General features: G+C 38.8%; 3 long non-coding RNA genes and 1 other non-coding gene across 4 annotated transcripts; 3 read left to right on the forward strand and 1 right to left on the reverse strand.

Annotated features, from left to right (window-relative positions):
- Nucleotides 1–26,829: 26,829 nt before the first annotated feature.
- Nucleotides 26,830–151,278, forward strand: LOC147341218 (uncharacterized). The gene is made up of 2 exons (XR_015159865.1): nucleotides 26,830–27,896; nucleotides 148,539–151,278. It is a non-coding gene; the product is annotated as an uncharacterized LOC147341218 (long non-coding RNA).
- LOC147341219 (U6 spliceosomal RNA) lies at nucleotides 150,578–150,685 on the reverse strand. Its single transcript, XR_015160042.1, has one exon. It is a non-coding gene; the product is annotated as a U6 spliceosomal RNA (small nuclear RNA).
- A 25,222-nt stretch (nucleotides 151,279–176,500) lies between the features above and the next one.
- LOC147341220 (uncharacterized) lies at nucleotides 176,501–182,404 on the forward strand. The gene is made up of 2 exons (XR_015159866.1): nucleotides 176,501–176,612; nucleotides 179,833–182,404. It is a non-coding gene; the product is annotated as an uncharacterized LOC147341220 (long non-coding RNA).
- Nucleotides 182,405–264,611: 82,207 nt separating this feature from the next.
- Nucleotides 264,612–277,425, forward strand: LOC147341221 (uncharacterized). Its single transcript, XR_015159867.1, has 3 exons — nucleotides 264,612–264,718; nucleotides 271,448–271,552; nucleotides 276,864–277,425. It is a non-coding gene; the product is annotated as an uncharacterized LOC147341221 (long non-coding RNA).
- Nucleotides 277,426–288,358: the final 10,933 nt, after the last annotated feature.

A 288,358-nucleotide genomic window follows, 5' to 3' on the forward strand; every position in this document is an offset into this window, starting at 1 on the left:
TATATGCAGAGTACATCATGAGAAACGTTGGACTGGAAGAAGCACAAGCTGGAATCAAGATTGCCGGGAGAAATATCAATAACCTCAGATATGCAGATGACACCACCCTTATGGTGGAAGGTGAAGAGGAACTAAAAAGCCTCTTGATGAAAGTGAAAGAGGAGAGTGAAAAAGTTGGCTTAAAGCTCAACATTCAGAAAACGGAGATCATGGCCTCTGGTCCCATCACTTCATGGGAAATAGATGAGGAAACAGTGGAAACAGTGTCAGCATTTATTTTTCTGGGCTCCAAAATCACTGCAGATGGTGACTGCAGCCATGAAATTAAAAGACGCTTACTCCTTGGAAGGAAAGTTATGACCAACCTAGATAGCATATTGAAAAGCAGAGACATTACTTTTCCAACAAAGGTCCATCTAGTCAAGGCTATGGTTTTTCCAGTGGTCATGTATGGATGTGAGAGTTGGACTGTGAAGAAAGCTGAGCGCAGAAGAATTGATGCTTTTGAAGTGTGGTGTTGGAGAAGACTCTTGAGAGTCCCTTGGACTGCAAGGTGATCCAACCAGTCCATTCTGAAGGAGATCAGCCCTGGGATTTCTTTGGAAGGAATGATGCTGAAGCTGAAACTCCAGTACTTTGGCCACCTCATGCGAAGGGTTGACTCATTGGAAAGGACTCTGATGCTGGGAGGGATTGGGGGCAGGAGGAGAAGGGGACGACAGAGGATGACATGGCTGGATGGCATCATTGACTCAATGGATGTGAGTCTGAGTGAACTCTGGGAGTTGGTGATGGACAGGGAGGACTGGTGTGCTGCGATTCATGGGGTCGCAAAGAGTTGGACATGACTGAGTTACTGAACTGAACTGAACTGAATCTGCTTTAGTTAGTGTACCAAATCAAATGTTAATCTCATCCAGAAACACTATCAAAGACACAACCAAAAAAATGTTTAAATATGTGGGCACCCTATGCTTAGTCAAGATGATACATAAAATTGACCATCACAGTGGGAAATAAAAGAATATTTAGAACCTCTTGCTTCAAATTGCAAGCAAAATCTGTTCTAGATAGCGGTTTCATTCATATAACCTCAAAAGAACTTGCAGGGTTTTTTTACAGGTACATTTTTGTCTTTGAGAAAGTGCCGTGATGTCTGATGAGACATGAGATATCATCTTTGTTAAATTCCCCATCAATTTGTGTGGCAGATACTTCCTAGAATAATTTCTGCCCAGTGCTGATGACTGAGTCATTGTCAGTTTGATTAGGTATATTTCTTTTGACATAAATGTACTTTGGTGACATTTAAAATAGAATGAACACTATTCTGGGCAAGAGAACCAAGCAATAAATTTCTCGTGCTTTGCAACTCTGAGCCTTCTCAAGGTAGTATACCTTCAAATTCAAACATATGGGTGGTATAAGTTTATATTCTCCAACAATTCATTTTTCATACTTATTTCTTTATTTCATTATTTTTTTGGCTTTCAAAAGAAGCAGAGTTATAGTATAGGGCTCTGTAGTCCTCTGAGCCACATCCACAGTTACATATTTCCACTTAGAGTCTTAAGCCAATTTTTTAAAAGCTAAAACTGGTTAAGCTTAAGTTGCCATCTGAGTGCAGTGTCCTTTATGGCATCAGCATGGTAGCTCCAGAAGGCATAGTACAACACTGCAATGATGCTTATAGCAAGATTCCCACAGGTAAGAGAACAGGGTTAGAACACAAATTCCATAATGTGTGCTTCACAGGTTGGGTTAACTTAAAAGTCTCTGTGCCTTGAATTATTTTTATCTATAAAAGGTATTACCAGATGTCCCAACCACACTGAATGGTTTTGTAAAGAAAAACCAGCCTCTTGAAAAGCTGACATTATTATATACGATTACATGATTGAGTAGAGCTCTTCAGGCTTTAGAGAGCCTTTCTCCAGATGCCTTTCTATCTTTGCATGTCACTGTGGTGTGGTGAGTCAGGGCTTGTAATAATATGAGCAATTTGAGAGTCAGAAAAGTCATATGATTAGTTACTGGCACAGCCAGGACCTGGGCCAACATCTGATCAAGACCCTTACACTTTTCACTATATGTTTTTAGAGGAAAATATGTTTGAGTGTATGTGTGAGTATCTGTGCGTGTCTGAGTATGTAAACCTGTATGCATGTAACCATGTGTGTACGTATTATAGATTTGTGTGTGTATGTTCAGGTGCTTGCATGTGTAAGTGTGCATGAGTACATGAGTGTTCACTGTACACGTGTGCATCTTTTTGAAAATGTGCATGTGGTTGTGGAATGTGTGTATATGGTTGCATGCAAGAGTATGTGAATATATGCATATTTGTGTAAGTACACATATGTGTGTGTTTTCTAGGAAAATCCCCGGTGGTCCTGGACAGTTTATTGGATGCTTTCATGTTACTGCATTGATTGCATTTGGCTGAATGTAAGGAAAAACAAAACCAAACTCAAAACCCTCACAAAGGTCATGCCACTTAAGGGCTTTACTTCCTCACATAATAAAGAATATGGAAGTAGTCCAGGCCTGAGGCCTGGTACAACTGCTCCAGAAGCCATGTTGTTCCTGGTTTTTGTGCTCTGCTCTCCCTAGCAAATGGACATGGGAATGGTTCAGGAGGGAATAAGTTCTTGAATGTCAGGAAATATAGGATGCTTGCACAGTTTGCAATCCAAAGTGATGGGTGGAGAGCATATGGGGCTTAGGAGGAACACAGTAAGCACCTGCAAATGAAAGGAGCACTGTAGCTTAGGATGTGGACCTTAGAGTAGGACATAAGCGTGAATCCTGCCTCGCAGTAACTAGCTGGCAAACTTTGGACAAGAGACACAAGCACTTGTAACACTGATTTCCTAATTTTAAAAAGTAGAGATAATCATAGTTGTCTCAGAAGATTGTTCTGGGTATCAAGTGAGGTAATGCATCTGAAGCTCCAAGAAGGACATCTGACAGGGAGTAGGGCATTACCTATCACCATGGATTTTCCTATTTTACAAACTTGCGGTTTTAAATGGTCGCTCTGGCTCATGTAAGAAAGGTAAACATTCATTATTCTGCTCCTTAGGCACTGTATCCTGAAAGCCTTCCATTCTGCTTTTAAAACAGCATAGAGCCACGTTGACCCACATTAACTCCAAGGCCAAGATGTATGCCATAGAAAGGTATTTCAGGACTCCTCAGGGACAATTAGTTTACTAATTTGTTAAAGATCCATCCATCATTTTATAGAGATTTAAATTTCACAAAGGAAACCAACATGCCAATGAGGGCATTCATGTATCACAATGTGTGAAGCAGAGATTAAATGAACAATTTCTTGTTTGCTTTTTGATTCCCATGATGAGAGAAGTCAGGTGCCTTTATTTTCTGATAGCCACCTTTCCAGGCTGGACAGTAACAGTAGTGTGGTGAGCTCACTACTTTAAAAAAGCCCTGCAGAGGCCTCAGGGTTGCAACTGCATGGCCAGAGACAGGGCTGGCAAACCACCACCACAGTCCTTTCTTGAGGCCACAATAACAGGTTCCCAGAAGTCACAGAATATGGAGCTATGCAATAGACACACTGTGCTTTGTTTCACCTGTATTGGCCATTTTACCTTTCCTATATGCTCAGAGTTGTGTTAAACCAACAGCCAGAGACAGTAATTGTGGAGACTCTGGAAACTCTTCCCTAAAGAGAAGTGAAAGTCGCTTAGTTGTGTCTGATTCTTTGTGAACCCATGGACTATAGAGCTCATGGAATTCTCCAGGCCAGAATACTGGAGTGGGTAGCCTATCCCTTCTCCAGTGGATCTTCCCGACCCAGGACTTGACCTGTGGTCTCCTGCTTTGCAGGCAGGCTCTTTACCAACTGAGCTAATGGCCACCATTGATCTTAACTGAAAAAGTAACCTGCATGCTGACAGTGCCTGCTGCTGCTGCTGCTAAGTCACTTCAGTCGTGTCTGACTCTGTGTGACCCCATAGACGGCAGCCCACCAGGCTCCCCCATCCCTGGGATTCTCCAGGCAAGAACACTGGAGTGAGTTGCCATTTCCTTCTCCAATGCATGAAAGTGAAAAGTGAAAGTGAAGTCGCTCAGTTGTGTCCGACCCTTAGAGACCCCATGGACTGCAGCCTACCAGGCTCCTCCATCCATGGGATTTTCCAGGCAAGAGTACTGGAGTGGGGTGCCATTGCCTTCTCCCTGACAGTGCCTAATCCGTATTTAATCTGGATAATTTGGTTGGTTGCTTGCAGTTTGAAAAGCTCCTTTAAATAGATGTTATGTTACTATAAAGAAGACTAGATATTAAGTGAATATTGAAAATAAGTACTGGCAATGCATATATCTCTCCTAGTAGCTTTATCATTTAAAAGGATGATAAATATTTACAGTCCACATTGATAGGAATTTCTCAGAATTAAAATGCATAGAACAGAGAACCACTGGAATAGAAATTGATCAGATTATTTATTAGGTAAAATTCACCTCTGTGACGGCAGGGAATGAATCTGTCTTTTTCAATACTCTATCCTTGTTGCCTGGCCCAGTGCCTGGCACATGGTAGGCAGGGTTCAATAAATATGTATTAGCTGAATGAATAAGCTTGGTGGAGAAAAATGTCAGATCCTACTGTTGTGGTATTTTGATTTCTCTATAAAGAGAAAAATCACATTTATCTTCAATAAACACCTGATTAGGTATAGCCATATAAATCTATTTTTTTTTCCTCTGGATGCTCAGTTCTTGACTCCAGTGTCTTGGCAGAGAAGAACTCTGATTAATTTCTCCTCCTCAGATATTCTGCAAGACAATCTAAGGCATTTTTCAATTCATTCCTCTTCACCTCCTATATTTAATGTCACTAAATCCTCCAGTTCCACTTAAAAAATCTCTACTATGTAAAACCTTGTCTCTCTCCCATCTGCCATTGCCTTAGGTCAGGCAGTCATTTCTCACCTAAATATATGTTTAAAATATACATAAATTAATGAACAATATTTTAACCAGACTTTCGGCCTCCAGTCTCTCTTCCTTCTAAACTACCATCAATGCAGCAGATAATCATGTTGATATTTGACTAAATTATTTTTAACTAGATGCAGAATTCTACCAGGTAAGACTATATAACATGTTACCATTCTGTTCAGTTCACTTCAGTTGCTCAGTTGTGTCCGAGTCTTTGTGACCCCATGAACTGCAGCACGCCAGGCCTCCCTGTCCATCACCAACTCCCGGAGTTCACCCAAACTCATGTCCATTGAGTCAGTGATACCATCTAACCATGTCATCCTCTGTCATCCCCTTCTCCTCCTGCCTTCAATCTTTCCCAGCATCAGGGTCTTTTCAAATGAGTCAGCTCTTTTGACTCATCAGGTGGCCAAAATATTGGAGTTTCAGCTTCAACATCAGTCCTTCCAGTGAACACCCAGGACTGATCTCCTTTAGGATGGACTAGTTGGATCTCCTTGCTGTCCAAGGGACTCTCAAGAGTCTTCTCCAACACCACAGTTCAAAAGCATCAATTCTTTGATGCTCAGCTTTCTTTATAGTCCAACTCTCACATCCATACATGACTACTGGAAAAACCATAGCCTTGACTAGATGGACCTTTCTTGACAAAGTAATGTCTCTGCTTTTTAATATTCTGTTTAGGTTGGTCATAACTTTCCTGCCAAGGAGACGCTTACCATTAGTTAAAAGTTTTAAATAAATTGGCTCCAAGTTACCTTTTCAGTGGCAGTTTCTAGCATTTATTTCCAGGCTTTTTTCCAAATCTTTGAGCCTTTTCATACTCTTTGCCCCGTCAGGGTCCTGACACATGCTGATTTCTTATTATTGGATTCTTCCTTCTTCAGCTAGCTGATGGTTACTTACTACTAAGTGTTCAAAATTACTCAAGCCTTAACCAAGCCCTCTATTCTAGATTAGACTCTCCTGCTATAGAACCCTGTAATGTTCTGAACTACTTTGTAACACTCAAAATGCTTCTACTAACTTATTCAGTATCTGTCTTCTTTGCTAAATTGTAAAGGGACCATATTTGTCTTGTTTATCCCTATGTTCCCTGTAAGAAATATGGTATTGGCAAATAGTGGGTACTCGAAATATATTTGTTGAATGAATGAATGAATGTTAGCTGACATATGAGCACATAATTCACTGCTATGACTTGGTGAGTTGTTGAAGTATAGTTGTGATTTTCAATGTTGTGTTTATTTCCACTGTACAGCAAAGTGATTCAGTTATCCATATATATTTACATTTTTAAAATATTCTTTGCCATTAGGGTTTATCACAGAATATGAAATATAGTCCCATCTGCTATATAGTAGGACCTTGTTGTCTATCCATTCTATATATAATAGTTTGCATCCACAAATCCCTAACTCCACTCCATCCCTCTAACCCCCTTGGCAACCACAAGTTCATTATCTGTGTCTGTGAGTCTGTTTCTGTTTCATAGATAAGCTCATTTGTGTCATATTTTAGATTCTACATATAAGTGATATCATCTCGTATTTGTCTGTGGTTTTCTGACTTACTACACTTAGTATGATAATCTCTAGTTCCATCGATGTTGCTGCAAATGGTATTATTTCATCATTTTTATGGCTGAGTAGTATTTCATTGTGGAGAAGGCAATGGCACCCCACTCCAGTACTCTTGCCTGGAAAATCCCATGGGCAGAGGAGCCCGGTAGGCTGCAGTCCATGGGGTCGTGAAGAGTTGGACACGACTGAGCGACTTCACTTTCACTTTTCACTTTCATGCATTGGAGAGGGAAATGGCAAGCCACTCCAGTGTTCTTGCCTGGAGAATCCCAGGGATGGGGAGCCTGGTGGGCTGCCGTCTGTGGGGTCACACAGAGTCTGACACGACTGAAGCAACTTAGCAGCAGAAGCAGCAGTATTTCATTGTAGAGAAGGCAATGGCACCCCACTCCAGTACTCTTGCCTGAAAAATCATATGGATGGAGGAGCCTGGTAGGCTGCAGTCCATGGGGTTGCTGAGGGTTGGACATGACTGAGTGACTTCACTTTCACTTTTCACTTTCATGCATTGGAGAAGGAAATGGCAACCCACTCCAGTGTTCTTGCCTGGAGAATCCCAGGGACAGGGGAGCCTGGTGGGCTGCCATCTATGGGGTCGCACAGAGTTGGACACGACTGAAGTGACTTAGCAGCAGCAGTATTTCATTGTATATATGTACCATATCTTCTTTATCCATTCATCTGTCAATAGACATTTAGGTTGCTTCCATATCTTGGGTATTGTGAATAGTGCTGCTGTGAACACTGGGGTGCATGTATGTTTTTAAATTTTGAATTATAGTTTTGTCCAGATATATGCTCAGGAGTGGGGTTGCTGGATCATATGGCAACTCTATGTTTAGTTTGTTAACGAACTTCCATACTGTTCTGCATAGTGACTGCACCAATTTACATTCCCACAGTGTAGGAGGGTTCCCTTTTCTCCAGCATTTGATATTTGTAGATTTTTTGATGATGGCCATTCTGACTGGTGTGAGGTGATCCCTCATTGTAGTGTTGATTTGCATTTCCCTAATTATTAGCAATGTTGAACATCTTTTCATGTGCCTGTTGGCCATCTGTATGTCTTCTTTGGAGAAATGTGTGTTTCGTTTTTTTTACCAGTTTTTCTATTGGGTTGTATTTTTGCTGTTTTCAAGTTGTATGAACTGTTCAAATATTTTGGAGATTAAGCCCTTGTGGCATCATTTGCAAATATTTTGTCCTAGTCTGTAGGTTGTCTTTTCATTTTACCTATGGTTTCCTTTGCTGTGCAAAAGCTTGTAAGTTTGATTAGGTACCATTTGTTTATTTTTGCTTTTATTTCTATTGTTTATTTTTGTTTTTATTTCTATTGCCTAGGAAGACTGACCTAAGAACACATTTGTATTATTTGTGTCAGAGAATGTTTTGCTTATGTTCTCTTCTAGGAGTTTCATGGTGTCATGTCATATGTTTAAGTTTTTAAGCCATTTTGAGTTTATATTTGTGTATGGTGTGAGGGTGTGTTCTAACTTCATTGATTTACATGTGGGTGTGGTGACTTTTTAAATACAATATCCACATAAAATCCATATCCAATCTACCTGAAATATTCCCTAATTTTCCACTGAAATATTATGAGTATTTATTCTGCCCTAATCACATGCCAGTAACTGTGCTAGATGATGGAGATATAAAGACAGGTATATAGAGCCTCACATGAAGGAGTACAGGGGTAATTAAGAGACACAGACAGCTGAATGAATTATATAATTATCTGTGATGAGCACACTAATAGAATTTACTATAAAACATAGTAGTAGCACAAAAGAAGGATTATGTAATTATGAATACTAGTGGTGGGGTGGCAGTGAAGAAGGAAGTTCAAGGAAGGTGTCACTAAAATGGTGATGCTTGATTTGATTCTTAAGGGCTCATTAGGTGTTCACTATGTGGATAAGTCGGAGAAGGCAATGGCACCCCACTCCAGTACTCTTGCCTGGAAACTCCCATGGACAGAGGAGCCTGGTAGGCTACAGTCCATGGGGTCGCTAAGAGTCGGGCATGACTGAGCGACTTCCCTTTCACTTTTTGGAGGAATTATTTTTTTTTCTTTAATTAAAAAAAAAATTATACATGTGTTCCCCATCCTGAACCCTCCTCCCTCCTCCCTCCCCATACCATCCCTCTGGGTCGTCCCAGTGCACCAGCCCCAAGCATCCAGCATCATGCATTGAACCTGGACTGGCATCTCGTTTCATACATGACATTTCACATGTTTCAATGCCATTCTCCCAAATCTTCCCACCCTCTCCCTCTCCCACAGAGTCCATAAGCCTCTTCTATACATCAGTGTCTCTTTTGCTGTCTCGTATACAGGGTTATCATTACCATCTTTCTAAATTCCATATATATGTGTTAGTATACTGTATTGGTGTTTGTCCTTCTGGCTTACTTCACTCTGTATAATAGGCTCCAGTTTCATCCACCTCATTAGAACTGATTCAAATGTATTCTTTTTAATGGCTGAGTAATACTCCATTGTGTATATGTACCACAGCTTTCTTATCCATTCATCTGCTGATGGACATCTAGGTTGCTTCCATGTCCTGGCTATTATAAACAGTGCTGCGATGAACATTGGGGTACATGTGTCTCTTTCCCTTCTGGTTTCCTCAGTGTGTATGCCCAGCAGTGGGATTGCTGGATCATAAGGCAGTTCTATTTCCAGTTTTTTAAGGAATCTCCACACTGTTCTCCATAGTGGCTGTACTAGTTTGCATTCCCACCAACAGTGTAAGAGGGTTCCCTTTTCTCCACACCCTCTCCAGCATTTATTATGTGTAGACTTTTGGATCGCAGCCATTCTGACTGGTGTGAAATGGTATCTCATAGTGATTTTGATTTGCATTTCTCTGATAATGAGTGATGTTGAGCATCTTTTCATGTGTTTGTTAGCCATCTGTATGTCTTCTTTGGAGAAATGTCTATTTAGATCTTTGGCCCATTTTTTGATTTGATCATTTATTTTTCTGGAGTTGAGCTGTAGGAGTTGCTTGTATATTTTTGAGATTAGTTGTTTGTCAGTTGCTTCATTTGCTATTATTTTCACTTTCATGCATCGGAGAAGGAAATGGCAACCCACTCTAGTGTTCTTGCCTGGAGAATCCCAGGGACAGAGGAGCCTAGTGGGCTGCCATCTCTGGGGTCGCACAGAGTAGGACACAACTGAAGCGACTTAGTAGCAGCAGCAGCAGCACATGGATAAGTAGAGGAGCATATTGTCCCAAAGAAGAAATAGCTTGTGGGATGGTGTCATAGCTTGGTTTTCCTGGGAATCAAACTCTGAGCTGGAGTTTAGTGTGCAGGCTATTTATTAAGGAGTACCCTTGGGTTCAGTACTTATGAAAGGAAGGAGAAGAAGCAGGACTGATCAGAGACAGAAGTCCACGCGTGATATAGGTCTTGGAGGATACCACAAGGACCTCAGAATCTGAGATGGTTTTACAGCGTTGTGACTTGTCCCCTTTTGGGCCAAAAAGTCCGTGTCTTTTTGCTCTTGCATTGGTCATTAGATGTGAATTGCCCCTGGGAAAGGGTGTGACCTTGGGCAAACAAGGGTGTGACCTAGCTCTCTGCAGCTGAGGCAGTCCTTCAAAGATCTGCCCCTTGAGGGCTGTCCACTGAAGAATTCCCATCAGTTGAGGCAAGAAGTACTTCCTTGCAGAGGGATCTGGGTGTATCATCTATGGTACATCTTATGTACCAAAAGGAAGATCTTATATTCCATCTATGTACCATCTTCAGTTCAGTTCAGTTCAGTCACTCAGTCGTGTCCAGCTTTTGAGACCCCATGGACTGCAGTATGCCAGGCTTCCCTGTCCATCACAAACTCCCGGAGCTTACTCAAACTCATGTCCATCGAGTTGGTGATGCCATCGAACCATCTCATCCTCTGTCGTTCCCTTCTCCTCCTGCCTTCAATCTTTCCCAGCATTGGGGTTTTTTCCAGTGAGTCAGCTCTTCGCATCAGGTGGCCAAAGTATTGGAGTTTCAGCTTCAACATCAGTCCTTCCAATGAATATTCAGGACTGATTTCCTTTAGGATGGACTGGTTGGATCTCCTTGCAGTCCACAGGACTCTCAAAAGTCTTCTCCAACATCACATCTTCCTTAGATGTACTCATATAAGGAAGAGTAAAAGAGCATTGCAAGTTTAGAAGCCAGAAAGTAATTGCCTTTTTTTCTTATTATGGGGGCATAAGGTTATAATGTTAGACTGATGGCAAAAGATGATGTTGGTGAGATGAGTAGAAGCCAGATACTGATGATAAGTTATGCAGTTTCAACAAGCAGAGAGACAAGCAAATGTAAATTCCTGAAACAAGAATAAAATTTTCATATATTAGGGAAAGAAAGAAGGTACATTTAGGCAAAGATGATGACATTAGAGCAGTGGCAGTGGGGATAGAGGAGAGGTAATTGAATCAAGACATGGTAAGCAAGTAGAAATTGAAGAATATTTTGATTAATTGAATGCATATGTTTTGGGAGATTGATAAGGAGAAAGGAGTTCTTGAGAATGATGCATGGTTTTTAACTGGAACATTAGGCAGTGAATGGTTCTATTAACCAAGATAGGCAAAGGGGAAGAACAGATCTGAATAGGGGGTGAAGGAGGTACTGAGCCTAGGGGTAGATAGGTAGATTTGAAGTTATCTGTTATAACTTGAGGTTACTCATGGGAGCTGTTCTGTGGGGAGATGGGTATGAGATCTAGAAACATAGTCGATAGAGCTGAAGTCGTACATTTGGGATCTTTAGCACATACATGATAACTGAAGCTATGGTACCATATGAGAAAGAAGATCTGAGGGTTGAGGATTGAAGGGAAGAACCCCAACTCATAGATAATGGTCAAGGAATAAACTTGTTACAACCCCAGAAGGGTTGAAAGTAGATCATGGGACTTAATGAATGAAAGCAAAACAGTTTGTTCTTACAGCTTAACCAACAAGGTAAACATCAGCATAGTTGTCCAGTTTCCCATGCTTCTGAGTCCCTCAGGGTAATGTGAGAGGCCCAGAGAGATGCTAGGTACATGGTAGGTTCCACTGCACCATAGCTGAGGAAACCACGGCCAAGGACTCATCACATTTTGAACAAGAAGCAAACATTGTAGCAAGCAGTAAACAAGCCAAGCTAGTAACACTTTCTCAGGGAGTGAGCACTTACACAGTAGTCACGCTGTGGTCGCCTTGACCTACATAGCTGCACATGTGACTAGCCACAGAAACAACTTAGTATTGGGAGACTCATAGCCTTGCAGTTTGACTGGTGGTGAGCTGCCTCTCCCTGAAGGGATGGATGTGATTTCGTTTGACCCTCACGGAAACAAGCAGGTAGGCAGAATATGGATCTATGCGCCATATACAAAGGAGAAAATAGCTCCTTAGAAAGGAAACCTGGCTTTTCCTTCTCCAACATATGAAAAAGCCAGGACTGAAACCCAGGTCTTCTGACTTCTGTATAAACTTTTCTTGGTACTTAACATGATAAGCATGACTCACCATTGGGAATTCAAGGCTCTGCCCAAGTTTGGAGCCCTCTGAAGTGTGTCTGATAGAGATGGGAATGGCCTTGTGAGTGTTTTTTATACTTTGGAATTCAATTCACTCCAGTGCAATTTCCCAGCAAGTGATATTCCCAAAGCCAACTCAGAATCCTGTGGGGACAATGCTCAAGGTTAACAAGAGGTGAATCCAAAAGGAATGAGCATTTCTATCTTGTATACACTTGCCCTTCCAATTTCCCAGAGCTTCCTCTACTGTGATTTCTGGTAATTGTATTAGAAAGTAACACTACACAGCTTCTCACTGAAGGCAATTAACAGTTTAATTAAACTTGAATTCATTAACTCATGTAGATTTTTACAAAATCACCTTGCTGAAGCCTGCAGAGTGTGCCCTAATGACCCATGAACAAGCCACACATATAGTCTTAAAATTCAGTGGTGAATTTTATAAACAAACTCTGCAGTAAATGCAGTGGCTGGGCTGAAATATGTCATCTTGTGCTCTTTTAAAAGGTGCTTAATTTTTTTTAATGGAAAGTGCAATTTAGCTGACAGTCATCTCTTTGCTGCTGCATTGGAATAAAGTAGATTTAAAGGCATGGAGTAGAATGTACTGTAAAAAGTGGGTCTTTATGCAGAAAGGAATATAGAAAATGTAAGGAACCCACAGGAAACTGAAGATTTGACTGTGAATATTGATGAAGGTGTTTGATTATTGACTTCTTTCATTGTTGTGACAGAGTGTTGGTAACGGTGGACAGTGTGTTAAGCAGGAAAAGTAGTTCAGGTAGAATGGAAATATCTTGATTGAAAAAGAGGTCATAAGGGGATCTATGATGATCAAATGAATTGATATCTGGTTGGCACTAGACGAATGGATGAAGACCCATGCTAAATCCTGCAAACCAGACTGGTCCACTGATGCAGAATAGGGGAGATCTATAAACTAGGCCATAGTAAAAGTATTGGAAAGCAAGTTGAATGTCAGAGAAGTCAGATATGAGAACTCATGGAGATAAGAGTCAGCATCAGGCTGGTGCCATGGTGGGCAGGTAGAACTGGGTTTGGTCACAAAAAGACAAAAACCCATTAAAAGATCCAGCATTCAAGCTTGCAGGGGTTTGGGGTAGGGGTGGGGGGCAGAATAATTAAGACTTCATGTTTAGCTGGCTAGCTATTGGATATATGCCGAAAGTAGGAATGGGTTGTTGGAGGGGATGAGTAATCCCATATCTGTGGATGGGAAGAATTCAACTAGATCCAATGTTCAATTCTAAGTCTCTTCTAATATGACCTCTCATTACCTCTTCCTTGATAGGTCCCTTTTATTGCACCATTTTTCTTGGTTTTTCCTTTACCTCTCCAGCTTCTCCTTTTCTGTCTCCTTTACTGGCTAATCTTGACTCTTGCTTCACTTGTAGATATTAATGGTTCTCAAAGCTCTGTCATAAGCTTTTTCTTGTTCTCTCCTTATTCTCTGTGCTAGTCTCACACTTTCAATTCAATCTACAGATAGTTGATTCCCATATATATGTTGGAGAAGGCAATGGCAACCCACTCCAGTACTCTTGCCTGGAAAATCCCATGGACGGAGGAGCCTGGTAGGCTACAGTCCATGGGGTCGCTAAGAGTCGGACACGACTGAGCGACTTCACTTTCACTTTTCGCTTTCATGCTTTGGAGAAGGAAATGCCAACCCACTCCAGTGTTTTTGCCTGGAGAATCCCAGTGATGGGGGAGCCTGATGGGCTGCTGTCTATGGGGTTGCCCAGAGTCAGACACGACTGAAGTGACTTAGCAGCAGCATATATATGTATCTATCTATCTATATATATAGCTATATCTTCAATTCAAATATGTCTTGAGATTTAACCCAGTGTTTCTCACAGTTGCTTTGAAAACTTGAATAATATGTTTATTCTTTTAAAAGAAAGATAATTTATACAGATGCCCAAGCACTGAGTTTGATTATTCTTCTTTGTTGAGTTTAATTATTTTTATATTCTTCTTATAAGAATTCTTCAAAGATATAAATCCTATGTGTTTTCCTTATAATTAAATCTAAAATGATATTTCAAATTAAATATAGTAAAAACTATAAAATCACAGCTGAATGTGACAGATAATCTTGTTTTGTTAAAAATAAGTCACTTCCTTCATTGTGGATATGGTGTTGACTGCTAAAGGACAGATTTTTTTTGTCTTTAATTCAGCATGCCTATGCCTACACTATGTGCTCTGGGATGACTCAAGTATGTCACAATACTTCTTTTTTTAAACGATGGTGAAACTTTAAAAATTATATATAATAGACTTCCATGATATCAGTTGGCCTTCACTTGGCTTGAATGTACCATTTATTGTTAATTCCATTCCACTAGTTGATTACAAATGCTTATTTATATTTATAGCTTTTTACAGAAAATTTTAACCATCACAGTGAAAACAGAATAAAAAAAATAATAAAAGATCCTTGAGAATATGTCTATGGACCCCCACCTTGATATTGAGTACCTCACTTTTAAGTTTCATGGGAAAGTTAAAGTCTAAACTAAACTCATCATTTTCTTCTACTTCAATCATGTCTTTACCCTACGTAAGCATATCTCATAAGTATCTCAGCAGTAGGTACCACCTGATTTATCTAGTCATAGAAGTGAGAAAACAGATTCATCCTTGACTCCATCCTTCTCTCTGCCATCTACAGAGAATAAAATACAGGTTTTGCTGAGCATATCTTCTAAACATCTCTAGAATTTACCTGACTACTGTTGCTCTATTTCATGGCATCAAAATATATTCTGCCTGGTTTCCTTGTTTGTAAAAACCTAGATGGTAAATTGGATCTTTAACCAAGTCTTACTCAAAATTGGTAGGCTGGGTGTTTGGGCAATTACTTTTTAGGATTTTTATTGACTAACTCATGGAAAGTACACTGCATGGACTTTGTAAGCCAGTGAACTTCTTGGTTGATTTGCTGCTGTTTTTTAGTTTATGAGCAATTGGCTTCACTCCAATGACTGAGCTACAGAGGAAACTACCATTTATTATCTCAGAGTAATATTTAAGTCACTTATTTCACAGTCAAAAAGCTTTGGGCAAATGAACTTGTTTAAGCAGAAGAGATTACTCTTGTAAAAAAAAAATTATGGTCCTAAAGCATTAGGTCTTAAGGCACCTAAAGGTTTTCCACTTTATTCTGTATGTTTAGATGCAGTCTGCTTTTACTGGGGGAGGTGAGGATGGGTATAGTGAGAATGGAAGAAGGCTTGAGAGAATAGCTTAGGAAACCCATAATTTGCTCTGAGAATCTCTATGCTTTTTTACATGTTGTTTACTCACTCTTTCATAGTACCTGGAATATAGAAGACACTCGAATATTTGTTGAATGAAAGAATTCTCAACTCATCATTGCCCATATATACCCCACTGGCCCTGGAATCTAGTGAAAGACAAAATCAGAAAGGAATAGAATGCTAGGGGTGGCATAGACTTTCAGGAGTGTCTAGTGCAAGAGTTTTTATGCTGTGTTCTATGGACTTAATGATATTCTCTTGCTCTCTCTTCCACCAGAGCAGAAACTCCTCAATTGGTTTTATATACTAGGGTTCCTCACAAGATTTTTGGTGGGGGGGATATTTTTGACATTAAAAAAACTAAAAGTGGAGCTTTTTCTTTTAAGTTCAGTTTAGTCCAAGCCCATCATTTGGCAGATAAGGAAACTGAGGCCTAAATGGAGGAACATATTTTTTCAAAGTACATAAACTGGAGTTTCAGTTCTAACCTTCCACCTCCAGAAAACAGGAGGAAGGTTCCAGGATCTTGGAAATTTGTTGCATACATTTCCTTACACTACCTTTGCTGAAAGTTTCAGAGTGATAATAATATCAAATCCTAGAATGGCTGAATTGGAAGAGATGAAGTAATCTAATTCAAAAGTTTTTATACTTTTCCCCACCCCCAAGAGTAATGAAAATAAAACAAAAATAAAGAAATGGGACCTAATTAAACTTAAAAGCTTTTGCCCAGCAAAGGAAACCATAAATAAGGAGAAAAGACAATCCTCAGGATGGGAAAAAATATTTGCAAATGAAGAAACTGACAAGGGATTAATCTCTAAAATAAACAGATAGCTTATGCAGCTCAATATCAAAAAAACAAGCAACCCAATCAAAAAATAGGTGGAAGACCTAAATAGATATTTCTCCAATGAAGACACACAGATGGCCAACAAACACATGAAAATATGCTCAATATCACTAATTGTTAGAGAAATGCAAATCAAAACTACAATAAAGTATCACCTCACACCAGTCAGAATGGCTATCATCAAAAACAAATCTACAACAATAAATTCTGGAGAGGGTGTGGAGAAAAGGGAAACCTCTTACACAGTTGGTGATGATATAAATTGAAGCACCACTATGGAGAACAGTATGGAGATCCCTTAAAAAACTAAAAATAGAGCTATCATATGACCCAGTAATCCCACTCCTAGGCAAATATCCAGAGAAAACCATAATCCGAAAAGATACATGCACCCCAATGTTCATTGCAGCACTATTTACAATAGCCAGGACATGGAAGCAACCTAAATGCCCATCAACATAGGAATATATAAAAAAGATGTGGTACATATATACATTGGAATATTACTCAACCATAAAAAGTAAAAATTGTGCCATTTGTAGAAACATGGATGGATCTAGAGACTGTCATACAGACTGAAGTAAGTCAGAAAGAGAAGAACAAACATTGCATAATATTACTTGTATGTGAAATCTAGAAAAATGATACAGATGAACTTATTTGCAAAGCAGAAATAGAGATACAGATATAGAGAACAAACATATGGGTACCAAAAGGTTAAGATGGGGTGGGATGAATTGGGAGATTGGTATTGACATATATACACTACTAATATACCACTATATATAAACTAGGCTTCCCTGGTGGCTCAGTGATAAAGAATCTTCCTCCAATGCAGAAGACCTGGGTTTGATCCCTGGTTTGGGAAGATCCCCTAGAGAAGGGAATAGCAACCCACTCCAGTCTTCTTGCCTGGAGAATTCCATGGACAGAGGAGCCTGGAGGGCAATAGTCTATGGTCGCAAAGAGTCTGGCATGACTGAGTGACTAACACTTTCACTTTCATAAAATAGGTAACTAATGAGAACCTGCTGCATAGCACAGGAATGTCTACTTGGTGTTCTGTGGTGACCTAAATGGGAAGGAAATCCAAGAGAGGAGATATATGTATATGTGCAACTGATTGCCTTGTTGTACAGTAGAAACTAAAACAACATTGTAAAGCAACTATACTGGAATAGAAATTGATCAATAAAAAAGTTTTTTTACATTTAGGCAGAAAAAAAGTCTTCACTCACATGAAATATTACATAGAAGCCTATTGTTTTAACATTCTTTTGATATTCAATAAACATTTGTTGAACACTGTTCTAAGGTCTGCAGATATAGTATTAACAAGACATGCTCTTTACTTTCATGAAGGTCACATTCTGTGAGTAGAGAAGAAAGCTATTAAACAACTAAACTAATAAACAAAAAGTGTAATCTGACAGAGGAAATAGAGGTAGACTTTAGTAATAAACCAATCATTGGAGATAAATCAAGAATCCAAGTCAGATACTGTGAAAGTAGTATGTGGTTTCCAAATTATTTTACTGCTTCTGTATTTCATCATGTTAATGAAATACCAGAGATCCAAATTGTATGCTGCTAAATGGTGATAAGAGCTTCCCTGGTGGATCAGACCTTAAAGAATCTGCCTGCAATGCAGGAGACCTGTGTTCAATCCCTAGGTTGGGAAGATCCCCTGGAGGAGGGTATGGCAACCCACTCCAGTATTCTTGCCTGGAGAATCCCAAGGACAGAGGAGCCTAGTGGGCTACAGTCCATAGGGTTGCCAAGAGTTGGAGATTGAAGTGACATAGCATGCAAATGGTGATAAAGAGGAATGTTTGGGTAAAGCACTGGTTTCTTTCTTATGAGGAAAAATAAGCTAGTTTTAAAAAGTGTACATAGCTTTTTCAGTTAGCTTAAATCTGTAATTAAAATTGTGATACGTGATACAAAGGAAACAAAGAAGGTGCCATGATAGAGGATACCTGAGGCTGTGGCTATGGATAAAGGCTGGTGAGGGACAGTGCCCCATGTACACTTGTGTGGACTGGCACTATACACAGGTGCTCAGCTGAAGGGCAAAGTGAGAGCTGACACTGAGTTTAAACTCTGCTTGTCAGCTTAGTGCCCTGTGTCAGGTGGCATTTGCTTTGAGTTAGGGTCACCTTTTGCTTCCTCCAAAGGTACTGCCTGTTCTCCAAGGCCTGGGCCTGCAGGGATGAACCCATCCAAGAGGCAACTTTGCTCTGATTTACAGAAACAGGCTACATAAGGGAGCTACAGCACTGATCAGGAAAGATCTCTCTGAAGAGGTAGCATTTGAGATTTGACTTAGAAAGATAAGAAGAAGTCCACGTGAAGATCTGTACTTGAGGTAGAAGGAACAGCAAGAGTTGTCAGGTTGCTGTTGAGTGGGCATTTGCCTGGTCTATTGAGAAACAGTAAACAGACTAATGTGGCTAGAAGAAGCAATAATGAAATTAGAGAAGTGATGAAGGGCAGCATTCTAAGCCATTGCACTTTGAGTTGGATGGGATATTATTGGAGGTTTATAATCAGAGCTGCTGTGGTTAAAGTGTTTAACCCCAATGGTGTGCTGCTCAGTGTTTAACAAACTACAATCTGGTTGCTTATTTTTTTGATGTAAATACCCCTATCATGGCTGTTTTCACATCACTAAATGTAGAGTTGAGAAGACATGGTAACAATTGGCATGGAGTGGTCTGGGCCAGTTGGAGCACCTCAATTTGCAGACGTGAAAACTGTGGAGATCAGTATGGTCAGATCAGAGAGGACCTAGCTTCCCAAGATAAGGGGTATAGACTTCATCCTGTAGAAAGCCCACGAATGGCCCAGGAAGCCATTGGTGAATCTTAAGCACAGATAGCATGGCTAAATTTGTGCTTTGCAAAGTCTTGGGGTATAAATTAAGGGTAGTACCTGTGTTATACTCATCTTATAAATGAGAAATATGTATAGAGATATTAAATATCTTATAGCAATGGGTTTTGAAGAGAATATTGGCAAAACCCATGAGTCAGTGACAATACTGAAATCTGAAGCCAGCTTTGCCAAATATTCCTTTTGATAAAGCATCAATAAGTGGAAAATAGGGAAAATATTGATTTTCTTTCTTGATCTGAGATGTTTAACAGAACAACAGTAAAAGGACATGTGGGAGAGTGGTGCTGACAACACAAAAGTATGCCTCTTGTCGACAGTCCAATAAAAATGTCACTATTGAAAATGGGTGACTCTCGAAAGCTGAATCATCTCCAAGAATTTTGAAACAGTGGAGAAGTTGGAATTAAAACAGAATTACTAATTGTACCTCTGTGTCCCTCTAGAAGGATAAACAAATGTCTGAGGATTGACACTCATAGTCCCATTAATAAACTATTTAACTTCACTAAAATATGCCTTAATTGCACAAGACAACAGTGTATAATCAACCTGACAGTGGAAATAGAGGCAGACTTTAGTAACAAAGTAATTATTTGAAATACATCGGATGAAAGTCAGACTGTAGTTAATTTATTGAAAATAGTATGTGATCTCCAAATTATTTTACAACTTCTATATTTCATTATGCTAACAATTAAATACCAGAATTCCAAGTTGCGTGTTGCTAAGTGGTATTAAGGAATGAGAAGTGTTTGGATAAAATGTTGGGTTCTTTGTCATGAGAAAAAATATGTGAGTTTAAAATTTATACATGGTTTCTTCAGTTGGCTTAAACCAGTATCAGGAGGCTTCTTAAACAAGGTGAAATTTGTCATTTCTTTTGGAACACAACCAAGAAGAACTAATTAGCAGGAAAAGTTTTCCCCTGCAGGCTGCAAAATTAGTCTTGAGGTCAAAATAAATGATAATGAGAAAGTTGGGTTATTAAGTCTAAGCATAGTTTCCAAAGGATAAATATAAAAGGTCACTGAATAGAATATTATCATAGGAAAGTTTCAGCTTGCAGATTGAGATTTAGTGAATATAGGTTGCTGAATTTTTAACAAATTTGCATCATATATATTTCCTTCATCTCTACTGAATCATTAAATTAGAAAATATAAGCTCCCAAGACATTTTAATATGAGTGTTGAATTCAAAATGTGCTGGTGACTTAATTTTTCAATAGCAAACTGTGGGCTTATTTTCTCAAGAAATCATATTCTGGTTTAAATACTGAAGTACTTCCTGTAATTTTTATTCAGTGAGAAGGAAGCATAATTCTTTCTGCCTTCTGTTTGACTTGCATTCATATATTCCACAAATATTTATTGAGCATCTATTTTGTGCACAGTAGTGTGGCAGGCCGGAGAAGGCGATGGCACCCCACTCCAGTACTCTTGCCTGGAAAATCCCATGGACGGAGGAGCCTGCTAGGCTGCAGTCCATGGGGCTGCTGGAAGTCAGCTACGACTGAGCGACTTCACTTTCACTTTTCACTTTCATGCATTGGAGAGGGAAATGGCAACCCACTCCAGTGTTCTTGCCTGGAGAATCCCGGGGATGGGGGAGCCTGGTGGGCTGCCGTCTATGGGGTCGCACAGAGTCGGACACGACTGAAGTGACTTAGCATAGCATAGCATAGCATAATGTGGCAGGCACTGTGCTAAATGCATCAATGTATCCATTAAGAATGTAGCTTGGTTGGGGAAATAAAATACATTCTTCAATTTGCATATCACAAGATGAAATGTTTCAAGTATCATGTGAGAAGTACAAATACCATACTCTGTGACCCCAAAGGACGAAGATACTACTAACTGGGACAAAAGTGAAGGCTTCTAAATTAAGATTGGAACACATGAAAATGAATGGTGGGAATGCATGCCAGGTAGAAGGAGTAAGTTTAAACAAAGACTTGGCACTGAGGAAATACAGAATGCATATAAGGAGAATGTAATTCAATGAAGCTGAGATGTGTATCAAGAAGAGTAATGGGAAATGAGGTAAAAATAGCTTTGTTAGTTAATTCATTCATCAACAAGTATTTGTTGAGAACCACCTATGTGCCAGGGACTGGTCTGGACAGTGGTGATGTAAGAGTGGATAAAGCAGTCTTTAATCTCATGTAATGTTGCAAAGTTCCTTGGATGCTAAATATAGAATTTTCATAGCCTGCAGGCAAGAGGATTATCAAAAGTAGTATGGCAGCAACATGATCATAACTTTTCATGAAAAAAAGTATTTTACAAAGCTACTAGAAATGTGTTTTCACTAGTAGAAACTGCTAGAAAACCTGTGCTATTCCCAGTTAATGCTTAAAAAAGTAAAACAACTGGAATAATAACCTTTGTATGGAATATTACATTTTAAAGAATATATTTCACATCTATTATCTCACTTGTTCCTTCCATCAACCCCATGACCTCAGATGTCTTCATTATTTCCAGTTTATAGATGAGGCCTAGAGACAAAGTGACTTTCTGATAATCATACAGCTTTAATTAAGTATCCGAGCAGGATATGAACACAAATATTCTGTCATTCCAAATCCCCTACTATTTTTTAGTCTTCAGCCTCAATAGACTCAAAGGCCCCCAAAATAATCTTCCCATGCATATTTTTTCCTTTCTCGTTTTCTATCACGTTACTCTCACACTAGATGCAATGAAACACTAAAAAGATTATTATGGGCATAGATTTCTGAAAATCTTTTCAACTGTCAGTTTGGATTTAAATGAAAAATAGTATTGTGGGAATCATACGAGCGCATCACAAGGCTAGATCCCAGCTGCCTTATTAATGCTGATTGCTGACTTCTAGTGGGGTGATGTGTATGCTGTTTTACAACATTTCTGGATTGGTGTGGGTGAATCTACCAAGATCCCTTGTTGGCCTTCTTTTTCTCCCCCTTGAAGGTCCTCCATAGAGATTTCATAGATCTTTCAAAAAGGTGACTTCTTTCAAGGGTAAAGCAACATTTATCTTTCATGGAGTGCAGGAATGGCATTTCCCTTGAGAAGAGCTATATTGATTATTTATTAGGGTTTTATCCCAGTGGTGCTGAGGTGGAGGGAGACTACAAAGGAGAATCAGGGTTCGGACAGCCATTTGGAAAGTTAAAAGGCAGCAACAACCTGCTCATGAATTTTTCTTGCTGATATAACATTTGCATTAAATGGCACAGGTATCTAGTCAATTGTATAACAGCTCCATCAAAGAGGTCTTTTGGCAGCACAAAGGTAAATCCATCTGTAACAAATATTCTCTGCATGGCTCCATTGGTAACTATGGGGAGCCATTCCATATCACTGGGATGCATGATCTTGTTGAATTCTCATAACTGCTTTATGAAAGAATTGGCATTATCCCCTGTATTGTTCGTGTGTGATTCTTGCTAAACACACCCTCTGCCTTTGCCCAAGCTGCTTACTATTCTGGGAATAACCTACTCCACCTTGTCTGTCTACTGAACTCTCTCTAAATGTTGATGTGTTCCCCACCCTGTGACTCTTTCCCTTGTCATATACTCTAGTCATTCTTTTCATAACCTTGTGCCTGGCTCCGGGCTAGGCATTTGGGATACAATAGAGCATAAAGTAGACAAAAAGTGATTACTGAGATGTTTTATAGTGAGGAGAGACAATATGCCAAAAGAAAATGTAAGACCTGCAGACTGATCAGTTTCAGTGCCCCGAAGAAAAGAATGCAGGGTAATGTAATACACGAGGAGGATGGGGGTGGTGACTATGTGGTCAGGGAAGCTTCCCCCTGCCTCTGTCTCACTATCTTTCACTTGTTTTCTTCACTGTTCTTGACTCCACCTGTCAGTTTTCTTGTCTTCTCTCCTTAAGAGCCTGTAGACTTCTGGGCCATATGGGTGATTCCCATTTGTGAAGTTTCCCATCTTTGAATCCACTGGTGCAGCAGAACACTTGAGAAATACTTGTCGAAGTGACTTGAGGACACTTAGGCCATGAGCAGTCAAGTAACTTGCCTAAAGTTACACCGCTACAGATGTAGACATCACAGTCTAAACCTGGTGCTGCTGACTCCGGATGCAGTATTCTTTCCCCCATATTGCAGCCTTCTTTATGTCCTTTCCCTGACCCCTAAGCCCCTACATGATCTATACCACTACCACAGTCAACCCCCAGCTCTGACTTTGTCTCCTACTCTTCCCTCACTCTGCACAAACCTACCATCTGCCTTGCTGTTCTGTGAGTAGGCCATGCATGCTCCCACCTCTGGTGTGTTTACCTGTCTTCCTTGCCTGCAATGCCCTTTCTCCAGTGTTCTTTTCCTATACAGGACCCTGGCCAACTTCCTTGCCTCCTTCATGTCCTCACCTAAATACCAACTTCCCAGTGAGGGGTCATCCTCTGTTGCCCACTTCTCCTCCTGCCCTTAATCTTTCTCAGAATCAGGATCTTTCCGAGATGGTTGGATGGCATCACTGACTCAATGGACATGAGTTTGAACAAGCTCCGGGAAATGGTGAAGGACTGGGAAGCCTGGCCTCCTGCAGTCCATGGGGTCACAAAGAGTTGGACATCACTGAGCGACTGAAAAACAAAAGGAAGGGTAGGATCTTGTTATGTTTTATTTAACATTGTATCTTAAGGTCCTAGAACATAATAGTCTTCTAGTAACTGTTGAATGAACTTTGAACAAATTTATGTTTAATCAGATATGGCTTATACATTCAAAAGCAATCCCTTCCTGTAGAAATTCAATAAAGAGAGCAAGCAAAGGTCATGCTGTATTACCACTGGTCCTTTGATGCTATAGCACCTATGCTAAGCATAGCATAGTTCTGGGGCTTGAGTGGGTAACAGGAAACGTGGTATATTCTTCAGAGTAAGTGGGTGAAAGTTGCTTAGTCGTGCCCGACTCTTTGCGAGTGTATAGTCACATGGACTGTATAGTCCATGGGATTCTCCAGGCCAGAATACTGGAGTGGGTAGCCTTTCCCTTCTCCAGGAGATCTTCCCAACCCAGGGATCAAACCCAAGTCTCCTGCACTGCAGGCTGATTCTTTACCAACTGAGCCACAAGGGAAGCCCAGGGTAAAATGCCTTATTTATATTTGCTGGATCTCTCTCCACTTGAGCATCAGGATAAAACTTGTATGTCTGGCCAACTTCTACCTACTCTTCTGTTAGCACTTTGCTAGGCACACTGAACAGATGTGTTCATAAACTGTTCAGTGTACAGGTTCACAAACAATTAGCAATTGGGCATTTGCTGGGTTCTCTTCTAATACCTTTCAGAGTCTTTCCTCTAAAAGAATATCAGTACTTGATTCTCCAACTGGTCATGAATTTGTTCTGGACTTCCTTCCATTAGACATGGGGTAATAATGGGAGCGATGGGCTCTCTTTAAAATGACCCTTCTCTGCCTATTAATTTTACTTTTCTACTTATCCATGGAAGTCCTGCATCCTATAGCAAAATAGTGACCAAGATAGGCTCTCTTCAACTTGGCAAGCAAAGGATCTTCCAGAGCCAAATTGTATTTAAATAAATAGATCCTGACTTCTTAGCTCTTTGCTCATAATACTTCATTTGTTTTTCTGGGTGTTTTTAGAGGTCATCCAAATTTTATTTAAGTGCTTCGGCAGCATAAAAATTACTTCAAAATGAAATTTTGAAACATTCAGTTCAGTTCAGTCGCTCAGTGTCCAACTCTTTGTGACCCCCATGAATTGCAGCACGCCAGGCATTTTCAAATATGATGTTTTGGTGGTATGCTTTGTAATCTTCATTTATTTTTCAGAATTTGTCCTAGAACAAAGGGCTTTGAGGACATGGTCACTAAATTCAAATTAGGTAGAATGAAATCTGACTTCTCTGGAAGTTTAGTAGCTGAAGCTCTGCCTGCTCATTTTTACCACACAGTCCAGTTGTATCCGGCCCCTCCTGCCATTTCCACACAGTTAGCTCATGCCAGCCTAGTTCCCTATCTTGCATAATTCTACAGAAGTCTAGTTCCCTTACACAAGACACACAACCTCACAGGAGATCACACAGCCATACTAAATCTCATTCCTTCAGATATATATTGAGGCAATAGGCTCTTTGTCACGTGACTGAGCTACATTCTGATGCACAAACACTCCCCTGTACTGTCATACTCAGGCCCCCCATGTGGCAATCTAGCCCAGTTTTCCCCACAGACACACAAATACACACTCTCCCTAGGGCTTGAAACTTTCCTCTTTCCCTTATAAGAGTCTCATCTATGATAGAAGGTGCAAGCCCTTCTTTAGATTGATAGTGTAGAAAATGATGGACAGAAGAGAAGTGAGTGAAGCACATTAGAGAAATACTAGGAAAAAAAAAGGTGGGGGATAATTGTTCATTTATTAGTTAATATCTACAGCATAGCAATGACCATTAAAATGCACAGAATCTGAGCAGTTAAGTAAGCACTTACTTTGTTTACTAAATATATCTCTTAGATTATGGTATTTTTTTAAAAAGGATATGAATTTCTTTGAGGTAATGATCAAAACTTCCTTCAGTAGCAAGTGTCTTTAAGTCATATACCACATTTAAATATGTGTAAAGAAAACACAGTAAGACTGAATTATTCTGAGAGCTACGCAGAGAAATAATTGTGGAGTTCTGTGGAGAGTTTACCATGATTAATCAATATAGTACTGATAGATACTTGTGTGGAATTACCTAGGGCTGGGGAAAGAACTAGCCAATAGCATCAGAGATTTATAGGCTGCCACATTTCTGACAAATACACTCATTTTTTCTGTTCTTTAAAAGCTATCTCTGGAATTCTGTGAAAAAGATATTTTGGTGAATGTTTTTATATATCTCTGAGAAAACAACAGAAATGGGAGTGGGAGCAGAGGAAATTGTACTGTTTAGAATGTATTACAATTTAGAATCTCATTATTTTTTCCAGGTTTATTGACCTATAATTGACATATAACATTGTGTAGGTTTAAGGTGTACAACTTGATGCTTGATACTTATATATTACAAAGTGATGATCACAGTAAGATTAGTTAACACACCCAGCACTTCACATAGTTACCCTTTGTGTGTGTATATGTGTATGTTTGGTGAGAGCATTTAAGATCTATTCTCATCAGTTCATTTCAGTCACTTAGTCATGTCCGACTCTTTGTGACCCCATGAACCGCAGCACATCAGGCCTCCCTGTCTATCACCAGCTCCCGGAGTCTACCCAAACTCATGTCCATTGAGTCGGTGATGCCATCCAACCATCTCATACTCTGTCGTCCCCTTCTCCTCCTGCCTTCAATCTTTCCCAGCATCAGGGTCTTTTCAAATGAGTCAGCTCTTCGCATCAGGTGGCCAAAGTATTGGAGTTTCAGCTTCAACATCAGTCCTTCCAATGAACACTCAGGACTGATCTCCTTTAGGATGGACTGGTTGGATCTCCTTGCAGTTCAAGGGATTCTCAAGAGTCTTCTCCAACACCACAGTTCAAAAGCATCAGTTCTTCGGCACTCAGCTTTCTTTATAGTCCAACTCTGGGGACTATATATAGTCCACATCCATACATGACTACTGGAAAAACCATAGCTTTGACTAGATGAACCTTTGTTGGCAATGTAATGTCTCTGCTTTTTAATATGCTGTCTAGGTTGGTCATAACTTTCCTTCCAAGGAGTGAGTGTCTTTTAATTTCATGGCTACAGTCACCATCTGCAGTGATTTTGGAGCCCCCAAAAATAAAATCAGCCACTGTTTCCTCTGTTTTCCCATCTATTTGCCACTCTCATACTGACTTTCAGTTATAGAATTCATATTGTTAATTATAGCCAGCATGCTGTACATTAGATCCCCAGTATTTATCCATTTGTAGTGGAAGTCTGTATTCTTTGATCAACGTTTTCCCATTTCCCCCACTCCTAGCCCAGGGCAACCACTAATTTACTGTTTCTGTGGGTTTGGCTTTTTTAGGCTCCACATATAGTTGAGGTCAGACTTTCCTGGTGGCTCAGAGGGTAAAGAATCCACCTGCAATGTGGGAGACCTGGGTTTGATCCCTGGGTTGGGAAGATCCCTTGGAGGAGGGCATGGCAACCCACTCCAGTATTCTGGCCTGAATAAGCCCATGGACAGAGGAGCCTAGAGAGCTATAGTCCATAGTGTTGCAAAGAGTCAGACACGACTGAGTGACTAAGTACACAGAACAGGACAAGAGGTTCCCAGCGGTTTGTGGGTGGGCTTCTTGATGGGATTGGTGATGTACTTAGTAGGATCCACTTCCCTTTAGTGCCTTCTGAGAGAGTCCTATCTGCCTGTCTTGTAGCTTCTTTGCAACCCCAGCCTTGCAGCTCCGGACTCATCCAATGGATAGGGCCAGAGGGAAAAGGGCCTATGGCAGCATCCTGTGCAGCTGGGAAGCCAGGCACTAACTCACAGGCCCCCACATTCCCCTTCATCACAGCTGAAAGCATTTCTGGGCATTGAGCTGTGCTGCCTTGATAGAGGGGTGGTGCGAGTCAGGTCAAGCTGCTCCTCTTACCCTCTTCCCCGCATCCCAACTCGGATAGTTTTTTTGTTTTTTTGTTTTTTCTCCAATGAGGTGCTGGAGCTTTTCCTCTGGGAACCTTGACTTCCACAAAGGCTTCCTCATCTGTGCGCAAGTGCCTGAGACCATGCTCTCCAGCAGCTCCGGGACCACGACCAGAAGGGCCCAAAGGGTCCACAACCAAGACCAGGTCTGTATACCCGTTAGCCTACGAATGGGTTGGCAAGACTCCTCCCAGGGCCCTTGGCCTTCAGTGGTGGATCCCACAGCTCCCACAGAGGCACTTTCATCCAGGGATGGGGACAAATTGTCCAGGTGAAGGCTCAGCTATGTTGCTGGTGGCATTTTTAAATCTCCATTTGGAAGTTGGAAGGTAGCTTCAGGCCTTCCTTTTGGAGAAGGAAGGGGCAGCTACAGATGCCCCGAGTCACTGCTCCAGTGTTTCCCTCAGCTTTAAAGAGCATTCTAACCAGAAAGCAAGTACCCAGCGTGACTTGCTTTACCTGGGGATGTTTCTTACCGCACTGTGAAAATTAGTGTAGTTCCCCTGTGTCCATGCCAAGAATCCAGGCTGGTGGAAGAAAAAATAAGTTGGGCTAGAGAATCTTGATGGAATTCCATGACTGAGTTAAAGTCTTATTCTGCCTTTTACTTCCATGGTCAATGAGAAGTAACTGGATACTCTTTGCTTTTTGTACCATTTCATTTTCATTTTTAATTTTCTAAAATATATACTGTTTATATATATATGTATACAAAAGCTTTCATGCTTGATAAAGAGTTGAGAAAGAACAACAAAGAGATGGATAAATTGGAAAATGTAGACTAAATGAAATGGGAGCACTGAATAAAATAGAAAAAGTGAAACAAATTAGATAAAAGTAATTGCATATGTTCTTCCCAAACTCTACTACTTCTGGGTTGTTAACCTGATTGCTAAACTCAAAGCCTTCTTCTGGTAACTATGGATGGTTTCAAATAAGTAAAAATAATATGCAACAGGCAGGTTTGAAATTATTGGGGGGAAACTTTAGAGATCATGGAGAATGTTGAGAAGAATTGAAGGAGAAAGGGAAATATGCAAGTATATGCATATCCAATGTCTGCTTCTGAGAAAGATGCAAGGCACTATACAGAGAAGTATACGTTTTCTAAGAGGAGAGATCTGATCTTTGGCTAAAACATGTAAACCAAGTGGTAGAAGGAATGGAGTATGTTAAAAAAACTGTGTCTGAGGATAGCTCTCATGAAACACAGATCTAAACTTCTTAAGATCTGTAACAAATTGGAAAACATGCATCATGTAGTTATCCTTATTTTCGTATAAGAAGTATATGAGTGAATTAGGTAAAATGAATGTTTTGCTTTCCACAAACTCCAGGACGATTTTGTCAAGAGGGCTTGGGGGGATTGTTAGTAGTGATGCGGTTGGGTATTCCCCTGTGCAGGGACTTGCATGCTGCCTAGGACAGCCGAGGGCGAAGACATTTTGTAGTTCGATAATGTTGACTTTTTTAGTGCCAGAGGGATGTGACCTAGGTATTGTTAAATATGCCAGCAAAAAAAAAATGCATGTTTCTAAAAAAAAAAATGCACTTCTAAGGGTTTATATTTTTTCTAGTATAGCAACCAATAAGTAATCATTTCATTAATAATTATGCTAAATAGGGCTGAGGTTAGGCTATCTCCTGCTGCTGAATGAATATATAGCCAAATGTATAATGGCCTGATTAAAATATAGATTCGTTTCTTGCTCGTTTAAAAATGTAAAAGAATGTTTCTGGTTGGGGAAGTTGATTCTTCTACAATCGTTCCAGGCTGGCAAAGACTTTGCTGTCATTATACTTGGCCACCTTCGTCTCCATGGTAATTTTCATTCAAATCAGCTGAAACGGGGATGGAGCATGAATACACTTGAGAGATTCTAATGCAGCAGGAATTAATATAGCACCCTTATTTCCTCTCACAGTTTGTTGGCTAGATCTCATTTGTATAACCACAGTTGATACAATGAGATTAGGAAATATAATCTATCATTGTGTGAATTGTTAACAGTTTCTGTGACGTTTGCCATCCTGGTTGAAATATTCCTTTGGATCCTTCTCACACACAGCACACACTGAGACCTCTTTAAGTGAGACAGCCTGAAATCTCACAGTCACTAAATCTTGCTTAATCAGATCCTGACATAGTTACTTATGTTTTGTGTGTGTGTGTGTGCATGTTCAACTGCGTCCAACTCAGTGACCCCATGGACTGTAGCCTGCCAGGCTCCTCTCTGATTTCCCAGGCAAGAATACTGGAGTGGGTTGTTATTCCCTTCTCCAGGGGATCTTCCCAACCCAGGAATCGAACCCAAGTCTCCTGTGTCTCCTGCATTGGCAGGCAGATTTTTTACCACTGTCCCACCTGGGAAGCCTCTATGGCCTACCTATGACTTAAAAAGACAAGCTGAATTATCAGCACCTCTACCTCATGGTACCCAATAGAGAATGGTGGGATAGGGCAGCCCAATAAGAAATCCCGTTCAGACAGGGAAAATTGGGAAACATGCCAGAATCCCTGATCTAGAGCAGTAACGGGATTCTACTGGGCAAATACTGTATCATTTCCCTGCCATGGTAGTGAAGAAACTTCTGTGATAAGCCCTTACTTCTGCTTTCTCGGAGGAATTCCTTCTTTCTGTTACTCTCAGTGGCCCCTGGTTATCCATACATTCTGCAGTGTTCTTTATTGCTCATTCTTCTTCATTGCCACATCTGAAGTGAGTGAGAAAGAAATGAACAGCCCTGACAGCTGACAGCTGGTAGCAGGCCTAGTAACTAAATTTAGGCCGTGGTGTTTACTGCTAAATAGCTAGGCCATGGTGTTCCCTGCTGAAATAAACAATTCCATACAATATCAACAATATTTGAAAAGAGATCACTCTGTGACCTTGATGAAATAAGAGGAAAAAACAAGACCACTCAGTTATCAGGACCAAACACAGACAAAAATCCAGAACACTACATAACCACAAAAAATAATTAAACTCTTCTCATTCTGGGTAATATAACGGCTTTACCAACGGCAAATCTAGCCCCAAATCATTCCTTCTACTTCCTGGATAAAGCATATGATCCTAAATTACAGAATTGTCCTTATTACCTGATAGCACTCAATCCAGAACAGACCCCCATTTATTTAAATTCTCCCTAAAATTATTCAGCACAAGCCCAAACGTTTCCATCTGCTAAATACTGAATTGTCCCTCCACCCCCCAAATTTGCAATCATAACCTCCCACACCTCAGAATGTAACCATAATTGGAGGTCCTGTATTTGAAGAGGTGATTGATACTAGTCGAATTAGATTAGGGCCTACTCTAAAGATCTCATTTCAACTGAGATCTGAGCTAAGTTTTCCCAGGCAAGAATACTGGAGTGGGTTGCCACTCCATGAAATGAGATCTTTAGAGTGGGCCCTAAATCTGGTCTGACCAGTATCTTTAGGAAAGAGGAGATTAAGACTCAGACAGCAGACATGAGAGCACAGCCATGAGTAAGATAGGTAGAGAGGTGCTGGAAGAAACCAAACCTGCTGACACCTTGATCTCAGACTTCAAGCCTCCAGAACTTTGAGAAATATATTTCTGTGAAGCTGTCCTGTCTGCGGTACTTGTTATGGTAGCTGTAACAAACATGACTCCTCCTTCCTGTGGCAGCCAGTGATTGCTCTTGGTGTGTAGGCTTCCCTGTTGCAAGTTAGAAAACCTAACTTTGACTATAGGAATTTCCCTCGTGGTCTTTGGAACTGGACTTTATTGTGGATGTGGAGGGGACATTCTCTCTTTGGGAAAGGTACAGGTTATGCAATATGCTTCTTTCTGGTACCAATTTGGGGGTCAGTTATTTTTTCACACTATATGCACACTTTTGGAAATTTATATATATATATATATATATATATATATGATAGTATCTTAACATATACTTTATCCTACAGAATAAAGGGAAAAAGTGAGTTGGCTCATGGGTAGATACTTATAGACAGTAACATTTAAGGAATCCCTCTGATTCTGAATCAGTGTCACAGGCAAGATAGTTTTTTTTTTTTTTTCCTCTGCCAGTAAAATAAACAAAAAACAAACAAAATTTTGTGTAATATCCTCGGATGCTGCAGTTCAGAGGGATTCTCTTCCATGACTCAGCTGAGGCCAGCAGAGTTGGTATTAACAATTGAGTGTAGCAGATGGAAGGCAGACGGTGGAGGGCAGCGGGAAAGAAGCTGGCTGTTCATGTCTGCCTATGAGTGGTAGGATAGCCCTGGTGAGGGATTTTACAGAGCAGCCAAGACCAGCATTTTCATAGGACAGTGGCAGACCGAGTTGATACTGGGGCTGTTTGTGTGCCCAACCTAAAAGATGGGAACCCAAGTCAAAGCTGGAATTCACACTCAGGCACGTCATGGCTTATCAAGTAGTAGCCAGGCCCCAAGGGAGTGTACAGGAGCCAGTTTACTTTGGTAACCATTCATGGCTCATCTTGTGGCCAAGAGAAGATTTGAAGGCCTTGGCCTGGTTTCTGAGTCTTGTCCTTCTGCTTCCTAAGGTGACAAGACCTTGACTTAACCCTGAGTTAGTGCCAGATGCTTTAGACCAAACCCATAAGAAGCTTGGTGTCTGTGGAAGAGGTTAGTCCCATTCCATTGTTAAAGTGCCGAAAAGGATGGATGCTGCCATTCCATTTTCCTTGTGTTTTCTGGATGTTCAGAAATCACCCATGAGGACATACATGAATTTCATTAGATACTATAAGTTCCAAGGATCTACTGTACATGGTAACTATAATTATACTATATCATATACTTGAAATTTGCTGAGAGGTAGATCTTAAACCTTATTATGACAAAAAGTTAACCATATGAGGTGATGTATGTGTTAATGAATTTGACTGTGGTGATTCTCTCACAATGTATACATGCTACTAAGTCCAAGCTTCTTCTGCTCCCCTAGAGAACCGTCTTACTGAGGCCTGGCTGCTTGTTTCTTTTTTTTTTTTTTAATTTAATTTTAAATTGATAGATACTTACTTTACAATACTGTGATTGTTTCTGCCAGTTTCTTTTGTATTAATGGAACAAAGGGGGAGCCAAAGAGGTAAAGTAAAAAGGCCCTGCATGCTAAGTCTATTCAGTCATGTCCCACTCTTTGTGACCCCATGGACTGTAACCTGCCAGGTTCTTTTGGCCATGGGATTCTCCAGGCAAGAATAATATGTAATATATGGCTGATTCATGTTGAGGTTTGACAGAGAACAAAATCTGTAAAGCAATTATCCCTCACTTAAAAAATAAATAAATATTAAAAAAAAATTGTAAAAAGAATACTAGAGTGAGTTGCTGTTTCCTTCTCCAGGAAATCTTCCCAACCTAGGGATTGAACCCTAGTTTCCTGTTTGGCAGATGGATTCTTTACCACTGACCACCTGGGAATTATGGTTATAAAATGCATTTCTGTGATAATTGATGGTTTTGAACATCTTTTCATGTGATTGTTGGCAATTTATTTATGTTTGTGAAACAACAGTGAAAATATGTTCCTAATTTTTATGGAGGTGTTTATCTTCCCTTTTTTGAGTTATAAGAATGCTCTGTGTATTCTGGATATACTATAAATATTTCTTCCTAATCTGTTGTCTTCTTGAAGAAATGTCTAGTCTTTCTCATTCTATTGTTTTCCTCTATTTCTTTGCATTGATCCCTGAGGAAGGTTTTCTTACCTCTCCTTGCTATTCTTTGGACCCCTGCATTCAAATGGGTATATATTTCCTTTTCTCCTTTGCCTTTCGCTTCTCTACTTTTCTCAGCTATTTGTAAGGCCTCCTCAGACAACCATTTTGCCTTTTTGCATTTCTTTTTCTTGTGGATGGTATTGATCACTGCCTCCTGTACAATGTCAGGAACCTCTGTCCATAGATCTTCAGGCACTCTATCTATCCGATCTAATCACTTGAATCTATTTGTCACTTCCACAGTATAATCATAAGGGATTTGATTTAGGTTATACCTGAATGGTTTAGTGGTTCAAAATAAAGGACAGAAATGGTATGGACCTAACAGAAGCAGAAGATATTAAGAAGAGGTGGCAAAAATACACAGAAGAACTACACAAAAAACATCTTCATGACTCAGATAATCATGATGGTGTGATCACTCACCTAGAGCCAGGCATCCTGGAAAGTGAAGTCAAGTAGGCCTTAGGAAGCATCACTACAAACAAAGCTAGTGGAGGTGATGGAATTCCAGTTGAGCTACTTCAAATCCAAAAAGATGATGCTGTGAAAGTGCTGCACTCAATATGCCAGCAAATTTGGAAAACTCAGCAGTGGCCACAGGACTGGAAAAGGTCCGTTTTCATTCCAATCCCAAAGAAAGGCAATGCCAAAGAATGCTCAAACTACCACACAAGTGTACTCATCTCACACTCTAGCAAAATATTGCTTAAAATTCTCCAAGCCAGGCTTCAGCAGTATGTGAACAGTGAACTAACTTCCAGGTGTTCAACCTGGATTTAGAAAAGGCAGAGGAACCAGATATCAAATTGCCATCATCTGCTGGATCATCGAAAAAGCAGTAGAGTTCCAGAGAAACATCTACTTCTGCTTTATTGACTATACCAAAGCCTTTGACTGTGTGCATCACAACAAACTGGAAAATTCTGCAAGAGATGGAAATACCAGACCGCCTGACCTGCCTCTTGAGAAATCTGTATGCAGGTCAGGAAGCAACAGTTAGAGCTGGACATGGAACAACAGACTGGTTCCAAATAGGAAAAGGAGTACATCAAGGCTGTATATTACTACCCTGCTTATTTAACTTATATGCAGAGTACATCATGTGAAATGTATCGATGTACTTCATTTGGGCTGGATGAAGCACAAGCTGGAATCAAGTTTGCCTGGAGGAAATATCAATTACTGTAGATGACACCACACTTAAAGCAGAAAGCAAAGAAGTAAAGAACCTCTTGATGAAACTGAAAGAGGAGCGTGAAAAAGTTGGCTTAAAACTCAACATTCAGAAAACTAAGATCATGGCATCTGGTCCCATCACTTCATGGCAAATAGATGGGGAAACAGTTACAGACTTTATTTTTGGGGGGCTCTAAAGTCACTGCAGATGGTGACTGCAGCCATGAAATTAAAAGATACTTGCTCCTTGGAAGAAAAGTTATGACCAACCTAGACAGCATATTAAAAAGCAGAGACATTACTTTGTCAGCAAAGGTCCGTCTAGTCAAGGCTATGGTTTTTCCAGTAGTCATGTATGGATGTGAGAGTTGGAATATAAAGAAATCTGAGTGCTGAAGAATTGATGCTTTTGAACTGTGGTGTTGGAGAAGACTCGAGAATCCCTTGGACTGCTAGGAGATCCAACCAGTCCATCCTGAAGGGTATCAGTCCTGAATATTTATTGGAAGGACTGGTGCTGAAGCTGAAACTTCAATACTTTGGCCACCTGATGCAAAGAACCGACTCACTGGAAAAGCGCCTGATGCTGGGAAAGATTGAAGGCGGGAGGAGAAGGGGACGACAGAGGATGAGATGGTTGGATGGCATCACCGACTGAATGGACGTTGAGTCTGAGTAAACTCTAGGAGTTGGTGATGGACAGGGAGGCCTGGCATGCTGCAGTCCATGGGGTTGTAAAGAGTCGGACACGACTGAGCGACTGAACTGAATCTGTTGTATAACCACCCAGGAATTGAACCCATGTCTGCTGCATTGTTGGCAGATTCTTAACTGGCTGAGCCATCACAGAAGCCTCATAAGCTGTTGTTGCAAATATCTCTTGGTTTCAGGCGGGGGAAGTGATATGTTAATTTATAGCCTGTAGCCATTCACAAGTGGGCTGGGTCAGGATGTTTCCTGTGAGTTAAACAAAGTTATTTTAGTTTAACCTTTACGCAAGGGGGCTTCCCTGGTGTTTCAGACTGTAAAGAAGGTGCCTGCAATACAGGAGGCCTTGGTTTGATCCCTCATTCAGGAAGATGCCCTGGAGAAGGAAATGGCTCCAGTATTCTTGCCTGGAGAATTCCTTGGACAGAAGAGTCTAGAGGGCCACAGTCAATAGGGTCAGAAGGAGTGACTAACACTCAGTCATGGGGGGCAGGGTTCCTGGAGATGGGTCATTATGCTATAGATGGCTTTCCTTTAGCTATTAACTCAAATAGCAAAAACAATAGAAAACAAAGGGTAAACTAAAAGAAACATCTGCTTTACAGAAGTTTGTTGTTTTCTGCCAAATATCAACTTGAGTCAGCCATAGGTATACATATGTCCCCTCCCTCTTGAACCTCCCTCCCATCTCCCTCCCCATCCCACCCCTCTAGGTTGTTACAGAACCCCTGTTTGATTTCCCTGAGTCATACTCCAAGTTCCCATTGGCTATTTACTTTACGTTATCCTTCAATTAAAAAAAAAAAATTTAAAAAGCAATAAAATACATTAAAAAATAAGGAAAAAAAGAAACAGATCTAATATGAAGTCGAATTTGTTTTTCCTTATCACATACATATGGGCTTCACAGGTGGCACTAGTGGTGAAGAATCCACCTGCCAAAGCAGGAGAATAAGAGATGCTGGTTTACCCTGGGTCGGGAAGATCCCCTGGAGGACTGCATAGGAACCCACTCCAGTATACTTGGCTAAAGAATTGCATGGACAGAGGAGCTTGGGTCACAAAGAGTTGGACATGACTCAAGCAACTTAGCATGCATTATATACATATATCAAATCATAATGTTGTATACTTTAAATACATTCAGTTTTGTTAAATATATCTCAATAAAGCTGGAAAAATTTGTAATTATTTTGTTTATAAACTGGCAGTAATGGCCCTCACTATTCTGTACCTAAGTGCTTCTTTTTTAGTTGATGATGATTCAGTTCAGTTAAGTCACTCAGTCGTGTCCGACTCTTTGCGACCCCATGAATCTCAGCACACCAGGCCTCCCTGTCCATCACCAGCTCCTGGAGTTCACTCATACTCATGTCCGTCGAGTCAGTGATGCCATCCAGCCATCTCATTCTCTGTCATCCCCTTCTCCTCCTGCCCCCAATCCCTCCAAGCATCAGAGTCTTTTCCAATGAGTCAACTCTTTGCATGATGTCGCCAAAGTACTGGAGTTTCAGCTTTAGTTAGTATCATTCCTTCCAAAGAACACTCAGGGCTGATCTCCTTCAGAATGGACTGGTTGGATCTCCTTGCAGTCCAAGGGACTCTCAAGAGTCTTCTGCAACACCACAGTTCAAAAGCATCAATTCTTCGGTGCTCAGCTTTCTTCACAGTCCAACTCTCACATCCATACATGACCACTGGAAAAACCATGGACTTGATTAGATGGACCTTTGTTGGCAAAGTAATGTCTCTGCTTTTGAATATGCTATCTAGGTTGCTCATAACTTTCCTTCCAAGGAGTAAGCGCCTTTTAATTTCATGGCTGCAGTCACCATCTGCAGTGATTTTGGAGCCAAAAAAATAAAGTCAGCTACTGTTTCCCCATCTATTTCCCATGAAGTGATGGGACCAGATGCCATGATCTTCATTTTCTGAATGTTGAGTTTTAAGCCAACTTTTTCACTCTCCTCTTTCACTTTCATCAAGAGGCTTTTGAGTTCCTCTTCACTTTCTGCCATAAGGGTGATGTCATCTCCATATCTGAGGTTATTGATATTTCTCCTGGCAATCTTGATTCCAGCTTGTGCTTCCTCCAACCCAGCGTTTCTCATGATGTTCTCTGCATAGAAGTTAAATAAGCAGGGTGACAATATACAGCCTTGATGTACTCCTTTTGGTACTTGGAACCAGTCTGTTGTTCCATGTCCAGTTCTAACTGTCACTTCCTGACCTGCATATAGGTTTCTCAAGAGGCAGGTCAGGTGGTCTTGTATTCCCATCTCTTTCAGAATTTTCCACAGTTTATTGTGATCCACACAGTCAAAGGCTTTGGCATAGTCAATAAAGCAGAAATAGATCTTTTTCTGGAACTGTCTTGCTTTTTCGATGATCCAGCGGATGTTGGCAATTTGATCTCTGGTTCCTCTGCCTTTTCTAAAACCAGCTTGAACGTCTGGAATTTCACGGTTCACGTACTATTGAAGCCTGGCTTGGAGAAGTTTGAGCATTACTTTGCTAGCGTGTGAGATGAGTGTAATTGTGTGGTAGTTTGAGCATTCTTTGGCATTGCCTTTCTTTGGGATTGGAATGAAAACTGACCTTTTCCAGTCCTGTGGGCACTGCTGAGTTTTCCAAATTTGCTGGCATACTGAGTGCAGCCCTTTCACAGCATCATCTTTCAGGATTTGAAATAGCTCCACTGGAATTCCATCACCTCCACTAGCTTTGTTCATAGTGATGCTTTCTAAGGCCCACTTGACTTCACATTCCAGGATGTCTGGCTCTAGGTGAGTGATCACACCATTGTGATTATCTGGGTTGTGAAGATCTTTTTCATACAGTTCTTTTGTGTATTCTTGCCACCTCTTCCTAATATCTTCTGCTGCTTTTAGGTCCATACCATTTCTGTCCTTTATCGAGCCCATCTTTGCATGAAATGTTCCCTTGGTATCTCTAATTTTCTTGAAGAGATCTCTAGTCTTTCCTATTCTGTTGTTTTCCTCTATTTCTTTGCATTGATTGATGAGGAAGGCTTTCTTTTCTCTCCTTGCTATTCTTTGGAACTCTGCATTCAGATGCTTATATCTTTCCTTTTCTCCTTTGCTTTTTCCATAAAATATTAGGTTCATTTTTATATTTATCTTTGTATTTTCACATTAAAATAAAAATGAAAACATTCTTCATAAAAGCTTTTGTATTAATTTAGGTTTATGATTCATGCAGTGGTAGCTTCTTTTTTAGTTGATGATGATAATCACTGTTATTTTTATGGATTTACTATGTGCCATGCACTCTATAAATTTTATGTGTATGATATTATTTAATCATTAAGAGTCAGACTAGCATATTTTGGGGAGTATAAAATTTAGTAAAAGTGCTTAGATCAACATCCTAGATTCATCACTTACAAACTGTGCAGACTCCAGGCCTAGTTTTCAAGCACTGTAGATAGCACTGGGATTAACAAGAGGCATAGAATCTGATCATTGACCTTTTGGAGCTCACAGACTAGTCGAGGTATTCAGTCTAGCACAGGGGTAGGTAAACTATGGTCGCATTCACTAAATCCAGCCAGGTGCCTTTTGTTATAAATAAAGTTTTATTAGAACACAATCATGCCCATTTGTATACATATTGCCTATGATTGTTTCGATGCTACAGTGGCAGAGCTGAGGAGTTGTTACAGACAGTCGTGTGGCTTACAAAGCCTACAGTATTTACTATCTGACCCTTTACAGAAAAAAATTTTTTTTTTTTGTCAAACCTTGCTCTGGTGCAGTGGTTTCAGGTCATCGTTCTAATGCATACCAATTAGTCCACTCTTTGCATGAGGTGGCCAAAGTATTGGAGTTTCAGCTTTAGGATCAGTCCTTCCAATGAACACCCAGGACTGATCTCCTTTAGAATGGACTGGTTGGATCTCCTTGCAGTCCAAGGGACTCTCAAGAGTCCCTTTACAGAAAAAAAAAATTTTTTTTTTTTGTCAAACCTTGCTCCGGTGCAGTGGTTTCAGGTCATCATTCTAATGCATACCAGTGAACAACACAGGTTTAGTGTCAGACAGACGTGAATTCAAAAAAGAGCTTGGCAACTTTATGCAACCATGTGACCTTGAACAAGTTCCTCTCAGTCCTTCAATTACCTCATCTGAAAATGAAGATGATAATAATACCTACCTTATTGGACAGTGTGAAGATGTGAGGGTGAAATGAGGTAGGCCATGTGAAGAATTTAGCACAGTGTCTGGCACGTAGTAAGAGCTCATTTATCTGGTATTATTACTGTTGTTGATGTTGTGAGCTCCTTACTGGAAGCTCACTACCTTTGCTAGATTGGTAAGTTGTGGGTGGGGAGGGATATCAGATAAAGTGATATTGGAATTTTGAATGTGAGACAGATTAATAGAAGCCGCTGACAGGCTAAAAAGTTTCCATTGAAACATATGAGTAACAGGGAGGCATTGAAAGCTGATAAACAGTGGGAGAGACGAGCATGGTAAAAAAAATGCTGCTTGGGGAAGATTTTATGTATCTTCTTCTTTCTTTTTTCCCCACAGCATTTTCCTTATTCACACAGTATGATTTACTATTTATTATGCATATTTTTCATCGTCTAGCTCTTCAGTTCAGTCACTCAGTTGTGTCTGACTTTTTGCAACCCCATGGACTGCAGCACGCCGGGCCTCCTTGTCCATCACCAACTCCCTGAGCTTGCTCAAACTCATGTCTATCTCCTATGGCTAGATTTTTGGTTCCATGGGACCAGGGATCATTGTTTTGATTACTAATATATCCCAGGCACCTAGGCCAGTGCCTGATATGTACAAGGCTCTCAGTAACTGTTGAATGTATTTGGCCAGCAATGTGTACAAGGAGCATGATGCAGGAATATCACTTAGGAGATCAGTGTGCTCACCAGTAAGTGTGAGAGCATGGGTAGTAACTTAGGGTAGTGGCAATGATCATGGAAAGATAAGGATAACAGTGTTTTGTTTCAAGATATTTTCGGGACTTAGTAACTAATGACCAAGAAGAGTCAAGGAAAAGTTTGTCAAAGTAACATGTTTTTCTCTCTGAAAAAATTATACATATATAAAGTATTACACCTGGTTGGGTCCTCAGATCAGTTAACAGGTATAGTTTGGCAACAGGGAAATGCATATGTGAGGGGAAATACAATGGTGGCAAATACCTCCTACTGTTTGTTTGTTTTTTTTTTTTTTTAAATAAAATGAACCACCCAGTATCTTGTCCTGAAAGCATGTAGGGATGAACTAGTTCTAGCCTCTTACCTGTATCTGAATTGTTATGATTTCTATTACAACCTAGCCAGTTTTACTGCTTCAGTATAATTTTGTGTGTCTTGTAGTCCTGATGCCTTGTTTAGTTTTGGTATAACTCTTATTCCTGTTTCTCTAAAGACTTCATAAATATACATTAAATTGCTAGTGCATAAAGATGCTGCTGCTAAGTCACTTCAGTTGTGTCTGACTCTGTGTGACCTTGTAGATGGCAGCCCACCAGGTTCCCCCGTCCCTGGGATTTTCCAGGGAAGAGTACTGGAGTGGGGTGCCATTGCCTTCTCTGGCATAAAGATGCTACGGATATTTAATTGCTTAAAATTTTCTGACGAAAATGCTCTTTTTGAAGAACTCTCTCCTTTAGGACCTAGGGTGAGTGGAAGTGTTGTCTAGAATGGTATATTTCTGTATCAGTCATTGTCTTGTGCCTTCCTTCCATGGTTCCAATTTTCGATGGTAGATCAACAAGTCTGGCTGCTGCTTGTTATGGATATGAATCAGATTCCCCTTTTAGCATTTTGTGACCCCCTTTATCATCTTATTCCCCTGAGGAGAGCAGTCCCATTCAATTCAGCATACCACAGGTTCCTGAATGAATGCACCCTTGTCATTTTGAAAATGCCATTGTCATTTTGAAGCATCTCTCAAGTTTCTTTATTTTGCTACAGGACAAGGGACAAAAGTGATTATGGTATAAAATGTAATTTATTGTTTCTAAAACTTAAGTTGCAAACCAAGGCAGAAGCCATGAGAGGACAAGAAAAAGAAGCAGAATGGTCAGCTGTTCTACAGTAAAAGGAAATATCTGCAAGACACTGTATTGCAAAAAATGGAAGATACTTGTTATTGAGAATTTTCAGGCAGATTTTCAGCTAGTACCATGCACTTACTAAACATGCACTTAGGTTGACTTAGTTGAGGAAGAAGCACATTGAAGATTTCCTCCATCTGGTGCCTTTCAGGCTCTTGCAGCCTGGCATTGCTAGAGGAGAGATACGGAAGGATGGCTAACGCTCTGGAATCAGACAGTCCTGGATCAGATCCTAGCTCTGCCACTTGTAATGTGACTCTGAAAAAGTCCTGCATCTTTCTAAGGCTCAGATTTTATATCTGTGAATTGAAGACCATACCAACTTCTCAAAGTTCCTGTGAAGATTAGAATAGATAATCCAGGTAGATGACTTTGCACCTTGTAAATCTATACTGTACTTATTATTACACGGAGTTTTTGCTTCTGCCCAAACCAGAAAGCTAATGTTTTTTTCCCTTCTCATATCATCAGGTTTCAAGGACACCACTCTCTCTGACCACATAGTTTCCTATGCTTGGTGGAATTTTCACCATCTTTTCATTTAAGACCTATTTTTAGATCCAGTGACACCCCAGTAAAAATTATGCCCACATATGATGCCCACAATTAATTTTTGCTGGTACTATTTATTTAGGACCTAGCTGATAGTATCTGTGTCATAAGCAACTATCTTACATTACTTTCCTAGAACTGTAAATTGTAAGGCCCTTGAGGGCAGAAACTACATCATATTTAAATCTGGAGCCCAGATTCCTAGCATGGTACATGTCTTTCCAGATGCTCTATAATGTTTTTATTTATTTATCTGCACTGGCTCTTAGTTGCAACATGTAGAAACTTCGATCTTCATTGTGGCATGTGTGTGCACTCATGCTAAGTGGCTTCAATCATGTCTGACTCTTTGCGACCCTATGGACCATAGCTCACCAGGCTCCTCTGTCCATGGAATTCTCCAGGGAAGAATGTTGGAGTGGGTTGCCACGTCCTTCTCCAGGGGATCTTTCTGACCCAGGGATCGAACCCTCGTTTCTTATATCTCCTGCACTGACAGGAAGGTTCTTTACCATTAGCACCATGTGGGAAGCCCCTGTGGTGGCATGCGGGATCTTTAATTGTGGCATGTAAGATCTTTTTGTTGTGGCATGCAAACTCTTAGTTGCAGTGTGTAGTATCTAGTTCCCCAAGCAGGGGTCAAACTTGGATCCCCTGCATTGAGAGTGTGGAGTCTTAGTTCCTGGACCACCAGGGAAGTGCCTCTATAGTGTTTTTGAAAAGTGAAAGTGAAGTTGCTCAGTCGTGTCTGACTCTTTGCGACCCCCATGGACTGTAGCCTACAAGGTTCCTCCATCCATGGAATTTTCCAGGCAAGAGTACTGGAGTGGGTTGCCATTTCCTTCTCCAGGGGATCTTCCCCACCCAGGGATCGAACCCGAGTCTCCTGCATTGCACAGATGTTTTTACCATCTGAGCCACGAGGGAAGCATTAGGTGGTAGCAATTGTGATGTTGGTGAAAGCTAACCGTAGCATCACAAGTTGAGCATTAGCCTGTATATTCACAGTATTTGGGGGTATTAGTATGTTTTCAGCAGACCTGGGTTAAATCCAGGATTTTCTACTTCCTATCTTTATGACTTTGGATAAGGCATTTCACCTCTATACCTCACCATAAGGATTAAATGAGTTAAAATGTTTAAAGTACTTAGAATACCCAAAACATAGGAATGACAAAGCAGTTTTTTAAAAAATTATTTTATACAGACATACACATTCCTTTCGATATTCTTTTCCATTATGGTTTATCACAGGGTGTTAACTATGTTGTAGTTCCTTGTGCTATACAGTAGGACCTTATTGTTTATCTATATCTAATGGTTTACATCTGCCAACCCAAACGCCTAATCCAAAATCTCCATCTTTCCTCTCCCTCAGCAACCACAAGTATGATCCCTATGATGGTGAGTCTGTTTCTATTTCACAGAATATTTCTTCTGTGTCATGTTTTAGATTCCACATATCAGTTCAGTTCAGTTGCTCAGTTGTGTCCAACTCTTTGCGACCCCATGGACAGCAGCATGCCAGGCTTCCCTGTCCATTACCAACTCCTGGAGCTTATTCAAACACATGTCCATCAAGTTGGTGATCGATGAACCATCTCATACTCTGTCACCCCCTTCTCCTCCTGCCTTCAATCTTTCCCAGCATCAGGGTCTTTTCAAATGAGTCAGTTCTTCGCATCAGGTGGCCAAAATATTGGAGTTTCAGCTTCAGCATCAGTCCTTCCAATGAACACCCAGGACTGATTTCCTTTAAGATGGACTGGTTGGATCTCCTTGCAGTCCAAGGGACTCTCAAGAGTCTTCTCCAACACCACAGTTCAAGAGCATCAGTTCTTCAACACTCAGCTTTCTTTATAGTCCAAATATCACATCCATCCATGACTACTGGAAAAACCATAGCCTTGACTACACAGACCTTTGTTGGCAAAGTAATGTCTTTGCTTTTTAATATGCTATCTAGGTTGGTCATAGGTTTTCTTTCAAGAAGCAAGCATCTTTCAATTTCATGGCTGCAGTCACCATCTGCAGTCATTTTGGAGCCCAAGAAAATAAAGTCTGTAACTGTTTCTATTGTTTCCCCATCTATTTGCCATGAAGTGATGGGACCGGATGCCATGATCTTAGTTTTCTGAATGTTGAGCTTTCACTTTCATTAAAAGGCTGTTCAGTTCTTCTTCACTTTCTGCCATAAGGGTGGTGTCATCTGCATATGTGAGGTTATTGGTATTTCTCCTGGTGGTCTTGATTCCAGCTTGTGCTTCATCCAGTCCAGCATTTCTCATGATATACTCTGCATATAAGTTAAATAAGCAGGGTGACAGTATACAGCCTTGACGTACTCCTTTCCTGATTTGGAAGCAGTTTGTTGTTCCAGTTCTAACTGTTGCTTCTTGACCTTCATACAGATTTCCCAGGAGGCAGGTCAGGTGGTCTGGTATTCTCATCTCTTGAAGAATTTTCCACAGTTTGTGGTGATCCACACAGTCAAAGGTTTTGGCATAGTCAATGAAACAGAAGTAGGTATTTTTCTGGAACTCTCTTGCTTTTTTGATGATCCAACAGATGTTGGCAATTTGATCTCTGGTTCCTTTGCCTTTTCTAAATTCAGCTTGAACATCTGGAAGTTCATGGTTCACATACTGTTGAACCATGGCTTGGAGAAGCCTGGCTTGGAGAATTTTGAGCATTACTTTGCTAGTGTGTGTGATGAGTGTAATTGTTCAGTAGTTCAAACATTCTTTGGCATTGCCTTTCTTTGGGATTGGAATTAAAACTGACCTTTTCCAGTCCTGTGGCCACTGCTGAGATTTCCAAATTTGCTGGCATATTGAGTGCAACCCATTCACAGCATCATCTTTCAGAATTTGAAATAGCTCAACTGGAATTCCATCACCTCCACTAGCTTTGTTTGTAGTGATGCTTCCTAAGGCCTACTTGACTTCGCATTCCAGGATGTCTGGCTCTAGGTGAGTGATGACACTATCATGGTTATCTGGGTCATGAAAATCTTTTAAAGTAATTATTCTGTGTATTCTTGCCACCTCTTCTCTATATCTTCTGCTTCTTTTAGGTCCATACCATTTCTGTCCTTTATTGAGCCCATCTTTGCATGAAATGTTCCCTTGGTATCTCTAATTTTCTTGAGATCTCTAGTCTTTCCTATTCTATTTTTTCCTTGTATTTCTTTGCACTGATCACTGAAGAAGGCTTTCTTATCTCTCCTGCTATTCTTTGGAACTCTGCCTTCAAATGGGTATAGCTTTCCTTTTTTCCTTTGCCTTTCATGTCCTTTCTTTTCTCAGCTATTTGAAAGACCTCCTCAGACACTGTTTTGCTTTTTTGCATTTCTTTTTCTTGGGGATGGTCTTGATCAGTGCCTCCTGTACAATGTCACGAACCTTAGTCCATAGTTCTTCAGGCACTCTATCAGTTCTAATCCTTTGAATTTATTTGTCACTTTCACTGTATAATTGTAAGGGATATGATTTAGGTCATACCTGAATGGTCTAGTGGTTTTCCCTACTTCAATTTAAGTCTGAATTTGGCAATAAGGAGTTCATGATCTGAGCCACAGTCAGCTTCCAGTCTTGTTTTTGCTTGGTGTATAGAGCTTCCCATCTTTGGCTGCAAAGAATATAACCAATCTGATTTTGGTATGACCATCTGGTGATGTCCATGTGTAGAGTCTTCTGTTGTGTTGCAGATGTAAGCGATCTCATGCTATAGTTGTCTTTCTTTTTCTGACTATGTCACTTAGTATGATAATGTCTAAGTTCATCCATGTTGCTGTAAATGGCATTATTTCATTCTTTTTTATGGCTAAGTAATATTCCATCATGTATATTAATATATACCACATCTTCTCTACCCATTCATTTGTAGATGGATGTTTAGATTACTTCCATGTCTTGGCTATTGTAAATAGTGCTGTTATGAACATTGAGGTGCATGTATCTTTTAGTGTTTTTTGGGTATATAGCCAGGAGTATAATTGCTAGGTCATATGGTGGGTCTATTTTTTAGTTTTCTGAGGAAACTGTATGCTTTTCCATAGTGTCTGGACCAAATTTCCATTCCTACTAACAGTGTACAAGGGTTTCTTTTTATCCAGATTGTTGTCAACTTTTGTTATTTGTAGATTTTTTTTGACAGGTGTAAGAAGATATCTGATTGTGGTTTTGATTTGCCTTTCTTAATAATTAGCAATGTTGAATATCTTTTCATGTGCCTGTTAGCAATATACATATATGCACACACACTTAGCGTGCTCTTCATTCCTTCTAGTGCATTTCTTATTTTAGTTATTGATTTCTTCCTTTCTAGTTCTTATTAAAATTCTCACTCTGTTCATCCATTCTTCTTCTTAGCTGAATGAATATCTTTATGATCATTACCTTGGACATTGGTACATTGTCCATGGTAATGGACATTGGGTACATTGTTTATCCATTTCATTTAGTTCTCTTTCTTAGGTTGGGTATTGCTCCTTTGTTTGGAACATATTCTTTTGTCTCCTCATTTTGCCTGATTCTCTTCATTTATTTCTGTGTATAAAGTAGGTTGGTTACATTTCCTGATCTTGGAGAAGTGAGCTGGTGTAGGAGACATCCTATGGGTCCCAGCAGCTTGTTACCTTGTGGTCATCAGAGTTAGATGTATCAGACGTGTGTCCTGTGTGGGATATGCGCACTTTTGTTGTGCTTAGGCAGACAGTTGTGGGTACAGTTGTAGACAGTGCTGGCCCCTGATCCAGCTGGCTATGAAGGGTACCTTGTGCATTTTCTGCAGGCACACTGGTGGACATGGTCAGTCCTCTGCATAGCTGGTTATGTGGCATGGTACTACTACGTGACTGCTATGGCCCCTATACGCAGGGTAGGCTTCCTGTTGGGCTAACTGTGTGACCTAGAAGTCTGTGACTATACTATAGTCCACTGTTTGGGGGGTGGCAAGCCCTCTGTGCTAAAAATAAGCTAGAGAAAAGAAAAGTGAAGTCACTCAGTCGTGTCCAACTCTTTGTGACCCCATGGACTGTAGCCTACCAGGCTTCTCCGTCCATGGGATTTTCCAGGCAAGAGTACTGGAATGGGTTGCCATTTCTTTCTCCAAGCTAGAGAAAGGATGCCAATATGGTGCTTGCCAGTGCTGGTGTCATTGTTTTAGAACAAGATTCTACAAATGGCTACCACCAGTGTCTAAATCCCCAGGGGAGTCCCAGCTGTCTTTTCCCTCTTGGGGATACTCTTCATGATCAGCAAGTGTTTGTGACTCAGGAACCATTCAAACTCCTGAGCTGAGGCTTGGACCATGGGAGATCTTGTGTGTGCCCTTTTAGGGTGGAGTCTCTGTTTCCTATAGCCTTCCATCTCTCCTGAATGTAAGCCCAGCTGGTTTCTAAAGACAGACATTCTGGGGGCTCATCTTCCCAGTGCAGGACCCCCAGGAGGGGGCTCAGACATCTGGCTTTTGGGGGAGGACCTATACAGTTGTGTGATCCCTCTTGCTTTTGTGTCACCAAACTAGGGGTATGAGTCCTCACTAGACTGCTTCTCTGCCCCTCCTATCCATCTTGTTGTGGCTTCCTCTTTATTTAGCTGTAGAAAATACTTTCTTCTAGTGTTAATGACATTCTCATATGTACATCTCTCTGTAAGTGATTGTGATTTTGGTGTGCCTATAGGAGAAAGTATACAAAGGATCTTTGTATCCTTACCATCTTGAGCCACCTTTATTTTGTAGAAGTTTTTTTTAACTTGATACACTTCCAGTAATTGATTTCTGCTTATGTTGCTTATGCTTTTGGTTTCATATCCAGAAAATCATTGCCAAGACCAATGAGCTTATCCCCTGTGTTTTCTTTTAGGAGTTTTATGGTTTTAAGTCTTACATATAACTCCTTAATCCACTTTGAGTTAATTTTGTGAGTGGTGAAATAGAGGTCCACTTTCTCTCTCTCTTTTTTTTTTTTCGCATGTGAGTATCTAGTTTTCTTAGTAATATTTACTGAAGAGACTATCCTGTCCTCACTGAGTATTCCTGGCTTCCTTGCTTAGTATCAGTTGTCTACATATGCATGGGTTTATTTCTTTGTTCTTGATTCTATTCAGTTTATCTCTGTATTTGTTTTTGCCAGTACCATTGAATTGTTTTTTTTTCACAATAACAGAATTATCTGAAAAAGAAATAAAATCATCCCATTTACCATAGTATCAAAAACAATAAAATACTTAGGAATAAATTCACCAAGGAAGTGAAAGATCTATACTCCAAAAACTATAAGACATTGATGAAAGAAATTGAAGATACAAATAAATGGAAAGATGTTGGCATGTTCATGAACTGGAAGGGTTACTACTATTAAAAATACTCATACTACCCAAAAGCTTCTACAGATTCAATGCAGTCCCTATCCAAATTTTAATGGAACAACAAAAGACCTTATAACCAAAGCAATTTTGAGAAAGAACAAAACTAGAGGCATCAACTTGTTGATTTCAAAGTATATTACAAAGTAATAAATAAAACAATATCAGCAGTATTTCTTTGTGTATATACACCACAATTTCTTTATCCATTCACCAGATGGTTGGCACTTGGACTGTTCATAAATTTTGGATGTAATGAACAGTGGTGTTATGAGCATACTTGTACAAGTCATTATGTGAAAATATATTTTTATTTCTCTTGGATGGATACCTAGGAGTAGATTCCTGTTTCATCTAAGAGTGTATGTTAAACTTTTAAATAAACTGCCAAACCATTTCCCAAATGTCTGAAACCATTCTACAGTCCCACCAGCAATGTGTGAGTGACTCTGTTTCTGCATATCCATACCAAATTTTGATTGTCTTTTCATTTTATTTATACTATTGGGTATGTAGTTGTATCACAGTGTCATTGATGTGTATTTCCTTATTGACTAATCATTTTGAGCATCTATACAAGTGCTTATTTGCCATTTTTATATTTTCTTTTCAAAACTACCCATTCAAGTGTTTTGTTTAGCATTGGGCTGTGTTGACTTATTAGTGAGTTGTAAGACTCCTCTATATATACTGGATAGAAGTCTCTTATCAGATATGTGTTTTGCAAATATTTTGCTATGGGCTTTCATTTTAAAAATGGTTTTCATTTTACAAACACTGTTTTGAAGAGCTGAAGTTTTCTTTTTGATAAGGTCCCATTTATCAATTTTTCTTTTGTTTATGCTTTTTGAGTCTTATTTAATTATGTCACGCAGAATCACATTCTTCTTTTATGTTTCTTCGGAAATGTAAAGTTTCAGTTAACTTTATTATCTTTTGTGGAAATTGATAAGAGGAGCTGGTTGTGATTTATATTGATTTTCTATTTGTCTGTCAAGAGTTTGACTACTGTGTTTCTAGTTGTGATTCTCTTTGTGAATACTAGGCAGAGGGTCCACTGAACTTCTTGGATCTTTTAAATTGATGGATTTTTAAAAAGTAAAATGTAAGAGTTTTCGCCATTCTTTCTTCAGATGTATTTATGCATCCCCCCCCATTTTTCATTCTGAGACTTTTGTTACACATAGGTGGCATGCTTTACATTGTCTCATAGAACTCTGATGCTCTGTTCACTTGTTCTTTGGCTTTTAAAGATCTTTTAAAAATGGAGTAATTTTCTTTATCTACCTTTAAGTTGGGGCTTCCCTGGTGACTCAATGGTAAGGAATCCGCCTGCCAATGCAGGAGACACTGGTTCAGTCTCTAATCCAGGAAAGATCCCTTGGAGAAGGAAATGGAAACCCACTCCAGTATTCTTACCTGGAGAATCCCACTGACAGAGGAGCCTGGTAGGCTATAGTCCATGGGGTCGCAAAGAGTTGGACACGCCTGAGCAACTAACCTCTTCACCTTCAAGTTTACTGTCTTTATTCTGCAAACTCAAATCTTCAGTTGAATCCATGTAGTGATTCTTTCATGTAAGTTATTGTACTTTTAAAATCTTGAATTTCCATTTTGTTCTTTTTTAAAAAATTTTAATTCCTCTGTTGTGGTTTCTGATTTTTAAACTCACTGTTACCACATTATCCTTTAGATAATTAAACATGTTTTCTTCAATCCTTTAAGCATATTTATAACAGCTGTTTTGAGGCTACTGCTAAACTCAACATCTAGGTGTGGTCAACTGTTAACTGTTTCTCTCCTAAACTCTGGGTCACACTTCTTGTGTGCTTGTTGAGTAATTTTTGGTTGAAATATATTATTTTATATAATATAGCATCTCTGGTTTCTTTTTTTTTCTAGTTTTTAAAAATCATGTTTGTGTTTTTGTTTTTGTGTAACTTGCTTGGATTACTGTGAGGTCGGTCTCCTGCCCCTGTGTAGCCCCTAATATCTCAAGTATGTTTTCATTTTTCCTGTTTAAAAATTCTTATGTATATATTTTTAGTCTGACTTCTTAGGGGTTGTGCCTATACATAAATAGGGTAGTCATCAACCTTCAACTGGGGAAGAGTTAGTCCTCAGATACTTTGAGCCCATTAGACCTCCATCTATTTGCATACAGAGCTGTGTCATTTCAGAAATGCAATTCAAAGTTGCATTCAATTCCCAAGTTTCCCTTGGCTTTCATTTTTTTTTTTTTAATGGTTTCTTCTGGATCTCCCCTGTTCATCTAGGGTTGTGTGAAAGCCAATCTCAGCGTCTCATGGCTCTTGAATTTCTAGGATCACCCCCTTAATTTTTTTTTTTTCTTACCTATTCACCCTGAATCATTTTAGCATGGCTGGGCTTATAAGGCCCTGGGCATTTCCTTTGTGCTCTGACGTGACTCTGTCACTTTAAGCCAACCAAGCCTTCAATTATCTGCATTACTCCCTCACCCCCCACAAAGCAATTTGAGTTCACCACCACTGTTTGCAAAGGTGCTATTTGTGTTGTCAGTCTCAAATCACTGAACTACACTCAGATAGCTGAGTGGAGAGCGTATGGATGGGAGGAACTCAAAACAGGCAGTCTGTAGATTCACAGTAGATCATTGCCATTTTCACCCTATGTTGTTTGGGTTTTCCAGAACATATGTTTCTCAATGTGTTTGGCTGTGCTCAGTTTCCTATGTCTCAAAATAGTATGAAAAAATTAAAAAAATATTTATACTTGTTTTCTGCAAAAAGGGATCATTCTACTTTCTTGCCTTGGTATTAACATAAGTCCCACTCCTGTGGTTGACTGTGACTATGAATTTAGTTTGTTTTTAAAATATTATAGTTTTATATATCTATTTTTTTCAATGAGCTCTGGAAGTATTTGTGTTTCAAAACTTTATTTCATCTTGGTTGTCAAAATTATTAACATGGAGTTTTTTATAGTTTTCATTTTTTTTTTTCATGCGACCATACTTATTTTTAATGGATTCATTGAGGTATGCTATGCTATGCTAAGTCACTTCAGTCGTGTCCGACTCTGTGCGACCCCATAAATGGCAGCTCACCAGGCTCCCCGTCCCTGAGATTCTCCAGGCAAGAACACTGGAGTGGGTTGCCATTTCCTTCTCCAGTGCATGAAAGTGAAAAGTGAAAGTGAAGTCGCTCAGTCGTGTCACTGAGGTATAATTGACCCAAAAAATGGTACACATTTAAATACACAAACTGATAAGTTTTGACATTTATTTACTCATGAAACTGTCAGTACAGTACATCCATCCCCCTTACAGGTTTTCATGTGTCATTTGATAAATTGCTCTCTGCTGTTGTCTCCAGGCCCCACCATCCCCAGACAATGGCTGATCTGTATTCTGTGAAATTTTTAGTTTAGATTGGTCTGAAATTTTTAGAACTGTACATACATTGGATCATATAGCTCTACCCTTTTCTGTATGGCTCCTTTCAGATAGAGTAATTTCAGATTCACTGGTGTTAATTCCCATGAGGCAAGGGTGGAATGATTTGAGAAGATAGCACTGACAAATGTATATTACCACATGTAAAGTAGATGACCAGTTCAAGTTCGATGCATAAAGCAGGACACTTAAAACTGGTGCTCAGGAACAACCCGGGGGGATGGGGTGAGGAGGGAGGTGGGAGGGGGCTTCAGGATGGGGGACACATGTGCACCCATGGCTGATTAATGTCGATGTACGGCAAAAACCACCACAATATTGTAAAGTAATTAGCCTCCAATTAAAATAAATTAATATATTTTTTAAAACAGTGAAAGTATTAGTCATTCGGTCATATCTAACTCTTTGCAACCCCATAGACATAGAGAGCCTGCCAGGCTCCTCTGTCCATGGGATTCTCCAAGCAAGAATGCTGGAGTGGGTTGCCATTTTCTTCTCCAGGGAATCTTCCCCACCCAGGGATCGAGCCCTGTCTTCTGCACTTCAGGCACATTCTTTACCATCTGAGCCACCAGGGAAGCCTGTATTAATTCCCATATCAGATAGTAAATTCCTCTTAAATTCTGAGCAGTATTTTATTATATGGATATAGTGCAGTGTGGTTACCAATTACTTGATGGACATTTGGCTTGGTTTCATTTTTTTTTAATTTATTTGTTTTAATTGGAGGCTAATTACTTTACAATATTGTATTTTTTTGATCCTTACAAACAGCTGCCATGAACATTTTTGTACAGGTTCTTGAATGGATGTTGCTGTTTGGTAAATACCCAGTAGTGGGTTGCCTAGATCATATGGTAGATGGATGTTTAAGCTTTTAAGAAACTGTTACACTCTTTTCCAAAGTGTTTGTACCTTTTAGTATACCTATCAGCTGAGTATTAGAATTTCAGTTCCTCCATATCCTTGCTAAAATCGGCAGTCTTTTTTTTTTTTTCCTTTTTGGCCATGTCACAAGGCATGTGAGATCTTAGTTCTCTGACAAGGAATGGAACCCATGTCCCGTGCAATGCAAGTGTAGAGTCTTAACCACTGGACTGCCAGGGAAGTCCCATGGTCAGTCTTTTAAATTTTAGCTCTTATAAATGTGTGTATCATTATTTCACTATGTTTTTAACTTGCATTCCTTAGACTAATGATGTTGAACATCTTTTATTTCTTATCCTTTTATGCCTTTTTTTCCAACACGCCTTTTCAAATCTTTTGTCCTTTTTTTTTTTTTTTTTTAAGTGGCTTGCCTTCTTATTGCAAAGTTTTGGGAGTTCTTTATGTATTTTGAAAACAAGTTCTTTATTAAATGTGTGTTTTACAGATATTTTTCTTTCAACTTGTTTATCTGAAGTCTTTCAAGAGTATCATTCAAAGAACACAAGTTTTAGTATTGAAGACATTCAGTTGGTGATTTTTTTTCTTTTGAGTTGTGCTTCTGATGTATTTAAGAAATATTTGCCTAACCCTGGGTTTCATCTTTTCTTCTAGAAGTTTTGTAGTTTTATAATTTTGACTATAGGTATGTGATCTATTTTGAGTTAATCTTTATATATGATGTGAAATATGGATTTAAATGCTTTCTTTGGTGCTTATGGATATTCACTTGTTTCAGCACCATTTTCTAAAAATAAAGTTTCTTCTACTGAACTGTTTTTGCACCTCTGTTAAAAGTCAGTTGGCCGTAAATGTATTATCCATTTCTGAATTCTGTCTTCTGATATATTGATATTAGTATATCTTTACACCATTAACACAATGTGTTCATTACTGTAGCTTTAAAATAAGCCTTGAAATCAAGTTCTCCAACTTTGTCCTTTTTCAAAGTTATTTTGAAGTAATTAAAGGTATTTTGCATTTTCATGTAGCTATTAGAATTAATTTATTAATTTCTACTGAAAAAAAGCCTGGTATCATTTTGACTGAGATTACGTTAACCTTATAGATAAATTTGAGACTAACTGACAGCTCAATAATACCGAGTCTTCTGATTCATATCTCTCCATTTACTTAGATCTGTAGTTTCTCTGAGCAAATTTTATAGGTTTCAGTGTTTAGGTCTTCTTGTACAGTTTTCATTAGATTTATCTTTAAATTTCATATTTTTGATTATATAATAGTCATTTTAAATTAGTTTTTCAACTGTTGAATATTTCAATTGATTATTTAATTAAAATTTTTTTTTCTTGTGTCATTGTGCTATCTAGTACACCAGTTCAGTGATGAACGCTAATGGTGAGAACAGAAATCCTTGGCACATCCTGGATATTAGGAGCAAGCTGTTCAGTGTGTCACCTCAAAGTAATATATTAGTTGTGGTTTTTTCACAGATGCCCTTTATCAGGTTAGGTAGTCTCTTTCTCGGAGAAGGCAATGGCACCCCACTCCAGTACTTTTGCCTAGAAAATCCCATGGATGGAAGAGCATGGTAGGCTACAGTCCATGGGGTTGCTACAGCTGGACACGACTGAGCAACTTCACTTTCACTTTTCACTTTCATGCATTGGAGAAGGAAATGGCAACCCACTCCAATGTTCTTGCCTGGAGAATCCCAGGGATGGGGAAGCCTGGTGGGCTGCCGTCTATGGGGTCGCACAGAGTTGGACACGACTGAAGTGACTTAGCAGCAGTCTCTTTCTATTTCTAATTTAATGAGAGATTTTTAACTGGAAAGGATGTTGGATTTTTTTCAAATGTGTGTTGTATATCAAGATGATCTTGTGGGTTTTCTTCTTGGGTTTGTTAATATGTGAATTACATTAACTTTCAAATGCTAAAGCAACTTTGCATTTCTAAGATAAACTCCTCTTGTTTATGACATTTAATCCTTTCCTATTTTGGATTTGTTAAAACTTTGCTTTGTTTTTTTTTTTTTGTACATAGGTCCATGAAGTGTATTCATTTGTATTTTTAAGTTATCTTTGTCTGGTTTTGGTACCAAGGTACTGCAGGCCTTAGGTAAAGAGTTTGGAACTACTCAATTTTCTGAGTTCATGTAGAACTTTATGTAAAACTGCTATGGTTTATTCCTTAAATGTTAATATTCATCAGTATAGTTATCTGGGTCATTGTGAGAAGGATTTTTACTACTACAGTTGATCCTTGAACAACATAGGATTGAATTGTGCAGGTCCATTTATATGGGGATTGTTTTATGTGTGTGCTACAGTACTACATTTCTATGGTTGGTTGAATCCATGAATGTGGAACCACAGATACAGGGAAGTAACTGTTAAGTTCCATGTGGATTTTCAGCTGCACAGAGGGTTGGTGCCCCAGCTCCCTCATTGTTCAAGGGTCAACTATGATTCAATATATTCAGTAGATATAGATATCTGTTTCTTAAGTGATTTTTATTCACCTGTAGTTTTCAAGGAATTTGATAATTTCAACTAGTTTGTGAAATTTCTTATCATAAAGTTATTTATAACACTCCATGCTTATATTTTTAATATTTGTGGAATCTATACTTATGTCACCTTTCTCACTCCTGATGTAAGGTGATTAATTGTATCTTCCTTGTTTTTTCCTGGTCAGTCTCACTAGAGAATTTATTGATTTTATTGCCTTTTCTCGAAGATTTAGCCTTTGGTTTCTTCTTTTTTCTATTGTATTTTCTATTTTCTCTCATATTTATTTCCATAATAATGACTATTTCCTTTTTTCCTGCTTACTTTGGGTTTAATTTACTCTTTGTTTTCATTCTAGTTTCCCTTCCCCACCCGTTTTATTAAGATAAACTGACATACAACATTAAGGTGTCTTAGTATTTCTTAATGTGAATATTCAGGTCATTGGTTTGCAACCTTTCTTTATTTTTAATATAAGCATTTAGAATTAAGAATTTCCCCAAATGTTGCTTTACCAAAATCCCAAACATTTTGATGGACAGTATTTTAATTTTCATCCACTTTAAAGTAATTCATTTTTCCTGTGACTTCTTTGTTCCAGAGATTATTTAGGTTTTAATTATCTCTAAAAATTTAATTTTCTAGAAATCTTTGTTATTGACTTTTAATTTTATTCCTTTGTGGTCAGAGACTATGACGTGTGTGTCTTGAATCCATTTAAGTCTGTTGAGGTTTGTTTTATGGCCCAGTATATGATTTATATTTATGAGTGTATCCTATGTACTTGAAGAGTATGACTTTTGCCATTGTTGGGCTGGCTGTTCTATAGATGTCAGTTAAGCCACTTACATGACTTTGCCATTCAGATTTTCCATACTCTCATTTCTCTTTCTGTTTACTTTCTGTCCAATGTGATCTTTTTCAAACTTCCTGGTGTGGAAGATTAAATCATTAATTTTAAAACTTTCTTCTTTGTTAATGAAGGACTTACTGCTTTACATTTTTATATAAATACTGCTTTACCTGCCTGCTACAAATTTTACTTTATTTTGTTTTCATCTTCCTTTAGTTCAAAATAATTTCTGATTTACTGTGTGATTTCTTATTTGGGTTATGAGTTATTTAGTGGTACATTGTTTAATTTATTAATATATACTTATTTTCTTGATTTCTTTCTGTTATTAAGTTCTAATTTAGTTTTATTTTAGTCACAGAACAGCATATGATTTCTTTCCTATTTTATAAATAGTGTCATATAAATGCCAAATAAGTTAGGTTGGTAACTTGTTCAATTTTTTTTTTCTCTAGTAAAGACCACAGTAATGGTATATTACTGGTGTAATGGTAATGAAATAAAATTATTTGTATATCTTGACAAATAAGTCAGATTAAATTCTATAGATCCAGTTATGTTTATTACCCATTATGGTTGTGCTTGTAAGGAAATCATATCATATTTTTCTCTGCTTTTATTTATCTTCTTAATCTATTTTGAATGGGGAGGGAGAGAAGAAAGACGGGAAGGGTTGGAAAAAGAGAAAGAACAAGAGAGCATGAGGAGGGAGGGAGGGAGAAAGGAAGAAATGGGGAGAAAAATAATTTTGCTCTGTTTTCATGTACCACCCACTTTCTGACTCCTAAATATCCTCCAGCTCAGACTTGTGTACCTACCCTGACATCTCTACATTTATTTTATTTTTTTAAAATTTTAATTGGAGGCTAATTACTTTACAATATTGTGGTGTTTTTTTGCCATACATTCACATGAATCAGCTATGGGTGTACATGTGTTCCCCATCCTGACCCTCCCTCCCTCTTCCCTCCCCATCCCATCGCTCAGGGTCATGCCAGTGCACCAGCTGTGAACACCCTGCCTCATGCATTGAACCTGGACTGGTGATCTATTTCACATATGATAATATACATGTTTCTTTTATGTAGTCATTGATTTGCTAGTTCCCGATTACTGTTCTTGGTAGTAGAACTCATGAACACCAGTGCACAGCTGCCTTTTCTCTCAGCAATAATTCTCACTACTTAAGGATGTCACTCTTGCTGTTATATCTTATCTGGTACATCAGTGTTACCAGTTCTGCTGGATCATTTTAATTATGGCTACTTAAGGGCCTTTGAATTTACTCTTCCTTGTTATACCCTGCCCCTATTCTTTGCATACAGTGTAGTGGTAGAGCACATAGGCTTGGGAATGAAAATACTTACATTTGAATCTTGTCTGTACTTCCTCATCTTGTCAAGTTACTTAACTTTCTTGGTACTTCAGTTTCTTCATCTGTAAAATGAAAATAATGATAATACTTTCTTTGTAGGGATGCTATGACATTATATAAGTTAACATTTGTGAAGTGCTTAGAAATATGCCTGACACTAGTAAGAAAAAATGTTAGCTTATAAGTAGCTCAAATTTCATCTCCATAACCCTGATGCTCTGCTTAAACATCCATCCAGTCATTCTAAATCACATTATTCTGCATATTTAAATCCAACTGTGTATTATAATCTATAATCATTTTGTTATTGTCTATTTCCATACCATCGTACCTCTTCCACAAACACAGACGAAAATTATCAACATGAAGACAGCTACTTAGTCTACTTTAATCGATTGTGTATTCCCAGTGTCTAGAAGCATCTGGCACATCAGTTCAGTTCAGTCGCTCAGTCGTGTCCGACTCTTTGCAACCCCATGAATCGTAGCACGCCAGGCCTCCCTGTCCATCACCAACTCCCGGAGTTTACTCAAACTCACGTCCATCGAGTTGGTGATGCCATCCAGCCATCTCACCCTCTGTCATCCCCTTCTCCTCCTGCCCCCAATCCCTGCCAGCATCAGAGTCTTTTCCAATGAGTCAACTCTTCGCATGAGGTGGCCAAAATATTGGAGTTTCAGCTTTAGCATCAGTCCTTCCAATGAACACCCAGGACTGATCTCCTTTAGAATGGACTGGTTGGATCTCCTTGCAGTCCAAGCACATAGTAGGTGTTAAGTAAAATTTGCTCAGCCAATAAAACATATTAAATGAATCCATGGTATTTTTTAAAAATCAGCCCTCTAGTGGTAGCATAAGTGATGCATAGCCCTTTTACAATAAATTTATTAATTTCAATAGATTGTTTATATTTACCCACTTTCCAAAGTAATTTTGTTTTACAGGAAAGTACTCAGGTACAAGGGAAAAGGTGGGAGAACCAAAAAAAAACCTGATTTAATATAATTGAGGGCTGCATGTGGTTCTTAATGCAGAAAAGAGGTGAGGATGTAAAAGAACAATGACATTTTGTTAGCATTGTACTGGGTGTCATAATAGGTATCTTGTATAAATTATACCATGCAATTTCCACAACAACCCTCTTAAGCAGACTCTTATCTCTACTTTGCAACTGAGGATAGTGACACTTAGGCAAAAAGAAGGGTATTTCATAGCCATTACTGATGAAAAGTAACCATGCCAAGCTGCAGATGGTAAACTTTGTCTGGTTTCTCTTAGAGAAATTTGTCACATGAATGCTTATATGTAAAGAACAGTGAACAGTACAATGGGTAGTTTCTTCCATTGTAGTCTTACAGAACATTCTGAGATGTTATTCAAGTGATCGTTTCTTATATATTGGCCTTTGATAGCAACATAATAACAAGGACAAATTGTTATTTGACAACAATAAAAATGAGGGAAAAGCAGTTATAAATAACAAGATGAAAGTGTTTCTAAAGGGAAGTAAAATATGGTGGTCGAGATACAGAACTTTTTGATTGTATAATTTCATGTAAGAATAGTTTGCTGAATCTCAACTAATATTACATTAGATTGGTAGCCTCAAATGTCAATTATCTCATTTTTTTTCATTTTTACAAAAGTAACACAACTTTTACCTTTATGTAGAACATTTGCAAATAGAGACATTTTTAAGAAAAACATGTTCCCCATATTCCTGCTTCCTATAAATTGTAGTTCTTTAACATTTTATGTTTCTTTCCAGATATTTTTCTTTTCCAAATTGCATTTCTCTGTATGTGGATGCTTGTGTTTATACACACTAAAAAATGGCATTCAGGATTCCTATTTATAGCCAAGTGGGAGACTAGATACTCTGAACTATCCTCCTGTGGCAAAACAACTAAAAATAGTAGATAAAGTATTTTTAAAAGCATATTTTAAGTTGCGTCACTAAACTCACAAGAAAATTAAGCAAAATCCTTAAAAGAGAGAAATGAAATGAAATTGGGAATCCAGGAAGATAAATGAGCACTGAAACTATGTTTTTTTTTTTTTTTTCCCCAAAGGATATCTATCAAACCTTATGACTTTGAGCTTCTTAATAATGGCTACTCTCATGGGCAGGTAACCATGCATCTAGTGTGCCGACGGTACACGTGTGCATGCTCAGTCATATACGACTCTTTGCAACCCCATGGACTATAGCCTGCCTGGCTACTCTGTCCATGAAATTTTCCAGGCAAGAATACTGGAGAGGGTTGACATGCCCTTCTCCAGGGGATCTTCTGAACCCAGGAATCGAGCTCATCTTCCATATCTCCTGTGCTGGTAGGCTGATTCTTTTATCACTGGGCCACCTGGGAAGCTCCATGCTGAAGGTAGTCTTGGTTTATTCATATTGTTAGTACATAATTATTAATAGCATCCTTTTTCACTTATAAAAGTATCCTGGTCTGGGTAATAATTTATATTGTTGCCCTAGGCATGGGCTGCAGAGGAGAAAGATGCCTTCACAGACATGAAATCTTAACACTATCTCAGTGTAAGTCAGGATATAAGTAGAGAAAGCACAAATAAGTCCCTAAAATATGGTTACAAACATTGGCGAGATACAGGCACCTCTAAACATACATAATTCAGATGCCATTTGGGATAAGACTGAAAAATCGTATACCACTTGCTAACCTCTGTGTGTCTCATATGACAGAGTTGATGTTCACAGTATTGAAACCAGTGATTTTAAAATGTTATTTGAAAAAGCTGAGTTAGATTTGCTATTAGTTTAAGAATATAAGGGTGTGTAACAAAGCTTCCTGAAAACATAATTTGATAGTAAAAAGGTTAATGCTTAAGTCCTTCTTAAGCATTAAGCAACAGTACGTGAACGGTGAACGTCAAGATGTTCAAGCTGGATTTAGAAAAGACAGAGGAACCAGAGATCAAATTGCCAACATCCGCTGGATTATCAAAAAAGCAACAGAGTTCCAGAAAAACATCTACTTCTGCTTTATTGACTATGCCAAAGCCTTTGACTGTGTGGATCACAACAAACTGTGGAAAATTCTTCGAGATGGGAATACCAGACCACCTGACATGCATCTTGAGAAATCTGTATGCAGGTCAAGAAGCAACAATGAGAACTGGGCATGGAACAACAGACTGGTTCAAAATTGGGAAAGGAGTACATCAATGCTGTATATTGTCACCCTGCTTATTTAACTTATATGTAGAGTACATAATACAAAATGCTGGGCTGGACGAAGCACAAGCTGGAATCAAGATTGCTGGGAGAAATATCAATCTCAGATACGCAGATGACACCACCCTTATGGCAGAAAGTGAAGAAGAACTAAGGAGCCTTTTGATGAAAGTGAAAAAGGAGAGTGGAAAAGTTGGCTTAAAACTCAACATTCAGAAAACTAAGATCATGGCATCTGGTCCCATCACTTCATGGCAAATAGATGGGGAAACAATGGAAACAGTGAGAGACTTTATTTTGAGGGGCTCCAAAATCACTGCAGATGGTGACTGCAGCCATGAAATTAAAAGACGCTTGCTCCTTGGAAGAAAAGCTATGACCACCTAGACAGCATATTAAAAAGCAGAGACATTACCAACAAAGGTCCATCTAGTCAAAGCTATGGTTTTTCCAGTAGTCATGTAGGGATGTGAGAGTTGGACCGTGAAGAAATCTAAGCACCAAAGAATTGATGCTTTTGAACTGTGGTGTTGGAGAAGACTCTTGAGAATCCTTTGGACTGCAAGGAGATCAAACCAGTCAATCCTAAAGGAAATCAGTCCTGAATATTCATTGGAGGGACTGATGTTGAAGCTGAAACTCCAATACACTGGCCACCTGATGGGAAGAACCGACTCCTTGGAAAAAACCCTGATGCTGGGAAAGATTGAAGGCAGGAGGAGAAGGGGATGACAGAGGATGAGATGGTTGGATGGCATCATCAACACAATGGATGTGAGTTTGAGTAGGCTCTGGGAGTTGGTGATAGACAGGTAAGTGTGACGTGCTGCAGTCCATGGGGTCACAAAGTATCGGACACGACTGAGCGACTGAAGTGAACTAAGTCCATCTGGAAAATAAAAATGAATTTGATATCTAAACCTTCACTGATGCAAGCTAGATACAAAAAAGTGTAATATATGGCAGGAGCTCCATCCATTGTGATGTTCAGAACCACCACACGAGGTTCACCTCTCTGTCCACTTTTGTTTCTTGCATTTTCCCTGGGAATAGTATTGGAAAGGCTTAATAGGTCGATGGAAAAACAGTTATCTGGCAGTAACCAATGGAAAGTAGATTAGACTTCCTGTTCATGCTATTATTTTTCTTCTTTCTCCTGCATTCTGCTGTGTAAAAGTCTATGAAAGTCACAGAACATTAGGGTTAAAAGGAACTTTCTTTTGTATACTTTTCTTGAGGGTATAGAAACTGATCAGATACAATCCTTAGTGGCTCAGATGGTAAAGAATCTGCCTGCAGTGTAGGAGACCCGGATTTGATCCCCGGGTCAGGAAGATCACCTGGAGAAGGAAATGGCAACCCACTCCACTATGATTGCCTAGAGAATCCCATGGACAGAAGAGCCTAGCAGGCTACAGTCCATAGGATCTCATAGAGTCTGACACGACTGAAGAGACTTAGCACACAGTCTTTGATATAGCTTTGTAGATTTTTTTTTTTTAACTTCAGAGGAGGAAAGGGAAATTGGGAAGATTTCTAGCCAACTATCGAGTCACAGTTTCTACAGAAGCAATAATTTTATTTCCATAACTAGTTAAAATTAACAACTGTAACTCTAAAAAAACGAATTTCCATGATTAAAAATATAACACCTATGTCTAGATCACAGTAATATACTAGTTGTAAGTAGATATAATTTAAAAACTGATTATTAAAACCTATAACATCTATTTTTAAGGAAAATGTCAATTATTTTAGAAAATAAATAAAGTATAATGAATTGATGCTTTTGAACTGTGGTGTTGGAGAAGACTCTTGAGAGTCCCTTGGACTGCAAGGAGATCCAACCAGTCTATTCTGAAGGAGATCAGCCCTGGGATTTCTTTGGAAGGAATGATGCTGAAGCTGAAACTCCAGTACTTTGGCCACCTCATGCGAAGATTTGACTCATTGGAAAAGACTCTGATGCTGGGAGGGATTGGGGGCAAGAGGAGAAGCGGACGACAGAGGATGAGATGGCTGGATGGCATCACTGACTCAATGGACGTGAATCTGAGTGAACTCCGGGAGTTGGTGATGGACAGGGAGGCCTGGCATGCTGTGATTCATGGGGTCGCAAAGAGTCGGACATGACTGAGCGACTGATCTGATCTGATCTGATTAGATATTATAGGTTGCATGTAGATTTACTTTCACAATTTCAACCTACGAATAAAAATACTTTATACTGATTTTAAAATTTTATATAATTTTTTTCAATTTTACTGTTTCACTAATTGTCCTTCAGAATTACTCTTGGTAATGGCTCAATTAAATTTAAATTTCAATTATTTAAATTTAATGAATAAGTTTAAATTATTCCCTTTTTCATAGCATTTAGTTTCTCTAATTTTTGATTCTCATGATTAATATTGAAGTAAACATTCTATGCATAAATCTTTGAGTGTATCTGATGATGTTTTTAAGCTATAGTAGAGGTGAAATGGAGAATTTGGGATTGCGTTTCATAGGATTCAGATAGGATGCAAAATACTCAAATCCTGCCCTGCCAGTCGTCTTCTCCATGCAGTATCCAAGAGTGCCATGTATGGAGGGAGCAATGACAAGTAGGTACCATTTCAGAGATTTTTCTGGTAAGAGTGAGTTTGAGCTTCTGGCTCAAATTCAAAGCTTATGAAGACCTTCTCTCTCCTAAGTCCAAATCCAAACATCTCCAACAGCCAACTACTCAACCTGAGTTGATGGACACATCAATTTATAACCATTTATAGCCACACCTATCTACCTATTCCCATTTCAAGCCACTAGCAGCCATGGATTTCATCTCCATTTCTAAACTTTTGTCAATTTTAGAATGTTATATAAACTGAATCATATAAGTTGTAGCTTTTTAAGATGGGTCTTTTTCAGTCTGCATAATCCCTCTAAGATCCATGTAAGTTTTTGCACATATAAATAGTTCGTTTCATTTTATTGCTGAGTGGTATTCCATGGTGGGGCTTCTCAGGTGGGACTAGTGGTAAAGAACCCACCTGCCAGTGCAGCAGATATAAGACACGCAGGTTTGATCCATGGGTCAGGAAGATCCCCTGGAGGAGGGCATGGCAACCCACTCCAATTATTCTTGCCTGGAGAACCTCATGGACAGAGGAGCCTGGTAGGCTACAGTCCATAGTGTCACAAAGAATCAAACATGACTGAAGCGACTTAGCATACATTCCATGGTACGGATATAACACAGTTTGTTTAACTAGTCATCTATTGAGGAATGTTTTGGTTCCAGGTTTTGACTGTTACAAATACAGCTGCTATAACATTCTTGTACACAATTTTATGTGGACATGAATTTTGATTTCTCTGGGGTATAGGCCCAAAAGCACAATTGCTAAGTTGTAAGGTTAACTCACATTTAGTTTTGTGAGAAAGAGTTTCCAGAGTGACTGTAACATTTTACATTCCCAGCACCAGTGTATGAATAATCCAGTATCTCTGCATCTTCATCAGTAGTTGGTGTTCTCATTGTTTTTTCTTGTAACCATTCAAATAGGTCTGTTTTAGGGTTATTTATTTTTATTACATGAATTTCATTCTATTTTGTGCCTGTTATTCTGTTAGAGGATGGATTTTTTTAAATTTATTAAGAGCAATTTCTTTATGAAGTACATTAACACATCACCTGTTTTTGGAAAGTTTTTATAAATTAGTTATTCTCCTTAAAAATTTTTTGGCATACTAAAATATTAAACTTTTAGGTAATCCAATTTTTCCTTTGCCTTGCAAATTATTTTATTACTTTTATGTTTAGGAAGTTGTCTACTGAAAGATTAGTCACCTGTATATTCACTTTTAAGTTTTATTGTTTTACATTTAAATTTTTGACTTATCTAGAATTTATATATTTCATATATAGGTTAAAGAGCTCTCATGCATCATTTGCTGTGTAAATAATTATTTAAAAACTAGTTGAATAGTTGTTTTCTCATTGGTATATGCTATTTTCTTTATCACTTGCTCCATTTTTATTTAGACTTGATTTTGTTTTGCTTATGTCTATGAAATTCTATCAATCTGCCCATCAATTCTTGTGCCAGGACCATTTAGCTGGGATTTTGGCAATAACTTGCTAGCAGTCAAATTAAGACTGGGTTCCTGGAGCTTAGATATTCTATATAAATCACTGGAAGTGGGGCCATATGCTTTTGTAACCAAATGCCAAATGTCAGAATTTTCTTGTTATGAAAATGTAGGGACCTGACTTACTCATATTATGTAGGAAACTCTGATTGTGCTTCCTAAGAGGTTCTGCTCTGGAATTGTGTACTTTCAATCAGGTATCCAGGATACTTGGCAGTAATTCCCACCTCTTCCTTCAACTAGATCCAAATAGCCCAGGGTCATTCAGGCCTCTTGGAACAGCCTTGGATGTCCAGTAATTCCCCTTGATAGATCTTAACTTTAATATTAACTCTCATTTATACTTTCACAGTATTTTAACATTTGTAGAGGAGTCTTTTAAGGAAATGAATGGAGTATACTCAGGTCAGTGCATTATAAGCAATGGAATCTGTCTCAGGTTCCCAGAATTGCACTCTGTAAAGGAGTGAAGATCTATCACCAACCGATAGTTTAAGAAATAATTCACCAGAGGGTGGAAAAGGACTTCAGTTCCTTCTGAAGGTATAATAAGGTTTCAGAGTCTATTCTATGGATTTACAAGTGTTTATGCAGAACCTTTGTCATTTTATTTATTTTCTCTCTTTTCAAGAAGACACTCTGGTTGTATCACTCTGAAAGTAAATCTTAGACTAAGTACCAGTTTCAGTTTCATTTCACAAGTACCACAGTATAAACAGGGATATTTTTGGAAGTGAATAACATACAACCGAACTCAAAATTGGTTATATAATGAGAGGAATTTGTAGAGTCATATAACTGGAAAATTCAGAGAAACTATGAGCTTTGGATAGTGTAATTCAATGACCAAACAGGATCAGTGACCAAACCAGCCCCTAGTTTATTTTAGTTTTCCATGGTGTTAATATCATGCTAAGGCCAGTTACTGGAGAAGGCAATGGCACCCCACTCCAGTACTCTTGCCTGGAAAATCCCATGGACGGAGGAGCGTGGTAGGCTGCAGTCCATGGGGTTGCTGGGAGTCGGACATGACTGAGCGACTTCACTTTCACCTTTCACTTTCATGCATTGGAGAAGGAAATGACAACCCACTCCAGTGTTCTTGCCTGGAGAATCCCAGGGACAGGGGAGCCTGGTGGGCTGCTGTCTCTGGGGTCGCACAGAGTTGGACACGACTAAAGTGACTTAGCAGCAGCAGCAGTAAGGCCAGTTACTCCTGATGTCACAGGAGGTTGTGAGCAATCCCCTAGGAATATGTTTCCTTATACAGGAGAGAATGAATGTGTCTTACCATTCCCAGTGATATTGTGTTCAGGTACTTGGAAAATACTAATGTATTTAAGCCATTCAGAATTCACCTCCGGAAGTTGGGACTAAGGTTAATCCTGTACAAAATCACCTGGTAGAGCAAGTTCAGGATCCTGTTACCATGAAGGAGAGGAGATGGATGCTGGGCAGCAAACCAAAGTTGTCTGTTACACCCATTATTCAGCACTTTAGAGACAGTTTGTAAAAGAGCCTCTGAAGGATGATTTGTATTAATACAGCTGGCTGTTCTAGTTGAACCCTGTAGAGACTCTGAATACTCCTGGATCTCAATTAACAACAAATGCATATTTATTGACTCTGTACTACATGCCAAGCAGTTTCCTGCCATTGCACATATCCTGGGAAGAATAAAAGGGATTGTTTCTCATCAGAATACTGGGTTTACAGGGGTAAAATTTGCAAAATTTGTGCAAAATCCACTCTGTATAGATGAATCCTTTATTGGATAACTTGGTATGTGGTCAGCACAAAGGCAGCTGGGCTGCTCCAACTGCTCCTTCTCCTCAAGCCATAGTTGTTTATTGAGTGGTGCTGCTAACAAAAATTAAATACAGAGGGAAAATATTAAAAGCTGCAAAGGAAAAGCAACAAATAACATACAGAGGAATCCCCATAAGGTTATCAGCCTATTTTTCAGCAGAAACTCTGCGGGACAGAAAAAAGTGGCAAGATATATTTAAAGTGATGAAAGGGAAAAACCTACAACCAGGATTACTCTATCCAGCAAGGTTCTCATTCAAATTTGATGGAGAAGCTAACAGCTTTGCTGCTGCTGCTGCTAAGTCGCTTCAGTTGTGTCCGACTCTGTGCGACCCCATAGACGGCAGCCCACCAGGCTCCCCCGTCCCTGGGATTCTCCAGGCAAGAACACTGGAGCGGGTTGCCATTTCCTTCTCCAATGCCTGAAAGTGAAAGTGAAGTTGCTCAGTCGTGTCTGACTCCCAGCGACCCCATGGACTGCAGCCTACCAGGCTTCTCCATCCATGGGATTTTCCAGGCAAGAGTACTAGAGTGGAGTGCCATCGCCTTCTCTGGCTAAAAGCTTTACAGACAAGCAAAAACTAAGATAATTCAGCACCACCAAACCAGGTTTACAACAAATGCTAAAGGAACTTCTTTATGTGGGAAACACAAGAGAAGAAAAAAGCCTAAAAAACAAACATAAAACAATTAAGAAAATGGTAATAGGAAGGAAATGGCAACCCACTCCAGTACTGCAGTCTGCAGACTGCAGGCTGCAGTCTATGGGGTCGCACAGAGTTGGACACGACTGATGCGACTTAGCAGCAGCAGCAACAATAGGAACATATACATATCAATAATTATCTTAAATGTAAATGGATTAAATGCTTCAACCAAAAGATACAGAATGGCTGGCTGGATACAGAAATAATACCCATATATATAAGACCATGTGTGTGTGTGTGTGTGTGTGTATACACACACACACACACACACACATACACATATATATACATATAGCCCTACAAGAGCCCACTTCAAACCTAGGAACACATACAGACTGAAAGTGAAGGGATGGAAAAAGATATTCCCTGAAGTAGAAATACTCATATCAGAAAAAAATAGACTTTAAGGAGTATTAGACAAGACAAGGGAGGATACTACACAGTGAAAAGTCAAAGTTGCTCAGTTGTGTCCGACTCTTTGCAACACTATGAACTGTAGCCTGTCAGGCTTCTCCATGGAATTCTTTAGGCAAGAATACTGGAGTGGGTAGCCATTCCCTTCTCCAGGGGATCCTCCCAACTCAGGGATCAAACCCAGGTCTACCACATTGCAGGCAAATACTTTACCATCTAAGCCACCAGGGAAGCCCACTACACAGTGATCAAGGGATCAATCCAAGAAGAAAATATAACAGTTGTAAATATTTATGCACCCAACATAGGAGCAACTCAATACATAAAGAAAATGCTAACAGCCGTAAAAGGGGAAATCAACAGTAACACAATAATAGCAGGGGACTTTAACACTTCAATTATACCAATGGACAGGTCATCCAGACATAAAACTAAGGAAGCATAAGCTTTAAATGATACATTAGACCAGGTGTAACTAATTGATTTCTGCAGGTCATTCCATCCAAAAGCAGAATACACTCTTTTCTCAAGTGCATATACAACATTCTCCAAGATGGATCACATCTTGGGTCACAAATGCTAATCACATTTTGAACATCAGGAGATTTTACTTTCCAGATGCACTGTTTATCTGACTAAACATGTTGTTAATTCCCATCAAGCCCTAGCAGCTTCACATCTTTGAGAACCTTTGTCTTTTTTAAGCAGATTGGACATTTTAAGAGCTATAGGAAAAAAAAAAAAGGTTTAAGTACAAAGACTTAAACAGATGATTTTCTCCAGTGATTTTTGTTTTCTTTCATATACTTAACAGGCTTATTGAATATTATTAAAAGAAAAACAAGAAGAAAAGATAAGAATATGGTCCATCCAAATCTTGGGAAAAATTAAATGAAAAATCAAATCCAGGTTTGTTTTTTTTTTTGTAATTTTAGTACAAGAGCATAGTGTTGATGTCCATCAATATGTGTGTCAGTCTTTATTATATGTGGCTATCCATAATGTAGTTGGGGGTTCCTAGGTAGCTCAGTGGTAAAGAATCTGCCTACCACTGAAGGAGGCTACCAGTGAAGGAGGCTTAGGAGACAAGCATTCAATTGTCCACAGGGTCGCAAAGAGTCATACATGACTAAGCACACACCACAATAATGTAGTTGGACGTGCAAAAGTAATCTGTGAGACATTTGAAGTGACTGAATTAGTTTGACTTTTCAAAATAAGCCCTGTGAGGCTTATTTCTTCCAGGTAACTTGTAGTCTTGAAGTAGCTTTGGCTCAAAATGTAAATTCACCCGCAGTGGTGTTGCAAACTCTCTAAATGGTAGATCATGTTTGTCCACACTTCAGTAAGCATTTTCTATCATTTTTTTTTCAGATAGAAGATTTATTCAGTATCATCAACTTGGAAACATAAAAAATCTAAGGAAATTTATGACCTATAAATTTCTTTATTAAGTAAATAATCAACAAAAATGCACACATATGGTCACTAAATGACATGTGCAAGAAAGTTCATAGCAATTCTATTTATAATAACCCCAAAGTGGAAACAATCCAAATGTCCATCAAGAGTAGACTGGATAAACACATAGTCAGACTATACCAGACAACATTGAGAAGGAATAATCTACAGATTTTCAGAGCAATGTGGAGAAATTTCAAAGCATAATTTTGAGCAAAAGGAATCATCAAGGAGAAAGCATATAGTGTCTGATAACATTTATACAGAAAACACAGCAGAAACTTACCTATGCTGTTAAAAATTCAGGAGGGTAGTGATCTTTGGAAGAGTTGTAACCAACAGGGCATGAAGGGAGCTACCAGAGGCTAGTATGTTATATTCCTTCATCTATGTGATGGTTGTGGGTGCATTTGGTTAATGAAGAGTCATTGACTACTTAATATTTGTATAACTTATGTGTGTACATGTATTTCAATAAAAAATAATGAGAAATGGAAAAAGCCTCAAAGGAAAGTAATTTAAATTAATAACTTTAAAAATGATCATCCTTTGGAGTGGTGCCTTGTACCTGACTGAGGTTATAATGAATCCACCATGAAGTGATCCTTGTAACAAAGTTTTCTTTGATATATGCATTTCATTAGGTTTATCTCTTTTTAGGGTGAATTTGGTATGACTGTCTACTGGTGTCCAGGCTTGCCTTTGGAGCCTTACAAGGAATTCACTGGTGATCTTTTGGTTGATAATTGGAAATCTTCTCTGTTATTTTAAAGATATCACTAACAATTGAAGGGCTTTTTGGTTAGAAGTTTTCCATCTCAGGCATAACTGCATGGGGCTTAATTCTCGAGGACTTCCTGTAGAGAACTTCATTATTAGGAGGGCCTTTATACAGGGTGCCTTCTAGGGCCTGCAGCGTCTCTCCCAAAAGGTCTCCTTCCCTGTCAATCCTTGGATTCTGCTCTTGCAGTCAGAATATGTTACCCCAGCTCACAGTAGGATGGGGGCACAAACATGAACATAGTAGACATTACAAAGAATATATTTCTCTTTTCTCAACCAATCTGTAGGAACTTCAGACTCCTCAAATTCATCCTACAGTGTTTTATCCTCGTGGGGAAGAAGGTCTCATGTACATTTATTTATCACTTCCTTCAACTTCTACATGGCATTTGTCACTTTCCTCTGATGCTAAAGGTGCCTCTGTTGGGTTTCTATTTCTTGCCTCTCCATATCTCATATTATTACTGGCGAGTCTTATTAGCTGCTTAGTTCACTGTGTGTCATGCTCTAAATGGCTGCACCCCACCTGTGTTATTTCTGTTACCTAAGCTAATAATAGCAAGAGGAACATGTGTGTCACTTATTGAGCTCATGCTAATGAGTGGCCGTCTAAACTAAGCTCTTTAAATGGATTATCTCATTTGAATTTTATGACTACCTTCTGAGGAAGACACTCCTCATATCCCTGTTTTGTAGATGAGAAAATGGATACACAAAGGCATTATATAACGTCCCAATTCACGCAGCTTGTATGGAGTAGAACCAGGATATGAACCCAGGTCTGTCTCTCACAAAGCCCAAGCTCAACCCCTAATCTAAGGAATTTCTGTAAAAAAAAAAAAAAAAAAAAGGAGGAATTTGAATTGCCACTGTTTTTGACAGCTAAGAGACATAGTGTGCATTGTATTCAGAAGCGTTCCTTCAGTGACTGGACCATCACCTTTTGGCTAGATATTGCCTCTGTTCTTCCCTTGTAGTATGGCCTTTTCTAAGAGTGCCTCAGTCCTCTATGAAAAGCAGCTCTTTGCCCAGGCATGTTTGATCCTAAGCTTATTTTTATATATATTTACAGTATGTAGTTTTGTCACAAGTTCTTTATTTTAAACTATTTCGTTTTACTAGCTGATATTGTTAGTATATCATTTTAGCTAATGATGAATTTTACTTGTTTGTTCTCCAACTTTCTAGGTTTTGATTTATTTGCATGTAATAGTGTTTGTTTTATAGCATATTTAAACTTTTTTCTCTTCAAGTGTGGCCTCTAATCTCTTGGTAGGCACTATGTTATTGCTCAGTCGTGTCCGACTCTTTGTGACCCCGTGGACTGCAGCACGCCAAGCTTCCTTGTCCATCACCATCTCCCAGAGCTTGCTCAAACTCAGGTCCATTGAGTCAGTGATGCCATCCAATGATCATCATTTGTCATCCCCTTCTCCTCCTGCCTTCAATCTTTCCCAGCATCAGGGTCTTTTCCAATGAGTCAGTTCTTTGCATCAGGTGGCCAAAGTATTGGAGCTTCACCTTCAGCATCAGTCTTTCCAATGAATATTCAGGGTTGATTTCCTTTAGGATTGACTGGTTTGATCTCCTTGCAGTCCAAGGGACTCTCAAGGGTCTTCTCCAACACCACAGTTCAAAAGCATCAATTCTTTGGCACTCAGCCTTCTTTATGGTCCAACTCTCACATTCGCACATGACTACTGGAAAAACTATAGCTTTGACTATACAGCCTTTTGTTGGCAAAGTTATATCTCAGCTTTTTAATATGCTGTCTAGGTTTGTCATAGCTTTTCTTCCAAGGAGCAAGCATCTTTTAATTTCATGCCTGCAGTCACCATCTGCAGTGATTTTGGAGCCTAAGAAAATAAAGTCTGTCCCTGTTTCAATTGTTTCCCCATCTATTTGCCATGAAGTGATAGGACTGGATGCCATGATCTTCATTTTTTAAATGTTGAATTTTAAGCCAGCTTTCTCACTGTCATCTTTCACTTTCATCAAGAGGCTCTTTAGTTCTTCACTTTCTGCCATAACTGTGGTGTTATCTGCATAGCTGAGGTTATTGATATTTCTCCTGGCAATCTTGATTCCAGATTGATCCATCCAGCCTGGCATTTCACATGATGTACTCTGCATATAAATTAAGTAAGCAGGGTAACAATATACAGCCTTGATGCACTCTTTTCCCAGTGTTGAACCAGTACATTGTTCCATGTCTGATTTAACTGTGGCTTCTTGATCTGCCTACAGATTTCTCAGGAGGTAGGTAAGGTGGTTTGGTATTCCCATCTCCTTAAGAATTTTCCACAGTTTGTTGTGATCTACACACTCGAAGGCCTTAGCATAGTTAATGAAGCAGAATTAGATGTTTTTCTGGAATTCTCTTGCTTTTGCTTTGATCTAGCGGATGTTGCCGATTTGATCTCTGGTTCCTCTGCCTTTTCTGAATCCAGCTTTTACACCTGGAATTTCTCGGTTCACATACTGTTGAAGCCTAGCTTGAAGGATTTTGAGCATAACCTTGTTAGCCTGGGAAATGAGCATAATTGTATGGTAGTTTGAACATTCTTTGTCACTGCCCTTCTTTGGGATTGGAATGAAAACGTTTCTACTGCTGAGTTTTCCAAATTTGCTGGCATTTTGAGTGCTGCACTTTAACAGCATCACCTTTGAGGATTTGAAATAGCTCAGGTGGAATTCCATCACCTCCACTAGCTTTGTTCATAGGGATGCTTCCTAAGGCCCTTCATAGTGGTAGGTCCTATAAAGTCTCTTCAAAACCATTATTTCCACTTAGCATTTCATGTTTGAGCATTGGTTTTAAATACTTTTATTTCTTTTAGTTTTTATCTTGTTATCTTTGTTGTTTTCTGTTATAAAAGCATATTTTAATCTCACTAATAACACAGCCTCTCTATCTTTCGTACTTAAGGGGGTGGGAGCTGGCCATGGAGATCTGTGTGGGATGGGAGTACAGTGGAGGTTTGTGTGTGTGCTTGTGCTCAGTCCAGTCTGTTCCCAGATATTAGAGATCCAGCTCCATAAGCTCACTTTGTCATGGTTCTCCTTTTACAAAGGGACTTTTTAAATTTCAGAGTAGTTGTGATAGTCCAATAGTAATGGTAGTTGTAGTAATAGTAACAGTAGCATCAACTATAATTTACAAAGCATCAGTACGCTAGGCATGGATCTAGGTGCTTTACTTCCACATCTTATTTCATTTCCCTATAAACCTATAAGTAGGCATTTTATTCATAAGAAGTTTAACTCCAAGAGATTAAGTCATTTGTAGAGCCTAGATTTGAATCTGATAGTGGTGGTTTAGTCACTAAGTCATGTCCGACTCTTGCAACCCCAGGGACTGTAGCCCACCAGGCTCCCCTGCCCATGGGATTTTTCAGGCAAGAATACTGGAGTGGGTTGCTATTTCCTTCTCTAGGGATCTTCCCGACCCATGTCACCTGCATTGCAGGTGGATTCTTTACCACTGAGCTACCAAAGAAGCCCATCTAGATCTGTCTAAATTCTAAAACCTTCGCTTCTGTTATGGTCTCCTGCACACAGATGCCTTGGGGAAAACAGAATGCCTAAAACCAGAGGAGATGGAGGACTTCCCAGGGTGCTCCCCGACCTGAATTTATTTAGTTCTTCCTGCAAAGGGAACCCTCCCCATCCCAACTAGACAGCTGGCTATGTTGTCGTGCAGGACCAAAGACCTTTCCAGACGAGCTGACACAAGGATCTGGTCTTCATGGGGACAAAGCAGCCTCTGGATGAAAGTCTGTCACCTTGGCTTGCTTCCCTACTTCCAGTCTGGCTCATATCAGCTGCTTCTGGGTATTCAAAAGCCCCTGTAGGCAGGCTTTCATCCCGGCTGTTTTATCAAGGCAGTGTATCAGTTTTGCCTCTCTGCTAATGAGCACTAGAAGTAGCTGTCCTCAGCAAATTCTGTTTCTTTCTGCAGACAGACCTGCTGAAGCCCTGAATGTTATCCTCTGTTTTCTCTCCTGGTTATTTAAACACTTTAAAATAGCTATAGGAAGAACACAGTGGCAAATATCCAACATCACCTCCTATTCACCACTCAGGATCAAGTTTACTTGTGCAACCAGAGTAACCAGTACCAGCTGCTGTGCAACTCATTCTTAAAGTTCCTTTTACATGAAGCCATTTAAGATTACTTAACCAAGCTATCAACCCTCATCTGCCTAGCCAAGACTTTATTTAAAAAATATAAACTTTGTTTATTTTTCTCTTTCAAAGTTTAAAAACCTATTCAGATATAACACAATGACCGCTTTTCTTTGCAGCTATTGGAAATTTCTCTAAAAGATTTGCAAGTGCGTTTTGTACTTGTTTGTAAAAGTTAGATTTGCTATCCTAAGTAGATGACTGAAAAAAGTACTAATATTGACAAGAGAGCATAAACATACAAGGTGGTGGTTTAAAAATGTTGACTTACTAGGGGAGGTAGAAAGGATCATTGGGAAAACCACAGTGCTGGAGATCAGAAAATCTGCTGTCCTAATGACCAAGCATGAGATATTGGACATGTCACCTTACCTAAATATCAGTCTTCCCCTTACTTAAATGAAGGTGGGGGGAATGAGACTAGATGGTCCTTTCGTTTCTAAGAGTCTTTATATATCATCTGGCAGAGGGAGACACCAGCCCCAACTCCCAAATGACAGGAGTACAGAAGAGTGGATTGGAACGGAGAGACAGTTGCTTAATGTGATAGTTATAAATTTATTTTCTCTCTTATCTGAATCCACACTTCTTTGCCTTCCTTTGTGTTACTGGAATTGGACTCAGTTCAGTTCAGTTGCTCAGTCGTGTCCAACTCTTTGCTACCCCATGGACAGCAGCACGCCAGTCTTCCCTGTCCTTCACCAACTCCCGGAGCCTGCTCAAACTCGTGTCCATTGAGTCGGTGATGCCCTCCAACCATCTCATCCTCTGTCATCCCATTCTCCTCCTGCCTTCAGTCTTTCCTGGCATCAGGGTCTTTTCAAATGTGTCAGTTCTTCTCATCAGGTGGCCAAAGTATTGGAGTTTCAGTTTTGGCATCAGTCCTTCCAATGAATATTCAGGACTGATTTCCTTTAGAACGGATTGGTTTGATCTTGCAGTTCAAGGGACTCTCAAGAGTCTTCTCCAACACCACAGTTCAAAAGCATCAATCCTTCGGCGCTCAGCTTTCTTTATAGTCCAACTCGCACATGGAATTGGACTATGCAGATGTTTTTCCTGTGCCAGCTGACTTGTTGCTAGGTTATACCAATAGAGGGCGCTAGAGGAACACCGCTGGACTAGAGAAGGAGGAAGCCTTTCTGCGTGCAGTTTTACCTTTGGGATTAATGTCAGCATGCTGATAGTGTTAACTTTAGTAGACTTCACTGTTGAGCAGTGGCCCAGTTCTTCTGGTATGGTTCTTTGCCACCACAGTGGCACTCGTCACAGTTCAGCTATGGCCCGTGCTTTCCAGCTGGTTTCTACTCCATCCAGTGATGGATTGCCCAGAGACTGAGATGTAGCTTTTGGCCTCTGGCAAGTGTTCCTGCACTGGCATACTGTGTATTTCTGGAGAAGTCATATCCCTCCTGTCAGATGTCTGAATCTAGCCTTGGGGAAGGCTTCTTTTAAATTTCTCAGTTCTTTCTTGCTCCGTCTTCCTCAACCCTAGAGTCTCTTATACCTCTTCTAGAAGTTAACCATGTTTAACTACTTAACAATTCTTCATAATTCTCTTAATGGAAGTATTGGTATGGTTTCTATGTGTCATCTGAATGGACCCTGACTGATAACATTTAATAACTGGCACAGCAAGCAGTACACACACACACACACACGGGTGGCTTAGGACAGAGGTCAAAATAAACTGAACAATAAGACCTTTGGAGGAGGGAATAGAAAAAAAAAAGGTGTCAGAGAAGAACATGAAAAATGTTACTTTCATACGTAGAATCTGCCCTATTTACAGCTGGGCTGGCTTTATTGGTAAAGGGGATGTGACTGAGTATGGAAGAGAGCTTAGGAAAATAAAACTAATAAAAACATGTTTATTGAGTTCCAAAACACTGACTTCAAAACAATTAAATTAATAAAGTAGTTTCACTCTTTTTTTAACTCAATGAAAGTCTTTAAAAATTAAATTGTTTTTAACTCATGAGTTGTTAACTCAATAAATGTAGTTTTCAATTTAATTGCTTTTGAAGTTACTGTTTTTGAATGTAATAAAAGTTAAAATTTTTTCCCTTTTATTATCTTACTTGTTTTAAAGGCTCTCAATCAAGCTTTTCTCTCTACTTAACCCCAAAGAACAATTTGCAAAGTATCAGTGCCCTGCAGGGAACCAGGGATGCTGCCTGTAAGGAGTAACCCCACAAAGCTGTGAAATAACAGTGAGGAGACTAAATGCCATCTATAGGCAGATATTTCAAGCTTCCAGGTACTCTCTTGGTCATTCTCATGTATAGTACTTTTCCCACTGTCATTCTTGAATGATGACATTGTATCAGATTTTGCTGGAAAAGTAAAACCGTCAGAGGCATAGCTCATTTTCCTACTATCAGGCCTATAAAAATACTTACCATCTGTAGCTATGTCCCTTTTTTCCTTCTGCTACAACAGAAAAAGATGACTTTCTCATATCAAAGGCTGACTTCGCTACTTGCTCTCTGAATCCCATCCTCATTTGCTTTCTCAAGGCCTTATTGAGTCAATTATCAACCCATGTTTCTTTGCTTTATTATTTTCATTATTATAAAAATTATGTTTTTATGATAAAAATAATACATAAAGACACATTTCTTGTCTCTGTTTTAATCTCAGATGCAGTATTGAACCTCGTCTTTTTGCCCCTACCCCCACTAAAATTGTTGAGTCAAAATCACAAACACATTCCTTGTCACAAACCCACAGGACACATCTCAGTCCCATTTTACTCAATCTTTGAAATAATTTGTCAGGTTGACCAGTCTTTACTTGAAACATGATTCATTCTTGACTTCTTTAACACAATACTCTCCTGATTATCTCACTGAATATGTAACCTCAGTCCCTTTGCTGGCAGTTTCTTGTCTAAATATTGGGGTTCTTCAGGGTTCAGTTCTAGAATCTTTTTTTTCCTTTACATTCTTTCCTGAAATGATTTCATCAATTACAATAGATATATATAAAACTATTATGGCTGAATTGTGACCCCCAAGAGTCTTAAGTTAAAGTCTTAATCATCAGTATGTGACTGTAGTTGGAGGTAGGTCTTTTAAGAGGTGTTGAACAAAACATATAAAATTTACGTATTATTAATATATCACCAGGATGAATTTTCTATATCCTCTTTTTCTCCATTTCCATTGTCAATATTCTTAGTGGAAAGGTATTTTACTTGTAACATTATATTAGCTCTGTACTTTCTCTTCCTCTTTCCATTCTTGCCTGCCTTCCAGTCATTCTCCATGCCATAGCCAGAGTGTTATACATGGAATATTTGTCTCCGCTCAAAGTTCCTATGTTGAAGCCTAACTCCTAAGGTGATGGTATTAAGAGGTGGGGTCTTTGGGAGGTGATGATGTCATGAGGGATGTCCTCATGAGTGTGATCAGTTCAGTTCAGTCGCTCAGTCGTGTCCAACTCTTTGCGACCCCAGGAACCGCAGCACACGAGGCCTCCCTGTCCATCACCAACTCCCGGAGTCCACCCAAACCCATGTCCATTAAGTCAGTGATGTCATGCAGCCATCTCATCCTCTGCTGTCCCCTTCTCCTCCTGCTCTCCATCTTTCCCATCATCAGGGTCTTTTCAAATGAGTAAGCACTTCACATCAGGTGGTCAAAGTATTGGAGCTTCAGCTTCAACATCAGTCCTTCCAATGAACACCAGAACTGATCTCTTTAGGATGGACTGGTTGGATCTCCTTACAATCCAAGGGACTCTCAAGAGTCTTTTCCAACACCACAGTTCAAAACCATCAATTATTCAGTGCTCAGCTGTCTTTATAGTCCAGCTCTCACATCCATACGTGACCAATGAAAAAACCATAGCCTTGACTAGATGGACCTTTGTAGGCAAAGTAATATCTTGGATTTTTAATATGCTGCCTAGGTTGGTCATAACTTTCCTTCCAAGGAGTAAGCACCTTTTAATTTCATGGCTGCAATCACCATCTGCAGTGATTTTGGAGCCCAGAAAAATAAAGTCAGCCACTGTTTCTACTGTTTCCCCATCTATTTCCCATGAAGTGATGGGACCGGATGCCATGATCTTAGTTTTCTGAATGTTGAGCTTTAAGCCAACTTTTTCACTCTCCTCTTTCACTTTCATCAAGAGGCTCTTTAGTTCTTCACTTTCTGCCATAACCGTGGTGTCATCTGCATATCTGAGGTGTTGAACAAATATTTCTCCCGGAAATCTTGATTCCAGCTTGTGCTTCCTCCAACCCAGCGTTTCTCATGATGTTCTCTGCATAGAAGTTAAATAAGCAGGGTGACAATATACAGCCTTGATGTACTCCTTTTGGTACTTGGAACCAGTCTGTTGTTCCATGTCCAGTTCTAACTGTTGCTTCCTGACCTGCATATAGGTTTCTCAAGAGGCAGGTCAGGTGGTCTGGTATGCCCATCTCTTTCAGAATTTTCCTCAGTTTATTGTGATCCACACAGTGAAAGGCTTTGGCATAGTCAATAAAGCAGAAATAGATGTCTTTCTGGAACTCTCTTGCTTTTTCAGTGATCCAGCTATGTTGGCAATTTGGTCTCTGGTTCCTCTGCCTTTTCTAAAACCAGCTTGAACATCTCAAAGTTCACGGTCCAGGTATTGCTGAAGCCTTGCTTGGAGAATTTTAAGCATTACTTTACTAGCCTGTGAGGTGAGTGCGATTGTGCAGTGGTTTGAGCATTCTTTGGCAGTGCCTTTCTTTGGGATTGGAATGAAAACTGACCTTTTCCAGTCCTGTGGCCACTGCTGAGTTTTCCAAATTTGCTGGCATATTGAGTGCAGCACTTTCACAGCATCATCTTTCAGGATTTGAAATAGCTCAACTGGGATTACATCACCTCCACTAGCTTTGTTCGTAGTGATGTTTCCTAAGGCCCACTTGACTTCACATTCCAGGATGTCTGGCTCTAGCTGAGTGTGAGTGATCACACCATCATGATTATCTGGGTTGTGAAGATCTTTTAATACAGTCTTCTGTGTATTCTTCCACCTCTTCTTAATATCTTCTGCTTCTGTTAGGTTCCTACCATTTCTGTCCTTTATTGAGCCCATCTTTGCATGAAATGTTCCTTTGGTATCTCCACTTTTCTTTAAGAGATCTCTAGTCTTTCCCATTCTATTCTTTTCATCTGTTTCTTTGCATTGATCACTGAGGAAGGCTTTCTTCTCTCTCCTTGCTATTCTTTGAAATTCTGCATTCAAATGGGTATATCTTTCCTTTTCTCCTTTGCTTTTCACTTCCCTTCTTTTCACAGCTATTTGTAAGGCCTCCTCAGACAGCCATTTTGCTCTTTTGCATTTCTTTTTCTTAAGGATGGTCTTGATCCCTGTCTCCTGTACAGTGTCATGAACCTCTGTCCATACTTCATCAGGCACTCTGTCTATCAGATCTAGTCCCTTAAATCTATTTCTCACTTCCATTGTATAGTCATAAGGGATTTGATTTAGGTCATACCTGGTTTTTCCAGTGGTCATGTATGGATGTGAGAGTTGGACTGTGAAGAAAGCTGAGCACTGGAAAATTGATGCTTTTGAACTGTGGTATTGGAGAAGACTCTTGAGAGTCCCATGGACTGCAGGGAGATCCAACCAGTCCATTCTAAAGAGATCAGTCCTGGGTGTTCTTTGAAAGGAATGATGCTGAAGCTGAAACTCCAGTACTTTGGCCACCTCATGCGAAGAGTTGACTCATTGGAAAAGACTCTGATGCTGGGATGGGTTGAGGCCAGGAGGAGAAGGGGACGACAGAGGATGAGATGGGTGGATGGCATCACTGACTTGATGGATGTGAGTCTGAGTGAACTCCGGGAGTTGGTGATGGACAGGGAGGCCTGGCGTGCTGCAATTCATGGGGTCGCAAAGAGTCAGACATGACTGAGTGACTGAACTGAACTGAATGGTCTAGTGGTTTTCTCCTCTTTCTTCAATTTCAGTCTGAATTTGGCAATAAGGAGTTCATGGTCTGAGCCACAGTCAGCTCCCGGTCTTGTTTTTGCGGACTGTATACAGCTTCTCCGTGTTTGGCTGCAAAGAATATAATCAATATGATTTCAGTGTCAACCATCTGGTGATGTCCATGTGTAGAGTCTTCTCTTGTGTTGTTGGAAGAGGGTGTTTGCTATGACCAGTGCGTTCTCTTGGCAGAACTCTATTAGCCTTTGCCCTGCTTCATTCTGTACTCCAAGGCCAAGTTTGCCTGTTACTCAAGGTGTTTCTTGACTTCCTACTTTTGCATTCCAGTCCCCTGTAATGAAAAGCACATCTTTTTTGGGTGTTAGTTCTAGAAGTTTTTGTAGGTCTTCATAGAACTGTTCAACTTCACCTTCTTCAGTGTTACTGGTTGAGGCATAGACTTGGATTACTGTGATATTGAATGGTTTGCCTTGGAAACGAACAGAGATCATTCTGTTGTTTTTGAGATTGCATCCAAGTACTGCATTTCAGACTCTTTTGTTGACTATGATGGCTACTCCATTTCTTCTAAGGGATTTGTTCCCACAGTAGTAGATATAATGGTCATCTGAGTTAAATTCACCTATTCCAGTCCATCTTAGTTCGCTGATTCCTAGAATGTTGGTGTTCATTCTTGTCATCTCTTGTTTGACCACTTCCAATTTGCCTTGATTCATGGACCTAACATTCCAGGTTCCTATGCAATATTGCTCTTTACAGCATCGAACCTTGCTTCTATCATCAGTCCCATCCACAACTGGGTGATGTTTTTGCTTTGGCTCCATCCCTTCATTCTTTCTGGAGTTATTTCTCCACTGATCTCCAGTAGCATATTGGGCGCCTACTGATCTGGGGAGTTCATCTTTCAGTGTTCTGTGTTTTTGTCTTTTTATACTGTTCATGGGGTTCTCAAGGCAAGAATACTGAAGTGGTTTGCCATTCCCTTTTCCAGTGGACCACGTTCTGTCAGACCTCTCCACCATGACCCATCTGTCTTGGATGTCCCCACACAGCATGGCTTAGTTTCCTTGAGTTAGACAAGCTGTAGTCCATGTGATCAGATGGGCTAGTTGTCTGTGATTGTAGTTTCAGTCTATCTGCCCTTGGATGTCCTCTCTCAGTGCCTACCGTCTCACTTGTGTTTCTCTTACCTTGGATGTGAGGTATCTCTTCACGGCTGCTCCAGCAAAGTGCAGCTGCTGCTCCTTACCTCAGACGTGGGCTAGCTTCTCTCTGCCACCGCCCCTGACCTCGGATGTGGGGTAGCTCCTCTTGGCCACGCTTGTGCACCACCATGATGTGTATGAGTGTGATTAGTGCTCTTATAATGAGGCCTCTCCTGCCATGTGAGGTTGTAGTGAAAAGATAGTCTGGAATACTGAAGAGCTTTCTCACCAGACACCAAATCAGCCAGTGCCCTGGTCTTGGATGTCCCAGCCCCCAGAACTGTGAGCGATAAATGTTTGCTGTTTATAATCCACTACTTTGTGGTACTTTTGTATATTATAGCAGCCTGAACAGACTAAAATAAAGTCATCTTTAGAAATATAAATATGATCTTGGTACTAAACTTCATAAAGTTCTCTAATGGTTTCTATCTAACTTGGAATAAAATTCCAACTTTTAATCTGGCTCCTTGCCTCTCTCTCTCTTTTTTCTTTTAAAACCAGTCTCCCTCTTACCTACAGAGCTCTAGCTAACTTGGTCTATCTTCAGTTTCTTGAATATGCTAAACTCTTTTCTGCTTCAAGACTTATCATATTTCATCTCCTTGAAATGCTCTTTCTGCCATTTCTTGCATGGCTTGTTACTTTTATTAATGATAATCTCTTCAGAGAGGCTATTCATGATTGTAATATCTAAATAGACTTTGCTCTGTTGTCATTCTTATAAATACCCTTATTTACTTCCTTTGTAGCATGTGTTCAGTCTTACAATTATTTTAATTGTCAACACACTTGATTATTGTCTGATATCTCAACTAGAATGTAATTATGAGGTCAGGATTCATGCCTCTATTATGTTCTTCTTTGTCTCCAGAATCAAGAAATATTAACAATATTTGATGAAGGAATGAATGCCTTTCTTTTTTGCCTCTTTAGCTTGACTGTTTTCTAATTTGTGAATCTTGATCCTTGATGTTTCCTCAACTGTGCTTAACTCCCTTTACTGTACTTTCTTTTCTGCTCCATATATACTTCTCAGAGTCCAATTTACAGCTATTTGAGTTCAACCTGTTAACTTCAATCTAGGCCATAGGCAGCCTACTTGTTAGATGGTTGTCCTCTGTTATGTTTGATCCTCAACTGGTAAAATAAGCCTTACCCCCATAAAAGGAGGTGGAAATAGTGATTAACCCAAGACTAGAATTTTATTATTCTTGAACTTTGAGAGAAAAGAGTTATGCTGGTCTGGGATACTCTCATTTTGAAACATCTTGATTCTTGATTCTGAGAATGCTAGGAGTCAACCAAGGGACAACATTGAGAGAGGGGAGTTTGTGCTAGTGACCCAGTAATGTCCTCCAAATTTGCGTAAGACTGCGCAGGAACATTCAGGACATTTTAACATTCTCTCATACAAAGCATGTGAGAAATAGTTAATATTAACAATGAAACAAAACGGGATTCAAAAATTCTTGATTCAGTTTTATTTTCCTATGAAGGACAACTACAGTATCTAATTAGTTTACAATTTTGTTACATGATCTACTTTGACGTTAGCAAAGGGGTTGAAGGGGCCAAAAGAATAATTACTCCACCCCTTTTCCTATTTGCTACTTCAGAAATATTTACTGTTTCATTAATAATAATCAAAGAAATGCCAATGGAAATAGCTAAGATTCAGTAATTAATTCATTTCAAAAATGTTTATTAAATACCAATTACACATCAGATAATAGGGGTATAACAGTGAGAAATACCCTATTCCTGTTCACAAGGATTTTAGATTCTACTGGGAGAGATAGGTAGGTATCACCACATGCCTACAAAAGGTAAAACTCATGCAACTCTACAGCGAGGCCTAATAAATCAAATATGCAAATTTTTCTGGTAGTTTAGAAGTTGTCACAATCTTGTCAAGATTCAATGTTTGGTAATAAGCAGTTCAAAGGACATGAATAGATAGATATTCTCAGACCCAGAAATCCCATTTTTGAAAATGTAGCTCAAGAAAGTAACTCAAAAGGGGGAAAACAAGATTCTTATGTACAAAAATATTTATAGCTGCTCAATGTACAACAAATTGGAAATAAAATTGCTATGTTGGGGGAATTGTTAAAAGAGTAATAATGTCTTAGCTGTAATTTTCATAGTAAACATATCTGGAGACTAGGATTAAAGCAAAATTAGTTTATCTGGGAGGTGAAAGTGATATCAGAAGGAAACTAGGGAAGTGAGACAGGGAAGCAAAGAAGGTCAGTAAAGCTTTCATTATCAAGGCATCCACAACTGAGAGTGAGACAGCTCCATGGGAAAAATATGAAAATGAGATCATATACTTCAGAATCATACTGCTTGTGGCATGCTGATTCCCAAGAATCCTAGGTTGGGCCCTGTTCCAAGATGGTGGTAATTCTTCATCACTTCCCACTGGCCCTGAGCATGGCCAGAATGGCTTTTAGTGGTTGGGGATGGGGTGGAGGAAATCCCTCAGATGCAGATACAGGCACTTATCCATAGTCTGGAGCACACTGAAAGATCAGCAAGTATAACAGTGCAGTGACATAATGTATTGCCATTAAATGAGAAAAATGAGTAAGCCATGTGCATATTTAGAAACAGAAAAAGTTGTCAAACAGCACAATACTATCATTCAGTGTCTATAACCATGCAAAAACTAGTTATGTCATTAGAATACATAGACTCTTATGAAACAGTACTGTTAAACTGAGACCATTTATATATATATATATATATATATATATATATATATATGTATGTATTGTAAAGATATCTATAGACTTTATTTTTTTGGGCTCCAAAATCACTGCAGATGGTGACTGCAGCCATGAAATGAAAAGATGCTTGCTCCTTGGAAGAAAAGTTATGACCAACCTAGACAGCATATTAAAAAGTAGAGACATTTCTCCAAAGAAGACATACAGATGACTAACAAACATATGAAAAGATGCTCAACATCACTCATTATCAGAGAAATGCAAATCAAAACCACAATGAGGTACCATTTCACACCAGTCAGAATGGCTGCTATCCAAAAGTCTACAAGCAATAAATACTGGAGAGGGTGTGGAGAAAAGGGAACCCTCTTACACTGTTGGTGGGAATGCAAACTAGTACAGCCACTATGGAGAATAGTGTGGAGATTCCTTAAAAAACTGGAAATAGAACTGTCATATGATCCAGAAATGCCACTACTGGGCATACACATCAAGGAAACCAGAATTGAAAGAGACACGTGTACTCCAATGTTCATTGCAGCACTGTTTATAATAGCCAGGACATGGAAGAACCCTAAATGTCCATCAGCAGACAAATGGATAAGAAAGCTGTGGTACATATACACAATGGAGTATAACTCAGCCATTAAAAAGAATACATTTGAATCAGTTCTAGTGAGGTGGATGAAACTGGAGCCTATTATACAGAGTGAAGTAAGCCAGGAAGAAAAACACCAATACTAACACATATATATGGAATTTAGAAAGATTATAACGATAACCCTGTATGCGAGACAGCAAAAGAGACACAGATATATAGAACAGTCTTACAGACTCTGTGGGAGAAGGCAAGGGTGGGATGATATGGGAGAATGGCATTGAAACATGTATATTATCATATGTGAAACGAATCACCAGTCCAGGTTCAATGCATGAGACAGGGTTCTCGGGGCTGCTGCACTGGGATGACTCAGAGATATGGTACGGGGAGGGAGGTGGGAGGGGGGTTCAGGATGGGGAACACATGTACACCCATGGTGGACTCATGTCAATGTATGGCAAAACCAATACAATATTGTAAAGTAAAATAAATAAAACTGAAAAAAATAAAAAATAGAGACATTACTTTGCCAACAAAGGTCTGTCTAGTCAAAGCTATGGTTTTTCCAGTAGTCATGTGTGGATGTGAGAGTTGGACTATAAAGAAATCTGAGCGCCGAAGAATTGATGCTTTTGAACTGTGGTATTGGAGAAGACTCTTGAGAGTCGCTTGGACTGCAAGGAGATCCAACCAGTCCATCCTAAAGGAAATCAGTCCTGAATATTCATTGGAAGGACTGATGCTGAAGCTGAAACTCCAATATTGTTGCCACTTGATGTGATGAACTGACTCATGTGAAAAGACCCTGATGCTGGGAAAGATTGAAGGCAGGAGGAGAAGGGGACGACAGAGGATGAGATGGTTGGATGGCATCACAGACTCAACAGAGTAAACTCTGGGAGTTGGTGATGGACAGGGAGGCCTGGCATGCTGCAGTCCATGGGGTCACACAGAGTCGGACATGAGTGAGTGACTGAACTGAACTGAAAGATAGCTAGTGAATAAAAATGATCTAATGTTAACAGAATGACTCTTAGATTAGAATCAATAAATTGGTGCCATTTAAATGCTAGCCATAGTGATGGCAAGGTACAGATACAATAGATCTAACACAAGTGGAATCAGTGGAACTTTCTGACACCTTGGATTTGGTAAGGGAAGGAGAAAAAGTCATCAGAGATTATCTGAATATTTGTGACTAATCAAATGGAAGGATGGTGGCAACTTGAATAGTGCTGGAAAAGTCAGGAGGAAGATCTTGTATTAGGGTAGAAGACTGGAGAAGGTGAAAGTCTGTGATGTTCTTTGGAGTATTTCTAAATATTGCGTTAAGTTTGGGGAGGCTAGAGATATTCACTGTGGATACCATTTTTGAAATGTAGAGAAAATTGGAAAAAATTTCCAAATAAAACGCACAACCCCCCCCAAAAGTCCTGAAATGATACATGAGGAGGGAAAATGGTCCCTTTCAAAGGGAGTGGTTTTCTCCTTAATCATTCTAAACTTTTTTCCTTGACTTTCTTCTGTCCAATGGAGATTAGGAAGACAATCTTTGCTAATTAATTTTAACAATACAAGTTTTAATGAAAGGAGATAAAACACTCGAGGAGGCAATATAATTAGTGGATACTGTTAGCTTATAAATTTTATACTTATCGGAACATGAACATTTATTGCCTGGCTCCTTGGCTGGCATTAATCTCATCTTGTATCTCTGGACTTTTGCCATGTCTTAGTTTCAACAGAGCCAGAATATCTGCTCCTTGATTGTCTCTGATAAAAGGATGAAAGCAGAGATAATTATAGGAACCACTTTGTCACTACTTCCACAGTTTGACTTCAGATGCTCTAGACATTGACATAAGTACGCCGCAGTGTTTTATTGACCTCAATTAACAAGAAAGCAGCATTTCTTTTATTTGTGCCATTAATATGGGCAAGGATAAGAAAAGTGTAATAAATTTCTAATTTAAATTTGGAACCAATAAAGGGAGAAAGTTTGACTTGTACATGTTTGCAGTTCTGTGAGTCATGGCCAATTTTTTAAACATAAGCCATCTGCCAGCATAATACTTTTAATGATACATTTACTTGAAATTCTTTTCACGTGCTCCCCTGAGTCCCTATACCCAAATAGATCAGAAAGAGTATTTGGCTCAGGCATTGGGGCTTCTATGATCTACTGTCTCCACTGATTTGAGTTAACAATAACTTTCATCACTCAGTGTGTCTTCTCAGGGGCTAATATTCCATTTATCTTATCTCTTTTTTAAAAGGATCTTTGATATTATCTAACATTAGTTCCCAAACTTTGTTGGCCACTGTGTTTGTATTTTGCTGGAAAGTTGTATTTTTTACAGGAGGTAATAAGTGACCATCTGATGTTTTGAATCTTATCAACAGTAATATTTTGGTGGCAGTCTAAATAGAATGAAAACTTGATTTTCACAGAAGGGTTCACAGAGCTTCAGCTTTTTAGGCTATTTCTCAGAGTCATCTAGTGATTTCCCTTTGCTGTCATTTTTGTTTATTTTTCTGTCTGGATTTATTTTTCCCTAATTACTTCTGGATCAGAATATCTACAATATGCTTCATTTCTTTGTTTTGTTCTTACCAGTTCTTTATTTATAAACTTCACGTTGTCTCCAGTATTTGGAGAATAATATACCTCTTGTATTTTTCTTTTAAAATTTTCAGTGTTTTCAATACTTAGCATGAGACTTGTTTAATACCTCTCTTCAGACTCCTTTTGAAGTCCCAGAAGACTGTTTCAATATAGGTTCATTTAGTTATTCAGCAAATATTCAGTAAGGGCCTACTCTTTACTAGATTCAGTAGTATTAACAGTCACACATGACTGAAGTGACTTGGCAGCAGCAGCAGAAATAGAAATAGATGACCAAGGCACACATTCAATCCCCTGGGAGCAGCAAAATATAGTGGTTAAGGGCAGAGATTTCTGAGTCAAGCTTGGGTTTCAGTTCCAACTATGATGGTTAATGTTATGTGTCAACGTGGCTCCGTTCCACGGTGCCCAGTCCTTTGGTCAAACACCAGTCTATATGTTACTGTGAAGGTTTTTTAAAAAGATGTAGTTAATGTTTAAATCAGTTGACTTTGAGTAAAACAAATTATCTTGCATAAAGTAGGTGAGTCCCATCCAGTAGTTGAAAGGCTCAAGAGTAAATTGTAGTGTTCCCCAAAGAACAAGTTGTTCTGCCCTAGGAATAAAGAAGTTCTGCCTGAATTTTCAGACTGCTGCTCTGTGGAATTCAGATCCAAGACTGTGTCATCAACTCTGACCCAAATTTCCAGTCTGCTGGCTCACTCTATAGGTTTTGGACTTGCTAACTCCCACAATCATGTCAGCCAATTCCTTAAATCTCTCTCTCTCTCGATACATAGATATACATAAATATGTTATATCGCTATCCATATAAATATTTTACAATTGTATCCATATTCTATTGGTTCTGTTTCTCTGGAGAATTCTATTGTAACAGCTCTTTTATTTACTGATTAGACTGATGACTTTGCCTGTCTGAGCCCCAGTTTCTTTTTTGTTAAGTGGGTTTTAATGAGGATTAAATTGAAAGTGAAGTCGCTCAGTCATGTCTGACTCTTAGTGACCCCATGGACTGCAGCCTACCAGGTTCCTCCATCCATGGGATTTTCCAGGCAAGAGTACTGGAGTGGGGTGCCATTGCCTTCTCTGAAATGAGTCAATATATGTGAAAGCATATATTATCATAGTGAAAGTAGTGTTAGTCGCTCAGTTGTCTCTGACTCTTTGAGACCCCATGGACTATATAGCCTGACAGGCTCCTCTGTCCATGGAATTCTTCAGGCAAGAATCTTGGAGTGGGTTGCCATTTCCTCCTCTTGGGAAATCTTCCTGTTCCAGGGATTGAAGTCCGTTCTTCTATATTACAGGCAGATTCTTTACTATGTGAGCCACCAGGGAAGCCCATATGTTACCATACCTGGAACATGCAGTAAATGCTGAACAAAAGGTAACTGTAGCTTCATAAGTTGCTTAATGTGTGAAGGGTCAGATGTGATCCACAGTGCTAAGAGATGCAAAGGAGTGCTAGGAGTTAACAAGAGGATAATTATCTAAGACTGGGACGATCCTGATTAGGAAAGGCTTTCTGAAGGAATTAATACTTGAGGTGAGTCTTAAAGATTGAATAGAAACACTCATTCATGTAACTGAATTATTTTGGAGAACACAGGGTGCATTTATTTTAGGCTCAACTCAATGACAGGCAGAGAAGGCAATGGCAACCCACTCTAGTACTCTTGCCTGGAAAATCCCATGGGCAGAGGAGCCTGGTAGGCTGCAGTCCATGCGATCACGAAGAGTTGGACATGACTGAGTGTCATCACTTTCACTTTTCACTTTCCTACATTGGAGAAGAACATGGCAACCCACTCCAGTATTCTTGCCTGGAGAATTCCATGGAGAGAGGAGCCTGGTGGGCTGCCGTCTATGGGGTCTCACAGAGTCAGACATGACTGAAGTGACTTAGCAGCAGCAGCAGCAGTAGCAGCAATGACAGGCATCAAGACAATAAAGGTAAATGATATACAGACATTAGGTTCAGAATGACAAAAATGAAGAAGTTCTGCTGTGCTTAGTCACTCAGTTGTGTCCGACTCTTTGCGACCCTGTGGACTGTAGCCCGCAAGGCTCCTCTGTCCATGGGGATCCTTCAGGCAAGAATACTGGAGTGGGTTGTCATTCCCTCCTCCAGGGGATTTTCCCAACCCAGGGATCGAATCCAGGTCTCTCACATTGCAGGCAGATTCCTTACCCTGTGAGCCACCAGGGAAGCCCAAGCTTAGAATAAACAGAGATCCAATCACTCTGGCAGAACCAAGACTTGTGGAGAGAAATCCAGGTACTGTAACTGACTCTTGAGATGGCATATGGCTTTTTAGCTGCCACGCATTAGAAATATTGCTCTCCTTGTAGTTGTGCCTGAGTCATAGAATCTGGGTCTAAATGATTTAATTCCAATTACAGAGCAAGGAAAGAGGTAAGAGTGGAAGGGAGGTGTGCATTGCATAAGCTTATCTTATGCAATAAGATAATAATCACAATAATAATCACAAAGCAACTTAATTTTTCATTTTTACCTTCTACTGAATCTTTAATAGGTGAATTCTTTTTCCACCTGGAGGAAAACTCAGTGCCACTATCTTTCTGATCATTCTTAGATAAATTTAAAAAAAGCTATTACTTTTATATATCAAGTTCACTTCAGTCACTCAGTCGTGTCCAACTCTTTGTGGCTCCATGGGCTGCAGCACTCCAGGTTTCCCTGTCCATCACCAACTCCCAGAGCATGCTCAAACTCATGTGCATTGACTCGGTGATGTCATCCAACCCTCTCATCCTCTGTCATCCTCTTCTCCTGCCTTCAATCTTTCCCAGAATCAGAGTCTTTTCCAATGAGTCAATTCTTTGCATCAGGTGGCCAAAGTATTGGAGCTTCAGCTTCGTCATCAGTCCTTCCAATGAATAGTCAGGACTGATTTCCTTTAGGATTGACTGGTTTCATCTCTTTGAAGTCCAAGAGACTCTAAAAAGTCTTCCTCAGCACCACAGTTCAAAAGCATCAATTATTCAGTGCTCAGCTTTCTTTATAGTCAAACTCTCACATCCATACTGGAAAAACCATAGCGTTGGCTAGACGAACTTTTGTCGGCAAAGTAACGTCTCAGTTTTTTAATGTGCTCTCTAGGTTGGCCACAGCTTTTCTTCCAAGGAGCAAGCATATTTTAATTTCATGGCTGCATTCACCATTTGCAGTGGTTTTGGAGCCCCCCAAAATAAAATTTCTCACTGTTTCCATTGTTTCCCCATCTATTTGCCATGAAGTGATGGGAATAGATGCCATGATCTTAGTTTTCTGAATGTTGAGTTTTAAGCCAACTTTTCTGCTCTCCTTTTTCACTTTCATCAGGAGGCTCTTTAGTTCCTCTTCACTTTCTGCCATAAGGGTGGTGTCATCTGCGTATCTGAGGTTCTTGATATTTCTCCCAGCAATCTTGATTCCAGCTTGTGCTCCATCCAGCCAGGCATTTCGCATGATGTACACGGCATATAAGTTAAATAAGCCTTGATGTACTCCTTTCCCAATTTGGAACCAGTCTGTTGTTCCATGTCCAGTTCTAACTGTTGCTTCTTGACCAGCATACAGATTTCTCAGGAGGCAGGTAAGGTGGTCTGGTATTCCAATCTCTAAGAATTTCCCACAGTTTGTTGTGATCTACAGTCAAATGATGTGTCGCTCACTTGTTTATATATCAAACACTGTATCAATTCAGAAATTAGAATAAACCAACATTTCAAAGTTTAAATCTAGGGCTTTTTCAGCTCCCTTTGCTAGGGTTTTGTAGTAGAAAGTCTACAGTCATAGAAAGAGGGTGTAGTAAGCTTCATTTCTTTCTTTTTCACCTCCTTCCTTGAGGTTGGGGGTACATTGGGGAGAGCAATGAGGGGAAAAGACAAGTTCTTACTTGATGGACTTGATATGTTATCTAAACATAGGGTATGTGGGACCTTGGTTTATATCAGAGGTGACGTTACAAATAGCTCAGGGTAAACTATATTTTACTTAATACATGGAGAAAAAACATTTGGTCTTTCATGTGAAAAAGAATTAGGTTCCTTCATTAAACCAAAATTTCAGACAGATTAAAGAATTAACATGAAAGAAATAAGGAAAATATGTGAGAATATCTTAATGTCAATTTGTATATTATCTATTAATTTCTTATAACACGTTGCCCCAAATTCAGATACTTAAAGCAGTAATATTGTTATCTCCATCTGTTGTTAGGTCAGGAATTATGGGCATGCCTTAGCTCAGTTCTCTGTTTCAGTATCTCTCATGGGCTGTTGGCTGGGACTACAGTAATCTGAAGTTACCTCTAGAAAGTTCCACTTCCTAGCCATTCACATGATTTTTGGCAGGACTGAGTTCCTCACATGTTGTTGGACTGAAGCTTCTGTTATTCTTCAGCTGTTACTTGAAGGCTGCTTTCAGTCCTTTGCCACATGGGCCTCTCGTGTACAATATCTTGTTTCATCAAAGCAAGCAAATCAATAAAGCAGGAGATAGAATGCCAGAGAGAGAGGGAGAGAGGGAGAATATATACTCCTGAGCAAATGAGCAAGTGAGAGAATGCTATCAAATAGAAGCCAATTTTTTTTTTATCAAATATTTATGGAAGTGATGGGCCTCCCTGGTGGCTCAGACAGTAAACAATCCACCTGCAATGCAGGAGACCTGGGTTCGATCCATGGGTCACGAAAACCACCTGGAGGAGGAAATGTCAACCCACTACAGTAAATTCTGGGGATAGAGGAACCTGACGGGCTACAGTCCATGGGGTCGCAAAGAGTTGGACATGACTGAGTGACTAACGCTTTCACTTTCACTATGGAAGTGACATCCAAAGCTTGAAATAACAAAGGAAAAGACTGATATATTTGACTACATCAGAATTATAAATGAAATGAATACATGCCATAAAATGGAGAAGATATTTCCCACAAATTATAAGAAAAAGGAAAATAATCAAAATAGAAACAAATGGGCAATACACATGAATGAAAATTTACAGAACATAGACTAGCCAACAAACATAGTATGGCATTGTGATCAACTTCACCAGTAATTGGAAAAATACAAATTAAAACAGCAATGAGATTCCAGTTACACCATGAAATCAGCAAAAAAAAAAAAAAATTAATCGACATATGATACTACATGATGGTGTAGGGAACCAGGCAACTTGATACACTGCTGGTGTAAAATTAAACTGTTAAAACCACTTTCCAGAACAATTTGTAATATGTAATAGAATTGAAGGTGATAATCTGTAGCCCACAAATTTCACTTTTATATATTTGTTATTGAAAAACTCTAAACTGAAGTAAAATTTTAAGTAATCAAAAGTATCAATAGCATCCTTAATAAGGAAACAAGTAAGTTCTGATAGATGCCTAGTGCACAGAAGTTAAAAGAATGAACTAGATATTATATGCGATAAATCTGGATTTTGAATGAAATAAGTTACAGAACACCATTCACACAGATTAAAAATAAACATGAGCATATACATATAGTGGTTGTTGATGCAAACATATTGCAAAAGTGTGAAAAACAAATGAGTACACAACAAATCAAGATAGTGATTGCATCTGAGGAGGAAGTTGGTGTTTAATCAGTAGTTCAGTTCAGTCGCTCAGTCGTGTCCGACTCTTTGCGACCCCATGAATTGCAGCACGCCAGGCCTCCCTGTCCATCACCAACTCCTGAAGTTCACTCAGACTCATGTCCATTGAGTCAGTATGATACAAAATGTTTCAGTGTTTGTTTCAAATGTTAATTCCTTAAAAGATCTATGGCAAATATTCTAACATATTGGTCAAAGTCAGAGAGTCAGATACAACTGAGCAACTGAACAACAACAACTTGGTCAAATAGGTTACTTTATGTTACATTAACAGATATTGAAGAAATTTCATTGGTTTAATCCATGGAAGACTCCCCCATTACCCGCCCCCCACCTCCGCCCCAAATCTGACACCAGTCTTCTGCAGGTTGGCAGCTCTCCGAGGCTGGTGCTCTTCAGAGGCTCAGGGACTCCAGCTGCTTCCACATTGGAAGTACTCCATATCAAACTTGGGATGTGAAACATCACTACCGAGGGATAGGAGTAGGTACAAGCAGCATACCAGCTCTTAATGACCTTCTTTAAAATCAGTACCTGACACTTCCATCGGAGAAGGCAATGGCACCCCACTCCAGTACCCTTGCCTGTAAAATCCCATGGACGGAGGAGCCTGGAAGGCTGCAGTCCAATGGGTTGCTGAGGGTTGGACACAACTGAGCAACTTCACTTTTACTTTTCACTTTCATGCATTGGAGAAGGAAATGGCAACCCACTCCAGTGTTCTTGCCTGGAGAATCCCAGGGACGGGGGAGCCTGGTGGGCTTCCATTTATGGGGTCACACAGAGTTGGACACAACTGAAGTGACTTAGCAGTAGCAATAGTCTCTTTGTCATGACTGTTCATTTGGGGTGATAGGAACATAGATTTGTTCTGCATTTTTATTTATTTCAGCTTTGTTAAGATATAGTTGACAAATAAAATTGTAAGATAATTTAAAGTGTCAGTTCAATTCAGTCGCTCAGTCATGTCCGACTCTTTGCAACCCCATGAATCGCAGCACGCCAGGCCTCCCTGTCCATCACCAACTCCCGGAGTTCACTCAAACTCACATCCATCTAGTCAGTGATGCCATCCACCCATCTCATCCTCTGTCGTCCCCTTCTCCTCCTGCCCCCAATCCCTCCCAGCATCAGAGTCTTTTCCAATGAGTCAACGCTTCACATGAGGTGGCCAAAGTACTGGAGTTTCAGCTGTAGCATTATTCCTTCCAAAGAACACCCAAGGCTGATCTCCTTTAGAATGGACTGGTTGGATCTCCTTGCAGTCCAAGGGACTCTCAAGAGTCTTCTCCAACACCACAGTTCAAAAGCATCAATTCGTTGGTGCTCAGCTTTCTTCACAGTCTGACTCTCACATCCATACATGACCACTGGAAAAACCATAGCCTTGACTAGATGGACTTTTGTTGGCAAAGTAATGTCTCTGCTTTTCAATATGCTATCTAGGTTGCTCATAACTTTCCTTCCAAGGAGTAAGCGTCTTTTAATTTCATGGTTGCAGTCACCATCTGCAGTGATTTTGGAGCCCAAAAAAATTAAGTCTGACACTGTTTCCACTCTTTCCCTATCTATTTGCCATGAAGTGATGGGAACAGATGCCATGATCTTAGTTTTCTGAATGTTCAGCTTTAAGCCAACTTTTTCACTCTCCTCTTTCACTTTCATCAAGAGGCTTTTTAGTTCCTCTTCACTTTCTGCCATAAGGGTGGTGTCATCTGTATATCTGAGGTTATTGATATTTCTCCTGGCAATCTTGGTTCTAGCATGTGCTTCTTCCAGCCCAGCATTTCTCATGATGTACTCTGCATATAAGTTAAATAAGCAGGGTGACAATATACAGCATTGATGTACTTCTTTTCCTATTTGGAACCAGTCTGTTGTTCCATGTCCAGTTGTAACTGTTGCTTCCTGACCTGCATATAGGTTTCTCAAGAGGCAGGTTAGGTTGTCTGGTATTCCCATCTCTTTCAGAATTTTCCACAGTTTATTGTGATCCACATAGTCAAAGGCTTTGGCATAGTCGATAAAGCAGAAAAGATGTTTTTCTGGAACTCTGTTGCTTTTTCCATGACCCAGCAGATGTTGGCAATTTGATCTCTGGTTCCTCTGCCTTTTCTAAAATCAGCTTGAACATCTGCAAGGAAGTTCACGGTTCACGTATTGCTGAAGCCTGGCTTGGAGAATTTTGAGCATTACTTTACTAGTGTGTGAGATGAGTGCAATTGTGTGGTAGTTTGAGCATTCTTTGGCATTGCCTTTCTTTGGGATTGGAATGAAAACTGACCTTTTCCAGTCTTGTGGCCACTGCTGAGTTTTCCAAATTTGCTGGCATATTGAGTGCAGCACTTTCACAGCATCATCTTTCAGGATTTGAAATAGCTCACCTGGAATCCCATCACCTCCACTAGCTTTGTTCGTAGTGATGCTTTCTAAGGCCCACTTGACTTCACATTCCAGGATGTCTGGCTCTAGGTGAGTGATCACACCATTGTGATTATCTTGGTCATGAAGATCTTTTTTTGTACAGTTCTTCTATTTGTTCTTGCCATCTCTTCTTAATATCTTCTGCTTCTGTTAGGTCCATACCATTGCTGTCCTTTTTCAAGCCCATCTTTGCATGAAATGTTCCCTTGGTAGCTCTAATTTTCTTAAAGAGATCTCTAGTCTTTCCCATTCTGCTGTTTTCCTCTATTTCTTTGCATTGATCGCTGAGGAAGGCTTTCTTATCTCTCCTTACTAGTCTTTGGAACTCTGCATTCAGATGCTTATATCTTTCCTTTTCTCCTTTGCTTTTCACTTCTCTTCTTTTCACGGCTATTTGTAAGTACATTGTGATAATTTGATGTACATAAACACCATGAGAGGATTCCTTCCATTTAGTTAAACAACACATCCATCACTGCACGTATTTCTTTTTTTGATGTCAACATTTAAGTTCTACTCATTTTACAAATTTAAATTATATATATGGTGTTATCAGTCATATTCACCATGCTATTCAGTAAATCCTCAGACCGTATTTAGCTTATAGCTTGCATTTTAAAACATTTTCTTTGCTTTGTTTTTCAGTGTTTTAAAAAATCCTGACCTAGACAAAAAATGGGAGCATATGAATACTCTGTACCATTGTTCAACAATAGATTCCCACATGTTAACATTACTTGTATATAAGTGGATTTTGAGTCAAATAAGTTTGAGGAATGCTGGGCAAAATAGGGCAAGCTTCTTTTCTATAGGACTTCCCAGAGCTTTTAATGAATTCTGCTGAGCATTATCTATGTGATTTTATTTTTTGTTTAGTTTGCCTTTTTTGTTCCTTGAAAAAGTTTTAGTATGTGTGTTTTATAGAAGTCTAGTTTTAAAATATTGCTTACATTGAAATGCAATTCACATTGAATGCTGACAGAAGCCCAGGAATCAGAAGATACGGGCTTGAGACCTGGCTCAGTTCTATCAGTGAAACACTGAGTGTAGGAAGAATTTTAGAGCTGGAAAGCATCTTATTATATCTGACTTATTTTTGATATAACTGTAAGGGAAGAATGGAAAAGTCTACATAAACATTATGTATAAAGGGTCAGTTTCTTCCTATAGTTTGTTAACAACAGCAATAAGAACCTGATATAAGCTTTGTGAGGTAGATCACCTTCTTTAACAGTTTTCTTTAATGTGTATCATTAAGTTTCAATACAAGATAATAATTAATTTGAAGCTAAAGTATAAGACTCTTAAGTGTGTATTGGAGTATGCATACAAAGAAACAAGTTTGATGAAAGTATGCCATAGCAGAAACAGAATTGATTAGAAAAAGAAAACACAAACAAAATTGGGTATTATCCTGCTGCTATCACAGAAATCTGATGTAAACATACACAAATCACTTCCTGTCACTTGGCTGAAGGTTATCTATTTGTAAAACGATTTCAGACTCATCTGAATCTAATGTATTCATAGTCTATACCTGAACAGGATTTAGTTAAGTCATTAAAAAATCTTGTATGTGAATATTAATCACTATCTAGCACTGACCTTGACATATTTTTAGTTTCTCTCTCTGAGAGGATATAAATGAAACTGAAGAAGAGATTTGGGAAGTGCATAGAGGAAAAGCATTTGGGATAAGGGAAGAAAGCGACTTCTCATATTCCATTTCTCTAGTTTGCAAAGGCAAAATAAAATTTCCAGCTCAGTAATTCTGTTTAGTATTGATAGACTATGAAATTAATCCCAGCAGAACTATATTCCACAAACCGAGCTACCCAAACTTTATGTACAATAATAAATTGATGATGGGATCTCAAAAGAATACTATAGAATCGATAATTTCAGTGACGTAGCTTTATTCTTAAATCCCAGAGCTAGTCATGAAGTTAAAATATTTATATGAATATATTTTGAGTCGCATAAGTACAGTGCTCTTTTTTAGACCATCCAATCCATACGTAAGGGATGTTGGGTAACATTAAAAGAACTCATATCATCTTTTATCATCTTGATTTCATCCTGAAGTGTTAAATCATTTGGCATTCATTCTTGGCTTTTAAAGGACTTGAAATATTGTGACCAGCAGAATCTACTGCAATCTATATTTTAATTTTGGATACATGCTATTATATATGAAAAAAATCAATTAGGTGAGTATTTGCTTAAGACAAAGTGTAACTACAGAGTATATACATATAATATATGCACTTTAGTAGGACTTCTTTCTAAAATTGCTAATAAATCTATCAACATGTAAATGGTGAGCTCATGTAAAGTATGTCCCAGACATCTCTGCACCCTCAGCAAAGGGTGGAGGTTCAGTGAAAGAGTTCCATGTTGTTCTGAGTGTTTTTCAAAAGCACAACATTATGCTGCCCATCCTGTAAACTGCGTAGTCAGTAAATTCAAAGGTACCTATTTTAAAAAGCACACCACAATATAGTTGGAGATAAAAGAGCTCTTAAGCATTGCTTTATTGAGCACTTAATATCTGCTAGTGAAACTCTTATGATGATAAGCAAATGTGAAACTATGAGGTGGACAGTAGAGCATTGAAAAGACTGGAGCTTACCCGCAGAAGGGTGGATTCATAGCAAGTACACACCATTGTGTCACATAAAATTATTCCACTTCATAATATTTGTGTAAATTGATCATTGCACATTGATCATTGACGTTATTATTTGATCATTAAACATAATTTGAATAGCTGTTATATTCAACATAATGTTAATGCCAAGTGTATTTATGCCATTTCAATATTTTGGGGAAAAAAACTACTAATCTGTGTATTATATAGAACCTTCTTTATTTAGAAGGTTCAATTATCCAGAATAATAGATATTCTAAGTATTCAAATAGTTTCATATAGACACAGTCATAAGATTCTGTGATGTATATTTCATTTATTTTTATTCATTTATTCAGTATTTATTTATAGTTTTCCCATAAAAGTCATTGAATTTAGCAATATGTTAGCTGCAAGCAACAGCTATTTAACAGGTACTATGCGCCCCATTCCAGGAGGGCATGGCAACCCACTCCAGCATTCTTGCCCATGGCCAAAGGAGCCTGGTGGGCCACAGTCTATGGGGTCGCAAAGAGCTGGACATGACTGAAGCGACTTAGCTCACACACATGCACACATGTGTTAAATCTGCTCCTGGTCTAATGCAGAGAATTTACAGACATTAGTATATACACAGTGCCAGTCAACTGATTGAACTTACTGATAGAACAGAATGTGATGGCCGAATGGAACCTTAGAATCTCTGAATCTGAGATGAATCTGAATCTCTTACATATTCCAGTTTTACAGATGAGGAACCTGAGGCCCACAGAAAAGTAACTGAGCCAAGATCATGTAGTAAGATAGGATCTTAGCTAGGTCTCTGATTTCTTGACTTCCAGGCCACTGTGATTTTTTTTTCCTTTTCATATACCCGGCTGTTTCCATAGTTATATGTTTCCTCGTAGTCTTCTTAATTAGCCTTTCTTTAACATTGTGTCCACACAATCCAAGAAAAAGCTAAAATGCAGGGATACGATTTTGACCTTGAACATTTGAATTCTCTTTGGCTAATACAGTGGATGGGTAGAAGGACGTGTTGGGAAACGGTTCTTTGTGACTGTTTCATGACTCTGAATGGTTGCTGTCCTCTGATCCTTTGCAGTCCAGTTAAGAATGTTTGTATAAGGAGAAATTGTAGGATAGAAAAGCTTAGCGACCACTCCCTCCAAGGAGACAGTGGAGGGTAATAAAGATAAAGACTTCTTCCTTTTCCCAGATATGTGCTTGCCCAGGATTAATATGAGGTTGCATTCTCTCCAGAAAGAGAGGCTCAGCAGCGGCCCTCCATAAGACCAGAGTCTCCTTAGTTGGTGCTTCCTCTCCTTTGATGCGACTTGCTGTACATGCCAGTGCCATCTGACCCTCACTTTGTTACCCCAGGAGGATGTGGGCTCAGGAAGCTGGTGCTAAGGCGCTACTCTGACTGCGTCTGGTGTAATAAATGGCCTTTGTCTCTGATCCAGAGGTCTTGTTTCAAGTATATAGGCTAATTTGTTAGTTTGCAAGTAAGATAAAAGTTTCAATCTTCCAAGTTTCTAACTTGACAGGCAAGAGGATGGTAAACTGTCTGAGTACTCAAATTAGTTCATGTTGTAATGAAATACACTATAATTACCCATGAGAACACAAGTGTTTCTGGGTTGTAGAACTGTCAGATACTTCCCCATTAATCACTAACAAATATTTTGAATTGCAGTATGTAGTTGTCTGTATTCAATTGCATAGTTTAGACACCAAAGTGTTCCTTGGGGACAAACGAAACAAAGTGGTGCTCTTTGAATTTATGTCTCTGGCATTCTAACTTAAGCGTGGAGTCATTTAATTTTTACCAGTGGCAAAATTACTTTCTGTACAAATGGACCTTAGAGATCAGTAGTCCAACCTGCTCATATTTAAACTTTCAAATTTGTAATTGATGGAAGTCTAAATTTTCCAACTTTTGTTGGGACCAGATGGTTGGAATGAAACACATTTAGAGCACATCTACTGTACAAATTAAAATCTATGAAAGTATTTCTAGAATCGCTATTGTAGTTTGAGTTAATGTCAACCACACAATTAACCAGGATGAGCACTATTTATTCTCAAAACTACCCTGTGGTGTAAGCAGCATTCTCACCATTTTGCAAAGGAGAAAATCCAGAATCAGAGTGGTTAGCAAGGACAGAAAATGTTAGTCAATAGAAAAGCTAGATTCAAGCACAGGTCTTCTAGGTCCACATTCTCTTAATTTGAACACTTGCCTTTCTTATTAACCTATGAATAAAAAATGAAAACTTTATAGGCATTATGGTATAATGGAAGTAACTCATTATTGCAGTCTGAAGGCCTACTTTTGAGTACTGATTTTTCCATGTAATATTTTTTTCTTAATTTGTGGAAGTCATTTGAAGAATGTGGAGGGTAAAGAGTTTATGGCACTAGAAGTAAATCACAGTCTCGGAACTAGTGTCTGGGTCCTGACTCCTAGTTCAATGTACTTACTATACCATGTTACTTACATTTACAACAGTTCAGATATGATGTGTGGTATTTTGTGTCTTCAAATTCCATCTACTTGCATTTCTAGCACAGAAAGTAGAAGGGAAATTCCAATCTAAGAGAAGAATTCTCCCAATACAGCTGGTAAAAGAACATAAAATTTTAGTCAAAGAAGGCCTGATATTTATTATTTGCAGAGGATAGCGATATTTTATTTTTGCAAATGATATCTGCATCCTTGAACTTATCATTTGATTTGGGGACAATTGGCTAGATTGTATTACACATACATATTTGAGTAATTTTTCAAATTCATTCCTAATTATTTTTCATACCTTTTTGTAGATCACTTAATTTACAGATAATTTCTTTTCTGTGATATTTTCCAACAACTTAATTTAAAGATAATTGTTTCCCATTTAGAACAAATGTACTTTGATCTCAGGAGAATAGGGTATTGGCTTCATAAAACTTGTTCCCATTTGAATTTGAAATGCAAACACACTGAAGTTATAAATATTCAGATATGAGTTGGATACATGCCTTATTTAAAACTCAAAATATAATAGATATAATCACACATAAGGATGTTCAATTCCTTTCCATGGAGATTTTCATTGCAGACAATAACAATGGATTTTATGTGTATATATATACAATTTTATATGTTTACACACACACACACACATGCACACAAAAGGTATAGTCCTGGGTAGGTACAAGCAGGTTTTAAGACCAAGGAAAATTTAGGTAAAAATATGAGTAAGATCCATTTGCTGCCTCAGAAATCACAGATAGCCAGGGAGAGAGGCCTGTAAATAATTCAAATACAAAATTAAAAGTGAAGATCCTTGAATTGTAGGCCAATGAGCAATTAGGATCAACCCAAGGTTTGTGGCTCAGATGGTAAAGCGTCTGTCTACAATGCGGGAGAACCGGGTTTGATCCCTGGGTTGGGAAGATCCCCTGGAGAAGGAAATGGCAATCCACTCCAGCACTCTTACCTGGAAACTCCCATGGACAGAGGAGCCTGGTAGGCTACAGTCCATGGGGTCGCAAAGAGTTGGACACGACCGAGTGACTTCACTTTCACTTTCAAGGTTTGTAAGCAGCAAAATAACATGATCAGGTTTATATTAAAAAAAAAAAAAATTCTTTGGTGGCTGATTGTGAGGTAGAGAAAATGGCATTCAGGACATTGAGTTAGCATGACAGCGCCAAAGTCCAGGTAAGAGAGAACCTATAGGTGTGCCGATGTATCTGAATGTGGTGTCCGGGACAAGGACAGGTTTTTTATAAATTTCTTTCTTTATTGAAGTATAGTTGATTTATAATGTATTAATTTCTAATGTACAGCAAAGTCACTCAGTTTTATACAAATATATACATTCTTTTTTATATTCTTTTATACTATAGGTTATTACAAGATAGTGAATATAGTTTCCTGTGCTGTACAGTAGGTGCTTGTTGTTTATCCATTCTCTATATGTTTTGCTTCTGCTAATCCCAAACTCTCAATCCTTCCTTCCCCCTTGGCAACCACAACTCTGTTCTCTATGTCTGTGAGTCTGATTCTATTTTGTAGATGGGTTCATTTGTGTCATATTTTAGATTCCACATATTAGTGATATAATGTGGTGTTTGTCTTTCTCAAGGAAAGGGATTCTTTTTCCTGCTGGACAGATTACATCTGGAGCTTACATCATATATCTGGGTATGACAATTTAAGAGATACAGACACTGGAAGTGTGCCTAAAGCATGGGTAACAATGAGCACATGCTTTTAGGGGCTGGACAAGTAACACAGATGAGGATGATTCATTCTAGAGCCCTGTTCAAGAAAAATAGTTTTGTGATAACTTTCTATTCTGAATCTCTCTGACTCTTTTGTAAATTTTTAGCTTAGCATGAAGAACCAGTTTAAAAAAACTGTCAAAACTATAAGGATAAATGGAGACTCCATTAATAGAGATTATTACCTAGCAGTATTGAGTCATTTGAAATAGTCTTAAAATAGGGATTAGGAGCTTGAGCCCTGGTCTGCCAATTACTCAGTTGTGTGACCTTGGGTAAGTCACTAAGATTCTCTGGGTCTCAGGTTCATTATTAATAGAATGGGCAGTTTTTACAAGTCTAGCATTCTTATATTTTAATGTACCTTTGCATTATCTGGGGACTTTGTTAAAAATGCAGATTCACTGACCTTGTTGCCAGAGATTCTAATACAGTGAACATGTTACAAACAAGTAAATCTGTTACAAAAGGATTTGTGGATTTCTCTGCATTTGGATGGTTGGATTTTAAAAATTAGCTCTGATTCTTCAATCAGTAATTAACTGTTTTTATTTGCAACAGAACTACACCTTGTCTTTCAGGCACAGTTTTGAATGATCTATTTCTAGCTTTCCAGTTTTGCTCTTCTGTTCATTTTTTCTTTTACTTCATCCTGGGAACAATGGAATGGGAAGATTTTAAGAGTAAAAATCAGGGGAGAATGGTATTTTCTTACTGACTGTGACCATATTGCTTTTCCCTTCCTCACTTCCTAACACAGAGAATTTTAGAAAATTAAACAATGGAGAGAACTTCTCTACCCTAGTTATGCAACTGATTTGGTCTGCTCTCAGTTCAGTTCAGTTCAGTCACTTAGTTGTGTCCTTCTCTTTGCAACCCCATGAATCGCAGCACACAAGGCCTCCCTGTCCATCACCAACTCCCGGAGTTCACTCAAACTCACGTCCATCGAGTCGGTGATGCTATCCAGCCATCTCATCCTCTGTCCTCCCCTTTTCCTCCTGCCCCCGACCCCTCCCAGCATCAGAGTCTTTTCTAATGAGTCAGTTCTTCGCATGAGGTGGCCAAAGTACTGGAGCTTCAGCTTTAGCATCATTCCCTCCAAAGAACATCCAGGGCTGATCTCCTTCAGAATGGAGTGGTTGGATCGCCTTGCAGTCCAAGGGACTCTCAGGAGTCCTCTCCAACACCACAGTTCAAAAGCATCAATTCTTCATCGCTCAGCTTTCTTTACAGTCCAACTCTCATATCCATACATGACCACTGGAAAAACCATAGCCTTGACTAGATGGACCTTTGTTGGCAAAGTAATGTCTCTGCTTTTCAATATGCTATCTAGGTTGGTCAAAACTTTTCTTCCAAGGAGAAAGCATCTTTTAATTTCATGGCTGCAGTCACCATCTGCAGTGATCCCAATTGCAGACATATTTTATCACTCATAAAAGTGTCTGCCTACAGTGCAGGAGACCCAGGTTCAATCCCTGGTTTGGGAAGATCCCCTGGAGAAAGAAATGGCAACTCACTCCAGTATCCTTGCCTGGAGAATCCCATGGACAGAGGAGCCTGTCAGGCTGCAGTCCATGGGGTCACAAAGAGTCAGATATGGCTGAGCAACTTCACTTTCACTTTCTTTCATGGAAATACAGGCTAGTCCTCAGCTCACTCAGCAATACAAGGGCAAAGGAATGACATCAGAGTGACAGAGAAGTTTAGGATCCTCCCAGAAACTACCTATAGATCTGCCTTTGTGTAGTGGCAAGACAGTATCTGTGTTTTCAACTATGAAATATTGGTCAGTGAGAATTTGATTCAAGTTAAGAGATTGCTTTGGTGTCGGTAATTATGTCAATTTCATTACAATCATATTTACATTAGTATTGGCACTTTCATTTCCTACTTATCTTTATGACATGATAAAGGCACACACAGGCAAAACATTGAGAAAATGGCATCAAGAGGTATTGCTGTATAGTATATAAAACATCCCTAGCTTCTGAAGTATCATTTTATTCAGCTAAAGCATTCTCTATATTTCTTTGTCGTATCAGGCACTGTTCAATAGAAACATAATCTGAACCACACTTGCAAACCATATACGTAGATTTAAGTTTTCTGGTACTGGTACTACCTTAAATAGGTACTACATTAAACAAGTAAAAAGAAATATGAATTTTGAAAATGTATTTTATTTGCCACAGTTTATTTGAAACGTTTCAAGTGTTGAAACTACATGTGGCTAGTGGCTGAGGCATTGGGTGGCACAGTTCTAATCAGTTACCTGTGATTTTTCAATCCTTTGTCACCAGCTCACTGTATTCCTGTCCATCCCTAGTTTGATCATGGTCCTAGCAGACTTCACTATCCATGTCTCTTGGTCTCTCTCTTCATCCTTAATAATGTGTTGTTCTTCCCCTCCGTCTCAGTCCCCTATCATTTCTGCGGACCCACCATGGTCCTGTTATCACTGATAACTTCTAATGTGGGTGTTGTTTTGATATATGTGTAGTGTGAAATGATGATCACAGTCAAGCTAATTTACATATCCATCAGCACACAATATTTACTTTTTATCCTTTTTTTTTTTTAAGTGAAAACACTTAATATCTACCCTCTTAGCAAATTTCAAGTCAAGCATACAGTATTGTTAACTGTAGTCACTGTGCTGTACCTTAGGTCTCCAGAACTCATTCATCCTGTGTAACTGAAACTTTGTACCTTTTAGGATCTCCTCATTCCCCCATTTTCTCAATCATCTTTTAAACTGTATTAAATTTTGTTCAGTTTTTTAAACGCACTAGGCTCTCTCTGGCCTCACAGCCTTCACCATACAATTTCTCTATCTAGAACATTCCTTTCCCTCTTCGCACAGGTTGTGGTTAAACATCACTATGAGAAGCTTCCTTTCCTCATCCGCAGTCTCTGAGTGATTAAGTGAATAATAGTCTCTCAGTTGTGTCTGACTCTTTGTGACCCCATGAACTGGAGCCCACCAGGCTCCTCTGTCCATGGAATTCTCCAGGCAAGAATACTGGAGTGGGTTGCCATTTCCTTCTCCACCCCACCCCCCAACCTTTCTCTAGACTGGGCCAGTCTCTCCTGTCTTCTGTCACAAGCACTTTATACAGCTCCTGTTATAGCACTTATCACAAGGTATTTATTGTAGCTGCTTTTTGAGCTGATGTATTCTCTGCTAGACCATTGGCACTATGAAGACAAGGATTGTGTCAATAATATTATCCATGCAACTTTCCTTCATAGCAGTTTACACTATTACTATAAATTTATCTGACATTTTTCTTTTAGGAAATGGTTGTTATAGATTGTAAGTTTCCTACAGGCAGGAACCATGTTGTTTTGTTGACTGTTGCATTCCTGATGCATAGAATGGCACCAGGTATATTATAGATGCCACATAGAGGGCTTTTAAAGGGATGGATGGATAGACTGTATAAAACCAAACTGCATTGGTTGGTTTGCAGATGTACTACTGTGTGATAGATTGAAATACTTGTTTGCTAGCTACTATAGGGAAGTGGGAATAAGGATCTGAATGTATACTGGTTGAAAGTTCAGTTTATGTAGAATTGTAACATATAAAGACTGACGTCTAACTGTAGTACTGCAGTATTCACTTTTTGAGTGTTTGTCACGCACCCAGTAACATATTGGGCACCTACTGACCTGGGGAGTTTGTCTTTCAATATCCTATCATTTTGCCTTTTCATACTGTTCATGGGGTTCTCAAGGCAAGAATACTGAAGTGGTTTGCCATTCCCTTCTCCAGTGGACTGCATTCTGTCAAATCTCTCCACTGTGAACCGCCCGTCTTGGGTTGCCCCACGGACATGGCTTAGTTTCATTGAGTTAGACAAGGCTGTGGTCCTAGTGTGATTAGATTGACTAGTTTTCTGTGAGTGTGGTTTCAGTGTGTTTGCCCTCTGATGCCCTCTTGCAACACCTACCATCTTACTTGAGTTTCTCTTACCTTGGGCGTGGGGTAGCTCTTCACGGCTGCTCCAGCCAAGCGCAGCCATTGCTCCTTACCTTGGACGAGGGGTATCTCCTCCGATGCTGTAAAGAGCAATATTGCATAGGACCCTGGAATGTCAGGTCCATGAATCAAGGTAAATTGGAAGTGGTCAAACAAGAGATGGCAAGAGTGAATGTCGACATTCTAGGAATTAGCAAACTGAAATGGACTGGAATGGATGAATTTAACTCAGATGACCATTATATCTACTACTGAGGGCAGGAATCCCTCAGAAGAAATGGAGTGGCCATCATGGTCAACAAAAGAGTCCGAAATGCAGTACTTGGATGCAATCTCAAAAACGATAAAATGATCTCTGTTCGTTTCCAAGGCAAACAATTCAATATCACAGTAATCCAAGTCTACGCCCCAACCAGTAACGCTGAAGAAGCTGAAGTTGAACGGTTCTATGAAGACCTACAAGACCTTTTAGAACTAACACCCAAAAAAGATGTCCTTTTCATTATAGGGGACTGGAATGCAGAGGTAGGAAGTCAAGAAACACCTGGAGTAACAGGCAAATTTGGTCTTGGAATAAGGAATGAAACAGGGCAAAGACTGATAGAGTTTTGCCAAGAAAATGCACTGGTCATAACAAACACCCTCTTCCAACAACAAAAGAGAAGACTCTATACATGGACATCACCAGATGTTTAACACTGAAATCAGATTGATTATATTCTTTGCAGCCAAAGATGGAGAAGCTCTATACAGTCAGCAAAAACAAGACCAGGAGCTGACTGTGGCTCAGGCCATGAACTCCTTATTGCCAAATTCAGACTTAAATTGAAGAAAGTAGGGAAAACTACTAGACCATTCAGGTATGACCTAAATCAAATCCCTTATGATTTTACAGTGGAAGTGAGAAATAGATTTAAGGGACTAGATCTGATAGAGTGCCTGATGAACTATGGAATGAGGTTTGTGACATTGTCCAGGAGACAGGGATCAAGACCATTCCCATAGAAAAGAAATGCAAAAAAGCAAAATGGCTGTTTGGGGAGCCCTTACAAATAGCTGTGAAAAGAAGAGAAGTGAAAAGGAAAGATATAAACATCTGAATGCAGAGTTCCAAAGAATAGCAAGAAGAGATAAGAAAGCCTTCTTCAGCAATCAATGCAAAGAAATAGACGAAAACAACAGAATGGGAAAGACTAGGGATCTCTTCAAGAAAATCAGAGATACCAAAGGAACATTTCATGCAAAGGTGAGCTTGATAAAGGACAGAAATTGTATGGACCTAACAGAAGCAGAACATATTAAGAAGAGATGGCAAGAATACACGAAGAACTGTAGAAAAAAGATCTTTACGACCCAGATAATCACGGTGGTGTGATCACTGACCTAGAGCCAGACATCCTGGAATGTGAAGTCAGGTGGGCCTTAGAAAGCATCACTATGAACAAAGATAGTGGAGGTGATGGGATTCCAGTTGAGCTATTCCAAATCCTGAAAGATGATGCTGTGAAAGTGCTGCACTCAATATGCCAGCAAATTTGGAAAACTCAGCAGTGGCCACAGGACTGGAAAAGGTCAGTTTTCATTCTAATCCCAAAGAAAGGCAATGCCAAAGAATGCTCAAACTACTGTACAATTGCACTCATCTCACACGCTAGTAAAGTAATGCTCAAAATTCTCCAAGCCAGGCTTCAGCAATATGTGAACTGTGAACTTCCCGATGTTCAAGCTGGTTTTAGAAAAGGCAGAGGAACGAGAGATCAAATTGCCAACATCCACTGGATCATCGAAAAAGCAAGAGAGTTCCAGAAAAACATCTATTTCTGCTTTATTGACTTTACCAAAGCCTTTGACTGTGTGGATCACAATAAACTCTGGAAAATTCTGAAAGAGATGGGAATATCAGAACACCTGATCTGCCTCTTGAGAAATTTGTATGCAGGTCAGGAAGCAACAGTTAGAAGTGGACATGGAATAACAGACTGGTTCCAAATACGAAAAGGAGTTCATCAAGGCTGTATATTGTCACCCTGTTTATTTAAGTTATATGCAGAGTACATCATGAGAAACGCTGGACTGGAAGAAACACAAGCTGGAATCAAGATTGCCGGGAGAAATATCAATAACCTTAGATATGCAGATGACACCACCCTTATGGCAGAAAGTGAAGAAGAACTAAAAAGCCTCTTGATGAAAGTGAAAGTGGAGAGTGAAAAAGTTGGCTTAAAGCTCAACATTCAGATAACGAAGATCATGGCATCTGGTCCCACCACTTCATGGGAAATAGATGGGGAAACAGTGGAAACAGTGTCAGACTTTATTTTTCTGGGCTCCAAAATCACTGCAGATGGTGACTGCAGCCATAAAATTAAAAGACACTTACTCCTTGGAAGGAAAGTTATGACCAACCTAGACAGTATATTAAAAGTGGAGACATTACTTTGTCAACAAAGGTCTGTCTAGCCAAGGCTATGGTTTTTCCAGTGGTCATGTATGGATGTGAGAGTTGGACTATAAAGAAGGCTGAGCGCCGAAGAATTGATGCTTTTGAACTGTCGTGTTGGAGAAGACTCTTGAGAGTCCCTTAGACTGCAAGGAGATCCAACCAGTCCATCCTAAAGGAGATCAGTCCTGGGTGTTCATTGGAAGAACTGTTGTTGAAGCTGAAACTCCAGTACTTTGGCCACCTAATGTGAAGAGCTGACTCATTTGAAAAGACCTTGATGCTGCAAAAGATTAAGGGCAAGAGGAGAAGTGGATGACAGAGGATGAGATGGTTGGATGGCATCACCAACTTGATGGACATGGGTTTGAGTGGACCCCGGGAGTTGGTGATGGACAGGGAGGCCTCGTGTGCTGCAGTTCATGGCGTCACAAAGAGTTGGACATGACTGAGCAACTGAACTCATACTGTATTATGCGCTTCATTCTATTGTTACAAACAAAATTTATAACATGTAAGGAGCTGGTTCAAGTCATATATATAATCACTAATGGTTTATTTTAAATAAAATTAAAAGAAAAATGACAGATTTTGAACTTGTATGAAAATGGTTCAGAAGTAATCTATGAACTAAAAGAATTGTTTAAAAGGAATCTTCAATCATACAGGAAAGATATGTTTAATTTAAAAAATCAGTAAAATGTATTCTCAAATTTTGGAGAGATGAATAAAATATAAGAGAACATATTTATTTATCCCTCATCAGTCATGGTGAACTTTTCTCTCCCCCAAGCTGCCATTTTATCTTATATACTTGTTGTAATAGAACTTATCATAGTCAGCTCTATATCAATTCTCTCTCTATATAGAATTATTTAGGTTCATGTCTGGCATGTCCTTGAATATAGAATGTCATAAAAGCATTATCTCTTATATATTACTACCAGATACTGCAGCTGCACGTTCACATAAGAGCATAGGAGAGAAGGCAGTTAAAAATAAATAGGAAAGGAAAAAAATATATATGCTTTAAAACTGGTTGGTATACTGCTAAATTATAGCATTAGCAAAGTAAAGACATAAATATCATCATGAGCATGTACCAGTGGTATAAAGTGAGGCCAAATTCTGTGACTCATCTCCTCAGCTCTGTGTTTATAGGCTTTACATTGAGCTTTCCCTAAAACCTGACATCCTCCACCAAGGAGGTATAACTCAATTACGAGTTCTTGTTAGCATGTAAGATTGAGATTATCAAAAATTTTAGAATGAATTCTACTTCAGTCAGATTGATGGACTTGATATTCTTAAGAATTCTTCCAATAAAATAAAAATAGATTATGGATAAATTAAAACAAACTATCTGTTAAAACACCACCATGTTTCATGAAAGCAATGAAAGCCTCTAAGGGTTCAGAAAGGAGACTAATGAAACAAAAAATCAGTGAACCAAAACATCTAAAGGTGAGTGATAAGCAAATATGAAACTTAGAGTTGCTCTGTGAGCAAAAGTCAATTGTAGTCTTGGATCTGCGACTGCCCCATCTTCTCCTTGCCCCTGCAATATGCCAGAGAGGAAAGATTTCTGCATTCATTCTACATCACTGAAGAAGTCTAAGTGTCATAGTGGCAGAGGTGCCTAAGTATTCCTTGTCTTCTGATAAAAGGACATACCAGTTCTCTTTGGAGGAAAGCAACTCCCATTTAGATCTTCAGTGTTCTGACCAGTTAAATTCAGTCAAAATAAAGCAGCACCAAAAACATGAATTAATTGATCATGAGTGAGAATTAAAAAAAAAAACACAATTAAAAATCCCTAAAAGTTTTAGACTTTGTATATATAAGGACTCCCGATATATAATGTAAAGTCATGATTTAAGCAATGTTTAAAGACATAAAAACTGAATGCAGTAAAATTGACAATCAGTGAGAGAGTATACAAGATGACCAGCAGATTTGAAAAAGAACAAAAGAGAATTCTTAGTAATAAAATATATTTGCAAAATGTTTGGAGATTGGCTTCTAACAGCTCTAGTTGTTTATGGTGATGCTGTGTGAGGCTGAGGAAGTGGTTATTAGATGCATTGTTTCCAGGAATTTCTGGATAATGGATAAAGCAGGAGTACCCAGCTAGAGTGTGGTCCACCCCACCTTTCTGAGGAAGGTGAATGGATATTCTTAACTTACCTAACTTCTTTACAACTCACTATTTGATCTTTTATGACCCACTTAACCTCTGTCTCCCTGTTTCATTTTTAAAGATTGAGGGTAAATCAAGAGCACATATATAACAATAAATAAAATGCATTAAAATAAAGTGCAGTACATTTTTATATGCAGATTAATCTTTTAAAAAATTGGCAACATCTACTATAGAATGGTGTAATTTTGTGATCAGTGAATAAAATACATTCACGATCATAATTTTGCAATTTATATTTATAAATTTGGCTTTGTAATTTAACCTTGTGAAATTACTTATGGAATTCTTATGAATTTGAAAAATACTGTCTGGACTTTTTTTTTTTTTTTTAACATAACAGCCATAGCACAACCAAAGATTTACTTAACTGCTGAAGTATGAAAGAAAATGCTTCCTTTGAGTCTCCTCTAAACTCCAACATTTGCAGTTGTCTTTCCCCTAGAAAAGTAAATACTGATGGCTGGCAGTAAAACTTCCTTATTAAATTACAGTGATTAGTTTATGTTTTGTCAGATTTAACAATACCCAGTGAGAGAACATGAACCTAATTTACAGAAAGACTGAGAGATTTATGGACCATAGAGGCAAATTAGAATTAATATGATTCACACTTATAAATTAAAATTTGATCTACTTCTCCATAGCTTATTGTCTTCTGAAACCCTATATACATAATCAAAGTAAGAATTGGGACCAGTGGATTTTAATCATGTGCTAAGTTAGCTAAGGATATTTAGTAGAAGATAATTAAGGCTGTAAGAGCCTGACTTTCTGCCATTCTCATCCTCACATTTAGTAAAGCTCTAAATTTTGCGTATCTTCTTCCTATGGTATCTTTTATGTTTATCTCTTCCTTCCCATCTCCAACTTTGTATAGATCCTTATCCCCTCACATCATGTGTTTTGCAGTTGTCTTTTGAATCACCTCCTTGCTTCTGAGATCCAAAGTACTGTTTCTGACCCTGTTCCTTACTTATTCCTGTTGAAATCAATGGTTGCCTTTCACAATATACAATCCTTCATCTGCTTCTGGTGTCTTCTATACTCCCTATCCTTCCAAGTTCGGTATTAGAATATTTCTGCTGCCCTCTCAGGTATTTAGATATCTCTCTTTGTCTGTAGGTAGACACTTTTCCCAAAAGCCATGCAATTTTCTTCCTCTCAAAATAGTAATATGGTACCACCCACCTTAAGGGTTTATTTTTCATTCACGATATTTTACATGACTTACAGTGCTGTTTCTCCAGATTCTGGACTCATGTTACATGAGAAGAACTTTTGTTGTTTTTCAGTCACTAAGTCATGTCTGAGACTCTTTGTGACTCCATAGACTGCAGCACGCCAGGCTCCTCCTCCACCATGTCCTGGAGTTTGCTCAAATTCATGTCCATTGAGACCTCGTGGACTGTAGCCCACCAGGCTCCTCTGTTCATGGGATTTCCCAGGCAAGAATACTGAAGTGGGTCACCATTTCCTTCTTCAGAGGATTTTCCCAACCCAGGTATTGAACCTGTGTCTCTTGCATTGGCAGGTGGATTCTTTACTGCTGAGCCACCAGGAAAGCCATGAGAAAAACTTTATACCTGTTTTATAATTCTTTTGGTGCATAATTTTCTCTTCTTGTTTTTTGGGTGGCTTTCATACATAATATTACAAACCACATGATATTGGCTTTTATAACTCTTTCTCCTCTCTAGATAGTTTTCTTCCTTTTTTCCTAGATCCATTTTATTTCTACAAACACTTCTTGTTCTCTACTGTATTTGAGGATAAGTATTTATTCTCCTAGTTTGTTTTGTTTCTGCTCTAGTGTCCTGTTTCCTTTGTTGAAATCATAGTATCCATTTGGGTAAACATGCACAGAGCATATAGTATGTCCATTATTATAGAGTGTTCAGTATCCTTGCAGCATGTATATATAGATTTCTTTTTCTGTACTTACTATTTCCTGAAAGCACCATATAAGGATATATTAATCTTTTCATGTGAACTAAATTGCCAGCCTCTTCGTCAGCCTTATAAGTTCATACAATGTAAGCCGTTTTTCTAATATGCATTACATTTCTTTACTTTTTTTAAATTCTATTTTATTTGACTTTACAATATTGTATTGGTTTTGCCATATATCAAAATGAATCTGCCACAGGTAACATGTGTTCCCCATCCTGAACCATCTTCCTTCCTCCCTCCCCATACCATCCCTCTGGATTTTCAATGGGAAAGTATTAATGTGAGAATATGCTACATTAAAAGACTACTCAGTTAATTACAGCTATGTCTTCCAGTGCTATACTGGCCTTACATATAATAGGCATTCAAATATTTTCTGAATGAAAGTGATATTTATATGTTTTTATGTTCTCAAAAAAAGAAAAAAAAGTGTTATCATGGGTTATACTCAGTGTTGTCCTAATGTTTTAGAGTCTTTCTTTGGAGATACTAAGCTCTCCATCTTTGAGATATTCACACTTACATTTGGTTGATCACATGGTAAAGACTTTAGAACATCCAAGAGTGATTACTCTAGAGCAGAGGTTAATAAGCTATGTTGCACAGATCAAATCTGACCTGCTACTTGCTATCAGGTAAATAAAATTGTAAATAAAATTCTGTCAGAATACAGTCATGTTCAGTTGTTTCAGAATTATCTATGTCTGCTTCCATGTTATATTGGTGCAAGTTAAATAGTATGAACAGAAAAAACCTAAAATATCTGCCATTTAGCCCTTTACAGAAAAAAGTTTGCTGACCCTTTTTCTAGACTAATATTGAGATGCTGTTGATACTGGTGTTTAATGTAAAATAATGTCCTAAGAAAGTAAGTCCCTTAATATATAAACTTCTTTGGCCATAAAAATGTATATGTCCCACAGTGCTTTGTCCTTTATAGTCTAAGCAATAGTTCTTAACTGAGGGTATGCTAACATCTTGAAATTTTATTCACATTTTTTGTTTGTATATGTATATATGCATTCCTATGGAGAGGGCCCACAATTATCATTATCAAATTACCCATGCTATCTGTGTGTGATAAAAAATGTCACTACTGCATATATTTCTTTTTATGATTATTATAAGATCTCATGTTAAAATTTTGACAATGCCTATGATGACTTTCCCCCCATGTTTGTCACCTCTAACTTCTACATTGTTTAACCTGAATGCTTTGTTTCTACCAGACTATCAAACTGCTATAAGAAAATACAGACAGAGCATGGCATTGTCAGATTCTAAATGTTGCATTCCTGTTGTCAACTTTTCTTCTTGAAGAAGAGTAAGTGTGAATACTGAAGAGAGCTCAGGGAGAAGTTCTTTTTGCAGAAACCATTTTATTGAGGTATGATTGATATGTAAAAAGCTGTGCATATTTAATGTATATGACTTGATACATTGGGGCTTCCATTGTGGCTCAGCTGGTAAAGAATCTGCCCGCAATGTGGGAGACCTGGGTTCGATCCCTGGGTTGGGTAGATCCCCTGGAGAAGGGAAAGGCTACCCACTCCAGTATTCTGGCCCGGCGAATTCTGTGGACTATATAGTCCATGGGGTTGCAAAGAGTCATACGTGACTGAGTGACTTTGACTTTGGCTTTTGATGTACTTCTAAAAACATCACCACCACCAAGACTCTAGACATATCCATCACCTCCCAAAGATACCTCCTGTCCCTGATGATAATGATGTGTGTTAAGGACACTTAAGATCTACCTTCTCAACCAATTTTAAGTAAACAACTCAGTTTTGTTAGCTATAGGTACTGTGCTGCTTAGTAGTTCTCTAAAACTTCCTTCTAGTTTCCTAAAAACCTGTCCTGAAAGCAAAGCAATTACTGGAAAGGGATTTTATAAGGAAAAATGAATGTGTGTCAGCAAATTCTGTTTCCTTTTCCTTATGGACTTGCAACTATACTACATTTCCCATCCTCACCATAATCAGTTGGAAACATTTGATTGAATTCTGAAAGATGGAGTGTAGACTGAAGTGATGGACCTCACATTCAGGGCTGGCTCCAGAACACTTCTGTGTGATCTTCTGTGCACTATTCCATTTTTAGACTGGGTAAATGGGATTTTTTTAGGCCTTAAGGGACAGTGCAGTCACTCTTTGGAAGAAGCTTTGATTCTTTATTGACTGTGTGGATCATACCACCATAGTTACTTTTGGAACTGTTTATTACCACCATGAATCTAGACTGACTACTTCAGGGACAGACTAATACACCAATCAGACTGTGAAGAATTGTGTCAATGTTTTTTTTTTAAAAAGAAAAGATCTATAGTACTATTGAGGGGCCAGGAAGGCATTCAGTTGTTAAAAGGGCTGAATCACCCCCTTCTTTTTAACTACTTGATTATGATTTTGACAGATTTTAAAACAGCCTTTACTAATACAATCATTAGCATATTTTTTTCTAAGCCAGAGACCATCTTTTCTTTAGTATATATTGAACTCGTTGTGTTTCCTCTGGCTAATATCCAGGTCATAAAAAAATATGAAATTTTATTTGTAAACAACTGAGGGTAGATATGGAGTTTCCCAGGTGGCATAGTGGTTAAGAATCTACCTGCCAATGTAGGAGATGCAAGAGATGTGGGTTCAATCCCTGGGTCAGGAAGATCCCCTAGAGGAGGAAATGGCAACCCACTCCAGCATGCTTGCCTTGAAAATTCCATGGACAGAGGAGCCTGACAGGCCACAGTCCACGGGGTCACAGAGAGTCAGATATGACTGAGTACACAGGGAGGGTAGATCGACATCAAGGTAAACTCACATATGAATATTTCTAGGCCAATGAAAATAGCAAAATAAAAGGAAAGTTAAATTAGAAACACTTGAATGAAAAACAAAAACCTAAAACTCAGCTTATGATCCCATAGGCAGACCTGAGTTCATTTTCTCTAAGGAAGAACTCCTGCTGACCATCCATAAATCTATGAGAATAGAGTTTTTAATAACACTTTCCCTCTTAAATAACCGTGGCAATTCCTTCACTAGGCTGAAGAGGAAGTATCTAGGGTCAAATTAGAGATCTCTTATAAAATGGCAAACTTTTCACATTTCTTTAGAGGAAACAGTAAACCCAAAGGTTGGGGTCAGTTTCAGCGTACCTTCCTTTTCTGAAGAAAATGTCTTTATGTGTATGTCCACGTGTACACATAAGAGGACATGCATGGGCATTCATGTGTCATCTCAATCCTACCAAATCCTACAGGAAGAAAAAAGCTATTCAGAAGAGTATGTAGCTAAGAATTGCAGGAGTTTGGCTTGCTAACCTGAAAAGATGGAACATCATATAAACTGTAAACACAGCAAGCATCTTTTTAGCCTGTGAAATCATAACTTACTTTAACTGCAGTGGAGCTTTCCCTTGTTCCTCTCTTTAAGTATTCTTTTCTGGGCAGTGCAGGCTGCTGCTGATTTTCTGCTCAGCTCAGTTCAATCACTCAGTCATGTCCGACTCTTTGTGACCCCATGAACTACAGCACGCCATGCCTGCCTGTCCATCACCAACTCCTGGAGTCCACCCAAACCAATGTCCATTAAGTCGGTGATGCCATCCAACCATCTCATCCTCTGTCATCCCCCTCTCCTCCTGCCCTCAATCTTTCCCAGCATCAGGGTCTTTTCAAATGAGTCAGCTCTTCGCATCAGGTGGCCAAAGTATTGGAGTTTCAGCTTTAGCATCATTCCTTCCAATGAACACCCAGGACTGATCTCCTTTAGGATGGACTGGTTGGATCTCCTTGCAGTCCAAAGAACTCTTGAGAGTCTTCTCCAACACCACAGTTCAAAAGCATCAATTCTTCAGTGCTCAGCTTTCTTCATAGTCCACTGTCACATCCATACATAACCATTGGAAAAACCATAGCCTTGACTAGACCTTTGTTGACAAACTAATGTCTCTGCTTTTTAATGTGCTGTCTAGGTTGGTCATAACTGTCCTTCCAAGGAGTAAGAGTCTTTTAATTTCATGGCTGCAATCACCATCGGCAGTGATTTTGGAGCCCAGAAAAATAAAGTCAGCCACTGTTTCCACTGTTTCCCCATCTATTTGCCATGAAGTGATGGGAACAGATGCCATGATCTTAGTTTTCTGAATGTTGAGTTTAAGCCAACTTTTTCCCTCTCTTCTTTTACTTTCATCAAGAGAATCTTTAGTTATTCTTCACTTTCTGCCATAAGGGTGGTGTCATCTGCATATCTGAGGTTATTGATATTTCTCCCAGCAATCTTGATTCCAGCTTGTGCTTCCTTCAGCCCAGCGTTTCTCATGATGTACTCTGCATATAATTTAAATAAGCAGGGTGAGAATATACAGCCTTGATGTACTCCTTTACCTATTCCAAACCAGTCTGTTGTTCCATGTCCAGTTCTAATTGTCACTTCCTGACTTGCATACAGGTTTCTCAAGAGGCAGGTCAAGTGGTCTTGTATTCCCATCTCTTTCAGAATTTTTCAGTTTATTGTGATCCACACAGTCAAAGGCTTTGGCATAGTCAATAAAGCAGAAAAGATGTTTTTCTGAAACTCTTGCTTTTTCTATGATCCAGTGGATATTGACAGTTTGATCTCTGGTTCCTCTGCCTTTTTCTGAAACCAGCTTGAACATCAGGAAGTTCACGGTTCACGTATTCTCCTGGCTTGGAGAATTTTGAGCGTTACTTTACTAGCATGTGAGATGAGTGCAATTGTGCAGTAGTTTGAGCATTCTTTGGCATTTCCTTTCTTTGGGATTGGAATAAAAATAGAACTTCTCCAGTCCTGTGGCCACTGCTGAGTTTTCCAAATTTGCTGGCATATTGAGTGCAGCACTTTCACAGCATCATCTTTCAGGATTTGGAATAACTCAACTGGAATTCCATCACCTCCACTAGCTTTGTTCATAGTGATGCTTCCTAAGCCCCACTTGACTTCACATTCCAGGATGTCTGGCTCTAGCTGAGTGTGAGTGATCACACCATTGTGTTTATCTGGGTCTTGAAGCTCTTTTTTATACAGTTCTTCTGTGTATTCTTGCCATCTCTTCTTAATATCTTCTGCTTCTGTTAGGACCATACCATTTCTGACCTTTATTGTGCCCATGTTTGCATGAAATGTTCCCTTGGTATCTCTAATTTTCTTGAAGAGATCTCTAGTCTTTCCTATTCTATTGTTTTCCTCTATTTCTTTGCACTGATCACTGAGTAAGGCTTTCTTTTCTCTCCTTGTTATTCTTTGGAACTCTGCATTCAAATGTGTATATCTTTCCTTTTCTCCTTTGCTTTCCATTTCTCTTCTTTTCATAGCTATTTGTAAGGCCTCCTCAGACAGCCATTTTGCTTTTTTGCATTTCTTTTTCTTGAGGATGGTCTTGATTTCTGTCTCCTGTACAATGTCACGAACCTTAGTCCATAGTTCATCAGGCACTCTGTCTATGAGATCTAGTCCCTTAAATCTATTTCTCTCTTTCACTGTATAATCATAAGGGATTTGATTTAGGTCATACCTGAATGGTCTAGTAGTTTTCCCCACTTTCTTCAATTTCAGTCTGAATTTGGCAATGAGTTCATGATCTGAGCCACAGTCAGCTCCTGGTCTTGTTTTTGCTGACTGTATAGAGCTTCTCCATCTTTGGCTGCAAAGAATATAATCAATCTGATTTTGGTGTTGATGATCTGGTTATGTCCATGTCTAAAGTGTTCTCTTGTGTTGTTGAAAGTTGGTGTTTGCTATGACCAGTGCATATTCTTGGCAGAACTCTATTAGCCTTTGCCCTCCTTCATTCCGTATTACAAGGCCAAGTTTGCCTGTTACTCCAGGTGTTTCTTGACTTCCTACTTTTGCATTCCAGTCCCCTATAATGAAAAGGACATCTTTTTTGGGTGTTAGGTCTAGAAGGCCTTGTAGGTCTTCATAGAACCATTCAACTTCAGCTTCTTCAGTGTTATTGGTTGGGGCATAGATTTGGATTACTGTGATATTGAATGATTTGCCTTGGAAACGAACTAGATCATTGTGTCGTTTTTGAGATTGCATCCAAGTATTGCATTTTGGACTCTCTTGTTGACCTTGATGGCTACTGCATTTCTTCTAAGGGATTCCTGCCCACAGTAGTAGATATAATGGTCATCTGAGTTAAATTTACCCATTCCAGTCCATTTCTGTTCACTGATTCCTGGAATGTCGATGTTCACTCTTGCCATCTCCTGTTTGACCACTTCCAATGTGCCTTGATTCATGGAACTAACATTCCAGGTTCCTATGCAATATTGCTCTTTACAGCATCGGACCTTGCCTCTATCACTAGTCCCATCCACAACTGTGTGTTTTGTTGCTTTGGCTCCATCCCTTCATTCTTTCTGGAGTTATTTCTCCACTGAACTCAAGTAGCATATTGGGCACCTACCGACCTAGGGAGTTCATCTTTCAGTGTCCTATCTTTTTGCCTTTTCATACTGTTCATGGGATTCTCAAGGCAATGAGTTTCTGGTCATGTGAGTATTAAATGCTGAGGCGCTGCCTTGGAGTTGGCATTGTGATCAATCACAGCCTTACCTTGTAGAGCTTCTTCCCCACCTTGGTGACAGGACCTATATCTTTCAACACATATTGTTTTGAAAATCTTAGGGTCTGGCCTCTAAAATACCATAAATATGCTAATAGCCATTCTTTACCTTTTCTTCTTTTTTTCACTTCTCCTTTCCCAAAGAAAACACACAAAGTTCACAAAGCAACAGCAGTCTTAATCCCCAGTTTTGTGGGGGTAGGGCGGGGTGCCAGGGACGGAACTCTGCCTGATTAAGTGGTCATGTGATAAACAGCAGTTTCTTTGTGTCTCTCAAAGGAACTTTTCATTAGACTGTGTACCCTTCCTAACTTTCTAGCCTTACCTCTGCCACTAAGCTGATGGTGACCTGTTACACTAAATAATTGTGAATTACTGCCACAAAAATATTTTCATGTGTGGCATATGTTTGTCCTAAAGTGGATCCACCCTGCCATCACTCCTCCAAATTCTCCTCCTCTCTTGTTGCCTAGCAACCAGCCTTCCTTCAAGTCAATGTTGAAATGTCCCTATCCACTGTGAAGTCTCTTTCCAGCCACCAAACACAGATGGTTATCCTCCTGTTGGTGTTCCCAGACTATGTAGTACATACCCTTTACTATTACGGTTATCTCACTTTATACTCGTTTGTTAATATGTTAGTCTCCTCCATAGGACCTTGAGGTCCTCAAGGGCAGAGAACACATCCTGTTCATTTATACAGCACCTAGTCCAAGCCTGGTATGTGCAGAGTAGTCGTCAACAAATATGTACTGAAAAAATTTAAAAGTATCTCATTTCTGCAATTAATCAGCATTGTATAATAGTTTAGAGTAGGGACTTGCAGATGGACTGTCCAAGATTCAAGTCCTAGCCTTTTTTGCATATCAGTCTTGTGACCTTGGGCAAGTTATTTACCTTCTCTGTTTAGTTATCTGTAAAACAGGGATGCAAATAGTACCTGCCTAATGGAATTGTTGAGTAGAACCAATGAAGAAATGGATATAAGATGCAATAACGTGTCTGAAACACTATATCTTTAACAGATGTCTGTTTTCTTACTTTCAAAGCTCCTTCCTCCGTGTCTCTCTTAACAAACCAAAACTGCTGCTGCTGCTGCTGCTGCTAAGTCACTTCAGTCGTATCTGACTCTGTGCGACCCCATAGAAGGCAGCCCACCAAGCTTCCCCGTCCCTGGGATTCTCCAGGCAAGAACACTGGAGTGGGTTGCCATTTCCTTCTCCAGTGCATGAAAGTGAAAAGTGAAAGGGAAGTTGCTCAGTCATGTCTGACTCTTCGCAACCCCATGGACTGCAGCCTACCAGGCTCCTCCGTCCATGGGATTTTCTAGGCAAAAGTACTGGAGTGGGGTGCCATTGCCTTCTCCAACCAAAACTGCTTAGGGACTAGGAAGAGACTTTTTCCCCACCAGGCACAAGTCCCAGTCTGAAATAGGGAACAAATTTATATTGAATGAATATTCACCAGTACTTATGTCCTTTGTGATAGATGAAACTATGCAGTATTCTATTTATGTTCAACTACAAATTAAACCAAAGTTCATCAAATTTTCCCTTTTTCTGCAATTACAGAGGAAAGGGAGATGTGGGTTCAATTTAAAGACCCCACATAAAACCTTTAACCCCAACTTCCTGGTCAATTTCAAGATAAATTGTTGCATGTTATGCATGGGCCTATTCCATTTTTAAGAACATGTAAAATATCATGTAAGAAACGAGTTGCCAGTCCAGGTTCGATGCACGATACTGGATGCTTGGGGCTAGTGCACTGGGACGACCCAGAGGGATGGTATGGGGAGGGAGGAGGGAGGAGGGTTCAGGATGGGGAACGCATGTATACCTGTGGTGGATTCATTTCGATATTTGGCAAAACTAATACAATTATGTAAAGTTTAAAAATAAAATAAAATTAAAAAAAAATAAAAGCACACACACACACACAAAAAGAATTCTTTTGCAGTGTTTTTCTTTAGATATGCATATACCCAGGAACAAGTGCAGGTTAACAGCTTGTATTTAAAGGCCAGTATGAATCAGAGAAGGCAATGGCAACCCACTACAGTACTCTTGCCTGGAAATTCCCATGGACGGAGGAGCCTGGTAGGCTGCAGTCCATGGGATCGTGAAGAGTCAGACACGACTGAGCGACTTCACTTTCACTTTTCACTTTCATGCATTGGAGAAGGAAATGGCAACCCACTCCAGCGTTCTTGCCTGGAGAATCCCAAGGACGGAGGAGCCTGGTAGGCTGCCGTCTGCGGGGTCACACACAGTCGGACACGACTGAAGCGACTTAGCAGCATGAATCAAAAAACCTAGTAGAATCTTGTTAACTTTCAAAAAATTATTTGAAGAATATCTTGTCATACTAATAAAACTATAATAACCCTTTATATTCTTCATATTACTCAGCAAATTGTATCTTTTCATACAAACTCTTTGTCCTTGAAAATAGGTTATTACCGCAAAGCAAACTCTAGGTTTCCAAGGCAGATAACTTTCCTGAGATATGTTTTAGATCATCACAGGCTGTCTTTGTTCTGTTCTTGTCTACACTTTTCAAAGAGTTAGAAATATCTACAATGTATTTGACACAGTTACAGCTGCCTTTAAAAAATGTTTCCTATCTGGTTGATGTAAAACAATATGACCAATGAGTTGGGTGGGGGGTGTGGATAGAAAGCAGACTGTACGCTTTAGAATCTCCAGAATATTGCTGTAATATAGTGATTATAGTAATACACACACATACATACACATACATATTATAGCCTGCCTGTCATAAGGTAAACGTTATTTTTAGTCAATAGGAATTCAACTCAAATAACCAAGGTTGCAAACAACCTTAGTGAACTTGAGTAGGGATCTACAAAGAAAGTTTATATTTTTATTTATGAATTTATTAACATTTTCTTTCAAAATATTTTATAATATTTTAGGAGAAAGTTTTCAGCTTCCAGTCTTACTAAATACTCTATTAAGAAACATGTGCCTACATTCACCTTTTTGAAGCAAGTCAAATCAAGCAAGTCATCTGAAGTCATTTTATTTCTGTAGGAAATCATGTGCTTTGACAGTTGTGCAGGAGGGAGGAAATGTGGTAAATTACGAATTTTAATAGCTATAGAATAGCAGGAACCTTGGGCTTTCCCAGGTGGCATAGTGGTTAAGAATCTGTCTGGCAGTGTAGAAGATTCAAGAGATATGGGTTTGATCCCTGGGTTGGGTAGATCCCCCAGAGGAGGAAATGGCAACCCACTCCAGTATTCTTGCCTGGGAAAGCCCATGGACAAGGGAGTCTGGTGGGCTACAGTCCATGCATGGGGTCACAAAGAGTCAGACATAACTGAGCACACAGGGACCTTGCCTGTATTTTTTTCAGTGATACATATTTAGAGCCTAGGGTAGGGCATGACACATATTAGGTGCTTATTAAGTATTTGTTGGATGAATGGATGAATATTTATCTAATTGTAAGACCTGTAGAGGACCATGGCATAAATTTTGGAAAATATAGAAATTACCCATAATGTCATCCATAATTCAGCCACTCAGGAGTGGTAATATATTTTTTTTTTATATTTGCCTTTGTTATATTCTTTTGGCTTCGAGAAAAATGAAGTCTTCTAATCCAACACAAAGTAGTCTCTTAATAGGAGTCTCTCATGGTGTCTCAAGGAGCTTGTGGTCTTTCATGTCTGCCTCTTTCTCTACCATTCCCTTGCTTCTTTCTGTAGACTTGTTTTTTTCCCCTGTGTTTCCTTATCAGTGTGTAATTGTGAGATGCCTTCCCTGCCCCCACCTCCCTATGCTATGCTATGCTATGCTAAGTCACTTCAGTCATGTCCGACTCTGTGTGACCCCATAGACGGCAGCCCACCAGGCTCCCCTGTCCCAGGGATTCTCCAAGCAAGAACACTGGAGTGGGTTGCCATTTCCTTCAACAATGCATGAAAGTGGAAAGTGAAAGTGAAGTCCCTCAGTCATCTCCGACTCTTAGCGACCCCATGGACTGCAGCCTACCAGGCTCCACTGTCCGTGGGATTTTCCAGGCAAAAGTACTGGAATTGGGTGCCATTGCCCACCTCCCTAGGACAACCTATTTCAGATAGATCAATTTAAGTGACTGCCATCATTTGATTCTGTTCTTTGTCTCTTAAGACCCAGGAGAAAAACTTTGCTACTTGGCCAGTTAGTAGATGACCTCCCTCTAGGGCACCTAAGCACTTACCTCTGTCCCATTCTGATCAACTGGAAGATTGTGGGTATTTTGCAGGATTTTGAGGTACCTAAATTTACCTGTTCAGCATGGGCTGTAGGGTTGTATTTAAGGACCTACCTAATAGACATTCAGTGAATTTAAGTTCTGTGAGATCAGTAACTGCACCTTTCACCATTTCTGATGCATAAAATTAGTTGTTCAGTCATGTCCAACTCTTTGCGATCCCATGAACCTCTGGGCCTACCAGGCCCATGAACCTCTGGGCCTACCAGGCCCCTCTGTCCATGGAATTCTCCAGGCAAGAGTACTAGAGTGGATTGCCTATTCCTTCTCCAGGGGATCTTCCTAACCCAGGATTGAACCCACATCTCCTGCCTTGAAGGCAGATTCTTTACCATCTGAGCCACCAGGGAAGCTTGTTTGATAGGTAGTTAATAAGCGAATGATGAATAGACAAATCAAATAAAGGGCATAAAGGTGGGAATCCTGGAAGCCATTTTTAATTGAGATATAATTGATACACAACATTGTGAAAGTTTAAGGTAGACAGTGTTGGTTTGATACACTTATCTATTGTAATAGGATTATGATAAAGGAAATAGGAAAGAGGTCATGGTGTGTACATGGAGAAGGAATCAGTTCAATTCTGTCACTCAGTCGTGTCCAACTCTTTGCGACCTCATGTATTACAGCACTCTAGGCTTCCCTGTCCATCACCAACTCCCAGAGCTTGCTCAAATTCATGTCCATTGAATTGGTGATGCCATCCAACCATCTCATCCTCTGTCATCCCCTTCTCCTCCTGCCTTCAATCTTTCCCAGCATCAGGGTCTTTTCTAGTGGATCAGTTCTTTGCATCAGGTGGCTGAAGTAATGGTGCTTCAGCATCAACCTTCCAATGAAAATTGAGGACTGATTTCCTTTAGGAGTGACTGCAGCCATGAAATTAAAAGATGCTTACTCCTTGGAAGGAAAGGTATGACCAACCTAGACAGAATATTAAAAAGCAGAGACATTACTTTACCAACAAAGGTCTGTCTAGTCAAAGCTATTGTTTTTTCCAGTAGTCATGTATGGATGTGAGAGTTGGACTATAAAGAAAGCTGAGCACATAAGAATTGATGCTTTTGAACTGCGGTGTTGGAGAAGACTCTTGAGAGTCCTTTGGACTGCAAGGAGATCCAACCAGTCCATCCTAAAGGAGATCAATCCTCGGTGTTCATTGAAAGGACTGATGTTGAAGCTGAAACTCTAATACTTTGGCCACCTGATGTGAAGAGCTGACTCATTTGAAAAGACCCTGATGCTGGGAAAGATTGAGGGCAGGAGGAGAAGGGGACAACAGAGGATGAGATGGTTGGATGGCATCACCGACTCAGTGGACATTGGTTTGGGTGAACTCCGGGAGTTGGTGATGGACAGGGAGGCCTGCTGAGCTGTGGTCCAGGGGGTCACAAAGAGTCGGACATGACTGAGCAACTGAACTGAACTGGACTGAAAGGAGATCAAATCAGTCAATCCTAAAGGAAATCAGTCCTTCCAATGAACATTCAGGACTGAAGAGAATGAAGTTTTGACCAAAGGATAAAGTGGGCTGAGAAGTAGAAAGAGGCCACATTGTTTATGACTTTGAATTTCAGTCTAAACAGTTTCTATTTTATTACATAGGCAAAACTTTTGCACAAATAAGTGACGTAGTCACTTTTGAATTTCAGGACAAGTCCATCCATCAAGGTGCACTATGGTAGATGTGTTTAGGAGACATGGATATGGGTGTTTTAGAAGGAACTGGGAAGGAGAGCTTGCAAGTAGCAAGTTCTTAGCTGCTCAGAATTTTCAACACACCTATTTATATTAGCTTCCGGTCAAGTTTATCCTATTGCCTGTGGAGTCCTTTTTTATTGTTGTTGTTTAAAGCTACTCCTGACATTTTCTCTTTTGATCTCTGTAAGTGCATAGATATTTACTGAGGTGAGAATGAACTGATTCCCTAGTGTTTGCTAATTATAATCATGTGTCAGCCAGGGCCAGAACACAGGGCTTCTATGGGGATTTGCTGCAGCATTAGCAAGCTATTGGTATTCAGAATACTCCGTTTGCTAGAACATTTAAAATTAAGTTTAAAATATTTGTCTGTTGCTGCATTTAAATGTTTTAATTGTCTTAAATGCTTAAGAGTCTGAATACCAAAGTGCCTGGAGAACATTTGCATGGAATGGTAAATAAAACATATCCCCCCTACTGTGATTTATGGCAATCAGGTAAAGTTGCTTTGTTTGTTTGTACATTACCAGAAAAATGGGATGTGATCCCACAATGGTGCTACCAAATAGTGTCCAAGGACTATCATTTTTCTAAATCCAGCATGGAAAGGCAGACCTCCATATTTTCATTAAATTATTCTGTGAATCAGAAGCCACTCTTTTCAATTCTACAATCAATTAACACCTGCCATTGTAAGGATTTGTGCTAGGAGAGATAAGCTAATGGAGTAGGAAATGGCAGCCCACTCCAGTATTCTTGCCTGGAAAATCCCATGGACAGACAAGCCTGGCCAATTACAGTCATGGGATTGCAAAGAGTTGGACATGACTGAGCATGCATGCACAGATAAGCTAAAGAGCAAGGCTGCTCAGTCTCCACAGTACCGACATTTCCTGTTGAGATAATATTTTTTAATTTGGGGATTGTCCTGTACACTACAGGCTACTTAACAGCATCCATGTTCTCTTCCAAGTGGATGCCCTTAGTGACCCTCACATACTCAGTTGTTAATAACCAACAATATCTCTACACATTGTTAAGTGTCCCTTGAGCCACAAATCACCCCTTGGTTGAGAACCACTGGTATAGAGTCTAGTATAAAGCACAGTTGTTATCCCCAAGTAGCTTACAATCAAGCCATTTTATGACCCAGATTTTCGAATCAAGAAACCTCAGGTTTGAATCTTCACCTTGCCAGTTACTTGTCATGTAACCTTAGCTAAGTTACTAAACTTCTCCAAGAAGAAGAAGATGCACTGTATTTACCTTTAAGGGCATTTAAGGAAATACTACTTAATTTGCAGAGTCATTGTGTAGATTATAGAAAAGTAAAGAATGTTATGAATAGCATCTGCTAAAATGGCTGCTAAAGTGTTCAAGACCAACTGTGCTTATTGCTGGGTTTTACTGCTTTCTACCTGGCCTCAATGAGATCCTTTTTCCAATTTAAGGCTGATGCCTCGTGTATGCATTGGTCCCTACCCCTTCCTGCTTTCTCAGTAATCTGATTTCATGATTTGTCTCTTCAACATTGCTTTTTCCCTTACAGATGGACTCTGGTCAGAGAGAGAAAATTATAACTATTAAATGAGATTATACCTGTGAATCATGTAATCAAAGAGGAATCTGCCAATAAACTGGAAAACCTAGGTCAGGCCAAAATGCTACGATGAATCACATTTATTTTGAGGATTGGTAAAGGTTAACATTGCATGTTGGCAACTTAAGAAGCTTTCATATTTCTCCCACTGTGACATATTCCATTCTTGTTTTCTCTTTATTACTAAGAGAATATAATTCAATTAATTAAATAAAGAATAACCAAGTTATATTAGGGGCTAGGTCATGCTGTGGTAACAAACAACCTAAATATCTCAGTGACTTAAAGTTTATCTCTTGCTCCTGCTCTTGGCTTTATCAGATGTTCAATTCCACACTGTCCTCACTCAGGAATCCAGATAGATGGGCTCTTTACTCTTTAGAACACCATGTCTCATCCTACCAGCAGGAAGGGAACATGGTGATTTGTTCATGATCTCTTTAAACAGGGGTTGGCATCTATAGTCTGCAGGCCAAATTTGATCCACCATTTGATTTATTAGAATACAGCTACCCTTGTTTATCTATATATTGTCTAGGACTGCTTTTGCACTATAAGGGCAGAATTGAATAGCATACACCTATAACGACAGATTGTGTGTGGCCCAGAAAGCCCAAGTACAGACTGTCTGGTTCTGTGCAGAATAAAAGTTTGCCACACCTGTCTTAAAGGGTTCTTCCCAGAAGTAAACATACCATAATTAATCACATTCTACTTATCCTAAGAAGTCATGTGGCCATCCCTACCAACATTTCATGCAAAAGAAGAGCCTAGTCTTGATCATTTACCTTCCAGTACCCCAAGGGTGTAGTTGTCTCTATCTTGCTCTCTTCAGACTCAGGGATACGTCTAAGAGATTTACCTGCAAGATGAATCATATTAATAATAAAATCTGTTGTATCTTTTCAATGGATGCCACTGATAGAATAAATCAGAAGTTGCTCTTACAATTAGGCAGGTAGAAAACAAGTTTCATATTTGGGAGTGGTATACTTAAATTACAAAAACTATCAGTTCTTCCTCTAATTTTAATTGTAGTACTTAGTTATGTGTGACAGATACTCTTGGTTGCCAACATGATGACCATTTCCCCTTCCTTCTTTGCTTGTAGAAGTATGGGTTTGTTAGGGCAGCACCTTCCCTTCTTCCCTGTGTTATTCCTGGCTTCCTGCCTCAAAGCTGCAGCAGTTATTTTGTGACCATGAAGCAACAAATCAGGGGACAAAAGGTTCACATACTAAAGGGTAAAGAGTAGAAATATGGAAGGAAAATGGGTTCCTAATGGTATAATTGAACTGCCAGACTGACTCTGGAATCACCAACTTTCAGACATTCTGGTGAGAAAATGTTTCCATTGTTTAAGCCCCATTAAATTGGGTATTTCCTAACTTTTAGCCGCCCAAATCCAAAGTCATAAATTGTGCCCTTGGACATACAAGTATTTAACTATTTTTAGTCTCCAGTCTTGACGCCTTTATTGGTAAAATAGAGATAATTATATGTCTTTCTGAGGATGAATTTCTATAATGTATGTGTATAAGAATGGCTCCACCACGGCACCCTGGCTACCTTGCATGTCTCCACAGTTTGACCTGAATCTTGGCAGAACACCTCACAATCCTCTTACATGGCAAGATGGAAGTCTTGTGAAGATTGTCACAATCTGTTTCTCATCCTCTTCCCTGTTTTGCAAGAGGCTCCAGATCGTATGAAAGGTTTCCATAAGGCAGTTTATCATCTCTCTCTCTCTGGTTATAATGAATACAGGGCTTTCCACTTCACTTTACCCTTTAAGGTACAGCTCCAAGCTCTTGTGTCATTAATTCTACAAAGCACTTTGTAGAATTAATGTTGGTTTACATTAATTAATTCATTAATTCATTAATTAATGCTGTTGCTCATTTACAACAGCAAACCAACATGTGAGTCATCTGTCATCAGATCCCTCTGATACAGTGTCATCTTGAGGGTCCAAGGACATGTGAAAGGTGATACCATGCTGATTTTGCTTTTGCTCTCTTTGAAAGTAATAAAGTGAATCCATTTCTGCCGTTTATCTCCTTACTGGTCAAATCTATGGAACTGTGGCAAGCCAACCTAGTAGCTGTTGCATTTATGGATGCTTGCTTGGCTGAGAGCAAGGACTCGGTAAATGTTAGTGAAACATTATAGTAATGATGTTGTGGTTGTTTAGTCACTAAAGTCATGTCCGACTCTGCGACCCCATGGGCTGTAGCCTAGAAGGCTTCTCTGTCCATGGAATTTATCAGGTAAGAATATTGGAGTGGGTTGCCATTTCCTTCTCCAAGGCATCTTCCAGACCCAGGGATTGAACCCATGTCTTCTGCTTGGGAGGCAGATTCTTTACCACTGATCTACCTGGGAAGCAGCAGTATAGTAATACTAATAGCATTATTATAATTATAATAATAATTAATATTATAATCATGTTTCTGAACCTGAGGTTTTTTTTTTTTTTACATAAAATGGGGATTACATGAGAAAGAATTAACATTAAGCTCTTAAAGTGTCATTTGCATATAAAATAGTATTAATAACTATTTCCTCAGGTCACTGAAGACATTGTTTTTATTCATAGTTTTGATTTATGATATAAGGATATTATAAATATTAATCTCTATAGTATTTATTGTAGAAAATTATTCGATTGTCCAGAGAGCCCCAAATCATGTGTCTTCCGACTAGAGGCAGATTGAGAGGTTTTATCACAACTATTGGCCTTGTCTTCTGACATCAGCAATATACACATGTCCTAGTTTGTTGAGATTCAGTTCATTCACTCAGTCCTGTCCTACTCTGCGACTCCATGGACTGCACCATGCCAGGCTTCCCTGCCCATCACCAACTCCCAGATCTTATTCAAACTAATGTCCATAGAGTCAGTGATGCCATCCAACCATCTCATCCTCTGTCATCCCCTTCTCCTCCTGCCTTCAATCTTTCCCAGCATCAAGGTTTTTTCCAATGAGTCAGTTCTTCACATCAGGTGGCCAAAGTATTGGAGCTTAAGCTTCAGCATCAGTCCTTCCAATGAATATTCATGACTGATTTCCTTTAGGATTGACTAGTGTGATCTCCTTGCAGTCCGAGGGACTCTCAAGAATCTTCTCCAACACCACAGGGTTCAAAAGTATCAATTCTTCGGCACCCAGATTTCCTTGTGGTCAAACTCTCAAAACTTATCCAGTCCTGTGGCCACTGCCGTGTTTTCCAAATTTGCTGGCATACTGAGTGCAGCACTTTCACAACATCATCTTTTAGGATTTGAAATAGCTCAACTGGAATTCCATCACTTCCACTAGCTTTGTTCATAGTGATGCTTTCTAAGGCCTACTTGACTTCACATTCCAGGATGTCTGGCTCTAGGTGAGTGATCACACCATCGTGGTTATCTAGGTAATTAAGAATCTGCCTGCAATGCAGGATACCCAGGTTCAATTCCTGGGTTGGGAAGATCCTCTGGATAAGGAAATGGCAACCCATTCCAGTATTCTTGCCTGGAGAATCCCATGGACGGAGGAGCCTGGAAGGCTGTAGTTCATGGGATCACAAGAGTTGGATACAACTTAGCAACTAAAGGGAGGGAGGGAGGGAGGAAGGGAGGGAGGGAGGGAGGGAGAGAGAGAGAGAGAGAGAATCTTTTTTGTATAGTTCTTCTGTGTATTCTTGCCACCTCTTCTTAATATCTTCTGCTTCTATTAGGTCCATACTGTTTTTGTCCTTTTTTGTGCCCATCTTTGCATGAAATTCCCTTGATATCTCTAATTTTCTCGAACAGATCTCTAGTCTTTCCCATTCTATTATTTTCCTATATTTCTTTGCATTGATCATTGAGGAAGGCTTTCTTATCTTTCCTTGCTATTCTTTGGAACTCTGCATTCAAATAAGTATGTCTTTCCTTTAGCTTCTCTTCTTTTCTCAGCTATTTGTAAGCCTCCTCAGACAACCATTTTGCCTTTTTACATTTCTTTTTCTTAGGGATGGTCTTGATCACTGCCTCCTGTACAATGTCAGGGACCTCCATCCATAGTTCATCAGGCACTCTATCTATCAGATCTAACCCCTTGAATCTGTTTTTCGCTTCCACTGTATAATCGTATGGGATTTGATTTAGGTCATATCTGAGTGGTCTAGTGGTTTTCCCTACTTTCTTCAATCTAAATCTGAATTTGGCAATAAGGAGTTCCTGATCTGAGCCACAGTCAGCTCCTGGTCTTGTTTTTGCCGACTGTATAGAGATTCTCCATCTTTGGCTGCAAAGAATATAATCAATCTGATTTTGGTATTGACCATCTGGTGATGTCCATATGTCTCTTTCAAAAGTGACTATTTATCAGTGTAACGAAGAAGGTGAAGGATGAAACCAAGTGAATATCCATGGGAAGAACATTTCAGGCACAGGAAATGGTGGATGAAAATATTGAGCTGAGAGTGTGTTTGACATGTCCAAGAACAGTTGGCAAGATCAGTGGAGCTGGAAAGGAGTGAAGAAGAAGGAAATGGTATGAGACAAGGTCAACGAGGTAGCAAAGGGCCAGAGCAAGTAGGGCCTTTATGTCCTTGGGATAGTGTTACCTTTGACTCTGAATAAAATGAGAAGGCATTGGAGGGTATTAAGCAGGATATTGAAGTAATCTGACCTTTTAGAAGGATTATCCTTGATACTTTGTGGAGAAAAGGGTACTGTGGAGAAAATGCCTACTATAGGGTAGGTAAGGCAGACTCAGTGGAGTTTTGTTTGTTTGTTTGCTTTTTAATATAGAAGATGTCATAGCATGTTTTTTATGCTTTGAGAATGTATGACATTCTTTGTAATTTTTCAACTGTCTTAATCCATCTTTCATCTTTTTATTTAGCTAACCAGAGCATGAAGACTTGAGTTTTTACATTCACAGATGTGTATTTTTCTTTCCTGTGTTTTATTCCTTCTTAATTTCTTCCAGCAATTTAAACATACTAATTTGGTTGGTTGTTTTCTGATTCTTGATCTTGTAGGCTTGATTATACATGTGTTTTATAAATGTGAGTTGTGAGTTTCTGTTTAGCTTGGAGTTGTAGAAATCTCAAGAGCATTGGCTTGAGGATGTTTCCATTCTTGGAGAATTTGCATTTGCTTCTACTAATTACCCTAGGGTCAAGACAAAACTAATCTTCACTCCTTTAAGTTAATTGTTAGCTTGGAGTTTCACAAAACTTGCTAGAATTTCCCATTCAAAGACCACAAACTTTCTTTTTCTTGTTTTGCCTATAGTAGGCCTTTTATTAAGAGAGTCTGGACTTGGAAGGATCTTGGGTCTCATTTCTCACCTCGTGTGTATATAAATCCTGGTTTTCTGTTCTTTCATATTTCTCTATCCAAATGTCTTGCTAACTGAAAAGTACATATATAACTATAGTGCAATTTTAGATTAGTACTTTGTTTTTCAGATTCTTTGCGTGTCTGCCATGTTAAATTAATAACAGGTAGCACTTTCTGAGTGTGGATTATGTAACTGACACAGATCTCAGCTTTTTAACATGCTTTATCTCATTTGTACACCTAACAAAATTATGGTGAGGCAGTATTATTTTCTCCATTTTAGAAGCTGGGAATTTGGGAGATGAGACAAAAATAACTTGACTGAGTTTAACAGCCTATAACTGAAATTTTGTTAATTTTTTTCTTTTATTAGGTTGTAATGAAATCTATTGGTTGCTTATTGCTTTTAATAGTTTTATTAGTGATAACTGGCCTATAATAAACTGCTCATACTTACAGTGTATAATAAGTTTTGACACACACATTCACCCACATGTAACAATAACCATAATCCAGAAAACGAACGTATGTTTCACCACAGTAAGTGTTACTGTGTCACTTTAATAATGATTCCCTGCCATCTTCTCTAACTCCTGCCTTTCTTCAGGCAACCCATCATGTGCTATCTGGCCTTAGAGATTTGTTTTTATTTCCAAGAATTTGTCGGCTCAGTTCAGTCACTCCGTCATGTCCGACTCTTTGCGACCCCATGAATCGCAGCATGCCAGGCCTCCCTGTCCATCACCAACTCCCTGAGTTCACTCAGACTCACGTCCATCGAGTCAGTGATGCCATCCAGCCATCTCATCCTCTGTCGTCCCCTTCTCCTCCTGCCCCCAATCCCTCCCAGCATCAGAGTCTTTTCCAATGACTCAACTCTTCGCATGAGGTGGCCAAAGTACTGGAGTTTCAGCTTTAGCATCATTCCCTCCAAAGAAATCCCAGGGCTGATCTCCTTCAGAATGGACTGGCTGGATCTCCTTGCAGTCCAAGGGACTCTCAAGCGTCTTCTCCAACACCACAGTTTAAAAGCATCAATTCTTCAGCGTTCAGCGTTCTTCACAGTCCAACTCTCACATCCATACATGACCACTGGAAAAACCATAGCCTTGACTAGATGGACCTTTGTTGACAAAGTAATGTCTCTGCTTTTCAATATGCTATCTAGGTTGGTCATAACTTTTCTTCCAAGGAGTAAGCGTCTTTTAATTTCATGGCTGCAGTCACCATCTGCAGTGATTTTAGAGCCCCCAAAAATAAAGTCTGACACTGTTTCCACCGTTTCCCCATCTATTTCCCATGAAGTGATGGGACCGGATGCCATGATCTTCGTTTTCTGAATGTTGAGCTTTAAGCCAACTTTTTCACCCTCCTCTTTCACTTTCATCAAGAGGCTTTTTAGTTCCTCTTCACTTTCTGCCATAAGGGTGGTGTCATCTGCATATCTGAGGTTATTGATATTTCTCCCGGCAATCTTGATTCCAGCTTGTGCTTCTTCCAGTCCAGCGTTTCTCATGATGTACTCTGAATATAAATAAGCAGGGTGACAATATACAACCTTAACATACTCCTTTTCCTATTTAGAATCAGTCTGTTGTTCCATGTCCAGTTCAAACTGTTGCTTCCTGACCTGCATAAAAATTTGTCAAGAGGCAGGTCAGGTGGTCTGGTATTCCCATCTCTTTCAGAATTTTCAAGAGTTTTTTGTGATCCACACAGTCAAAGGCTTTGGCATAGTCAATAAAGCAGAAATACATGTTTTTCTGGAACTGTCTTGCTTTTTCGATGATCCAGTGGATGTTAGTGATTTGATCTCTGGTTCCTCTGCCTTTTCTAAAACCAGCTTTAACATATGGAAGTTCACAATTCACGTATTGCTGAAGCCTGGCTTGGAGAATTTTGAGCATTACTTTACTACCGTGTGAGATGAGTGCAATTGTGCAGTAGTTTGAGCATTCTTTGGCATTTGCCTTTTCTTGGGATTGGAATGAAAACTGACCTTTTCCAGTCCTGTGGCCACTGCTGAGTTTTCCAAATTTGCTGACATATTGAGTGCAGCACTTTCACAGCATCATCTTTCAGGATTTGAAATAGCTCACCTGGAATTCCATCACCTCCACTATCTTTGTTCATAGTGATGCTTTCTAAGGCCCACTTGACTTCACATTCCAGGATATCTGGCTCTAGGTGAGTTATCACACCATCATGATTATCTAGGTCATGAAGATCTTTTTTGTACAGTTCTTCTGTGCATTCTTGCCACCTCTTCTTAATATCTTCTGCTTCAGTTAGGTCCATACCATTTCTGTCCTTTCTCGAGCCCATCTTTGCATGAAACGTTCCCTTGGTATCTCTAATGACCCAGCAATCCCACTGCTGGGCATGCACTCCAAGGAAACCAGAATTGAAAGAGACACATATACCCCAATGTTCATTGCAGCACTGTTTTTAATAGCCAGGACATGGAAGCAACCTAGATGTCCATCAGTAGATGAATGGATAAGAAAGCTGTGGTACATATACATAATAGAATATTACTCAGCCATTAAAAAGAATACATTTGAATCAGTTCTAATGAGGTGGATGAAACTGGAGCCTACTGTACAGAGTGAAGTAAGCCAGAAAGATAAACACCAATACAGTATACTAACACATATATATGAAATTTAGAAAGATGGTGACAATAACCCTGTATGCGAGACATTAAAAGAGACACAGATGTATTGAACAGTCTTTTGGACTCTGTGGGAGAGGGCGGGATGATATGGGAGAATGGCATTGAAACATGTAAATTATGTGAAACAAATCGCCAGTCCAGGTTCGATGCATGAGACAGCGTGCTTGGGGCTTGTGCACTGGGATGACCCAGAGGGATGGGATGGGGAGGGAGGTGGGAGGGGTGTTCAGGATGGGGAACACATGTACACCCATGGTAGATTCAAGTCAATGTATGGCAAAACCAATATAATATTGTAAAGTAAAATAAATGAATAAATAAAAATGAAAAAGATATTTAAATCTTCATAAAATAGTTTTGAATTAAACATAATTCAAAAATGTTTAATTCATTATACAACTTGTTTTTTAAATTTCATTATGCAATCTATTACTGATGTCATCCCATATTGCAAAATATTTGTGATTCTCTCATTAAAAAGTAATAAAAAGTAGAACTTCAAAGCTATCACCAAATACTAATAGTTAACAAATGTTCTAAATATATTACTTACTTTAAAGGTCACAAGAACCCAGTGAGATGAATATTATCATCTCATATTTACATAGAAGGAACTAAATTTCAGAGATGACATATATTTAAAAAAGACTGAAATCAGTGTGATTTGCCCAAGGCCCCTGGGTCAGAATTGGGATAAGATTTAAAAAATTTTTTTTTTGGTTCAGGGAATTCCCTGGTCGTCCAATGGTTAGGACTCAGTGCTATCATTGCCATAAGAGTGGGTTTAATCCTTTGTCAGGAAAATAAGATTCTGCAGGCGGCTTTGCGTGACCAAAAAATTAAATAAACAAATAAAGATTTTTAGTTCAGTGCCTTTTTCATACAAAAAAAAAAAAGATCTTGACTGAGCTACTATGAGCCAAAAGAATAAATTCCAAAGAAGTGTTAAATAATGAATTAGAGTTTATAAAATAAAAAACTGAGTGTGATTTTGTCTATCTAGACTTGCTCTCTCATTTACGTAGTATTTATTAGATGCTCTCCACCATCAGTGTTTATTAGAAGCTCTCCAGTTAGAGAAAAATCTTGTATTTTCACTTTTAAATACAACCTTAAGTGTTGCTTGCCATTCTTTAGTTTTCCGTTCCCTCCTATTTAGAAAGCTGTGAGACAACAGCGAGTCATATTACATTAGAATTTCCAAGGAGGAGGTGTCTAGGCAACAGAATGGAAAATAAATGAAGGACTATATCTAACTGTCTTTTTGCTGCTCTCAACCTATAATTTACTTTAACATGGCTATTTATCATGAAGATACCTATGCAATGGATTTAACAGGCAAGGATAACCAATAATGGCTTAGTGAATGCATGTTCTTTTGTGTATTTAGAGCTGTGTATTCAGCTAGAAAGTGTGCTGCTCTCTACACATTGATTTTTTATGTGCATTCATGTATACATGTGTATACAAGTATGTGTGCTCTTCTATAGCAATGATATTAAAATATCATTGGTGTTTTTCCAGCTATTATAAATACTTTCCACCCTCGTGTTTTTTCAGCTATTATAAATATTCTCATTCAATCCTTTAAATGTGATTAATTACAAAATAGGAAACCGAGGCCAACATTACTAATCTGTGTACATCTGTTATGTTCCAGATAGAGTATCAGTCCCTGAGCCGAACAAATTATTTATTGTACAATCCACCCAGTGGACCCATGAAGTAGATTATTATTATCTCTATTTTACTCACAAGGAAAACATGACTCATAGAGGTTAAGGAATTTTCCTGATATCTCCTGACTAGTTATTTGACAAGTTTGGATTAAATACAGATGTGCATGCCCCCAAAGTTTGTATTAATGCATACTCACATGACTCTTCATAGATCATGAAATAGTGAACAGTGGTGCTGGAACTCTAACCACATGTGCTGATGACTTGACAAGATACAATATTAGATCTCTTATTAAATGACAATATCACTTTGAGAAAAAATGAATTTAAAATTGCTGGTTTAAAAGCATTTTTTTAGGTTTAAATTATTTTGAATGTAACCGTTAAAGTGTTACAACTGGATTTCAAGGGAAAGCTTTAGTTAAAATCACCACGTGCACCCCTCAATCTACTTTGGCTCACTAAGTGTTAAACAAATGTTGACTTTGGGTTTGGAATTATTTAATTGGAGGTTAAATAAGGTTCTTCTTTTAGGAATGTCTATTGAGCTCTTCCATTGTGGCTGCATGTATTAGATGTTCTATGCTCAAAAGTGATCATTTAATGTTATAGTCCATGATATAATTTTAAATGTAAACCGTTAATTTGAATGAACAATAATGTAAATTACTTAAATTGATGAAATTATGTTACACAACCATTCTCCATGATTGACATAAATTAACCATTTATCACTGAAGTAAACACCATACTACTGCTATAGGTGTTGAATTGTGCTGATGAGATTTTATTTTCCTCTAATCATTAGTTTTATCTGCATATGTACCCATTGCACTTTTCAAACAGATACTACTGTAATTATGTAGAAATCAACTGCTGCTTTAAAGTAAGTGCTTATTTTGAGGAAAGCTTAATGTTATGATCTTTCCTTTAATTGAAGCATTAAAGTAATATTTGGTGAATACACACAATGGAAAATTTAGCAGCTATTATAAAGAATTTCAATGACATGAAAAAATGAAGAAAGATGAAATTCAGAATACAAAACTGTGTTTTCAGGTTGATCTCAGCCTAGGTGTTGTTCAGTCACTGAGTCGTGTCTAACTCTTTGCAACCCCATGGACTAAAGTGTGCCAGGCTTCCCAGTCTGTCACCAACTCCCGGAGCTTGCTCAAACTCATGTCCATTTAGTTGGTGATGCCATACAACTATTTCCTCCTCTGTTGTCCCCTTCTCCTTCTGCCTTCAATCTTTCCCAGCATCAGGGTCTTTTCCAATTAGTCAGTTTTTCTTGTCAGGTGGCCAAAGTATTGAGCCTCAGCTTCAGCATCAGTCCTCTCACTGAATATTCAGGACTAATTTCCTTTTGGATTGACTGGTTTGATCTCCTTGCAGTCCAAGGGACTCTTAAGTGTGTTCTCCAACACCACAGTTTAAAAGCATCAATTCTTTGGTGCTCATGATTATACAAATAATTTAAACTCATTCCATACATTTTATGCTTGTATATTTTCTGCAGGAACACGAATCATCCATATGTTGACTTCTCTTTCTTGTCTTTACCCACTTCTGTAATCTTTCCTCTTTTCGTATTCTTTTCTGTGTAATATTCCTCTGTAGCCCACCAGGCTCCTCTGTCCATGGGATTTCCTAGGCAAGAATACTGGAGTAGGTTGCCATTTCCTTCTCCAGGGCACCTTTCTGATCCAGGGATCAAACTTGGGTCTCTTGCACTGGCAGGCATATTCTTTACTGCTGAGCCACCTGGGAAGCCCAAAATGTCTAAAAGGTACTGAATAAATATGGGTTAAAAGAATGAATTTTAAATTCAGCTCAGTGGTAAAGTTCATTGGCATATGTTTGACTCCAACTGTTTCTCTTTTCCTGCTTCCAGTAGAAAAGAGGCCCTCCAATTTGGGCTTTCCAGGTGGTGCTAGTGATAAAGAACCCCCCTACCAATGCAGAAGACATAAAAGATGTGGGTTCCATCTCGGGGTTGGAAAAATCCCCTAGAGGGGAGGACATGGCAACCCACTCCAGTATTCTTGCCTGGAGAATCCCATGGACAAAGTAGCCTGGCTGGCTACAGTCCATAGTTTTGCATAGGGTCAGACACGACTGAAGTGACTTAGCACACTTCAGATTTGGCAAATAATAAAGTAATGATAAATAAAATAATAAATTAAAGTTTTCTCATTTCTTCTCAGCTATACCAAAAATATTGGGGAACAGTTTCATAAAATCTGAGATAGAATCTGTCACAAGAATTGTGTCCTTCCCCTTAAACTTACTCCCTTGTCCTGTTGATTTCATCATGGATTATTTCAAATATTTAAAGGTGTGATCATCCTGATACTGTTTAAACTGTTCCAAATTATAGAAGGAGAATGAGAGCTGCCAATATTCTTTCGGAAGTTGGAAAAATGCTAAGACTCAAAAAATAGACAAGATCCTAGAAGATTTAAATATATAAATCCTAAATGTAAAATATTAATGAGAGAATCCACTTGTGCATTAAAAGATTAATTTACTACAACTCAACAAGATTTAGTCAGAATGTAGGGATTACTTGATACTAGAAAAGTATTAATATGTTTGTGTAATTCACCATATTAATAGGCCAATTCAGATTTTTTTCATTGTTGATAACCATGCATAGATGGACACTTCCTTAACATGTTTAGTTGTGAAATATTGACAAAGGTCTCATCAAAAAGAGGAATGAGGCAATAATGCCAAGTATCACCTTTTCCTGAAAGTTCTATAAGTACTAGTCAGTGCAAATAGTTAATACATGGGAGAATAAAATAACAGGTAAACCTATTAGGAAGGAGAGCAAGAAATAAGTATCATATACAGATGATAGGAATATATACTATTAATAATCCAAAATATAAATCAACTGAAACATTGCTGACAAAAGGAACAAACTGGTTGATCACAAAGTTAATATATGAAAATCAATAACTTTCCTAAATACAAATGGCCACTATTAGAAAATACAATGGAAGGACAGGTTCTCTTTTCCATAGCAGCAGAGTGATAAAATAAAAAGGAATAATATCAATACAAATTAACCTGTAGAGAAATCACAGCTCACAATGGATTTTCAAATAAAAATTCAGCAAAAATAAAACCACTTGGAAATTTTGAAGCTCTTTTTATGTGATTCTTAGAACAAAGCAGAAACCCAAACCTTAATCTTTGACTTTATAGGAAATCATAGGAATTAATCACACTGCAGTTTAAACCAGAGAGAATGTGAAAAATTCTATAGAGAAAAATCAATAACTTTAAAAGTTCTTATTTTAATACAAGAAGACTTGAAAATAAATTAAGCATGCAATTCAAGAAGCTAGGAAAAAATAAATTTAAGGATAGCAAGAAGTAATATTTGAAAAATATATCAGAGCAATTGATTAAATTGAATTATCAATAGAATAAAATTGTGGGATCGTTAAATAAAAGGAGATCCTTTTATTTGAAAAGAGATTTGAAAATAACAGGAAAAGGCAAATTAATGAGTTTAAAAATACAATAAAAAAGAAAGAGAAGAGATATATAAGATCTGATATTTTTAAAGGTCAGTATTGTAACCACAAATAAAATATGATAATAACTATGTACTATTTTAGGGTAATATATTTGAAAGCTCTGATTAAAAAGGTTGTTTTCTCAACAAATATATATTACCAAAAATGGTGCAGGAGACTTTCAACCAAGGTCATCCTATAAGCCTGTGCTTTTGTTTTCTCCTCTGCTTCAAGTCCATATTCCTATAGAAATATTTTTTTATGGAATCATATATTTAAAAATTTATCACTTTTTTAAATGACATAATGTAAATTGGATATATAAAAGTTCAATGGAATGTCACCACTATTCATATAGATTAATTTAAGAATTAATAAAAAGCAGGGAGTTTCTCTTAATGACATTAGAAGTCTAAGTAAATGGAGACAAACTGTTGAGGTGTAAAATTTTAACATGAAAGTAAAAGTCAATAACAACATTCTCTGTAATATACACTGTTAAAAAAACGACCAAGCTTGCAAATTTTATTTTTCTAATATCTCTACAGAGATAGTCTCCAGTTTGGAATTGTGTAAAGTATCTTTTGTCTTGAGTTTTCCATTTTGTAGTAGAGATTTGGAACATTTAGTTATCCTATTTTATCATTTAAAGGATACATATTTTTATTTTTATTTCCTATTTCCCCATTACATTAGCCCTGCTGTGAATGTGCATACACTCTTTGGAGTTTATGCTTTGTTGAGATGGATTAATCATATTAACTTAGGCTCCCAGAGAGCAGTTTTACTTTTGTTAATAAATATTATGTGTTCTAGATCTCAGACCCAAGGAATTTCTCTTCAAATGTGTTTTCTTGAGCTCTGTTCCTTTTATGTCATAAAAGAAACCCATCTCTTTATTTCCAAGTTTTCTTTTCACTTCTGTCTCAAATTGTGACTTGTACACACACAGAGTAAATCTTAAAAGTTATTATTGAATCTAAAGGATCAAGAAGGTCTGTTTATTTTCTGTTATATTTCTTATTAGGGTACAAATTTTAGAAACTTGCAACTAATCACAAAATAATAAAAACAGAACAATCTCAGTTTTCTGGAAACTTAAACAGTCTTTAATGTTTTTTCAACACCTCCCTCTCCACACACACATAAAGGCTATTTTAATGGACTTAATGGATAAAATAATTGAATATTTGTTCTCACCATCATCCATGCAATATCAACATACCTATTCAAATATATATGTACTCTAACTTCAAATAACATCCCATTTAGTAGCAAAAATTCATAAGCATATAATACAAAGACTGGTAGACAAATAATTTTTCCATAAATATGTGCACATTTAATCCCTGGAACCTATAAATCTGTTAATTTACATGACAAAAGGGACTTCGTATATGTGGAATCATACATATGTATGTTTTAATGAATGGATATAATTAAAGTTATGGACTTTAAGACAGACTACCTAGATTATCCATGTGGGTCCAGTCTTATTCACATGAGCCCTTATAAGGAGAGAATTTTCCTTTAGTGGAGACAAGAGATGAAAAAAGTCAGAGAGATTCTAAATATCAGGACCTGATCCACTTTGAAAGTAGTGGGAAAAGGCCACAAGCCAAGGTTTGTGATTGGTCTCCAGAAGCTAAGAACGAATCCTAGTCAACAGCTAGCTTTGAAACCACGACCTCAGTTCCTCAAACACAATATAAGAAATCGGATTTTCCCAACAGCTTCAGTGCACATGAAAGCCAAATCTATCCCCTAGGCCCACAGGAGGAGACACAGATGTGCTGACACCTCCATTTTAGCTTAGTGAGGCCCAAGCCAAACTTGCATCATGCAGAAAAGAAAAAGTGAAAGTTGTTTACTCGTGTCTGACTCTTGGTGACCCCATGGACTATACAGTCCATGGAATTCTCCAGGCCAGAATACTGGAGTGGGTAGCCTTTCCCTTCTCCAAGAGATCTTGCCAACCCAGGAATTGAACCCTGGTCTCTTGCATTGCTGGCAGAGTCTTTACCAGCTGAGCTGCTAGAGAAACCCTGTGACATAATCACTGGGTATTGGTTTAAACTAATTTGTTACAGCAGCAATAGAGAACTCATCTCTGCAACATCCTTTCACAATTCTATGAAAAACAACAGCAAACAGCACAGTTAGCATATTTTTGCACTGAATAAGAAGTGCTTTGCTCTTCTCCTGGAGTTCTGCGATGTGCGTATGCTGGTCATTGTACCCTTAGAAAGGCAGGAAGTGGGGACAGGCTATCAGCTACAAGCCCGAAGTGGAAGAGGCATTTCAGTGTTTACTAGCCTCTCATTTACCCCATGTACTCAGATTAAGAGTATATTTACTGGTGTTCTTGCCCCAGAGCCAGATATTTAGAATATTTAATGTCAGCTCTTATAATTATGATGTTTTCACTTTGAGTCATTGGATTAAGTTTCAGCTTGCTACCATTTAGAATTAGCAACACTTTTGTTTCTTATCCTTTCTGGTTCTCACAATAACTTTGGGAGGAGAGGTCAGATGGATGGTCATCTTCATTTAAAGATGAAAAAAGTAAGGGGCAGATAGATTACATGTTTTGTAGAGGGTCACAGAAACTGTAAGTGTGAGAGCAAGGATTTAAACTGCCTCCTAAGATGATTCAGTGGTCTGTTCTCCCTTAGGAAAGAGTTTACAAAGCGCTAGAGAAGGCTGCCTGGATTTCACAGTAATCTGGATTGAACCAGGTTGCTTTCCCCGCTCCTTTTCTTTTTCATACTTTATCCATTAATCTTTTATCAATCATTTTAATTAAAGTTTTAACCCCTTCCCAAATGCACAGCTTCACATTTTCTGAAGGGAAAAACAGAAAGAAGTGTTCCTTTCTGAATTTTTTGATTAGTACTGAAAGCACATTTGACTGTCACTAAAAAGGTTCTCTAAAGAAAAGTGCTCCTCTTTGAATACCACTGTAAATATTCTTGGTGTCTTAATGTTTGTGTTATTTATTATTAGATATGTGTGCTTTCTAGGAGGAAATATTAGAGAGTATATCTATATCAGGGTCCTAATTTTTATCAGGGCATCGAGGAGAGTTTCTTGAGGAAATGACCATTAAGGTGAGATATGAAGAATGAATGGGAGTTAGTCATGTGAGGAACAGAAGAAAAGAAAGAAAGGCAGTGGCTTTGAGCATAGTGACTGAAGTGCAAGCTGAGGCCCAGAGGCAGGGAGACACTAGAGCTTGTAGAGTCTTATTGTCCATGTTAAGGACATTAGATTCTATCCTGAGAACAGGCATTTGTTGAAGGGTTTTAAGCCAGGGGAATGATACAGTTCAGTCTGTTTTTAAAAAGTTCCTCTCACTATTATGTAAATAGTGCTTTAGAAGAAAACTTGAGAAATCAAGGATGCCATTTAGGTTTTTGGATTAGTGCATATGTGCTTAAGTTGCTTTGGTTGTGTCTGACTCTGCAACCCTATGGACTGTATCCCAGGCTTCCCTGGTGGCTCAGCTGGTAAAGAATACGCCTGCAATGCAGGAGACCTGGCTTCAATCCAGTATTCTGGCCTGGAGAATTCCATGAACTGTATAGTCCTGCCAGGTTCCTCTGTCCATGGGATTCTCCAGGCCAGAATACTGGAGTGGGTTGCCATACCCTCTTCCAGGGGATTTTCCTGAACAAGAGATCAAACCTGCATCTCTTACGTCTTCTGCATTGTCAGGCAGGTTCTTTACCACTAGTGCCACCTGGACCACTAGAGAAATCAAAGATGGCACTAGATTTTGGCTTGAGCAATTGGGTGGATAGAGGTATAATGTATTGAAATGAGGAGGACTGGAAGAGGAGCAGGATGGCAGAGAAAATGGAATTATGAACATGAAGTTTTGAGTTATCTGTAAGACTTCTCTGTAGAAATGCCAAGTAATCAGTTGTATATGCAAAGTTGAATTCCAAGCTAGAATTAAAAATGTAGGATCGTATGTGTATATATATATATATTGTATTAGACAATTTGGGCATGAATGATATAGACTAGATAGAGAATATGAGATGAAAAGGCCTATGGGAGAAAGTAATTCCACACACAGAAAGGTCAGTTGTCAATTTTATTAGCAATTCTGAAATCACCAAAGCCATGAACTATATTTTAAAAACTTAATTGTAAGTAAAACTTGAACTGATCTTAACATATTTAGTGAAAAAATCTAGCTAGCACTTATGTGAGTCTTTCAATGGCCTCTTTGTCTAACATGTAATCATTTAAATTTGGATGTGGTTTTCAACCTGAATATTGCTATGTCTGATTAGAGGCTACTGCTCCAAACCCACTAGGTTATTAGGTAATATGTCATATGTAATATATGCTCTGTGTTACTTCCTGATATCTAATATTTGATTTCTGTACATCTTGTCCTAAGTGAATTAGATAACTTACCTGTACTGTAGCATGTGCTAATGTATAGAAAGCCCGAAGAACGTGGCATGTGTCTGGGGCAAAATGTGAAATGGTCATAAAAGAAGCTGAAAATATAGGAATAGGAAAGGCCATGCAGATCTTTGTACATCATATTAAGAAATGTGATACTTAGATTAAATCTAGTGATACTTTTTGTATACTTTTTATAGATAAATTTTTATTCCTATTGTGTAATCAGTGAACCTGAAACTCAGACAGGGTTACTAACTTGCCCAGTGCTACACGGCTAATAAATGGTTGGTTTCTCATTTAGGGCAAATAATTCTAGAGATCTCAATCTTAACTATAACACTGTAGTGCATAATAATCAGTGTGGATTGGCAAATATTTTACCTGTTATGAAGAGTATATTTGTGTGTGTATATGCATGTTTATTTGCTACTTTTTTTTTACACATTTAGTGAGGCATAATTTGCAAACAAATAATTGTATATGTTCTGCCATGAAATAGTCATAATAGTCTAGGTAATGAAGAGTTTGATCACCCACACTCTATACCCATCTCAGGGTAATCACAAGATCAGTTTTTATTACTGTAGATTAGTTTATACTTTTTAGAGCATTTTATAGATGGAATAATAATATATATAAAGGAATAAACCATATATATGTGTGTGTATACATATATAATTTCTTTTTATTGCTGAGTGGTATTCCATTCTCTGCATATATTGTAGTTTATCTCTTCACTTGTTGATGGACATTGCTTCCCCCCCCACCCCAGTTTTTAGTCATAAAGTAAAGCTGGTGTGAATACTTATGCACAGTCTTTGTATGGCTATATGTTTTCAGGTTTGTTTATTTGTTTTTTTTTAATTAAACACTTCGAGGTGAAATGGCAAGTTTGCACGGTAGATGTATGTTTAATTTCATAAACAAGCAAACAAACTAAAAATGTTTTGCAAAGAGATTTGATCACTAGTATTTTCCACTGCTCCACCCTCGCTGACAATGTCAGTCTTTTTGGTTTTACCATTGTAAAGTTGTGTAGTGGTATATTGTTGTGGTTTACTTTGTATTTCTATGATAATTAATGATGTTTAATGTCTTTTCATGTGTTTATTGGCCATTTGTCTGTCTTTCATGAAGCACTTATTTAAATATTTTGCTGTTTTTATTGGAATGTTTGTTTTCTTATTACTGAGTTGTAGAAATCCTATTTTAAATGTTTGCTTCAGGGTTTAGGCTCAGATTTAATGGGTGGTTCAAGTATAATTTTAATTTTCTGAACATTTTCTACATTGTGTTGGACTTGTACTAAGCACAGATACTTTAGGGTTAATGCTGAGCCTTGTGTGGCTCCATGTACACTTAAGGTTTCTGTTTTTCTGGATCTATCTCCTTTATTTTTTCCTTGCTCTCTATCTTGCTGAGTTTCCTTTACTTGGTTCATCTGGAAAGTTGGTATGATTTCTATTGGAGTTTTGGTTGCCAGCCCAGTCCTTGAATAAGGTCTGTCTTTAGAGCAAAGTTGAAGGAGAAGGGAGGAGGAGGAGAGGGGAGGGAAGAAAGAGAGGAGAGAGAGATCTCTACAGAGATCACCTCTCCAAGTTTTAACCTGTCTTCATAATCCACCTAGTTGATCTTTGTGCTCTGTATATGATAGTCTTTTTAAAGACAGAACTGAGAGATGACATTGGCCTGGACTAGAGTTGTGGTAGTAAAGTTGGAGAGTAATTCAGAGATGTAAAAAATATTTAGGAAATAAAATCAAATGTTGAATGCATTTTTAAATATAATATTTTTGCATTTTATTGGAATAAATGAAACACTGGAGGAATTCTAATTGGGGAAAGGGCAGATCAAGTGTTACATTTTAAATACTATAAATGTGAGATACTGATGGTAGAATAATATTTTGAAATATTAACCATCGGTTCCCTTCACATACACTTTCTTTACCTATTACTTGTCTGAACTGAGATAGCTGGGCTTACTGCCCCCATCATGAAATCATTATTGCATCCTAAGAAACACTAAGAAAAAGAAATGGACAAAGTTCATCCTGAGACTTCCAAATAAACTTCTGAAGATATAACTTTGAAAGGAAGCACTTTTGGATTGCCATAGCCTGAGACTTCCAACTTATAAGAATTGAGGTTCTAGATTTAAAAGTTGGTATAGAAGAATGTCTTTCAGATTACAGTACCACTGCTGAATCACAACTAATTGTTCCTGCCTTAGAAGACTGGACAAGGATCCTCCCAAATGGGGATAAGGGCAATTTTTATGGTAAAGAAAGAGAGATGTAATGTCTGGGAGGGAACTCCAAGACATATCCCAGTCCACTGGGTTTAGTTCTAATATAAGTACTAATAGAAATCCCCCTAAAGTTTGGGGGAATCTTAAAAGTGAGGGGGCTTGAGTGTTAATTCACATCCTGTTATCTCGGAATGGTATAAGTCTTATGGATTTCCAGACAAGCCTGAAATAAGACACTGACAGCTGGTTGAAATAGACAGTGCTCTCTTGGTTATGATAAAATGATACAATAGAGTTTATATGACTGGATACAAGAGGAGATGTATCTCAGTATTTGTAGAGGCCCAGTAAATGGCCAGCCCACTCTTCCGTATGTCATGATAATAGGTAAGCGTTCTGGAACTGAGATGTCATGCTAGGGAGAAGAAAAGGAGGAATGGATAAAATGACAACTTATTGTTTTTAAACCTAAAATGACTGAGAAATCCTTTAAATACTTGAATTTACCTGAAACTGCTATATAGGGTTTTCTGCTATTGAGTTAATAGTTTCTTAAGATAAAATAATTTTTTTAAATTTTATTTTTAAACTTTACATAATTGTATTAGTTTTGCCAAATATCAAAATGAATCCGCCACAGGTATACATGTGTTCCCCATCCTAAACCCTCCTCCCTCCTCCCTCCCCATACCATCCCTCTGGGTCGTCCCAGTGCACTAGCCCCAAGCATCCAGTATCGTGCATCGAACCTGGACTGGCAACTCGTTTCTTACATGATATTTTACATGTTTCAATGTCATTCTCCCAAATCTTCCCACCCTCTCCCTCTTCGACAGAGTCCATAAGACTGTTCTATACATCAGTGTCTCTTTTGCTGTCTCGTACACCGGGTTATTGTTACCTTTAAATAGATAAGAATAGCCATGTCTGATTTCATCAGTAAGTGTTATAATAACTGATAAATGTCAGTTAAGTCAGTTCAGTCACACAATTGTGTCCGACTCTTTGCGACCCCATGGACTCCAGCATGCCATGTCCATCATTAACTCCTGGAGCTTACTCAAACTCATGTCCATTGAGTTGGTGATGCCATCCAACCATCTCATCCTCTGTCATCCCCTTCTCCTCCTGCTTTTATCTTTCTCAGCATTAGGGTTTTTTTCCACTGAGTCAGTTCTTCACATCAGGTGGGTGGTGTATTTAAATGTTTATAGTACAATTGCTCGGAGAAGGCAATGGCACCCCACTCCAGTACTCTTACCTGGAAAATCCCATGGGTGGAGTAGCCTGGTAGGCTGCAGTCCATAGGGTCACTAAGAGTTGGACACGACTGAGTGACTTCACTTTCACTTTTCACTCTCATGCATTGGATAAGGAAATGGCAACCCACTCCACTGTTCTTGCCTGGAGAATCCCAGGGACAGGGGAGCCTGGTGGGCTGCTGTCTATGGGGCCGCACAGAGTCAGACAAGACTGAAGCGACTTAGCAGCAGCAGCAGCAGTACAATTGCTACTGTGGATGGTGACTTCAGCCACAAAATTAAAAGATGCTTGCTCCTTGGGAAAAAAGTTATGACAGACCTAGACTGCATATTAAAAAGCAGAGACATCATTTTGCCAACAAAGTTCCATATAGTCAAAGCTATGTTTGTTTGTTTTTTTCCAGTAGTCATGTATGGATGTGAGAACTGGACCATAAAGAAGGCTGAGCACTGAAGAATTGATGCTTTTGAATTCTTAAGAGTCCCTTGGACTGCAAGGAGATCCAACCAGTCAATTCTAAAGGAAATCAACCCTGAATATTTATTGGAAGGACTGATGCTGAAGCTCCAATATTTTGGCCACCTGATGTGAAGAGCCGACTCATTGGAAAAGGCCATTAGGCTGCAAAAGATTGAGGGCAAGAGAAGGGTACAACAGAGGATGGGATGGTAGGATGGCATCAGTGGACATGTGTGAGCAATCTCTGGGAGATGGTGAAGGACGGGGAAGCAGACATGCTACAGTCCATGGGGTCACACACAACTTAGTGACTGAACAACAATTGCTGCATCAATATGTGTGTGTGTATGAAATTTAGTCTCCTGGATACCATACTGGGGCTGGAATGATATGATAACCATCCTTACATTATAAAGAGCAAGTGGCCATGGAATTTTTGCTAATAAGGATAACAAAGGCTCATTTCAAAGTTAACCTGAGAAAGAGGAATGAACCAAGGAGCATCTCATACCTAGCTTAATTTAAGCCTTTTTCATGATTTATTCATTACTTTATGTCTTTACTTTGAAAAATAGTATCAGTCATTTCACAAGAAAACCCCACAGATTTCTTTTAAATCTCTAAGATTTTAATATAATACATTTAAAAATCAAGAAATTATGTGAAGGGGAGGCAGGATCAAGCTGTGTTTTTTTTTTTTTTTTTTTAGTATTTTGTAGTTAATATGTCATCAGTGGGAAGGTTAGTTTCTACACAGATTAAATAGTCATATAAAAACTAGAGTCTGTTTAGCAAAGTCTTTAATATGTATTAATGTCTGAGAAGCACTTCAGGTATATTAAAAATTCTTAATCTTAGTTTCACATAAAAATCATCTGAGGAGATTTTTAGAAATTCTAATCCTCAGGATGCATCCCAGACCAATTAAATCAAACTTTTAAATTAAGGGATCCAATTATTGGTATATTTTAAATATTCCCATTTGGTTCCATTATATAGTCAAATTTGAGGGGCACTCCCTTTACAGTATCTTAACATATCTGTTGCCTCAGAAGATTTATGTGAAGGGGACCAAAATATCACCCCAAAATATGCCTCATTGGCATAAGGATTATTTTAGGCTGATTATTTTTAAGAAACAGCAGACATAGGAAAAACTCTGAAAACTTAGTAGAAGCTATTCTTTTGTAAGAGATATTTGCATTTATAAGGAAAATCTCCATTTGTAAGGGTGTCTCCCTTGCTGTACTAGGAAGAGAAAGTAGACTTTACATTTCTAGAATCTCTTGTTAATGCAGAGGTCAAGGACTTAAATCTGCATAACAGCCTTTACTCTTGTTTACTGTGCTCTTCTGATCACCTCCTAAAACTGGGCCCCCTTCCCACAGCCCCCAACATCTTGTTTTGTCTCTAGCTGGAAATGGTATTTAAGATGATGACTTGGACTGTTTCAGAAATTATCAGTTTTCTTGGGTCTTTCCCATGTGTACAGGAGTGAAAAATGTTATTAAAATTCTGTTTTTCTCCTGTTAATCTGACTCTTTATTATAGGGAGGTCTCAGCCAAGAACCTAGAAAGGTAGAGTGAAAATTATCTTTCCATTTCCATATATGACAGAGTTCTATCTGTAAATTAAGAAGCAGTTATCGGAGAGTTAATTTGTCTAGATGACTGGAAAGTAATTATTTAAAAAAATTATTTTATTGAAGTATAATAGATTTATGTTAATTTCTGCTGTACAGCCAAGTGATTCAGTTATACATATGTGTATACACACACACACACACATATTCTTTTTCATAACTTTTCCATTATGTTTTATCACAGAATATTGAATATAGTTCCATGGACCTCATTGTTTATCCATTGTATATATTATAGTTTGCATCTGCTAATCCCAAACTCCCAATCCATCCCTCCCCTATCCCTGCTCTCCTCCTTGGCAACCAGGAGTCTGTTCTCTATGTCCATGAATCTGTTTCTAAAAATAAAGAATGCTTCATGAATTAGCCTGTCATCCTTGTGCAGGGGCCATGCTAATTTTCTTTGTATTGTTCCAGTTTTTAGTACATGTGTTGCCAAAGCAAGCAATTGCTGAAAAATGATTCTCAATCTAGAACATTATTTCACAAATACTGTGTGGTCCAGTGACCACCTGCATAAGAATTTTCCATGCCTATAAAATCCAAATACTGGGGTCTTATCTCAAACCAAAGCAACCAAAATCTTTTGGAGTAGAGTTCAGAAAAGGAAATTTTTAAAAGTTGTACTAGGTAAATCATACATACACTAAAATCTGAGTGGTCAAAGTTGTGCTTTACTGTGGAAATAAATGAGCTTGGATTGTATTTTTATATTCCATGAGATCTACCCTACATTTTTACACTGCTGGATGAGATCTTTAACAATTACCTTATAAATTTGCTTTGTAGCAAGTTATGAATTGTGAGCCTGCTCAAACTGTTGGACTTGTCTGCGAGCTAATAATGTGGTGATTTATTTAATGATTTGCTCATCTGTTTGGATGCTGATGTCTTTTTATCTGTAAGATTGTGCCAGCTGGTTCTGACTAGGAATTATTACATGAAATGCTTTGTTTGTGTTGGAATGTCATTATATTAATGATATTTAGTTATGTTTATTAGCACTTCATATTTTATATGTGAACATGTTCTGCAGAATTACTAGTATTTCAAAGGCTTCAAGTATAATTTGAGTACTTATTAATTTAAAATTTGACACTTCTAATTGAGTTAATATGTTTGCTTTTATTTTGACTCCTAGTATTGAGGCAAATAGTGACTTTTTTCTTGAACTATTCATTCTGTTCCCCTGAAGCACGTAGTATACCAGGTATTTCTGAAGAAAAGATGGGTTTGTCAGGCGAGTGTATTCTCCTAGGTTCTGTCTTGTCCCAACAAAAATTTGAAGCGACAGATGTTAGAGCCCTCCTCACGTCATAGCTCTTGGACAGACCCTGTTATAACTCTCGGGTCTTGGACAGACTGTTATAGCTTTTAGACAGATCAGTGTTACAGCTCCATGTTACAGCTCTATTTTATTTAGAAAATAGCAGGAAAATCCATCCTTGAGGCGTGAGGGCAGGCTGACCCAAAGACACGAAGAGAAGAGAGTGGGGGAATGTGCCAGCATGCAGGAGAGAGAGAGAGAACCCTGGGCCTTTGGCTCCTCTTTGTATATATTTTTTCCTCCCCCTGGGCCTGCGCTATGTAAATTGGGTTAGCCAGGAGTGCTGTTTGTTCTACCTGAGGTCCTCATTCTGATCCTCCGACCTTCCTTTGTTCTACTTTTGTAGGCTTTTCCCTTTCTTATCTTTTAGCCACTGCTATTCTGGACTCCTGTTTCCTATTCTATCCAACAAGTTTATTTAAGGTCAGCAGAGAATTGTAACTCAAAGTCTGTAACCATGGTGAGCCATGTGCAAGTTCCTGCATGACAAGGAAAGGAGAAGAGGAAGTTGGGAGGGATAGAGTAAACACAGAATCCATGGCTTTTCGTTGGCTGAGTCCTTGCCTGCAAAGAAGGATCTTTGTGTTGGGCTCTGCTGTCAACACAGGATCAGAGAGCTCCCCTTTCCCATCTACCAGCTCTATTTAATTGATATTTCTATTTATTAATATTTTATAATTCATTATATGAACTTTTACTGAGCAAATATTAGAGGTACAAAGAAAAGAATAGATGTAGATTTATCTCTCAAGGAAATTATTGATCATCTCCCCAACCAGCTATTAAGCTCAAGGAGAATAGAAACTATGTAATGTTCATCAGCACTTGGCATATTGCCTGAAACATTGAGAGTGATCTAGATATAATTGTTGAATAAAAGGATGAACAGTAATGAAAATAATATAGGTATAAATGATAGTGATCACTTCTTAAATAATATGGTCTGTGCTTTAAGAGAGACACATATACTACCCAAAGAAGATTCAAGAAGGGTAAAAATTATTTCAGAGTAGAAGGGCCGTGAAAGATTTTGTTCAGAGATAATATATGAATTGGACCTCGAAGGTAAAAGAACCTCTTCTCACCTACTCTTTTATTTCTCCTTAAGGAAGGTGATGTGACTTATCTTACTCATGAGCTTTGGGGATAAGGAACAGAGTATATATGTTAGGGGAAGCACACTTACTGAAACCACCCACCCTGGCCAGGCACCATAGCATGAGTGGTTTTATGACCAGAGGTCCTAGTAAGGAACATGGAACTAATGAGCCTCTACCAACCGGAAGAGTTTGGGAAAGGTCAAAAGGAGATACCACATGTCTCACCACCAGGAAGGACTCTTGAGTCAGAATGATTGGCTAAAGACAACTAAAGAAACTAATTCCATCACCATAAACTGCTCCCCCTCCTCCCCCTTCTTCTTTAAACCTAGCTTCCTTTCCTCCCTTTGAAATCTTTGAAGACCTGAGATATTTTTAATTACTCTGTTAGTACTTGGATCTGATGTTCTGTGTTTCTATAGGAGGTTTTCTGAGAGGCTGTATTGTATTTAAGGGAGTGTCTGATAAGGACTGCCAGGTCTATGTGTGTGTTTTAACTCTATGTTCTGTGTTGTGATTTTTGATGACCATTTTGCTTTGGCCACCATTTGGTTTAGACCTGCCACCATTTTGTTAGAACTTGATTTTCTTTCCCTGTGCCTTGAGACTAGGACTCTAGCTCTGCTCTCAGGAACATTTACTCTAGACCATCTCTAACTCCTGAGACTGAGGAAAAATGGGGAAAAGCCTTTAAATATTTTATTTATTCCAACTGTTTTTTATAAACTAGTAAACTTTATATTGTAATGTCTAACTCATGACTAAGCTTAGAAAATGAAGCTAGATCTTGCGTTGTGTCTGTATGTCTTTGTCTCTGGGTAATATTTTTGAGATTAATTTGTAAATAAGCTCTATTTAATTGACTTAAAGAAAAGCGAGACAGCAAAAGAGACACAGAATTGTAGAACAGTCTTTTGGACTCTGTGGTGGGGGGGAACGATTTGGGAGAATGGCATTAAAACATGTATAATATCATATAAGAAACGAATCACCAGTCCAGGTTCGATGCAGGATACAGGAAGCTTGGGGATGGTGCACTGGGATGACCCAGAGGGATGGTATGGGGAGGGAGGAGGGAGGGGGGTTCAGGATGGGGAACACATGTACACCTGTGGCGGATGCATGTTGATGTATGGCAAAACCAATACAATATTGTAAAGTAAAATAAAAGAAAAGAAAAAAAGAAAAGTAGTTACAAATCAAATAATTCTAAATTAAGCAATAAATTCCAGGTTCATGTGAACTGAGAAATATTCAGTTAAATACCTGATATTAATGTTTGTTGACCTGTCTAGACAGGTCAGACCTAATGTAGACATGTCTTAGAGTAGTTAACATTAAGTAGAATATTTTCATTGTACCTAGGTTTAATATAAGTTAAATATCATCATATCTGTTACAAGTTTGTCAACAGGAAAATTACCTTGAGTGAAGAAACTTCTAAAAAAAATGTAAATGAGATATGAGATTCTAGATAAACTCTATTACGAATAATTATGCTTTAAGAATATCTGTCTAAAATAATCTCTCCAGATTGGGTTAACTTGAATTTCTAAGTGTTGTGCTAAACTAAGTGTTGGAAGTCTATTGAATAGTTAGGTCATTTCCAAATAAGATTTTGAAACATTTACTACTAAATACTAATTTCCTTTTACAGAAAAACTAAAGAGATTTGGGACTATAAATGAATAATGTTTGGTGCCATCCTAAAATGTTCTAAGAAAGCAAGGGTTTTAGAAATTATCACTGGTATTTATGCTCACCAATCTATAAAATGCTAATATAAAAGTTCTTGGTTGCTAAAGGAAAGTAGGAAGTGTGTTTTTAGTAAAAAAAAAAAAAAAAAAGTATGAAAAAATACTAAAAAGAGTTATACAAGATCAGGATTTTCTAAAATTGGATTACAATTAGTTAGATAAATGGATTTTGTTAGGAATGACACAGGCATAGAAAAACTGGTTAGAGCCAACTAGGTCCAAGACGGTGGAGTCTTTCACTAGACTTTGAGCCTCAGTATAGATGCCCATTGTGACATATAAAGCTAAATGATACACCCATTGATATTGACTAAATCTGATCAAATGTTCTAAACCCTTTTAATTGATTTTTTTTTGACAAAACTTCCTAAATCGAATTCTTTTGAAGTTCCTTTGATCTCTAGCTCACTTTGGGGTGCTTCAGTGGGCCCCTGAAACATCCCAAAGAGAGATATTAAACTAATTGTGTTTATTTGGTTGGTTAAATTACATGACAAATATTATCAAATGAGTAATAGACCCTCTCATGTTATAATGTATGGTAAATATTACTAATATAGATATCCTAGAAATTCTTAATTCTGATATGTCCTGATATTCTAATGGAAAGCCTGATGACTTCACACAAGTTAACAAAGGACTTAATGAACCAGCGAATATGCTTATAACTTTTATGGTTTCTATCTGAAAAATTATGGATTTGAATCTTATGTTTTCCAGGAGTAGGGAAAACCTTCCTCTCAAACTAATTATGACAATAATTTGGTAAAATTATACATTATAAACAAAACAACTATATTTTCTATCTGACTCCTCCAGAAATTGGAAATTCTTAGGTTTCCAGTGAGTTTATCAAATGACTTAGGAAGGTTATCTCACTAACAGGTACAAAAATCTCAAGGAATTTTTGAGACTTTAAAAAGGGAAGAATTCACCTAGATTTGTTAGATGAAATCTGTGATAAGCCTTTGGTGTGAGTTTCCCAGTTGAGTTCAGTTCAGTCGCTCAGTCATGTCCGACTCTTTGCAACCCCATGCACCTACAGCACGCCAGGCCTCCCTGTCCATCACCAACTACCAGAGTTTATTCAAACTCATGTCCATGAATCAGTGATGCTATCCAACCATCTCATCCTTTGTCATCCCCTTCTCCTCCCACCTTCAATCTTTCCCAGAATCTGGGTCTTTTCAAATGAGTCAGTTCTCCGCATCAGGTGGCCAAAGTATTGGAGTTTCAGCTTCAGCATCAGTCCTTCCAATGAATGTTCAGTACTGATTTCCTTTAGGATGAATTGGTTAGATCTCCTTGCATTCCAAGGGACTCTCAAGAGTCTTCTCCAACACCACAGTTCAAAAGCATCAATTTTTTGGTGCTCAGCTTTCTTTATAGTCCAGCTCTCACATCCATATATGACTACTGGAAAAACCATAGCTTTGACTAGATGGACCTTTGTTGGCAAAGTAACATCTCTGATTTTTAATATGATTTCTAGGTTGTAATTTTTCTTCCAAGGAGCAAGCATCTTTTAATTTCATGGATGCAGTCACCATCTGCAGTGATTTTGGAGCCCAAGAAAATGAAGTCTGTCACTGTTTCCCCATATATTTGCCATGAAGTGATGGGACCAGATGCCATGATCTTAGTTTTCTGAATGTTGAGTTTTAAGTCAACTTTTTCACTCTCCTCTTTCACTTTCATCAAGAGGCTCTTTAGTTCTTCTTTGTTTCTGCCATAAGGGTGGTGTCATCTGCATATCTGAGGTTATTGATATTTCTCCCTGCAATCCTGATTCCACCTTGTGCTTCATCCAGCCCAGCATTTCTCATAATGTTCTCTACATGTAAGTTAAATAAGCAGGGTGACAATATACAGCCTTGACGTACTCCTTTCCCTATTTAGACCTAGTCTGTTGTTCCATGCCCAGTTCTAACTGTTGCTTCTTGACCTGCATACAGATTTCTCAAGAGGCAGGTCAAGTGGTCTGGTATTCTCATGTCTTGAAGAATTTTCCAGAGTTTATTGTGATCCACACAGTCAAAGGCTTTGGCATAGTCAATAAAGCAGAAATAGATGTTTTTCTGGAACTCTTGCTTTTTCAATGATCCAACAGATGTTGGCAATTTGATCTCTGGTTCCTCTGCCTTTTCTAAATGCAGGTTGAACATCTGGAAGTTCATGGTTCACGTACTGTTGAAGCCTGGCTTGGAGAATTTTGAGCATTACTTTTACTAGCATGTGAGATGAGTAAATTGTGTGGTAGTTTGAGCATTCTTTGGCATTGCCTTTCTTTGGGATTGGAATGAAAACTGGCCTTTTCCAGTCCTGTGGCCACTGCTGAGTTTTCCAAATTTGCTGGCATACTGAGTGCAGCACTTTCACAACATCATCTTTTAGGATTTGAAGTAGCTCAACTGGAATTCCATCACGTCCTCTAGCTTTGTTCATAGTGATGGTTCCTAAGGCCCACTTGACTTCACATTCCAGAGCTTTCCAGCCCTGTTTTATTTTAAAATTTCAGTCTGAGTATCTATAAATATTTCAGCAAAATAAAGAGTCTGTGATCAACTATGGTTATATAAATCGTCAGGCCAAAATCTATAAGAGCAGACCTGCCAACAAACTAGCCTTAATTTTGATATATTTGATAAAAAAATAGGGTAATTTTAGATATAAAAAGATGCTTCAATAAATGTTAAATCCCAGTTTGCTAATGGAGGTCGGAATATAGTAAGACTCATTTCTTGGATAGTTCTTTGCTGTTCTGCGATATTAATGTACAATTTAGTTGAATTCTTAAAGAACACCTTAAGTTTATTTCTGAAGCTTATCTCAGTAACCTGTCTTTGGATTAAGATCAGATGCCTCATGACCTGTAACCAGGACTGGAAAGAGACATAATTTAAGGGACTGTCTCCAACCTAGATGGAAGGACTTTTTTTTTAAATTAGATACTCTTAACTAGCTCATGCAAAATGAAACAGAAGGGAAATTGACTGTTAGATTAATTCCCACTTCCAAAGGCCCCTACACTGGACTGGTCTATAGAGAAGAGAGCTGGCATGATCTCACCTTAAAATGATGCTCAAACAGAGGAGAAACTACACTACACCAGGATGAGAAGACGATGATATCACAGGTAGACAGTTTACCCAAGATGCTGGACCTGATTCTTATGATCATTTATAATGTTTTCTTGACTTCTTAGACCTTTACATATAAATCAAATTCTTTTCTATCATAGGCCTGATTCTATGCTAGTTTTAGAAATCAATCCAATTTTTAGCTTTGTGGCCAATTATCTGTGTCTATTTCTGGGTTACCTTGGTAAATTTCTCTACTACAAGGCTCTAACTGGTTGGCCCTGAGAAAATTTACTTTAAAAAAAATCATAGTCATATTCAGGTCACTATTGATATTACTAGATGGGGTCCCCTCACTGGGCCAATTAATAATGCGTGCTCTGACTCCGGCCATAAATTTGATCTTTCTTCTATTACTCAAGCTCAATCAGAGCAATAAGCAACGTTTCAACAAAGGAGGAAAAAAATCTCCCACAATTATGGGATGGATTTATATAGATAACACCAGGCTATGGTAATTTAGGTTTAAAGTCTCCTCTATGTTGGAAACAATTAAATCATACTAAGAATAATCAGTCTAGTAACACTAGAAAACTGGGTATGTGCCTTATAGACAGTGCCAATATATAATTTCTCTGGAAGATAAAGATTTGTACTGAGTAGACTAAGTCAGATGACCTGGGATATACTGGGCTACATCTAATGGAACCTCTTAAGTCTTACCTGTGACTTTACTAATACTGCTGGATATGTTATTTGTATTTCACCAGTTTTACAAAATTGCTGTTTTTTACACTGCCAAATGTGTGACTGAGGCCTCTGATAAAATAATATATAGTTCCATACGAGATCAATGATGGTAACAGTGTAACTCTAGATATGGGAAGAAGCAACAAGAGGGAATGTTTTCCTGGACCAAGAGGCTAGTAAGACAGATGGTCCAGAGAATTTTGGATACTGTTTCATAGCCTAGTCCAGTAACAGCACATGGAGAGGCCTGTCAACAAAATTTTTGCCAAACTTGACAATGGACATTCTCACAACCATGGGATAAAATGGTCATGAAATGCCTCCTCTCAAAATCATGGTCAAGTTTTTGAGCAAAAAGGGGCTCTGCCAACTAAAAACTGACAGTTGCCACCTACATCTACAAAGATTAAATCATGGCCACTGCAACTGCTGACCTTCAACTCCCTTGAAAGGAGTTCAGGGTGAAAATCAAGAATGAGGCACTCTGTGCTCTGGGAAAAAACTGGCAGAACAGGCCTGCAGATAGTTAGATCTTTTCAGGAGAAGATTTTATGAGTCCCAATTCTTGCATCTTCTCATACCTAGAAGAAACAATGATGTCATTATTGGTGACATTCTGCTTTGGCTATTAAGGAAACTCTTACTATTAAAAGTCAAAATAGAGTAGCTGTGGTTCAGACATCCTGGGAAATAGATGATACTATGGGTGTAATTTCAGACTAGACCTTGTATTGCTAAACACTTGAGTTTTCTGAGTCATGTCAGGCTTAGATGCCACCATTCTCAAAACAATGTCTGCTGGAAGCTAGTAACTGCAACCTTACTTTTTATAAAACTCGGCAACTGCCTACCTGGCTGCTGCTGCTGCTGCTAAGTCGCTTCAGTCGTGTCTGACTCTGTGAGACCCCATAGTCAGAAGCCCACCAGGCTCCCCTGTCCTAGGGATTCTTCAGGCAAGAACACTGGAGTGGGTTGCCATTTCCTTCTCCAATGCATGCAAGTGAAAAGTGAAAGTGAAGTCGCTCAGTCGTGTCCGACTCTTAGCGACCCCATGGACTGCAGCCCACCAGGCTCCTCTGTCCATGGGATTTTCCAGGCAAGAGTACTGGAGTGGGGTGCCTTCTCCGTACCTGGCTACAGGTCTCCCCAAAGTGCCAGGTCCAGACTGGGTTTCAAGCCTATTCTTCTAAAAAGAAATGAGATTTATTTTGTCTATTAAAATTCCAGTTATCACTCCTCCAACTACTTCTAATTGGGTCTGTTACACCAAAATGGCAGACCAAGGGACTGAGATTTTAATCATATAAGACTCAGATCTAGGACTTGCAACTCAGAAATACTTCCAACTCAGTGTCTATTCTCCAAGCTGAGGCAGTCCTATGCCCCATTTTGACAGGAAGTTATCACAGTCATAGTGACATAGTCCCCTAAATTAAAACGGAACAGGACTCTGTGGGGCTCTGGAGTAGAGATCTGTTCTGTGTTCTCCATTTCTTGTCTGTAGGATATAGGCTTCATTCAGCCTCCTTGACCTTCCCTAAGTTCCAAAGGGTGGATTCAACCAATTGCTAATCAGGGAAGGGAGGGTATACAGAAACAGAGGAGAAACAATCAAATGGTGGTACAGCCTTGAGACAGGGTCCTGGTTCCTACTAAAAAAAAAAAAAATACATAATAATGTCTTTGAGTTCTTCTACAGAACTGGAGCCCCCATCCAGGTGGAGGATGGTAACTTCAGACTGAACACAAGATTCCTGGAACACAGCTCTGTTGCCTCACCACCAACCGAAAAAAAGAAAAAAAAAAAAGTCACAAACCCTACAACCCTTACCCAAATGTTGCCTCCTGTTTCTAGGGACCAGAGATGACCATCCTATTAGGTCTCCTGTTTGGCCCCTGTCTATTTCATCTCTGAGAGGAGCCAACAGGTTCAAGCTAAATTGCTGTTATTACAAGGGTGAGTGCTGGTTTCAGGCAAAAATTACCTTGACTTAGATCAAGTAGAGAGAGACTTCTGCTCTGCTAGGCAGGCCTACACCTAAGCACAGCAGGAAGAAGTTACAGAAGAAAGAGACCTCCACCCCAATTCCCAAGAAGTATCTTGAGTATGAAGTCTCTTAGGGGGAAGTTGTTAGGGGAAGTACACTGATTGAAACTGCCCACCCTGGCCAGGCACCATAGTAACTATTTGCATGAGTTGCTTTAGGATAGGAGGTCCTGGTAAGGAACACAGAACTAATAAGCCTCCACCAACTGGAAGAGTTGGGGAAATGTCAAAAAAGGGATACAACAGAATCCTTCTCTCTGGCATCCATCTTGGCTGAACAAGGTATGTACCACCAGGAGGGACTCTGAGCCAGAATGATTGGGTAAAGACAACCTGGAAACTAATCCCATCACCATAAAACCCAAGACTGCAAGCGGCTGGCAGAGCTGTTCTCCTGGATTCCCTTACCCTACTGCTCTCCACCCAGGAGCCCTTTCCCAGTAAAACCTCTTGCTTTGTCAGCACATGTGTCTCCTTGGACAATTCATTTCTGAGTGTTAGACAAGAGCCCAGTTTCAGGCACTGGAAGGGGTCTGCCTTCCTGCAACATATATATAGATGTTGACTAAAAAAATGCATAACCTAAAAGCTGAGAATTATGTTTTATTTTTTTGCTCAAAACAGAGAACTTAAGCCTGGGACACAGCCTCTCAGATAGCTCTGTGAGAGTGCTTTGAAGAGGTTAGGGAGGAGACGGGATATATAGAAGTTTTTGTTAACAAAGACCAGGAAGTTGGAACATCAAAAGATTAATGTTAAAGAAGACTGAACCTCTCAAGTGAATGATTTTAGTGCTTTTCTAGCTATAGGAAGATGCAAAAGTCTGGGGCTCATTGAAATCATTTCTTTGATATGCACCTCCACTATCTGGGGCCAGTTTCCTGTGTTTCTTCATCCTGAGGGTCCTCTGGAACATTGTTGGGCTGCAGTGACTGACTGCCTGATGGCGGCACATCCTGTTTCTATTGGGAGTTTGAGTTCTCTCTCAAGGTTCACTGTGTGAGGCGGCTATAATGTGATGGCTTGATGGCTGTAACATCCTTTGTTTACCGACAGGGCAGGCAACATGTTTTTCATTAACATAGATTTCTTTTCTCCTCTCCCCTTACTGTTATTGGCAGTGTAGGGAAGAAAAAATAATTTTCTCTCTCCCTTTATAGGTTCTTGGCTGAGACTCCACTGTAAAAAAAACAATAACAGGAAACAGAAGCAAAACAAACAGAAGTTTAATAACAAGTATAATTCCAGTACACATGAGAGAGACCCAGGAAAACTGAGTAATGCCCCACATGACCCAAGCTGCCAGCTTAAGCATGAACTTCAGCTAGAAACAAAAGTTGTTGGCGTGGGAGCCAGCTATGATAGGCTATCAAATAACGCACAGGAAAGGAAATCAGTCCTGGGTGTTCATTGGAAGGACTGATGTTGAAGCTGAAGCTCTAATATTTTGGCCACCTGATGCGAAGAGTTGACTCATTTGAAAAAACCCTGATATTGGGAAAGATTGAAGGCAGGAGAAGGGGATTACAGAGGGTGAGATGGTTAGATGGCATCACCAACTCAATAGACATGAGTTTGGGTAAACTCTGGGAATTAGTGATGGACAGGGAGGCCTGGTGTGCTGCAGTTGATGGAGTCGCAAAGAGTCCGACACATTGAGCAACTGAACTGAACTGAAACAAGGGTAAATTTGTTATGCAGATTGAAGTCTCTGTCTTCCCTTTGATAAGTTTCTAGAGATGTAATCAACCCCTCTTTCTAGTACAGAGAGGGAGACAGGCTTACAAATGGATATTTCCCTTATTAAAGCAAAATGTCCATTACAAAAGGGTACTTGAATTCAGTTTTCAAAACTTTTCTTGTGGCTGCTGTTTCTTAAAAATAATCAGTTGAGGATAATGCTAATGCCAAAGAGATATATTTTGGGGTGACATATTCTGCTCCCTTTCAGTAGTAAGGCTGGATCTAGAGAGGGGAAACTGTATCATGTTTTTCCATGCCAAAAATTTTACATGATGCTTTTTGTAAGAATAAGCCTACAATTATCCATTGCTGCCTAGGACTGACTGGGTAAGTCTGCCTAATTCTAGAGTAGAGTATTAGGAAGCCCATTGTTGTTAAATATCTAAGCCTGATTCTTCCATATTAGTGTAACTGATTAGAGTTAATTTTGACTCCATACTGGATCTGCTTCTGTGACTTTAATGGTTATCTTGCTGCTTTTGTTATTATAGGTATAAATAATGGCCTGCCTAAAGGAGCCCTGCCTGACCCTTGGGCTAAGGTGCCTTTGTTTAGCTCACAGGGAGATAGCCTAACCCTGCCCACCTGTGAAGGACAGTGACATTCTTGAGTTCTTTGTGGGAGAAATTGACACTGCTTGTCTGCTGCTTGCTGGCTTGGCTCAGAAATTCACATCTGGTTGGGGCTGGAATCACAGATAGCTGTGGCATCCTTGTTTATTGGTATGGCATGAGATACTCCATTTCACACCACCTGTGAAATGGCTGTAAGAAAGCAAAACTAGCACATATCCCTGCCTGCGGCTTGCCATTCTAGGTGATGTTTGCAATAATTCAATGGTTTTTCCACTTTGTTTCCTTACCTCCTCCCATCTCTGATCCATAAAAGAAACTGGCATCTAGGCCATGACAAGATGGTTATTTTGAGATGTTAGTCTGCATTCTTCTGGGTCAGCTGGCTTTCAAAATGAAGTTGTATTCCTCACCTCAAAACTTTATCTCGCAGATTTATTGGCTTATCTTGCAGCAAGCACAGCAAGCTTGGACTTGGTAACATTAGTAGTATTACTTCTTTGTTATTCATCTATTTACTCCTTGGCCTCTTTCAATTATTGGTTGAGGAGTTATTGGCGTGTGGAAAGTAGGAATGCCATACACTGGCTCCCTAAAGCATAAACTATTACTATGTCTACTCTATGCCTGAAACTATGCAGTGATTAATGTGTACTTTTGCTCAGTCTTAATAACAATTCTATAGAGGCTACTAATAATTTTTTTTTTTTTTTACATTTGAAGAAATTGATTTCATAGGAATTAGATCACTCATCCAAGGTCATACATCCATTTAAGTGATGAGCCTGGGGCTAAAACCAAAATATGTCTGGCTCTGATATATTATACAGCAAGAGTAAGGGTGAATGGCACCGCTGACCATAGGCAAAGATTCAGAAAAATGTGAAAAAAATGATTTTAGGTTAAATAATTCAATTTTGTTATGCATCAGTTCAATTTCTCAGTCATGTCTGACTCTTTGTGACCCCATGGACTGCAGCACACCAGGCTTCCCTGTCCATCACCAACTCCTGGAGCTTACTCAAACTCATCTCCATAGAGTTGGTGATGCCATCCAACCATCTCATCCCCTGTCATCCCCTTCACCTCCCGCCTTCAGTCTTTGCCAGTATCAGGGTCTTTTCCAATGAGTCAATTCTCCACATCAGGTGGCCAAATTATTGGAGTTTCAGCTTCAGCATCAGCCCTTCCAATGAATATTCAGGACTGATTTCCTTTAGGATTGACTGGTTGGATCTCCTTGCAGTCCAAAGGACTCTCAAGAGTCTTCTCCAGCACCACAGTTCAAAAGCATCAATTCTTGGCTCTCAGCTTTCTTTATAGTCCACTGTCATATCCATGCATGACTACTGGAAAAATCATAGCTTTGACTAGGCAGACCCATGTCGGCAAAGTAGTATCTTTGGTTTTTAATATGCTGTCTAGTTTTGTCATAGCTTTTCTTCCAAGGAGCGGTTCGGTTCAGTCACTTGGTCATGTCTGACTCTTTGTGACCCCATGGACTGCAGCACGCCAGGCCTCCCTGTCTATCACCAACTCCTGGAGTTTACTCAAACTCATGTCCATTGAGTCAGTGATGTCATCCAACCATCTCATCCGCTGTTGTCCCGTTCTCCTCCTGCCTTCAATCTTCCCCAGCATTAGGGTCTTTTCAAATGAGTCCAAGGACCAAGGGTCTTTTAATTTCCTGGCTGCAGTCACCATCTTTGGCGACGTTGGAGCCCAAGAAAATAAAAGGAAATAGCAATAACCTTAGGTATGCAGATGACACCACCCTTATGGCAGAAAGCAAAGAGGAACTAAAGAGCCTCCTGATGAAAGTGAAAGAGGAGAGTGAAAAAGCTTGCTTAAAACTCGACATTCAGAAAATGTAGAGCATGGCATGTGGTCCCATCACTTCATGGCAAATAGATGGGGAAACAATGGAAACAATGAGAGACTTGTTTGTGCATATGATCTGAATAGGTAGGCTATGGGCACATGGTTGAATTCTCTGTGTAATATACATATAATTGAACATAAAAGACTAAAAAGTTTTTTAAGAAATAAAACAAAAATGACTAGCACCATACATAGAAAGTTTTGAGTTAGAGTTAATGTTATTTGGTGGGGGATATAGGGTGGATGGATTATTGATATCATGACAGAGAGGGTAATAATTGTGTAAATTATTTCAGAATAGGGACTCTTCCATTTACCTTTCAAATGGGAAGATGTTATTTTCCATGATAAAGGAAATGAAAGTCTATGAAACTTCTCCCACTGTACCACCAGAACGTGATTTATAGTAAGGCATATCTAGACAGCTAGAGGTAGTTCCATGAAATATTTACAGAACTGAAGGAAAATTAATTTGTTCATTGGGATGGTAGTCAGGAATTTCTTAAAACTTTGAAATAAATTTTCCTTGAGTTAAATTAGGTAAGTTTCATGTAATAGCAAGATGAAAAATGTCCTTTTAGATTTAATCAATGATAGTGGCATATTGAAAGATACTGATTTAAAAATATAAAGTACAGAGGAATAAAGTCAGGACTAGCATGGAAAGAAGTTTATGCCCATTTTCAGTGAAGATTTTGCCCATAGTTGCCACTCCAGTACTCTTGCCTGGAAAATCCCATGGATGGAGGAGCCTGGTAGGCTGCAGTCCATGGGGTCAGGAAGAGTCAGACACGGCTGAGCGACTTCCCTTTCACTTTTCACTTTCATGCATTGGAGAAGGAAATGGCAACCCACTCCAGTGTTCTTGCCTGGAGAATCCCTAGGACGGGGGAGCCTGGTGGGCTTCCGACTACGGGGTCGCACAGAGTTGGACAGGACTGAAGCGACTTAGCAGCACCATAGTTAGGAGTGGAGAGCTTGGTCTTGAATAGTATAAATTATACCTTGCCTTGATCCTGATCACACTTAATCTCTTGATCAGGAGTGGATTCAGTTCTTTTCAGCTAATCTTTGTTGTTGTCTTTATAATCTCTGAAAAGGAAAACAAACAAACAACAATCAGATCAGATCAGATCAGTCACTCAGTCATGTCGGACTCTTTGCGACCCCATGAATCGCAGCACGCCAGGCCTCCCTGTCCATCACCAACTCCCGGAGTTCACTGAGACTCACATCCATCGAGTCAGTGATGCCATCCAGCCATCTCATCCTCTGTCATCCCCTTCTCCTCTTGCCCCTAATCCCTCCCAGCGTCAGAGACTTTTCCAATGAGTCAACTCTTTGCATGAGGTGGCCAAAGTACTGGAGTTTCAGCTTTAGCATCATTCCTTCCAAAGAAATCTCAGGGCTGATCTCCTTCAGGGTGGACTGGTTGGATCTCCTTGCAGTCCAAGGGACTCTCAAGAGTCTTCTCCAACACCACAGTTCAAAAGCATCAATTCTTCAGTGCTCAGCCTTCTCCACAGTCCAACTCCCACATCCATACATGACCACAGGAAAAACCACAGCCTTGACTAGATGGACCTTTTTTATTTTATTTTATTTTTAAACTTTACATAATTGTATTAGTTTTGCCAAATATCAAAATGAATCCATCTGGCAAAGTAATGTCTCTGCTTCTGAATGTGCTATCTAGGTTGGTCATAACTTTCCTTCCAAGGAGTAAGCGTCTTTTAATTTTATGGCTGCAGTCACCATCTGCAGTGATTTTGGAGCCCAGAAAAATAAAGTCTGATGCTGTTTCCACTGTTTCCCCATCTATTTCCCATGAAGTGATGGGACCAGATGCCATGATCTTCGTTTTCTGAATGTTGAGCTTTAAGCCAACTTTCTCACTGTCCTCTTTCACTTTCATCAAGAGGTTTTTTAGTTCCTCTTCACTTTCTGCCATAAGGGTGGTGTCATCTGCATATCTGAGGTTATTGATATTTCTCCTGGCAATCTTGATTCCAGCTTGTGTTTCTTCCAGTCCAGCGTTTCTCATGATGTACTCTGCATATAAGTTAAATAAACAGGGAGACAATATATAGCCTTGACGTACTCCTTTTCCTATTTGGGACCAGTCTGTTGTTCCATGTCCAGTTCTAACTGTTGCTTCCTAACCTGCATCAAATTTCTCAAGAGGCAGATCAGATGGTCTGGTATTCCCATCTCTTTCAGAATTTTCCACAGTTTATTGTGATCCACGCAGTCAAAGGCTTTGGAATAGTCAATAAAGCAGAAATACATGTTTTTCTGGAACTGTCTTGCTTTTTCCATGATCCAGCAGATGTTGGCAATTTGATCTCTGGTTCCTCTGCCTTTTCTAAAACCAGCTTCAACATCAGGAAGTTAATGGTTCACATAGTGCTGAAGCCTGGCTTGGAGAATTTTGAGCATTACTTTACTAGCATGTGAGATGAGTGCAATTGTGTGGTAGTTTGAGCATTCTTTGGCATTGCCTTTCTTTGGGATTGGAATGAAAACTGACCTTTTCCAGTCCTGTGGCCACTGCTGAGTTTTCCAAATTTGAGGGCATATTGAGTACAGCACTTTCACAGCATCATCTTTCAGGATTTGGAATAGCTCAACTGGAATTCCATCACCTCCACTAGCTTTGTTAGTAGTGATGCGCTCTAAGGCCCACTTGACTTCACATTCCAGGATGTCTGGCTCTAGGTCAGTGATCACACCATTGTGATTATTTGGGTCGTGAAGATCTTTTTTGTACAGTTCTTCTGTGTATTCTTGCCATCTCTTCTTAATATCTTCTGCTTCTGTTAGGTCCATTCCATTTCTGTCCTTTATCGAGCACATCTTTGCACGAAATATTCCTTTGGTATCTCTGATTTTCTTGAAGAGATCTCTAGTCTTTCCCATTCTGTTGTTTTCCTCTATTTCTTTGCATTGATCGCTGAAGAAGGCTTTCTTATCTCTTCTTGCTATTCTTTGGAGCTCTGCATTCAGATGTTTATATCTTTCCTTTTCTCCTTAGCTTTTCATTTCTCTTCTTTCCCAGCTATTTGTAAGGCCTCCCCAGACAGCCATTTTGCTTTTTTGCATTTACTTGTCTATGAGATCATTTGAACTGGGCATGTATAGCAAGCAATTAGAAATAGTATTTTGGTAGACTCATAGATAGATCAAGAAAGCTGAACCACTCCAGACTGGTAACATAATAAGAATTCTTTTTAGCAGCTTAGTGCAAAATGTCTTGTAAGGTCTTTGGCTTTACAAAATATAATCATTATCATAACTATAACTCATGTAATAAAACTAAAGCATTTTTAAAGTTTTATCACATTCATATATCATTATATAAAGATGGCTTATTCTTATAGGTTTTAATCTAGTGTATAACATGAACAATGATAACAATTTATACAGAACAGTTTCCATCTGAATATGGTAATTTTTGACTTTAATAAAACTTCAGGTTATAAAAATACCAAAAGTAGGTCAGGAAGAGACATAGGTGCTTTATTTAGAGAAATGTAAACACATTTAATTGTTTGTTTTTCCTGCTATTTCAGTTACTGATATAATAAATACAAAATGCATCCAATTACACTACAATGGGATTAAATCTGGAAAGTTTCTATGTTGCAGGATTTAACATATCAACCCTATAAGCTTTCAATTTTCAAAAGCATAATCCATATTACCTGAAATGAATGTTAGCAATAGTATTTGGCAAAACATATTATGAGGAAATTGAATTTTTATGAGTATATATAAAAAAAGCAAGAGAGTTCCAGAAAAATATCTATTTCTGCTTTATTGACTATACCAAAGCCTTTGACTGTGTGGATCACAATAAACTGTGGAAAATTCTGAAAGAGATGGGAATACCAGACCACCTGATCTGCCTCTTGAGAAATTTGATGCAGGTCAGGAAGCAACAGTTAGAACTGGACATGGAACAACAAACAGACTGGTTCCAAATAGGAAAAGGAGTATGTCAAGGCTGTATATTGTCTCCCTGCTTATTTAACTTCTATGTAGAGTACATCATGAGAAACGCTGGACTGGAAGAAACACAAGCTGGGATCAAGATTGCTGGCAGAAAGTGAAGAGGAACTAAAAAGCCTTTTGATGAAAGTGTAAGAGGAGAGTGGGAAAAGTTGGCTTAAAGCTCAACATTCAGAAAACGAAGATCATGGCATCTGGTCCCATCACTTCATGGGAAATAGATGGGGAAACAGTGGCTGACTTTATTTTTCTGGGCTCCAAAATCACTGCAGATGGTGATTGCAGCCATGAAATTAAAAGACACTTACTCCTTAGAAGGAAAGTTATGACCGACCTAGATAGCATATTAAAAAGCAGAGACATTACTTTGCCAACAAAGGTCCATCTAGTCAAGGCTATGGTTTTTCCAGTGGTCATGTATGGATGTGAGAGTTGGACTGTGACAAAAGCTGAGTGCCAAAGAATTGATGCTTTTGCACTGTGGTGTTGGAGAAGACTCTTGAGAGTCCCTTGGACTGCAAGGAGATCCAAACAGTCCATTCTGAAGGAGATCAGTCCTGGGTGTTCTTTGGAAGGACTGATGCTGAGGCTGAAATTCCAATACTCTGACCACCTCATGCGAAGAGTTGACTCATTGGAAAAGACCCTGATGCTGGGAGGGATTGGGGGCAGGAGAAGAAGGGGATGACAGAGGATGAGATGGCTAGATGGCATCACCAACTTGATGCACATGAGTTTGGGTGAACTCAGGGAGGCCTGGCATGCTGCGATTCTTGGGGTTCACAAAGAGTCGGACACGATTGAGCGACTGAACTGAACTGATGATATTTATAAAATTCTATATTTTATATGAAATACTGAAAAAATCTTAATGATTTCACTTGTAAGGAAAGAAATAAAAATGTTACTGAGAGTTTGAAACTCCACCATATTTGAAAAGTTTCTGTTGACTTTAGCAATATGAAGACCATCAGTTAACTTAGCCAGAGCCATTGTAGTAGAGTGGGCAGAAATTGGAGTGAATGGTTTGAGGAATAAATGGAAAATGAAGAAGAAGAGGAGGCAGTAATTGTAAACAGATTTTGAAAAGTTGTCAGTGAATGAGGAGAGAGATAAGGTATTTTATCTAAAGAAATTAAATCAATGAGGGGAGGGTTTTTTTTTTATTTTTTATTATTAACACTTTAGAGACTGGAATATGTTTTCATGTATTTGGGAAAATAAAATTCTATCCCAATGTGTTTATCTGCTCATCACTTGATAAATATTTGCCTTTTTCTTCCAGTTTCTGGTGACTATTGTTAACTGTTGTAAATATTTACATACATGAATTTGTATGGGAATAGAGCAAATGAAAGTGTAAAAGTTGCTCTTCTTATCTGTTTCCACTCTTTTTTTTTTTTAAATGTTCTTCATGTCATTACCAGAGAAGGCAATGGCACCCCACTCCAGTACTCTTGCCTGGAAAATCCCATGGACGGAGGAGCCTGGTGGGCCGCAGTCCATGGGATCACTAAGAGTCGGGCACAACTGAGCGACTTCACCTTCACTTTTCACTTTCATGCATTGGAGAAGGAAATGGCAACCCACTCCAGTATTCTTGCCTGGAGAATCCCAGGGACAGGGGAGCCTAGTGGGCTGCCGCCTCTGGGGTCCCACAGAGTTGGACACGACTGAAGTGACTTAGCAGCAGCAGCAGCAGCAGCATGTCATTACAAGCCATTGGTTAATTTCTAGAGTTACTTAAAATTGGCTTTCAACCTCTTTACTTTTTTTTGTATGACTGTACTATATTTTTAAACTTTTTACTTTATTTTGCATTATAGTCGATTAACAATGTTGTGATAGTTTCACATGTAAAGCAAAGTGATTCATACTTATATGTATGCATGTGGCTATCAATTTCTTTTTTGTCAATATTCTTCTGTTATGGATGAGTGGCTTTACAGAGTTTCAGCCATTTTTGTTTAATAAGTGCAACTTGGATGTCTACAAGCCTTCCATTCATTTCTAGAGTTTGAAAACTCTTGATTCTGCACTTTTTGCCAGTTTTTTCATTCATTTTATGGAGAATGGAATCTTTTAAGGTTCTTATTCTACTATATTTGCTAGTAACCTAGCCTTTACTTATTTTTTTTTTTCTGCCCCTTATCTATCTCCTTCTACAATTACATTAATTTTAGACCGTTACATATTCCCCTATACATCTCTCAGGCACTGTTCATATTTTTAAATTATTCTTTCTGTCTCTGGTTTAGGCTTAATAGTTTCTTTTGTCATGTCTTTAGGTTCAGTTGCTTCTTTTCTGTCTTGAAAGTGAAGTCGCTCAGTCGTGTCCGACTCCTTGCGACCCCATGGACTGTGTAGCCCACCAGGCTCCTCCGTCCATGGGATTCTCCAGGCAAGAATACTGGAGTGGGTTGCCATTTCCTTCTCCAGGGGAATCTTCCAGACCCAGGGATCAAACCCAGGTCTCCCGCATTGCAGGCAGACGCTTTAACCTCTGAGCCACCAGGGAAGCTGTCTTACCTATCATTAAATCCAGACAATAAATTTTTCCTTTCAATATTGTATTCTGAGACTCTTGGAATTAAATTTTCTTTCTTTATTTTAATATCAATATATTAATATCAGTTACTATTAATGTTTACACTTTAACTTCTTGTGCATTGTTATAATAACCGTTTTAGTCTTCCTGTTGTTTTTATCATCTCTTTCATATCTGAGTTTGTTTCTAATGACTTACTTTTCTCCTTGTAATGAGTATGTTTTTCTGCTTCTTAATATGTCTAGGAACTTTTTGTTGTGTGTTAGACATTGCCATTTTACATTGTTGAGTGTCTCGATTTTCACATCTTTGTAAAAGAGTGTTAATATTTACTTTTTGGCAGCTTTTTGAGTTACTTGCAGACTTTCTTGGCTCTTCAGAAGCTGGTGTTTGGGCTTTCTTATATCATAAGACCCTGGAAGTGGTCTCTACTTAGTGCTATGAGTATTCAACACAGTCTCTTCATTCTGCCTGGTTGGAACTCAGAAGTCTCCCTGTCCTACATAAACTCTAGGAATTATTAAGCTTACCAATACCCAGGATATGTTATTTGATCTCTTGGAGTTTCATGCTATACATGCACAGATTAATATTCAGTCATAAACGTAACAGCATCACTTTGCAGAAATCTGCAGTTCTTTCTGCATATGTCTTGCCTCTGTAGTTGTCTGCTCTGTTATTGCTAGATGTTCGATCCTCCCCAAACTCTGATCTTTGCTTCCTTAAATCAGCAAGACCACTACTTTAAACTTTATTTCTCTATCTCATGTTCTGTGGTCCAGAAATGCCTCCAGGTGTACAGCTGTGGTGGCCTTTGTGCTCAGTTCACCTGTTTTCCTTATTTTGGAGGTCGCAGTCTTAAACTGATCGTTGTCCACGATCTGAAAACAATTGTGTCATATACTTTGTCCAGTTTTCTAGCTTCACATCAGAAGTCTAGCATCAGTTAATCTGTCATTGCAAGTAGAGAATAGAACCCTCTTTGTAATTGACACATTTCTTCTGGAAAGCTCACATGTATCTTTCTTCAGCCTTGAAGTTCAGTAATTTCTTCCTGATAGGTTCTCATACTGAATGTTCTGTACCATTCACGCCCCCACCCCGAGATACAGTGTATCATTTTTCCCTGCATATTCAGGCCTTTGTTCTCCTTGATGTGTCTTGCTTCCTTCATCTTGCTTCATTCCTCAGGAGTGTGAGGTGGAAATCTTTTGTCTGGTTTTCAGGTATTGCTTTTAATATTATAAAATCCATTTTGTCTTTTGCTGTTATTTAGCATAATTTATTCATGCTTTATCTTTAGGCCTAACTGTATTTTCTATAAAGTTTATGTATAATTATGTTGTTTCTAATATGATCTTATACCTATACTGTTTAGATCTTTTCCATTTATTTTCTAGGTTCTACTAGTTTTTCATCTTCATCGTCATGTAATCTAAGTTTTGAACTTTAATTCTTATTGATGTTCTTTTTGTCTTATATAATTCATGCTATTAAATTTTTTTTTTCTTGAGAAAGTGAAGAAATAATTGTCTGAACCTGGATTCTGAGTCCTTGGATAATTTTTCTTATGATGTGTTGTTCACTGACATTTTGCTCATGTTTAATTCCTTCTTTTAATTAAACAAATAAGTTTTAAAGTTTCTTTGCATAGTTTAATATTTATTGCTTTGTTCAATATTATTATTTGTATTTTATGAAGTCAACCATATTTTAGTGGTGATGGCAGAGATAGTGATGTAGGAATACCAATATCTTTGATAAGGGTTTATTTCCTAGGCCAACTTCTTACCATGGATATCTGTCTTTTTCCCTAGTGTCATGGCTTCTCTCAGTTACTGGTATTCAAGTGAATGCTCCTTCATAGAAAATCCCTTATGCCTTATGGCCTTATGCCTAAGGGCCTTATGCCTAAAGACCCTTATGGCTCTCTGTTGTAGGCTTCAGTTCAGTTCAGTTCAGTCACTCAGTCGTGTCCGACTCTTTGCGACCCCATGAATTGCAGCACGTTGTAGGCTGAAATGATTATTGCTTTCCTTCTGTATTTATTCCATTTCCCCTCTGGCAGTCTCAGCTGGTTATAAGGTTAGATCATAGATAAGCATGTTATATCAATATGGTTTCTTCTTCAAGTCCACATTTCATACCATTCTGCATATTTGCAGAAGTATTCTCTGTTTCTTCAGTTGTTTGTCCATCTTTCTCAGTCCAGTTACTCAAAAGCATTATTGAATATAATGCTAATGCTGCTGCTGCTGCTGCTGCTGCTGCTAAGTGGCTTCAGTCATGTCCGACTCTGTGCAACTGCAGAGACAGCAGCCCATTAGGCTCCTCTGTCCCTGGGATTCTCCAGGCAAGAATATTGGAGTGGGTTGCCATTTCCTTTTCCAATGCATGAAAGTGAAAAGTGAAAGTGAAGTCGCTCAGTCGTGCCCGACTCTTAGCGACCCCATGGACTGCAGCCTACCAGGCTCCTCCATCCATGGGATTTTTCAGGCAAGAGTACTGGAGTGGGGTGCCATTGTCTTCTCTGGAATATAATGTTAAGTAGCATTAATTACTTTGGACAAACTCTGACTCCTTTTCAAGGTGTAAAAAGATATGTACTTTATATCTGAATCTTCTCTTGTTTGCCTTATATTTCATAGTGTTTTGTAGACATATTTCAAATTTGTATGTTTTGGTTGTGGTCATTTCCTTACGGCTTTGAAGATAGATCCATCCCATGCCCAACACACACACTCACACTCTACTTTGTTCTTATGCTATTGAAGGGTTTTAAGACACAGTAGAACAGTGGGTTTCCCAGGTAGCTTAGTGGTAAAGAATTTGCCTGCCAATGCATGAGACACAGGAGATATGGATTTGATCCCTGGGACTGGAAGCTCCCCTTGTGGATGGCATGGCAACTCACTTCAGTATTCTTGCCTGGGAAATCCCATGGATAGAGCAGACTGGAGGGCTACAGTCCATGGGGTTGCAAAGAGTTGGGCGTAAATTAGCGACTGAGCACACATGTACACAAGTAGAACAGTAAGGCAACATTGCTCTTCACATTTTAAATGGAGAAATTGTATTAATTTTAATAGGATTTCTAGTAGAATAAACAGCTTATTATTTAAGGAGGATTCATTATAGTCTATTTTATAGAAAAAATTACAGTATATTTTTGTACTAGTCTACCACTAAAACAATAACCCGAAATCTATGTAGCAGATTCTTAAGAGCTTAGTTTCAAAACCAATAATTAAAGACTTTTGCTGGCAAAATTTCCCTCTCTTCCGTCTCTTGTTTAGCTGAAGGTAATTAATTAGATGTCCCATAATCCCTTACTCTCATGTGATCCTTGGACCAGAAGCATAGATTTCCCTGGAGATAGTGTACAAAATAGATAATGTCAGACCTTCTGAATCAGGATTTGCATTTTACTATAGTCAACCAGTTTCCTTGATGTGAGTACTCTCACCGTGGCTAATTTCGAGCTAAAAATGTGGTGTCACTGAATGTGGAATTGCAGAGAGGTGAATAATCTATTCCTTCATGCCTTTATAAGCTGCCTGTAGCACACCACTGCTGAGAATGTATTTATTGCTGTTGCTATTGTGTAAACACAAGCTGTCTTACCGAGTTTCATGATAGTTGGGGTCTTTTTGGATGTGCTTCTTTTGCTATTCTGTATCTTGGTTAAATGAAATAAGATGGAGTATTAAGACAGAACTGAACCTTGGAAAACTATCTCTCCTTATCCATTTGACCTATACTAATTATATCTTAACATTTTATTTTATAATTGAAAGTTGTCATATATCTAGATTTTTGCTTTAAGTAAATAATATATAATATTTTGTCTTCCAAATAGAGAATGTTTTTCTTTTTTTCTAATGCATTTTAAACTTTACTACTTGGTATAATCATTTGGATACTCTTAGAGGACAGTGTGAGTATTTTGCCCTCCAAAATGGCTGACTTGGACAAGGTCATAAAGCAAATGGAAACAAAACAAATGAGAAACCGTAACTCCAGTTTTCCTGCATTCTAGTCATGAGAGTAGTTTGTGTCAAAGACATTTTAATGTAGAGAATGATAAATGGAATTTCTCAGAAACTATAGTTGACCCTCTTATGGATCTAAAATTCCTGGGCATTTTGAAACCGATTCATTGGCAAGTAACATTATGCATTATTGAACCTAACTGAGAAAGGTTAGATAACCAAACTTACCACTGTTGTCTCTGCTTTCCTTATTAAGTCTAAGATTGATCCAAGAAAATCAGTTTGGTATTTTTCTCTTATAGACATCAGCAACTTTGTTCATTATACATATGATGAAAGAGAAAAGTTAAACAAATTATTCAAGTAAATATAGTTATTTAGTAAATTGTAGAGCCATGTTATGGAGAAGGCAATGGCACCCCACTCCAGCACTCTTGCCTGGAAAATCCCATGGACGGAGGAGCCTGGTGGGCCGCAGTCCATGGGGTCGCTAAGAGTCGGACACGACTGAGCGACTTCACTTTCACTTTTTACTTTCATGCACTGGAGAAGGAAATGGCAACCCACTCCAGTGTTCTTGCCTGGACAATCCCAGGGATGGGGGAGCCTGGTGGGCTGCCGTCTATGGGGTCGCACAGAGTCAGACATGACTGAAGTGACTTAGCAGCAACAGCAGCAGAGCCATGTTAAAATCTGGTTCCACTGGAATACTAAACCCATGTTTTTCTTTATTACATTGTACTTTATATGTTTAATGTCCTTTGTTTCTTATATTATAATGACTATGAATTTTTTAACTACTCATACTTTTGAGGAAGTTGATCAAATAGCAACAGTGTGCAGTTACAGTTCAAAAATGTATCAATAAAGACTGTTCCAGTCTTGTTATTTGTAAAATATTCTCAGCTACCCACAATTACAAAAACATTTTACTTATAGAATAGATAAATTTATAGAAACAGAAAGTAGATTAGAGGTTTCCAGGGGCTGGGTGGAGGGGGAAATGGGGAGTTGCTGTTTAATAATTATGAAGTTTCTATCTAGGGGTGATGAAAAAATTTTGAAAATAAATAGTAGTGATGGTTTCATAACGTTGTGGATGTACTTAATGCCACTAAATTATACACTTCAAGTAGTTTCAATGGTAAATTTTATGTTACGTATACTTTACTACATTTTAAAAAAAACATTAAAACAGACATAAAGTTTCAAAAACACAAAAATTGACATAGTCATCATGGTACCTGTATTTATGGAGAAGAATCATCTTTGGAAATGCTCCAAATTACTTTTTCATAACCTAGAGATTCTAAGAGAATGTTCTGATTTTTAACAAACACAGCTAATGCTAGTAATAGTTTCTATATTTGAATGGACTTTTATAATTAAAGAGAAATTATATTAAATTATAGTGAGAATATTAATTTGTGTATGTTTTATTGACTCTCTTGGTAAGCTCAGTGACAAGAGAGATCACTGCTGCTGAAAAACCATTGACAGGAGAATGTTGGATCCCACCAGAAAAAGATAACGCTGCATCCAAGGGCAAAGAAGCCCCAACAAGAAGGTAGGAGGGGCGAAATCGCGTTTAGAATCTAACCCTATACCCTTCAGAGATGTTTGGAGGGCTCAAACAAAACCTTGTGTGCAGCAGGACCCAGAGACTAGCCCCACCGTAGAGCCACCAAGCAGAAGACCCACAAACTGGCGAGCAATCATATCAAATAAGTTCTCACACTGTTGCAAAAGTTCTAGGATCATATATGTTTTATTAGCTATTGCATTTATAACAGTTGGCCTAGGACCAAGGACAGAGTTGACGCTAAAAAACATGTGTTTTCTGCCTATCTGCTTAGGATTCCTTTTAGAAGATGTGGACATGAATAATAAAAGTGAATAACTTTATAACAAAAATCTACATAGATAATGCTTATGTATTTTTTCTGATGTAGGTGAATGGTATTCTGTAGATATAGGCCAATAATAGTTCATATTTCCATTTAAAGTGAACTGTATAGTGCATAGTCAAAACAGTGGTTCTCTAATGAGAAGATTTACTATGTACACCTCCTTAAAATGGCACTTTAGAGGGATTGAGATAAAGATCTCAACATCCTTCTGCATCTTCTGAAAGCTGAGAACTCCCTGAAGTTATTAGAGCAGTAAATGGATACTCCTCTACTAGTCATGAATATTCTGGAGCGATGCCTATCCACTAGTGAATATTTTTGAATTCTATTTGCTTTGCATGTTCAAAAACAATATATTTTGCTTAAAATACTGATTTTTGATTATGTATATCTTATAAAATTTTCCTCCTGACCTTGAGATTTTCTTGGTTAAAACAGTCATCCAGAGCTCTAAGAACTAAAGCATATTTTATTTTGAGTTTTTACCATAAGTGGCAATTTAATACACTCACTCTGGATTCTTCTGCCTCCATGGCATAGTGATTTGGTTTTAGGAAACAATGACACAGCTGCAGTGGATTGAGCTCAGAGCTTGTTAAGTCTTTGTCTTATGAATTGGGTCAGAAAAAATGTTTGGTCTGAGTATACTGAAAATTTAAAAGATGTATAAATGCATTTAGAGATTCATTTCTCTTTAACAATTCCCTGGAGTCTTTAAGAAAGACATATCATCTTAGAATCCTTGAAAGTTTAAAATAATATGAATAGGATCAGAATAATTCTTTCTCAAGTGCAGGCTGGCAATGGAAGAATATAAGGTGCATTCAGTTCAGTTCAGTCGATCAGTAGTGTCCAACTCTTTGTGACCCCATGAAGTGCAACATGCCAGGCTTCCCTGTCCATCACCAACTCCCGGAGCTTACTCAAACTCATTTCCATTGAGTTGGTGATGCCAACCAGCCATCTCATCCTCTGTCATCCCCTTCTCCTCCCACCTTCAATCTTTCCCAGTATCAGGGTCTTTCCCAATGAATCAGTTCTTTGCATTAGGTGGCCAAAGTATTGGAGTTTCAGCTTCAGCATCAGTCCTTCCAATGAATGTTCAAGACTGATTTCCTTTAGGATTGACGGGTTGGATCTCCTTGCAATCCAAGGGATTCTCAAGGGCCTTCTCCAACACCACAGTTCAAAAGCATTAGTTCTTCGTCACTCAGCTTTCTTTGTGGTCCAACTCTCACATCCATACATGACTACTGGAAAAACCATAGGTTTGACTGGACGGACCTTTGTTAGCAAAGTAATGTCTCTGCTTTTTAATATGCTGTCTAGGTGCATTAAGATGATAAAATATAGCCAGCATATATAGCCAGGGCTTCCCTGGTGGCTCAGCTGGTAAAGAATCTACCTGCAATGCAGGAAACTTGGATTTGATCCCTGGGTTGGTAAATCCCCTGCAGGAGGGCATGGCTACCCATTCCAGTATTCTGGCCTGGGGAATTCCATGGACTATTCCATGGGGTCACAAAGAGTCGGACACGACTGAGCGACTTTCACACAAAATGATAAAATATAGCCAGCATAGTATTTAGAGCTTAAAGAGCTCACAAAGATGATCTTGTCAAATTGATCAGCATGTGTAGAGGGGCAGATTCTTGCCTAAAGTTGCACAGTGAGTCAACAGCAGAACCAGTCTTTGAACCTAGTAAAATTGGTTCCCATATGGTGTGCATGTATACTCAGTTGCTCAGTCATGCCCAACACTTTGCCACCCCATGGACTGTAGCCTGCAAGGCTCCTCTGTCCATGGGATTCTCCAGGCAGGAATAGTGGAGTGGGTTCCCCAGGTGATCTTCCCAACCCAGGGAGCAAACCCAGGTCTCCTGCATTGCAGGCAGATTCTTTACCAACTGAGTTAGGAGGGAAGCCCCTTAAGTAAGATTGATACTGTTACTTCCTGAATCTGCTCCCAAATACACTGCACACTAAATAGGATGAAAATTCAAAGTAAATTGCTTCTGAAAACTACAGTGCTTCATTGGGTGATTAATTACCACCTGGAAACTTTAACTATGTCCTAAATCAGAAGCCTTGTGCTTCACAAGTTTATAAAATCATTAGCCATTGAATTTAAAATAGGAGTGATAAGTAAAAGTCTTATTTTTATTAGCAACTTGAAGATGTATGTAAAAGATAGCATCTAAGAAGTTTTATAACCATTAGAAATGTTTTATCAGTATTTTCACTTTTCTTTTTACTTTAAAAACATTTGCATGCTCAACAGTCTGGACTAGTCTCAGATTGCCAGATAAAATATAGGGCACTTAGTTAAATTAGAAACAGGGGATATGTATTCTTTTGGTATAAGTACCCAAATATTGTATGGAACATGTTTATATTAAAAATAATTTGTTTTTCATTTGAAATTCAAATCTGATTGGAGGTGCTTTTCTTTTCTTATTTTTTTGTGGTAAATCTGGCAACTCTAGACTGGTCAGAAAGGTAAAGTATTGCCTACATGTCCTTTTGTTTTGACAACTGGGGTGAAACCATAGGGAACATGCATAAGCACCTCCATTTTATCTTAGCAGTTATATAAAAAAGAAAATTCAGAAATAATAAGTGCATTTCACATACTCATATCTTATTAAACTATATATATAGATCACATATTATACATTTTTTTATCAGTCATGTTGTCAGGATGCATGTTTAACTACATATTGAAGTCACTGTGTCTTCAGTGTGTTAAGATCTTCAAACATGATCATGCATTAAACAAGTACTTTTCAAGCAATCACGATGAGTCAGAATTCACTGTGTTCAGTCAAATGTGAGTTTAAACAGAATAACAAATAATTGTTTTCTGTCTGCTTCCAGTGAATTATATGCCAAGAAAAGGGCAGGAAAAGGCACTGATGCTAAAGCAGTGATTGGCAACCCTGTCTTCACATTGGAATCACCAGGAGAACTTTAAATTACATGTGTGGGTCCCACCCTCAGATATTCTTATTTAATTGATTGGAGATTTATCCTGAGCACTGGGAATTTTTGAAAGCTCCTCCAAATGCTTCTAAATATGTACCCACGCTTTCCTAAATTAGTGGTTCTCAAACTTGTTTGCACCTTTAATGACCTAGGGAATCTTTAGGTAAATACTTGAATGATCAGACCACACCATAGACCAATTAAATAAAAAAGGGAGGAAGGTTAAGAATCAGGCTTCAGTATTTTAAATCTCCTCACATTTATTCCAGTATAGAGCCAAATTATAAAAACCACTGCTTTACAGGATTTGTGTGCATGTTACACATCTCTCTTGGAGAAGGAAATGGCAACCCCCTCCAGTATTCTTGCCTAAAGAATTCTACTGGACAAAGGAGCCTGGCAGGCTACAGGGCTATAGTCCATGTGGTTGTAAAGAGTTAGACATGACTGAGCAACTATCACTCAGTCACTACACATCTCTCTAAGAACAGGACTTTGAGTATTTGCCTTATTAAAATTTAAGAGAAATTAAAGACAGAGCTATAAGAGGTAATGGTGATATTCGTTCTTTCAAAGAGCTGTCTGCTATGTGAGCATCATAAGAGGAAAAAAAATAGGAAAGACAATGACAAAACATCAAGCATATAGTTGAGACTTGCCTATGGAACTCTCTGCCATAGCTGGAAATCCATTTGGCTTCTGGGTTGCATTTTGGTGTATGAATTTTCCTGCACCAGGATGACTAAAATTTCCAAACTGAATGATCAACACACAAGTTTTGGAACACACACATAAAAACCTGCTGCTTCACTGAGTACTGAAAACCCTGCAGTTAGCTGTTTTCTGTCATGCATACGTGGCTGAACCAGCTCTGTGAGCTAGTCAGGTGTGCTTCATGAACCACAGAAAATTGTGGAAGCCCACAAGTAGGACTTCTGAATCTTTATGGTTGCATCAGTTTAAATGGATGGATTTGTTTTACCTTGAGCCATTATATCAAGTACCATCAATTTTGTAATTCAAATAGCTCTCATTTATATATATTAATGCATATTAATTTCTTAATTCATTTCTACCTATATGACCAGATAATAACTACCATAAAGGATTGGCGTGGGAATGTGGGTGCAATGGAAAGAGCCCTAGATCAGGATTCAAACAAAGTCATTTAGTTCTTGCTCTATCCAGTATTAAATATATCACTTCATTTTCTGAGCCTCAGCTTCTTTATTGTTCCAATGAGTGCAATACTTGGCTTCAGCCTCATAGAGTTGCTGTGTGAATCAAATTAGTTTGGTATGTCGTTTTTTGTGAGATAGCTGACAAGAAAAATCTAACAGCAGCAGGAAGAGCCAATGGAGAATTTGTGGACTTAGACGTGCCAGTTGAGATGGTACAAGTTCTGTGGGAACTGACCTAGGATAAGGTGCATTTTTTCAGGCAAGTGAAAGAAGTCATTCACTGGCAGAAGTTAGGGGCCAGAGGTTGCAGAAGGGACTAGAAGTTGAGAAGAATAGAAACATTGAATCATCTTTTCCTGATCTCTAGGAATGTAAGCTTTTTGAGTGAGGTTACCTGGAAGTATATAGGATATTGTTGGTTCACAGCCTCGTGAGTTCCCTGGGTGAAGTTCAGAACTGGACCCCATATAGACAGGGCAGAGACTGAAGAGAGAGGCAGACCACTCCATGTTTGTACCTGGCAGTGTTAATAAGCTAGAGAATTTATGTGGTGCCTGAAAGACAAGTACATCTGTGCATCTGCCCACCAGAATCTTAAAAGATTATATAGAGGTCTTCATGGGGTTCACTCATGTATACAGTGCAGGTGGCCTCAATACTCTACTCTCTGAAGGCTGTGTCCTTGAAGTAACTCCTAGTGTGGGAACAGTGGGTAGAATGTACATTCCAAGGACAGGGAAAGGGATAAACAGCCCACAATTGCCTTTATCCAGCTCTAGGATCCTCTCAATGACCTCTAACAGATACACAGTTAATTTAAATTTGATTTAAAAAATAAAAGTTGTAGCATATTTAAGTCCAAACATTGTTAGGGAAATATACTAAGTCTACTAAAAATCGCTTCTTTATCTGACATTCAATTTTGTGTATCCTGTATTTTTATTTGCTAAATCTAGCAACCCTAATCTTGAGGGTCTTGAGATTGTCAGCTTTGCTTCTTCTCTCAGTCATTGTGGAGGAGATTGTTTCAGATATTGGTTTCTTGCTACCTGCCTCACGGTAGTGTTGACGGATAGTGTCAATATGATTGGATTTATAGATCTTGCATGGTCTGTACAAGGAGTTTCATAGTTAGGCATTTTCATCCCCACTTTACATATTAGGAAACTGAAAATCAGAATGATTAGAATGTTTGTCCAAGTTTTTATGTCTAATTAGTGGAATATTAGGTAATTAGTCACCATCACATTCCACATGCAGTGTTATTTCAACATGGCCCCAGCTGTCTCTTGCACTGATTAGGTCTTAGCACTTTAGGTTTCTTTTTAAAAATTGATGGTTTTATTAAGGTTTAGTTGATTTATATAAGTTGCAGATATACAACATAGTGATTCAAAAATTTTAAGGGTTATACTGAATCTATAGTTACTATAAAATATTGGTTATATTATCTGTGTGATACAATATATCCTTATAGCTTATTTATTTTATACATAGTATTTTGTACCTCTTAATCCCCTACCCCTATCTTGCTCCTTATTCTTTCCCTCTCTCTACTGGTAACCAGGAGTTTGTTCTCTATATCTGTGGGTCTGTTTCTATTTTGTTATATTCACTTGTTTGTTTTAGTTTTAGATTCCACATGTAAGTGATGCTGTTATAGTATTTGTCTTTCTCTTTTCTCACTCAGCATAATAATCTTGAAGACTATGTTGTTGCAAATGGCAACATTTCACTATTTTTTATGACTATGTAGTAGTCTGTTGTATATATGTATCACATCTTTTCTATGCATCCATCTGTTGAAGGAAACACTTAAGTTGCTTCCATATCTTGGCTACTGTAAGAATTACAAATAATGCTGTTAAGAACATTGGGATGCATATATCTTTTTGAATTAATGTTTTCATTTTGGATATGTACTAAGGAGTGGAATTTCTGGATCATATTATTGTCCTATTTTTAGTTTATTAATGAATTTCCATACTGTTTGGCTGCTTTGCATTATCATTAAGAGTATACAAGGCTTCCCTTTTCTGCACATCCTTGCCAACATATGTTATAATATTTATGGTCATTTTGATGATAGCCATCCTGACATCTGTGAGGTGATATCTCATTGTGGTTTTGATTTGTATTTCTCTGATGATTAACAATGTTAAGCATCTTTCTGTATGACTGTTAGCCATCTTTTCCAAAGAAGGCTGTATGTCTTCTTTGGAAAAATGTCTATTAAGACCTGCCCATTTTTTAATTGGGTTGCTTGTTTTTTTTTTTTTTTTAATGAGTTGTGTGAGCTGTTTTTTTTTAATATTAAGCTTTTCATCAGTCATATTATTTGCAAATATTTTCCCCCATTCAGTAGCTTGTCTTTTAATTTTTGTCAGTGTTTTACTTTGCTGTGCAAAAGCTTTTACATTTAATTAGGTCCCATTTATTTATTTTTGCTTTTGTTACCTTTGCCTTAGGGAGAAAGATCTGACAAAGTATTGTTATGCTTTATGACAAGTGTCCCCACCCCTGTTTTCTTCTAGGATTTTATGATTGCATTTAGGTGTTTAATCCATTTTGAATTTGTATATGGTGTGAGGAAATGTTATAATCTCATTCTTTTACATGTAGCTGTTCTGTTTTCCCAGAACCATTTACTGAAGAGACTGTCTTTTCTCCATTGCATGTTCTTGCCCCCTTTGTCATAAATTAATTAACCATAAGTGTGAGAGTTTTTTTCTGGGCTCTCTATTCTGTTCCATTGATTTGTGTATCTGTTTTTGTTCCTATACCACACTGTTTTGATTACTATGTGTGTGCTTAGTCATTCAGTCTTGTCTGACTCTTTGTGATCCAATGGACTGCAGCCCACCAGTCTCCTCTGTCCATGGGGATTCTCCAGGCAAGAATACTGGAGTGGGTTGCCATGCCCCACTTCAGGCGATCTTCCAATCCCAGGATTGAACCCAGGTCTCCTGCATTGCAGATGGATTCTTTACCAACTGAGAGACCAGGGAAGCCCTTTGATTACTGTGGCTTTGTATTTGAGTCTAAAATCAGGGAGCATGATTCCTCCAGTTTTTTTTTTTTTTTTTTTCATTTTCGAGATTGTTTAGGCTACTTGGAATCTTTTGTGTTTCAATACAAATTGTATTTTTTTTTTCTAATACAGAATTAGAAAAATACAGAAAAATGCTATTGGTAATTTGATAGGGATTGCATTGAATCTTCAGATTTCCTTGGGTAGTAGAGTATTACAACTTGCTTAGCAAGTCGGGTAATGGACACTGCCAAAATAATGGAAAGAAAATTATAAAATTGAGTGAACAGATTTAATTGTTAAATGCAACTGTATGTGTTTATCTTTTTTGAATGGAGAAACTTACAATTAGTAAACTCTTTTTATGTGCTCTGCATTTTTCATATATGTCTCATTTATTTTTTATAAACATTGTACCTTGAAAGTATTATAATGATCATTTAATAGGTGACAAAACTGTGCTCTGAAATACTAAGTATCTTACTCAAAGTCACATTGCTGGTTAGTCACCTATGTTTGGTTTATAATCTAGCTATAGCTTATCCCCTGTATGAGTGACCCTGGCCTCCCCACAGTATAATAACCATTTTCTATTGCCACATATCCTGAATTATTTCTCATCATTCTACAACGCATTTTTTAAAATGAACTTGGAAGTTGTCTTGAAACCAGAGGGTGAATATAGAAAAAAAATCCAAAGGATTGTACTGAAGCATTTTATTTTCTCACTCATGCCCAGAGAGACAGACTTTCTAGGAATTCCCTATCATAAAACAAATAAATATATTAATATTTCTATTTTATAGTTTACTAACATAAATGAATCAATGAGTCATGTAAGGAAACTTTGTAAGTATCAGAGATGGTATTAGAGATCAGTAGTCAAAGGATGGACTATTTAACGTGTGGCGTTTGAACAATTAGTTTCAAGGTAATTGAAAAAAACCTAAAATCCAATCCTTACTTCACACCATACACAATAATAAATTCCAAATGAATTAAAGACCTAATTGTGAATCAAAAACTTTAAACATGTTTAAACTGTGTCATAAAACATTTGCATGATCTTGTGGGAAACAAGATTTCTTTTAAAAGATTTATTTAAAATGAAAATGATATCAAGATTTAAAACATTCATGGGACAAAAAAAAGGTATCATGAAAAATTTAAAAGACAAAGGACATATTAGGAGAGGATATTTCCAACATAAACAATAGAGAAAGGATCAGAACGCAGTATAGCAAAATAATACCTGTCACATTCTAGGTCATAAATACATAGATGTTTGCTATAGTAGTCAAGCTTGACTGACAAAGGTGTGTCTAGTCAAAGCTATGGTTTTTCCAGAAGTCATGTATGGATGTGAGAGTTGGAACATAATTCTTTGGTGCCAAAGATTTAATGGTAGAGAATTTTCATGCTGGAGAAGACTCTTGAGAGTCCCTTGGACAGAAAGGAGATCATACCAGTCAATCCTAAAGGAAATCAACCCTGAGTATTCATTGGAGGGTCTGATGCTGAAGCTCCAACCCTTTGGCCACCTGATACGAAGAGCTGACTCATTGGAAAAGACCTTGATGCTGGGAAAGATTGAAATGGCAAAAGGAGAAGGGGGCGGCATAGCATGAGATGGTTAGATAGCATCACTGACTTAATGGACATGAATTTCAGCAAACTCTGGGAGATAATGGAGGATAGAGGAGCCTGGCATGCTGTGGTCCACGGGGTCACAAAGAGTAAGACAAGACTTAGTGACTGAACAGCAAGGAACATAGTAGTCTTTGTAGTTTTTGCATTGTTACCTTTTTCTTTCTTTCTTTCTTTTTTTTTTTTTTTTTGCCAAATTGAAAAAAACATCTTGAATCTCAGAGGTGTTTGTGAATTGTGTAAGACAAGCAAGGTAAGGAAATATATGACTCTGCAAAGGTAAATTCACATGCAATTGAAAAGGCTAATTACATTGACAGAAGAGCAAAGTATTCTAAATGGGCCTAAGGAGATTTTCGAGTCTTTTTCTTTGTGAAACATTATTGATTAATCCTTTGCAGTGTTCAGAAGGGGTTCATTAGAAGCAATTGTTTTCACTAACTCTTACTTCCATCTCTGAATTTCAAAATATGCTGGAGTACTATTCTCTTTGCATCTGTAGGTTGATAACTAACTTATAGCAGACACTAAGACATGATTTCTTTGTCTTCACAGTATTACCAGATGATAACCCCTGCTCAAAGGAAGATGTGGTTAATTAGTGTTTTTTCCACCTTATTTTTAGAATTGATGGTTATGGTAATTCGTGGCACGCTGGTTTTCTGGGTATCTGGTGGAGTGAGATTTCAGAAGATCTAGGGTAATACTGATTGAGTTCTTAAAGAGGGCTTTTTATGAGAGCCCTCTGGAAATTTAAGGGCTTCCCTGATGGCTCAGATGGTAAAAAAAACCACCTGCAACGCAGGAGACACTGGTTTTATCCCTGGGTTGGGAAGATCCCTTAGAGAAGAGAATGGCAACCCACTCCAGTATTCTCACCTGGAGAATTCCATGGACAGAGGAGACTGGCAGGCTACAGTCCATGGGGTCGCAAATGGTCGGACATGACTGAGCGACTAACACTTTCATTTTCCCTAGATTTCAATGAACTATGTGAAACATAATGCTTAATATTTACTAAGGATTTTTGCAGTGTTGGAATTCTCAACTTGTTAATATACAATTCAAGACTTCTCAGAGAGGAAACCTAAATGATTGAATGCTGAGTGTTAGTGAAAAGCAACAGACACTCTAGGTTGGGTGTAAGGTGACTTGAGTGTTAACAGTAGGCCTGCCTCTAACTATCTCTGAGAATTGAAATCAGGTACTTCCCCAATGTGGGGAATCAGTCAGTTTCTCTATCTGTATATCGACAAGGATGGACTAATAAGAGATCACAAGTTGGCACTAAGAGCACAGTTTAGCTCGTAGGTACGATTTATTTGATGTAGACAGGAGCAGCTTCTGTCACAGCTGATTGCTTCCTTATCCTGCAAATACTTTTCTTCCCTTTAACTTCTAAGGTACCACACTCCGATTTCCTAGGTTTCACTAGCACTTCCTTCTTAGTCTCCTTTGTTGGGAGTCACCTAAGACTAGTCCTTGGATCTCTTATCTGTTTGCTGCTGCTGCTAAGTCACTTCAGTCGTGTCCGACTCTGTGTGACCCCATAGACGTCAGCCCACCAGCCTCCCCCATCCCTGGGATTCTCCAGGCAAGAACACTGGAGTGGGTTGCCATTTCCTTCTCCAGTGCAGGAAAGTGAAAAGTGAAAGTGAAGTAGCTCAGTCGTGTCTCTTAGCGACCCCATGGACTGCAGCCCACCAGGCTCCTCCATCCATGGGATTTTCCAGGCAAGAGTACTGGAGTGGGATGCCATTGCCTTCTCCCTCTTATCTGTTTACATAGCATAAATTCTACTCACCCCCTTGTGAGTGTTGTCCAATGTCATGGTTTTAAAACCATATATTTATTGAGAATGCCCAAATATATATCTTCAGCCTTGACGGCCTCCCTGAATTCCAGATCCAATTGCCTACTTTATATGTTTGCTTTTATGTCTAATATATTGCTTAAAATCAACACGACTAAATCTGAACTCTCATTTCCCATTCCTCCTGTACTTTAATCTACTCTTCAATCTGCCTCCTCCATACTCATTAAAGAAAACTCCGTTCTTCTACTGCTCATGCCAAATAAATACCTTGGCATCATCATTGATCCTCTCTTTGTCTAATACCCCTTGCCTAATGCAAATCTTGTTGGCCCTAACTTAAAAATATGTTCATAATGTATTAAGCAGTAAGAAGCCTTACACTGAAGAGCCATTGAGGGAGCAGAATCCCAACTGCAAAAACCAGGGACATCAGGGTCAAAGGAAAGAGACAGTTGATATAAACAGTGGGGAAAGAGAACCAAGAGATTAGTGAAAAAATATGGTCATTTAGTTTGAACACTTTGCAGAAATCAAAGAAAGGGAACTTTATAACCATGAAGCAGGAAAATGTAGTATTCTAACCCACCCCAGCCCCCTAAAAGTTTAGGAAAATGAATCTCACATAAAAACAATCAAAAGTTATCAGGAAAGGCTACTATACCAGTGAATAATTTTAAAAATAGACTTATTCTATTTTTAAAGCAGAATAATATACTACAGGCAAGGAAAGCATTTGTAGAAAGACAGACCCACAAAGCAAAATGTGTTATCTAATATTTCAAAACAGGTTAAAAGGGATTGACAAAATAACATAAAATATGAAAGAACAATATAAATTTGAATTAAACTCAGGATGATGTGATTTTGCCAAGAAATAATTATAAATAAAAGTCATTTCAGAAATAAAGATTAAATTAGAAGGATTACAAGCACAAGTAAGTATAGAATGATGCTTTTAAGAGAAATAAAATGTGAGAAGTATAAATTTAAAAAATAAATTAAGAAAAAGATGAAAAGAATTCAAGAGAAGGTTTAGCTGGTTTGTTTTGAGAGTCAATAGGACCCAGACTGTTCTATTTTTTTAGACCTTACAACAGGCTCTTTACATCCACCCACAAAATGGATTGTGCGAAAAAATCCCTTCCAGTTTCAGCTGCTGTTCTCAAATAGACCCTGCATATTTTCCAAGAAATTTTAGGATTTGCCTGTTCTTACATAATCTTAGCTATTCTTAGCAAGGGAGCCCCTCACTTTCTTCTGTTTCTTCTTAGCTTGATGTAAAATTATTGCCTCATATTTCTTTTCTTGAGTTTTTAAAATTAGTTTTGCCATTGTCTTGTGGTTTAAAGTACTGCCGTTGACAATATTCATATAATAGGATTCCCCAAGGAAAAATTAAAGCAATTTAAAAATAAATTCTAAAAAATATAATGCAATAAAACTTTTATGAAATAAAAATATCTTAATACTGTATTAGGAAGGGTACAAAACAGACCTGGGAAAAGTAAACTGGAACAACAAACAAAGAAGTATATGCAGTAAAACTGTGGAATTTTAAAGGAGAAAAATAGAAATAACCTCTTGGGCATCTAGGCAAAAATATTTAGTCCCTTAAGAGAAAAGGAAAATCAGATTCTCATTCAGACTTTTTCAAGCCAAACTTACCTTGAAAAAAGTTGAGGGCCAAGGAAAAAAGTGTCAGAAATCAAGAGCAAACAAAAGTCAGGAGATTATCAGAGCGTGCAGAGAAAAATATGAAGCTGCTCATCAGAATTGTCTGCCCTGGAATTGATGAAGATAAACACTTAGACATGGGTTCACATTGTGCATTTTTTGAGAGTTGCCTTTGTGGTGAAAATAATTATTCTGAATTTCTGGGATGTACATTCCTGTATGACCAGTAGACTCTAACCACTGTATCAACTCATGGCCTCAGAGAAGGCCCAGGGCAGAAAACAAAGATTTTTGTCTGCTTGATAAAGTGTCAAGATGAAGTGAGTCAAAGTCCTCAAGAAATTTCCACAGCAACTGTTCCTTGGATCTGAGTTGACACCCAAAGGACAGAAGAGGAATCTGAGATACCATGTCAAGCATCACATGGGTCTCTATGAGAAGAGATCTCCTATGTGTTGCTAGGGCCTGTTCCTAGAAAACATAACAGGATCCTAGTACTGAATTTTCCACCTTAAAGATTCATGTCTCAAGGAGCCATTCTCATCTTTAGCCTGGCTAAGACTCCCCAACACTGAAAGAAACCTGGATTATAGAGTGTTATAGATAGAAAGATTCCCCTTCTTTCCATTCTATCCTACATCTTTTTTTTTTCCATATCTAATCCATTCCTTTCAGCTCCATCTCTTTTTATTGAGGCCCTTATTATGCTCTGTTTTCTTTCCTTGGGAAGAAGTTTTATAGTGTGAAGTTTGAGTCTATATCTACTGAATTAAGATGTCTGTGGGTTCCTCTTCTGACTTTACCATATACTTAGCAGCTTGGCAAATTACCTAAGCTCTCTGTCATCCAGTTTATTTTTCTGTAAAATAAGGATAATGATAGTTATTATGAAGCATAAATGAGAGAAGATATGCAAAGTACTCAATATATGTTAGCTTTTCTTATCAGCAGAAGTAGTAGTGGTAAAGTTAACTTTATGGGTGTGTTTCTATGTGTAAATCCAGTTAACATCTTTCAGATCTTAATTGACCTTTCAGTAAATTATGGTAAACTTTCACATAACTCTTGGTATCTATGACTCACACACATTTTTAATTTTCTTTTTGCTTTTCTGGGTGCTTTTCCCCCCTTCTTCCTATTCTCCTTTATAGGGTCATTTTTCACTCCCTGGTGTTTAAATGTTAGCATTCCTTGGAGCTCTGTTCTAGGCCCTCTTCTTAGTCCACCCTCTTCCTAGGTGAGATGACTAGGAATCTCATTCTTGAAAAAATGCCTTCAGTTCAATTCAGTTGCTCAGTCGTGTCTGACTCTTTGCGACCCCATGGAATGCATCATGCCAGGGCTCCCTGTCCATCACCAGCTCCCAGAGTTTACTCAAACTCATGCCCATTGAGCCAGTGATGCCATCCAACCATCTCCTCCTCTGTTGACCACTTCTCCTCCCACTTTCAATCTTTCCCAGGTTCAAGGTCTTTTCCAGTGAGTCAATTCTTTGCATCAGCTGGCCAAACTATTGGAGTTTCAGCTTCAGCATCAGTCCTTCCAATGAGTATTCAGTACTGATTTCCTTTAGGAATGACTGGTTGGATCTCCTTGCTCTCCAAGGGACTCTCAAGAGTCTTCTCCAACACCACAGTTCAAAAGCATCAATGCTTTGGTGCTCAGCTTTCTTTATAGTTCAAATTTCACATCCATACATGACTATTGGAAAAACCATAGCCTTGACTAGACAGACCTTTGTAGGTAAAGTAATATCTCTGATTTTTAATATGCTGTCTAGGTTGGTCACAACTTTTCTTCCTAGGAGCAAGCATCTTTTCATTTCATGGCTGCAGTCACCATCTGCAGTGATGTTGGAGCCCAAGAAAATAAAGTCTGTCACTGTTTCCATTGTTTCCCCATCTATTTGCCATGGAGTGATGGGACCAGATGCCATGATCTTAGTTTTCTGAATGTTGAATTTTAAGTCAACTTTTTCACTCTCCTCTTTCACTTTCATCAAGAGGCTCTTTAGTTCTTCACTTTCTGCCATAAAGGTGGTGTCATCTCAGTATCTGAAGTTATTGATATTTCTCCCAGCAATCTTGATTCCAGCTTGTGCTTCTTCCAGCCCAGCATTTCTCATGATGTACTCTGCATATAAGTTAAATAAGCAGGGTGACAATATACAGCCTTGACGTACTCCTTTTCCTATTTGGAACCAGTCTGTTGTTCCATGTCCAGTTCTAACTGTTGCTTCCTGACCTGCATACAGATTTCTCAAGAGGCAGGTCAGGTGGTCTGGTATTCCCATCTCTTGAAGAATTTTCCACAGTTTGTTGTGATCCACACAGCCAAAGGCTTTGGTATAGTCAATAAAACAGAAGTTGATGTTTTTCTGGAACTCTCTTGCTTTTTCGATGATCTAGCCTTCAAATAAATAGTTCTAGACCAGAACCCTTTTCTGTTCAAGATCAATATTTAGATGCTATCGACCTGAAACACTTAGCCTGCCAGTTATTTCTCCAGCAGAAATTAGTTTATTCAGGATCAGCAGATAATTGCAATTGAATATCTGCAGCAATATCAAGCCACAAAAAATGTTATTGACAAAAAATTAAATGAATAAAAATTATAAGCCACACACAAATCCCCACAGGGCAAGGGAAGGAGGAGAATACTTTAAAAAATGGGGAAAAAGACAGGGACAGGAGAGGAAGTTTGGAGAGCTGTAGTAAGCAAAGAGTCTGTGACTTGTCATGGGGCTGAGTCCTTGACGGGAAAGAAGAATCTTTTTGTTGCTGTTGTTGGGCTCTGCTATCATTGCAGGATGTGAGAGCTCCCCTTTCTGGTCTCCCAACTCTACTTAATTAAAGTTTCCATTTATTAATATTTTACAGTGCTTCCCTTGTGGCTCAGCTGGTAAAGAATCCACCTGCAATGTGGGAGACCTGGATTCGATCCCTGGGCTAGGAAGATCCCCTGGAGAAGGGAAAGACTACCCACTCCAGTATTCTGGCCTGGAAAATTCCATGGACAGTCCACGGGTTTGCAAAGAGTAGGACACGACTAAGCAACTTTCAAACACTACAATGCTTATTACTCATTCTCACTTGGATATCTCCCAGACATCTCAACCTAAACATGTCCAAAATTTAACCCATCTTTCCACCAAACACATCAATTTCTACAAATGTAACCATGATCCATCTAGTTGTTGTTCAGTCACTCAGTTGTATCCAACTCTTTGCTACCCCATGGACTGCAGCATGCCAGGCTTCCCTGTCCTTCATCATCTCCCAGAGTTTGCTCAAACTCATGTCCATTGAGTCGGTGATGCCACCCAACCATCTCATCCTCTGTTGTCCCCTTCTCCTCCTGCCTTCAATTGTTCCCAGCATCAGGGTGTTTTCCAATGAGTCGGCTCTTCACCTCTGGTGGCCAAACTATTGGAACTTCAGCATCAGTCCTTCCAATGAATAGTCAAGGTTGATTTCCTTTAGGATGGACTGGTTTGACCTCCTTGCAGCCCAAGGGACTCAACAGTCTTCTCTAGCACTACAGTTGGAAGGCATCAATTCTTCGGTGCTCATCCTTTTTTATTGTCCAGCTCTCACGTTTATACATGACTACTGGAAAATCTAGTTATACAAGTCAAAAACCTAAACTGAATAGCAAGCCTAAACTAAACTAAATAACAAGCCAAAAACCTAAACTAAAAACATCAGTCAAAAGCCTAAAGATAATCCTTGATCCATACTTCTCCCCTCATCCCCACATATTATCCATCATGCTACTGCTGCTAAGTCACTTCAGTCGTGTCCGACTCTGTGTGACCCCATAGACGGCAGCCCACCAGGCTCCCCCGTCCCTGGGATTCTTCAGGTAAGAACACTGGGGTGGGTTGCCATTTCCTTCTCCAACGCCTGAAAGTGAAAAGTGAAAGTGAAGTCACTCAGTTGTGTCCGACCCTCAGCGACCCCGTGGACTGCAGCCTTCCAGGCTCCTCCATCCATGGGATTTTCCAGGCAGGAGTACTGGAGTGGGGTGCCATTGCCTTCTCCGATTATCCATCATAATGCCTTATCTATCCTACCTTTATAAAAGCTAGAATCTTACCAGTCTGTAGAATTTGCTACCAACCTGATTCAAGTCACCATCCTTTCTGATGTTTTTATTAGCCTTCTACCTGGTATTTGCTTCCCATGCTTACCCCTTCTTTGCAATCTAGTCTCATAGCACACATGTAATTTATTTCATTGTATTTTGTAACAAATTCACAAGTTCTCTGCATCACTTGGACCATTCTTGTGTCTTTAGGGTCTTCTCTTGTCTTCAGGTTCTTCCTTTGTCTCTAAACTCATTTACTTCATTAATGTTTCATGCTTATTTCTGACTTCTTCACCTTTATAGATGATTTCTGTTCTGCTTGGAATGTTTTGTTCACTCTTATTCCACCCATGTTTGCTCAACTACTCACCCTTTAGTTCTCGATTAAATATCACTTTTAACAAAAAGCCTTCTTTGACCTCTCAGACCAGATTAACTCCCTCTATTTTGTGCTCCCATAAAACCTCAAATTTCATTCTCAATATTATCTTCACAATTGAAATAAATTATTGATATAATTATTTAATGAGCCTACAGCTTGAGAAGTAGTAAAGAAATTATAGTTATCATCATCATCATCATATTTTGAGTAATTTTGTTTGAAGGGAAGAGTTGTTAGCTATTCATAATTTTTGATTTTGGAATAGAGAAAAATATGGAAAATGGGGCTCATAGGCATGTGGAGACAGGGAAAACTTTCTAACCACAGCCTTGTTCCTGGCATATAGATTGTCACTAATTAGTTCTCTCTCTAAGGGTACATATTAAAGCATGTAATAGGTAAATTAGAAGCAGCCAGGTCATTATCTTCAAAGGGAAAAGATTAGTTTTCTGCTCTGCAAAGGCTTATGGTATAATAGTTAAAAAGAGTAGTGATCAGAATAATTGGCATCACTCCTTTGAGAGTGCCTATATGTGAATATGGATCCCTGCACAAGCCCAAGAATGAGTATCTTCAAACTTTGCTTCGACTTTGATTAAACTGTCTTAAGGGCCAGTCATATAAAATAGATCAGATGATTTCACTGTCATATACAGTAAACCTAGAGTGTGTTTTGCCTCTTTGTAGATTTGTTCCACAGCCTACAAAACTGTCGGGATTGTAGAGCAAAACCTGATCAGACAAACCCTGCTCATTTCCAGCATAGTGCAAAGAAACTCTCCAGCTGTGAACAAGGAAGTTGAGACCAAGGCTGCAAATGCAAACACTGTAACAATGAAGGGCTTGCCAAAACTCTGCTGTACTTCTCTTTCATTTTGCTGCTGTTCATTAACAAGTTATTTCTAGTTCATGAAGAATTTTATTTTTGAAAACATCAGTAGATTAAAAGGAATTAAATTCTAAGTAATATAAATCAAAAATCATTTTATAAAAATCAAGTTTAAAAGAAATACAAAAATGCTTACTGTAGGTTACTGAGGTCAACCATTGCTTAGAGTTTGCTTCAGTTCAGTTCAGTCACTCAGTCATGTCCGACTCTTTGCAACCCCATGAATTGCAGCACACAAGGCCTCCTTGTCCATCACCAATTCCCAGAGATCACTCAAACTCATGTCCATCGAGTCGGTGATGCTATCCAGCCATCTCATCCTCTGTCGTCCCCTTCTCCTCCTGCCCCCAATCCCTCCCAGCATCAGGGTTTTTCCAATGAGTCAACTCTTCCCATGAGGTGGCCAAAGTATTGGAGTTTCAGCTGTAGCATCAGTCCTCCAATGAACATCCAGGACTGATCTCCTTTATGGTGGACTGGTTGGATCTCCTTGCAGTCCAAGGGACTCTCAAGAGTCTTCTCCAACACCATAGTTCAAAAGCATCAGTTCTTTGGTGCTTAGCTTTCTTCACAGTCCAACTCTCACATCCATACATGACCACTGGAAAAACCATAGCCTTGACTAGACGGACCTTTGTTGGCAAAGTAATGTCTCTGCTTTTGAATATGCTATCTAGGTTGGTCATAACTTTCCTTCCAAGGAGTAAGCCTCTTTTAATTTCATGGCTGCAGTCACCATCTGCAGTGATTTTGGAGCCCCAAAAAATAAAGTCTGACACTGTTTCCACTGTTTCCCCATCTATTTGCCATGAAGTGATGGGACCAGATGCCATGATCTTCATTTTCTGAATGTTGAGCTTTAAGCCAACTTCTTCACTCTCCTCTTTCACTTTCATCAAGAGGCTTTTTAGTTCTTCTTCACTTTCTGCCATAAGGGTGGTGTCATCTGCATATCTGAGGTTATTGATATTTCTCCCGGCAATCTTGATTTCAGCTTGTGCTTCTTCCAGGCCAGCGTTTCTCATGATGTACTCTGCATATAAGTAGAGTTCAGTATACTATGTCTTTCCCTCTTCTGTCTGATATGATTTATCTGTCTCTGCAATGCCACAGAACTTACTGTGTCCATGATGTAATGAATCCTCAACACAGGATATCTTGTGAAATTTTGTGTCACTCATGTGCATATGTCTATAGTCAGAACACTACTGAAGTGCTCTTTTAAAATGAACTTTTTATTGAGATAATTATAGATCCATGTTGGTTGTAAGAAATACAACAGAGAGATTCCTGTATACTTTGCTGGGTTTACATGAGTGGTAATAGTTTGCAAAACTAGTATGATAAAACAACCAGGAAATCTATATTGATAGAGACCCTATTTAGACTTTCTGTTTTGGGTGTACTTTGTGTGTATGCGTGTGTGTGAAGTTCTTTACAATTTTATCATTATCTGGTAGGTTCACATATATCTGCTACTATAATAAAAACACTGAATAATTCCAGCATCACAAGGATTCCTTATTTTGCCCTTTCATAACCTTAATACCACCCTCTTTCATGCCACGCCAAAACCTAATCCCTAACCCCTAGTTCACAATCTCATCCACTAACCTGTCTGCTGTCATCTAGTGTGTCACCTTTGGGAATTGGTTTTTATTCACTCAGCATTAATTTCCCTGAACATTCATCCAGGTTTCCATGTGTTATCAGTAGCTTAGTCCTTTCTACTGTTGAGTGGTACTCCATGGCATGGATGTATTACTGTTTGTTTGACCAATCATTTGTTGAAGGATATCTAGGATGATTCCAGGTTTTGTGGAATCATGTTTTCCTGTGAACATGTTTTCATTTCTCTGGTATCAATGCCTAGAAATGCAATTAATGTTTACTTTAAAAAAAAAAAAAACTGCCAAACTGCTTTCCAGAGTGGCTATACCATTTTACATTCCCATAGGCAATGTATGATATGGTTTCTCCATAACCTTGCTAGCATTTGATTTCACTATTTTTTTTCAAGCCATTGTGGCATGTCTTGATATTGTATTAGTATTTTAATTTGCAATTCATTTACAGCTAATAATTTTTATTATCTTTTCATGTACTTATTTGATGGCTATGGATCCTTTTTGGTAAAATGTCTGTTTATGTATTTTTCAAAAATTTTTTCTTTAATTCTGAGTACTTTATGTATTCTGTATATGAGTTGAATATATAGTTTGCTAATATATTCTCCTACTTTATAGCTTATATTTTAATCTTCTTCAAATGAACTTTCAGAGAAAAAATTAATTTTTTAAGAAACTTGATGAAAAGCATTTTATGAGGTAAAATTTTGGTTTTTTTCCCTTTTATTGATTGATCTTGATGTTGAGCCTATGAACTCTTTGCTGTGCCCTAAATCGCAAAGATTTCTCCTATACTATTTTACCCCAGAATTTTACAGTTTTGTCCAAGCCAGGCTTCAGCAATACATGACCCTTGAACTTCCAGATGTTCAAATTGGTTTTAAAAAAGGCAGAGGAACCAGAGATCAAATTGCCAACATCTGCTGGATCATCAAAAAAGGAAGAGAGTTAAGAGAGTTCCAGAAAAACATCTATTTCTGCTTTATTGACTATGCCAAAGCCTTTGACTGTGTTCAGTTCAGTTCAGTCGCGTCCGACTCTTTGCGACCCCATGAATCACAGCACGCCAGGCCTCCCTGTCCATCACCAACTCCCGGAGTTCACTCAGACTCACGTCCATCGAATCAGTGATGCCATCCAGCCATCTCATCCTCTGTCATCCCTTTCTCCTCCTGCCCCCAATCCCTCCCAGCATCAGAGTCTTTTCCAATGAGTCAACTCTTCGCATGAGGTGGCCAAAGTACTGGAGTTTCAGCTTTAGCATCATTCCTTCCAAAGAAATGCCAGGGCTGATCTCCTTCAGAATGGACTGGTTGGATCTCCTTCTGTGTGGATCACAATAAACTGTGGAAAATTCTGAAAGAGATGGGAATACCAGACCACCTGACCTGCCTCTTGAGAAACCTGTATGCAGGTCAGGAAGCAACAGTTAGAACTAGACATGGAACAACAGACTGGTTCCAAATAGGAAAAGGAGTTTGTCAAGGCTGTATATTGTCACCCTGCTTATTTAACTTATATGCAGAGTACATCATGAGAAACTCTGGGCTGGAAGAAGCCCAAGCTGAAATCAAGATTGCTGGGAGAAATATCAATAACCTCAGATATGCAGATGACACCACCCTTATGGCAGAAAGTGAAGAGGAACTCAAAAGCCTCTTGATGAAAGTGAAAGAGGAGAGTGAAAAAGTTGGCTTAAAGCTCAACATTCAGAAAACAAAGATCATGGCATCTGGTCCCATCACTTCATGGGAAATAGATGGGGAAACAGTGTCAGACTTTATTTTTCTGGGCTCCAAAATCACTGCAGATGGTGATTTCAGCCATGAAATTAAAAGACACTTACTCCTTGGAAGGAATAATGTTTACTTTAAAATGTTTTACTTTAATGTTTACTTTAAAAAAAAAATGCCAAACTGCTTTCCAGAGTGGCTATACCATTTTATATTCCCATAGGCAATGTATGATATGGTTAAGGCAAAGTTATGACCAACCCAGATAGCATGTTCAAAAGCAGAGACATTACTTTGCCAACAAAGTTCCATCTAGTCAAGGCTATGTTTTTTCCAGTGGTCATGTATGGATGTGAGAGTTGGACTGTGAAAAAAGCTGAGCACCAAAGAATTGATGCTTTTGAACTGTGGTGTTGGAGAAGACTCTTGAGAGTCCCTTGGACTGCAAGGAGATCCAACCAGTCCATTCTAAAGGAGATCTGAGTGTTCTTTGGAAGGACTGATGCTAAAGCTGAAACTCCAATACTTTGGCCACCTCATGCGAAGAGTTGACTCATTGGAAAAGACCCTGATGCTGGGAGGGATTGGGGGCAGGAGGAGAAGGGGATGATAGAGGATGAGATGGCTGGATGGCATCACTGACTCGATGGACATGAGTTTGAGTGAACTCAGGGAGTTGGTGATGGACAGGGAGGCCTGGTGTGCTGCAGTTCATGGGTCACAAAGCGTTGGACACGACTGAGCGACTCAACTGACTGACTGAACTGACTATACATTTTACCCTTGTGAGTTAACTGCATGAGGCATAGGTCATTTGGGGTGTGATGGTTAATGCATGTCCAGTTGCTCTAGCACCATTTGTTGAAATGAACTGCATTGCTTTTGCAACTTTGCCTAAAATTAGTTGGGCAAGTTTTTGTGGGTTTATTTCTGGATTCTCTGTCCTATTCCATTGAGACATGTGTCTGTCCCTCTATAAATGTACTGTTTTGATTATTGTAGCTATGTGGTAAGCTTTAAAATATGAGGGACTGATTCTTTCTAGTTTATTCTTTTTTATCAATATTTTTTAGATGTTAGACGGCCTTTACATTTCTGCATAAGTTTTCAAATAATATTCTGTGTATATATAAAGAATCTTTATTTGGTTTTGATAAGGATTACATTAAGCCTATAAATAACTGAGGAAATGTATCTTTACTATATTTTCTTTCAATCCATAATCATGATCTGCCTCTCCATTTATTCAGGTTTTCTTTTATTTATTTCATTAACATTTGTGATTTTTAGCATATGGATTTTGTACATGTTTTATTAAGTATTTTTATAAGTATCATTTAAAAAATTTCAATTTCCATATGCCCATTGTTGGTATATAACAATATGATTAATTTTTATGTCTTTATCTTGTATCCTGCACCTCTGCTAAACTCATTTTTTACTTCTTGAAGTTTTTGGGTTTTTTTAGATTACTTGGGATTTTCTCTGTTGACAGTTGTCATTTGCAAACAGAGATTATTTAATTTTTCCCTTTCTAATTTGTTTGCCTCTTATTTATTTTTCTTGCATAATTTCACTGGCCAAAACTTACTGTTATGTTGAGTAAAAGTGGTGAGAGCTGACATGTTTGCTGCATTCCCAATTTTAAGGGAAAATTATCCAGTGTCTTACCATCGCTGCTGCTGCTGCTACTAAGTTGCTTCAGTCGTGTCCGACTCTGTACGACTCCATAGACGGCAGCCCACCAGGCTCCCCTGTCCCTGGGATTCTCAAGGCAAGAACACTGGAGTGGGTTGCCATTTCCTTCTCCAATGCATAAGAGTGCAAAGTGAAAGTTAAGTCACTCAGTTGTGTCCGACTCTCAGCGACCCCATGGACTGTAGCCCACCAGGCTCCTCCATCCATGGGATTTTCCAGGCAAGAGTACTGGAGTGGGGTGCCATTGCCTTCTCCGGTCTTACCATTAAGTTACTAGAAATATTTTGTAGATGGTCTTTATCAAGTTGAGGTAATTCCCCTCTAATCCTACCTTGATGATTCTTTTTAATGAATGTGTGCTCTAGGTTTTTTTCCATTATTTTTCTATATCTATTTATATGATTATGTAATTTTTCTTCTTTTTATTATTAATATGGTAGATTATAATAGTTAATTTTAAATGCTGAACCAAACTTGCAAATCTAGAATGAGTGCATTTTGTCACAGTTATGATATATAATTATTTTCATATATACATATTTTTATACAAATATTTTTATATTTTATGCTAGACTTTATATGTTAATATTTTGTTGAGTGTTGTTGAATGTAAGATCATGATATCATGAGCTCTACTGGTATGTAGTTTTCCTTTGTTTCTTTTTTTTTTTGTTACTATTTTTATCTGGTTTTGGTATTGGGTAATACGGTGTTCATAAAATGAGTTGGAATGAAAATTCTTTTTTAATTATGGAAAATGACATAATCTGATTTTTGAAATAATAGTTCTGAAAATGGGATGGAGGTTGGACAAAAATAGAATATGGTATTATGGAATCTAATTGAAATGTACTAAGTAAAAACAAGGAATGATGGCTGTACATAACTAACACTTATAGAAATTAGGAAGAGAAAACTAAATATATGAGGTGTATAACTTTGGAACATGGATATTTCAAAAGAGGATGGAGAAAAGTAAAACCAATGAAGCCCACTAAGATGGAAGCACTGGTATTATTTATCTATTATCTGACAGTATTACCACAAACAATCCCTTAAATAACACAGTTTTTCTCTCACTGTTTTTTGTGAGTCAGGAATCTGGGCATCACTTAGCTAGGTCCTCTGCTTCAGGATTTCACAAGACTGAAATCACAGTTTCAGCTGGGGCTGTGGTCTTATCTGAGGCTCAACTGAAAAAGGATTTACCTCCAAGCTCTTGTTATTGGTGAGATTCAGTTTTCTATAAATACTGTTGGACTAAGGATCTCATTTTTCTTGATAGCTGTTAGCTGGAGGTCAAATTCAACTCCTTCAGTCATGGGATTCCTGAACATAGGCACTTGTTCCATCAAAGTTAGCAAGTGAGAGAATCTTCTAACTACACAGATGCCACCTTTCTGTTTAGCGTAATCCCAGAAGTGGACTAGCATCACTTTCACTATATTCCTTTGGTCAGAATCAAGTCGTAGGGCTCAGCTATACTCAAAAAGAAGACATCATAAAAAGGCCTGACTACCAAAGGCAGTGACAACTAGGGGTCATCCCTTACTTTCACATTCACAGTCAGTTAAGAGGAAAATCAGGGGAGTTTTATCTGATAGATGAGAGTGGCCCCAAAATTGAGACAGTGGGGTAGAAAAATAAAGTAGTGATAAACAGTAATGATAAACAGTAGTGATAAAAGTAGTGATAAACAGTAACAGATAAACAGCTGGAAATGTCACACTAACAACCTCTTTGTATGCCACTGGGGAATCAAAGTCAATAAAATATTTTCTGGGACAGCATGGTACATGGAAGATTACATGTATAAATGCCTAGGGCAAGGCTTTGTACCCAGTAGATTTTCTTTAAATACTTGATTCAGAAGTGTATGAAAATGAATCAGTGAGTAAACAAATCACTGAAATTACAGAAGTCTGGAGTTCATGCAAGAAGCATAACTGGTATTCATCAGTAAAAGCACTTGAGAATCACATTGATGGCATGCATACAATGCTCAGTCACTCAGTCATGTCCAACCCTTTGCGACTCTATGAGTTGTAGCCCACCAGGCTCCTCTGTCCTTGACATTTCCCAGGCAAAAACGCTGGAGTGGGTTGCTGTTTTCTCCTCCAGGGAATCTTCCTGACCCAGGGATCAAACTCTTGTCTCCTGCATTGACAGCCAGATTCTTTTCCACTGGGTCACCTGGGAAGCCCGAAGTTGATGGCATATTGCATTAAAAGGGATGAAAATATTATTCAAAATAACGATTGTTATCTTCATGGAAAATTATTTCTTCTGACAACCAACTAATCAATGGATAAAATCTATTAAAGGAGAACATCAAGTACATACCCAGTTGGAAATATCTGAACGTAAAAATTATAAATGCATGGGGCTATTAAGAATCTCTCATCCATTAGAGGTAATGCATTGTAATTTCCTATGTAATTCCAAAGAATTAGATGAACATTTCCTATTTCCAAGTACAGATATATTCTCAGCTATAATCCAGTTTCTTTGAATGTACTGAGAGTGGGTTGGTATTAATCTGAAGCCCTTTGTTAAGTAAATTTATTACTCTGTTTAGACTTTCTGTCAAAAACAACCAAACAAAAAACCCCCTAAGTTTCTAACTTTGTCTCTTCAACTGAAGGAAGAAATCAACTATAATTAAGATTCTTGTGCCTTCTCTTACTGACTTACATGTTACCACATAATGACACATAATCCATTATCATTGGTTGAGTTGCCTTTCATTTTATCAAATCAACAAATATTTAATGATAACTCTATCATGTGTAATTCACCATAACAGCTTTGAGTAAATTTTCCTCAATTTTCTAATACTCTCCTCTCTTCTGAAGGGTGTTTAAGTTTGATTTGGGGAAACTTAGCAGGATAAATAAGCCTTTATATAAAGCTTTGAACTGATGTGCATGTATCTACAACAGTGTTCCCATGGTATGTCTCAAAAAGAATTTACAAACTCTTTTTAAAAATAAGAGGCAATAAAGTTTGCTGCTGCTGCTGCTGCTGCTGCTGCTGCTGCTAAGGCGCTTCAGTCATGTCGACTCTGTGCAACCCCATAGACAGCAGCCCACCAGGCTCGCCTGTCCCTGGGATTCTCCAGGCAAGAACACTGGAGTGGGTTGCCATTTCCTTCTCCAATGCATGAAAGTGAAAAGTGAAAGTGAAGATGCTCAGTCATGTCTGACTCTCTGCAACCCCATGAACCGCAGCACTCCAGGCCTCCCTGTCCATCACCAACTCCCGGAGTTCACCCAAACCCATGTCCATTGAGTCGGTAATGCCATCCAACCATCTCATCCTCTGTCATCCCCTTCTCCACCTGCCCTCAATCCTTCCCAGCATCAGGGTCTTTTAAAATGAGTCAACTCTTCGCATGAGGTGGCCTAAGTATTGGAGTTTCAGCTTCAAAATCAGTCCTTCGAATGAGCACCCAGGACTGATCTCCTTTAGGATGGACTGGTTGGATCTCCTTGTAGTCCAAGGGACTCTCAAGAGTCTTCTCCAACACCACAGTTCAAAAGCATCAATTCTTTGGCGCTCATAGAGATAATTTATATTGCTACTAAATATCTACATAACATATATAACCAAATAAGAAAGCTGCAGATGAAAATAACCTAAATTCAAATAATACTATTTGGAGCAGTTTTGGCCTCCCTGGTAGCTCAGCTGGTAAAGAATCTCCCTGCAATGTGGGAGAACTGGGTTTGATCATTGGGTTGGGAAGATGCCCTGGAGAAGGGAACGGCTACCAACTCCAGTATTCTGGCCTGGAGAATTCCATTGACTATATATGTCCGTGGGGTTGCAAAGAGTCAGACATGACTGAGTGACTTTCACTTTCACTGTTACAGAGAACAATGCCTCCATTTACATTGTCGGTATTTTTTTCCTGCATATATGCACTGACTCTGACTATCTGTCTATTTTTGTCAATGAATTATAATAGAAATGAATTTCAGATAATAAAATCATAAACATCTGGGCTTTGCAGCACATAATCTGCTGAGTTTTGAATATGAAATGATTTTGATTTCCTTTCTAATAATAAAAAGAAGGAGGATATCATGAGGTAATTTATGGTATTGTGCTACTAAGAAAGAAAGAGTCTCATTTGTACCATTGTTTACAATCTCCTTTATGGCCATCTACTGTTCTATGTTGAAGGAAGGGATATGGTGAACTTGAAATCTGAGTTATGTCAGTTTCTAGGACAGTGCTTGGTGTATGATAGGCACTAAGTAATATTTGATGAATGAATGAATAAATTGCAATGAGTAGAATTTCATGATCAAATGTGAGAACCCACTTCAGGCAGGTACTGAGTATTAGCATTATCTTAAAATAATTTTACTAGGCACAGACTTGAAAAATCTGGAAATTGACAAAGCTGCTAACAAAATTGGCCCTTTCTCACAAGCAGGTAGAGAGAAGCAAAAGAAAGAAAAAAACTGTGTACAATCTTTTGTATACAATCCAGAAAAACTGTATACAATCCTAGTGCCAAGGCAGGTGGGTGAGAAGGTCCAGACTATGATGGTATAATCTAGATCTAGTTTAGATGGAGGGTGGTGGAGTAGGAGAGACAGGATTACAGTCTGGCAGGGGAGACATATAATCAAGCAATCCAAATACATAACATTTTCAAGAACCCCCCAGTGCTGCTAGTGGTAAAGAATTCACCTGCAATGCAAGAGATACAAGAGTTGCAGATATGATCCATGGATTGGCAAGATCCCCTGGAGGAGGGCATGGCAACTCACTCCAGTATTCTTGCCTGGAGAATCCCATGGACAGAAGAGCCTGACAGGCTACAGTCCATAGGGGTGCAAAGATTCGGACATGAATGAGCGCACACCCAGTTGTAGGTATAGCTTTGTATTATCACCTATATTTTGCATGTTAGCATTCAAGAAATATTTGCTAAAAAAATAAATCAGAGGAGTTTGAGAGAAGTGGATGATCTTGTGAAGGTCAAGGATAACAATAAGAGGAATATTAGATTTCAAGGATGACCAAAAATCTTTGTCTATACAACTGAGTATAGAAGTGAATTCACAGAAAGTATATTGAAGAACTAAAGGGCATAAGAAGTGGATATCTTGCAAACAAAAGAGACTGTTTCATGGAGAGGATCAAAATCAGCATATTGTCTGAGGTACCAGTGAGGTGAGGAGAGAATTAGGAGGTCTGAATTGCAAAGGAGTATCTAGTCCCAAGTTTGGTTAGTGGATGATATGGAAATTGTTTGTTCACAGAGATTTATTAGGAATTCTTCTTATCTATTTACAGTGCAAGTGCTTAATGCTGAAAGGGTATCATATAATACATGTTATCAATTACAGTTCTAAATATAGCATTGTAATAAGAGGACTCTGATTTGCATCACTGCAGATGGTGACTGCAGCCATGAAATTAAAAGACTCTTACTCCTTGGAAGGAAAGTTATGACCGACCTAGATAACGTATTCAAAAGCAGAGACGTTACTTTGCCAACAAAGGTCCATCTAGTCAAGGCTATGGTTTTTCCTGTGGTCATGTATGGATGTGAGAGTTGGACTGTGAAGAAGGCTGAGTGCCGAAGAATTGATGCTTTTGAACTGTGGTGTTGGAGAAGACTCTTGAGAGTCCCTTGGACTGCAAGGAGATCCAACCAGTCCATTCTGAAGGAGATCAGCCCTGGGGTTTCTTTGGAGGGAATGATGCTGAAGCTGAAACTCCAGTACTTTGGCCACCTCATGCGAAGAGCTGACTCATTGGAAAAGACTCTGATGCTTGGAGGGATTGGGGGCAGGAGGAGAAGGGGATGACAGAGGATGAGATGGCTGGATGGCATCACTGACTCGATGGACATGAGTCTGAATGAACTCCGGGAGTTGGTGATGGACAGGGAGGCCTGGCGTGCTGCGCTTCATGGGGTTGCAAAGAGTCAGACACGACTGAGCGACTGAACTGAACTGAACTGAAAAGTTCAGGAAAATGTATATGTGACTTCCTAATGCAAATTATGCAGGAAAATTCATGAAAATGTGCACGAGTAGATTTACAACATAAGCATGTTTCTATTGTTTCTTTATTCAATCTCAACAGTTGTTTTCTGTTTATAAAGAAAATCTTTTGAGATTTCTGACTTTAACTAGTAGTATTCCAAATAATCACATTTGGGAAAATAGGCAGTATGGTACAAATGGTACAGTATGGTACAAATCAGTGGGATTTTGACCTGACAGACCAGGTGTTAAATTTTTTCACTACCTGATATGTATTGATGAATAAGTTACTTAATGAACTTCAGTTTCCTCACTTGAAAATCACATCAATAATAGCATGTAATATGATATTGAATATTTGACTGTTGATTCGTAGGTAGACACTCAGGAATATGGTGATGCATTTCGCAATAAATCCTTGCCTAATCAGAGTCTCCGGTTATTTAGGAGACAGGTGTTACAAAGATCATCATCTTTCTAGATGATCCTGATACAGGAGGAAAGAAAATCAATGGGATGTACTGGGCCTTGGGTGTTGGAACATGTGACTTTGAGAAATGATCAGATTAGCTGCACCAGTAGAGTTTCAAGGTAGTCAGTGGTAGGTTGTTGGGGAGATGATCTTGAATTGAGATGCCAGCTGTAAGACTGGCACATGGGACAGAGAAGAAGGGTTCAGGATAGTATGAAGAATACTGATAGTCTTACGGAGGCTAGCTATTGAAGAATTTTCTCTTCCTTTATTTCTTTTGACTTTGCATCTCTGCTTTTTTTTAAGCTATCTGTGTGTCCTTAGTGACTATAATTTATACTGTTTATACTATGTATTAAGCACTGCTATAGGTACTTTACAAGTTATATAGTACTTATGCCTATCACAGAAAAGGGAAAAGCCTATCACAGAAAAGGGAAAGATAATATCTCTCCCTTGGGCACTGGCAGCAGCAGTCCTGGGAAGCAGGACTTCCTTAGACTGTTGGCCTAAGCCCTTTTGGAGGTTGCCTTTTAACCCTACCATAGACCCTGTAGACTCCAGGACAAACAACTAAAAGGGAGGGAGCACAGCCCCACCAATCAGCATAAAATTGGATTAAAGATATATTGAGCATGGCCTTGCCTACCAGAGCAAGACCCAGTTTTCCCCACAGCCAGTCCCTCCTATCAGGAAGCTTGCACAAGTCTCTTCTCCAGAGGGCAGAGAGAGGAAGCAAGAACACAGTGCCACAGCCTCCATAATTAAAAACACAAGCTAACCAAAATGATCATGTGGATCACAGCCTTGTGTAATTCAGTGAGGCTATAGAGCCATGTCATTCAGGGCTACTTAAGATGGATGGATCATGGTGGAGAGTTCTAACAAAAGGTGGGCCACCAGAGAAGGGAATGGCAAACCACTGCAGTATTTTTGCCTTGAGAACCTCATGAACAGTATGAAAAGACAGAATAATATGACACTTAAAGATGAACTCTCTAAGTTCAAAGGTGTCCAATATGCAACTGGGGAAGAGTGGAGAAATAGCTCTGGAAAGAATGAAGAGGGTGGGCCAAAGCAGAAATGATGCTCAGTTGTGGACATGTCTGGTAGTGAAAGCAAAGTTTGATGCTGTAAAGAAAAATATTGCATAGGAACCTGGAATGTTAGGTCCATGAATCAAGGTAAATTGGTCAAGCAGGGAGACGGCAAGAATAAATATCAACATTTTAGGAATCAGTGAACTAAAATGGATAGGAATGGGCAAATTTAATTCAGATGACCATTATATCTATGGGCAAGAATATATATATATGTATATATATATATAATATATTATAATATATATTATATATTATATATATAATAATATATATTATATATATATTATAATAATATATTATATATAATATATAATATATATATATATATAAGAATATATATATACTATGGGCAAGAATCCCTTAGAAAAAATGGAGTAGCCCTCATAGTCAACAAGAGAATCCAAAAAGTGGTACTTGGGTGTAATATCAGAAACAATGGAATGATCTGGTTCATTTTCAAGGCAAACCATTCAACATCACAGTAATCTAAGTCTATGCCCCAACCAAACATGCTGAAGAAGCTGAAGTTGAACTGTTCTACGAAGACCTTCAAGACTTTCTAGAATTAAAACCCATAAAAGATGTCCTTTTCATTATAGGGGACTGGAATGCAAAAGTAGGAAGTCAGGGATACCTGGAGTAAGAGGCAGGTTTGGCCTTGGAGTACAAATTGAAGCAGGGCAACAGAATTTTGCCAAGAGAATGCACTGGTCATAGCAAACACCCTCTTCCAACAATACAAGAGATAGCCTTACACATGGACATCACTAGATGGTAAATACCAAAATCAGATTGATTATATTCTTTGCAGCCAGAGATGGAGAAGTAAAATCAAGTCAGGAAAAAAAGGCTGGGTGCTGACTGGCTCAGATCATGTGCTCCTTATGGAAAATTCAGGCTTAAATAGAATAAAGTATGGAAAACTACTAGACCATTCAGGTATGACCTAAATCAAATCCCTTATGATTATACAGTGGAAGTGACAAATAGATTTAAGGGATTAGATCTGATAGACAGAGTGCCTGAAGAACTATGAACAGAAGTTCACAACATTGTACATGAGGTGGTGACCAAAACCATCCAAAGAAAACAAAATTCCAGAAAGCAAAATGGTTGTCTGAGGAGGCCTTACAAATAGCTGAGAAAAGAAGAAAAGCAAAGGCAAAGGAGATAGGGAGAGATATACCCAACTGAATGCAGAGTTACAGAGAAGAGCAAGTGGAGATAAGAAAGCCTTCTTAAGTGAAAAATGTAAAGAAATGGAAAAAATAGAATGGGAAAGACTAGAGGTCTCTTCAATAAAATTGGAGATACCAAGGGAGCATTTCATGCAAAGGTGGGCACAATGAATGACAGAAATGTCAAGGACCTAAAAGAAGCAGAAGAGAATAAGAAGAGGAGGCAAGAATATACTGAAGAACTATACAAAAAAGGCATAATGTCCCAGATAACCGCAATGGTGTGATTCCCTCACCTAGAGCCAGATATCCTAGAGTGTGAAATCAAGTGGTCCTTAGGAAGCATTACAATGAACAAAGCTAGTGGAGTTGATAGAATTCCAGTTGAGGTATTTCAAATCCTCAAAGATGATGCTGTGAAAATGCTGCACTCAGTATGCTGGCAAATTTGGAAAACTCAGCAGTAGACACAGGACAGGAAAAGGGCAGTTTTCATTCTAATCCTAAAGAAAGGCAATGCCAAAGAATGCTCAAACTACTGTAAAGTTGTGCTTATTTCACGTGCTAGCCATGTAATGCTCAAAATCCTTCACGACTGAGTGACTTTCACTTTGGGAGATAGTGAAGGACAGGGAAACCTGGCATGCTGCAGTCCATGTGATCACAAAGAATCGAACATGACTTAGTGACTAAACAACAACAGCTGTTCTTGTTGCAATTAAAATGCAATTAATTCCATCACTTTTACCCTAGTTTTTTATTTATTATTGATGTATGTAGTCATAGTTTAAAAGACTATTATCCTTTCCTTTTTGAAAATAGGTTCAGGAAAACTGTCACTATTTGCAGATGACATGACATTCTACATAGAAAATTATAAAGGTGCTACCAGAAAGCTACTAGAGCTCTTCAATGAATTCTATTAATTTGCATGATGCAAAAATAATATACAGAAATTTGTTGCATTTCTATACACCAACCATTTAATGTCAGAAAAAGAAATTAAAGAAACCATCCCATTTATCATCGCTTTAAAAAGAATAAAATGACCATTCTACCCAAGGAAATCTACATATTCAATCTAATCCCTATCAAAATACCAGTGACATTTTTCACTGAACTGGAATAAGAAATTTTAAAAGTTTGAATGAAACACAAAAGACCCCAAGTAGCTATAAAAATATTGTTACTGGCACAAAAACAGACAAATAGATCAAGTTTCTCATTTTTAATCAGAAATGTCTAGCTTTATGAATTTATTCAACAGTTAATTGCAAAGAAAACTTTATTTCTTTAATGGATTTTTTAATTTTTAAAAAATTTATTTATTTTAATTGGAGGCTAATTACTTTACAATATTGTAGTGGTTTTTACCATACATTGACATGAATCAGCCTTGGGTGTACATGTGTTCCCCATCCTGAACCCCCCTCCATCCCCATCCCATCCCATCCCTCAGGGTCATCCCAGTGTGCTGGCCCTGAGCACCCTGTCTCATGCATCAAACCTGGACTGGTGATCTATTTCACATATGATAATATACATGTTCCAATGCTATTCTCTGAAATTATCCCCCCTTCGCCTTCTCCCACAGAGTCCAAAAGTCTGTTCTTTACATCTGTGTCTCTTTTGGTGTCTCGCATATAGGGTCATCGTTATCATCTTTCTAAATTCCATATATATGTGTTAATATACTGTATTGGTGTTTTTCTTTCTGACTTACTTCACTCTGTATAATAGGCTCCAGTTTCATTAATGAATATTTATTGACTGTTACTCTCTGGCAGGCATTTTGGTGGTAGGCTCTAGGAATATAGCAGTGAACTAAATCAAGTCTCTGCCCTCATGAGGTTTGTATTCTACAATATTAAATATTTCCATTCAAGGAATCCTTTTCACTCAAATGTTAGTGGCAAAGAATTTGATGAAGTTCTTTGATTTAATGATTATTTTAAATGTAATTATTTTGAAAAGCCTGTTTATTTTGTTTGCTCTTTGTAGTCATCATTTATCAGGAAGATATTCCCTTCTATTCATAGTTTGCTAAGGAATTAATCATGAATAGGGGCTGATTTTTTCAAATACTTTTCTCCATTAATTGAAATAATTATCCAGTTTTTCTTATTTTTTTATGAAGTAAATTATATCAATATTTGAATGTTACACCAGCTGTGCATTCATGGAACACACTCCACTGAGCTATAATGTATTATGCTTTTATATTGCTAGGTTGGTTTGCCAAAAAAATTGTTTCTAAAGATAGTTGTGTTGATGTTTATGAGAAATATTGTTTGTAGTTTGTTTTTCCTTCTGAGGCACATGTCTGGTTTTAGAACCAAGATATGATGGCCTGAAAAATGTAGAATTGCCAGTGGACACATGTGGATTCTGTTTAATTAGAAGATGTATATTAAGAGATTTGTAGCAAAGAGTATTAGTAGGAGATTATAATTATGTATTAATGAATATGAGTACATATAATTATATAATAAATGGCAAATATATAAATGATGTTTTATGTATATATCAACATAAAATCAAACAATGAAGCAATTGAAAGTGAAATCAAACAGGAATACATACCCACACATGTGAAAAGAAGGAAGAAATGAAGAAGGAAAGGAAGGAAGGAATATTTAATAAATTTAAAATAAACCTTGTGGCTTATTCTGAGTTGCCTGAACGATAAACTATCTGTGACTCCAGGTTTATCCTTCTCTGAGCCATACTGGTTGCATTGAAGTTCAGTGCTTAATGAGGAAAATAAGCTGTATCACCCTAAGAAACCCAAGTTGTTTAAAGTCTGGAGAGCTGGAATTCCCATATAGCTCCTATATAAAGCTGGCACCTGAAAACAGGCTGCCTTGTGCCTAGGGGGTTGTTTGTAACCCATTTGACAAGGTCATGTTGTTTCTCTGCCTCGAAGAGGGGATAGCAACTTCACTCATGCTGTGTGTCCAACAGGATCAGACCCTGACCTATGTTTTTGTGTTGTAATGGAATAATGGTGGGTTTGTAATTTATCATTTCTTATTGATTCAGTTCTTGAAATGTTTACTTCTCCCTAATAATTCCTTAACTCTTGCTGTTTGATATTTTGGAATATGTCCTGAGCTTTCTTCAGTGACAGGTGGTAACTACAAGTGGATCAAACATGTTCTTCTCTGTATTACCTTCACCTACTACCAAAAGACCACTTGCTCTTCCCTTCTGTTAAGTTTGTGCACTCAGCAGCCTATATCTTCCCTTCCTCTTTTCTCTTCATTATTACTGCAAGAAACTTATACCCCTTACCCTAAAAAAGCTCTCACTAAGGTCAACAATGATGGAAGGATATTTTAATTCTGTTACCAAACAAATCCCAGGTCTTAGGAGCCAGAGTCCTGGTGGTATTAGTCTTGTATGGATCTAAGAGTTTATGGCCAATGTTGTATGAATGACTATGGAAGAGATTAACATAAGTAGTTTTGTAACTCATGAAATACAATTTAACTAATATGGTGACCATTTTCAAATTAAATTATCAAAATCCTTTGTCTACATTGTGTATTATCTGTGGGTAATATAATTGGATATTTCCAAAAATGCTAGGCCAGGTTTTGTCCTTCTTTATAAATTTCATCCTTACCAGTTTCCAACACAATTTCTAGCTCACTATACAATAATTAAAATTCCATGGCCAAGAGGCACATGAAAAAATGCTCAATATCACTAATTATTAGAGAAATGCAAATCAAAACTATGATGAGGTATCACCTCACACCAGAGTGGCCATCATCAAAAAGTCTATAATAAATGCTGGAGAGGGTGTGGAGAAAAGGGAACCTTCCTACACTGTTAGTGGGAATGTAAACTGGTAGAGCCACTATAGAGAATAGTATGGAGATTCCTCAAAAAACTAGGAATAAAACTACCATATGACCCAACAGTCCCACTACTGGCATATATCTGTAGAATAATCTAATTCAGAAAGAAACATGCACCCCTATGTTTATAGCAGCTGTTTACAGTAGCCAAGACATGGAAGGAACCTAAATATCTAATCACAGAGGAATGGATAAAGAAGATGTGGTACATGTATACAATGGAATATTACTCAGCCATAAAATGAATGAAATAATGCCATTTGCAGCAACATGAATGTACCTAGAGATTATGGTATCCAGTAATACAGAGAAAGACAAATATCATATGATATCACTTATATATGGAATCTAAAAAAAATGAAACAAACTTATTTACAAACCATAAATAGACTCACAGACATAGAAAACAAACTTATGGTTACCAAAGGGGCTAGAAGGGAGGGGGAGAGAGAGAAATTAGGAGTTTGGGATTAACATATACACACTACTATATATAAAATAGGTGAACAATAAGGACCTACCACAATAAGTATACCACAGGGAATTCAGTATCTTATGATAACCTATGATGGAAAAAAATCTGAAATATATATACATATATATGTGTGTGTATACATATAAATGAATCACTTTGCTGTACACTTGAAACCAGCACATTGTAAATTAACCATACCTCAATATAAAAAAACAAAAATCCAGCTTAGTGATCCAGATTCTATGGAACCTCCTAACTTCAGATTTGCTGTAGTAATACATGGTCAGGGAAAGTGATGTGTGATTTAATGTAATAAAATTTGTTACGTGCATCTTCATTCCCCATGAGATATCAAATGACACATTTCAGTGATTTAAGAAGCTATGACATCACAGACGTTTCTTTTTCTCACTTATGTGAAGTGACTGTTTTTCATATTTTACTGTGTAAGCAACGAAGCTTGTTCATGTGATTCTTTATTCTCATGTTCACAATATAGCACTGTAAACACTAGTTAATAGCATAGGTATAAACATACTGCCAATTACATTGTAAAAGATTATTGTCATAATCCATTCACTACTACCTCAACTTGTTCTTTGGCCAAATACAAATATAAAGCTGCTTATTTTTGTGTTCCATTTATATTTTTTACAACATGGTTTAAATCATTATATCCTAAGTTTCAGGGCCTATGTGATATATTTGCAATTTTGCCATATTCATATTTTACCGCTACTAGTATTTACTTCTTATCTTTTTATATCAAATTCTTTTTGTGCTTGGTTTCTTCCTGAGAAATAATATCCCTGAAGACAAAGGTTTTATGTATTGATTAGTTTTTTCTAATGTCCATTCAAATACAGCATATTTATTAGCCTACACTGCTTGTCAATATGCCAATCAAAATCATCTCACACATACCCAATGATCAGTTAATTACCACTTTGAAAAAAACAGGTTATGAAACCATTGTCAAATCTAAATATATTCCTTTCGTGCACACATACCTCAGGCCATATGCCAATACATGTATGGACACACTCATATACACACAAAGACATACAACTACATATACATATTAATGAAACAGACCTTTCCTTGATAATTTTGTTTTCCTTTTTGTATTTGGATTTTATGTAGAAATTCAAAATTAACATAACAAGCTTCAATTTAAAAACAGTGAAACCATGATGGTATTAATGTAAATGACTTGATTTACAGTAAGCTTTTCTAAAAAACAGCATTTAGCAAATGAGAATTAGCATTCCTGTTGCAATTGCAATCACTACTTTGCAATTTGCTAAAGAATTAGTACTTTTTACTAGCAGGTGTTAATTTGTAAATAAAATGAAAATTCATGAGATCCTTGAATTACCTAGAGTCAGGGTCTTTCTAGTACAGAAATCTTCCCATGGAATGAGTTTTCATAAAAATTATTGACAGATTTGGAGAATAAATTCCTGTTTTTGTCATTTCTGAACTGGAGTTTGTAATTTTTTACTTTTCTATGGAGTGATTATGATGATATCTGTGTGAGAAACATTAACCTTCAGAGACAAACCAAGGCTTGATTTCTAAATATGAAAAAATGCTCAGTGGTGGTGCTGGTCTAGTATTATACTTCTGAAATTACCACTGACAAACTGTAGACTTAAAAAGATAAATTTTTGTGTATCATCATGTAATTTCACACTAAATGAAAATAGTGTTAATTGGAGGGTAAACGAAAAGAAGTTCAAAGCTGTTAGATTCAGAATAAGAACCAGATAGGGTTGTAGAGGCTAGGGAATGAGAATTTTATGAATCAATTGGTCGTAGGTTGGTCAGGGCTTGAGAATTCCCCTTAGCTTTTACTGTGGTTGTAGTGTTCTGTGGCCACTGAGTGGCTCACTAGATGGCTGTTGAATGAAAGAATTATAGGAAAAGGTATTTAGCTGGCCCATGATAGAGTGAAATGTGCACAATTAGATGATACAACAGTTCTCCAAAGTCATAATCACACAAAAAGCATAAAGACAAAGTAACATTCACTTTATTAGGCTTAAGTAATTGAGACATCTGTTTAGAACATTAAACATTAAAATAGTAAAATGCAGGTGATGATTGACATTCTTATGTGAAATTGGGTTTTCTGGTCAAAATATGACAGCATTCATATTCATTTCTATTGTCTTCCCCTTTCATTTACTTTATGTATGCCTTTCAAAGCCTTTTCAACTAAAGAGATTACAGTGAATTCAATGATAAACAATTTTTTTTTTAACGTGGTGGGTTGAGCCCTGTAACTTCCAAGAGACCTAGCTGTGGAACTCTTAAGAGATTGTGCTTATAGGAAAAGTGTATAACCTTAGAGAATATTATTGTACACTAATCATCCTCTTCAAACATTTGTGATACAACTTTGCAATTAAACAGTACTTTTCTTTTTTCCCCAAAAAAGCTTGACTGTAAGAACATGTATGTGCTCAGTCGTGTTCAACTATTTGCAACCCATGGATTATAGCCTGCTAGGCTCCTCTGTCCATGGGATTTTCCAGGCAAGAATACTGGAGTTAGTTGCCATTTCTTCCTCCAGGGGATCTTCCCAAACCAGGGATTGAACCCGAGTTTCCTGCTTGGCAGGCAGATTCTTTACCACTGAGCCACCTGGGAATTCTGCATTTCTATGATAATTGATGGTTTTGACCATCTTTTCATGTGATTGTTGGCAATTTATGTTTGTGAAACAACAGTGAAACTTATTTCCTAATTTTTATTGAGGTGTTTATCTTCTCTTTTTTGAGTTGTAAGAATGATCTGTGTATTCTGGATATACTATAAATGTTTCTTCCTAATCTGTGGTCTAACCCCTTTTTTCTAATGATATTTTTAAATTAGCACAGAATTTAACTTGGTGAATGTTTTTAATCAATATTTTAGCTCAAATTTAGTGCTTTTATGTACTCTGTAAGAAACAGTTGCTTACTCCAAGGTCACAATGATGTTTGCTTTGTTTTCATTTTGAGGCTTTGTTATTTTACCTTAATAGTTAGGTGTTTCTATGATTGATCATCCTGGAAGATGAGATTTATATTATACCTGAGAATATCCAGATTTATATTAATATTTATTGAAAAAGACTTTACTTTTACCTTTAGGTTGCCTTGCTAACTTTGTCAAAACCAGTTGGCCATACAGTTAAACATATAGAGAAATAAACTCTTCTATGATGTTCCATTGATGAATCACTATTTTCTTCTCAAATACTTTAGCTTGATTGTAAATCTTGGAACTGAGTAGTATGATACCAACAAATATGTTCTATTTTTTTCAATATTGTTTTGATTATATTTATTCATGTGAATTGGATTGATTTTCATAGAAATTTTAAGACTCAACTGCTGAATTATTACAAAAAAAAATACAGCTGGCAAATTTGACTTACATTTTTTAAGTCAGAAATTCTTATTTCTTTGAATTTATAGACAAAATTGGGGAAAATTGGTATCTAAACAGTAGTGAGTCTTCCAATCTTAGTCCAAAATAATACACTTAATTGTTTTCTTTCAAGATTAGACTCAAGATATTGAGTTTCAGAAAATATATCAGAGATGCAGTGCCCATCCCCCATTGTATTACCTCAGGGGATCCATGGCATATATCTGACATCACTGATGTGATCAGCCTGTATCACTTGGTTATATTAGTGTTTGTCACATATCTCTACTTAAAATTAATATCTTTTCCCTTTCCATGCTTTATTATTTGAAAGTAAATAACAAGTCAAGTAAAGTAAGTAGAGCCTATACTCCAGGATTGTGGGAGTGAGGCAAAAAAGATTAAGTGCCACTTCTGGGAGGAGTACTATATATAGGTGTTTTTTGAAATTATTCTATAAAAATTTTGTATCTTCTCTATTAAATTATTTATATCAATATGGACTCATATATGTTTACTTTGTCTTTGGGGTGATAATCCAGTGGTAAAGTATACATTCTATTGCTACTGTTATTCCAGATTTGGCCATTGGGAGCTCTTTCAGGTTGGCTCCTGTGTCCTCTCAATTGTCCCTGTCCTTTTGTTTTCTTGAGCTCTTCATAACTTTCTGTACTATAAGATGCTCTAGTCTTGTCTCCTAATTTCCCTGCCCCATCCCTAAATTTGGTCATTTATCCAAGGATCCCTGGTTCCTTTTCTTGGAGAATTTCAAGTCCAATGAGGGAGGTGATCATTGACCTTCCTCTTCACATCAAAGGGGCAGAGTGAAGTGGAGGGAGACAGCACTAATTGGCACTCTGCTTTCCTTCTCTCCTTAGAGCAGCAGGGCCCAGTGAGGACTGAGAGTGTCAGGGTTTTGACTGAAATGGCATGGGGAGGGCTGTTTGAACAGGGCTGCAGTTGCCACCTTCAGTGTGTCTGTGTGCTGTACCCCATTCCAAGGCTTGCCATTCATCTGGCTAAACTTGTGATTGGCATGTCTTGGAATGAAGTAACGTACAACAGTGATGGTGATCCTGGAGGAGGAGGTATGGCGGCCTGAGTCTTTCCTTGAACCATAGCACCATGTTTTCAGTGCTGGGCTGCATCAGGGGACCATTGTGCATGCCTTCTAAGGAATAAGATACAGGGAATTAGGGCACCCTAGGAAAACCTTCATATGTATGTTCTTGAGGGTTTAAAAGTTTGATAAAAAAGGGAGCTGGGTATATGGACCACAACATGGGAGAAGTTATAATGCTCCTCTGTCTTACCATTGATATTTCTCTCTGCAGAACCAGATTTTCCCTTTCTTGGATTCACCTTCAATCGTAATTGAAGTCACCAAAGAAGTAGGGGTAACCATTAAGTTAGATGAAGCTCTGTCAGTCTGATATAGTATTCAACATTTATTTATTGATTTATTATGTGTATGCTTGTTCACTTATTTTTTAGTTATATGAAAAATGGATGGGCAATGGGTAACTATACTTTAAACTCTTTTTTTAATTAATTTATTTTAATTTGAGACTAATTACTTTACAATATTGTAGTGGTTTTTGCCCTACATTGACATGAATCAGCCATGGTAGAACTCTTGATAATGATAAAATGCTTCTATTTTTCCCTTTTGTTCACCTTTGGATTTCTATTCTTGACCCTGCGCACAGAGGGAGACAAAGAAGATAGTAGTTGGGTAGTTGGAGACCATCTGCAAAACTGGAGCAGTGCATGGGAAGCAACTTACACATTCTTTTACAACTTTTACATTCTTCTATGGAAGCATAGTCTTGAGCTCTGTAAAGGTAAGCCTTCTTCAACCAAATTAGTGGTTATGGAAAGCTAAGGGTTTTGGTATCCCTGCATCTCAGGTGGCCACAGGTTTCACTCTCACCTCAATTCTGGGCAAAAATTTAGGTTGTGATCAAAGGATGGAAATTTCTTTATCTGTCTCCTAACATTATTCAGTTCAGTTCAGTTCAGTTGCTCAGTCGTGTCTGACTCTTTGTGACCCCATGAATCGCAGCACGCCAGGCCTCCCTGTCCATCACCTCCCCCCGGAGTTCACTCAAACTCATGTCCATCGAGTCAGTGATGCCATGCAGCCATCTTATCCTCTATGGTCCCCTTCTCCTCCTGCCCCCAATCCCTCCCAGCATCAGAGTCTTTTCTAATGAGTCAACTCTTCGCATGAGGTGGCCAAAGTATTGGAGTTTCAGCTTCAGCATCAGTCCTTGCAGTGAATATTCAGGACTGATTTCCTTTAGAATGGACTGGTTTGATCTTGTAGTCCAAGGGACTCTCAAGAGTTCTCCAACATCACAGTTTAAAAGCATCAATTCTTCGGTGCTCAGCTTTCTTCACAGTCCAACTCTCACATCCATACATGACCACTGGAAAAACCATAGCCTTGACCAGATGGACCTTTGTTGGCAAAGTAATGTCTCTGCTTTTGAATATGCTATCTAGGTTGGTCATAACTTTCCTTCCAAGGAGTAAGCATCTTTTAATTTCATGGCTGCAGTCACCATATGCAGTGATTTTGGAGCCCAGAAAAATAAAGTCTGACACTGTTTCCCCATCTATTTCCCATGAAGTGATGGGACCAGATGCCATGATCTTTGTTTTCTGAATGTTGAGCTTTAAGCCAACTTTTTCACTCTCCTCTTTCACTTTCATCAAGAGGCTTTTGAGTTCCTCTTCACTTTCTGCCATAAGGGTGGTGTCATCTGCATATCTGAGGTTATTGATATTTCTCCCAGCAATCTTGATTTCAGCTTGGGCTTCTTCCAGCCCAGAGTTTCTCATGATGTACTCTGCATATAAGTTAAATAAACAGGGTGACAATATACAGCCTTGACATACTCCTTTTCCTATTTGGAACCATTCTGTTGTTCCATGTCCAGTTCTAACTGTTGCTTCCTGACCTGCACATAGGTTTCTCAAGACGCAGGTCAGGTGGTCTGGTATTCCCATCTCTTTCAGAATTTTCCACAGTTTATTGTGATTATTACTCATGTACAAAGGCTTCCCAGGTGGCTCAGCAGTAAAGAACCTGCCTGTCAGTGGAGGAGACACAAGGGATGCTGTTTTTCTCCCTGGGGCAGGAAGATCCCCTGGAGAAGGCAACTGCAACCCACTCTGGTATTCTCTATGATGAAGTTGGTTAGCGTGTTTGGCCATTAACCAAAAGATTGGTGGTTTGAGCCCACCCAAGGATGTGTCTTTCCTACTATAGAATGTAAAGGATTCATAGCTCTACCTAGGGCTTCCCTGATAGCTCAGTTGGTAAAGAGTCCGCCTGCACTGCAGGAGGCCCTGGTTCTATTCCTGCGTCAGAAAGATCCCCTGCAGAAGGGATAGGCTACCCACTCCAGTATCACGACTGAGCGACTTTCACTTTCACCAGTATTCTTGCCATGGACAGAGGAGCTTAGCAGGCTACAGTCCATGGGATCGCAGACACTTACATGACTGAGCACACATGCCTACACAACCTGTGTCTACTACTTATGATATTTTCTTTCTTACATCACATGAGCTAAGGCTTTCTCTGCACAATTTTACTACTCCAGATGTGTGTAGGCAGTGACTATGACACCATTGAAGGTTGTTCTCAGATTTAATTGTGGGTTTATTATGGAAAGGTGTGAGAGTTTATGTGTGAGTGTGTTTGTGTATAATTGTCCTGAAATGTGTAAGGATTCTTATTTGACACTGAAATGGCCATGGATGGTTTTCAGGAGTAATGTATGTGGAGAAAGCTGATACAAATGGTACAACTACTTCAAAGATGGCTACAGAACAGCTTATAAATAAAAGTAATATGTTCCATGGAATATGAAAATATTACAGCTGGGTGTGGCCTTTGGATTTTGTCATGGATCAAGGTGCCTTATAAATGGTCTCAGTTTGATTGAAAGTAAATCCTAAAGGAAATAACCTGTTTCAAAGGACCCATTGCACAAAGAAACCCATTTCAAATATTCAAAGGAATATTTTAGAGACTTAGGTCTGTAAATAACTTCATGATTCAATATTTGAATAACAATAGCATGTAAGGGCAGCAGAGGGAGCATATAAGAAGAGTGAGCATAGAGGGAAGGGGCCAGTGGTTCAGTTGTGTCTGACTCTTTGCAACCCCATGGACTGCAGCATGCCAGGCTTCCCTGTCCATCACTGATTCCTAGAGCTTGCTCAAACTCATGTTCATTGAGTCGGTGATGCCATTCAAACATCTCATCCTCTGTCATCCCTTCTCCTCCTGCCTTCAGTTTTTCCCAGCATCAGGGTCTTTTCCAATGAGTCAGTACTTCTCATCAGGTGGCCAAAGTATTGGAGTTTCAGCTTCAGCATAAGTCCTTCCAAAGAACACCCAGGACTGATCTCCTTTAGAATGGACTGGTTGGATCTCCTTGCAGTCCAAGAGACTCTCAAGAATCTTCTCCAACACCACAGTTCATAAGCATCGATTCTTCACCGCTCAGTTTTCTTTATGGTCTGACTCTCACATCCATACATGACCACTGGAATAACCGTAGCTTTGATTCCATAAACCTTTGTTGGCAAAGTAATGGTAGGAAATAGATTTCTCGAGAGTAAGGGAACCAATGTGAATGTGTGTTAAGAATGGTTCTGTGTACAGCAAAAGGATTCAGACACATAAACATACACGTGTGGGTGTGTGTATATATATATGTATGTGTATATATATATATTCTTTTCTGTTATTGCTTCTTACATGGTATTGAATACAGTTCCCTGTGCCATACTGTAGGTCCTTGTATATATCTTTTATATTTGGTAGTTTGTAACTGTGTGGATCACAATAAACTGTGGAAAAATCTGAAAGAGATGGGAATACCAGGCCACCTGACCTGCCTCTTGAGAAACCTGTATGCAGACCAGGAAGCAACAGTTAGAACTGGACATGAAACAACAGAATGGTTCCAAATAGGAAAAGGAGTTCATCAAGGCTGTATATTGTCACTCTGCTTATTTAACTTATATGCAGAGTACATCATGAGAAACGCTGGGCTGGAAGAAGCACAAGCTGGAGTCAAGATTGCTGGGAGAAATATCAATAACCTCAGATAGGCAGACGACACCACCCTTATGGCAGAAAGTGAAGAGGAACTCAAAAGCCTCTTGATGAAAGTGAAAGTGGAGAGTTAAAAAGTTGGCTTAAAGCTCAACATTCAGAAAATGAAGATCATGGCATCTGGTCCCACCACTTCATGGGAAATAGATGGGGAAACAGTGGAAACAGTGTCAGACTTTATTTTTCTGGGCTCCAAAATCACTACAGATGGTGACTGCAGCCATGAAATTAAAAGGCACTTACTCCTTGGAAGGAAAGTTATGACCAACCTAGATAGCATATTCAAAAGCAGAGACATTACTTTGCCAATAAAGGTTCGTCTAGTCAAGGCTATGGTTTTTCCTGTGGTCATGTATGGATGTGAGAGTTGGACTGTGAAGAAGGCTGAGCACTGAAGAATCGATGCTTTTGAACTGTGGTGTTGGAGAAGACCCTTGAGAGTCCCTTGGACTGCAAGGAGATCCAACCAGTCCATTCTGAAGGAGATCAGCCCTGGGATTTCTTTGGAGGGAATGATACTAAAGCTGAAACTCTAGTACTTTGGCCACCTCATGCGAAGAGTTGACTCATTAGAAAAGACTCTGATGCTGGGAGGGATTGGGGGCAGGAGGAGAAGGGGACGACAGAGGATGAGATGGCTGGATGGCATCGCTGACTCGATGGACGTGAGTCTGAATGAACTCCGGGGGTTGGTGATGGACAGGGAGGCCTGGCGTGCTGCGATTCATGGGGTTGCAAAGAGTCAGACACGACTGAGCGACTGATCTGGTCTGATCTGTTAATCCCCAAATCATCTAATTTATCTCTCCCCTAGTTTGGTTCTTGTGTACACCAAGGTCAAAGATGAAAGTTAGGTTCAGCAGTTGGGTTGGGAGGTAGAGTAGGTGCTCCTTCTCTCACAAAGAGAAGAGGACCAGTCAGCCTAGGGAGTTGGCAACCTGGGAATATATTATTTTTGTCTTCTGGTCTCCACTAGAACCGAAATACTCAAGTACAGTTGGGTCAGTACTCAACTGCCCACTTTAGGAACTCTCTGAATTCTTACTCTGCTGCTCAAGATAAACACAAAGGGATGCAGCTGTTTTTGTCTTTTTTTTCTTTGTTCACTAGGCAAGAACATTCTCTGTGTTCCATTATATTTATATGAAGAAACTCGACTGGAGGGCATGGCTGAGGTAGTAATAAGTACCAGCCAAAAGACTGTCAGAGCTGAAAGAGGTTACAAGGATTGTGCCCATAACAAACCCCTTATCACAGACCAGATACTTGGGTTATAGATGATTCAGGTATATTTACTGAAGATGTGAAAGTTCTAACATTTTTGTGAAATGGGAACTACTGAACCTGTCCAGGTTCGATGCATGGTACTGGATGCTTGGGGCTGGTGCACTGGGACGACCCAGAGGGATGGTATGGGGAGGGAGGAGGGAGGAGGGTTCAGGATGGGGAACACATGTATACCTGTGGTGGATTCATTTTGATATATGGCAAAACCAATACAATATTGTAAAGTTAAAAAAAAAAGTAAAAAAAAAAAAAAGACCTGGGAAACTCCAGTTTATATGTCCCCTGTCCATAGCAAGTGACAGGTGGAAGTGTGTTTCCAAATCCTCTTTCCTCTCTCTCTGAAGGATTGGCAAAGATGACTTATTCTCTTAGACTGTGGCTGGTCTGTGGTCTCCTTTCACCTTAACATGCTCTCTTTCATCTTCTATCAGGTTCAGTTGGTCATCAAAAATCAGAGTCCTTGGTGCCTGTGTCACAGAATGGAAAATTGGAAAAATACATTATCAACAGCCAAAATTTTTGATCAAGGGCTGAGATAATCTAAAGCTGAGAGGAAGAAAATATATCTCTAGGATTTCACCTCATGTCTCTCTTAGCATTGAAGAGCAAAATATTAAATGGTTAGTTTCTTTTAAAGAGACACAAGAGATGGAATTTCTGCCGTCTCAGTATTTGCATCCCTGACTGATGTCCCCTTTCCTTCCTAAGAGTTTTACTGTGCTTTCACTGATGTGGATTTGAAATGAAGGAATTTGGGGGGACTATGGAGTATGGGGGTGTTTTAAATATTTTGTTCTTGTTTTGTTTGGGTTTACTTTGGGGCAAACATATTTTCAATACTTAGTTCCTAATAACTTGAAAGACAACATGTTAGAGTAAAGATATTTCTTAAATGAGGAAGGAAAGCCAGGAAGGGGCTCATTCTCTTTGGGGCATGAGAAACTTCCAAGGGTACACAGAGGAAGTGAGGGGAAACTTATTCATGTAGAGATGGAACTTGTCAGGCAGTATGTTTTTATGGAAAATGATGGCTATCATGCTGTGGCAGTCACTATTGGGTAGATATTAGGAGAGCTATATTGATGTAAGGTGGATTGGGCAGAGGTGCCACCTTGAGCCATGCTATGTGCACTGCCCTATTTAGGAAGACGCCATTGACATATACTCTATTATCAAGTGTGCCTTTCTGTAGAGAGTAGTGCTCAACAAGTACACCTTAGTTGGTGGCTTAAGTCCCTGAGAAAAATTTGTCTCAAGTCATTCATGAGTCTATAACCCTTTATTATAAAGAGATATGGCCACAAAGAAGGAGGCATTCACAGGGATATAAGCCTACCTAAATTCTGCTATGAAAAATTCCCTGATTTAGACAGTATCAAGACTCTATTAATATGATGCTCTCCATACTCGGCAGTGTAATGCCACTCCATCTTCACAGAAGGAACAGGGTTCCCTGGTGGGCTGTCTATGAAAATTTCACCATGGTTTTAGGTCCTATATACCACAGGACATCTGAAAGCCCAAGATTGGATATGGATGTGGCAGCTGAGGCTGGATGGAAGGAATATTCCCTGATTTTTCAGATCAAAAATTGCTAAGCACATACAGTGTGCCAGTCCTCATGAGAGGTACTGCAAATATTGTAGGAGAACAGGAGAGGCAAAACTTCAAGAAGCACTTAGTACAAATATACAATAGCTAGTAAAAAAAAAAAAAAAAAGAATGTGAACTGTGCACAACAGCCCAAAGTACTCTGGCTGACAGTAAAGTGTATTGAGGATTGGACAGTACTCCAGAAAGAAGTCGTGGTCGTTTCAAAGACAGTGATCAGGGAAGGTTTCTCTGAGAAGACACTGAGTAAAGTCCTGTGTTATGAAGGGAGAGAATCAATCCCTAATTTCTCAATGCTCCAAGACTTCCTTTCTGCCTTAGTGATGGAGCTAATCCCAGTTTTTCCTGTTGATCTTTTCTTACTGTCCAGTTTCACCTCCAACACACATAGTTCTACCCTGGCCCAAGGGATTTTGTGGTGCAAATTCATGGAAATATTGAGATACTTTGGTTAAAGAAGTGGAAAGGAAAGGGGATCAAACAAAGAACCTGTCAAGTTGAATCATATATCTCCATGATGGGAGAATAGGAGTTAATGGAAATAAGAAAAAAAAATTAACTGCTGCCATGATGCTTTATGTAGAGGGTATATCTCTTCTCTAGGAGGTTTCCAAAAATCACCAGCAAGAAATTGAGTGTATTTTTTAAAAGGGAAGAAAAGACATTGAAGACATTTGAAAATGATGCTTTTGCTGGTACTGATTATCCTTGAACGTGAGAAACCCAGATCAGGGACTGAGCCATCAGTTTCTTGTCTCAAAGGAGTTGCAGCTGCTTGTTAAACTAATAGTACATGTGTGCAAGTATTTTCTGCGAGACTTAATCTTACTTTTTACCCTCTGCCAACTTAAAACCAGTGCATGGCTACTATGGCTGTTGCTTGTGCTTCTGCATTCCTGCTAGATTAAATTGAGAATGACCTAGTGCAAGACAGCATGGTGGTAAGAGAGAAGGCTGGGTTGGACAACAGACTGCAGTCAAGCTCTGTGATGACAGAGCTCAACACATCTGCAGTGTCAATAGGAAATTGACCCTCTGTATTACATAATACAGGGGGCCCTCTGTATTATGATTTCCTTTCTCTCTTATAGGAAATAGAAGGGAAAATGGTGTTTCCTCATTTTGGGTAATCTGCACAGACAGAACAGAGATACAAAGTGGCCAGTGGTCCTTAAGACATACAGCTGGGAAGAGGAGCATTGGGATGAATAATGTTGAGAGGAGTTAAAGTCTTCTTGAAAATACTGGTACAGTTGGCCTCCATATTCATGGATTGCACATGCACAGATCCAATGAAGCACAATCAAAAATATTTGAAAAAAATTAACAAAATTCCAGAAGGCAAAACTTGAATTTGCTGAGGACCAGTAGCTATTTATATAGCATTTATATTGTATTTACTACTATGTACGTAGCACTTACATTGTATGAGGTATTATACATAATATAAAGATAATTTAAAGTATACAAGATCATACTAAGAGAAGTTAGAAAGAGAAAGACAAATACCATATGCTATCACTTATATGTGGAATTTAAAATATGATACAAATTAACATATCTATGGAACAGAAACAGACTCGGAGTACAAACTTGTAGTTGCCAAGAGGGAGGGGGTTGAAGGAAGGATGGATTGGGAGTTTGGGGTTAGCAGATGCAAACTATTATATATAGAATAGATAACATCAGGTGACTCAGTGGTAAAGAATCCACCTGCCAAGGCAGGAGCCATAGGAAATACAGGTTCGATCCCTGGGTCAGGAAGATCCCCTGCAGGAGGAAATGGCAACCCACTCCAGTATTCTTGCCTGGAAAATTCCATGGTCAGTAGGAGCCTGGCAAGCTACAGTCCATAGGGTTGCAAAGAGTCAGGCACGATGCAGCATGCCCCCACCACCATGCAGATAACAAGGTCCTACTGTATAGCAAAGGGAACTATATTCAATATCCTATAGTAAACCATAATGGAAAAGAATATGAAAAAGAACATATATAGTTATAACTGAATCACTTTGCTATACACCACAAACTAACACAGCATTGTGAATCAAGTATACTTCAATTAAAAAAAAAAAAAACAAAAAATGTAAAGTATATGAGAGTATGCATAGGTTATATGCAAAAACTCTGCCATTTTACATAAGGGACTTGAGCACCCTCAGATGCTGGTGTCCGTTGGGGATACTGGATACCAAGGGATGAGTGTACTTTTTGGAAAAATGTGGGACTTGTGGCTACTATAGTAATATAGACCAGGTATTTTCCCTATTAAGGAAGATTTCAAGACTTTCAGACATCAAGACAATTTCCTTTATCTGTCTTGATTATTGTTTCAATAAAAATTTATAAACTAGATATAATTTCCCATACTTGTCCACCTACCTATTTGAAAGATCTTCAGCCACTAGTTATCAAGATCTAAAAAAAAGAGAACAAAACTCAAATTTTAGACTGGCACCATCTCACCTGTACTGCCAGCGTTTTCAGGTTTGTGTGTGTATATACAACTTAACATTTCAATGTATGCACAATACTATAGCTTCTTTTTAGTGAACACTTATGCAAGTTTAGATGAATGTGAAATTTGTATAACAGTGACAAAATTCAAGATATAGAATAGTTACCACCACGTAAAAAAAAAAAAAAATCTTACCAGCTCATAGAGTAAGAATGTCCCATAATTCCCAGAGTCTAGAATCCATTCGCCATATTTGTTTCCCCGCATTTTGGTGTCCTAGGCTTAGTCTTTGCAGAGAAACACAGGCACCTAGTAGCATGTGTCTAAGATTTAAAGAAATGGAAAAACATGCTCAAGGAAAAGGCTCAGAAAACCCAGATCCTGAGAGGGATATAAGGGCATCCTTAGGTCCCAAGTTCCTATCTGTTTTGTACATCATTCTCAGTAAGTAAAAATTTTACTCCAGAGTCTGAAAAAAAAAAAGGGGGATTTCTATTCTTTCCATCCCAACAATAAACAATCTACCCCCCAACTTTGTTTTTAGGATTTTGTGTGTTTAACTGCTTATTTTGTAATTCTAGAGTTGAGGTAAGAAGCTCAGGTACAGGGCCTCAGATATTTGAGAGATAAACTTGGGGTTGATGTGATAGTGTGTATTTTCTGCCTAAGTGGATGTGAGGAATGTAAATTGCTTGTTAGTAACTCATTATATTAATAAGTAATAAAAGAGGCTAAGATAATTCATGCAAGGATATTTCTTCCATGAGCAAGAAAACCTAGTAGAAAGGTTTAAAGGTTTTCAGTTCTTAAAATTGTCACATAAAACCTGCAACATGGGAGATCATCGCACTCAGGAGGGTTGGATGAAAAAGACAGCGAGGTGGGTGCTCTACAGGTCCCTTGGTCAAAAATCTGTGGCCACTCACTGCCTGAAAACAATGAACGTTTGTTTCAGAAGAGCATGAGTGGATCTTTAGGAAAGGTTTAGACGTTTAGAATGACATCTAGACGTTCTTTGTGTGACCATTCTAAAAATAGCTAGTAATACTGATCATAGCACTTTATGGCTTAATTTTGTGTTTTTGTTTCATTTTTTGTCTTTTATTTTTTCACAAGTGTTTTTTGAGACAAATTTTGGATATTTTATATATGGGGTTTGGATATAAATTTTTTAAAATACATTTACTTATTTTCATTTTGAGTCTTTGGTTATTTGGTTGTTGTTGATTTGCCTGATCTACAAATAACTGGGATAATAAACAACCCCATGTCCCAAGGCCCTCCCTGATTTTCAGAGAATACCATAGGCATAATTTTGTTCTGAGGACACTGATCCTGAAAAATAAACATTTAAAAATCAACATAAAATAAGGCTCTCCTTTTATGGTGAATAAGTCTATGAGTTTTGAAAAATACATATAGATATATAGTACTGTATCCACCAATGTGGTCATGATTTTCTGCCTGGATGATCTATCCATTGATGTAAGTGGGGCTTTAAAGTCCCTATTATTATTGTATTATTGCCATTCCTAGTTGGATTTCGCCCTTTCCTATGAATTCTTTTCCACATACAGAATACTCTTTAACATTTCTTTCAGGTTAGGTTTAGTATTGATGAACTCTTTTAGCTTTTGTTCATCCTAGAAATTCTTTATATCTCCTTTTATTCTAAATAAGAATCCTGCTGGGTCATGTATCCCAGGCTGCAGGTTTTTTCCTTTCAGCACTTTGAATGTGTTGTGCCACTCCCTCTGGTCTTCAATGTTTCTGCAGAAAAATAAGCTGAGTGCCTTATGAGCATCAGTTATATATAACTATTAATTTTTCTCTTGTTGCTTTTAGAATTCTCTCTAACTTTTGCCATTTAATCATGTTATGTCTTGGTGTGGATTTGTTTGGGTCCATTTGTTTGGTACCCTCCTTGCTTCCTGTACTTGAATATCTGTTTCCTTCTTCGGAGTCGGGAAGTTTTTAGCTGTAATTTCATCCTATATATATATATATATATATTTATATATATATATATTTATATATATATTTATTTTTTTTTTTAATTTTACTTTATTTTTAAACTTTACAATATATTTTTGATCCCCTCTCTCTCTTTTCTCCTTCTGGGACTGCAAATGTTGTTATGCTTAATGTTATTGGAGCATGGCCTATAGTGTTGTGACTGCTGTCAGAGTTTAGGGTTGCTTCTAATACACTGCTTGAGTCAGCACTAAAAATGGTTGCTGTCACCCCACTCAGGCTTACCCTGGGATCTCTGAGTCTTCTTCCTGGTCATGGTCTTGTTCTACCCAGATCCAGTGCTCAGCTGTGACATGGAGTGAGCGGGGCCGGTGCATGCACTCACCTAGCCCTGGAGTGTGTGGTGAGCTGGTTGTGGGAAACCCAGCATCTGCTAGAGCAGTCATCTCTCTGCCCCCAGCTCTGCTTTAGAGAAGCCAGCATGCACGCAGTCCTCATGGGTGGAATCCAGGCTTTCTACAGTCCTCTTGTTAGTCCCAGCAATCTTCCAACTAGCCAAGGGGGCCGATCTCCCCAAAATATGACCCCAGGATTGTGGCACCCAATTTGTGCCAAACAGAGACATTACTTTCTCAAAAAAGGTCCATCTAGTCAAGGCTATGGTTTTTCCAGTGGTCACGTATGGATGTGAGAATTGGACTATAAAGAAAACTGAGCACTGAAGAATTGATGCTTTTGAACTGTGGTGTTGGAGAAGACTCTTGAGAGTCCCTTGGACTGCAAGGAAATCCAACCAGTCCATCCTAAAGGAGATCAGTCCTGGATGTTTATTGGTAGGACTGATGTTGAAGCTGAAACTCCAATATTTTGGCCACCTGATGTGAAGAGCTGACTCATTTGAAAAGACCCTGATGCTTGGAAAGATTGAGGGCTGGAGGAGAAGGGGATGACAGAGGATGAGATGGTTGGATGGCATCACCAACTGGATGGACATGGGTTTGGGTGGACTTTGGGAATTGGTGATGGACAGGGAGGCCTGGCGTGCTGCGGTTCATGGGGTCCAAAGAGTCAGACATGACTGAGCGACTGAACTGAACTGAACCACTCATTCCCCAGGGCAGGTGTTTGCCTATGTATTCTCCCTTTCCCCCCTGAGTCCCTTCTCAGGGGCTTGGGTGCCAAACTGATCACTCTTCTTTCTTACCTGATTATTTGTGGGTCTTTCTTTGGACATGACTGAGCAACTGAACTGACAGCCTTTATTGTATGGTATTTTTCTTCCAGCTTCTAGTTAGTTTTCAGTGAGAATTATTCCACATGTAGACATATTTTTGATATGATCATGGGAGAGAGAATAAACTCCATGTCTTCTTATTCTTCCATAAGAGCCTTTAGTCTTAGACATATGAATTTGGGGATAGAGATTTTTTTTTGCATTTTGAATACATTATCCCTTCGTCTTCTGATCTGCATGGTTTCTGATGAAAAGTCAGCTGTTAATTTCATTGAGGTTCCCTGGTATGCAATGAGTTGCTTTTCATTTGCAGCTTTGAAAACTCCCTAAATTAAGAAAAAATAAATTCAAAGCTCCCTTTTCCTCAATCTCTTTCTCCCCAACTTCTTTATTTTATCCCAACACCAAGAGATTGAATGTAATGTCTGCCAATTTGGGTTTCTTTATGTTTATGCTGCTTTGGATTTGTCACACATTTTTGATATGAATAAATTAATATTTTCATAATTTTGGGTAAGTTTTAGCCATATTTCTTTGAAGATTTTTTTCTGATTTATTCCCTTTCTCCCTCTCATTTTGGTGTTCCTAATATGCATATTTTTTGGTTCCTTTAGATATTCCATCTTTCTCTGAGACTCTACACATTTTTCTGCTTTTCGTTTACTCTTTGTACTTTAAAAGTATTATCACTCTCAACCTGATTTCAAGTTTCTGATCTTTTCTGCTGCCAATTCAAGTCTCTTGTTGAGCCCCTCTGTTGATTTTTTTTTTTTTTCATGTCTGATCCTGTGCCTTGAAACTCCAGGATATGTTTTACTTTAAAATTATTTTTTGCCATTTTTGATGTGCATGTTTGATGAGATGTACATCTTGGTATACATGTCATCATAACTTCCTCTGCTTCTCAAATTATGGTTTATTTCTTTGAAAATATAATGTTTACTTTAAATTTTTTGTTAGTATGATATTTGGAATCTGTCACAGGAATTTTCTTTTGCCTGCTTTTCTCCTGTGTGTGGAATATTTTTTTTTCCTTTCTTTTCATAATTTCAGTTAAAGGATGATTGATTGTAGCAACTCTGGATGATAATCGCCCCCTCCCTGGGATTGTTTTGTTGTTGTTGTTTTCTGCTTCTATATTTATTGACTTGGCAATACCGTATCAGTGAAGTTTTGCCTACAACATGAAACAGTTTGTATTTATCCTATTAGGGCCCAAGTTTTGTTATCCACAATAATTCTGAGAAGACAGTGGTTTTAGCAGAACTTTCTTTGACTCTTCCTAATCTCTTTGTCAAACTGTCTGCCTTCATGTGTATCACACCCAGTCCTTAGACTTCCTAATTGCAGACAGATTATTGTGTAGTTTTCAAAATGTTATAGGCAAAAATTGGTCCAGAGTTTAAATAGTTTAGACCCTTTGGCACAGGTAGTTCTGAGGCAAGTCTTTGAGGTTTGTTTAGATACTGTGAGGGCTAATATTAGCTATCTGTACCCTTGTTTCTCTCCGGTAAACAAGCTGGACTATTTTCAACTTATTACTCTCAGATTACTACAAGCTCATTTTATTTACTGACCACTAAAATCTATATTGTTTTTGAGAATGGGGCTAGGTTTGACATTCCCTTCACTCTGTTACAAATAGTCTTGTCCCTTAGGGAGAGTGTTAATATTCTGTTATTCAGGGCAGCCTCTCACACTGGGCAAAAATAATAGAATCACTAATCTGCAGTTGGCACTAAAGGCAGATCTACTTCTCTCAGAGTGACATTTCTGCTTTACAAGTAGGGTGCTTATCGTGTCAGGAGATTTTGTTTTTCTCTGGTTGCCTCATGTGACGTGGAACCTAAATCCAATGATCAATCCAGGGCAAAGTGTACTAGAGATCCAGTATTTTTAAGTGCTGCACCTGTAGTGGATATTATAGTAGGCTCTATCATAGGAGGCTGAGTGGTGGAAGTGTCCCTGAACTCCCACCACATGTACCTCATATTTAGCCTCTGAAACATTAAGCTGGTTTTGTGGAATGGATGAGAAATGCTGGAGGGTTGCAACTTCCACAAGTACACTGTAGCTCTTGAGTGGGAACTAGATGTAGAGAGAACCCATTTTGTAGGCCACAGTCACTTTAAGTACTAAAACCCCAGCCTCTGGCATCCATTTACCTTATCTGTGTACTTATATTGTGTCTTAGAAATAAGACAGAGAAATCCAAGCATCATATAATTTATGTCAGAATTGAAATAATGCAATAACATATTCTAAACAATCTTGTTTCAGATAATCACCCAGAAAATGGAAGAGCTGAAATAATATAAAATAAGGGCATTTTCATGTGTCAGTTATATTTTACATCTTGTAGATCACTCCAATTTAGTGAAATGGGCTTTCTGTCCCCCAGGGTCTGAGGATGAAAAGGGATTTCTACTTTCTCCATCCCACCACCTACTATTTATTCTCTCTTTATTTACATCTAGGATCAGGTATACTTTTCCTGATTATTATTTTTCACTGGATTTGAGGTAGAAAACTCAGGTAGAGGGACTCATATCCAGTGAGTCAAATATGGGTTGGTGACTTGAAGTATATTTGTTGCTTAATTAATGGACCTGGGGAATGCAAACTTCTTTGTAATGGGAACAAGACAGTGGGAAAAGAAATAGGATAAGACATGCAAGGGTATTTCTTGTATAAGAAACAGAACCTATAATAGTAGGAATTAATATTTAGCAGTTCTGAAAAACTATGAAAGCTCTAGCATGTGGGTAGATTCCACCCAGGAGGAAAATATGGGAAGAACAGAGGAGTTGGTGCTATAGAGATCCTAAATGACAAATTCCACTGATCACTCACAGCCTGAAAACACTAAGGGTTTGCTTCAAAGGTGCATTAGTGGGTGTTTAGGCATGGCTGTCATCTCTAGACATGCTGTGTGTGGTACCCTACTGAAGAGACTGGCAATCGTGTATAATTAAAAATGATTGGCATCTCTGCTGGTGAAGTAACACGTGACATGTGTGACATACGTGATAACACTGTGGGTGCACTGAGAGTGGTTAGTTACTTGTGGGGGATGATTTCCCTAGATGGCAAGAATACCACTTTCACACACCTTCCATACCTGTACTGGACTACTTCAGAGCACTCTTTTAGGTGCCTTCTCAGAGACAGCGACAAAGAATGTAAGGTGCCTTAAAAGTATCCCATTGAGTTCTGAGACTCCCATCCATTTTTCTGAAGTTACTTGATTGAAATAGTAACAAGGCTTTCTGTGCTATTCTGTTGTTCCATTATGCCTGGAAAGCATTGTTCCTTTTGCAGAACCTATTCTCTACTCCAACCAACAGATATATTGAGCTATTCTCATCTATTAGCTTCCTTCCCCTTTTAAGGCTTTTCCTTAATCTTCTGGAGCTCAAAATGTTTTCTATCTTAGGTATGCATGCATGCATGCTCAGTTGCTCAGCCATGTCCAATTCTTTGAGACCCCAGGGATTGTAGCCCACCAGGCTCCTCTGTTAATGGGATTTCCCAGGCAAGAATACGGGAGTGGGTTGCCATTCCCTTTTCCAGGGGATTTTCCTGACTCAGGGATTGAACCCATGTCTCCTGCATTGACAGGCAGGTTCTTTACCACTAACGCCACCTGGGACGCCCAGCCTTAGAGATAACTTTCTTCCTTTCTTTCTCTCTCCCTCCACCCCTCCCTCCTCCCTCTCTACCTCTCTCTTTTTCTTTCTACATGTGTCTAAAACATGATCATTCTTTTGAGAGAATGTTTGAATCCTATGTAAGTCACCAATTTATTATGGTTTGTACATCATACTGGGAAAATTGTACTCTTTGATAGTATTTTTCTGCTGTTGTCACTTAAAAAAAATTCACATATCCTTAGTTTTTCTCTTTCCTTTGCTTTCCCTTCCTAATACAATGAGGAAAGAGTAAAAAGAGAAGGGAGGAAAGAGAGAGAGGGGATAAAAATAATTAGATCAGTACTTCATTTCGTTTTCTTATTGTGCAGGGTACTTGTCACAGGTGAAGGATATCTAGGTTTTTTTCTACTGTTTAGAAATTTTGAATAAGTCTACTCTCTATTTGCATACAAATGTGCATTTGAATGCAAGATTCATTTATTATCAGTTTATGATTCTGCAGGTAAGAAGCATAGAAGTTGCCACTTCATGCTTACAGCAAGGAATCTGAAGAGACCAAAAAATAAACTCTTCTTAATTTTGCAAGAAAGACACAGAGCAAACAACTACCACCAAAATTGGAGAGACAAAGAAGCAAATACAGAGGGTGTCAGCTTACAGAGTCAGAGACTCAAGAGTGGACTTCTTTGCCAGGGTAGGAAAACAACTGTAATTGATTAGTTGCTACAAGCTCAGTGCAGACAACTCTTGAAAATTAAAAACCCCCAGGGGACTCAGTCATAGGGGACCCCACAATTTTGTAAGATTTACCTCCAGAAGATTGATAAGATTCCCACAAGAATTGTCAGATAAATATTTCCTTGGTCTCCTGACACAGGGAAGGGGAAAGGATCCATTTTGAAATACACCAGAGCACTCTGCTCTTTTTTTTTTTTTTTAATTTTTATTTTATGTTGGAATATAGTTGATTTACAATATTGTGTTAGTTTCAAGTATACAGCAAAGTTAATCGGATATATTGCTTTTCAGATTCTTTTCCAGGTATTCAAGATATTAAATATTGTTCCCTCTGCTATACAGTAGGTCCTTATTGTTTATCTAATTTATATATGGTAGTGTATCTACTGTAAATCTATAAAAATTTGGGATCTGTTAATCCCAAACTCATAATTTATCCCTCCCCACACTTCCCTCACTGGTAACCATAAGTTTGTTTTCTATGTCTGTGAGTCTATTTCTGCTTTGTAAGTAAGCTGATTTGTATCATATTTTAGATTCCACATATAGGTGATATCATATGGTATTTGTCTATCTCAGTCTGATTTACTTCACTTAATATGCTAATCTCTAGGTCAATCCTCATTACTTCAATGACATTATTTCATTCTTTTTTATGGCTGAGTAGTATTCCACTGTATATGTGTACCACATCTTCTTTACCCATTCATCTGTTGATGGACATTTAGGTTGCTTCCATGTCCTAGCTGTTGTAAATAGTGCTGCAATGAACACTGAGGGTGCATGTATCTTTTTGAATTAGTTTTCTCAGATAGAATAGATGCCCAGTAGTGGACTTGCTCAGAGAAGGTGATGGCACCCCACTCCAGTACTCTTGCCTGGAAAAGCACATGGATGGAGGAGCCTGGTAGGCTGCAGTCCATGGGGTGGCTAAGAGTTGGACACTACTGAGCGACTTCACTTTCACTTTTCACTTTCATGCATTGGAGAAGGAAATGGCAACCCACTCCAGTGTTCTTGCCTGGAGAATCCCAGGGATGGGGGAGCCTGGTGGGATGCCATCTATGGGGTCACACAGAGTTGGACACAACTGAAGTGACTTAGCAGCAGCAGCAGCAGCAGTGGAATTGCTGGATCATATGGTCTCTAGTGGTAAAGAATGTGCCTGCCAATATATGAGACTTAAGAGACAGTGGGTTTGATCCCTGGGTCAGGAATATCCCCTGGAAGAGGGCATGGAAACCCACTGCAGTATTCTTGCCTGGAGAATCCCATGAACAGAGTAGCCTGGCAAGCTATAGTCCATAGAGTTGCACAGACGTGGACATGGTTAAAGCAACCTAGCCCACACTCATGGTACACTATTTTTAGTTTTTAAAGAAACCTCCACACTGTTCTTCATATTGTCTGCACCAATTTATATTCTCATTGACAATATATACTTTAGTGTCGTCATAACATTCTTTACTTTTCAAACATGTCTCTGATTGGAAAATTTTGTAATGATTGCTTTAAAGACTTTGTATGTTAGTATAACTTCTGGGCACTCTCTTGGACAGTTTCTGTCATGTGTTTTTGTCCTGTGTAAGGGTTATGTTATCTTTTCTTTGCATGTTTCATAATTTCCTCTAGATCAGCACATTTGGTACTCTGGATATTTATACCCTACTGCCAGGGATTGTTGGAGAAGGCAATGGCACCCCACTCCAGTACTCTTGCCTGGAAAATCCCATGAACGGAGGAGCCTGGTGGGCTGCAGTCCATGGGGCCGCTAAGAGTTGGACACAACTGAGCAACTTAGCAGCAGCAGCCAGGGATTGTATTGTTGTTCTTGTCTGCTTTTTTATTTGTTATTTTTGAATGGGCTGGGGTATGTTAGTGAAGTGTCTTTTGTGTGCCATAAGCTTTCTTATGTTGTTCCTCAGAGGGCATAGCCTTGTGCAGGTATATAGTCACTCTGATATAACAGTGATTTTTGTGAGTTTTCTTTGTTTCTTTGCCTGATCTCTCTGTCAAGCTGTCTGTCTCGGTGTGTATCATACCCAGGTACCTGCTTTCCTAATTGAAGGCTTGCTTTTTATGGTTTTCAGAAATGCCATGGGGAAGAAAATCCCTCAGAGTTAAATAGTTTGGATCACTTTGAGCAAGTAGGTTTTGAATTAAGTCTTTCATATTTGTTCTGATATTTGGAGGGTTCTTAATTACTTTCTCTTTACCTGGTGCTCTCTGGTTAGACAAGCTGTCATTTGGTGTAGCTTGTGGCTCTCATACAGCTACCAGCATCATCTTACATCTTATTTACTTATCTCTCAACCTGTATTGTTTTCTTGAGTGCTGTTAGGCTTGACTTTTTCCGTACTCTGTTACAAATGAATTCATATTTTTAATGAGAACTTTAATAGCCTATGTTTTTTGACCAGACTCTCATACTTGGCAAAAATCTCTAATTCACTGCTCTGGAACTTGGGGAGGGGCAGTGAGGAGGAGGAGGAAGAAGAAAGAAAGAAAGGATTATTCTGTCTCAGATGAAAACCTGCGAAACATGCAGCACGTGGGGGTATACTCATGCAGGGGGAGGTAGAGGAGACAGGGCATGGAGTAGGTGTTTTTCATATACATTTTGTATAAATCCTGGTGGCCAAACATGGAAGCCTCCAGTGACTATGAAAGTAACACAGCTGTAGAATCACTTGGGCAGAGTCACCACATTTAACCATACTTTGTGCAGTAGCCCACCCCAAAGAGTGTCATTCAGGTATACTAAAATATGATTGGCGCTCTTTTGAGTGTGGTAAATCACAACATGTACAGTCACATGTGGTGGCCCTGTGCAGAGGTGGTATGGTTGTTTCTTCATAGCTGTACTCACTTTGAGTGCTTCTGGAAAGACTAGACCTGGGATCTGAGGGCTCTTGGGAAAACTTCCCATCCAGGTTCTTCAAAGATTCACATACCTTTGTCCCAAAAGAACCCGAGACCTCGGAACAAGTTATGGGGTGGGTCCACTGTTCTCTCTCTCTTTCCCCCATTTCCCTCTTGTGCACTAATGCCACTTTTCTTCTAAGGAACATAGAACCTCCTTCTTTTTTTTAATATCCTCTACAGATCACTATATCAGCAACGGTTCAGATGGTGATCATAACTTTTTATTCAATTAGTCCCTCTGCACATTTTAAGTATTTTTTTGTGTCTTATGTGAAATATATCATTTGTTGAAGTAATTAGAGATATTACTTCTCAGACCTTTAGAAATAAAGACATATTGCACAGACTTTTCTCTCTGTTCTTAAAGAGCCCTATCTTAATTCAGCTCCTTCAATGACAGACCAGAAGAGAGAGACAGAGAAAGGTAAAAGATAGCAAGCATCACAGTCCTGGAGACCATTTCAGCACTGCAGCAATTCTTGGGAAGCACTTTATATATTGTATATGCCTATGTTGAAAAATTAGTATATCCTGATTTCCTCAGCTTTTGACTCCCAACAGAGCACTGAGTTGGCAAGTGGTGTTTGTCAATACTGCTGTGTATTTCCAAACATCCACTTGTCTCACTTCACCCCATATCATATGTATTAACCTTTTACAAATATGTTCAGTAGTGTAGCTAACACCCAAATATTTCTGTCAGTCCCTAGATTCCTTCATGTCCATTTACAGTCAATATCTTTTCCTCCCTCTTAGACCCTGGAAACAACAAATTGGCATTTTACCATTGTAGATTTTTTTCCCCATAATTTTAGGAAAGTGAATTCATCTAAAAATAGTCTTTATGTAGGCTACTTTCACTTAGCATAATGCATTTGATATTCATGGAGTTGTGTGTGCTCCTTTTTAACTGCTAAGAAATATTCCATGATATGGACATAGCACAGTGTTTTTATCCATTCAGCTAATGAAGGATATTTGGGTTGTTTCCAATTTGGGACAATTAAGAGTATAACTACTATAAACATTTAAGTACAATTTTTTGTGTGAACATAAACTTTCATTTCTTTAAATATCTAGGGATGGAACTACTGAGCCATTTGTGAATATTCAACTTATAAAAAGCTGCCAAACATTCAGAGGGGCTTCCCTGGTGGCTCAGTAGTATAGAATCTGCCTGCAATGCAGGAGACGTGGGTTGGATCCCTGGGTGAGGAAGATCCCCTGGAGAAAGAAATGGCAACCCACTCCAGTATTCTTGCCTGGAGAATTCTATGGGCAGAGGACCTGGTGGGCTACAGTCCATGGGATCGCAAAAGAGTCCGATATAACTAAGCAGCTGAGCATGCACAAACATTCAAAGTGGATGAACTAATACAGCTTATCACTTCTGCCAGAAATATGTGATATCTCCTGTTAATTCACATCCTACTTTTAAACTATTTATAAGGATCATTTCTGGGCTCTATTCTATTCCATTGATCAATTTATTTCCTCATCAACACCATAGTCTCTTGATTACTGTAAGTGTTGAAATCAGACAGTGTTAGTCTTACAACTTTGTACTTATTTTGAAAATTGCTTCATCAATTGTGGCTCTTTTGTATTTCCTTTTAAATTTTAGAATCAAATTGTTTATATTTATACAAGTTCCTGATGAGGTTTTTGATTAGGATGAAATTAAATTTATGGATGCATGTGGAAAGATTTGGTATCTTACCATACTGACTCCTCCAATCATGAGCACAATATATGTCTCCATTTTTTTTTTTTTTTTGGCTTCCATGATAGTTTAGTTGGTAAAGAATCTGCTTGTGATGCAGGAGAACCACGTTTGATTCCTGGGTTGGAAAGACCCCTGTAGAAGGGACAGGCTACCCACTCTAGTATTGTTGGGCTTCCCCTGTGGCACAGCTGATAAAGAACCTGCAATGTGGGAGACCTGGGTTCGAGATCTGGGTTGGGAAAATCTCCTGGAGAAGGGAAAGTCTACCCACTCCAGTATTCTGGCCTGGAGAATTGATGGACTGTATAGTTCATGGGATCGCAAAGAGTCAGACGTGACTGGGTGATGTTCACTTCAATTCACATATGTAATATCAATTCTATTGGCTTAAATGGTGCCATATAAAAATGTTTAAATTGTAATTGTTCATTCCCAGTATACAGAAATATTATTTATAGTTTGCTACCCATGGTTGGATAGCATCACTGATTCAATGGACATGAACTTGGGTGAACACCAGGAGGTAGTGAGGAGCAGGGAGGCCTGACTTGCTGCAGTCCATGCAAAGAGTCAGACATGACTGAGTGACTGAACAACAACAACCCATGTCTCAGGGATGAATCATTATCCTTTACTGCCTGATTTCCGATGTCTTATAATATGTTGTTTCCTATATTTTGATAATTCCTTTTTTAATTAACTTTTTCTTTTTTAAATTTTATTTTTTAATTAATTTATTTTATTATTTTTTAAATTTAAATTTATTTATTTTAATTGGAGGCTAATCAGCCATGGGTGTACATGTGTTCCCCATCCTGAAACCCCCCTCCCACCTCTTTCCCTATCCCATCCCTCAGTGTCATCCCAGTGCACCAGCCCTGAGCACCCTGTCTCATGCATAGAACCTGGACTGGCAATCTATTTTACATATGATAATATACATGTTTCAATGCTATTCTCTCAAAGCATCCCACCCTCGCCTTCTTTTTTTTTTAATTGTTTCAAGTGGAAGAATTAATTAGTTTACTGTAACACCATGTTGGCAAAACATACACTAATAAGTGGTGGCCCTAAAACTCCAGCTGCTTTTGCAACATTCAAAGAGCTCCTCTCCAGGGCTTCCCACGTGGTGCTGGTGGTAAAGAACCCAACTGCCAATCACATCTGAGTCTTTGCACCCGGATGGACTGTAGCCCTCCAGGCTCCTCTGTCCATGGGATTCTCCAGGCAGGAATACTGGAGTGGGTTGCCATGCCCTCCTCCAGGGGATCTTTCGGCCTCAGGGATGGAACTCATGTCTCTAGCTTCTCCTGCACTGGTCGCTGGAGCTCCTCTCGGCTGCTCCTGCGCTGTTGCAGCCTGGCACTCTCGACCATTCGCATTCACATTGCTTTGTAATCATCACCACTATCCACATCCAGAACTTTTTCATTGTCCCAAACTGAAACTGTTCCTATTAAACAATAACTCTCAATTAACCTCTCACCGCTACCCTTGGTAACCTCTAGTCTACTTTCTGATTCTGAATTTGCCTATTCTAGATACCTCGTGTAACTGGAATAATATAGTATGTCTTTGTGATTGACTTATTTCACTTGGCATGTCTTGAAGGTTTATCCATGCTATAGCATGAAGAATTTGCTTCCTTTTTAAAGTTTAATGATATTCCACTTTATTGCATACCACATTTTGTACATCCATTCATTCACCAAAGGTCCTTTGGGTTGTTTCTACCTTTTTACTATTGTGAATAATAATTCCATTATAAATATTGATGTACAAATATATGTTCTAATCTCTGTTTTCATTTGTTTTGAGTACATACCCAGAAGTGGAATTGCTGGAGCATATGGTAATTTTATTTTTATTTTCTTGGAAAGTGGCCATACTGTTTTCTGTGGTGGCTATACCATTTTACACTGCCCCCCACACCCCCACCCAGCAATGCACAAGGGTTCCTATTTCTCCATGTCCTCACAAATACCTGTTATTTCCTGGTTTGTTTTGGTTTTCCATAATAGCTATCCTAATGGTTGTGAAATGGCATTTCATTGTGGTTTTGATTTTGTTTCCCTAATGATGAGTGATGTTGAGAATTGTTTCATGTCCTTATTTTCTGGGAGTTTTAAATACACACACACACACACACATAGTTTGTTTTGGAGAAGGAAATGGCAACCCACTCCAGTGTTCTTGCCTGGAGAATCCCAGGGATGGGGGAGCCTGGTGGGCTGCCATCTATGGGGTCGCACAGAGTCGGACATGACTGAAGCAACTTAGCAGCAGCAGCAGCAGCAGCAGTTTGTTTATTTCAGTTTTGAGTTGTTGCTTAGATGGGGATTTGATATTTAGACTTGAGTCGTTTTAGTCTATTGACAGCCATGGAGGTTCCTGAGTGCTGCTGCAAGACTTGGGAACATCCGGCTAAAATGCCCCTCATCTCATTCTCCCTCTCTCTCTCTCTCTCCATGACAAATGATTTAGGTAATTGTGTATTTTACTAAATATACCTATCTGCATCTCTACAGACTCATGTTTAACTCATCTCCCTAGCTCTTAAAACTGTTTTGAGTGTATGGTTTCTTTCCTCTACTTGCTTCCACTTTCCCTCAGCTTCAGTTTTAAAAGAGAAAGACAGACTCCTGGAGGCCTGTGTCTCCGAATGAAAAGACAGGAGGATATTCTCTCAAGAATGGGGAAAAGTTGAAAAAATCCAGAGCTATGAAGGAAGACTCGGATACTCCCAGGACTGGTGGAGAAAATGGAATTTCTGCCCTGTGAATCATGGCACCATCTAAACAATCTTGCCTGTTCTCTTGAGTTTCCTCCATGTTAGCCTTGCTTCTTCCAGGGTTTTGCAGTTAAGTTACAGAACTTCCAAGAAGACTCAGAAGGTTGGGGCACAGCAGGATGTGGATGTGGTGGCTGTGTTGGGTAAAGTTTTAGCTTTGGTGGAAAGCAAACCATTTTTTAATATGCCATTTCTCCCAACTTTGAAATCAGTAGGAAGATGTTGATGTTATCTCTTACCTGAGGAAAAGAAAAAAAAAGGAGGCTTGTTATCTCTCAGACCTCAAAACCAACATGTTAAACATGTAGCAAGTAAGGCGGTACTCGCTCAGGAAGGGTAAGAGAAGGAAAGTGGGGTGGTCATGCACATGCTGGAAATTCAACACTGAATGAAAATTGCATTTATGTATTTGGGCAGGGCCACCAACTTCAGCTGAGTGTAGTGCCTTACTCCAGAGGGTGTCATTCAGGTAAACTAAAGCATGTCTGTCACCTTCTTGAGTGGAGTAATGCACATCATATATGAAGTATGTGGTGGCCCTGGGGGTGCAGGTACATAACTGTGTACACAGAACTGCCCTTCCTTGGGTCCAAGCACCATCCTCCCCTTTTTGGGATACCTCGATTGACTCTGCTAAGCAGGTCTTGAAGGTTCCTGGGAAAAGTCATCCATGAAGGCTTTCCAGGGATTTATCTCCCCTTGTCCAAGGAGGTGTGCCCACACAGGCTTAAGATTTGTACTGAAGATGTGGCTTTCCCTCTGCATTCAGAGCTTCTACTGTTTGCAGAACCTAGTACTTTGTATGGGAGAAGGCAATGGCACCCCACTCCAGTACTCTTGCCTGGAAAATCCCATGGATGGAGGAGCCTGGTGGGCTGGGGTCCATGGGGTCGCTAAGAGTCGGACACAACTGAGCGACTTCACTTTCACTTTTCACTTTCACGTATTGGAGAAGGAAATGGCAACCCACTCCAATGTTCTTGCCTGGAGAATCCCAGGGATGGGGGAGCCTGGTGGGCTGCCATCTATGGGGTCACACAGAGTCGGACAGGACTGAAGCGACTTAGCAGTACTTTGTATGCCCCTCCAAACCTCTAACCTATTCTTTCCTAGCAGTATTCTTTTCTTAAAAATAAATAAATATTTGTTTATTTATTTGGCTGTGCTGGGTCTTAGTTAAAGCACACCGGATCTTTAGTTGTGGCATGCTAACTCTTAGTTGTGGCATGTGGGACTTACTAGGTTGGTGCAAGCATAATTGTAATTTTGGACCGTGAATTTTAAATCATTATAACTAGGCTCAAACACATCTTTATTAATCAAAATAAGAACCATTACAGTGAACAGATTTTTGCCAAAAGAAATGTTTGTTTATTGCTGCAGCATAAAAATCTGTGATTTAGGATTGAAAGAACTCTTAGAAAGCATTTTCTTCCTCCTCCTGGTTGTGGAAGCATTTTCTCTGCAAAAAGTTGTCGAGGTGCTTGAAGAAGTGATAGTCAGTTGGTGAGAGGTCAGGTAAATATGGCAGATGAGGCAAAACTTCATAGTCCAATTCATTCAACTTTTGAAGAGTTGGTTGTGTGAAATGTGGTTGGGCATTGCTGTGGAGAAAAATTGGGCCCATTCTGTTGACAAATATCGGCTGCAGGTATTGCAGTTTTCAGTGCATCTCATCAATTCTCTGAGCGTGCTTCTCAGATGTAGTGGTTTCACCAGGATTCAGAAAGCTGAAGTGGATCAAACAGGCACTAGACCAACAAACAGAAACCATGACCTTTGTCTGGTGCAAGTTTGGCTTTGGGAAGTGCTTTGGAGCTTCTTCTCAGTTCAACCATTGAGCTGGTTGTTGCCAGTTGTCATACAAAAAATCTACTTTTCGTTGCACATCACAATCTGGTTGAGAAATGGTTTGTTGTTGTTGCATAGAATAAGAGAAGGTGACATTTCAAAATGATTTTTTTAATTTGCAAACAGTTCACAAGGCACCCACTTATCAAGCTTTTTCACTTTTCCAGTTTGCTTCAAATGCCAAACGACCATAGAGTGGTTGATGGTGAGTTCTTTGGCAACTTCTCTTGTAGTTGTAAAGAGAATCAGCTTTGATGATTCTCTCAATTGGTCATTGTCAAGTTCCAATGGATGGCCACTTCATTCCTCATCTTCAAGGCTCTAGTCTCTGTTGCAAAACTTCTTAAACCACCACTGTTCTGTATGTTTGTTAGCAGTTCCTGGGCCAAATGCATTGTTGATGTCGTAACTTGTCTCTGCTGCATTACGAGCCATTTTGAACTCAAATAAGAAAATCACTTGAATTTGCTTTTGGTCTAACATAATTTACCTAGTCTAAAACAAATATAAAATACACAGCAAATAATAAGTCATTAGCAAAAAAACAAAGTGAGAAAGGCACATTAAAATGATGTATAACATAACTACATTTAAGAATGTATTCCAATATCAAAGGGCAAAGTTGAACAATGCAAAAGTGCAAATACTTTTGCACCAACTTAATAGTTCCCTGACCAGGGATTGAACCCTTGCCTCTGCATTGGGTTCCTGGAGTCTTAGCCACTGGGCCACCAGGGAAGTCACCTAGCAGTATTCTTTATAGTTCCCAAGCCTTTCCTTTTTCCTTTGGGGTTTTCAAATTTCCTCCTGTATTCACTCTGTACCCAGAAGCTCTTTACTCTCTCAAGATTGAAATTGAGTTGTTCCTCAGGAGTTTAAATATTCTTCTTTCCTTAGAAAGATACGCATGTTTCCTTCCAAAGTACATATTTTAAATAAATATTTACATGTATATGTATACATGTAAATATTTATTTAAGTTTTTATATATCTATAGCAATTCTTTTTTTACTTGAGGTATAGTTGATTTACAGTGTTTCAGGTGTATGGCAAACTGATTCAGTTATCAGTTCAGTTCAGTCACTCAGTCGTGTCTGACTTATTTGCAACCCCATGGACTTCAGCACGTCAGGCTTCCTGGTCTAGCACCAATTCCTGGAGCTTGCTCAAAATCATATCCATCGAGTTGGTAATGTCATCCAATCATCTCATCCTTTGTCATCCCCTTCCCCTCCTGCCTTCAGTCTTGCCGAGCATCAACGTCTTTTCCAATGAGTCAGTTCTTTGCATCAGGTGGCCAAAGTATTGGAGTTTCAGCTTCAGCATCAGTCCTTCCAATGAATATTCAGGACTGATTTCCTCAGAATGGACTGGTTTAATCTCCTTGTAGTCCAAGGGACTCTCAAGAGTCTTCTCCAGCAAGACAGTTCAAAAGCATCAATTCTTTGGTGCTCAGCTTTCTTTATAGTCCAGTTCTCACATCCATACATGACTACTGGAAAAACCATAGCTTTGACTAGATGGACCTTTGTTGGCAAAGTAATGTCTCTGCTTTTTAATATGCTGTCTAGACTGGTCATAGCTTTTCTTCCAAGTAGCAAGCGTTTTTTAATTTCATGGCTGCAGTCACCATCTGCAGTGATTTTGAAGTCCAAGAAAATAAAGTCTGTCACTGTTTCCATTGTTTCCCCATCTATTTGCCATGAAGTGATGGGACCAGATGCCATGATCTTCGTTTTTTGAATGCTGAGTTTTAAGCCAGCTTTTTCACTCTGCTCTTTCACTTCCATCAAGAGTCTCTTTAGTTCCTCTTCACTTTCTGCTGTAAGGGTGTATCATCTGTGAAGTTATTGATATTTCCCCTTGCAATCTTGATTCCAGCTTGTTCTTCATCCAGCCTGGTATTTCACATGATGTACTCTGCATATAAGTTAAATAAGCAGGGTGACAATATACAGCCTTGATGTATTCCTTTCCCAGTTTAGAACCAGTCCATTGTTCCATGTATGGTTTTAAGTGTTGCTTCTTGAACTGCATACAGATTTCTCAGAAGACAAGTCAGGTGATCTGGTATTCCCATCATTAGTTATGCTATATATTCCTTTTAAGATTTTCTTTCATTATAAGTTATTGAATATAGTTCCCTTTGCTTTACAGTAGGTACTTGTTGCTTATTTATATATATGATCTACATATATATATATATATATATATATATAAATTCTTTTTGAATTTGCCATAACCATAGAGGTTAGGAAACTGCCTAGAACATTTAATTTGGTTAGTTCCTTTTACTCTGTTTAATGTTTTGATTTTTAAATTCTGTGAAAGGATGAAGGGAAGGGAAGGTACTCATCTCAGACCTCTTATGAATGAAGTCTTTTCCCTTCCATATTTCTTGAGTTGTCTTTTACCTTCCATATATTTTGTTTGTTTTATCCCTCCCATATTCTTTTTTTTAAAATTTTATTTTACTTTTTAAACTTTACAGTATTGTATTGGTTTTGCCATATATCAAAATGAATCCGCCACAGGTATACATGTGTTCCCCATCCTGAACCCTCCTCCCTCCTTCCTCCCCATACCATCCCTCTGGGTCATCCCAGTGCACCAGCCCCAAGCATACAGTGTCGTGCATCGAACCTGGATGGGCGACTCGTTTCATACATGATAGTATACATGTTTCAATGCCATTCTCCCAAATCTTCCCACCCTCTCCCTCTCCCACAGAGTCCATAAGACTGTTCTATACATCAGTGTCTCTTTTGCTGTCTCATATACAGGGTTATCATTACCATCTTTCTAAATTCCATATATATGTGTTAGTATACTGTATTGGTGTTTTTCTTTCTGGCTTACTTCACTCTGTATAATAGGTTCCAGTTTCATCCATCTCATTAGAACTGATTCAAATGTATTCTTTTTAATGGCTGAGTAATACTCCATTGTGTATATGTACCACAGCTTTCTTATCCATTCATCTGCTGATGGACATCTAGGTTGCTTCCATGTCCTGGCTATTATAAACAGTGCTGCGATGAACATTGGGGTACACGTGTCTCTTTCCCTACTGGTTTCCTCAGTGTGTATGCCCAGCAGTGGGATTGCTGGATCATAAGGCAGTTCTATTTCCAGTTTTTTAAGGAACCTCCACACTGTTCTCCATAGCGGCTGTACTAGTTTGCACCTTCTCCAGGATAGATCACATCCTGGGCCATAAATCTAGCCTTGGTAAATTCAAAAACATTGAAATCATTCCAAGCATTTTTTCTGACCACAATGCAGTAAGATTAGATCTCAATTACAGAAGAAAAACTATTAAAAATTCCAACATATGGAGGCTGAACAACACACTGCTGAATAACCAACAATCACAGAAGAAATCAAAAAAGAAACCAAAATTTGCATAGAAACGAATGAAAATGAAAACACAACAACCCAAAACCTGTGGGACACTGTAAAAGCAGTCCTAAGGGGAAAGTTCATAGCAATACAGGCATACTTCAAGAAACAAGAAAAAAGTCAAATAAATAACCTAACTCTACACCTAAAGCAACTAGAAAAGGAAGAAATGAAGAACCCCAGGGTTAGTAGAAGGAAAGAAATCTTAAAAATTAGGGCAGAAATAAATGCAAAAGAAACAAAAGAGACCATAGCAAAAATCAACAAAGCCAAAAGCTGGTTCTTTGAAAGGATAAATAAAATTGATATCCCTCCCATATTCTTTAAGTTATTCCTTCTTAGCCCAAAGTCTTTGCAAAGAAAAAACAAGAGTCACAGAGACACGGTAGATGGTCTCAACCCCCTGGGGACCATCTATAGGACTGGGGCAGCGACTTGGAGACAGGTTGCATACACTATGGTGCTGGGAAATGAAGGTGGGGAGCCATCATTCTGATGCCCACTCCCAGATGAGCCCCTATCAACCACATTACATCAGTGGATTGAATGGACAAGTGGAAGTTTGTGGAATTTCGTTGTCATCTCAAATGTGTTGCATGTATTACCCTACTCCAAATCTTGGGGGAAACGAGATTACAAACAAGATGAAGGGGAGTCCTCTATCTTGTCTCCTAATATTACTACTCATGTATAGCCAGTGTCTACTGCTTCAGAGGTGTGTTCCCCTCTCATGAACTCTACAGGTTTCCCTGGGCAGAAAGTCTCATACACTCAGATTAGTCTCGGTCAGTGACAATGATGCTACTGCAGATTGTTCTTAGATTTGATTGTGTGCGTTTTTTAAAGAAGGTATGAGAATCTGTGTGTATATTGGTGTTCTTGTTAGATGATTGGTTCATGTACATATTGTCCGAATTTGGTTTGAGCTGCAGGTTGCTTTTGTTTAGTAATATTGTTTACCTGGACTTTGGTACCTGATTTTATTTTCAATTTGCTTTTTGATTGTTTTGTTTTTGATATTGTTTTCATCTGAAGAGTCTGTATATTTAAAATTCGGCTTTTTGTGTTTTTTTAATTAATTTATTTTAATTGGAAGACAATTACTTTACAATATTGTGGTGGTTTCTGTCATACATCAACATGAATCAGCCACAGGTGCACGTGTCCCCCTATCCTGAACCACCCCCCACATCCCTCCCCATCCCATCTCCCTGGGTTGTCTCTGCACCAGGTTTGAGTGTCCTGCTTTATCCATCAAACTTGCAGTGGTCATCTATTTCACATACAATAATATACATGTTTCAGTGCTATTCTCTCAAATCATCCCACCCTCGCCTTCTCCTGCAAAGTCCAAAAGTCTGTTTTTTACATCTGTGTCTCTCTTGCTGCCTTGCATATAGGATCGTCATTACCATCTTTCTAAATTGGCTTTTGCTTTTTCATTCGTGTTTTTTCTTTCTATTTTAGTATTCATGGCATTTTTGTTGGTATTGTTTGCTTGTATGCTTGAGGGTTTTTTTTCCCCTAGAATTTTGGCTTCTTCAGTGAATTTTGATTTGGGGGCTTGTGGGGTGTTATTTTTGAACTATTTGTTTTTAGTTTAAGTCTAAGTTGGTCTGGTTTTGATTTGTTCATGTGCTTTAATTTGTTTAGAGATGTGCTTTGTGGTTTTAGGTGTGGTTTTTTTGTGTGTATATGTGTGTTTCTGTGTGCATTTTCCTTGTGTTTTGGGATTTAAAATTTGGTATGAATTTTGCTTGCTCTTATTTATTTTGCTGTTTTTCCCTTTAATATTTGTGTTGGATTCTAAGTTTTGTTTTGTGGATGTTTGTGTATGTGCATTGTATTTGTGTTTCATTTATGCAACTTGTAGGACTTCATTTCAGTTTTATATGTTTTGCCTCAGTTTCTATGTATGCTTGAATGGCTTGGTATTTGTAGTATTATTTTTGTTTGGACTTTGTGTAGTTGCTTTATTATTATTATTTTAATCCTATCTATTGAGCTTGGCTTATAAAGAGGATTGTTGGTAAGGATTTAAAAAAAATCTTATTGGTTTTGTTTTATTATTGACTTATTTGTGCCTTGTTTTCTTGACTGAGTTTTTCATTGTTTATAAAGGTTTTGTTGTACAGGGATATAAATAGTTTTCTTAGGGATAGATTATTTGTATTCTTGTTTGTTGATTTTTTTAAAGCTTATTTTAGGTATTTGTATTTTGAGTTGTGTGTATGAGTATATATTTGGTATAAAGGACTCTTCATATTAAGAAATAACTTTATTTGGGGAAATGACTCTATTTGGAGAGATAACTCCTTTTCATTTCCATTTAAAAAACATTATTAAGGAATATTTGGCACAATTTAAAGGCTACAGTTTGATACATTCTAGCATGTTTATAACCATGAAACCATTCAATTCAGTTCAGTTCACACTCAGTCGTGTACGACTATTTGCAACCCCATGAATCACAGCACGCCAGGCCTCCCTGTCCATCACCAACTCCTTGAGTTCACTCAAACTCATGTCCATCGAGTCAGTGATGCCATCAAGCCATCTCATCCTCTGTCGTCCCCTTCTCCTCCTGCCCCCAATCCCTCCCAGCAAGTCTTTTCCAATGAGTCAACTCTTCGCATGAGGTGGCCAAAGTACTGGAGTTTCAGCTTCAGCATCAATCCTTCCAACGAACACCCAGGACTGATTTCCTTTAGAATGGACTGGTTGGATCTCCTTGCAGTCCAAGGGACTCTCAAGAGTCTTCTCCAACACCACAGTTCAAAAGCATCAATTCTTTGGCACTCAGCTTTCTTCACAGTCCAACTCTCACATCCATACAAGACCACTGGAAAAACCATAGCCTTGACAAGACAGATCTTTGTTGGCAAAGTAATATCTCAGCTTTTCACTATGCTATCTAGGTTGGCCATAACTTTCCTTCCAAGGAACAAGCGTCTTTTAATTTCATGGCTGCAGTCACCATCTGCAGTGATTTTGGAGCCCAGAAAAATAAAATCTGACACTGTTTCCACTGTTTCCCCATCTATTTCCCATGAAGTGATGGGGCCGGATGCCATGATCTTCGTTTTCTGAATGTTGAGCTTTAGGCCAACTTTTTTCACTCTCCTCTTTCACTTTCATCAAGAGGCTTTTGAGTTCCTCTTCACTTTCTGCCATAAGGGTGGTATCATCTGCATGTCTGAGGTTATTGATATTTCTCTTGGCAATCTTGATTCCAGCTTGTGCTTCTTCCAGCCCAGCGTTTCTCATGATGTACTCTGCATACAAGTTAAATAAGCAGGGTGACAATATACAGCCCTGAGGTACTCCTTTTCGTATTTGGAACCAGTCTGTTGTTCCATGTACAGTTCTAACTGTAGCATCCTGACCTGCATATAGCTTTCTCAAGAGGCAGGTCAGGTGGTCTGGTATTCCCATCTCTTTCAGAATTTTCCACAGTTTATTGTGATCCACACAGTCAAAGGCTTTGGCATAGTCAATAAAGCAGGAATAGATCTTTTTCTGGAACTCTCTTGCTTTTTCCATGATCCAGAGGATGTTGGCAATTTGATCTCTTGTTCCTCTGCCTTTTCTAAAACCAGCTTGAACATCTGGAAGTTCACGGTTCATGTATTGCTGAAGCCTGGCTTGGAGAATTTTGAGCATTACTTTACTAGTGTGTGAGATGAGTGCAATTGTGCAGTAGTTTGAGCATTCTTTGGCATTGTCTTTCTTTGTGATTGGAATGAAAACTGACCTTTTCCAGTCCTGTGGGCACTGCTGAGTTTTCCAAATTTGCTGGCATATTGAGTGCAGCACTTTCACAGCATCATCTTTTAGGATTTGAAATAGCTCAACTGGAATTCCATCACCTCCACTAGCTTTGTTCATAGTGATGGTTTCTAAGGCCCTCTTGACTTCACATTCCAAGATGTCTGGTTCTCGGTGAGTGATCACACCATTGTGATTATCTGGGTTGTGAAGCTCTTTTTTGTACAGTTCTTTTGTGTATTCTTGCCACATCTTCTTAATATCTTCTGCTTCTGTTAGGTCCATACCATTTGTGTCCTTTATCGAGCCCATTTTTGCATGAAATGTTCCCTTGGTATCTCTAATTTTCTTGAAGAGATCTCTAGTCTTTCCCATTTTGTTGTTTTCTGCTATTTCTTTGCATTGATCCCTGAGGAAGGCTTTCTTTTCTCTTCTTGCTATTCTTTGGAACTCTGCATTCAGATGCTTATATCTTTCCTTTTCTCTTTTGCTTTTCACTTCTCTTCTTTTCACAGCTATTTGTAAGGCCTCCTCAGACAGCCATTTTGCTTTTTTGCATTTCTTTTCCATGGGGATGGTCTTGATCCCTATCTCCTGTACAATGTCATGAACCTCCGTCCATAGTTCATCAGGCACTCTATCAGATCTAGTCCCTTAAATCTATTTCTCACTTCCACTGTATAATCATAAGGGATTTGATTTAGGTCATACCTGAATTGCCTACTGGTTTTCCCCACTTTCTTCAATTTACATCTGAATTTGACAATAAGGAGTTCATTATCTGAGCCACAGTCAGCTCCTGGTCTTGTTTTTGTTGACTGTATAGAGCTTCTCCATTTTTGGCTGCAAAGAATATAATCAATCTGATTTTGGTGTTGACCATCCGGTGATGTCCATGTGTAGAATCTTCTCTTGTGTTGTTGGAAAAGGGTGTTTGCTATGACCAGTGCATTCTCTTGGCAAAACTGTATTAGCCTTTGCCCTGCTTCATTCCGTATTCCAAGGCCAAATTTGCCTGTTACTCCAGGTGCGTCCTGACTTCCTACTTTTGCATTCCAGTCCCCTATAATGAAAAGGACATCTTTTTTGGGTGTTAGTTCTAAAAGGTCTTGTAGGTCTTCATAGAAGCGTTCAGGTTCAGCTTCTTCAGTGTTACTGGTTGGGGCATAGGCTTGGATTACCATGTTATTGAATGGTTTGCCTTGGAAACAAACAGAGGTCATTCTGTTGTTTTTGATATTGCATCCAAGTACTGCATTTCAGACTGTTTTGTTGATTATGATGGCTACTCCATTTCTTCTAAGGGATTCCTGTCAACAGTAATAGATATAATGGAGGAACTTTGTCCATTGTCTCCTAAAGATTCCTCCTGTTCTTTGGTGATCCCTTTTTCCTTCCCCTCCTGTTACCACTATATGCTGAGGCAACCACTGATCTGTATTAATCATTATAGATTATGTTTTATTTTCCAGATTTATATCAAAATGAAACCATAAAGTATGTAGCCTTTTTGTCTACTTAATTTTCTACTGCATAATTATTTTGAAATGATTTCATATTGTTGTGTGAATCAATATTTATTTATTTTTATAGCTGAATAGTATTTCTCTGTATGGATATACTATAGTTTTTTTTTTTTTTTTAATGCATTCACCTGTTAGTTAACATTTGCCTCGAGTTTGAAGTGACTTGAGCTTTGGCTATTGGAAATAGAATAGATATGAGCTTTGGTGTACAAATATCTGTATGGAAATGTGCTTTAATTCTCTTTGAAAAGCTGGATCATACAGTAGTCATATATTTACCTTTTTAAGAAACTAACAAGGTGTTTTCCAAAGTGGTTTTGTGTACTGATTTATAGTCCTACTACCAGTTTATAAGAGTTCCAGTTACTCTGCATCTTTGCCAGTACTTTTTCTTGCCTGTCGTTTTAATTTTAGTAATCCATATAGATGTATTCTGGTGTTTCCATGTGGTATTAATTTGTTTTTTCCTATTTGATAATGATGTAGAGTGTCTCTTCATATGATTAATCCTCATCCGTCTATCTCTTTTGGTCAAGTGCCTAATTAAATCTTTTGTCCATTTTTAATTGCATTTGACTTGTTAAGAGCATTGAGAGTTCTTTATAAATTCTGAGTACGAGTTCCTTATCAAGTATGTGATTTGCAAATATTTCCTCCCATTCTCTACTGTGTGGTCTTTTTATTCTCTTCAACAATATCCTTCAAAGACCAGAAGAATTTAATTGGATGAAGTCCAGTTTTTCAATTTCTTCTTTTATGGATCATGTTTTTTTATCTAAGAAGTATTTCCCTAACCCAAATTGGGAGATTTTAAGAGGACCTTCATAAAAACGAAAATATGTTGTCACCTGATCTCAGACCTCCAACCTGTAGAGCAATACATTTCTGTTGCAATACATTTCTCTTGTTTACAAGCTATCCAGTCTATGTTACTTTTATAACAGTGTGACTAGACTAAGACAAAAGGGATGAGTGAGAACTCTGCTACCTCTCTCTTCAGGTGTCCAGTGAGAGTGTTAGGGCTGGGATGAGAGTACGAGTTTTGTAAGGTGGCGGTGGTGGAAAAAGCCAGATATGGGTATATCTGATTTCCTGTATTCCCCTGTTTCCCATTTCAGTGTTTACAATAGCTGCTTTTGACTAAATAGTCATAAATATCCTATTATTACTACTTCCTTTTCTCTCTTCTAAAATGTTGCCTAGGAATGCTTGTGGCAGGGAGACGATATCAGCTCCCTCATCATCAGAACTATCAGTCAGTAGTTGCCATGGGCTTAACACCAGAATTCACAAAACAAAAAACAAACAAACAAACCAAAATCAAAAACATATTGCACTGAAAATCATTGCAAATCCAAATCTCGCCAGTAGAATGAGAGACTTCACATTCAGACAGTGTGGCGTAGCCCAAACCCTGCACAGCTCAGCTAAATACAACTGTTATTGTTCAATCCCTACGTTGTGTCCGACTCTTTGCGACCCCATGAACTGCAGCATGCCAGCCTTCTCTGTCCTTCACTATTTCCCAGAGTTTGCTCAAACTCATGTCCATTGAGTCAGTGATGCCATCCAACCATCTCATCCTCTGTTGCACACCTGCAATGCTGGAAATAACACAAAAGAAAGTAAAGGAAAACTCAAAGTTGGAAAGAAAGAGGTGAACTGGTTAGAATCTTCAAGACTGGAGATAATCTTACAGTCTCTCAGCCAACACAAAAGTCAGTGTAGGCATAGTGTTTTTCAATTCCCATCTAGCAGCAGAAAGTGAGCTGGGTAGGCTCTTTATTCCTCTCCTTTGATCATTAAAATGAAAGCAGTATCCTCATGTGATTCGTCTCAGTTATTCTAAGGTTTCTGTTATCAATGATGGATATTGAGTAGAAAAGTCCAAGGAGTTGGAGTCATTTGTATCTATTACTTTACCCCAGTTTTCCTTTTTCTTTCAATGAAAAGTATTACAACTAGGTATGGTGCTGGTGGTTTGGTCATTAAGTTTTGTCCAACTCTTGCAAACCCTGTAGCCCACCAGGCTCCTCTGTCCATGGAATTCTCCAGGCAGAAATACTGGGGTGGGGTGCCATTCCCTTCTCCAGGGGATCTTCCTGTCCCAGGGATTGAACCCAGGTCTCCTATATTGCAGGCAGATTCTTTGTTGCTGAGCTACTAGGGAAGCCCACAACTAGGTATGGATTTCCCTAAATCCTCCCACTTCTCTATCTATAAGAACTTCAGATTCTAGTTGTTAATCTGTCAAAGTCTTGTTTATTTTTGGAAATTCTTTACCCTGAACTTCATTCTGAGTTTATGCAGTTGCATGTTGCCATAAGAGTTAAAAACACCTGAGAGACAGGTGGAAAGGTGGAAAAAAATGCTCTCAGCAATCAGGTCTCACATGAAAGCCTAAGAAATTCTGTTTTGTCAACCACTTTTGTTTGTTTATATGGGTTGTGTGTGTGTGTGTGTGTGTGTGTGTGTGTTTTTCTTTCCTCCAATATCCTCCTGAGGAAGAAGTGGGCTTTCTGATCTCACCATCCTGGCACCTGAATCCCCACTCTTCTCTCCAAGGAGGTTCTTGCTGCTATTCTCTGGCTTATGTGTGGGTTGGAGTTTAAGTAAAGAATACTTTAAAAACATCAGGAATTTTGCAGTGCAGGAGTCTGGAGAATGAGGTGTTTGACTTTCTTCTTAAAGGGTTACTTTGGGAGGGGTGGTAAAGCGGTTTTTAATGAACTAAGCACTAATATCATTAATAATTTGAAAATCAAGACAATAATGCAGATACAGATTGTTATTCCTAAGTAAGAAGAGAGAAACAGATTTATTCTACCTTGCTCCTAAAACCAGGCTCATTAAGGATGCCATAGGGGAGGGGACTTTCAGAGAAGGACGGAAGATGAAGAATAGTGATATGGAGGTTACAGAGGCACTTTGGACAAATGCTGGTGTCTGTTAAAAGGCATAAAGATCTGCGAGATGGAATGAAAGCTACGTGAGATGTCCTTGAGCAGGGCTGCCACATTATATGCAATGAGATGGTGTACAGTGTACCACATGAACATGTGGTAGTTCTGGAAGTGGGGCTGAAGCTTCAGCCATAGAGCTGCCTTCCCTTTAGTAAGGTACCACCCTTCATACTGAGCTGTTGTTACTCAGGACCCTCAGAAGCACATCCCAAATACCCCAGACACTGGGAGTTCCCTGGTGGTCCAGTGGTTAGGACTCAGTGTTTTCACTTCTGTGGGCCCAGTTCAATCCCTGGTCAGGGAACTAAGATCCTGTAAGATGTAAACTGTGGCCACAAAAAAAAAAAAAAAAAAAAAAAAAAATAGGCAGACCCAGAATATGAAGGTCCCCAGGAAAAGTTTCTCATACATATTCTTCAGAGATTTGTAGCCCATTGTTCTAAAAAGGCCTGACCAAATTGGAAAGAATTCTGCTGGGGATGTGGCCCTCTCTATAATCTCAAGAGTTCCTTCTTTCTAAAGAACCTAAATACACCTCCAGTGAACCTAAATACACTACTCTATGATCAGCTTTCATATTTCCTCACAGAAGCCTTGTTCCTCTCCTTCACCCAAATGCTATCTTACCTTCGAATCTTCCTTTGCTGAACTCAGAAGCCCTTTACACTTTCAGGGACAGAATCTACCTGTTTTTTCAGTCTACATGCTCTCTCTTCCTGTAAATATTGCTTTGTATGTTGTCTGGTCACCATATCAACAGGGGGTTAAGGTGGCACACAGAAATTTTCATGTACTAGATCTGTTTGCATTTTAATTATTATGTGATACCATATAATATTTGTCTTTTTTGGTCTGTCTTATTTCACTTGACATAATGCCCTCCAGGTTCATCCATGCTCTCAAATATGGCAAGATCTCCTCCTTTTTATGACTGAATAAGTCGCTCAGTTGTGTTTGACTCTTTGCGACCCCATGGATCTTAGCCTGTCAGGCTCCTCTGTCCATGGAATTCTCCACACAAGAATACTGGAGTGGATTGCCATTCCCTCCTTCAGGGGATCTTCCTGACCCAGGGATTGAATCCAGATCTCTTACATCTCCTGAATTGGCAGGCAAGTTGTGTGACGTGTGTGTGTGTGTGTGTGTGTGTGTGTGTATAGGAGCAAGAGCGAGAGAGGGATAACATACGTTGTTTCCCTATCTTAGCTATTGAGAATAGTGCTACAATGAATGTGAGGATGCAGATATCTTTTTGAATTAGTGTTTTCATTTTCTTTGGATATATACCCAGGAGTGGAATTCCTGGATCATATGGTAGTTCTATTTTTAATTTTAAAAAGAAGCTCCATATTGTTTTCCATAATGGCTCTGCCAATTTACATTCTCACCAAAAGTGTACAAGGGTTTCCTTTTCTCTACATACTTGCTAATACATTTCTTATCTTTTGATAATAACCATTTTAATAGGTGAGGTGATATCTCATTGTGATTTAGATTTGTTTTTCCATGAGGATAAGTGATATCAAGCATCTTTTCATGTGTCTATTGGCCACCTGTATGTCTTCTTTGGAAAAATGTCTATTCAGGTCCTTTGCTTGTTATTAAATTGGATTATTTGGAAGATTTGCTATGGAATTATATGAGTTCCTTATAGAATATTAACCCCTAATCAGATATGAGGTTGGCAAATGTTTTCTTCCATTTCATAGTTTGCCTTTTCAATTTTCTGTTTCCTTTTCTGTATAGAAACTTTTTAGTTTGATATAGACCCACTTGTTTACTTTAACTTGTATTGCCTGTGCTTTTGGTGTTTCAACCAAAATAATCATGACTGAGACCAATATCAAGATTTTCCCTATTTTTTCCCCTAGGAATTTTAGCATTGCAGGTCTTGCATTTACATTTTTAATCCGTTTCAAGTTAATTTTTGTGAATGGTGTATGATATGGGTCTGACTTCATTCTTTTGCATGTGACTATCAGTTTTCCAATACCATTTATTGAAGTGACTGTTCTTTCCACATTGTGTGTTCTTGGTGCCCTCATCAAAGATTAGTTGACCATACACATGTGGTTTTATTTCATGTCTCTCGATTCTGTTCCTTAGGTGTATATACTTGTTTTTATGCCAGTTATTTTGCTCATTTTGAAGTGTCATTCTTAACCTACGGCTGTCACAGGAAAGGGCAGAAGACAGTGAGTGAGCACCACCCCTTTGAGGCTACTATAGGACTGAAGCACAACCTGAGAACCAAGGCGGAAGTGTTATGTGCATCTCTCCAGGAATGGGATGTATCCTGATAACCTGATGCCACATCACCTCCTAGGTAAGCTCTTTTACGTCGCATCAGGGTGTTGACTTGGCAACTAATATTTGTGGATTTTATTGCCTGTCTGTAAATCCCCATAGATCCAAAAGCTTCACCCAGAGGCACGAGGACATTTGAGCTGTAGTGAAAAGGAGGGAAATTGTTCTGCTCTGTCTGTTAACAGTGTCCCGTAACCACATCTGATTACTTATCAGTGTCCACGCCTCATTTTCCTGTATCCTCAGCATTTTCCTAGAAGTGAATGGCCTCCATTCTTAATATGTGCTAGGTTGCATAGGGACTCCATTGAGAAGTTTACTTTCAGGCTTTGTGTTTACTGAGGAGTACTCTTGCCTGGAAAATCCTATGGACGGAGGAGCCTGGTAAACTGCAGTTCATGGGGTCACCAAGAGTCAAACAGGACTGAACGACTTCATTTTCCATTTTCACTTTTATGCATTGGAGAAGGAAATGGCAACCCACTCCAGTGTTCTTGCCTGGAGAATCCCAGGGACAGGGGAGCCTGGTGGGCTGCCGTCTATGGGGTCGCACAGAGTCAGACACGACTGAAGTGACTTAGCAGCAGCAGCAGCAGCAAAGTCATTTTTAGTGCATATGTTTTGGGAGTTTTGTACTTGTGTGTGTGAGGATATACTCTATGGCTGGGTTTTTTTTTAATTTATGAATTAATTCTTGTTTTTGTTTATTGTATGTTCATTAAAATTTAGTTCATGCATTATTTTTTGTTGCTGTTTTATTTGTGTTTGCTTACTTTGGTTTGTTTCTTGTGTTTTGTGTATTTGAATTTGTTGTATTTTGTGCATTCTTTTTTTAACCATTCTGTCATTTAAATGTGTTATTTAGAATATTCCATAGTAATTTTAATTTCTTGTTGTTTGCACTGCACTGTTTTGTGTGGATTATCTTTTGGTTTGTTTCATTATCTGCATCTTTATTTGCACATATTGGTCTATCTGCACATTGATTTTCAGACTTTCATATTTGTAATGTTGCCTCTATAGTCCTCCATCCACGACCAGAGGGTGCCAAGCAGAAGCCCACATGGTGATATAAGGAAGACTTAAGGTGTGAAGAAGATAATTCTATCCAACACTGTCCCAACTGAGATTTATGTAGTCTGCAGTATTCAAATAAAATGAGTAAGTCATGTGATTCTTTTAATTGCACAACTAATACATGGGAAATACAAAGTACTTTTGCATGATCCAACCACATTACATTAAAAATAAGCAGGACTCAGGACTTTGCTGGTGGCACAGTGGTTAATACTCCATGCTTCCAACGCAGAGGGTGTGTGTTCAGTCTCTGGGTGGGTAACTAAGATCCCACATGGCCTGTGGCCTGACCAAAACAAACAAAAACTCCTTCAAAACCAGAAAATTTTAAAAAGTTTAAAAACGTAAGAAAAATAATGTAGGCAAATATTCTATATCCAAGAGAAAGAGGGAAAGGGAAAGGAAGAAGGCTTATTCTCTCTCAGATGTAGATTCTGTCCCACTAAATTCACAGCAAGTGAGGAGAGAAACACTCAAGGAAGGGGAAGAGGGAGGAGCACAGTGATTGTTCCCCAGGTCTTTTGGGTCTATTCTGTCAATTCCTCACTGGCTGAGAATGTTGTAATGTTGACAAAGTACCATAGTGAGGGAAGGTTTTGTAGCTTGGGCAGGGTCACCACGTTTCACTATGCTGCGTGCAGTGCTGCACTTCAGGAAGTGCCATCCATGTGGATAGAAATATGATTGGTACTTCTTAGAGTGGAGCAATACACAGCAAATCCATCAGTGCTGACCCTGACGGGGGAAGTTGGTCATTTCTGGCACCTTGAAACCACTGAGCTAGTGCAGGTTCAACTCCTGGGATACTTTACAGAGCCTTCTATAACCTAGAGAAGGAAGGCCCTAGGAAAAACTTCACCTAAATGTTCTTCAGGGTTTTGTATCACTTTGCTATAAAGGACAGGGCTGCCACGTTCACCTGTGTTTTGCTCCGTGTTCTACTCAGGAAGGCGTTATTCACTTATATTGATTTTTGAGTCGTGTCTCTCTGAGTGTACCAATGTGTATATGGACAACATTTGAGGTGGCCTTAGTGATGGTGGGTGGATATTTAATTACAGAGCTCCACTGGGATGGGTCACCTCTTCAAAGACCTGACTGGGAATTTGAAAAGCTCTGGGAAAAGTCTCCCATGTGGGTTATTCCTGTATTTTAGCTCTTTGTCCACAAAATAATTGACCACACATGGAACAATATTTGGGGTACAAACATCCTTCTCCCATATTTCTTAGTTTTTTCCCTCAATGTACAACCCAAATATACTTCCTACTTGTGATACTCCTGAAAAGTTTACACCTATTTTTGTTTTTCCCACAATATTCAAGGTTTTTTCCAAAGCAATTGGAAAAATTAAAAAATTCCTTTGAATATTTTTATGTCTCCTTGATGATATCATTGTATCAGTAACTCACATATGCACACTGATACCTGCCACCCATGAGAAAGAGAGATTTATTTCTTGTAAAAACTGGCTCACATTATTAGAGTGGCTGTTAAGCCCCCATATGCTACTTTCCAACATCTTCAGGGTGAACTAGAAAGCTGGGGACCTAGGGGAACTAATGATGTAGTCCCTGTCTGAAAGTTGGCAGGGTTGAGACTCAGAAAGAGTTAATGTTTCATTTAAAGTCTAAAGTCAGGGAAAAATTGTTTTGGCTCAGTGGAAGTTGGGCAGGAGAAGTTCTCTCTTACTCAGTGACAGTGAGCCTTTTTCAGGCCTTCAACTGATTTGATGTGGCCCACCATTAGGGAGAGCAGTATGCTTTACTCCATCTACCAATTTAAATCTCATCCAGTAATACCCTTACAGAAACACCCAGAGTATGTTTTACCAAATACCTGGACACACTGTTGCCCAGTCAAATTGACACCTAAAATTAATCATCAAAATTTCACCCCTTATCAATTTGGAATCCCTATGTATCTCCTTAAAGCACAATTAACCTCAAAATGAACAAAATAACAAGGTCATAATTCTCCCTAATGTGATACAACATGATCCTACATAGAACTGAAAATGCATTAACCCCTTTCCCAGAAGAGGAGGTTAATTCTTGAGTGATGTTTACTCCTCTCTTTAGTATCTTACAAATGAAATACTATGATGTAAATTTTATAATATTTAATTAATATGTTTTAATTTTTTATGATTTCATGTTTCAGGATAAGGGGGCAGTAGAATAAAACAATAAATTTACTATAAAATGCAAATATGTATACAACAAAATGTCATATGACATTTGTCATATTTGCACATATGACAATTGTCATAATTGCACATTTTTGTAACTGTTTATATGGTTTTGGTATCATTTATAATGACCTTCTTCCACTACCCATTCTGTTTTCACTCTGCCTTCAGTGAATACCTCACCTGGTCATGGTTCTTTATTTGATGGGCTTACCCAAACTTTTCCTGAAGGGCCTTAGCCATTAGTAGTCCTGGATTTGGTGGTTGTATTTTCATTCACATTAATCACAGGTCCAGAAATACTAAGAGATGTCCTATGGGATCTCTTATATTCCAGAGATATTTTTCCTTATCTTTGATTTAGAATAGAAGTTCCATGGGGTTGCAAGAGTCGGATATGACTTAGTGACTAAAGAGAGTGAGAGAAGTTCAGTTTACCCTTGGCAATCTGGATTAGTCACCCTAACTCCCCTCTAAGATGTTTTAAAAATTAGAAAAAATTACATTGACTTTTACTTCTCCATGTTTTGAGGGTATCTATTCATAAACCACAGCTGTCATCACACACACAGACACACAACAGAGAAATGAAACTTACTGTACATTGATGTATTGGGAAATGTGGTTTAGCCTGATGCCTTCCTCCAGGCAAATTGAATTAAATCACAATCAAGTGTTGGTAAATGGTGCTTAGTTGATTTGCAACCCATCTCCAAACATCCTCATGTCCCTCCTTATCCCAAGGAGTTGGGGGATGTGTAGGTTGTAAAGAAATGGAAGGAAATTACTTTCTTTCTCAATAGTATTATGATATACCACATATGTTTACTAATCATAGTGTCTATTCCCATCTTTTCTTCACTTAGAAGGGTTTTCTGAGCACTGGGTCTCATTACCCTGGTCTATACTTATTGGTGACAGTGATTTTGACATTTATTCTAAGACTTTTTTGTATTTATATGGTGATGGGAAGAGTCACATATGTGTTTGCATATGTTTTGGTGTATATGTTCATATATATTTGTGTGCATGGGATATGGTGTATGAGAATTTTGTTATGAGGTTTTTAGAGTTTGGAGTTGTGGGTTTGCTTCCTGTTCGGTTTTTGTTATACTTTTCCTATCAATTTGTTTCATGTGTAGGGTTTTGCTTTGTTTGACTTTTGCTCCTTTTAGATTTTATGAATTTTAATTATTATTTGACTTTGTATACTCTTTCTTATTATTATTTTGATTGGTAATTTTTGTGTGAGTTGATTGAAATTTTGTATTTTCTTTTTTTTTTTTTTTTGTATTTCGCTGTGTTTTCTGTTGTACTTTAATTTACATATTGATTTGTGCCTATGTCAGTAGTTTGGAAGGCTTCCCAGGTGGCTCTGTGATAAAGAATCTGCCTGTCAATGCAGAAGACACAGGTTTGATCCCTGTCTGCACATTGATTTTTCTGACTTTCATGTTTGTAGTGTTGCTACTGCAGTCCTCCATCCATGACCAGTGGGTGCCAAGCTGAAGCCCACATGGTGATATAAGGAAGACTCAAGGTGTGAAGAAGAAAATTCTATCCAACACTGTTCCAACTGAGATTTATGTAGTCTGCAGTATTCAAATAAGATGAGTAGGTCATGTGATTCTTTTAACTGCACAACTAATACATGGGAAATACAAAGTACTTTTGCATGATCCAACCACATTACATTAAAAATAAGCAGGACTCAGGACTTCCCTGGTGGCACAGTGGTTAATACTCCATGCTTCCAACGCAGAGGGTATGTGTTCAGTCTCTGGGTGCGTAGCTAAGATCCCACATGGCCTGTGGCCTGACCAAAACAAACAAAAACTCCTTCAAAACCAAAAAAACATGAATAAGTTTTAAAAACATAATGTAGGCAAGTATTCTATATCTAAGAGAAAGAGGGCAAAGGAAAGGAAGGCGGCTTATTTTCTCTCAGGTGTAGATTCTGTCACATTAAATGCACAGCAGGTGAGGAGAGAAACACTCAAGGAAGGGGAAAAGGGAGGAGCACAGTGATTGTTTCCCAGGTCTTTTGGGTCTATTCTGTCAATTCCTCACTGGCTGAGAATGTTGTAATGTTGACAAAGTACCATAGTGAGGGAAGGTTTTGTAGCTTGGGCAGGGTCACCACGTTTCACTATGCTGCGTGCAGTGCTGCACTTCAGGAAGTGCCATCCATGTGGATAGAAATATGATTGGCATTTCTTAGAGTGGAGCAATACACAGCAAATCCATCAGTGCTGACCCTGACGGGGGAAGTTGGTCATTTCTGGCACCTTGAAACCACTGAGCTAGTGCAGGTTCAACTCCTGGGATCCTTTACAGAGCCTAAGGCCCTAGGAAAAACTTCACCTAAATGTTCTTCAGGGTTTTGTATCACTTTGCTATAAAGGACAGGGCTGCCACCTTCACCTGTGTTTTGCTCAGTGCCCTACTTAGGAAGGCGTTATTCACTTATATTGAATTTTGAAAGGCATCTCTCTGAGTGTAGCAATGTGTAATATGAACAACATTTGAGGTGGCCTTAGTAATGGTGGGTGGATATTTAATTACAGAGCTCCACTGGGATGGGTCACCTCTTCAAAGACCTGACTGGGAATTTGAAAAGCTCTGGGAAAAGTCTCCCATGTGGGTTCTTCCTGTATTTTAGTTCTTTATCCACAAAAGAACTGACCACACATGGAACAACATTTGGGGTACAAACATGATCCTTCTTCTCCCATATTTCTTAGTTTTTTCCCTCAATGTACAACCCAAATATACTTCCTACCTTCAATATTCCTGAAAAGTTTACACCTATGTGTTTCTCCCACAATATTTAAGGTTTTTGATTTTTTTGTTTTTGGTAGCTTGAACACCTTCGTGCCCTTCCCTACAGACCTCCAAACTCTTTTAACCCTCTCATGGAGTGATGCTGCCTCTCTTCAAGGCTTAGATACTTCAAAATTCCTTTGAATATTTTTATTTCTCTTCAATGTTGTCACTATATCCGTAACACACACATACATACACACAGATATGTGCACTGATATCTGCCACCCATGAGAGAGAGAGATTGACTTATTATAAAGAATTGGCTCACATTATTAGAGAGGCTGTTAAATCCCAGTATGTTACTTTCCAATATCTTTGGGGTGAACTAGAAAGCTGGATTTGTTTCATGTGTAGGATTTTGCTTTCTTTGACTTTTGCTCCTTTTAGATTTTATGAATTTTAATTTATTTTTAGACTTTGTATGCTCTTTCTTATTGTTATTCTGATTAGTATTTGTTGGTCTGCATTGAATGGTTTTTGTATTTCCTTTTCTGTTCTTTTTTTTTTTTTTTTTTGTATTTCACTGTGTTTTCTGTTGAACTTTAATTTGCATAATGATATGTGTCTATGCCATTTGTTTGGAATACTTCCCAGGTGACTCAGTTGTAAAGAATCTGCCTGCCAATTCAGGAGACACAGGCTTGTTCGCTGGGTCAGGAAGATCCCCTGGAAAGGGACATGGCAGCCCATTCCCATATTCTTGCCTAGGAAACCCCATGGACAGAAAAGCCTGGCAGGTTCCAGTTCATGGGATTGCAAGAGTTGGTCACAGCTTAGAGAGTAAACAGCAACAGCAGCAATATTTGTCTGGACTTTGAACTGTGTGTTGCTGGAGTTTTTTGTTGTTGTTATTGACTTATGAGTTTGGCTTGTGGTTAGTTCTTTGTGTTTTTCTTGTGAGATTTCATCGTTTGTTTTAAATTATTGTGTGATTGGATGTGTCTATGTGTGGTTTTGTGGGGTATGGGGTCTTAAAATCTGTTGCTGTTTGATAGGTTTCTACAAAGAAGACTTCTTTGAAGCTCCTGAGGCATAAGGTATGTAGAGGAGAAATTTTACTTATGGCTGATAGTTGAAGGAGAGTTCTGAGTTGTTATTCTTTTCCCTTGAGAAGTTTGGAGAGACATGTCAAGGGCCCAAATACTTCAAGGAAGAGAGAAGTGGACAAAAGAGAAATTGGTATATATAAATATTTCTGTGGAATCTAACTTCGGTTACTTTTCAAATTTTTTGAATTTCAAGAAATTCAAAGAAAGGATCAAGATATTTAGAATTGTTTATTTTCTGAAACATGTTTCTGAGAGTTAATTCTTAGGTAGGTTGATTAGAAGTCTGGGGTCCCTGAGGAAGAGAAAGGGGTCTGAGGCTCTCAAGGAGGAGAAAGGACAAACTGTTTTTTCTACACTCCTTCGATTTAGTCACATAAAACAGTTTTTTCTTTAAGCCCAGGGCTAATAATTACAGAACAAAACAACTCATATTGCTCAAGGGTATGTTTTTCCTTAAACTCTGTATGATGATTGTATAACAGCAATGTATCCTGAGGACAGGTTTCTCCTTAAGAACCTTCTGACTAATCCTGCCATCTTATATATTATGGGAGTGAAACTGGTAAGATCTTTCTATTGTTAGTTCTAATCCTATTATCTTAAAATGTAAATTGTGACAGTGGGTCTAGTAAGACCTTTACAACCTTGAAACATTCTTTTGATTTATTTTAATAACCAACTGATGCTTTTGAACTGTGATGCTAATAATCAATTGATGCTCTTGAACTGTGGTTTTGGAGAAAACTCTTGAGAGTCCCTTGGACTGCAAGGAGATCCAACCAGTCCATCCTAAAGTAAATCAGTCCTGAATATTCATTGGAAAGACTGATGCTGAAGCTGAAACTCCAATACTTTGGTCACCTGATGTGAAGAACTGACTCACTGGAAAAGACCCTGATCTGGGAAAGATTGAAGGCAGGAGGAGAAGGGGATGACAGATGGTTGGATGGCATCATGGACTCAATGGACATGAGTTTGAGTAAACTCCAGGAGTTGGTGATGGACAGGGAAGCCTGGCATGCTACAGTCCATGGGGTCACAAAGAGTCAGATGCGACTAAGCGACTGAACTGAACTGAATAACCAAGTGAAAAAGTTTGAAGCTCCCTTGCTGAGATTAGTGAGGGGGCACTCTCCATCCCCTTCTGATGTCTATGTCAGAAGCTTTCTCTGTTCCTTTTCACTATAATAAAACTTCCACCACACAAAAGCTCTGAGTGATCAAGCCTTGTCCCTGATCCTGAAGCTAAATCTTCTTTTTCAGAAATTACAAATCTGACATTGTTCACTGTAAGCTATCATTTCCTTCACCATGACTAAGCTCTGAGACTGAGCTTTGTGCTTTCCTGTCTTTTGGGAGTCGTAGATGTTTAGTAGGGTGATGGGAATGGTACACAGGAACATCTGAGACAAAGAATGTTCATTATTTCCCCATATCAACTTAAAATGAGTACATGGCTACTGTTTCATGGCTACTTCAAAATAATTTAGCCTTATTAAACTGAATGCAGAATAATCCAGCCCAGTAGTATATGCATGGAAGCAGAGAATTCTATCTAGCTTTCCAAAAACAGTTTCATCATATCTGTAGTATATACATTGGGCTTCCCTCATAGCTCAGTTGGTAAATCATCTGCCTGCAATCCAGGAGACCTGGGTTCAATTCCTGGGTTGGGAAGATCTCCTGGAGAAGGGAATGCAACCCACTCCAGTATTCTTGCCTGGAGAACCCCATGGATAGAAGAGCCCGGCAGGCTACAGAAAGTGAAGATGTGCAGATGACACCACCCTTATGGCAGAAAGTGAAGAGGAACTAAAGAGCCTCTTGATGAAAGGGAAAGAGGAGCGTGAAAAAGCTCACTTAACTCTCAACATTAAGAAACTAAGATCATGGCATCTGGTCCCATCACTTCATGGCAAATGGATGGGGAAACAGTGACAGACTTTATTTTGGGGGGCTCCAAAATCACTGCAGATGGTAACTGCAGCCATGAAATTAAAAGACACTTGCTCCTTGGAAGAAAAGCTATTACCAACCTAGACAGCATATTAAAAAGCAAAGGCATTAGTTTACCAACAAAGGTCCATCTAGTCAAAGCTATGGTTTTTCCTGAGTGCTGCATAATTGATGCTTTTGAACTGTGGTGATGGAGAAGACTCTTGAGAGCCCCTTGGACAGCAAGGAGATTCAACCAGTCCATCCTAAAGGAAATCAGTCCTGAACATTCATTAGAAGGACTGATGCTGAAGTTGTAGCTCCAATACTTTGGCCACCTGATATGAAGAACTGACTCATTAGAAAAGACCCTGATGCCAGGAAAGATTGAAGGCAGGATAATAAGGGAAAGACAGAGGATGAGATGGTTGGATGGCATCACTGATCGATAGACATGAGTTTGAGCAAGCTCTGGTAGTTGGTCCCTACCATTTCTGTCCTTTACTGTGTACATCTTTGCATGAAATGTTCCCTTGGTATCTCTAATTTTCTTGAAATCATCACTTATCTCTTTCTATTGTTTTCCTCTATTTCTTTGCACTGATTACTGAGGAAGGCTTTCTTTCTCTCCTTGCTATTCTTTGGAACTCTGCATTCAGATGGGTATATCTTTCCTTTTCTCCTTTGCCTTTCACCTCTCTTCTTTTCACAGCTACCTGTAATGCCTCCTCAGACAACCACTTTGCCTTTTTGCATTTCTTTTTCTTGGGGATGGTCTTGATCACTGCCTCCTGCACAGTGTCATGAAAGTGAAGAATGAAAGTGAAAGTGAAGTCACTCAGTCGTGTCTGACTCTTTATGACCCACCAGGCTCCTCTGTCCATAGGATTTTCCAGGCAAGAGTACTGGAGTGGGTTGCCATTTCCTTCTCCAGGAGATCTTCCTGACCCAGGGATTGAACCCAGGTCTCCTGCACTGTAGGCAGACGCTTTACCATCTGAGCCACCGGGGAAGTCCGAACCTCTGAACAATGTCATGAACTTCCGTCTATAGTCTTCAGGTACTCTGTCTATCAGATCTAATCCATTGAATCTATTTATCCCTAATTAAAACTGAATTAAAGTGCCTTAAGTTTGGAGTATACTGTTTTTGTTGTTGTTGGCTTATTTACAATGTCTTTCTTTTTCTTTTTTTTATTTGGAGAAACATTTTTCAGTTAACTTTTTAGGGGGCTTTCTGGATGTCTATTCCTCTTTGCATGAGGCACTAAATACACACCAAAGTTTTGTTTACATATATTTTGGCATTTACATGTATTTTGTTGACATATATTTTGGTATACACAATAGCACTTAGGAGGAGATAGAGATCAGATACTAGTCTTTTTCACATATCCAAAATAATTGCTTTTTAAGTGTTACAAGTAAGTTTCCTGATAAGTGTCCACCTGTTATTAGGAAGACTGGACCATCACTGTAGCAATTTTATCCCTTAAAAAATTTAAGGGATTTGTAGAATGCCTGTACTATGCAGATTTTTGATATGAGGTGATGCATGGCTGCAGAACTGGCCCTGCCTTCACGGAACTTGCAGTCATGTCAGAGAAGAGGAGGCATACAAATTGAAAAGCAAAATATATACAGCACAGTTGCTTCTCCCTTGGTGAAGATGGCAGGAAGTAGTCCAGTACTGTTCATGTTGACCAGATCTCAGGACCTGAGAGGCTCCAGTCACTTACCTCATGCAAGGCTCACTACTTTACTAGAATTTAGTCTCTCAGCTAGTCCAGAATTAGGCTCTCTGTCATAGAATTTGGGGAAGATCCTCTCTCCTTGGTGAATCTGGGTGAAGAAGACTTGTGCTCAGTGCTGTAAAGCTATGGTAAATTCTGAGTTGAGGACTTCATATTCTCTCTCTTAGGTTCTAATTATGCATAGTCTTGGGGCAGCACTTTCTCCAGAAAGCAGGTTAATCACAGCTGGGCTGAGAATACAAATAAATGGTTAGTGCTTTCCCCAGACTCACTTTGTAGTTATGGTTCTGGTAGTTACACATAATATACAGACGGTGTCTATCCTCAATGTATAAACAATAGGACTACATAAGGAACCTGCCTTATTCTTGAAGATCTATTTTTTTTTCCCTCTAGCCACTCCAGGTGGTTTATGGGATCTTGGAACCCATGCCCCCTGCAGTGGAAGCACAGAGTCTTAACCACTGGACTGCCAGGGAAGACCCTCAGTAGATCTATTTATTCATAGTATTCAGGTCTCTTATAGAATTGCTAAAATTCTGTCCTTACACAAAAAAACTTTAAACACCAAATCTCTTTACTCTCTAACTCATTTATTAGCCTTTCTTCTCAGAGCCTAGAACCTTCCCAGTGGTTAGAAACTCCCCTCTGATTTCACCATATATTTAGAGATTAAGACGGTACCGTCCACACAGCAAAAAAAACAACCTACAGAATCGGAGAAAATGTTTACAAATGATGCAACTGACATACAACTCAGTATCAAAAAATCAACCCAGTCAGGAAATGAGCACAAGACATGAATAGACAATTTTTTTTTTCCAAATAAGACATACAGATGGCTAATAGGCACATGAAAAGATGCTCAACATCACCAATTATTAGAGAAATCTAAATTAAAACTATGTATAAAATAGTTAAGCAACAAGAATATATGGTATAGCACAGGTCATTATAGCCATTATCATATAATAACATTTAATCAAGTGTAATTGTAAAAATTCTGAATCACTGTTATACACAGGCAAATCAACTATACTTCAATTATATAAAAAAAATAAAATCACTGGGCACAACATACAATAAAACTAAGAAAAAACTTTAGACTACTATAAAATTTTATTTGAATATAATCAATTTTAAGCATTGATTATTAGAACATAATAAGTGACTTGAATTTGGCAATAGGGACCTAACAGAAGCAGAAGGTATTAAGAAGAGGTGACAAGAATACACAGAAAAATTGTACAAAAAAGATCTTCACAACCCAGATAATCACAATGGTGTGATCACTCACCTAGAGCCAGACATCCTGGAATGTGAAGTCAAGTGGGCCTTAGGAAGTATCACTATGTACAAAGCTAGTGGAGTTGATGGAATTCCAGTTGAGCTATTTCACATCCTGAAAGATGATGCTGTGAAAGTGTTGCACTCAATATGCCAGCAAATTTGGAAAACTCAGCAGTGGACACAGGATTGGAAAAGGTCAGTTTTCATTCCAATTCCAAAGAAAGGCAATGCCAAAGAATGGTCAATGTATCGCACAATTGCACTCATCTCACACACTAGTAAAGTAATGCTTAAATTTCTCCAAGCCAGGCTTCAGGAATACATGAACCGTGAACTTCCAAATGTTTAAGCTGGTTTTAGAAAAGGCGGAGGAACCAGAGATCAAATTGCCAACATCCACTGGATCATAGAGAAAGCAAGAGAGTTCCAGAAAAAGGTCTATTCCTGCTTTATTGACTATGCCAAAGCCTTTGACTATGTGGATTACAATAAACTGTGGAAAATTCTGAAAGAGATGGGAATACCAGACCACCTCACCTGCCTCTTGAGAAACCTGTATGCAGGTCAGGAAGCAACAGTTAGAACTGGACATGGAACAACAGACTGGTTCCAGATAGGAAAAGGAGTACATCAAGGCTGTATATTGTCACCCTGCTTATTTAACTTATATGCAGAGTACATCATGAGAAACGCTGGGCTGGAGGAAGCACAAGCTGGAATCAAGATTGCCAAGAGAAATATCAATAACCTCAGATATGCAGATGACACCACCCTTATGGCAGAAAGTGAAGAGGAACTCAAAAGCCTCTTGATGAAAGTGAAAGTGGAGAGTGAAAAAGTTGGCTTAAAGCTCAACATTCAGAAAACGAAGATCATGGCATCTGGTCCCATCACTTCATGGGAAATAGAGGGGGAAACAGTGGAAACAATGGCTGACTTTATTTTTCTGGGCTCCAAAATCACTGCAGATGGTGACTGCAGCCATGAAATTAAAAGACGCTTACTCCTTGGAAGGAAAGTTTTGACCAACCTAGACAGCATATTAAAAAGCAGAGACATTACTTGGCTAACAAAGGTCCATGTAGTCGAGGCTATGGTTTTTCCAGTGGTCTTGTATGGATGTGAGATTTGGAGTATAAAGAAAGCTGAGCACCAAAGAATTGATGCTTTTGAACTGTGGTGTTGGAGAAGACTCTTGAGAGTCCCTTGGACTGCAAGGAGATCCAACCAGTCCATCCTAAAGGAGATCAGTCCTGGGTGTTCATTGGAAGGACTGATGTTGAAGCTGAAACTCCAATACTTTGGCCACCTGATGTGAAGAGCTGACTCATTTGAAAAGACCCTGATTCTGAGAAAGATTGAGGGCAGGAGGAGAAAGGGACAACAGAGGATGAGATGGTTGGATGGCATCACTGACTGGATGGACATGGGTTTGGGGGGACTCCGGCAGTTGGTGATGGACGGGGAGGCCAGGTGTGCTGCGGTTCATTGTGTCACAATGAGTTGGACGTGACTGAGTGACTGAACTGAACTGAAGTGACTTTGATTGGTTGAGAGAAAGGAAAATATGGTGCCCACATCTTTTCAGTTTATCTCCTTACAATTTTAATGTTAATTATAAAAATACTACATGTGAAGGGATGAAGTGGCAACAGGATCACTTAAGTCTGGATAAATATTGCAGCGTTCTTAAATGTGAATAAATAATACATTGACTTTTGCCCTATTTTTTCCTACAGTTGTTATTTCTTAATAAAAATGCTACATAAAAGAGAAAGAGAATGAGTGACCGAAGAGCCACACACTTTTGGACATGATCACAGGACTGGAATAGTGCCTGAAAGGTATGTTGTAAATTTTGTATTCTTCTGTTGGGGAATGGGATTAAAAACTGGTGTCACCTCTGATATAAGCTTGTTCAAACCATTTTAAGGGTTGAATTAGCAATTATGTTTGTGAAATTTTTGCCCAGATCTAATACCACATTGCAGCCATGAAATTAAAAGATGCTTAGTCCTTGGAAGGAAAATTATGACCAAACTAGATAGCATATTAAAAAGCAGAGACATTACTTTGCTAACAAAGGTCCATCTAGTCAAGGCTATGGTTTTTACAGTGGTCATGTATGGATGTGAGAGTTGGACTATAAAGAAAGCTGAGCACAGAAGAATTGATGCTTTTGAACTGTGGTGTTGGAGAAGACTCTTGAGAGTCCCTTGGACTGCAAGGAGATCCAACAAGTCCATCCTAAAGGAGATCATTTCTGGGTGTTCATTGGAAGGACTGATGTTGAAGCTGAAACTCCAATACTTTGGCCACCTCATGCGAAGAGTTGACTCATTGGAAAAGACCCTGATGCTGGGAGGGATTGCGGGCAGGAGGAGAAAGGGATGACACAGGGTGAGATGGTTGGATGGCATCACCGACTTGATGGACATGAGTTTGAGTGAACTCAGGGAGTTGGTGATGGACAGGGAGGCCTGGCATGCTGTGATTCATGGGATCACAAAGAGTCGGACGTGACTGAGCAACTGAACTGAACTGAATACCATAGTAAATCTGATAGAGTGCCTTAGGAACTATGGACAGAAGTTCATGACATTGCACAGGAGGTAGGGATCAAGACCATCCCCAAGCATAAGAAATACAAAAAGGCAAAATGGTTTTCTGAGGAGGCCTTACAAATAGTTGTGAAAAGAAGAGAAGCTAAAGGCAAAGGAGAAAAGGAAAGATATGCCCGTTTGAATGCAGAGTTCCAAAGAATAGCAGGGAGAGATAAGAAAGCCTTCCTCAGTGATCAGAGCAAAAAATAGAGGAAAAGAATAGAATGGAAAAACTAGAGATCTCTTCAAGAAAATTATAGATACCAAGGGAACATTTCATGCAAACTTGGGCACAATAAAGATAGAAATGGTATGGACCTAACAAAAGCAGAAGATATTAAGAAGACATGGCAAGAATACACAGAACAAATATACAAAAGAGATCTTCACAACCCAGATAACCACGATAATGCTCACTCACCTACAGCCAGGCATCCTGGAGTGCGAAGTCAGTTGGGCCTTGGGAAGCATTGCTATGAACAAAGCTAGTGGAGGTGATGGAATCCCAGTTGAGCTATTTCAAATCCTAAAGGATAATGCTGTGAAAGTGCTGCACTCAACATGCCAGCAAATTTGGAAAACTCACCAGTGGCAATAGGACTGGAAAAGGTCAGTTTTCATTCCATTCCCTAAGAAAGGCCATGTCAAAGAATGCTCAAACTACTGCAGACTTGTACTCATCTTACTCGCTAGTAAAGTAATGCTCAAAATTCTCCAAGCCCGGCTTCAACAGTATGTGAAACGTGAACTTCCAGATGTTCAAGCTGGATTTAGAAAGGGCAGAGGAACCAGAGATCAAATTGCCAATATCTATTGGATCATTGAAAAAAGAAGGGAATCCATAAAATGGTATATTTCTGCTTTATTGACTATGACAAAGCCTTTGCCTGTGTGGATCACAGTAAACTATGGGAAATTCTTTAAGTGATGGGAATACCAGACCACCTGACCTGCCTCTTGAGAAATCTGTATGCAGGTCAGGAAGCAACAGTTAGAACTGGACATGGAACAACAGACTCTTTCCAAATAGGGAAAGGAATACGTCAAGGTTGTATATTGTCTCCCTGCTTATTAAACTTATATGCAGAGTACATCATGAGAAACACTGGACTGGATGAAGCACAAGCTGGAATCAAGATTGCCGGGAGAAATATCAATAACCTCAGATATGCAGGTGACACCACCCTTATGGCAGAAAGTGAAGAACTAAAGAGCCTCTTGATGAAACTGAAAGAGGAGAGAGAAAAAGTTGGCTTAAAGCTCAACATTCAGAAAACAAAGATCATGGCCTCCGGTCCCATCACTTCATGGCAAATAGATGGAGAAACAGTGGAAACATGGCAGACTATGTTTTGGGGGCTCCAAAATCACTGCAGATAGTGACTGCAGCTGCAAAATTAAAGTACATTTACTCCTTGGGAGAAAAGTTATGACCTATCTAGACAGCATATTAAAATTCAGAGATGTTACTTTGCCAACAAAGGTCCATCTAGTCAAGGCTATGGTTTTTCCAGTAGTCATGTATGGATGTGAGTGTTGGAGTATAAGAAAAGCTGAGTGCTGAAGAATTGATGCCTTTGAAGTATGGTGTTGGAGAAGACTCTTGAGAGTCCCCTGGATTGCAAGGAGTTCCAACCAGTCAATCCAAAAGGAAATAAGTCTTGAATATTCATTGGAAGGACTGATGTTGAAGCTGAAACTCCAGTACTTTGGCCACCTGATGCACAGAGCTGAGTCATTTGAAAAGACCCTGATTTGGGGTAAGATTGAAGGCAAGAGGAGAAGGGGATGACAGAGGATGAGATAGTTTGATGGCATCACTGATTCAATGGACATGATTTTAGTAAACTCTGGGAGTTGGTGATAGACAGGGAGGCCTGGCATGCTAGGCCATGGAGTCACAGACAGTCGGACATGACTGAATGATTGAACTGAACTGAAATGAAATATAAGACAAATCTTGAGCAGCTTGGAGTATCAGTAATTAAAGAAGTGTTCCCCAAAAAGCATGGGGCATGATAAATGATTCAACCTGAAAGAACTTCTAATTCCCAAAGCTGAATACTTTGATTGGCAAATAGCAATCAGTTCAGTCATTCAGTCGGGTCCGACTCTTTGTGACTCCATGGACTGCAGCACCCCAGGCTTCCCTGTCCATCTCCAGCTCCCAGAGCTTACTCAAACTCATGTCCATCTAATCGGTGATGCTATCCAACCATCTCATCCTCTGTCGTCCCCTTCTCCTCCTGCCTTCAATCTTTCTCAGCATTAGGGTCTTTTCCAAGGAGCCTGATAACAATAGCACTTGATTAAAACCCAAATAATAAAATACTCATGAATCCATAGTGATATAATGAAATTATTTAAGAAGTGAATACATGTGGGAGAAGGTACAGAAGAATTCTAAATAATATATGTAGATACTTCCTTCTCCAAGAGGTGTACTTTAATGCCTCTGCACTATGTTGGGTAGGCTTAGTGACTCACTTCCAGAATGAATAGTGTAGGCAAGGTGAAAGTAGTGACTTTACATTATGGAAATCTGGCACACAGATACTATCTTAAACAAGAATTTAAAGTTAATACTACCAGTAATTAAATTATGTGGATACACCTCCTGATAAGATGCAATGTGAAGAGTACTTCATCTCTGTGGTATTCCCTCAAACTCAGAACCCCAGTATATTCAAAAGAAAACATCAGAAGAACTCAGCTTGAGGGACTCTGTAGAAAATGCTTGACCAGTACTACTAAACACTATACATGGCATGAAAAACAAACAAAAAAAAGGACTGGGAAATTTTACTTGTCAGAGGAATAGAAAAGGAAGTTATTCATTATCAAAGAAATGCAAATCAAAACCACAGTGAGGTACCATCTCATGCCAGTCAGAATGGCTGCTATCAATAAGTCTACAAACAATAAATGCTGGAGAAGGTGTGGAGAAAAGGGAACCCTCCTACACTGTTGGTGGGAATGCAAAGTAGTACAGCCACTATGGAGAACAGTGTGGAGATTCCTTAAAAAACTGGAAATAGAACTGCCATACGACACAGCAATCCCACTACTGGGTATACACACTGAGGAAACCAGAAATGAAAGAGACGTGTGTACCCCAATGTTCATCACAGCACTGTTTATAATAGCTAGGGCATGGAGGCAACCTATATGTCCATCTTCAGAGGAATGGATAAGAAAGTTGTGGTACATATACACAATGGAATATTACTCAGCTATTAAAAAAGAATGCATCTGAATCATTTCTAATGAGGTGGATGAAACTGGAGGCTATTATACAGAGTGAAGTAAGTCATGAAGAAAACCACCAATAGAGTATATTAACACATATATACGGGATTTAGAAAGATGGTAATGATGACCTTATATGTGAGACAGCAAAAGAGAAACATATGTAAAGAACAGACTTTTGGACTCTGTAGGAGAAGGCGAGGGTGGGGTGATCTAAGAGAATAGCATTGAAACATGTGCATTAACATATGTGAAATAGATCACCAGCCCAGGTTCAATGCATGAGATAGGGTGCTCAGGGCCAGTGCACTGGGATGACCCTGAGGGATGGGATGGGAGGGAGGTGGGAGAGGGGTTCAGGATGAGGGACACATGTACACCCATGGCTGATGCATGTCAATGTATGGCGAAACCACTACAATATTGTAAAGTAATTAACCTCCAATTAAAATAAATAAATAATATTTTAAAAGAAGTTAGTGGGGAAAATGCCAAGCAATGTGTATAGTTTTGTTGATATTATTATGCTTCTGTTAATCTCTGAGTTTTTACTAATGTCCCATGGTTATATAAGATGAGAAGCTTATGGGAAGCTGGGTGATGGGTGCATGAGAACTCACCATACTCTAGTTATATACAACTTTTTTATAAATCTAAAATTATTCCAAAATAAATGGAGGAGAAGCTAAGAAATAACAACTAGAAGGCATACATCCAATTCTGCTTCTGCATGGTATATAGAACAGTGAATGATGTGACATGAGAGAGTCAGATAAACAACAGACTCATAATTTTTCTTGAACCCCTTGGGGGTCTAAGGTCTTAGATCTGCTAAGTAGCTTGATTTTAAGGACAGATATCCCCTCCCATGAGAAATGGGATACAGGGACTGGTTTACCAGTGCAAGCAAAAGTAAATGAATTGTACTGGCCTAGAAAGCATCCATGATGCAAACAAGAGCACCCCTGGGAAAGGGGTAGGGGCCTGGAGAGAGATCACTGTGTGGTTTAGGTGTGATGGGTGTCTGAGATCAAGGACTAAAGCAGAAAGTACTGAGAAAAACCCTCTGGAACCCTGACATAACCTTAAGCACAAAACAGTGCTTGAAGAATTCAAACCTGGTGTAGCATGTAAGCTAACTACCACAGTGATTAAGTTAATACTGCTTAGATATTGACACCATTCCCAAGTTAATAACTGACAAGACTGACTCACCTGCCCCATCACAGAAGCAAAACCTGATAGCAGAAGTGGTATGTTCATTTCCAAGTGCAAAGATTAATCTCATTTTTCACTGTTGTAGGTACACATGATGTTCAGCATCACATGAAAGTTTTAAAATGCACACTCTAAAGAAAGACAAAAAAAAGCTCCTATCAAGAGACAAAGAAAAGAATAAAACCAGATTCCAAGATCATCCAGATTCTTTGTGATCCCATGAACACTAACCCACCAGGCTCCTCTGTCCATGGAATTCTCCAGGCAAGAAGACTGGAGCCATTCCCTTCTCCAGGGGATTTTCCCAACCCAGGAATCGAACCCAGGTATCCCACATTGCAGGTGAATTCTTTACTGCCTGAGCCAATAGGGAAGCCCCATTCCACCTATCAGACCAGGACTTTACCATAACTATGATGTATTTAAATATTTAATAAAACAAGTAGACATCTTGTGTGAGCAGATGGATAATTTTAGCATAGAAACAAAGACCATAAGAAAGAGGTAAAAGAAAATACTACATATGCAGAAAAACAACAGACTTCTTTCAGAGATAAAGGGTAATTTTGATGTGCTCATAATTATTATCTCAATGCCATGTAAAGGCAGAAACCTGTGAAAACTTAAATAAAAGCCTTTCCATTTAACTTTTTTACAGTTTCTATCACTGTGCTAAAATTCCCCATGTTTTCATACTAGATGCTTACTTTTCCCACTGGATATTAAATAGATTGATCATATTTTGATTGGGCTACCACACTAAGCCATTCAGTGTACAGTGCCTTTCATAGGAAGGTGTCATTCATGTGGTCTACAATTTGAATGCCACTTTTTTGTGAAGAGTAATGTACAACATGCAGGGCATGGTGGTAGTCTGGGGGTCGGGCTTTAGCTGTGAGCACACGTGCCTCTTTTGGAGTGCAGGCACCCACTCTTCAGGGTTGGACTACCTCGAGGAACTTTTTATTCTACGTTTTATTCTAACTATTTTATTCTAAGAGAATATACATGGAAACTATGGGCTCCTGGGAAGGCACTTCCACTTAGGTCCTTCAAGAATTTATACTTTTGCAAGTTGAGGCTTGACTAAAACTGGAAAAACATTGTTTTGAGAAAACAGTCCTCCTTTTTCAGCTGGGCATTTACCCCTATATTGCAAAATTCCCTAACCTTTTTCCACCTATCAACTTCTCATTGGCCATGCTTCTCTTTTAGAGCTCCTCAAATACTCTCCTGTCTCAGATTTCTCTACTGCTGAAGCCCAACATTGATTTTCCTCTCAAAGACTGAAACCTGTTCTTATTTTTTCCCAATTTTATTGAAGTATTATTGGCAAATGAAATTTGTATATATTTAGGTTGGACAATATGATTTTTTAAGCTATACCATATGATGGTTTGAAATATATATAGATTGTGAAATGACTACCAAAATCAAGTTAATTAATGTATCCATTGCCTCATGTAATTACCTTGTGACAGTGTGTGTGTGTGTGTGTGTGTGTGTGTGTGTGTGTGTGTGTGTGTTGATAACACTTAAGGTCTACTCTCTTGGCAAATTTCAAATGTAAGATACAGTGTTATTGACTACAGCCACTATGATTGTATTAATATAGAAGATCCCCAGGACTTACTCATCTTATGACTGAAACTTTGTACTCTTTGACTAACATCTCATTTCCCCCACCCTCCAGAACCTGGCAATCATCATTCCATTCTCTGGTTCTATGAATTTGACAATTCTACATATAATGAAATCATAGAGTATTTTTCTTTCTCTGTCTCACTTATTCCACTCTTTGGATAGCTCTCTCAGTTGCTTCCAAGTTTGTGAGTTTCCTTTCTTATGTTCTTATTAATTGATTTTGAAAATACCCTTTAAACATTTGTTACCAGTTTATTAGGGGTTAAGCTTAGTCTCCCAGGAAACTTTTGCTTTTTTAATATTCTTTAAAAAATATTTTAAAGTTATATTTGAAGAATATGAGGACACAATAGAACCAATATTCAGGAGGTATTGCCTAGGCTGTTATCCTCATGTATGGTGATGCTTCTTAACTCTTAACCTAATGCCGATAGGAAAGAGAAAGAGGAAAAGGAGAGAGGCAGTCAGACAGATGGATGGAAACAGCAAGCATCAGACTATTGTAGACCATCTACCACATCTGAGCAATATGTGAATTTGGGAAGTAGATTGTCAATGTTGCATCTCTGTGTTGAAAAATAGGGGAAGATCTTTACGGCCACTCATGTGTGATGTGATCTCCCTTTGATTAAGTCAGGGTTTTTTATGAATAATATGTTTGTACAGTTTTGCTACTAATCTCAAAACAGCCTCATGCCACACCATACCCCAATACTTGGAGGAATTTAGGTTTTTGACAAGGATAGAAATAATTTGTTATTCTTTCCAGACATGTTTGCTGGAGGACAACCTGTCTCTCTTCCTCACAGTGTCTACATTCCTTCTTTCTGTACTTTGAGGGTTTTCTGAAGTAGTTAATCTTAATTACCCCTAGTATATACTATTGGGTTGGCCAAAAAATGTGTTCAGGTTTTTATGTACCATCTTATGACACATCCTCCCTCTTAGCCCTCTGTCTCCAACCTCAGGCTCCTTAGTCTTCCTTGGAGAGGGCATCACAAAGCCAGAGCCCTGATTAAACTTTGGGTGTGGGGATGAGAAATTGAAAGGCTTAACAGGGAAATGCTGGGGTGCCAGGATCATTTAATGAATGTGGGTCGAGCACCTATTTCTCTAGGGCAGGGGCGTTGCTAAGTGCTGTGTGTACACACAAATTCACTCTCAGTGATGCTTTGCTGCTCTTAGGGGTAGTGAGAAAATGTGCCAGGAAAGGAAGAACAGGAATATTTGTTAGCATCATTAATATTGTGCAAAAATAGAACTAGTTAAGATGAAATGAGGGACTGGCTGAGAATGGTTGGAACCAGAAATGCCTCTTTTTTAAAATTGTTGTTTTAAGAGGAATGCAAAAGAAAGACATGTAGGTAATTATAAATTAAAATTAGTGGGGGGAGGCGGTCCTAAGATGGTGGAGGAATAGGATGGGGAGACCACTATCTCCCCCACAAATTAATCAAAAGAACATTTGAATGCTGAGCAAATTCCACAAAACAACTTGTGAACACTGGCAGAGGACATCAGGCACCCGGAAAAGCAACCCATTGTCTTCGAAAGGAGGTAGGACAAAATATAAAAGATAAAAAGAGAGAGAAAAGAGTTAGGGATGGAGATCCATCCCAGGAAGGGAGTCTTAAAAAAGGAGAAGTTTCTAAACACCAGGAAACCCTCTCACTGGGGGGTCTGTGGGGAGTTTTGGAATCTCAGAGGGCAATATAACTGGGAGGAAAAATAAATTTAAAAAAGCCACAGATTACGTGCCTAATGGCAACTCCTAGCAGAGAAGTACCCCAGACACTCACATCCGCCACCAGCAGGTGGGGGGCTGAATGAAGAGGAGCGGGTTACATTGCTTAGGGTAAGGACCAGGCCTGAATGCCCTGAGGGCAATCTGAGGGAGCTAACATGAGATAGCAACCTAAACTGTGGGATAGCCAGAGAGAGAGAGGGAAAAAAAGAGAGAGAGAGAGAGGGAGAACTATCCTATGAAAAGCCCTAACCTAAGGCACTGCCAGGCAACTCACAGAAAAAGGACTGAGCAAATACCAGAGGAGAGCTAGCAGGCTGCAGACCAGCCCGTCTCCCACTGGAGGCAGGGGGCAGGCAGGCGCCAGCTAGAGCTGGAAAGGAGCAAACTCGGCCCCAGAGATGCCATCCCCTACCAAACTGTGAACAGGACTTCAGTTTCTAACCAAGACTTCCTGGGATTCTGGATAGTTGAAATCCGCTGGGAGGGTTGCAGCCAGAGATCAGCTCCCCAGAAGAGACACACAGCACACTGGAGACTGGCGTGCCTGCTGCCACCCAGGAAACCGAGAGGCTGGGACCAGGGAGTCAATACGACACACTTGCTGCCTGAGGAGAGTGCGTTCACCTAGAACTCAGTCGCCTGAGCTGCTAGGACCTGGGAAGGGCACAGAATGCAGGCCCAACCAAGTCTGTGCCTTTGTGGAGTACCTGAGAACCTGAACCAGAGTGGCTTAGACTTGGGAAGTGCACGCAACCCAGGGCCCATTCCCTGTAGAGCAACCTGAAGCCTGAGCAGTGTAGACTGAGAAAGCACACCTGCCATGAGCAGGGGCAAACCCAGTGTGGCCAAAACACTGTGAGCACTCCCCACACATGCCAGTGGTATTTGTTTGCAGTGTTCCTCCCTCCCCATAGCACGACTGAACAAGTGAGCCTAAACAAGAGACCACCTTCGCCTCCTTGTGTCAGGGCAGAAATTAGACACTGAGGAGACCTGCAAACAGAAGAAGCCAAATAAACAGAGGGAATCGTTTTGGAAGTGACAGGTGCAACATATTAAAATCCCTGTAGTTAACACTGACTACAATGGAAAGGGCCTATAGATCTTGAGAAGTATAAGATGGAACAAAGAACTATCTGAAAATGAACTGACCCCACACTGCCTGCAACAGCTCCAGAGAAATTCCTAGATATATTTTTACTATTATCATTTAAATTTTTTTTCTTTTTTTTAAGTCCTCTATTACTCCTTTAATTTTCATTTTTACAAACTACTATTACCTTGCAAAAAAAAGACCCTATTTTTTAAGCAAACTTCATATATATTTCTTATATTTTGTGTGTGTTTTTTTAATATTGTATTTTTGAGAGTCTAACCTCTACTCTAGATTTTTAATCTTTGATTTTTGGTATTTGTTATCAATTTTGTACATTTAAGATTCCAATCTTCAGTACCCATTTTTACTTAGGAGTGTGATTACTGGCTTGATTACTCTCTCCCCCTTTTGACTCTCCTTTTCCTCCCCCAGGTCACCTCTATCTCCTCCTTCCCCCTTCTCTTCTCTGCCCAAATCTGTGCATCTCTCTGTGTGCTCCAGAATGTGGAGAACACTTAGGGAACAGAGTATTGCCTAGATCTATCTCTCTCCTTTTGATTCCCCCCTTTCTCCTCCTGCTCACCTCTATATCCTTCCTCCCTCTTCTTTTCTCTATGTAATTCCATGAACCTCTCTGAGGGTTCCAAACTGTGGCAAGCACATAGGGAATTGTTTACTGGCTAGCTTGCTCTCTCCCCTTTACATTCCCGCTCTTCTCCTCCTGGTCACCTCCATCTCCCTCCTCCCTCTTCTCTTCTCCATGTAACTTTGTGAACCTCTCATGGTGTCCCTCACTGTGGAGAATCTTCACCATTAACCTAGAAGTTTTATCATCAGTGCTGTATGGATGGAGAAGTCTTGAGGCTACTAAGACTGAAAACCAGAAGTAAGACCCAAAACCTGAGAACACCAGAGAACTCCTGACTCAAGGGAACATTAATCTATAAGAGTTCATCCAAAAGCCTCCATACCTACACTGAAACCAAGCACCAACCAAGGGCCAACAAGTTCCAAAGCAAGATGTATCATCCAAATTCTTCAGCAATGCAGGAACATAGCCCTGAGCTTCAATATAGAGGCTTCCCAAAGTCACACCAAACCCATAGACATCTCAAAACTCACCACTGGACACTTCATTGCACTCCAGAGAGAAGAAATCCAGCTCCATCCACCAGAACACTGAGGCAAACTCCCCTAACCAGGAAACATTGACAAGCCACTCGTCCAACCCCACCCACAGGGAGGAAACTCCACAATAAAGAGGAACCACAAAATGCCAGAATACAGAAAGCCCACCACAAACACAGCAATCTAAACAAGATGAAAAGGGAGAGAAATACTCAGCAGGTAAAGGAACATGATAAATGCCCACCAAACCAAACAAAAGAGGAGGAGATAGGGAGTCTACCTGAAAAAGAATTCAGAATAATGATAGTGAAAATGATCCAAAACCTTGAGAAAAAAAATGGAGTTACAGATAAATAGCCTGGAAACAAGGATTAAGATGCAAGAAATGTTTAACAAGGACCTAGAAGAAATAAAAAAGAGTCAATCAATAATGAATAATGCAATAAATGAGATAAAAAACACTCTGGAGGGAACCAATGGAGGCAGAAGATAGGATAAGTGAGGTAGAAGATAAAATGGTAGAAATAAATGAAGCAGAGGGGAAAAAGAAAAAAAAAATAAATGAGGACAACCTCAGAGACCTCTGGGACAATGTGAAACACCCCAACATTCGAATCATTGGCGTCCCAGAAGAAGAAGACACATGAGAAAATACTTGAGGAGATAATAGTTGAAAACGTCCCTAAAATGGGGAAGGAAATAGCCACCCAAGTCCAAAAAACCCAGAGAGTCCCAAACAGGATAAACCCAAGGCAAAACACCCCAAGACACATATTAATCAAATTAACAAAGATCAAACACAAAAACCAAATACTAAAAGCAGCAAGGGAAAAACAATAAATAACAAACAAGGGGATTCCCATGAGGATAACAGCTGATCTTTCAACAGAAACTTTTCAGGCCTGAAGGGAATGGCAAGACATACTTAAAGTGATGAAAGAGAAAAACCTACAGCCCAGATTACTGTACCCAGCAAGGATCTCATTCAAATATGAAGGAGAAATCAAAAGCTTTACAGACAAGCACAAGCTGAGAGAATTCAGTGCCAGCAAACCAGCTCTCCAACAAATGCTAAAGGATATTCTCTAGACAGGAAACATAGACAGGGTATATAAACTTGAACCCAAAATAACAAAGTAAGTGGCAACAGGATCATACTTATCAATAATTACCTTAAATGTAAATGGGTTGAATGCCCCAACCAAAAGACAAAGACTGGCTGAATGGATACAAAAATAAGACCCCTATATATGCTGTCTACAAGAGACCCATCTCAAAACAAGGGACACACAGGCTGAAAGTGAAGGGTTGGAAAAAGATATTTTGTGCAAATGGAGACCAAAGAAAAGTAGGAGTAGCAATACTCATATCAGATAAAATAGACTTTAAAATAAAGCTATGAAAAGAGACAAAGAAAGACACTACACAATGATCAAAGGATCAATCCAAGAAGAAGATATGACAATTATAAATATATATGCACCCAACATAGGAGCACCACAATATATAAGGCAAATGCAAACAAGTATGAAAGGGGAAATTAACAATAACACAATAACAGTGGGAGACATTAATATTCCATTCACACCTATGGATAGATCAACTAAACAGAAAACTAACAGGGAAACACAAACTTTAAATGACACAATGGACCAGTTAGACCTAATTGATATCTATAGGACATTTCACCCCAAAACAATGCATTTCACCTTTTTATCAAGTGCACATGGAACCTTCACCACCATAGATCATATTCTGGGCCATAAATCTAGCCTTGGCAAATTAAAAAAAAAAACTGAAATCATTCCAAGCATCTTTTCTGACCACAATGCAATAAGATTAGATGTCAATTACAGGAAAAAAAAAAATTTTTTTTAAATTTCAACATATGGAAGCTAAACAACATGCTTCTGAAAAACCAACAAATCACAGAAGAAATCAAAAAAGAAATCAAAATATGCATAGAAACGAATGAAAATGAAAACAACCCAAAACCTATGGGACACTGTAAAAGCAGTTATAAGGGGAAGATTGATAGCAATACAGGCTTACCTCAAGTAACAAGAGAAAAGTCAAATATTTAACCTAACTCTACAACTAAATCAGCTAGAAAGGGAAGAAATGAAGAACCCCAGGGTTAGTAGAAAGAAAGAAGTCTTAAAAATTATGGTAGAAATAAATGCAAAAGAAACAAATGAGACCGTAACAAAAATTAACAAAGCTAAAAGCTGGTTCTTTGAGAAGATAAATAAAATTGACAAACCATTAGCCAGACTCATCAAGAAACAAAGGGAGAAGAATCAAATCAACAAAATTAGAAATGAAAATGGAGAAATCACAACAGACAACACAGAAATACAATCATAAGAGGCTTCTATCAGCAAGTATATGCCAATAAATTGGAGAACTTGGAAGAAATGGACAAATTCTTAGAAAAGTATAACTTTCCAAAACTGAGCCAGGAAGAAGTAGAAAATCTTAATAGACCCATCACAAGCACAGAAATTGAATCTGTAATCAGAAATCTTCCAGCAAAGAAAAGCCCAGAACCAGATGGCTTCAAGGCTGAATTTTACCAAAAATTTAGAGAAAAGCTAACATCTATCCTACTCAAACTCTTCCAGAAGATTGCAGAGGAAGGTAAGCTTCCAAACTCATTCTATGAGTTAACACACAGAAATCCCTTGCATTCCTATACACTAACAATGAGAAAACAGAGAAATTAAGGAAACAACACCATTTACCAATGCAACAAAAGAATAAAATACTTAGGAATATATCTACCTAAAGAAACAAAAGACCTAGATATAGGAAACTATAAAACACTGATGAAAGAAATCAAAGAGGACACAAATAGATGGAGAAATATACCATGTTCATGGATTGGAAGAATCAATATAGTGAAAATGAGTATACTACCCAAAGCAATCTATAGATTCAATGCAATCCCTATCAAGCTACCAATGGTATTTTTCAGAGAAATAGAACAAATAATTTCACAATTTGTATGGAAATACAAAAAACCTCGAATAGCCAAAGCAATCTCAAAAAAGAAGAATGGAACTGGAGGAATCAACCTGCCTGACTTCAGGCTCTACTACAAAGCCACAGTCATCAAGACAGTATGGTACTGGCACAAAGACAGAACTATAGATCAATGGAACAAAAGAGAAAGCCCAGAGATAAATCCACACACCTATGGACACCTTATCTTTGACAAAGGAGGCAAGAATATACAATGGAGAAAAGACAATCTCTTTAACAAGTGGTGCTGGGAAAACTGGTCAACCACTTGTAAGAGAATGAAACTAGAACACTTTCTAACACCATACAAAAAATAAACTCAAAATGGATTAAAGATCTAAATGTAAGACCAAAAATTATAAAACTCCTAGAGGAAAACATAGGCAAAACACTCTCCAACATAAATCACAGAAGGATCCTCTCTGACCTACCTCCCAGAGTAATAGAAATAAAAGCAAAAATAAACAAATGGGACCTAATTAAGCTTAGATGCTGGGAGCCAGCACGGGAGTTCCCACCCATGACAAAGGTCATGTGGAGAGGCCTGATATGCAAAGGTGAGTCAGGACTCGAGGGGCCTCCCCTGGATCTGCCTGGATCTGGATTCTGATAATCCAGAATCTGTCTGTTTTACTATTTTATGATTTTCACCAACTCCTCTGACATTAACGGGGGGCTATTCCCGACCACCTTTCTCTGAAGGAAATCAACTTAGAGCTCTAGTTAATTAGCCTCCTGGGCATAATAGGAATGTTTCAATCCAAACCCCTCAGATGGCTCTCTAACTTGCCTGACAGGTTTATCTGGACTCCTACAGCTACACATAAGATTGTTTACAGTCTCCCAACCGCGAGAGGCATGGGAAGCTTAAGATATTCAAATAGTATAGAGCCTCTCAGGGAGTTAGAAATTGTTAGAATAGAACTAGTAGAGGATTTCATTGTTGAGCCAATGCTTGCTGCCAAGTTTCCACATCCCCTATATTGTATCCTTGGAAGTATATTAATTAATATAGTTGGTATTTGGAAAAATTAATAGTGGCCTTGGTGCTAACAACTTTAGACCCTTAAGGTAATAAATTATTTCCTTTGTTGTAAGCCCACTGCACCTTTGGCCTATAGGAATGCAACTTTATCTTACACCTTCGGAGGATGGCGCCAAACTTTAAAATAATTACTCTTAGAGAAAATAAGTCTTATGGTTGACAAACCTTTATCAGAGTCATAAAATGTTAACAGGCCATCTGGCCAGAAGATGATGTAAATCACCTAAACCATTTGTATACGATAAGTTTGCAGAAAAGAAAGCCTGGTCTGATAAGGATCAAGGACTGCTGACTTTGCATGATTTTACACTCCCTATTATCCTCTATGCACAACTTAAGGTATATAAGCTCCCTTTGAAAATAAAGCTACGGGCCTTGCTCATCAGGCTTGGTATCCCTGTGTCATTCTTTCTTGCTTCCTTTTCTCTCCTTTTCTCCTCTGTTCTTCCTTCAGGATGACTGACTTGGAGCGCGGGGGCTCTCTGAGACCACTTACTTGCCTGGGCTTCTAAAATCCACTCGAGAAGGTGCCTAAGGTGGGGTACCTTCCACGATTCAAGAGGGCGCCTGCAGCCTCCGCGGTCAGAGCAAACCTGGTGTCACAGGTTTTATTAATTTCCCACGTAAACCAGTCAGATCAAGCCTCTTTCTCTCCCCTTTTGCTATCCTTTTGCCTAAGCCGTCCTCCTGAGGGAATCCCTGGATCCAACCGGGGCTGGACCCCGGGACTTAGAAGCTTTTGCACAGGAAGGAAACTATAAGCAAAGTGAAAAGACAGCCTTTAGAATGGGAGAAAATAATAGCAAACGAAGCAACTGACAAAGAGTTAATCTCAAAAATATACAAGCAACACCTGCAGCTCAATTCCAGAAAAATAAATGACCCAATGAAAAAATAGGCCAAAGAACTAAACTGACATTTCTCCAAAGAAGACATACAGATGGCTAACAAACACGTGAAAAGATGCTGAACATCACTCAAATGTAAATCAAAACCACAATGAGGTACCATCTCACGCCGGTCAGAATGGCTGATATCCAAAGATCTACAAACAATTAATGCTGGAGAGGGTGTGGAGAAAAGGGAATCCTCTTACACTGTTGGTGGGAATGCAAACTAGCACAGCCATTATGGAGAACAGTGTGGCAATTCCTTAAAAAACTGGAAATAGAACTGCCATATGACCCAGCAATCCTATTGCTGGGCATACACACCAAGGAAACCAGAATGAAAGTGACACATGTACCCCAGTGTTCATCGCAGCACTGTTTGCAATAGCCAGGACGTGGAACCAACCTAGATGTCCATCAGCAGATGAATGGATAAGAAAGCAGTGGTACATATACACAATGGAATATTACTCAGCCATTAAAAAGAATACATTTGAATCAGTTCTAATGAGGTGGATGAAACTGGAGCCTATTATACAGAGTGAAATAAGTCAGAAAGAAAAACATCAATACAGTATACTAATGCATAGATATGGAATTTAGAAAGATGGTAATGATAACCCTATATGAGAGACAGCAAAAGAGACACAGATGTATAGAACAGTCTTTTGGGAGAAGGCGAGGTGGGATGATCTGAGAGAATAACATTGAAACATGTATATTATCATATTTGTAACAGATCACCAGTCCAGGTTTGATGCGTGAGACAGGGTACTCGGGACTGGTGCACTGAGATAACCATGAAGGATGGGATGTGGAGGGAGGTAGGAGGGGGGTTCAGGGTGGGGAACACATGTAAACCCATGGCTGATTCATGTCAGTGTATGGCAAAAACAACTACAATATTGTAAAGTAATTAGACTCCAATTAAATAAATTTAATAAATAAATAAAATTGGTCTTTTGAAACAACTAAGGCAGTAGTGTCTTAAAAGATTCCTGTTATA

Source organism: Bos grunniens, chromosome X (assembly GCF_055505025.1).
Source record: "Bos grunniens cultivar Pamir isolate PY7600 chromosome X, Bosgru_T2T1.0, whole genome shotgun sequence".
Lineage (NCBI taxonomy): Eukaryota > Metazoa > Chordata > Mammalia > Artiodactyla > Bovidae > Bos > Bos grunniens.